Source organism: Telopea speciosissima, chromosome 7 (genome assembly GCF_018873765.1).
Source record: "Telopea speciosissima isolate NSW1024214 ecotype Mountain lineage chromosome 7, Tspe_v1, whole genome shotgun sequence".
Taxonomy (NCBI): Eukaryota; Viridiplantae; Streptophyta; class Magnoliopsida; order Proteales; family Proteaceae; genus Telopea; species Telopea speciosissima.
Window position 1 is genome coordinate 30,616,984 of NC_057922.1, and position 285,171 is coordinate 30,902,154.

Consider the following 285,171-nt stretch of genomic DNA (forward strand, 5'->3'; position numbering starts at 1 on the left):
GTGTGCCAAGTTCAGTAAGTGTGAATTTTGGTTGCAACAAGTGGCATTCCTGGGGCATCTAGTTTTCGCTAAGGGTATTGAAGTAGACCCCGACAAGGTGAAGTCGGTGGTTGATTGGGGGATACCCAAGAATGTAGCAGACATTCATAGTTTCTTGGGCTTAGCCAGTTACTATAGAAGATTCATCAGAAACTTCTTGAGAATTTCAGCTCCCATGACTCGACTGACTCGAAAGGGAGTGAAGTTTGAGTGGTCTAGTGATTGTCAAAAGAGCTTCCAGGAATTGAAACGAAGGTTTGTTTTTGCTCCAGTACTCACCATTCCTAATGGTACTGGAGGTATGGTGGTTTACAACGATGCATAAAAAATGGGCCTCGACTATGTACTAATGCAAGACAAAAAAGTAGTTGCCTATGCTTCACGATAACTGAAGGATTATGAAAAGAATTACCCAACTCATGACTGGGAGCTTGCGAATGTAGTCTTCGCCTTGAAAATATGGAAGCACTATTTGTATGAAGAAAAGAGCTAGATCTATAGTGACCACAAGAGCCTCAAGTACTTCTTCACCCAGAAGGAGCTCAACATGAGACAGAGGCGATGGTCGAAGCTGATAAAAGATTATGATTACACTATCCACTACCATCCAAGTAAGGCGAATGTTATAGCGGATGCACTAAGTCAGAAATCTCAGACTTTGTCGCTGGTGTCGCTGGATGTCAATGAGAAACTCATTGCAGAAGCAAGAAAGATGGACCTGGAGTTACTGGTAGAGGGTGTTACCTTGTCCTTGGCAGCCCTATCAGTACAGTCAACATTGGTGGGAAGAATTCAGGCAACCCAGGCGTTCGACGAAGACTTTCAAGAGATTATTGAAGCTATTCAAGAAGACACTCAACGGGAACTAGACTTTACATTGACCGAGGATGGCATCCTCATGTTTAGAGATCGGTTATGTGTATCTAAGGAGGAGCAGCTACAAAAGGACATTATGGCAGAAGCCTATAACTCTCCCTATTCAATCTATCCAGGCAGCACCAAGATGTATCAAGATCTGAAGGGGCACTACTAGTGGAGCGGAATAAAGAAAGATGTGGCCGAGTTTGTGGTAAAGTCCCTTACTTGCCAACAAGTGAAACCTGATAGGCAGCAACCACAAGGTCAACTGCAATCCCTACCAATTCCTGAGTGGAAATGGGAATATGTTACTATGGACTTGGTCATCGGGCTACCCCGTACGCCTAGGGGTGTCGATGCCATATGGGTGGTCGTGGACAGATTGATAAAGACAACCCACTTCATTCCTATGAAGGTCACATACTCGATGGATAGGTTGGCTCGCTTATACATCGACAATGTGGTTCGCCTGCACGGAGTACCTATCAGCATCATTTCTGACAGGGATCCTAGGTTTACTTCAAAATTTTGGGGTGGCTTTCAGAAGGTCATGGGGAGATGGACGGACAGTCGAAGAGGACCATACGGACATTAGAGGACATACTCCGCGCTTGTGCTATAGACATGCAAGGAAGTTGGGATGAGCACCTCTAGCTCATCGAGTTCACATATAATAATAGCTATCAGGATACTATTGGCATGGCACCGTTCAAAGCCCAGTACAGGAAGAAATATAGCACATCATTATATTGCGATGAAGTTAGAGAGCGTCACCTTTTGGGACACGAATTGATTCAGGTAACATGTGAGAAGGTTGATCTAATTCGGGAACGAATCAAGGCTGCCCAATCCAGACAGAAGGGTTACGCAGACCTAAGGCGCAAGGACTTGGAATTCACTATTGAGGATAAAGTGTTTCTCAAGGTATCTCCTACCAAGGGAGTGATGTGATTTAGCAAGAAAGGGAAGCTGAGTCCAAGGTTTATTAGCCTGTATGAAATTCTTGCAAAGATCGGGTCGATGGCATACCGATTGGCTCTTCCCCCTTCCTTAGCGGGTGTACACGATGTGTTCCATGTCTCCATGTTGCGGAAGTATATTCATGATCTGGGCCACATCCGATCACAGGAACCACCAGAGCTTGCATCCGATATGACATACCCGGAACAGTCCGAAAGGATACTAGACAATAAGGTGCTTCACCTCCACAACCGGCCCCTCTCTTACTTGAAGATCAACTAGTGCAATAACCTGAATGAGGAAGCGTAATGGGAATCTGAAGTAAAAATGTGGGCAAAGTATCCTTCTTTCTTGATTTATAAGGTACGCCAATTTCGTCCGTCAATTTCGAGGACGAAATTTCTTATAATGTGTGAGGGATGTTATAATCACACCCAAAGCCCTAATATAAAATTGTAATGATGTGCCACGTAGGTAAAGCAGTAGCGTATGTCGGGGAATTATTTGCGATGGTTGTCAAGCCAACTCATAAGATCGTCAACCGAAGCACCGGACTCTCGGTTGAAGAGAGGTTCCTTAACTAAGACTGGGGAAGGTTCGTGGATGGTGATTTCCTATATTGCCCTCCTAGTACCAATCCCAAATGAGAAGAGGATTGCAAGGAGAACCCGATGGCCACTTGCATCAACCAGTGGTGCTTGTGTGCTATGCGCATTGAAAAGAGACTGTTGTTTGGGGTCCGGGAACTGAGCTTAGATGAAAGGTGAGCAAATACCATGGGCATAGTCCTTACCCCAACACTCACATGGTTGGACCCTCCTCAAGGGCTTGAAGTGTGGGTCAAAGCCCATGACATTTCTTGGATTATTCAGCATTGACAGTAGGAATGGAACAATGAACGGAACCACTGCTGGTGAGTCCGTTCGATCATCTATTCGAGCTATCAGGATTGTTTTAGGAATTTTGATGCGTGAGACCCACAACACCATACTCCGGACATAGTGTCCATGCCCCCGAGTGTGGTAGACCCCACCCTTAGCCTTCACTTACCTTGTTGGGCCATATAGGCTGGCCCACAGGGCTCAACTTAGGCAGTAAGTGAGTTTTATGACTTAGGGTAAACCAAACAGGGCCTTAGGGCCATTTGCATTAAATAAGACCCTTGGCCTCATTGGCCATTATTCATTCCAACCACATCCATTGGGGTATTGAAGAGAAGAGAAGGAAAGGTGGAGAAGGAGGTGGTAGGCTTGAATGCTTGCCAACTTGGGGGAGATTACATTAAACTCCTACATTCATTGAGGTAAACACCCTTTCTCTCTCTCTCCCTCTATTCTATTTTGGGTTTGGGGATCTTCTGGGGAATGGGTTTCACCTAGGGTTCTATTTGGGACCTAAGGTTTGGGCTATGCTATGCAATGAGCCTCCCCAATGGGTTCCACCCTCTACATTTAACCCCCATGGAACCCTAATTGCAACCTTGTTGCTGTCCAACGATCATTCCAGCCCTAACCCTTCTTGGGAGACCAATCCATGGATTCTCCAAGGCCAATGGTGTAACCTGGTGTTAGTGACCTTAGAGAGGTTTAGGATACCCCCTCCTAGCCCTTGTGGCTGATGAATCCTAAGGAAAAAGGCTGAGAGATGGAAACCTACGAAATGCATATGTTGCCTCGAACGGAATAACGAATGGAACCAGTTATCGTGCTTCTGTCCGTGATTCCATTCCATGTAATTAAGTAACATGGTCGGGCAGAACAGCGAATGGATCCAAGGATTGATTATGTCCGTGGTTTCATTTCTCCCGACAAGGCCTCAGTCCTGGGCAAAACAAGGAACGAAACCATAAGAGTGATTCCGTCCGATGTTCTGTTCCCCTCGGTTTGGCCTCAGTTATGGACGGACAGATAAACAAAACCAGTGGTAGGTTCCGTTCAATGTTTTGTTCCACCCATTGAGCCCAAATGCCTGGGCGGATCCAGGAACGGACTCACCCTGCTACCTCCTCCCTTGAATCTGTTCATGCAGTATTTAATAAAATTAATAATTATTTTGGGGAACTCCCCTTGGGGCCCCTCCTACACTTTCTAACCATGTTCACGTATCCCTAGGTGATCTAATTAATATGGGGGTACATTTATCTGGGCAATCTATAACAAACGCATCTAACAATACGTGGACAATAAGTGAGTGGGTTTGGACTTTGTTTGGGTTTTCCTATATGCATCTATACATTTAATGATACTGCTTGCATCATTATGATCATGCTTGCATTATTGCATCTATCTCTTTTTGGATACTGATGATATGGATTATGGAATGTATGTGATGTGACTTAAATTATACTGGTATGAGTGTTTCAGTGTCGAGTCAAATAGGCACTAGGACCCAGGATTAAGAACTACTATTGCATGTCATGACGGCCTGTATGCGTCATGTTGTGCTGGTACCCGGGTGTTAGATGGAATGGGACGTTGATACACCCAGAATACCTCTCGACACTATAGGAAGCATGTAGTATAACTGTGGTTAGGACTTCGTTTCCTATACTATGACCCTTACCAATAGGGGTTTAGGTGTTGGATAACCAGAGCACCTGATACTTGTGGAGAGTTAGAGAGGCCAGGTCAGGGGTAGTAATGGTTATCGGGGTCTGCCTCTGGGTGGTGATGACTACGGTTGGTGCGGGCTCCAATGTGGTAATTGAGGTTGCATTAAGGCATCGAAAGGAAGGACCCACAGTGTATTCCCGAATTACCATAGTAGCATATACCTATTAACTTAGCATTGTGTGTTAGGTGGTAATTGGATTAATAATGGCATGCACCATAGACTATTTGTGTTGTTGTGTGTATGTGCATCCCCATCCCCTCACTGGCTCAGTGGAGCTAACCCCCGAGTGCACAATCTTTTTAGATGATGATATAGGTACTGGCTGTCTTGCTGGTCTCGAGGTCGAACCCTCGGGATATGATGATATCGGCACGGGGGATCAGGAGACTGTGATCGAGGAACACGTCAACGGAAGCCCGTGTGATGATTATGCCTACGGGCTATGGTGATTCTTGGGACATGGTCCCTTTTATTAACTTTTGGGCTTCGAGCCTTGTATAAACATTCATGTTATACTATATTTTGTGTAGTTATGTCATGGTCAGTCAGTGATAGTAGCAGAACTGTATTATGTATCATTAGCCGGTTGAACATAGTGTAACTACTAACCCTTTTAAACGCTTCCGGTTATACATTTGATGATTGGGAATGTAATATTTATCTCTTTTCTGCACTCTAATATTGATGTGGCATTGATGTTAGTTTAGGACTATGGATTGGGACATTGTATCTGTGATCCTGGTAGTGTTTGGGATGACGTGTATTGCCCCAATTACCCCTTTATTTATTTTTATATTCCTTATTGGAATGGGGGCGTGACATCTAACTTTGGACAAAGTTCACTTAGACATGTTGGTTGCAATGATATTTTTAAGTGATTACTCACGGGCACAAAGTACCGTAAGAGAAGCCAACCTGAGGACATCACCAATCTATACTCTACTCAATTCATTAACAAAGTCCACTAAGACATGCTCGTAGCAATGATATTTTAAACTGACTACCAAAACCTTCATGAATTTGACACTTAAATTGAAATTCAAAAAAATGTCAATAATGAGTCCTAATATTTTAGAGTTTGTTTAACCCTTTCTTAAACAAATCAAAATATTCCTAATCTATGTTTCCTATCTGGTTTCTATTCAATTAATTAACAGTTCTTCGGTTTTCAACCAAACCGAACTGATAATAGAACCTATGAAATCAAAATTGCGTCATGTTTTGCAATATAGTTCACTTTGATCGTAAACGGTCGATTCCGACAATCAGTTTTGGTTCAATTTTGACACCCTTAAGGTCCTTCACTTTCTGAAAATTTTAAGTCAAGACAACTAATTTCACTACTAAAAAAAAAAAATTAAGAGATAGTAAACTTCGTAGGATAATCAAATCAAAACCAGTTTGCTTGTAAATATCAATTTAGCTCAGTTTTTATTTTATTTTTGATGTTTTTTCTCAACGAAACCTTCGAGTAGGAGATATAACTAGAAAAGGCATGGGGATAGGTTGGGCATATGCTTGAGCGGAGGAACCGCGACCCGAACCCAGGGTTTAGAAGAGAAAGTGCAGCCCACATTTGGCTGCTCGAGGTCAATGTTGGTTGGATTTATTTGACTTCATTGATACTCTAGATTGTATGTTCTGGATTTTGGGAGATTTTAATGAGATCCTTCATTCTTCTAAGAAAATTGGAGGGGTCCCTTTTCAACCTTCCACAGGTACTCACAAGCTCCAAGACATTATTAATTCTTTCTCTTTTGAAGATGTGAGTTTTATAGGCTCTCGATTTACTTGGTCTAACAAGCAAAAACCACCTCGCCTTATTAAGGAATGCGTAGATCGTGTCTTGGCTTCCCCTCAATGGCTTTCCACATTCAATCTAACCGCAATTTCTAAACTCTCTCCTATTAGATATGACCACAACCCTCTACTCCTTTCTACTTCTGGTTCCAAACCTAGTTATAAAAAATTGTTCCATTTCCAGGATGCCTGGTCACATCACCCCAACTTCTACCATTTCTGCTTTTCTTCCAAGAAGTCTATCCCTCAGGATTCTATTGCAACTAAACTTGCTTCACTTTCTAATTCTTTGAAGACTTAGAATACAGATGTTTTTGGTCACATTAATTCTTTGAAGAATCATTTGGTTGATAGTTTCATATCCTGTTCTAATGGACCTTATCCTGATTGAGATAAATTATACAATATCCACAAAAAGTTATCTTGGATATTTGATGCAGAGGAAGCCTTTTGGTTATAGAAATCAAGACACATTTACATTAGAGATGGAGACAGAAACACAATTTTTTTTTTCACTCAGTTACAAAATCCAATTTGAGGAAAAGAAGAGTTGAATTCATTTGGAATACGAAAAGAAACAAAATTGAAGACCCAAAATTGTTGGTTCATTGCTTCGCCGGCCTCCCATCTTAAGGATGTTTTCACCACTTCTAATCCTTTGGATGCTGATTTTGTTGAATGCTTCTTTCCCCAGGTTATATCCCCCGAGGAGGCTTCTTTTGTTTGTTCTCCCCCTTTCTTGGAAGAGATTAAGAAGATAGTATTTTCCTTTGGTCCCCAACACCGGGATCAGATGGTTTCCAAGCACGTTTTTTCCAAAAATTTTGGGAATTAGTAAGTTCAGACTTACTCTCTCTTGCATCTAATTTCTTAAGGATACCATTATCCCTCATGGGGTAAATCATACACTGATTTGCCTTAAACCTAAGACTGATTTTGCTTCAAAAGTGGGGGACTTTAGACCTATTAGCCTGTGCAATGTGACTTACAAAATTTTATCCAAATTAATGGCTAATAGACTGAAATCATTCTTGAATTCTTTCATATCCCCATTTCAGGCAGCTTTTATTCCTAGCAAACAACTAACTGATAATATTGTTGTTGCACAGAAAATCTTTCACTTTCTTGATCATACAAAAGGTAAGACTGGGTATGCTGCAATTAAAATTGATATGTCTAAAGCTTATTATAGACTTGAATGGAATTTAATCATTTCTCTATTTAGATTCTTAGGGTTTGGGGATAAATGGAGTTGTCTAATTTACTCTCTTATTTCTCCAGCTTCTTTTTCCATCAAGTTGGATGGAAGTCCTTTTGATCTCTTCCATGCTTCGAGGGGTATTCGTCAAGGATGTCTTCTTAGTCCATATCTGTTTATTGTTACCATGGAAGTTCTATCCAGACTCTTCGCTGCTTATCGTGAATTGAATTTGTTTCAAGGCATCAAAATTTCTCATTCAACCCTGGAAATTTCTCATCTTTTATTTGCTGGTGATATTTTCATTTTTTGTCGGGCTACACAATAGGACTTGATGACTATTAAGGCAATTCTGGATCTTTTTTCTGATGTATCTAGATAAGAGATTAATCTCCCAAAGAGTGGAATCCACTTTAGCTGAAATGTTCTTCCTAGGGTTAGGATTTCTCTCTGTTCTCTCATCAGTATAAAAGAAATGTCAAAGGATTCTATTTATCTCGGCACTAACATGTTCAATTGCAGGTCTAAAGTTAAAGAATTAAGTGGGGTTATATTGAGAATGCAAAGGAAACTTTTCCTTTGGAAGTGCAACCTTTTATCTTATGCAGGACGTAATGTGATAATTAAATCTGTGTTAGCCTCTACTCCTGCATATTTGATGGATTGCTTTTTGTTTCCTTTACAAATCTATTGGAAGATTGATTCCATTTGCCTCAATTTTTTGGTTGGGAAATTCGGGGAAAAAGAAAAATAATTCTCTTATTTCTTGGAACAAGATGTGCACATCCAAATCTCAAGAGGGTTTGGGTTTTCGTAAAGGGGAACATCATAATAAAGCCTTATTGATGAAATTAGGATGGAGACTAATCAATGATACTTTTTCCCTTTGGTCTAGGGTTTTGAAAGCAAACTATTTCCCCAAACTATCTGTCTTTGATCCCAAAACCCGTGTGAAGAAAGGATCTTGGGTTTGGAATAGCATTTCTCACATAATCCCTTCTCTAGAACAGATTTTAGTTAGGAAAATTGGTAACAGTAAATCTACTTTCTTTTGGACTGATCATTGGATTCCATACCATCATGGCAACCTCCTTGATTCAGGTCTGTTGTCAATTCCTTTGACTGATTGAATGATTATGGTGGATTCTTTTTCTGAGGGATCTGGATGGAATACTTCTGCATTAAATAATTCTCTTCCTTTGAATATTTCATCCCTGATTCATAAAGTTAATTTGTCATTATCTAATGACAGTTGGTGGTGTACTTTGGCCAATATTGGTATCTTTAGTACTAAACTTATTGTTAGATCATTAAACTCTATTTCTACTAGCGTAATTTTTTTTTGTCCTCTTGGTGGAATTTCTTTTGGAAACTTAAGATTCACCCCAAATTTAAATATTTTTCTGGTGTGTACTAAATGCAGGACTTCCAGTCAAGGCTTCTCTTTCCAAATGGCTTCAAATCGACCCCTCATGTGCTTTTTGTGGAAATTGTATCGAATCTTATTGGCATCTATTTCTTTCTTACGATTGGGTTAAACACATTTGGGTGGTAGGACCTCTGGGATTGAGAATTGAGTATATGGCCTTTGCTTCTTTGAAAGACTTCTGCTTTACTACCTTTTTCTCTCGCAAATTAGGTAAACAATCTTTAGTTTGGTTTTTAGGAGCTTTTATTGTTACTTGTTACTACATTTGGGCTGTCAGAAACAAGGTTGTTATTGGGTCTGAAAAACCAGTTCCCGTTTAGGTAGTTAACCAGATTAAACGTTGGTTAGTAGATATGAGTTTATCCCCCCTCCATTTCATCCCATGATGTATATTTTAGTAATGAGGAGGTTTTTACAATTCCCATGTTTTCTTCTTAACAAAAATTTAGCTTCCCTGTTTCAATTTATGCAGGACACCAGATACCAAGAGTAAGTTTGGCCGAACGGTCTTATAAGTTTTTGCTAGATGGCAGATTTATCTTTTTGGTTATAGGACATCGGCTATCTTTGTTACAACCGCACCCAAACCCTAATATAAAATTGTAATATTGTGCCACGTAGACGAGGCAGCAGCGTACGCCGGTGAATTATTTACGATGATCGTCAAGCCAACTCATAAGATCGTTGAGCAAAGCACCGGACTCCCGGTTGAAGAGAGGTTCCTTAACCGAGACTGGGGAAGGTTCGTGGATGGTAATTTCCTAGATTACCCTCCTAGCACTTGTCCCAAAAGTGAAGGGGATCACAAGGAGAACTCGGTGGCCGCGTGCATCAACAAGTGGTGCCTCTGTGTCGTGTGCATAAAAAAGAGACTGATGTTCAGGGTCCGGGAACTGAGCTTGGATGAAAGGTGAACAAATACCATGGGCATAGTCCTTACCCCAACACTCACATGGTTGGACCCTCCTCGAAGCCCTTGAAGTGCGAGTTAAAGCCCATGACATTTCTTGGCTTGTTCACCCTTGACAGCAGGAACAGAACAACGAACAAAACCACTGCTGGTGAGTCCGTTCGATCATTCGTTCGGCCTGTCAGGGTTGTTTTGGGAATTTTGGCATGTGGGACCCATAACCCTGCACTCCGAACATAGTGTCTATGCTCCCGGGTGTGGTAGGCCCCACTCTTGACCTTCATTTACATTATTGGGCTACATAGGTTGGCCCACAAGGCTTAACTTAGATAAAAGTGAGTTTCATAACTTGGGGCAGCAAAACAGGCCCTTAGGGCCATTTAGTTAGTAATAAAGACAAGCCTTAATGGCTCATTCATTTCTACACCAACCAAAAATGTGGAAGGCTTGGGATTGGGAAGAAGAAGGAAGGTGGAGAAGGAAAAGCGAAGGTCAAGGCTTGATCGATTGGTGATGGGTGACCTCAACTCCCATATTGATTGAGGTAGGCCCTCATCCCATCTCTCTCTCTCTCTCTCTCTCTCTCTTTCCCTCTACTCTATTTTGGGTTTGGGGATCTTCTAGGGAATGGGTTTCACCTAGGGTTCCACTTGGAACCCAAGGAGATGAACATGGATGCGCAAGGGGTTCCACTAATGGGTTCTACACCCCAATTATAACCCTATGAAGCCCTATTTTAACCTAGTTATTGTCCAATGGTTTCCCCTAACTCTTGTGAGCCCTAGAATCAATGGAAGGTTGGGATCATTGTGACCCTAGGGAGGCTTAGGACACCCCCTCCTAGCCCTTGTGGCTGATGAATCCCAAGAAAAAAGGCTGGGAGATGGAAACCTATGAAATGCCTGTGTTGCCTCGAACGGAACATCAAACGGAACCAGTTATCGTGCTTCCGTCTGTGGTTTTGTTCCATGTAATTGGGTAACATGGTTGGGCGGAACAACGAACGGATCCAAGGAGTGATTCTATTCGTGGTTCCGTTCCTCCCGACAAGGCCTCAGTCCTAAGCGGAACAATGAACGAAACCATAAGAGTGATTCTGTCCGATGTTTCGTTCACCTCTGTATGGTCTCAGTCATGGATGGATGGACAAACGGAACCAGTGGTAGGTTCCGTCTGATGTTCCGTTCCACCTGTTTGAGCCCAAATGCCTGGGCGGATCTAGGGACAGACTCACTCTACTACCTCCACCCTTGAATCTGTCTGTGTTGTGCCTAATGAAATTAATAATTATTTTGGGGGACTCCCCTTAGGGCCCCTCCACCTTCTAACCATGTTCATGCATCCTGTATCAAACGCACCTAATAATATGTGGACAACAAGTGTGTGGGTTTGGGTTTTGTGTTGGGTTTGCCTATATACATCTATACCTTTAATAATACTGCTTGAATCATTATGATCATGCTTGCATTATTGCATATATCTCTTTTGGTTACTGATGATATGGATTATGGAATACATGTGATGTGACTTAAATTATACTGGTATGTGGGTTTCGGTATCGGGTCAAACTGGCACTGGGACCTAAGATTGAAAACTATTATTGCATGTTATGATGGCTTGTATGCGTCGTGTTGTGCTGGTACCCGGGTGTTAGATGGGATGGGACGTTAATACACCTGGAATACTTCTCGACACGATAGGAAGCATGTAGTATATCTGTGGTTAGGACTCTGTTCCCTATACTATGACCCTTACCAACAGGGGTTTAGGTGTTGCGTAACCAGAGCACCTGATACCTGTGGAGAGTTAGAGAGGCTAGGTCAGGAGTCTACCTCTGGGTGGTGATGACTACGGCCGGTGCAGGCTCCAATAATGGTAATTGAGGTTGCATTATGGAATCGAAAGGAAGGACCCACAGTGTATTCCCGAATTACCATAGTAGCATATACCTATTGACTTAGCATTGTGTGTTACGTGGAAATTTGATTAATAATGGCATGCACCATGGACTATTTATGTTGTTGTGTGTATGTACATCCCCATCCCCTCACTGGCTCAGTGGAGCTAACCCTCGTGTACACAATCTTTTTAGATGATGATACAGATACTGGCTATCTTGCTGGTCTCGAGGTAGAGCCCTCGAGATATGATGATATCAGTACTGGGGATCCGGCGACTGTGATCGAGGAACACGACAACAGATGCCCGTGTGACGATTGTGCTTATGGGCCATGGTGATTCTTGGGACATGGTCCCCTTTTGTTGATTTTAGGCCTCGAGCCTTGTATAAACATTCATGTTATACTATATTTTGTGTAGATATGTAATGGTCAATCGGTGACGGTAATTGAACTGTATTATGTATCATTAGCCGGTTGAACATACTATAACTACTACCCTTTTTAAACGCTTCCGCTTATACATTTGATGATTGGGAATGTAATATTTAATTCCTTTCTATTGATGTGACATTGATGTTAGTTTAGGATTGTGGATTGGGACAATGTATCTGTGATCCTGGTAGTGTTTGGGATGACGTGTATCGTCCCAATCACCCCTTTATATATTATTATATTCCTTATTAGAATGGGGGCGTGACAATCTTCCACTCTAATGGAACCAGATTTAGTTAGTATCCGGATAGGACTTGACCATGCTTCAAGTATGGGGTTGAAGATAAAAGAAGTATGGTGCTCTAATCAACAGATCACTGATCTTCTTCTCTAACTACTTCTCCTTGGCCGTGGTATCTTATTAAAGACTTGTTACATATAAATAGTATAGGCCAGAATATCTCCTTTGTCAATATGGGAGCACCTTTTTGTATGGAAATTGCCCTTAACTTAGCTAGATATGGGCAAACTAAAAACTCTGTATATATGCCTCTTATATAATTCTATCCCTTCTTTACCATCAAAAAAAAAAAAAAAAAGTGCAGCCCAGGCAAGGATTTAAAAATCGGATCAGATTGGTGGCTAAGGCTTATCCTGCTCGGGCTGATTCTGTACGAAAATTAATGTTTTTAGGCTATTTTTAAGCCGGTTTCTATGTATTATGTATTGATTCCGACCGATTCTAATGTTGATTCAGATCCAATCCAGATCAGAATCAATCTGATCTTGAGTTTTTACTGATCCTAGGCCAAGCCTCATCACACATGTTGGGAGTAAGAATTCTTCTCCAATCACACAATTAACAGCAACGGTGCACTAGATTTTTTTTTTGGTTTTTGGGTAGAATGGTGCATAGATTACAAGTTCTAAAACTGAACCTTTTTTTTGGTAGAGATACTAAAACTAAACCAAAAATATCATCAGTTGCATTAGTCTCCAATATATTGACTAAGGATTAAAAGTCAAACCAAACTGATTGAAGAAAAGAAATGGGTAAATTACATGTCACCCCCTGGTTTTCAAACGAAACTTAAATCACCCCCTAGTTTTTGAAAATACTCAAATTACCCCCTGTATTAGACCCCAATATGACAAATTAGTCCCTACCGTTAGTTTTATGTTGCTAAGTGATGATGTCAGCTAGTTAAATAAATTTAAATCCCTAAACTACCCTTGACCAATGTTGATTTACAATTTTACCCTAGTAACTAAAAACCCCAAATTCATCCTCTTCCTCACATTGCAGCTGGCATTCTGTCCATAGCTAACGCTGGACCAAACACTAACGAATCTCAGTTCTTTAGGACATCCAAGCCAGTTGTGATCGCTGATTGCGGTCAGATCTCTTAAAAAAATTCTTTGATCTTTGTAATCCGACCATGGGTGGGGTCGTAGTTTGGGTTAGGGTTTCTTTCTTATCTGGTCTTTTCTTTAGGTATCGGCTTAGGGTTAAGTTACTTGTAGTTTCAGGTCTGAAAGTTGATAACAAACTCAAGATAGCAGCGAGCTTTCAGATCTGGGCTAGGAAGATTGAATCGCCCTAAGGTGGAGGAGTCTTAACCCTAAAGCCTGAAGAACAAGGGCTTTTGAGAGAAGAGATCGAACTAGAAGTTGGGGCTGCTACTACCGTTCAGAACAGGGCAATAGAAAATTCGTTGGGAAGAATAACATGCAAGAGAGAGAAGGTTTACATTGCGAGGAAGAAGACGACGGAGAGAGATCTAGAGCGCATGGGCGTGATACGAATGGACCACAGGGCTAGGGCGAAGCAGAGGCGGCGGTGGTGGTGGCAGTGTTGCTAGTGGAATTGCAGGAAAGGGGTGGGGTATTTTAGGTTGAAGATGAAGGAAGGGTAGTATTGTAAATTTAATTCTAATGTTTTAGTACAAGGGTAAAGTAGTCCTTTCACACCAATAACTAACAGTAGACTAACACTGTTATTGTAGAGGGGGATAGATGAGTATTTTCAAAAACCAGGGGGTGATTTGAGTTTTGTTTGAAAATCAAGGGGTGATGTGTAATCTAAAATACCATTGTTCCGATAGTAGCTGGCTTGTTTAGGATTCTAAGTAGTCTTTCAAATTCTAACGCGTTTGGTATGCATTCTCAGAATAGATTTTGGGTCTAAAACTAATTTTAAAATATGATTCTTCTCTATTTTACATTATAAACCCAGAATCTATTTCCAGAATACATACCAAACACAGCTTAAATCTTCTTCTTCACATTTGGTTATCTTTCCTTCCACCCCACCACCACTTAGAATTGCAGAAACTGGCACAAAAACGACCGCTAACATAGTTGTTCTAATAGGTCCGAAGGCTTCCATGTCAACTGAACTTTTTTTCATTTTCCTTCCTTTGAGTTCATCCTTATGTGGTCACTTATAGTGAATTCGTCACACATGAGGTCATTTTTTTTATTGCAAAGCATAATCTCATTCCACTCTACTTGGTTCCAGGTAAAAGGAAGGTCTGATTGAATTATCTCTTTACTAACCATTGACGTCAAACGTCTGTTGTTAACCTGCCATAGAAAGAAAAACTATATCATAATATAGTCTCTCTTAATTTAGGAACAATGGTCCTCACCCCGTTGTCGGTTAGGCTACAACTTCTCTATTTTAACTCTTTTTTGCCAAAAGACCGAAAAGCTATAGTCCTAAAGCTATGGTATTCATCTTCGTTGTGGGTCAAAGTTCAAGAGTCGCGAATAATCCTCCAACATTGGTATTCATTCCCTTTTCCTGTTAGCCTACAAGTTCTCTCCTTTTAACTAGGGATGTAAATAGATATTCGTAAATCCGTATTTGATCCGTGTTCGTATCCGCTTAGGAAAATCTGAATTCGTCCAAAATTAATTGGATACAAATATGATAATCCCCCTATCCGACCGATTATTATTCGATTCGTTTAGCAGTCTGACGGTAATAAAATATCTAAAACATAACTCTGTGTTTGTCTATCCTTTTAAGTTACCTTATTGGATTTTGTTATTTTATTTTTATAAATTGATAAGTTAAGATAATGTGATTCTTTTTCTAGATTTGCTATTGGTTTATATATATATATATATATATATATATATATATATATATATATATATATATATATATATATATATATATATATATATATATATATATATTTTTTTTATACAGTGTGATACATGGAATTACATATCTATTAAAAAATCAAAAGTAAAAAACGTAAGAGAATAAAAGACTAAGAAGAGTAGAAGAAATGGTAGTTATTGAACTCTCAAGTCTCAACCCTAACCCTCATCATAAAAACGGTAAGTATGTCAACGGATAGTCGAAAAATCGTATTCAATCCGTATTCATATCCATTTAGGAGAACTTGTATTCAAAAAATCACTATCCAGAAATTATCCGAATTCGTCTGAAAATCGATAGGATATTATCCGAATCCGTTCGAATATAATCAGATACGAATATGATAATGCCACTATCCGACCGATTTCGATCCATTTACATCCCTACTTTTAACTCTTCTTCACCAAAAGATTAAAAAAAAAAACAAAACTATAGCCCTAGAGCTATGAGTATCGTCCTTGTTTTCAACTGAAGAAGAGTTAGAAAGATAGAAATTGTAGCCTAATCGGTAACAAGGATGAAGACCGACCGTTGGAGGATGAGTCGTAAGAACCTTGACCAACAATAGTGATGAAGACCAAAGCTCTAGGACTCTAGTTTTTTTTTATCTTTTGGTTTAGAAGAGTTAAAAGAGAGAAGTTGTAGCCTAACTTGCAACGAGTATGAAGATCGACGTTGGAAGATGACTCGTGACTCATGAACCTTGATCAGCAATGAGGATGAAGACCAGATCTCTAAGACTGTAGTTTTTCGATCTTTTGGTGAAAAATAGTTGAAGGAGATAAGTTATATATAGTCTAACCGGCAACGAAGATGAAGACCAACGTTGGAAGACGACTTGTGCCTCCTGAACCTTGATTGAAAATGAGGTTGAAGACCAAAGCTCCAACACTATAATTTTTTATCTTTTCGTAAAGGAGAGTTAAAAGAGAGAGAGAGAAGTTGTAGCCAAACTAGCAACAAGGATGAAGACCAACATTGGAGGATGATTCACAACTCCTAAACTTTAGGACTATAGTTTTCGATCTTTTAGTGAAAAAGAGTTAAAATAGAGAAATTGTAGCTTAACCGGAAAGAGAATGAAGAACGACGTTAGAGGATGACTTGCAACTCTTGAACCTTGACCGACAATGGAGAAGAAGACCAGAGATCTAGTCTTCATCCTCATTGCCGATCAAGGTTTAGGAGTCGTAAGTCATTCTCCAACTTTGAACTGTAGTTGCCATTAAAATCTCTCTCCTAGAGCTCTGGTCTTCATCCCCGTTGCCGATCAAGGTTCAGGAGTTACGAGTCATTCTCCAACTTTGAACTGTAGTTGCCATTGAAATCTCTCTTCTAATATTAATTTTAGCAGTTCTTGGCATTATAAAGTTATTTTTTTCATAATTACTTTTATATTGTTCAAAATAATTTTTTAAACTTTTATTAATTTTTGGGCTAATTCAATGGGCCGATTTCGATCCGGGCATAAAAAAGGCTTTAATTGGTTGGATGAAACCAATGCAGGCTGATTCCGGTTTTTTAAATCTTCTTGTCACCTCTCTGCAGATATGGTTTCACGGCATTATCTATCAAACTTCAACAATCCTGCAACTAGTCTCCAGTCTTCATCTTCTGACATTGATACTTCGGTTAAGGTTCCCAAGTTGCGAGAAACAATGTCCTCGTTTAATTCGAAATTCTTGAATCACTCTGATGTATTCATACCTGTGTAGGTATTCATAAACAAAAGATAGGGCTTTATAACAGCACTTGACCACAATTTTGCACTATTATCATTGTTATCCTCATCATTCGGACAAAAAGCTTTTCTCTGGGCTGTCAAGGCTTATACTTTTTGTAATTTTTCTTCGAAAATTTCTTCGATCATCATAACTTTCATCTTCAATTCATTATCACTTTTTTCTTCATCTTCATTTTCTTCCTCCTTGTAATAATTTTCCAATTGAATCTGGTAGGCAGAAAACAGATCAAGTATTGCTGTAAAAATATGGTTTAATAAAGCTTCCTCCGACAACCGGTCTGCAGCAACTATTAGAAGAGATATTATTCACAAGCAATAAACCTTCTTAACATGTTCCCTTTTGAGATTTCCATGTATACCACTTTTTTTTACTTGTTGCTACGTATTGCAATATCAAGCTTTTGGAGAATATGCAAGGTCAAAGTTAGAATGTAATAAAGAGAATTAGCTATCTCTTTCATCAGATGACATTTCAAGGACAAGTTATGTGTTCAACAATGTAAACATTCAATAGTGATTCTGAGATATGGCTTAAGCCACTGATACACTTGACCTCCTCAGAAAAGTATTTCAATTTTTTATCAAAAATTAGTTAGATAAATAATAAAATTTTCAGTTTATTTTTTATATACACTCTAGTTGGTGCATTCTAGTATAGTAAATTAGGATTTATAGCATCGTAGCTTGAGCCATATTTGTCATCAATATTTCTTCACAATATATAATAATATTAGTACATCACAATGAGGTGTTGATTTGGAAGTTCTAAAAAATTTATCTCATATGCGAGAAACTTTTCTCGCCAACAATTTCTAATGATATGTGGTCTCTTAGGTCTTTAATGATGGAAGTGTTGACTATCTGAGTTATAGATTTCTTTCCTGACATTGTGGTTCCATTAGCCAACCATATAAGCAGGTGTACTAAGCATTTTCTAACTTGGAAGGATCTTGACTACTAGCAAAGCCTTTGGAATGTAATTTCATCTATAAAGACACATAAGAAAATCAAAGACAATGCTACTGAGCCTGCCTTTAGGCTTATTGCAGTAGTTTTCCAGAACTACAGAGGTCAAGTGGATCAGTGGTTTGAACCATATCTCCGAATCACTACTGAATGTTTACGTCGCCGAACACAAATCCAATTGACCTCTGTAGTTCTGAAAAACTACTGCAATAAGCCTAAAGGCAAGCTCAGTAGCATTGTCTTTCATTTTCTTATGTGCCTTTATAGATGAAAGTACATTCCAAAGGCTCTGCTGGTAGTCAAGATCCTTCCAAGTTAGAAAATGTTTTGTACACCTACATATATAGTTGGCCAATGGAACCACAATGTTGGGAAAGAAATCTATAACTCAGTTAGTCATTGCTTCAATCATTAAAGGCCTAAGAGACCACATATCGTTAGAAATTATAGTTGAGAAAAGTCACATATGAGAGAATTTTTTAGAACTTTCAAATCAACACCTCATTGCAATGTACTGATATTATTATATACTGTGAAGAAGTACTGACGACAAATATGGCTCAAGCTTCGATGTCATACATCTTAATTTACTCTACTAGAATACACCAACTAGAGTGTATATAAAAAATAAACTGACAATTTTATTATTTATCTGATTAATTTTGATAAAAATTTGAAATACATTTTTGGGGAGGTCAAGTGTATCAGTGGCTTAAGCCATATCTCAGAATCACTAATGAATGTTTACGTCGTCGAACACAGAACTTGTCCTTGAAATATCATCTGATGAAAGTGATAGTTAATTCTCTTTATTACATTCTAACTTTGACCTTGCATATTCTCCAAAAGCTTGATCTTGCAATAGAGGTCTTTGATGTTTGGTCTCAGACGTGGCAACAAGTCAAAGAAAGTAGTATACTTGGAAATCTCAAAAGGGATCGGAACATGTTAAAAAGGTTTATTGATTGGGATTAGTATCTCTTCTAGTAGTTGCTACAGACCGGTTGCCGGAGTAAGCTTTAAATCATGTTTTTACAGCAACACTTGATGATACGAACACGTATCGGCCTGCAATGGAATTGGCTGAAATGGAAGGGGTAATGCCACTTCGAGGGGGCAACCTCCTCGAAACAGGGGAGGGAGAAGAAGAAGATAGACAGGGAAAGGGATTTTGATTAATTCTTCGATACCTCTACATGACTCTCGTTCCTCAATTTATAACAACCATTTACCCTCTAATTACCTAATTACCCTTAGTAGACTAACCCAACACAAAATTACTCATCTACCCCTAATAGACTAACCCAACACAATAACCCATCTACCTATGATCATAACACTTGATCTGCTTTCTGCCCGCCAGATTGAATTGGAAGAGTATTATGAGGAGGAAGAAAGTGATGATGTTTAATAAAATGATGATGAAGAAGAAAGTTATGATGACGGAGTTCTCGGAGCAATATTACAAAAAGTAAAAGCTTTCGCAGCCCAAAGAAAAACTTTCAGCCCGAATGATGAGGACAACGATATGACAGTGGAAAATTGTGTTCAAGTGATGCTATAGAGTCATTTGTTTTGTTTGTGAATACCTACACAGGTATGAAAACATCAAAACGGTTCAAGAATTTCAAGGCAAGGCGGCTAAGCATAAAACACAAAGATCTGATTACTCAATTTGTGGAATTTGTAAAGAGTGCAAAGACAGGAAATTCAGACTAGTGTAAAATTTTGTTGTCTTCCCATGGAAATGGCTTGAGCTAGCTCAGTCCATCTCACCTAAGAATCAACCTTCTTCTGTGTACAACCCAAAACTTAGAGTAACCTATCCAATTGTTCATAACCAAGGAATAAAAAATCAGTAACATTACTACTTGAGGTAGGAAATTTTCAAAGGGAACAGTTTAATGTATGTATTAGTGCCATACATGCAGCAGGGGGATGGGAACCATCACTTAATATCAAATGACCAAAATTTCAGCAAGAAATAAATCAAACAGGATTACCAAAAAAAAAAGGTGGTTGATTTTAAATTGGATTATGAAGCATTTAGATTAAAATAAAACAATACTTCTTAGAGACAAAAAATGACATAAATAAAATCTAGATCAAATTTAAAAGCTTAAATGATCAATTTTTTTTATTTGATAAATGAATCCAACTCTGATTCCTATCAAGACCCTCTCACTTACGAGAAAAAGTTGACTAAAAGAAAAAGTACATAGATACCCCAACAAAGCAAAATAATGCTTCCATTTGTGTAGTTCTCCTCGACGCTCATATCTTCTATTGGTGAAATGGTATAAAACATGAACAAAACCAGAAAATATAAAGTTATGACCGAACACAATACCTGGTTGGTTCTCATATTTGCAGAAGCTTGTTGGGTTTCGGTTTGATTTTATGGAGTGTTGGTTTGATCCGAAACTGAACCGAGTCCAACCTCAGTTCTGAAAATCTAAACTCAAACCGAACCTACCTAGTAGGTTCCGTTTTTATTCGTTTCTTACACAGTTTAGTTCTGGTGGTTCTTGTACTTGTTTTATAGAGTATACTATATTATACTATTACATAGTAGTGTTACAATATATATAAAAATATATATTATAAGGGGAATTATTATTGTAACAAGGGTTTGTTATTTATCCAAACATAACAAGACACCAACTATCCTCATAAGAGTACAGTAAAGGACATGGTCGGGAATAAATTTACAGGGATAATTGAGTGAATTCACATTCACGGTCGGAATCTTAAAAAAATAGAAGTAATTAAAGAACTTAAACGGGATTTTGAAATAAAGGGTTAAGTTGTAATTGATCACATACATCTCTTTGTTTTCCAGCAGAACTGAAAGCTCCCTTGATGTAGCCGGGGAATACTACGAAGCTGCCTCGGCAACATTATAATTCTTCTTCTTGTTATTTGCGGCAAGGAAGCCTCCTTGTCCTTGGTTCCCAATATACATTTTGTTATAATGCAAGGAGCGGCAGAGTAGGTGGGGGTGAAGAGCAAGTGTGGTGATTGTACGTTTCCACCATATCAAAAGACAAATCAAAGAACCAATAACAGATTGACAAGAAAAGAAAATAGGGCAACAACAGAAGTAGTTCAGGACTAGGGTAAAGAATCTCTCTCTTTCTAGTTTCCTCTGCAGCAAAAGAAGTTCCATCTCTCCTCCGTAGCTCTGCGTTGCACATTTCCCCCACCCCCCCTCGCTCTCTCTCTCTCTGATGTATTTCTGTGTTGTTTTCCAACATTTATGCATTATTATTTTTTTCCGACCGATTGAAGAATTTGTTAGCACCATGGCACTTGGATGTTGACTAGGCTTTTGCTGCTCTGATTCCCCATTCTCCAACGAAAGATTCCAGATTCTAAGACTGGGTCTTAGCGGAGGGCACCACCAAACCCAATAAGACATCCCCAACAACATGAATAAGAAGAAGACGATCATGACGATTGTTGCAACAGTAAGGAGGCTTCGATGTAAGAAAATCAAAACCCTAACCACTCTGGCACAGGGAACCACTGATCCTGCCGAAAAAGAGAGAGAAGGGGAAAAGACAGAAATGCCATTTGTAATGTTAATTTACAAAATAATCATAACATTTTAATAAAAAAAATAAAATGTCTAAATTACCCCAATTAATTGATACTTTAATGTTCCATTGCTTATTACTTATTGGTCTTTTCATCATGTTGTTACTTTTCCAAATGTAACCCACCCTTGTTACATGAATAACAACCCATATTATAATTATTAATATAATATAATAATATTATAATATATTAATATACTAATACATTGGTGCCCAAATTTGGTTAATTCGGTTCGGTTTCAGTTCCAACCATCGGTGCCCATGCTGGAACTGGAACTGGAACTGGAACAAAACGAATTCAGTTCCTGCATCCCATATTCGGATTGTAACCAAATTCTATTCTGTTTATTCGATCCGATTTCGGTTTTCGGTTCCTGTTCCACTTTGGCACCCTTAATTGAGGCTACGTTGCCACAGCAAAACCAACATAAATGATGAATTTTCAGTCCATTGATCGAATAGCCACGTTTAAAAGATGAAACGCCATATATACCCAAAATGGCCGGGTCTATAGCTTTAAGAAATCTCTATAAGTAAACCGATTGCAACATCCATTAATCAAACAACAAACAAATTAAATATAAATCCTTCAAGGTAACAAAGTATTTTACAACTCACATTTGTTTGGTTCCAAAGAAGTAAACAAGCACTTTCTTCCAGTCCATTCAATAGCCTCAATTCGCTGGTTCACTTACCTGCCATCATTAATCGATTTCTTAGAGTAAACAAACCGAGCAGCTATGATCATGAAACACTCTTTATTTCTTAGAACATGGAAGATAGATTAGAAGTAATAGTAAGATTTCCTCTTAAGAGAGAAATAACTTTAAAATTCTTCTCCAATTACGTTCACCATATATTGTGTTGGTTCAGCATATATTGTGGTGGTTCACAATTAACAAGGGGTCCATCATGCAGGGGAAAGCAACCATTCTGACAAGCTGTGTAACTGTAAAATACAAGAAGCATGTAGCGGTGGGTCTCCAAGATCGTGAATGGGAAATCCAATTCCATCTTTAAAAAAAAAAAAAAAAAAAAAAAAACCTAAACTATATCATTCAGTAATTTTTTTAAAACAAGGGACAATGAGACATACTTATATCGGTTGAGTAGGGGTGCAAGTATGGCCCTGTCGGCCCGAACCCACCCTAACCCACTTTGAGCCCGAACAGGGCCTGGCCTGAGATATTTGGCCCTGAGGGCGGGACAGGGTTGGGAATTTTTGACCCTGTGTCAGGGTCGGATCGGGCCAGGGTTGAGGCCTTGGACTAAGCCCAGCCCGGCCAGGCCTTATTTTAAGTTATACTATAAAATATATGTTGATATGACATATATATTATAAACTTTAAACTTCACCCACATTTTATTATATAATATTTTATATATGAAGATAATAAGTGATATAATACATTTTATTATAGTGTTATGTTAAGTAAAATTGATAGTTTTCTCCCTAGCCCATTCCAACCCATGCATTTCCTTCCCCCTCCCCATGATCAGGGCCAATCAGGGTCAGCCCGGCCTGACCTTGAGGGCGGGTCAGGGTTGGATTTTCCAGGCCTTGAGTCAAGGTCGGGTCGGGCCTAGGCCCAGCTAAGGGGACTTCGGGTTGGGCTAGGGTTTTATAAAGCCCGACCCAACCCGACCATGTTGCAGCCCTACTGTTGAGTCATTGGAGGGGAAATGGCTTCAGTCGCCGCAAGGAAATGGAAGGTATTGAATCATTGGAAGGGACATGCTTCTTTAGTCTCAGTCGTTGTAAAAGATATTGGCCATAGGGCAGGGAAACGGCTTCAATCGCAATAAAGCAGCATGGTTTCAGGTTTCAGCAACGATGGTATCGCCGCAGGGAAGGGAAATGGCTTCAGTCGTCGACACCACTGGGCATTTCCTCACTTCCTTCGTCATCTCCTCCTCCTCCTCCTTTCTCTATTTTATATCTGGTTTAGTTGTTCTCTAGGAAACGGGATGGCACTGCGACAGAGAAGGGAAAATGGGAAAAGTAAGGGAGAGGGGGTATGTGAGTTGGGTTATGCTCTATCCAATTCCTGACAAGTGCAATTCGAGGGTGAGATGTCGCCACCTGGCAGGCAAGACATCCAATGGTCCGAGCTCAATTCAGCCAGATTTTCTTTTTCTTTATTCTCGAGTTTGGACCATTGGATGTTGTGCCTGTCAGGTGGCGACATCCCAACCCCGAACTGCACTTTTAGGGAATTGGAGAGGATTTTTCTGGGTTATGTGGTTTTTTTTTTGAGTACGAATAAAATACCACTTTTGCCCTTTAAAAAAATGGATACGCGTTTTAAACATGTTTAAAATGTGTTTTAAACGGATTTGTTTGGCTTATACGTTTTTTCCCGTATTGTTGCTAATCATACGACAAAGCACATTTTAAACGGCCGCAAACGATAGCCGTATTTAAAACGCGTTTTTGCTAACAATGGATAGGCTTCATCAACGTCTCATATATGTTTCATCTCAACATATTTGTAACACCATTCGTGTATGTCATGATTATTTTATTGATATTTTGATGGAATTTGAATATTTTTATACTTTTGTGAATATTTTATTAATATTTGTATTATGGTGAGAATGCTTAACTGTTCTTTGGTATTATTTATATGATGTTATATTATTTTAATGAGTCTTAGTACCGCTGGAGCAATGAATTGAAAGGAAATTAAGAAGAAACAGAGAAGTGGACTCAAAGGTTAGGGATTCATGGCTATGTACTAATACAATATATGCATGTTATGTGAGGGAAGCATGGGAATGAATTGTATGATATGATGTGTTTATTGAATGATGCTTGATTTATATATTGTTATATGAATGAATGGCATGGGAATGCTTAAAAGTGTTTACTTGATAATATTTGCATGTTGTATGAAGTATGACGAGATATTTATGAATGTGATATGAAATTTGATATATGTCATGCAATGAAATATGTATGAGAATGATTTCACATGTTATGCCAAGAGAAAGTAATGAATGATCATGAAAGGGTAAGGAAGAGTTGAATTGAATGAATGAAAGAGAAGTATGTATGGTTAATGGTAATGTTGTAAAACATCCATGTGTCTCGCGTCCCCTTTCTAGTAGGAGGTTATGTACCAGATGAGAGTCTTATGATGAGTAGGACCATGTCCACCTCAGAGCTCCAGTCGCCTGGAACAAGGTATAGATGTGACCCTACAATGAGCTAGAGCTTGTCCTTCCCTAGGGCTCCAGTGGCTGGATACATGGAAGTAGAGCCCATCTAAATAGTGTATGATGTTTATTAGATGAGGGTTCCTCCCCCAAGGCTCAGGTGCCTGGATACACAGGAGTAGAGCTTGTCTATAATGCTCACAGTATCATCCTCCCCAGGGCTGCAGTGCTTGGAAATACGAGTAGAATAATGATACGAGGTCAACTACTACCCTCAACAGATTGTGCACTACAGTAGTTCACTAAATGGCCAAGACCTGACCTAACTAATTAAGGAATAAATTTCTATGGTTTATCATCTATGTCTTTGTATTCATTATTGTATCTTTGAATGCTTTTGTGTATAAATTCATGTGTACCTCATTGGGCAAAAGTTCATCCCATATATGTTGATATTTTTCAGATGAGGAGGCTTGTGCAACTCTAGTGTATATGAATTGAGAACCCAACGTTAGGGCCCAAAAGACATTTCTTGATTTTACGAACAGTTGACTTTTTGAATTGTAAATAACATTTTGGTATGTTTAATTTTGACTTTTTGTATATGCATAAATGTAGCTATTTGCCACTAGTGCATAAATTAATTCTTAAAATATAACTTAACCTTTAAGATTCCGTTGTGTTGTATGTGATACTAGGACTTTTGCTACTACTTTTATATGTTTATTTGTGACCTTCTGGTCGATGCTCGCGAGAGCAGTACCTAAAACCCTAGTTGGGTTTGAGATGTTACAATATCAATGTATGTTACAACTCGGCAACATTTAATGAAGGTGCACTCAAGATAGTCCAACATCCACCGAAGGGCCGATTATCTCCTGGCAAGCTCACTTTGCATTTAAGGCATGCTCACGTAAGCTGATCAATCTCGGATCGCAAGTAACGGCCAATCACATCATGTCAGATCAAGCTGCACCCTCTCGATCACCTATAAAGGTCAATTGAAAACCTTGGATAGGAAAAGAAGGAAAAAAGAGGAGAAAGAACTCAACTTTCCATTTTAGAACCAATTCTGGACGTAATTCGACTACGGTCGAAGAACCTTGATTTGGTTCTACTTTCCCTGAACTCACTTTTGCTCTTACTCTCTTGACTGGATGTCCTAAAAACTGACTTAGGCATCGGAGGACTAACCCGGAGATTGCTCCAGTCACCCTCTTGTGTTTTCCTTTCATGTGCAGATTAACGCATATGACTACCAGCTGCGTCCACCTTCAGTTTTCACCCGCAACAATTTGGCACCCACTGTGGGGCCCTAGTCCCCATAACCACCTTCTTTAACCTTTTAGAGACTTGAGTGAGACATGGCCCGTAACAGGGGACAACATGCAACCTCTCGGCAAACCAACAACAGTCAGACCGAGAGAGATCCTAATCTTGTTACACAAAATACTATTGAAGTTCAGGCAAACAACAACCATGCTACGAAAACCTTTCCTGTCTCCTCTGCTACTAACCATGAAACTCTGATAACCCGTGCTGAGTTTAACCAGCTTGACCAACGCCTCCATATCATCTTAGAGACTTTGCGTGGTTTGGCCCAGACCACCGTTCACCAAAGAAATTTGGATCTCCATGTTGAGCACAGCAAAACTGCTTCAACACCACCAGCATGAGCTCAAGGAAGTTGCACAACCATTGCTCGAAATGATACATCTGTTTTTTGCTTCCATGGTTGAATCTACGATCCTCGGCCGTCTTTCCCTTCTGACTATGCGAATTAAGCCTCACTGCTTCCAATTGTTTGATTTTTTCCCCAATGTTAGAAGGAACAACAGAGGAAAAAGGCTGACCGTCAACCAGCTTGGCAAAACAAAATGGTTTGAGCATGTGGGGATGTTTTCAACCCCTTTTGGGCGACAAAAGTATTTTTGACCATATTTACCATTTTACTCTTCAGGGGCATTTTGGCTAGTTTACTGTCAACTTTTTGTATAGGTCTTGGTAAGGGTTTTTTCACTCTATTTTCATGTTTAAAAAAATTCATAAGCATGTTTTGGACATAAAATTGCATTTTGATAGGGTTTTTGGTACATCCCATGCATCACTGCCCTACTAGAGCATTTTGGTCATTTGGCAACCGACTTTTGCCCAAGTCTTGAGGGATGTTTTACATCACTCCATTTTCACGTTCTCAACATATTTGAACATGTTTTAGTGCAAAAATTGCATCCCAGGGGTTTTGACATATCTCATGCATTGTTACCTTTTAGGGGCAACCATGTCATTTTGATCAACTTGGCTCTTAAGTTCAATGTAAATTAAGTGTTGTGATACTTTTTACTTTGCTATACCTAGTTTAGGTTTTGATTAAAACTTGTACAATTGATCTTGATTTTGACCATAGAGTTAGGGTTTCTAACTTAGGTAAAATGCATTAATTAGATTAATTAGGATCCACAATGTACCTTGCGTTTATCATGTCCTCTATCATGTATTTCATTTTCGTTTGCTTGGCATTGGGCACACATGAATGAATAGCCCTCTTTCTACCAAAAAAAAAAAAACTTAATATAGAGTTTGTACTTAGGATTATTAAAACAGTAATCTTAATTAGTCTAATTAGGTCCATAAATCTTAACCAATGTAGGTTAAATCTTTCAAATTAGAATAATTAGGTGCATAACATGTATAAACAACAAGTGTAAAATAAAGTATTTGAGCTAGGAAGACCGAACTTTAGTCGGGCGGTTATTGGGTGTCTAACACCTTCCTAACCCATAACTTAACACTTACTCAGCGATTTGGGGCAGACCAACCATTGAGTCTTGGAGTTAATTTAGTGGTCCTTTTGTAAAGGAGGGGCTCCATTTCGGGTCCTAGACCCTAAATCTAGGTGACGACCTCCAATCACATCACAACATTCCCACCCCCGTTCGAATGCAATTTGGATCTTCATCCATTGTACCTACATTAGGACAGTAGTGAAAGCTTCAGATCTTAATGTGGGTTGAATTCTATGGTCTCCCCATTTATATGATTCAGATGATTGACGCCATTATGAATGCCCATTTATGGAAGAGGAGTGACTATAATTAATATATCCACACCATCAGTTGGGCATCGGTGTGTCTTCCAAAAAAGGAGAGAGGTCTTAGTCTGAAGTAGAGGTGTAAATGAATAGCCGAAATCCGTTTCCGTATTCGTGTCCGTATCCGTTTAGCACTATTCGAATCCGTTCAAAAGCTAAACAAATGCGGATACAGATAGGCTATTGCTATCCGAAAAGCTATATTTACATGTAAATGGATAAAATATCCGATCCGTATCTGTTTAGCACTATCTGAATCCGTCCGAAAGCTAATCGGATGCGGATGCGGATGCGGATGCGGATATAACACTATCCGAGCCGAATCCGATCCGTTAACATCCCTAGTCTAAAGAGCACGAGTGAAAGATATAAATAAGATGGGCCTTCTAAAGCTTCTTTGGAAATTTGTTGAAAAAAGAGAAGGTTTATAGACTCAAATGGATTTAATATAAATACTTCAAGAAAAATTCTATTTGGCTAGTCATTTGTGCTCGTAATGCTTCTTGTGTTTTGGAAAAAGATTCTAAAGTCGAGACATCTGTTTAAGATCATATTGTTTCCAAGGTAGATGATGGTACTTCTACCAGGCTTTGGTTGGATAATTAGCACCCTTGTGGAGTCCTTCTCTCAGGTTTTAGTGATAGAATCAGGAATGATGATGGCTTTGATAGGATAGCGTTTATGTCTTCTATCATTGCAAATGAATCTTAGTGCCCTGGACCTTTCAATTTCTTCAATTCTTGACATTTTTAGAGAGTAGCTGCAGTATATCAATAAAAGACCCCGTGGCAGTGGTGACATTGTTAAGTGGAATCCCTCTTCTAATAAGTTGTTCTTCTCAACATCGGCTTGGGATCTTATTAGAGCTAAAGGAAACAAAATTCCTTGGTCGAGTTTGGTTTAGTTTGGGCATCACATCCTAAGGCATAGTTTCATCACCTAGCGCGCTTTGACAGCTCCCTCCTTACCCAAGAATTCCTCTCTCACAAGAACCTCTCCATCCCCAACTACTACCTTTGTTGGAATGCACTTGAAAATATATAGTGTTTATTTTTTTTCACTGCCCTTTTTCCGAGGCAATCTATAGTGGGGTTATAAAAAATTGCTCCCCTTCTCACTCCCCCTTCATTCTTTTGATAGAGAGTGGCGATTTATCAAGCAGGAGTAGAAAGGAAAGTCGAATTATAATGGGGCTGTAAAGATTATGTTCTATGTTTCTACCTATCATCTCTGGTGGGAGAGAAACAAATGTAAATGGACTTCTATACTTTCTAGTCTCAAAATCACATTTGGAGTGCTATTAAGTTTGATGTCAGTGTTATTGGTGAAGTTTGATCTCAATTCAAAAAGTGCTGTAGTGATTTTTCGGCGGGTCATTTCACCTTCAAAATGCACCAGAATGGCCAAAAGGTACACACGTCAACACCGTAGGCATTATCACCTGTAGAGCTCGTCGAGATCTTCGATTTGATATGTATTTCACCCTATGTTGGTTCAGGTCCGAACCAAACCGGGTGGGTCTCTAGGGACAGTTTTGTACGATTTGGGTTAGGTTTTCCTATATATTGCATGTAGTTATCTCTTTGAAAGATGAAGAGAAAAGGTTCGTATTTGTTTCACAGAAATAGTGGATTCATTCTATCGCTCGGCCATGGATGTAGCCTTCCTTCTTAAGGGTGTGTGCTTGATTTCTCTTTTTTTTTTTTTTGCATTTCTTTTGCAAAATCGTCATTCTATTGTGTTGTTTTTCTAACAGTCAGATCTAAGATTAATCACCTTCATGCCTCAGACTCTTGTCTCAAGAATTGGCACATTGTTTCTTGTTGGAGACTCCAAATCAGGCTCTGTTAACCTCTTTGATGTTGTGCTGTAATCTGTTTAGGGCTTAGCCTCTTGTTCCATTCAGACTGTAGTAATTAGTTTTTTGTTTTTTTTTTTTTTCTAAAGGTTTTCTATTAAAAAAAAAAAACAGTTGATACAAAAGATAAGATATGAACTAAAAGATTATGAAATTGAAATCAACCAAATCATTTGGGCTTGAAAAGCGAAAGTTTCAGTCATAACGGTTACAAAGACACCAGTATGGGGGACAGTTGTAGTCTTGTAGATGATACCTATAACTCTAGATGACCTAAGGGATGATGGAAGGGCTAGCAATCTTCATTACCTTGAGGTTCCCCTTTGAATTATATTAATACTTAGTTAGGTGATTAATTTTGACCCATTTTTATCGTTTGTTGTGCGGCTATATTGACTGTTTGGTTGATCAAGAATAATAATTTGACTCGTGATTAGATACCATATATGGGCTGAGGATCAATGTGATGAACAATCTTATTCAATTTAACATAGATTGCAATCTTGAATTTGAGGTAAATATGGATCTACACTATAATTAGCTAGCTCTAGCTATTGTATAGCTAATGCACCCCAAACTATTATTTAATCAATGAAATAGGCAAGGTCTGGGGGAGGTTGGTAATCCTGTACTTTAAAAAATAATATTTTTAATAGATATATAGATGATAAGGTCCCCTACTTACACGTCAAGTTTCAGTATAAGCGGCATTTCTAGTGTATCTCAGGCTTCCACCGTTACGGAATCTAGGGAGGGTCATAATGTATGCAGCCTTACCCTGGCTTTGCAGAGAGGTTGTTTCCAGAGACTCAAACCCGTGATCACTTGATCACAATGGAGCAACCTAACCTTTGCACCAAGGTCCACCCGTAAAAATATTTTTCAAAATAATCATGTCATTTATTAGAAGTTGCACATTCTTCCATTAAGTATGTGAAATGACAAGATTTACTCTTATTGAAAAAAAAAATAATAAAACAAAAAAAAATAAGTTTCCATTTTTTTTTACACTAACACTTCTTAAATATCCAAAACTATCAATTTGTCTTATAATTCTTCCATGTGACAAAATGAGACCATGGTTTCATATCTAATTGTAACCACATTGATTACAATCAGATTTTTTTCAATATATATGGAAAGATAATATAATTTTATTATGGAGATGTGGATTTCCATTAAGAGACCTTCAACAACCACCTTAGAATATGTGGTCATGGAATATTGAACCACAGAGCCGAAGACCCTTTGGAAATTAATGAGTTTTTCCTAGTCCTCTCTCTTGTTTATTGAAGTTGTATGATGTTTGGATAACAAGGACACTAGCTAGCTAGCTAGTAGCTTCCAAGTAGATTCCTGAGCTGGGCTTTAGGTTAAAGCCTCACACCTTTCTATATCAATGATAAGTTTCTTTTCTATTTATAGGATATTATATATTATAGTAGCACAGCTATACAAGATTTGTATCCATCAGGGGAAGAACCGAAGAAGATTGCCTTACTATTTGTGGACTAATCCGGACCACAACCATGAATCAACCCACACTAGCTAAGATAAGAAAAGGATAATAAATTAAGGGCTCATGTTCTCTGTGACGCAGTGCAGGCTGTGCCCAGACACATGGGCCTGCCACTCAGGGGGTAAGATGATCATTACGCCCACTCCATGTGTCTAGGCACAGCCTGTGCCCCTGGCACAGAGAATATTCTCCCTAAATTAAAGGATTAAAACCATGGAAGATCAAGCCACTTTCTCTCTTCGATTACTCTCATGCACTCAGCTCTCTCTCTCTCTAGCTAACTTACCTGTTATGTGCTTTTTCTGTTTGATAGTTGATGTGATTGAGGCTAGATCATGGAGGAGGTGAAGTCAATATGTAAAGTTTCAGGCCCTATAACCCTAACAGGTCTGATTCTCTATTCAAGGGCCATGATATCCATGTTGTTTATAGGTTACCTTGGTGAACTTGAGCTTGCAGCTGCTTCTCTCTCCATTGCCTTCGCCAACATCACAGGCTATTCAATCATAACTGGCTTGTCTATGGGAATGGAACCCATCTGTGGCCAAGCTTTTGGAGCAAAGAGGTGGTCTCTCTTGGGTGTTACTTTACAAAGGGCAGTAATCATTCTACTTTTTTCTTGTTTACCTATTTCTATGTTATGGCTAAACACACATAGATTTCTACTTTGGTGTGGTCAAGATCCCAAACTAACCTCTATGGCTTCAACTTACCTAGCTTACTCTGTTCCAGACCTCTTTGCCCAAGCCCTTCTACACCCACTTAGGATCTATTTAAGGGCACAAGGGGTTACCTTACCCTTAGCCATATGTGCCTTCATTGCTCTTATCCTTCACCTACCCATAAATTTTCTACTAGTGATCAACATGAACATGGGTATCAAAGGGGTAGCACTTGGATCCGTGTGGACGAGTTATAATCTTCTTGTCATGTTGATCATGTACATTTGCCTATGGGGTACACATGAGATCAGAACCTTTCAAGGGTTTACACTTGGGTGCCTTAAGGGCTGGGGTACCCTACTAGGGCTAGCCATCCCTAGTTGTTTCTTGGTGTGCTTGGAGTGGTGGTGGTATGAGTTCATGATCATCTTATGTGGATTACTCCCTTGGCCAAAACCAAAAGTTGCGGCCATGGGCGTATTGATTCAAACTACATCTCTCCTTTATGTAATTCCTTCATCTATTAGTCTAGGGGTCTCTACTAGGGTAAGTAATGAATTGGGTGCAAAGTTACCTTGGAAGGCTAAGAGGGTCATGTTTGTGTCTCTCTCCTTGTCAGTTTTGATGGGTTTTCTCTCAATGGTCTTTGCTATGGGAGTCAGTTCTATATGGGGGAAGATGTTCAGCAAGGACAAAGAAGTTCTTGAATTGACAAGCAATGTTTTGGCCATCATAGGTCTTTGTGAGCTCTTCAACTGCCCACAGACAACGGGGTGTGGGGTATTAAGGGGATGTGCTAGGCCTACCTTAGGAGCCAATATAAATTTAGGGTCTTTCTATCTAGTGGGTATGCCAATATCGGTGCTATTAGCTTTCTATTTTGGGTATGGCTTCTCGGGGCTCTGGTTTGGACACTTGGTGGCCGAGGTTTGTTGTTTTTTGTTGATGGTGTATTTTCTTCTACAGACGGATTGGATTCAAGAAACTGAGAGAGCTTGCAAGTTGACTGGGGTTGAAGCTCACCATTTTGTTCTGCATATCGAAGCAGCTGAAGAGTTGCTTCCTTAGTGATTCATCCCAGACAAATTCTGTCATTTTAGAGCAACTTATTATGGTCCATGGCAGAGAGACTAGTGGGAAATTTTCAGTATCTTGTTTTCTATGAATATCTCATGTTGTATTGACATTAATTTGATTTTAATTGATCACTCTTATCATTTGGGAACAAGGGTGTAAAAATCAGTCATAACTCATAACCCGTTGGATTGACTAAAAAAATTCGAATTCGACCGATTGCCTTATGTAGATATTGTATTTTGACACATTTGGAGATCGGCCTCGCAATGATGGTCAAGGCCAACTGACTTCTGTGGTGATCGAATGACAAAAATTACCACCTTACCCCCTACTCCACTTCTACCTTCAGACTCCCAAATAGAACCAACACCCCTAAAAATAGTTTTATTTAACCAATTTAAGTTCCTGTGTGAAATTTCACCCTAATTCGACACTTTTTGCAAAAATGATCATTTTATCAGTGTTATTTTTCTTGATATCCAAACCACCTTGTTTCAAGCTAAAACTCTTTATTTAGTCTCATATGGTTATTTCAAAAATGTATGTAAAATTATGCTCAAATCCAACGTCATTTAGACTTCTTTAATTGCAAAATGGTCGTTTTCTTCCTTGGCACTTTTCTTGGTATCTGGACCTCTGAATTTGGCTCAAAACCCTTCGGATGACCTTATTTGATCATATGAAGCTTGCATATAAAATTTTGTGAAAATATGGTCTCATCTGGACCTCAATCAACGTAAAACATCATATATATATATAGATTCTTCAATTTTCGTACCACTTTTTAGCATAATCTGACTATGGCCATTGTATGGATGGAAAGAACTCGCCAAGAGCTTCAAGGCCATATGTGGAGCACAAACCGCATGGGTTGGGAGAAATCAATGTTTTAAATACTGTCCTTTAAAAAGAATCTTTGATAAAATAAATAAAAAATTTGTTCATGGGCAACTCGGGTTGACCTGGGCTGACCCAAGCCAGCAAGGCCTGGCAGGCTTGCGTGCACGCATGCCCTGCCTATATATGGGGGGCTCAAGGGTTTGAAGGCCTTGCAAGAGGAGAAAAAACTTGGAAAAAATCGTGCATTGAACACCATGGTCCCTCTTGCAAATTCAACTTACAGCATCCTCATACCCTTCTTCCATAATTTTCTAAAATTCTTCAAATACCCTCGGTTCACATACTTTGTCATTTGTAGCAACCACACGTGGAGTGGTTTTGGTTGTTTCCGACAGCAAGTTCTAGCCACCCAAGAGAGCATACGTTGAGCTAAGACACTCCAACGCTTAAGGGTAATTTCCATAATTTGTGAAGTTATTTCTATATTTATGTTGATTTTTCTTAGTGAAAATAGACTGTTTCAGATAAAATAATTACTAAGAATAACTACTGTGTTCCAAACATTTTTACAATATGTCCCCCATTGTGCTTGATGTTGCTTGATTTTTCCACGATCTAAATATTTTTCTTTCGTATAATTTTGTCCACATTATCATTTTATCAATTTGTGAAATCTGAAACTGTGGAACATGTTTTGGGTTCTTTTTTTTTTTTTCTAAGATTAAATTTCATGCTTGGTCTAGTAAATCTATGTTTTGGTTTTAGCCAATTTGGCGTCAAGCCTTGGATTTAGTAATTTTCCTTTTTACCCTTGTTGTGGCACTTCAGAAATTATTGTAAATGCCAAAAAATGCATAAAATTTTCAAAAAATATATATATGAAATGTTTCTTTCATTATGTTTAACATTTTAAGTTCAATGGCCATTGTTTTCATGTACATATGTTTAAAAAAAAAATATGAAATGTAATTTCCATTATGTTGTGTATGTTCCTTCTTTACCAAAAAAAAAATCTCGTGTATGTTCCCCATCCCTCTTAGGACATATATGTCATTTCTAAATTTATTTCAAAAAATCAAAAAAAATTAAATAAATATGCACTTGCTACTTCTAACATTTACAATCATTGGACATGCAAAACAACAACAACAACCATAACCTTATCCCAACTAAATGGGGTCGGTTACATGGATCCGATAGAGGCTATGATAGTAATAGAAATAAGAGAAGTAAAAGGGAAGTAAAAGAAGCAAAAGGAGTAAAAGAAAATAAAAAAAACAATAAACAAAAGAAGAAATCCAAGCAATAATCAGAGCAGCATCCCATGATGTTATTTTAGATGTATTTATTTAATATATCTTTTTTTTTCATAAATAGGATAAATATACATCATTGAATTATTATGACATGCCCATGATGAATTTCGGCCATATAAGTGTTTGCATGTAATATCAATAATATGTCAGTATGTACATAGGGTCATCATGCATGTTTTTTTGCATTTTTAAAACATTCATGCTATTTTATAAAAATGAATTTTCATTTTTACCCTTCATATATTTTTCCAATAGAAAATTAGGGAAAATTTATTTCTAATGTTTTCTTAATGCAATAAAATTAGTGGATGTTCTCTATAATGTTTTACATGACTTAGGACACTTCCTTTCATTGGGTGATGTCAGCATGCTTGGTATTTCTACAATATTTTTCCACTTTAGGGGCACATTGATAATTTTATAAATAAATAAAAAAAACATGATAAAGTTATAAAGAAATCCTGAAAAAAAAAATTATGCATTTCATGATGTTTCAAATGATTTTGGAAAATTTCCACAGGCATGCATGATCATTCCATGGCAAGTTCATGCATAAAATGAATTTTTGCCCCACGAGGGCATTTCAATCATTTCTCCAAGTGCAAGCCAAACGTGATTTTTCAGCATAAAAAACTTTGCATATATTATCATACTAGGATGTTTGAAATAATTTCCAAGATCTTTCCATGATTTCAGATTGCATGTCCTAGCACTTTACCATTTTACCCTCCAATGGTATTTTGGTCATTTTGCAGCCAATTTTTGATTAAGTTTCTAGGAGGGTTCTTATCATACATTTTCATGTTTTAGCCTTCACAAACATATTTCAAGCATAAAAGTGCATTTTCATAAAGTTTTTAGCATATCCCATGCATCATTGCCCTATAGAGGCATTTTGGTAATTTTGTGATGACCAGGCGTGATTTCAGTTTTAGGACCATAAGATTCTCTATATTAAATTTGGGAAGCAGTTTTTTGTACGGGAGTGTGGCCTACGCCAGCACTCCCATGTGTCTATCTCTCTCCTCCTTAAAACAAGGGGACAGAGGTGTCTTTTCACATGGGGAGGAGAGAGATAGACTCATGGGAGTGCTGGCGTAGGCCACACTCCCAGACAGAGAACTTTTTCCCATTAAATTTTTATACCATTAGGAATCAATCATTTCCTATAGTTTTCTTGCATCATAGGTCTCTCCCCATGCATACTTGCATTTTTGCTCTAGTAGGGGCATTTTGATAATTTTATCATCTTGCATTGTTTGGCCTTGTGGATATTTTTAAGGGTAAAGTACACGTACCCCCCTATAATGCACCCAATATTCCTCGTACCCCCTAAGTGGCTCAATATTCCACGTACCACCCCTGTTTTACACCCCAAATGCCAGATAAGTCCAATCCGTTAAATACCATCGTTAGATGCCAAGATTTTGATCATTTTACCCTTTGCTCCATTTTCTTAAAACTAAAAAAACTTAATTACCCTCACTTATTTGTTGCCCTAAACTAATTGAAAATGATCATTTTACCCTTTGTTTTAGTTTTATAAATGAAAAGATCTAATTGCCCTCATTTATGTATTACCCTAACCTAATTTGAAAAGACTATTTTACCCTTAAATATTTGTTCCTAAAAACCCCAAAATGCCCTCATCTTCCGCAAATCATCATCTTCGACTTCTTTTGATCAAGAAGCTTCAAACACAAATTAATGGCGAATTACCTATGCCCAAAGCAAGAAACCCATGTGAGGAATTCTTCTTTCAAGGGACAAGCCGTTGCAATGCTTCTTCCTTTCAAGGGACAAGCCGTTGCAAACCTTCTTTCCTTCAAGCGACCAGGACTGGAATTCTTCTTCAAAAATTCCAATTCCAGACTTTTAAACCCTGCTTTCCCTTCTCCTTCTTGCAGTCATTTCCCTAACCACCTCTATGGAGACTGTTTCTTCTTCCTTCCTCAATTTAAATTGTTCTTTCAGTGGTTATTTCATTCATATTTGATTTATCTCCGATACGACATTGAGTAGAAGATCGTTTACCCTTTGTTACGGTGGCTTAAAATCGTAGAGTAGCTTATTGTTCAATTTTGCTCATCTTCTTCCATCCATAGAAGTTTTACCATTTGTTACCTTCCCATCACTTTGTACCAAAAACCCTAAAACAGAAAAATCGTTCAAACAAAGCAGTGGAAGCATACTTTCTGTATTTGTCTTCCATGGTTTAAATTTAACAGAAATTTATTGGTTGAAGTTACAACTCTGACAACCTTGTAAGACTGAATCTCTGGTTTCAAAGAAAGCACCTTTTATGTCTAAACTATCCCTTCGGTATTGTTAAAGAGTAGTTGATGATGACCTAGAAGATGAAACGGAGAAGAGGAAGTGAGCAAGGGGTTATTGAATCTATTGACTTGATGGAGAGTCACTCACTGGCCGGCCGGAGATGAAGAAGAAGAGCAGGACAAGAGGGGACGGGCGTGGGATTGCAGGTCATGTGAGGAAGAGGATCAATTTTGGGGTTTTTAGATTCAAGGGTAAAAAAGTAACTAATAGTCTTTTCAAATTAGGTTAGGGTAATACAGAAGTGAGGGCAATTAGGTCTTTTCATTTATAAAAATAAAACAAAAGGTAAAATGGTCATTTTCAATTAGTTGAGGGCAACAAATAAGTGAAGATAATTAAGTCTTTTCAGATTTAAGAAAATGGAGCAAAGGGTAAAATGGTCAAAATTTTGGCATCTAATGGTGGTATTTAATGGATTGGACCTATCTGGCATTTGGGGTGTAAAGCAGGGGTGGTACGTGGAATATTGAGTCGCTTAGGAGGGTACGAGGTATATTGGGTGCATTATAGGGGGTACGTGTACTTTACCCTATTTTTAATAATTCATATGTATGTCTTCAATGTTATTTAGTCATATTGCAGTCATCTGTGACATTTGAATGTGATTTCATGCACCCTCTAGGTTTATAATCATTCTATATTGTTAACCTCAAGGCATGGACCATAGAGTTAGGATTCCTAACCTAGGAAAATGTATTAATCAAATTAAAGTAGTATCCATAATGTACTTAATCACTTAACTTAGAGTTAGTAATTAGAATTAAGACATTAATTTTCGGTAGCCTAATTAAGCCCATAAATCTTAACCAATAAAGATTAAATCTTTAAAAATTAGTAAAATTAGGTGCATAATATGTATAAACAAATTTATATAGCAAAGAGTTTGGTCCAGGAAGGTTGGCTGCTGGTCAAGCGGTTGTTGGGTGTCTAACACCTCCCCAGCCCATAACCTGACACTTAACTGGAGATCTAGAGTAGATCAGTCGTTAAGTCATTGAATTAATTTAGCATCTTTTTTATGAATCTAGGGGAACCATTTGCGGGTCCTAGACCCAGATCTAGGTGGCAACTCTCGTTCTGTTCCCTCCTCCCTAGGGGTGCAACATAGACCAGATTTTTCCATCCATCGCACCTACAATGGCGACTCTACTTGGAGTAACACATTCACCATCTTCCCATTCAGGTGTGCCCAACGGATTTTCATCCCAGAGTACACTCACAATGGCAACTCCATTGGAGATAACACATTCACCATCCTCCCATTCGGCTGTACATAGGGGATATTCAAATCATACACCCAAACCATATTGGGAATTTTAGATTTGCGTTTTGGAAACCGACACAAAGCAAAACTAGGCTGACCAAAATTTGATAATAGTAGGGGAAAAGAAACCAGTTTTTTTTAGTAACAACAAAATTAATCTTTCTCACAAGACAAATTTGAATCATTCATTGTTATTATTGTTTTAATCTAAATCGTTTGTTCTTGTTCAGAGTTGGGAGACTACACAGTATTATCTAGAGTATCGGTACATATACATTGACATACACGAGATGCATGTCAATACAAGAAAAGGTATTTGATTGAATTAGATGCTCAAATTTTAAATGTGGCTAAAGTAGACCATGTCCTTTTTATCTAATGGTCGGAATGGACACATCATCTGTTCATGTAGCAGAATACATGTTTTGTGACGTTTAAAAAAATACTAGACTCTTGTGACAATAATAAATTACATTTTATACTAGTTATTTATATGTACATAAAATAAACGAAACTGAACCAATAACAAATTAATAAAGAACCCATTACTGAAAATCGATAAAACCCCAAACCAGCCAGACCAAAGCCCAAAATACTACTGATATCGAACATCTTCTTAAAGGTTTGGCTTCAGTTTGGACTGGTACGTACATACATAAACCAACTGTTTGACACCACATACTTGGGCATATATAGTTAGGGATGTAAACGGATCGGATTCGGCTCAGATAGTGCTATATCTGCATCCGATTAGCTTTCGGATGGATTCGGATTGTGCTAAACGGATATGAACACGGATACGGAACGGATATTTTATCCGTTTACATGTAAATATAGCTTTTAATTCGAATAGCGATAGCCTATCCGTATCTACATCCGTTTAGTTTTCGGATGGATTTGGATAGTACTAAACAGATACGAATATGGATACGAAAACGAATTTCGACCATTCATTTACATCCCTATATATATTATATCACATTTTGGGGATACAATTAGTATTTATGTGACATGCACAATTATCTTCATGATAAATTTCATTTACAAAAGTGAAAAGTGTAGGAACGTTTGGTTGTTAGGAAAAGTACTGTGAAAAGTATCTTGCTTTCTTTGTCTTCCTTTTGTTTCCTTCAATTTTAGACGGCTGGTAGGCACATTAAAGCCAGCTAATAGATACCTGCACCGATACCATATCATATCAAACATTACGCCATTGCCTAGCTCACAAAGCAAGTAAAGGGGCTGGAAACGCTGTTTCTTCTTTTGAGATTTGAGAAACGTATTTTCCAGTAGCTAGCTACACTTCTAGGCGTTTCCTTGACTTGTCCCACCCGTTGCCCTGATTTTTTTGCATATTTCTCATTTGGTATATAAAACTGGACGGACTATGGATATAATGCTTTTGATATGTATAATTAATTAATGGCCATTTTAATGACGTCATCATGGCTGTTTATGTATTAACCATTTTGTCATTTTGTGTATATCTATCTATCTTCTAACTGGGCCGAGCTAGATATATAGTCTCAATCTTTGAAGTCAGAAATTAAGGGCCCAAAGTATATATACTGAAAAAGGACCGGGTTTGGCCAATGAGCTTTTGTATTGTTACTTTGTATGCCTTGTTTGTTCAGTATTTCTTGTATGTCTTAAGGAATGATGTGAGGCTATATATTGAAATTGGGTTATACTTACACATATAAATCCCTAATTTACGAGGCACTCAATATCTTGTCATGAGCAACGTACGTTGCTTCTTTGGTTGTAGATCAGCTAACGCTCAACCATTACTTCAAGTTTTGGTTGATTGATGGATACCAAATATAATGTTACTTCTCTTTTCTATTCTTTCTTTTTTTTTTTTTTTTTTTTTTTTGTTTTTTGGCGGCAGACTGGGTTCATTATCCCAATTTGAAGTCTTGTTTTAATCATCTATATTGCCGAGTGGCAAGTGTTGATTACTTGTTTTGTCAGTAGACTTATGAGATAGACACCCAAAAAATGATGCATCACAAATTATTCTTCTTCTTCAGAAAAAATAAATAAATAAATAAATAAAAAGTATGGGGATTCCTCAGATCGATGGATTAGATACCATTTCTTGATCTGCACGGTAATATTTGTTATATGACAGTTTCATTGAGGTTAAAATTTTGTGAATAGAGTACATCTTAAGTCTCCTATTCAAATGTTATACTTTTCACTGATACGGAGTTTGCTAAGTAGAAAACAAAGCATTAAATAATTAGGAGAGATGCAATGTTTGTTGGAGTACTGTTAGTAGTCATGCATGAAAATATATCTAGATATATACCAATACACTAGAGGTTCTTTAATTGAAGAGCGAAGGTTGGACATGCTACTAGTTTTCTTGGAGATAGCGGCTCAACCAATTGATGGGACCAGGATGGGAGGGGCAGGGTGGACTTTTCCAAAGGGATGAGAGGTGCAGACCCAGTGTTGGGCAAACGCTAGCATGCCCAGCTTTTACTTTTAATTGAATTAAGCTCTAAAATTTGATTTATGACTAATATAAATTATGTCTTCTCTATCCAATGGTTGGCCATATCCTTTCCGCGTCGCACAAATAGTTATTTGAGACTATGCATTCTCCTATACCTACTAAAAATCATAGTTGGAAAAATAGGTTTTTTTACTCGACTTGTCTTTCAGAAAAACCTGATGACTCGGCCTTGTACGTCAAACCTTGTCAAAACAAGTCACATTTTTTTATTTTTTTCATGCAATAAATATGTATAAATTAGTTAAAAATCAGAAAAATATGGAAAACCAGGAAAAAAAAATATCAAGGAATCACAAATCATTGCATTTTGAGTTCATACCATCGAACAAGACAAGGGAGTTGAGAAATTTAGGGTTTCTTATTGTTTTAGAATATGGATTTTTTCTATTTTATCCAACTCAATTTCTAAGTGAATCGAAAAAACGACCATACTCGTCGAGTTTGTCATGACTTGGGTAAAAATACTGAGTATTATTTGACTCAAACAATTTATGACCTGGTCTCGCCATTTTTACCTTGACCTAGTATACAAGACTCTTTTGACCAGGTTTTCTAAAATTTTGACTCGACTCGAAGGACTTGCCCTAGTCAAAACCTAGTTTTCCAACTATGGTCTAGAATACGAGGACTTTTACCTAAAATGAAATTAAAATGGAACAATTAATTAGTAGTAGGTGCAAAAAAAGGGAGAGAAAACAATTAAGGGCACGAAACATAAGCATAGAGGGTATAGTATAATGTAGCTTTCAAATGGAATAAAGTGGTAATAAATAGGTAAAAATATTTCGTGCGGTGCATAAATTAGGCAGCCATAACGGCCTCTCTACAGTTCATACAGTCACGCTAGGGGATATCCACCTATGTACAAATATGTACACCACTCTCAAGCAACTCTCTCCTACCTCACCCACATGCAACTCTCTCTCTCTCTCTGTTTCTCTATATATAATCTTTTACACCCAATTCCATTCCCTTCTCCACTCCAAAACCTTCAATCACAATTCCCACAAGAATTAAACCAAACATCTGATCTGACCTGCTTTCTGATAGATGATGATGGCAGAATCATCTAGTGTTTCTGTTTCAATTCCCCCACCACAATCAACAACATCAAGAACACTACCATTAGTAGGACAAATTTCAAATTCACCAAGGAAGCAAGAAAAACCAACAATCAAGTTGATGGTAGGCACTTCAATAGGGCATGCAGCAAACCTATTAAAGCCCTTACCAGGTGTAACAGTCCTTGCTTTCCAAGCCCTTTCTTCATCTTTCTCCAACCGTGGTGCTTGTCATGATTCCAATAGAATCCTCACCGCCGTCCTCATCGGACTTTGTACGCTCTCATGTTGCTTCTTCGCTTTCAGCGATAGCTTTATAGGGAAAGATGGTAAGGTTTACTACGGCATTGCAACACTGAAAGGTCTTTACATCTTCAATAAAATCAACAACAACTACAATGATAGTGATCACGAGGAGGAAGAGGAAGAGAGAGTAAGGGATATGGGGAAGTATAAGATATGTATACTTGATTTTATTCACGCTATCTTCTCAAGTTTGGTGTTTTTAGCTCTGGCGTTGAGTGATTCCAATATCGTGGAATGCTTCTTTGCAAGGAGTGGAGTTGATGCCCATGAATTAGTGTTAAATATACCACTTGGGATCTCCTTCTTGTCTGGTATCGTCTTCATCGTCTTCCCTACTTCTCGCAAAGGGATTGGCTGCTCCACCTAGCTAAATTAAGGTTTCAATTTAGAACCTCCCTTTTTAAAAAACCAAGCCGGATTGAACCGATAAAAAATCAGTTCAGTTTTACATAAAAATTGTTAGTTTGAACCAAACCGAGTAAATTGTAATCATATATACCATTACTAAACCTTACAATCATGTATCTTTGTTGAGTTGTCCGAAATTACTTACTATGGGTTACTTTGTTGAATTGTGTGAAATTACTTGCTATGGATTTCTTTGTTGAGTTATGTGAAAAAAGGTTAAAAGATACTAAATACATTACTTTGTGGGATTGTATCTTCATGAGATTGTAATTTTCTTTCGAACTTTATTCATTTCCAGCAGGTCTATTCCATTTGAACTGAATACGAATCGAATTATAAAGACCGTATATGAACTTAATTCAATTACCAAGACTGTATATGAACCAAATTAATGAAACTAAATACAAAAGCTAAATAAAGCCGAAATCTAATTGATCCGGTTTCGGTCTAAGGTTAGGAAAATTATTTGGTTTCTGTTCATTTTGATTTGTACATACTATAACCTAAACCGAACTGAAAAATCGAAGAAACCAAACAAATTGACAACCATAGCTAGCTCCAGTGCAGTTCATCCGGGCCAGTGAATATAAAAGCGGCTCCTCCTATACTACAGATTTGGAGGTTTCTATGTTGTTCCACCAAGTGCATTCTGGTGTTACAGATTTCAACCTAAAAAAGGAAGGGAAAATTACATGATTGGTGTCTACCCTATGTTTGAGTTAACAAAAATAGACAAAAACAAGTTTAGTTTTACAAAACTAGACAAAACAGTGACTCTCCTTCCTTCCTCGGCAGCTCCCCTCTGAAAAAATCTCTTTTTTTTTTTCCTTTGTTACTTGGGGTAACAGAGAATGGCGGTGGCTGGGACAAGGGTAGGGTTGCAGGGAACGGAGGATGCCTGGACGAGAAGACAATGACAGAGGTAAAAATGTCTAAAAAAGTAAGTGTGGGAGAGAGAGACACTATTTTGTCCAGTTTTGTAAACCTTAACTTGTTTTTGTCTATTTTTGTTAACTCAAACATAGGGTGGACAGTTTTGTAAATGAAAATCCAAAAGTAGCTAATCATGTAATTTTCCCAAAAAGGAAAGGTTTTACAGATATACATAAATGGACATGGCCTTTATATATGGTCCTGTACATACACGGCCATGCATCAAGTGCTACGCCTAATAGGAAGGACCAAACTTTGTATTACACACTCTCCTTCTTTTTATATTTGGCGGCAGAAGTCACCGGTCTGCACAAAACCTTTTGCCTAAATAAATACATGTTTACTAGAAATCAAATAAAGTTGCAATCTGGAGAGATTTTTAGATTTGTCACTTTTCAAATTCTGAGGTTTATCTCAATCATATAGTTCACTATGAATGAATAGTCTATTTTTTTTTATGTTAGGGTTATTAAACCTCTGATCTATTTTACGTTCAGGGAAGGTAACAGGGCAGCGGACTGGTTGGCAAATTTGGCATGCGATTCAGCGGTGGATAAGGAATTTCAAGGGGGTACTGACCTCCCCCTCGGCCTTCGAAGAATAACACATGAGGATGCTAGTGGTCTGCCGGCCTTAAGGAAGTACCTTGTTTAGGCTGGGTGGGGTGGTGAATAATCTCTTTGTTTGAATGGTAGAGTGTCTCTTATGTTTATATTGAGTTGGAGTAAGGCGGGCATATCCCCCCCCCCCCCCCCTTGTAATTACTATTCTTTTGATTGATTATAATAAAATTTTAGGGACTAGCCCGGATCCTAGAGAATATTCAGGTTAAAAAAACAATGAATGAGTAATCATTTTTCCTTGTTTTCCCAACAATATATATAATAGACAGTCCAAAATTATAATATACAATTATTCTTTTGAAAGATACACTGTTGAAAAATGGTAATGTTGTATAAAGATTAGATGCTAACATGAAATAACATCTCTACAAAATTAACTTTCTTTGAAGACAACTACTAGCGTACTAGTAGGTAGTACCCTTACCAATAATTAGTTGGGATAATGGAAATCGACTCTCCTACTTCATTGGGAGTGGCTAGGTGGTTCAGGTGTTGAAGGTTTAATACAATATGTCTTTGGGTGAGTGGTGGCGGAACGTACGTTTTCTCAACTTATTTTCACGTTCGTCTATTATAACCATAGATCTTTCATAGTATTTATCTGAACCGTCTATTGACTTTCTATCTAGTTACCGGTTCCCGGCTACTACAGTGACAGATTCACACTCGCCCTCACGGTGACTCTGTTGCTACCCTCCGCTCCGATGCCTCTGTGCCAACACCTCAACCCCTCTGCAACTGCCTCTTCAACCACTTCTCTGTGTTGGTGACGGAAGGTAGTGATCCAAATCCATTTCTTTTACCTAGTGATCCACTTGATTTAGAGATATGGATGTTTTCGGTTGAAGGCATTCAGCTTTCTAAAGCTTTGGTCACCGGCATCATCTTCAGCAGTGAGAGATTTCATCTGTTTACACAGGATGATTTTACCAAAGGAAATAACGAGCATCGTCTGTCCTCTTCGTCATCTCAGAGAGATGCGATTTACAGGTGCAGGGATTCCTTGTTCTGTTTGTTTTAAACCCAGATGATTGACAATTTAAAAAAATGATGACATCATTCGATCTCGTTTTTTGAAGTTGGAAGTTCTGAGGAATTGTAGTTTATAGTCTTGAATAGGGTGATCTTTTGGCTAGTGGGTTGTCTAGTGCTTGCATCATTCGATCTCGTTTTAGCAGATTTCATCTGTTCCTAAGATGTTAAAATTAATGTCTAAACTTTTTAAATTGGATTTGGATGTTTGAGAATTAAATCATTTGAAATTAATAGCGAGGGTTGGATTTTACACTAAACAGCCGAATATCAACAAGGGTTGCAGCGGAGATCGCAGAGGGTGTGGCCGGCCTCTTCTATTCAGGAGAAGACGGCATAGCAGCAGTCATCCGCTGTGACGGAAAGTAGAAAAGTCGAATAAATTGAACTTTAATAGCAGGGGTTGGAGTTTAGAGTAACCAGCGCGGTATCTCAGTAGAGGTTGCAATGGGGATCGCAAGGGGGTATGACCTCTTCTGCGAAGGAGAAGGCGGAATAGCAGCAATAGTCATCGGGCGACTCCATCTCCGGCATTGATGGAGTTTGAGTTGATGACTTTCCGGTCTGCAACTAAACGATGGTGGTGGAACCACGTCTCTCAAAGTTAAGGCTATGTGGTGTTTGTGTCTGCAAGCTTGATCCGTTCTCATTCACTCCACTGCAGCGATCTTCCTCTTTGCTCTAAAGCACACGCAGAGGAAACCATTACTTTCCGTTAATTACCTTTACAATCGGTTTCGGGTAAAGTGATTAAAAGCATTCAACGGCTGAAATTCAATCTCATTAAATCTATGGTCAATATGGAATAAACGTTGTGCCAACTTGTTTTTATGTACTTACCGCCACCTTTTAGCCTATGTGTTTTCTATTTTGGCAAAAAAGTTAGGCTGTTAAATGATGGCCCAATAGACACTCCTTGGAAATTGAAATAAAAGTGGTGCTATGAACCAACTTTCTCTTTTTATAAATTGGGAAACAGTTTTATGTCCCGGAGTGGGAAAATTATCACCTCCAGTTTGCTGATCGGCCCAGTTCCCCAGTTCCTCTAATAGGGGGATGGTAGACCCCACCCGGGCAGGGTGTTTGAGCATGGGTAGAGAGGTCATTTCAGCCCCCCTTTGTTAGAGAAACTGAGGAACTAGGCCGGTCAGCAAACTGGAGGTGATAAAGATCCCCCGGAGTGTGGCCAGTATGATCGTTCTCTCTCCTCCTCAAAACAAGGTGTTGGAGGTGTCTATTCATATATGGGAGGAGAGAAATAGACCCATATATATTGTGTCCCATTTATTTACAGCCATCCATTGCTTTGAATCATCTTTTCAAAAGTTTAAGCATTATTTCACATTGTAACAAGCTCTATCTGATTGAAACTTAACATGTAATAATTAGGGGACCTTAATTAGGTTTCACTTGTATGGCTGTACCTTTGTGGGGTATATATTATGATCCTTGAGAAGGCCTTCTTAGATGGGTCATACGAAAAATCAAACTCTAAAATTTATTGTTTCATTATTAAACATAATTTGTATAATAATATACAATATATCATAATTTTATCCGGAGTCATTGGCTCCATTGTCCTCTCCCCTCAAGCCTTCAATATAATTATTACTAATGCAATCAAGGGTTTATTAAATGTAGGGTAGGGATAGTAATTGCCCCTTAATAATATTAAAGAAAGAATTTAACTAGAAATTATTGCCCTGGTGGAAGAAGAAATGTTTTTTTTTTTTCTGGTGGCGGGTGGAGGAGGGGGAAGAGTTTTTCACATGTGTAGATTAAAAGCTTATCCCCATATTTCGTTGCAAAGGGACAAAAAAAAAAAAGAAGAAGCTTTCAACACATGTGAAGACAATCCCTTCCCCTTGGCAGGCGGAGAGCCTCTTCTTCTACCTTTGTTTTTAAATACTTTTGTCTCCTTCACACTTGTCTAATCTAATCCATTTCGTTGTCTCATGGAAGTAGAACAAAAATATCATTTTTGGAAGAAGAACAAAAATATCATTTTTCGAAGAAGAACAAAAATATCATTTTTTGAAGTGATCTTTGCCTATTACTATTTGAGTTTTCTATTGTTTTATTTTGATCCTGATCTAATAAAAGGTGGAATTTATGAAGTGGAGGTAGCTTCCCCACATCCACCATGAATGGAAGGTGGAATTCAACGACATCGTAGATAGTTTCCCCACATCCACCGTGAAAGGGGAAATCCCTTATCCAATGGGTTTTTGTGTCAATGGAGCTTTTGTACGGCAAAATGTCAGAGTAATAATGATCTTAAATGGGTGGATGAATCTTTGAGAAAAACTTTTTCCTTCAAAAGCATATGAATTTTTCATTAATTCTATTGAAAAGAAAATATCTTCATCCACGGGCTATGGCAGCCTGACATAAAAAGAATGTACCCAATGCACGAGGCTCCCGCCGCTACAGGGTCTGTGGTGGCCTAAAATGTTAGCCATTAAACTATATAATTCTGAGAGAAAGAGAAGGAGAAACGATTTCAATGGGAAATTAGCATGATGAGAGTCTCAGATTGACATGTTTTCATTTACCCAAAATCTCAATTCTCTCATCCCCTCATCATCATATGACGTAAAACTTGAAAGAAAAATTTAAATCAGTGCGGTTCTTAGTAAAGATTATAAAAGGATTGGGTATAGGTATTGTAGAGAAAGGATAAAGGAAAGAAAGAAGGAAAAAGGTAATTAATGAAGAAAAGTAATGGCACACCTAAAAACCAGAAGCAGCCATCCTGTCATTATTCAACCATTACCCCCCAAAGAAAGAAAATATCTCTAATTTTGGAAGGGAATGGGGCTCCAGATCTCCACAGATTAAGATGGTTGTTGTAATGCCAACGCAGAATGCCAGAATCAATGTGGACAGAATGCCAAACTGCCAAATTACAGAGAGAGAAGATGATGATGAGGTGTCTCTTCTCTCTGTTCGGTGCTAAGGAAATGACATATCTGAGTATGACTGGAGATGGCTTTTTTGGCCCTATTATTGTGGGGTAAATAGTTTAGATGGCGCAACAGGGAAGGAATCTCCGTGACTCCATGGGACATATTCTTTCAATCCAGCTCAACCCCAAAGCTGGAATTTTGCTATTAAGTACTAAGAGCAAAGGAAGAAGGGGAAAGAGGCTAGCTAGGGCCGTTAAGCTTGAAGCTACCTGGTGTCTGTCTGGTAAAGGGTGCTTAATTTGGTTGTTGTTATTGTTGTTGATAACTTGTAATGCTGGCAATCATCTTCTCTTCTTCCACACCAGATCACCATAACCATATTTAGAAAATTCTAAAACCCAAGTGCCTAACCAGGTTTCTGGTTCTCTTTCTCTTGCCATCCCATCCCATCATCACTTGTTTCCCCTGACCTCACCCCCCCCCTATCTTTGGCGTGAGGATAAATATTTTTTTCCAATCCAACCCTTCTGTCTTTGTCTCTATCATCACCTTTTTCCATCTCTCCTATATAATTTTCCTCTTGGTTCAAGGAGGGTATAACAAAATCTCTCCTTTACTTCTTTTCAGATAGCGATCGAAAAGGCTAAATGATGAGTTTCTGTAAGAAGACGGTCCACTCAATCCTCTCTCTTTCCCAATCCACAAGCACAATTAGCGATTACCCATCCCACCACCATGGCTGCCTTTTTCCGTCCACCACTGGTTGCTTTTGCTTGATTGCGGGAGATGCCCAAAAACCCCCAAATGTATTTGTTCTAGAGTCTGCAGCAATTAAGCGCATTTCCACCCCTACCGCCTGCAAGAAAGATTCAGCCACTTTCGAGCTCCTCAACAATGTCTGCAATTGGTCGTGCACAGAGAGTTTAGGCTTCGAGAGCTCTGACTACCCAATGGAGGAGTCGTTGGAGGAGGAGGAGTTGTTGAGGTCCAGATCAATGGCTGCACGATCCAGGTGGAAGACGACGGTGGCGAAAGTCAGGACGCAGAAAACCAATTTCCCACCTCCTCTGCCGTCGTTAAACCAGAAAGGCCAGCCTTGCTTTTATCTTAAGCCGCTGAGGAGGAATGGAAGGCTGGAACTCACTGAGGTTAGGATCGAACGTCCTGAGATTTTCATGGCTTCACGCCAAGATGGTAGATTGAGGTTGCAACTTATCAGATCAGAACCACAGCATCCCTGTCCACCATATCAGGACTGCGACCAATTGGGGGAAGAAGAGCCATTCCCAATTCCTCATCATCATCATCAAGAGGAGAAGGAAGAAATTATTGATAAACAAGAAGAAGAGGGGAGAGAAATTCTTGGAAAACAAGAAGAAGATGACGAAATCAGTGATGAGGAAGAAGAAGAAGAAGAAGAGAGAGAAGAAGGGAAGAGATTGAGGCAGTGGAACTTGGACGGAATCAGGTGGCGGTGTCAGGAGGTGAATGACCACAGGCCGCACCACCTCCTTTATGGTGCCACCATTGTGTGAGACTCTGTAGACGACTGAGGATCTCCATGTGGTCAAAGTTTGAAATTGTTTTATGAATGGACACATCTCTCTCTCTCTCTCTCTCTCTCTCGCTCTCTCTCTCTCTCTCTCTCGGAAGCTATTCCATGTCGTGATGCCAATTTTGGAGCAGCAAGTGAGACCAGTTTCTCTCCCTTGCTCTTGTGGAGGTCGCAGATATGGAAATGGCGGATTTGGGTTCTGTGTCTGTGTGTGTGTGTGTGAGTGTGGAAGGCACAGTTCTGCAGGAAAGGAAAGTGGGCAAAGCGGAGAGGGGCGGATTTCACTGGAAGAGTGCTATTGGCTACTCATGACTCAATGATGGAAAGAAAATTCTACTTTTCTTAGTTACCTGAGGTGATATTCAAAGGTTGTTGATTCATGATGACTTCATGATTGAGAGCCCCTAAAAGCCCTGTTCCTATTCCAAATTCCCAATTTACTCTTTTGGGACTTGGGAGTGGCTAGTCAGAAAGCTGAGTTTGGAAACAGAGAAAAAAAATGTCCAAATAAAAAGCTTCGGAGTGGGGGGGAGGAATAAACGAGTTGGATTGCTCTCCCCTGCGGGTAACCACCCCACCACACATCTCATACCGTCCATGGGTTGTGGTTGGTGGGGACCATAATCCATGGACGGTGTGAGATGGGTGGGGTGGTTACCCACAGGGGAGGGGATCGAGGTTTTAGGTTGCAGTTGGTGCCTCGGCCCCTTTGTGGTACATTGCGAATGTAACATTGTCCTCTTTGGGTAGGTTTTTTGTACTGTAGCGGCAAAAATGGTATTATATATATTTTTTGATAAATAAAGCTTTACTGATAAGAACATATGGTACACATAGATTTTGAATTACACATGTTTCGAGAAGCCATGGAGTGGAAATTAACCAATCCTACATGTCAAGGACTGGACCCTCCTAACAAAGTAGTCAGTCAAACTGTTTCCCTCCTTTGGAATAAAAGCAAAGGTACATGATTCTAAACTCGAAGCCAAATGAGTGATATCCTAAATAATAGGGATCATCAAAATTGGTAGGTTGGTGTGCTCGCTGAAGAGAACAGAGATCAGTACTTTGTTGTCAGATTTTACAATTAGATAGTTCCAATTTTCTTCAATTGCTTGAAGGATGTTTGTTTGAATCGCCATTACTTCATCTATCAGAATAGTTGAGAACATAGGCGGTTCAGAGGCAGCATGTGGCAGTCTCTCATTGCAATCACAAAAAATAATCCCAAGACCTCCTTTAGTCCTTCCTTGCCTATCATAAATAAAAATAGCATATAATATCTATAGTATGGGTTTCAAGCTGGGAGCATTATGATAAAAGATAATTAAATCTTAAAGTAATAAGTTCCATCTCCTACAAGGATTAGAAACCCGAATTGGTCCCAATGGATCCAATTTGATCTGGATCGATGAAGAATAGATCGTGATCGGTGAAGAAGCAGTCAAAATCAATCTCAATAAGCCCTAACCTTAGTTTCCATACATGGATCAGTCAATCTGGATCTACCAATATCAAGATCAAGCTCAGTTGATTCCATCCAGTCGATCCAATCTCGGATTTTATAACACTTGATCCCTTGTCGATTATGGGTTTCCTTGTCATTTGAAAACAAGACTGCATATCTAAAACAATTTGTGATATAAAAAACTTGGGACTGAGTTTTCCTATAGCCACGGTAAATGGGATCCATTCGTTGAAGCTGGTTCAGATGCGCGCAGGGGTATCAGGTGGGTATTTTGAGGAAAATACTAAAACCTAATAGGGCTTTGTGAACCCTAGGATGGTGGCTTTTTTTGTGATTAGAATTCTATTCAACAAAACCCAAAGATCTCCCCCCTCCACACCCCCCCCCCCCCAAAAAAAAGAGAGAGGAAAGAATAGGAGAAAATAAAAAATACAAGGAGAGAGCTCTACAACAAAATCAACAACCTATCCCTATAGCCGAATTAAGCTAGAAGGGAAATCCGAAGAGGAAACAAGGATAGACCCAACCCAAAATACCCAGACAATAGAGCCTACCCAAGAGAACCTAGCCAACTAAGAAGATTAAACAAACGACCACATCCGTGTAAGCCCCTTACCACAACTACCTCTTCTTAACAACAGAAAAAGACATCCCAAAACAAACAGTCACTTAGGTGTACTCCTCGTAACTCTGGTTGATGGACGAGGGCGAGACTAGATGAAACTACTTTGGCCTTCTTCCCAATTTGATTTTTGGGTGGAAGCACCCAAACCCACAACGATTCTTCAAAGCAATGGAAGGGCTCACTCGATCCACATGCACAACTTCATATGGAAAAATGACCAAAGAAGGATCCATCAAGTACAAGCTGTTAGCAAGGTTGGCAACGAAGTTGTCACCCACCGGCACCATTTCAGAAGAGGGAGAGATGTCCACAGAGGAATTCCTCAAGCAAATGATATTGGTAACGGGAAACAGAAAGCTCATCAATGAAAGGCAGAGCCTCAACAATGGGTGGACAAGACTAAAAAGACCGAGGGGCCCGGTCCACAACGCAGGTTCGAAGGATCAAATCACAATGGTGAGGATTAGTGTCAAGGCCTAGATCTGGGTTAGGGCTAGGTAGGGAAGGGGGAACAAGATCAAGGAGGGGGGAGAGGAGTGGGAACAAGGATAAGGGAGGAAGGGATAGAGGGGGGACAAAAATAGGAGGGGAAGGGGAAAGGATGGGGGACAGAGGTAGGAGGGGAGACAATGGTGGGATTGGTAACACTATTCAAACCCAAGCCAAATAAAGGCAACTAACCCGGATCCCCTTGAATCAGCTCCCTAGACCCATCTCGCAAACACGAAGGAACTCCCTCCAACTCGACAACAATAATATGATCATTACTCACAATAGGAACGACCTCAGTCTGGCTTCCAAAAGCTAGCAACCCCTATATCCACCTCAGCATAGGGAGGGCAGCCTGACCTATCAGAGATGGGAGGGGGGACCATCTATAATGGTAGGAACACTTTCCATCCCAGGACCTCTGCAACCACTCGAACTCTCCCCCATTGGTGGTTGGGTTTCCTCTTCAGAGCTTATAGCCTGAGTCGTAGTACCCCCGTCTCCTCCTTCTAGGAGACAATGGCTAAATAATGTTCACCAGGCAATGGAGGAAAAATTTGTCCAAAAACTTGATCCCTTATCGTGATGGGTTTCTTTGACATTTGAACAGAAGATTGCGTATCTGAAACAATATGTGATGTTGAGATTATGTTGATTGAGATGAGGTGTTTGGTAACAACTCCATTTATACTTAAACCTCTTAGTTTAAGCTACAAAATATGTTTGCTACCCGATATTTTTTGGTTTAAAAGGTGGGATCAAGTTTTCCTCAAGCCCTTGCCAAAAAAAAGTTCTCCTCAAGCAACAGTTAAGGAGGAATTCCTTCACCAATTGAATTAACGGGGATGGAATGGTATCATTATGGGGGTAGGGGTAATTTGGACCTTCAACTAATAGGGGGAGTAATGATGACCTTAAATTCGTGAATTCTTCTCCATGGGAGAATGAAAAATCTCCTAAATAGAGCTTATGATTATGAGTTTGTAGAGAGGAAGGCTATGTCAAGTGCAAGGGACACACCAATTACAAAAAAGGGTTACTGGTCCAGGCTTAAAACCCAAAAATTGGGATCCAGATCAATCTAGGACCATCTCAATCTGAATCGGCCACCTAGATCGGTTAGATACAGGCATGTTTGGGATTCGTAGTAGATCGACCAATGAATCGATATTTTTTAATAAAAATACTTTAAAAATCTGAAAACCACCCCACCCGTAGAATTTGGATCTTCTTCTCTCCCCTCTCTCCCTCTCCTTCTTCCTCTCTGGTTCCCCTACCCCCTCCACCACCAACTGCAACATCCCTGACCCGCCCCTGGCCCCCTCTCTCTCTCTCTTCCCTTTCTTTCTCCTTCTCCGGCTCTCCCCTCCCCTCCCTCCCTCCCCCCCCCCTCCCCCTTGTATTGTATTCTATGGTTTACGTTGTTGGTCGCCTCCGAAGGGCCGTTAAAAGCTCGTAGGGCTAGAGGCCTAGGGTCTTTCTATTCACAAAATTTAGTCATGTCCATGAAGACAAACCTAATTGTTCATATAATGCTTATAACCCCCATGTAAATTCTTAGAATTTAGAATGGGTAAACAACTAATCACTTGTATTATCACTAAGAAAAAAATGCAATTAGTCACTTGGTTTTTCTGCTGAGGATTGATGTGTTGTATGGTTTTTGTTGTGGGCCGCCTCCAAAGGGCCATTAATTTTTAAGGTTTACATGGGATAATTTTGGAAATTGTCTCTCTTTGTTTTCCCTTTAAATTGGTAGAGATGGGGTTGTTAGAGTTACAAAGAATTCTTTGTAAACAGAGAGGCATGAGGAAAAGAGCTTGTAATTATATTCTTCATTGCTAGCGAAGACACTCCATCTCACCGTGGACATAGGCACCTTTCTTTAGCATGTATATCTTTGCATTGTGGTTGTTTGATTACTTTTTTTCTATTTTTGTGGTTCTACATCCTCTATAGTTTTCAGTTTCTAACCCCTGACCCACTCCACCCCTTTAATTCCGTGCAAAGCCACACCCACACCCCCTCTCTCATGGTTAGACCTTAACCCATGAGAAAGAGAGAGAGAGAGAGAGAGAGAGAGATATGTCTAACACCAACAATGGAAGATTGTCGAGGACTCCTCCAAGTGTACAACAACGGATCCATAGTCCGATCTTCCGAACCAGTTGCATACATCCATGTCCATGATGATGGCTCTATGGTCTTGAAGGATGTCCTTCCCCCCCCCCCCCCTCTCTCTCTCTTTCTCTCTCTCTCTCTCTCTCCCTAACCCCCTCTCTAGTTGCCCCACCCTGCCCTGCCCCTCCCCTCCCTCCCTCCCTCCCTCCCGCTGCAACATCCCCCCCTTCCCCTTTCTCTGCTCCAGCTTCCCTTTCCTTGCCCTCCCTCTGGCTTTCCCTCCCCTTTTGGCTCCAGCTCCCGTCTTCTTCTTCTTCTTTTTTTTCAGCGGTTCCCATTTCGGTCCTCAGTTGTCCTCGCATTCCAAACCAAAAGGAGTGAAGGATCTCCACCATTTCATTTAAAGCACATCCTTGCAGCACTTTTGCATCCTCCCAGCTGCCCCCCACTTCACCCAAAAGCAAAAATACTAGAAAAGTAACCAACCTAAATATGGGACTTGTAGATACCATATTGGACAGAAGTCCCCCTTCACAGCCGTATAGATGGCCTCTTTTATATGGGTGCGATGTGGAAGACTGGATGGAGCCCAAATTTATGAACAGAAAGACCCCTTGGTCTCTTTTTCAGATGTTAAGTTTTGGCCCTAATAGAAGTATAGAGAATACCCCCTCTTTGGCATGGCTTAGTCAATTATTCTCGCAGTTCAGAGAGGATTCAGACTGCCACTTCTCTGAAAGCATGGTTCTTGCCTCCCTCGATCCTCCCTCCTTGGAGCTCATCCATTCGTTTCCAACACGTCCAACAAACAGACGGTGGTCGTAGATTAGGCAACTCCATTAGCAAAGAAGAAAGAATTCCAGGCAATGGGAGAGTGTACAGTATTGGTTGGAGTACAGTACATGTACATGGACATTCATGGGAATACATGCTAATCCATGGAAGCATATCATTAAATTTGAGTCAGGAACTTGACAAGTTGCCTATCAAGAAGGATCTCCTATTCATCCAACAGTTTGAAATTACTATAACATCCTCACATGGCAGAATTAGGGTCCCCTGGAGAGAAACCTCTCTTAAAGGCACAAATACCATATTATTAAACCATACACTATAAGAATGGTAGTGAAGAAAACCTCAGCTAGGCTCTGAGCTTGAAGAATGTTGTTCAGATTGGCTTAAGCCAGCCAAGCTCAAACAACTGACGTAAAAGGAGCACTTCAAATCTCTTACTTTTGTATTAATTTCTTTCCAATGTCATTTCAGATATAAACAATTATTTACATAACAAGTTATCTCTCAGGATGATGATGCAATTTAAACTAACTCTACATTCCCCACCCCCAAAAAAGAATATGAAATATATATATTTGTAAAAAAGAATAAGGAGGAGAAGAAGAAGAAGCAATTCTATGACACCCTCAAGTATTTGTTTTCTATATTCCGCTTGATGAAGAAGGATTTGTTATCTTTACAACCTTCCGTTTAGGTTTTCTTCTACGCCGTGAGGCAACCTTTTGTTCAGTGCAGTTATCTACCCTTACCACATCAACCTTCACTATATGGTGATCAGACGTCCCTTTCGATGACATAACAGAGTAAGACCCAGGAACAAACTTGTATACTGAGCCCGGCGATGCCAATATGTAATCAACTCTTGTCCCATACTTGCATGTCCCCTGCACATCTGCATTGGTGGAATTCTTATTACTACAAACATTTAGAAAGGAGTATATTCTAACCAATTTGACTAGACTTACAACCCAGGGAGTCTTACTTTGGCCTTTGGCAATTATAACTACTGATTCGCATTCCCCTGAAAAGTCCTTGGAATCTACATATTGCTTCCCCTTCAAGAACTTCATCACATCAACCTTTGGTGTCGGCTTTCCAATCTCCTCATAGTACTGCAATATAATGAATGTCTAATTAAGTATTAATCTAGTAGTGATAAATTGGTAACAGAACCAAAACTTCCATGAATTTCTACCTTCTTAATATCTGACCATCTCTCTGCAGAGTAGTCTGTTTCATCTAGGGAGTTGAGCCCTCCAGCTAAGATGTGAGGCTGAGCATTTGATTGGATAATTGAATTTATCTGCTTCATCCTCCAGTTCTCATTCAAATGGTCAAGATGAGTGCAATAGAAGTTGAATTCTCCTGCCTGGGGCACATCAATTGTTGCCTTCAGCACATTCCTGTATCCAATGTTAGCACACCAAAATGGGTCTTAAAGAGTGTCATTTAGAATTTCAAGAATCATAGAAGTATGAACTTCTTTGTGAGAAATAGTTGAGACTGTAAAAATAGATGCCATATGCAGTTACTGATCACAATTCCTCAGTTTGGTGTGGTGCTTGTATATTTGTGGAAGGTCGGATCATGCTTCATATAACAGATGAAAAATGAAAAAGGGAGGGGATAGAAAAGAAGAGGAATTCAGAAGAAGCCTCATCAGCCACCGCCATTGCATTTGAGAGAAGGCTTATATGATGATATAGTGGTGCTGCTATTGTACTTCAGTGAGAAGATTCTCAAGGTATGCGAACGTTTCAGGTCAGATATTCATAGAGAATAACCCGAAACAAGAAAAATTATTTTGAATTATGCCAAAGAGATGCAGTTACTAAAATGGGGCTAAAAGATGAGATGAAAAGACTTTGTGCAGAAGTAAATTGGATTCCTTTTATCCGTAACCTTGACTAAATCATCCACCAGATCCAGTTCCCCAAATTTTGCAGAATTAACTGACCAGATGGATGTTCTGGAGGTCTATGGCAAGCTCAGGTGAAATGGTTGTCAAACTTTCCAAGATTGATTACCAACTTATTGGCCTTAGGTGAGCTAATAAAGCATGCGTCCCTAACCATGAACAAACAGACATCTGAGATGACAGGAAGCTCTATGAGACTAGTTGAGGCTGAATCTTATTTATTTACCTCTCGTCCTGTTGGTTTTGCTAAAGAAAATACAAACAAGCCAAATAAGGGATAAGATGGAAGAAACAAGAGTGAAAACAGAGCTGTAACTTAGTGATTGACTAGCTCTGGAACTCTTTTTCTTCCTTTTCGTCCCTCTTCAATTTTTTATGCAGTGAACTATAAAGTTGGTGAAAGGGTAGCTTATGTAGGGGAAACTATGGCAGTCAAATTGAGCAAATAGGCGAATCATTGTGATTCGGGAATCACGCCAAAGAATCAACAATCTCCAACAAAACTCCTAATCTGTTAAATTGGAGTCGGCTTCCTTCTTTTCCTGTTAGTTTCCCTTGTTCATTGATTTAATTTTCGGGTCTAACGGATAATTAAACTGAGGAAAGTAATCAAAACAGAGGACATGAATGGAAGGAGGACTACTTCTGGAGAAGGAAAAGGATTTGCACCTGAAGTCTGTATCATCGAATATTTTCTGAACTTGCCATCTCTTAATTGGCCACTTAGACAACACAGCGTTCCCATACTCAGGAGCCCAGCTCTCAGCGAATGCATATGTCATACCCAAGGCACTAGCCAAGTCTGATAGAGGTTTCATGCCTTTCTCTTCCTCTGCTTTGACATCTTGCAGAGCTAATATATCTGCATCCACTTCCCTCAGCACTTCCAGAATGGATCGACGGTTTCTCCGGCTCTCATCGACTCTATCAGTGATTATCATATTGGCTGAGAAGCTCACACTGGACCTCAGAGGAGCTTTGCCTTTTTGGTTCCTGCTTGTAATCGTGCTCGACGAAGAAGGCCCCTCACCGTTCGCTTCTGCAAAACTCGACTGTCTACTGCGCACCAATGAGATTTCATTGTCAGGGAGATTGATAGAGACCCTCAATTTTGATTTTGCGAACTTCTGTTGCTTGGTAGCATGGTCAGGACTGTTCATAGAGTTGGGATGCAGGGGAGATTGCTTGAGTATGCTCTTGGGACGATCATTTACAGACTTGGCTCTGATATCAACCTCCATGGAACGCCTGACCTTGAGATAATCTTCCTCCCCATAATCAAAGACAACAGACTTCTCAGACTGGGGGATGGCAGGAGCCATGGAGAACAGGGCCGCATTGAAAGTCGCAAGTCGAATTGGCCTCTCGAATTTAGAAGTAGGAGTGCCCAGTTGACCATTTTGATGGATGGATGACTCGTTGGAGATGGGTTCTTCTTTCGCCTGAGAAGATTTCAGGTTACACTTCCCAAACCTCCTGATGACAATTTTGATCTTGGAACGCCTCCGTATTGGCCAGTATAGTCTAGAACAGAGGCGCCGAAGTTTATGGCTGAGGTTGCTTAGCATTTGAGAGAACTGGGAATTGCAGGAAATTAATTGAGTAGCTCCCCTTGATTGCATAACAAGAAGACGATTGGTGGTGATTTCTAATAACCTTACAGTTTCTATCGTCTGAAATGAATTAGATGTGAAAGTAAGATTAGTTTAATTAGATTATGGCTGGAAAGGAAAGGAGAGGAGAGGAAAGGAGAGAGGGAGGAGTCTTCTGAGAAATAAGGTTGGTCGACATTTCGCAGACAAAGAAGGGTTCAAAAGGGGTGGTAGGGTTTTCTGAGAAGTTGCGGTGGAGAGAGAAAAGGACTCACAGAAAGATAGAGAAGCAAAGAAATCCCAACTGCTCCAAGGAGACCTAACCACTCCAATCCCAATCCATGCAACTCAGATTCTTGATTGGAACTCCACGTCACCCAAAACCCGGGGTACCAAACTCCTGAATGCACCCTAGTGGAGTCCACCACTCCACCCTCATCCCATAAGATTACTTGATTCGAGGCTTTTGTGCTCTCCCCCTCGGCATATAATCCATCCATTTAAAGCTTTCTAGAGTTTTCGACATGACTTCCACGAATGCCTTTATTTCTCTTAAAGATTATAGTGAAGTAAAGCAATAACTTTTCCATGGAGGGTGGTTTCAGACTTTCAGTTTGGATTGATTGAATGCTTCTCATCCTACGGAATTTGAAGCAGAGGTGTTTGAGGAAAAGATGGAAGAGCCAACCATTGCTGTTGTTTACGCAATAATGGACACAAAATAATTAAATTTGATAGCAAACGTCAAGATTGACGAATGTAGCTTGGCTATATTCATGGTGGTTTCGTTGGAAAATTAAATTAAGTAATACAAAAGTCTGGTTTGATTTGTTTATTTTTCTGTTAGTGTAGGTTTGAGCTGGACTTGCTTTACAAAAAAAGATGACAAACGCAAGGTTGGTTTTGGGGCCGTTGAAATCTCAGCAAAAGGCCAGCGTTTCTCGCTTGTTATCCCCTTTGGATGCTTCCTGTTGTTGGGTTCCCTTTCAATTCCATCAACTGTGGGTCATATCATAATAAAAGTTAAGAAAAAAAAAGGTAGGAGTCGTACAGATCTGAAATATTAGAAGAGATATCTTAGATTATATTGTGATGCTCAACTTAAAATAGAAAGAGAGAGAGAGAGAGGTTAAGAATTATTGAACTAAAGAAATATGGAAACTTTGAAAGATCACAGAAGAAAGAAGAGATCAAAGGATCCAGTGTGGATTGACTGCCAAAGGCAGCTTGTAAATGTTTGGGCTTTAAAGAATCTCCATTATTAATTTGGTCGGCAACACACCTGGGCTGTTGTTGTCTTCCTGACATGGTGTGGACCGCTGTTTGACATTCACCACAGCATTGATATTGAGCACCAGGTTACTGAGCTTTGTCCCCAAAGAGATGGATACACAGATGGCCAACAAAGGCAGAGCAGGATCGCGGACACCATCACCTCTCCTCCATGGCTAAATGTAGAGGTGCATGTAAGTAGTAGAGATGTTCTAGCCATAGGCGACTAGACGTGAAGAAGTAGAGACTTCAATGAAAGCGTCCCAGACACTAACCCAAACCATGACAGGCTCCATTGCTCTGCTTCCCATTAAAAGGAAGTTGAGGGCTGCCGAAATTCCTACTTATAGGAAATAGGAACTGGAAAGCATTTCCATGGGTAGGTTGATACGATACCTAAACCTTCTTTTTTATGGTAAAATCAGACAAAAGTAGGCAACTCTCTTCGTATATGAATCTGTATGACAGAACTAATAGGAATGAAAAGTCATACCCTCCCTTTTGTGTCTACCTGATGGGAGAAGCAAGGAAAACCAGCCACAGGCCATTGGAAAGAACTGATTGATGTAACGGACGATTGGGGGTAGGAACTCCCAGCAATCATTGGGTCCTTTTCACTGGTCTTTCAGTGATGGTTGTGGGGCCTTAGTCCCACCCATCAAACGCAAATCCCCAGGTGATGAAGAATAATGTCTCTATCCAGCTGTTTGAAGGAAAAACGATGGTTTGCGCGCAACGACTGCTTAGATCGGCAGTAGAGGATCCAAATTGTAGATCTTTTATCCAGGAGTTCTTTGTTCCTCTGTTGTTGTAGATGATGTATTCTTGCTTATGGGTTTAGCATCTCCTCTTCTATTCCTTAGAGAGGTGTTTTTGTCTTTCACCGTGCAAGCCCATATATATATATATATATATATATTATTTGATAGAAAGAGGGTATTCATTCATGCGCACCCATCGCTAACCAAAAGAACAAAATACATAAAATAGATAGAAAACATGATAAATGCAGGGTATGGATATACGGTATCCAAAACCAATGAGTGAAAATTGATCTGGTCTCACATGTCATTGGCTGGGTCATCCAGACTAGGAGTTGAGTCACAAGTCAAAACCACTTCCCTAGATAACAGGCTATAGACACTGCTAAATTTAAGCGCATGCACATACATACCAATAGAGGGGGGCCCATACGTGCCGAACAACCCAACGCCACACTGTCCACGCTTGCCGACATGTTGCCACGGTCTACTTTCAAACAAACTTGCCGGGTCGGCAAAGGTCTGCTGGATCGACAAGTGGAGCTTCGATTAACAAGAAGAAGACCACCAGAATCGCTACCACAGCCTACTTTCGAACAAATCTTCGAAGATCTGCTGGATCGACGAGTGTAGCTTCGACCGGCGACAATAAAGGGTTGGTGAAGATTGAACGGCGGCTGGAGATTTTGGGATTAGTCTCAAATACAACTTTGTTTCTAGAGTTTCACTTTCAAATTCACTCGGTCGGTGTTCTTTTCTTGGTTCATTTTCCCTGTTACTTCTTCTGTGTGTTTTGTTGTAAATCTTGGCTGTCTAGAATGTAAATGGGAAAAAAACTAGTGCACGATGTACCATATCAGTTGGGGATCCGAGCTTAGCATACAAACTCTTCAATTTGGTGGAGGAGATGGGGACCTTTATCCGCTAGCCGTAATTGAAGCGCTGCTGTGTGCATCATGCGGTGCAGCAGCGGCCATGTGCGTCTGATGGGGCCCGGCCGTGCACACATGGTCGCTGCCGCACAAAGACGATGCGCAGCAGCCGCTCCAGCTTATTGCAAAGAGATAAAAATTCAAGAGATGGTGAGACAGCAAGCTATTTGGGGGGGAGGGATGTTACGATGTCTTGTATTCTGTTGTTCACCTTTATGTTGATTTTGAAAGGGCCATTAAGAGGCCGTAGATTAGGACCCCAAGAACTCCGAGACTTTTTTTAGGGTTACATGGGTTTCGGTAATATGTGCTTATGCAGGGCTCTACTATGTATTTATAACAATATGGTATTCTCTATAATCTGAGAGGGGTGTGAGGACGAGGAGTTGTAACCCTGTTCTCTATTATAGTGAAGCAAATCTCATTTACCCGTGGACATAGGCACTTGTCGAACGAACCACGTAGTAGTTGTGGCCCTGTTGGCCACCTCAGGCTCCTGAATCTGACCCAAAAGCAAAGTGAGTCTAATGACAGTCGGATCAGAAGACTTCAGAGGGAGGAAGCATGGGACCTGGATCCTCTGTGGTGCAGCAGGGTGTACGGCGCACATTGGATGGCCTGCAGCACCCAGGCATGCAGCGCCCGTGTGTTGGGCTGCATGCCCAGGTGGCCTTCCGATCTGCGCACTGGACACCCTGCTGTGCCACAGAGGAGCCCCATCCGGAAGCATGTAGGAGATTTAACTGAGAGTAACCTGCACTTGCAGAGAGTACAATCTATGGGACCACTGCTCAAACTTCTAGAAATTTTCTACAGACCACCCTATACGTAGCCCTTCTGTAGAAACAAAACCCATTGAACCTCAGCCCAGAACCCATGTTGCTTTTTCCCAGCCCAAGACAAGCCCATTGTTTGTTTGAATATGGCCCAGCCCGATTCTGTTCAAGGTGTAGATCTCAACATTTGGAGCCCAGTTATCTTTGAATTAGAATTATAGGCCCATACTAGAAGTCTGGAACTAAGACCCCAATCCAGATCGATTTTATCACCTGCGGTTCCCTGCCCAGTACGGTTCCCTAGTGTCTCTAATAAAAGGGAGGTGGACCCCACCCGGGCAGTGTTGAGTCAAGGGGTAAAATGATCATTTCAGACCCCCCCTATGAGAGGAACCGCACAACCGTACCGGTCAACAAACCTCAGAGGATAAAGGTCCAATCCAGATTGGGATTGTTTCCGAAGTGCAGGATCTGTACCGGGCAGGAACCGCAGGGGATAAAGATCCAAATGCTGCTTCTCCTACTCACAATAACAATCTGGAACTAAGACCCCAATCACAATAACAATCTGGGACTAAGACCCCAATCCAGATTGGGATTTTTAAAACTACTGTTATGGCTTGCATATCTGGTAAAAGCCAATCTTCTCTTTCATCTACGGTTCATCACAATAGTATAGTTTTCACAAAGGGTGGAACTGAAATTGTACAAGCTTTTCAACTAACTCAGCTGTTCATGTGGAGAATAGAAAATAACTAGGGGTTCCTCTGGTAATCCCCATCTGGAATTCAAACTGTAAACCAACTCAACTGTTCAGGTGGAGCATTGAAATAGCTTGGGGTTCCTCAATGGTAATCCCAATCTGCAATGTTAAACAAGAAAATTGATATGAAAATTCTTCCAATGTCGAAGATCACACAAGGAATTGTACCCCAAAAAAATTTGTTACGAATGGTATTTAAGGTTATCAACGTACTCTGGCATTGTGTACAGGTGATCAATGCTTTTCTTTCATCACTAACTACCAAATAATGTATCTAAAAGGTTTGATGTTGAACCATCAGTTCCACTCGAATCAAAGAAACCAACAGAAGTATTTTCCCTTCTAGTTTTTCGCTCCTCGATAACAGACTCATCTGTTTCTGAGCAGTAGTTTCTTCTCATCTGTTTTATAGGCCTATCAGCAACGACAAACTTGTTACCATCACGTTCTCTCTCAGGGAAGCCCGCCCAAACTGAATACACATAATGTAAGATTAGGACATTTACATGTACAGTATGCAGATTCTCCAATGAACTTGTACCATCACTTCCATAAATACTTATAAAAATGCAGAATTCATGCTGAGTTTCATTTAAATGTACAGTATACAGATTCTCCAATGAACAAAAACTTCTGCAGTAAATATGATGTAGCACTTCTAAACATGAATGTTTTATTCAAGAGGAACTCTTCATAATTTTGACTTTTTCCTTTTTGACAGGTAAAAGTGAAATTTTATTGTGAAATAAAAATGGTAGAGTAAAACAACCGGCCAAAGCCAAGGCTCTTATAAGAAGGCTAGAATAGGGAGAGGTTTAAGAGAATCACTCTGAACTCCCACCCCCATCTAGCCAACTCATCTCCTAAATTGATGCGGTGGTGGTTTATGATTTCCTCGCAAGAGCTCAGGTCGATCTAAAATTTGGGATGGTGATTCGCAACTCACAGCCCCTACTAAAATCAATAAGTGGTCTCCTTAAACAGAAAGCAAAACAAGGGTTTTAGAAGTCTGAAACTGAATCTGCAGTGACGTTATGTTCAGACCTGCAACTGAGGTTTAATCGCATGATAGGAGGGAGTCCGGAGCCAACATAAATCCAGTCCAGATTGGTTTGTTTCATTTTTTTTATTGAAGTGTTTTAATCAAGGAATGATTTCTCCACAAGATGGAGGGTAGATAGAGTTAGTTCTTGAGTCAGTTGGGACTCCTCCAAAGAACCTGCGTAGTGGAGAATCCTACTCTGTTAAGATGTCTTATCTTATTTCAGTTTATTTTATTCAATTAGGGCACTTCCGGCTCAGCCCATCGATTGGTAGTTTAGAGTTCAGTTTTAATTCTGTTTTCTACTATTTTCAGCATTATAAAATGATTGTAAAGACTAGCAGCCTCCACGATGTGATGATGGAATAGAAGTTTGTGTTTTTGAAAGTGAGCTTCTGATCTCCTCTCCCTCCCCTCTCTTCTCTCTTCTCTCTTCTCTCTTCTCTCTTTTCTTCTAAGTTACTGTTCACAGGTATTATTATTCACATCTCGGGAACAGCCCCTTATCTTCTCTCCCTTCTATTATTCTCTCTCTTAAGCCCAAGCAGATCCTTCTTTGATCTACATCAACTTGGTATCAGAGCCGAACCTGAGGCTACATCATGGAGGTTGATCGGTACGATTTACTCCTCTCGATTAGAGATGGTTTCCGTAAATACAAACAGAACTTTGTAATCTCCATACAGAGCTTCTTGATTTGAGGACAGGTTGTTGGAAGCTTGCCAATAATAATAACTGCTTCTATGATAAGGTGTCAAACATTATACGATCTTCAGAAGGTGGATCAGAGGTGGAGAACGAAAGCGACAATCAAACTGAAGTACATGGTCCGATCCAGGGTTGCAATTGAAGAATTGATCGACGGCCCGATTTCAATTGAAACTCCACGGTCAGATTCCAATCAGAGAGATGTTGTTTGCATTGTTTGTCAAGATATCCTGACAGTTGATCATGGGATAATTACCCCAAAAAAGTCGATAATTGTGGATACTGATCAAGTGGTGCTAATCCTCCCCTGCTACAAAACTCAAGGATGAGTTTTTTTTCTAACAAAGAGGGAATAATGCAGAATTGGTTTGGGTTGGTCCATATCTGAATGTGTTTTTCTGGTTCAAACCTGGTTCAATCAATTGGGTCACTTCCAGTGACCAGGTTCAATGAACCAGCGTTGTCTATTCAAGTCGTGGGTCAAGTTTAGCAGTTTAATTTTATTATTCTATTATATTATCTAACTGAAATATAGGGAATACATAAATCCAGTCCAGATTGGTTAGTTTCTTTATTTATTTATTATTAAAGAGTTTGTCAACTATTGATTCTCCACGAGATGGAGAGTAGATAAGGTTCAGATAAAGTTCATTCTTGAATCAGTTGGGGCTCCTCCAAAGAACCTGCGTATTGGGGGAATCCTTCTCTGTAAGATGTCTTCTTCTTTTTTTATTCAGTTAAAACACTTCCACCTCAGCCCATCAATTGGTTGTTTAGAATTCAGTTTTAATTCTATTTTCAGCATTATAAATGATGGTAAAGGCTAGCAGCCTCCATGATGTGATGATGGAATAGAAGTAGTTTTTTTTGAAAGTGGGGTTGTGATCTCCTCTCCCTCCCCTCTTTCACTCTCCTCTCTTTTCTACTAAGTTATTATCCATGGTCCTATTCACGGGTACTGTTCACAGCCCTGGAACAGCCCCTTATCTTCTCTCCCTACTTCTATTATTCTCTCTCCCTCTCTCTTAAGCCCACCATAACAGACCCTTCTTTAATTTACATCACAGAGTTGGGAAGATTTGGGTCGCCCAAGGAAGAGATTCCTAAATCCTAACTTGGACTTATTCTTTGATAAAGATCTTGTTATTGGTACTGTTTTGATCTTTCAAATACAATAGTACATTCAGTGGTATCAGAGAAATGGCAGAGACTAATCCAAGGCTTCAAGATCCACTTGATCCGATGGGTAGGGTGTTGGAGATGTTCCAACAGTTATCTGCAAAGCACCCACTACGTGGAAGGAGATGAAAAAAGAACTGAAGAAGAAATACTCACCACAGACATTCAGAGCTCGACTGCAAGATCAATTAAATTCCCTTCAACAAATTACCACCAAAAGTTCTTCAAAGTTGAAGACAACTTCAAGCCTCCATCAACGAGATTCAGTTTGCAAGTTGAAGATTGCTCGAAATTTTGACACCAACAATGTAAAGGCAAACGCTGAATTCAAATTTACATTGCTGAAGGAAATTGAGAAAGCACTAGTTAAAGAAAATGAGTCTGAAATTGAAGATAAAGCTGAAGTGATCACAGTGAACAATGAAAATAAAGAAGAGACAATGCTTTAAGCTTCAAAGGCGGAAGGTCAACCAGTAGAAGTATCTATTGAAGAGTCTACGTATAAGAGATCAAAGTAGACAAAGCTGAAAAGTGGAAGAGGAAGCAAAGTTGTCAAGGCGTCGCCTAGGCGTCCAGGCGCCTTGGCCTCGCCTTGAATTCTGGTGTCGCCTTGGTCGCCTACGCAACGCCTTGTCGCCTTGTTGGTGTCACCTTGTTTTTAACCCTCTCGACCGCCTTGATTCGCCTAGGCGCCTTAGCAATTATGAGATGAGATAATAGTCGAGAACACTCCACAAGAAATTGTCAATATTAATGATGTTGTTCTTGAAGAGATAGAGCTTGTGCCTCAAGTCTTCGATGAGAATGCTACCAAAATTGAGGACTCTATGGATATGACATTCACACTTGATATTGATCTAGATATTGAGTAAATAGAGTTCGTTATGCCACCATGGTTCTTTAAAGAGAAAGCTCCACACTTTGAAGTTTGAAGACTACATCTTAACATCCTTGAATTGCCATAGTTCTGTTATGGTTTAAAGATGGATGTTCACCATATAAAATTGATTACTCGACTTTGCAAAACTCGAGGTCATGTTTTTTCAAGCCAAAGAGAATTGATGCAGTATCATCAAAGGGGACTTATTTTATTGCAAATAAGCTTTGAGTTGGGTGATGTATGTGTTGGGCCTTTGATCCAATGGGTTTTCATTGCATAGTTCTAAAACTCGCCGAGATCTCGGCAAGATCTTGGAAAACTCGAGAATCTCGACCTGGTCGAGACGAGTTCTCTTACGAGACCCAAATCTGCATGGTTTCGGAACTCGATCGAAATTTCGATGAAACCTCAAAAATCTCGGATATCTCGACCTTCTTAAGAAGAAACTACTCTTTTTTCTTCTCGAACACTATGATGTGGCATTCATAGGTCATGCAAACAGAAGACAATGCACGTTAGTTCCATCGAACCATGAGTGGGCTTGATCCAGCATGTCATAGTTCATATCATTAGACAGTCACAGACTCACAATATTGTATTGTTGGGACATGGGCGACTATGGTGTCTATGACATATGTATTGTTCACCGTACTTGGGTGTCCATTTAATATGCATTGTTCACTCATCACTATACTTTGTAGTTTTTTACTTTAAGTCCTTAACTATTTCTTGAATAATTATTCAATATTATGCGTGTTCATCCATTATTGCATTATTTAATTTTTTTATTTGCCCATTATGTCTCATAGCACTCAAACAATGTGTATACGCAAATATTACATAAGGATTCGACATTTACTACCAACCAAGGGTTCAAATCCAAAGCACAAAATTGGGTGCTTTTTTTTTTATAATTTGAAGATTTAAATATGTTTATTAAGCCTAAAACAAGCTTCTCTTAAAGTTTCAGAGCCACTATGGCCATTTTCCCACCGAAACATCAAACCAAAACCAAAAAAAAATGCATTGTCTCCCCGAGATCTCGAGAATCTCGATCTGGTCGAGACACCTTCTCGAGACGAGTTTTTGAACCTTGTTTCATTGTAATGTGCCACTTTAAGGGGCCTATAATATGGATATAGGCTAGGCATATGGGAATAGTTCAGTTAGTGTCTTTATCTTTTTGTTATTTCAGTTTCCTGTCAGTTTAAGTCATCATATTAGTTAAGGATTGGGTTAGGCCTTTCCTTTTCAATGTCAAAGTCTGTTTTTGAGTTTTTTATATAAGTATGTAAGGGGATCCAGCATGTACACGAATTTTGATTAATGAAAAGCTTTTGCTACTCTTCTTCTCCAATATGAAGAATCCTTGTGTTTGATCATGACTGGTTGGTGTTTGATCCATCCAAACACCTTGCGGTGTGAAGCTTGGGTGTTTTCTATCTTATTTATTCTTCCATCGATTCAAGTAAGTTTATTGTTCTAATTAATTTTCTGCAATTCATCTTCTATTACTAGTTCCAGTAATTAAATTTTGTCAAAGTTGGGATTCATATGCAAGACTTTTTTTTGCATGAATTCTAATTAGGACAATCCAGCCATTAGAATCTGTCCAAATTTGACCAACTGTTCTTCAACCCCAAAGAAGAAGTAGATTCAAGTTTGGTACAGATTAAACCTACCAATATGCACTTGTAGTGAAATCTCTATTCTGCCCCTGTTCCTATATGTTGCTGTTTTACTGTTCTAAAATCTGAATCGATTTGCTGCGAATAATAATCTGTTTTGGCTGATTTTATTACTCTGTGATCAGAATCAAATACTCAATATAATTCTGTTCTCTGATCTTTATTTTGATTGGCCAAATTACTAATTTGCCCTTCTCCTACTACTACTAGGATAGTTCATATTTTCTCATCCAACCTTTGGATCATCCTCAGATTTTCAGCATCTATTCCACCCCCTAAATACTGAACACGATTTGAGTTTCAGCCCCATCTATCCATCTGATTTTGTGTTATCTAATTTCTACCTAACCTGGACTTATTCTTTGATAAAGATCTTGTTATTTGGTACTGTTTTGATCTTTCAAATACAATATTACATTACTATTGAATCAAGAAACAAATCCAAGGAAAAAAAGCACCCACAGGCAAGATGGGGTAATTCCATTACTAATAATATAGAACTTTATTGAAGACAAAGAAGGCACCGAATTTGAAGGGGAAAAAATCTTCTTTAGACGAGGAAGAATCATACAACTCCATTTGGAGAGGTAATCAAATATCTCAGTTATACTTTAGTCCCACTAAGGGAAGTTACTGCAACAATCTTAAATGATAATCACAGACATGACAGAGTCTAAGAAAACCAAAGGCTATCCTCAGAATTCAGAAAACAAGGAACAAAACATTTAGGATTCCCTCTTCTGCAATCAGTGAAAGTAAGTAGATCGAAACAAAACGTTCTTCTTGTAGAGTAAGTCAACCACATTGGGTGAAATGAACCTGTTAGAAGTTGTCGTGAAAGGGGGAGGGAAGTCATGAATTAGCGCTAGAGCTAATTCACGATTTCCCTCTTAGGGGTGTTTTAGTCTTTTGCTGTTTACCCTATTTTTATTTTTAATATATTGAATGTTTTGGGGCAGGCCTTCATACGGCTGTGACTCCCAACTTGTTGCAGCACTTCTTCTTCTCCTCCTCCTCTCTTCTCCTCTCTTTCTCCTTCTTTCTCTTTAATTTCTTCACATGGTATCAAAGCTGGATCGATAGGTACTGGTTCACGACTTCCAGAGATCCATTGTTCTCTTTTGATCAAGGTTTTACAGTGGCTGAAGGTGTTTTCTACAAACCAATCAAGTTGTAGACTATTCAGTCTTTCGTTTGAAGGGGCGCAGCACCCTATGCTGTCTTTGTTTTTTGTTTAGAGACCAGTTCATGATTATATGAAGAACTAGGTCTATTTTTGGATGATTTTGATGAGTTTTTGTGGGACGTGAAGGTTGATGGAGTAAGTGTTTGAAGTCAGCAACATTGGGAGTATTCACGATTTTTTTTTTTTATCGTGATTTTGTGCTTTGAGTTGTGTTATACTTTGGGGGTGATTCTCAATTTTCTTTTAATTGGGATTATTTGATGGATTGTTCTTTGGCTGTCTCTGCTATTTAAATTATCTGAATTAGTAAGAATGGTTGAGACCAAGACTACGGTGACTGAGCTTTCGTCTTCTCATCGTATTACTGATCGCAAGTTACAGGGAATATCAAATTTCCAGCAATGGAAGAAAGTGGTTCGATTGGCTTTGATTGGCTGTGATCAACAGGATCATTTGACAAAATCGAAACCTGTTGATGATACATCATGGGACATTGTCGATGTACGGATTTTGAGCCAGATGCTGAATTCAATGGAAAATCAGATTGCAGACTTGGTGACTCATATTGATACAGTTAAGGAATTATGAGAATATTTGAACATCATGTACTTTGGACAGGACAACCTGTCACGTATATATGATCTTTCCGGGCTGAAACAGTCACCAAGGGCGTGGTTTGGCCGATTTATAGATGTTGTGTTGGAGTTTGGACTGACTCGGTCTAAGAGTGATCACTTGGTGTTTTTCCGACATTCTGATGCAGGGAGGATATTTTTGGTAGTTTATGTAGATGATATTGTTATCACAGGAGATGATTCTTCAGGTATTGAGAGCTTGAAGACGCATTTGGGACAGCAATTTCAGACTAAGGACCTAGGACGTCTGAAATATTTCTTGGGTATTGAGGTAGTTCAATCACGAAAAGGGATTTCACTCTCACAGCGGAAGTATGTTCTTGACTTGCTTTCAGAGACAGGGTTACTGGGAATCTAAACCTTTGGATACTCCTATGGATCCTAATTTGAAACTAACGGCAGATGATGGTGATATCCTTGATGATCCAGAGAAGTATCGAAGACTTATAGGGAAACTCAACTATTTGACTGTGACTAGGCCTGACATCTCCTTTCTTGTCAGTGTACTGAGTCAGTTTATGTCCTCTCCTTGGACGTCTCATTGGGCTGCGGTTATAAGGGTTTTGCGTTATGTCAAGAAAGCTCCAGGGCGTGGTCTTCTATATACTGATCATGGTCATGGGAGGATTGAAGGTTTTACTGATGCTGACTGGGCAGGGTCTCCAATTGATCGAAGATCTACTTCAGGTTACTGTGTGTTTGTTGGAGGAAATCTTGTTTCATGGAAGAGAAAGAAATAGACCGTTGTAGCTCTGTCCAGTGCAGAGTCAGAGTATCGTGCTATGGCACATGGCACTGGTGAGCTGATATGGATTAAACAGTTGATGACAGAACTTGGGTTTAGTGATGATTCTCCTATGTTACTATGGTGTGATAACCAGGCTGCCATTCATATTTCTACTAATCCTGTGTTTCATGAGAGAACGAAACACATTGAGATTGTCTGTCATTTTGTTCGTGAAAAGCTGCAACAAGGGATTATTTCTCCTCGTCATGTTCGAACCGGGGAGCAACTTGCTGATTTGTTTACAGAGACTTTGGGGAGTGTGAGAGTAGATTATATTTGTAACAAGCTGAGCATGATTAACATATATGCTCCAGCTTGAGGGGGAGTGTTAGAAGTTTTCATGAAAGGGGGAGGAAAGTCGTGAATTAGCGCTAGGGGGGGGGGGGGAGAGATTTATACGTTTTATCAGGTTCTATTAGGTTCTGTAAAGAAATTAAAGAGAAAGAAGGAGAAAGAGAGGAGAAGAGAGGAGGAGAGCTAATTCACGATTTCCCTCTTAGGGGTGTTTTAGTCTTTTACTGTTTACCCTATTGTTATTTTTAATATATTGAATGTTTTGGGGCAGGCCTTCATACGGCTGTGACTCCCAACTTGTTGCAGCACTTCTTCTTCTCCTCCTCCTCTCTTCTCCTCTCTTTCTCCTTCTTTCTCTTTAATTTCTTTACAGAACCTAATAGAACCTGATAAAACGTATAAATCTCTCCCCCCCCCCCATGCAAATCCAAGCATCTGCAAGAAGAAGAAGAAGCTCTAAGATTCGGGCCTAGTAGTTGGAGCCTTAGTTTATTTCAGTCCTAGTTATTTTCCATACTTGTTTTTTTTTTTTTCAGTTTAATTGTAATTTAAATTGAACCGGTTCAGACCATGGTTCAATTTAAGTGATTTAATCCTATTGGTTGTTAGGTTTTTATTTTCCTATTTGGTAGATAGGGAATCTTTTAAGTTTTAGCTTTTAATTAAAGTGTCCCACCCCTTCCACGATTTATGTGAGGGGGTGATTTAGATTTGTATTAGGATTTGGGCCTATGGCCATATTATAAATAAATAAATCATGGGAGGCTCCCCCACAATTTTCAGACTTTAAAAAATCGTTTTATGCGTGCTGCCATTGTTGTTGCTGCTTTGCTCCTTTGAGAGTGTTGCCTTGTGAGTAATATCAAGGTGAAGGGATCGGTGGATCTCCAATCGACTCTTTGCGTCTTGTAGACCAAGAGGATCCTCTTCTCATCTTCTTGCATCTTGTAGATCAGGAGACCCTGCATTCTTCAAGCTGCTGCCATTGAAGATATTCAATTACAAGTAATTTACTGTTTCAGCATTCACATTCTTCTTCTAATCCTCTAACCTAAGCCTATAAACCCCCATTATCCCCATCGATCCACATAAACCCCAAACCTTCATTAAGCTGTCCAGCCCAATTCCACCATCAGTTTTGATCCAAAATTCAACCACAGCAACCTTACCTCATTCCCTCCACTCAACTTTAACCTCAAGCCCATCTTAGCTCTTAAACCCTAATCCCCCTCATCTCCATTAAAACCCAAAGCCCAAAAAATCTGTCTAGACCTATCCAGCCATCCAAATCCATCCATATTACAACCGAACCCTCTCCTTACTGCCCCTAGCACTCTACCAAAAGCCCTAGTCCAAATTCCACCTCTAAACCCTAAAACTCATCACACTCATCTTCCCCAAAACCCAAAACCCTAATTTTCTAAATTTTAAATCTTCACTCAAACCTCTGCAAACCTTCATTGTTAGCTTCCTATAAACCTGCCTAGCTTTACTAATAAGCTCCAACCCCATTACCTAAGCCTAACCCTAGTTTTGACCTAATTTCTCAAATCCCAATCGGCCAGTTGTTTGGGAGGTCCTGGTTACTTGGCTCCTAATAGATCACTTATCTATCTAGGACTACATTACCACCCCCCCTCAAATCACCTAATTTTTAAGCATAATAATCTACAAATCTACAAGATATAGCAGAACATCAAAAGAATATTCCGAAGAACAAAAGCACGTTATTTCACGAAAAATGGCTCTCGCAAATGGCAACATTTAATTTAACATATTTTGCAGATGAACTGAAACAAAATTCATGGACCTAGTGCATTTTTTCCTCTTATCATTTCTTTAATTAATGACAATTTCTGAATGAACATACTGAATATATCTAATAGGAACTTCTTAAAAGCATAATAACCTGATCTTGCAATAGTGTAGGCCAGCAGTAGGATAATCCCGACACCAACACCAATTTATAAATGTTGGTCTCACTTACAACAAGAAATGCAGAAAGAGTAGAATGCCTATTCTGTGGCTATAAAGATGGTCAACAACATATATGAAATACTAGGTGCTCTCTGGCACTAAAGATTAAGAGGATTAAGCAATAAGTCTCCAAAAAATGTGCATAAGATAACGAAAAATAGCATCCAGATTCCAGAGTCTATTGAGGTATGGCATCAGATTTTGTCCAGGTTACCTCCAAAATGGTGGAGGATAATGGAAGTTGCTACAGTGACGTTGAGGGATGCGGTACCACATCCATATTGTGGGATGTAAACAAAGAAATCGCATATCTCACATTCCTTGGCGGAAAGGCCGGTCCCCTACCAGAAGTAAAATGAATAAATTGGTATAACTGCAGCAGATGAATATTTATGAATGAAAAAAAAAAAAACCATTTCCAAGAAGAAAGAACCCTCAATGTAAGTACTAATAAAGTACCTCGTTGCCAAGCAGGAAAGCAGTGCTTTTTCTGAAAGGATGCTGATTCACAGCAACAGCTCCATCAGTAATCTCTACACCACAAATATCACAATCTTTCTCCTGAGGTTTCAAATAGTCGATTCAACATACGATTCAATTAGGGTTATGAAATGCCGAGAGAGAAAGGCGACGAGCATTGAAATATTGAAAAATGAGGAAAAGACAAGGAAGAAGAGGACATACCAGACCTTAAGGTAAACGCGAGCTTCGGAGAGGGAGTGAAAATGACGGAAGCGGAGATGAGAAGTAGAGCCATGGCTCCCGAAGGCATTGAAGTCTCGGCGGCCCACAAGTATCAACTCCGACACCCCGAATGCCGTCGCGCTTCGAGCCATTGTTCCCACGTTGTGTCTCTTCGCTATGTTGTGCACGACCACCCTGCTCTCCCATCTTGCCGCCATCTTGCCCGATACTCACAACCCTCACTTGAGAAGCCGGTGTTGATGGTTGACTGGTCCGTGCAACGGCTCGGTGGAGGAGAGCATAAATTAACCAAAAAAAAAAAGAGGAAAAAAACACTGTGGAGGAGAGCATACAAAAATACAAAGACGTCGACAGCAGGGTTCGAACCTGCGCGGGCGTAGCCCAACAGATTTCAAGTCTGTCTCCTTAACCACTCGGACATATCGACAAGTTGTTACTTAGGGTTTATAGTAAATATTTGTTCAAATAAACCATTAAGTCAAATGACTCGAGGTACCCATTTTTACCTTCTTTTTTCTTAGCCAAGGAATGGTCTAACATTCTAAGAGCTTATTATAATGACCTCAAGGGGTGTTTGTTTGAATAATGCAAATATAATTTAAAAAAAATTCATCATGCAAGAGGACCCACTTCAATCTTTATTCTAACTAAATCGAAAATAAAAATAAAACAGCTCTAGTTTGGTACCACTAAACTCAGCATTAACCATCTAAATGGTAAATGGGAGTAGTTATATGATTCTTTTTTCTCTAATCAGATTTATTCAAAAGATATAGTTGTTATTAGTCCTAAGTTATGCATGTATTTTCTTACCACTTTTTCTAGAGTCATATTTTGACTCTTTTAGCTCCTCCAATTTGGATCAAATTATCCCTCCATACTAGCATTCAAACGCTGCTATTACACATGTTCATGCTACACCAAACAACTTTCTCACAATATCGGAACTACTCCTACATTAGCTTTCATTTATTCATTACTTATATTATGTTTTTCAATATCTCATCGTCTTTATTTCAGTTACACTAAATTTGTTTATATTTTGTTCTTTTACTGCCTAACATTCAGCTTCATACATTATACATCATTATTGGTCGTGAAATTGTCCTATAAATTTTTCATTTGAGTTTTGAAGGAATACATCTATCACACAACACTTCGTACACATCCCTCCACCTCTTCCATCATATTCTAATTATATGTGCAACAGTATCCCCTATTTCTCTTTCTTTATTTATGATTGAACTTAAGTACCTCTTACCCACCAAAACAAAAATCTGGATACCTAAAATTTTCATTCTTCACTATCTCTCTATCATCGATTCATTATCTCACTTTTGATCCTATTGTTACTAAAATTGCACGCTACATAATCTATTTGTATTATACTTGTCTTAAAACCTTTTGATTCCAAAGTTTATCTTCATAATTCCAATTTTGCACTTATTCTGTTTATGTTTTATCCATCAAAACAACATGATTACTAAAAACCATACACATAGGGATATTGATTTTGAAAGCATTTAGTCTATTCATCTATGATTAGTGCAAACACATACATGCTTGCGGTAGAATCTTAATGCCATCCAATTGTGATCGAAAATTTACTATCCTCCTCCCCTACCCTTCAACAATTCTTACACTAGTCACCACCACTATACATACCTCTAACCATATCCACATATTTCCTCAAAGTGCTTTTCTTTTTCAAACCTTTGCCAAATTAACTATATGGAGACTCTATTTAATCTTTTTATGAAGGTAATTAAACAATTCTAGTTTAGTATTTATTAGAATTTTGAGGTGGATTCCTTTAACAATTATATGTTATCGTATTGCTTCATTAAAAAGAGAGAGAGAGATATTTCCCTCTCTCTCTCTCTCTCTCTCTCTCTCTCTTAAAACTCACCCATAATGGACCATAAGGGTTTCAAGTTTGCTCTAAGCCTCAAGATAGGCATATTTAGTTTTTAAAGCATCGCTTCTATTGTTGAGTACCTCATTTTAGTCTTCTCTAAAACCATAGAAGAACATAAAAATCATTTATTAATTATCGTCGAAATATTTCAAAAACATGGAATAATCCTTAGTCCAAAAAAGATTAAAGTCGAACAAACTTCAATAGAATTTCTAGGATTAATTCTAACACAAGATGGAATCCAATTACAAAGTCACATCCTTCTTAAAATCAAGGATTTTCTTGAACATATTCAAGATAAAAAAACAATTACAAAGATTTTTAGGAATATTAAATTATGGTAGAAATTTTATCAAAAATCTTTCTAAAAAAGAAAAACCATTACAAGAAAAATTGAAAAACAATCAACCTTTTACTTGGACTGATTCTGATATTAACTTGGTCAAATCTATTAAATTTGATATCACAGATTTACCACCCATATATTTTCCTAAATCAGGCAACTATATGATACTTGAAACAGATGCTTCTAATGAATATTGGGGAGCTGTTTTAAAATGTAAACCGCGTAAAAATTTTAAACAAGAAGAAGTTTGCGAATACAATTCTGAAAAATTTAAACCTAATGAAATAAAATATATAATTTATGAAAAATAATTATTAGCCATAAAAAATGGAATAAAAATTTTTAAAATATATTTAGCTTCTGAAATTTTTTTAATCAGAACAGATAACCAAGCTGTTAAAGATTTGTTAAAAGCTAAAAAATATAAAGAAAATTCAAGAAGAGTAAATTGGAATAATTACATTTGTCAATTTCTTTTTGAAATTGAGTTTATCAAAGGAACTAATAATACTTTTGCTGATTTTCTTAGCAGGGAACATAATACATCCAGCTATGGCAAACATGCCACCTGACAAAGGAAAGGACAAAGGCAAACAACCTTGGATCCAATCGAAAAAGAATAAAAAAGAGCAATTACCATTTGTGCCATTTAACTCTGGATGAGGTGTCATAATCAATGACTCAACTCCACAACAAGCATTCACAAGTAACCAACCTGGATTTTCTTTTGAGTCACAGCCAATGACTCATACACCTGTTTCCTAGATCCAATATGCCCAAAATCCCTAGTCAAACTATTGGCATGATATTTCCTATCTTGAAGCATTATAAATATAGAACAAATTGAGCATTCAAAGACAGAGAAATACTACACCTAACACTCTTCCATTCACTGAAACTCAACCAATTTCAGATTTCTTTAACCCTAATCTTCCTAGTGAAATTTACAAAGAAATCAATGGAGCTTGGAAGGCACATGTTACCGAATAGAAAAAACTATTTCGCAAACATCTCATTCAACTTTTAACAAAATTATCAAATCATTTCAAAAAAGATCTTGATTTTTAAAATTTTATTCTCAAAATTGTTAAACAAACAAATTGGGACGATAACTTTACTTTTGAGAAAATAAATAATTTTCTTGAAATCTCCAAATTTTTTGATGAAGACACATTTTCTCAAAACCGTGAGTTTTATCGGATTAAAAGAATTTGTCTGTATGAAAAGTACAAACAACTCTTTCCTTCCGAACTTTTTTCTCAAATTGCATATTACTGCGAAAAAGAGCAATATGTAAAATTTAATAATGTTTTAACAAATTATTATAAAAACATGTTTGAAAATCAATTCAAGCATCTCCGAATTATCTTTTATATCCAAGAAAATGACCCTTGGGATATTAATTCTATTGAATGGGGTTTAGTTAGCAGACTTGTCCTCATTCCTAATAGCCATCTCTTAAAAGAATTTCCTATGATGATCAAAACCATGCTCTACCATGCCACAAAAAATAGGAGAATTCAAAATTATATTGTCTTGGATATTTTTAGAACTCTTGGATGAATACAGAGAGATAAATTCTTTCAACCATATCAATTTTGGATCCTGAGACGTGCCAATGAAAATGATTTTGTTGGTCCTCCAAAGATTGAAGAAGATAGGGCATTACAGCTTGCATGACAAGTTTGCCCAGAATCAATGTATAGAGGATCTCTTATAGAACTACATGAAGCTACACAACTATGGAGATATACTACCACCAGAATCACTGATGACAGACCAATTTTTTGTTCCAATCTGAAGATTGATTATATGTTTACCGATGAACAAATCCAAGAAACAGATAATCTAATCACTAACTGTCTAAATCTAAATAATTTAGATATTCCTTATGACCTTCTTCTAGAAGCAGAAGAACTCATTGAGGCAGAGAGGATACTTGTTGAAGAACAACAAGGATTTGACTACTCGTCCACCGACAGTGACGGCAGTGTGATTCAACATAACATTGATAGTATGGCAGAACCATAATTCTAGTGCTAACACCACAAAGGAATCTATTTTTTGAAAAAAGAATCTACTTTTTGAAAAAGCAAATGCTCAGGATGACTGCATGTGATAAGATTCGATCTTATCTTCCAGCACACGAAGAGCCGTTTGACCACCGATAGAATTCACTGTTCATCTAGCGGATTTAATAACCAGTTGGAGTCCGATGCCTATTTAAAAAGCATACCAAGACCTGGAAGAGGCACTTCGAACTTGGCTTCATAGCTTGCCTTCTTATTTTCTGCTTTCTACTTTGTATTTCTGGTTTGTATTTTACCTTTTTTCCTGATGAATGTGTTTGGTATCAGAGCAAGGAACAACCCTCTCTTGTAATCTTGCTACTCTATTCAGAGAGCTTAGAGGAACAGTTATACTGTTGTCTGATCTATCTTTAGAGGGAACGCATACAGTTATAATCAAGGATTTCTTTTAGGTATTTGCAAACTCTTCTAGTTATTTCTATCTCTCTTCACTTTCTCTATACAAAGGTCTTGAGATAAACCCATATATCTTTGGGAAGTTGATTTTGTCAGCATAAAACCATCGATCTATTGGCAGCTTACGATAGTTCCTTCTACAACCAAAGATGGTTTTATGTACTGACTCAAGATTTTTATAGAGGCAGTTGATTGTTTTGTTTCTTCTAGAGGAATAGTTGATAAATCCTTATATGATCATAGCTTACATATAGTAAAAAATAACAAAAATATATATTTTGCTTGTAATGCTATTAATATGCTGATAGATATTACAACTACTTATTTTAAAAGTATTGATAAGAAAAATTAATAAATTAGACTCCAATATTAAATCTATTGGATCTATTATTGATCTAGACCTAAAAGAGCAAACCAAAGCTCAAATGCAAACTTTGTCCGATCAACTATCGGTCTTTGTTGGTGAATATGTTTTCCCAAATAATGTTCATCGTACTAATTTATTTTATGAAAACACCATAAACGTTTTTGAAGAAGATACTTCAAGTAATTTATTTGAAGAATCTGATTTTAATCCATTAAAAGAAATAATGGATTACTGGAAAAAACGTTTCATAGATGAAAATGACCCGGATGAGAAAAATAAACTCTTATCCATGATGCAAAAACTCTACTCTGAACATGAAACCATGTTCAGCTTACATGAATATCAGATTTTTTCTGACGAATTAGATACTGAAACAATTCAGGCTGAGACGGATGAATCTGAATCCAGCTCAACTTCAGAAGATGAACAAGACCCATACCCCAAAAGAAAAAGAAAGGTTGATTCTTCTGATCATCTAAACCAAGATGACCTATTTAGACCACAAATGGGATTACGATCTGATTTTGGTCATAACCTATCTGAAGAAGTAAAACATACTTCTGAAGACGAGCCTATCCCAACTACACAGAGAAGGGATGATCTTAACAAACAACATGTAGCCTCAGGAGGAACATATTTAGATTTAACTCACATTGCTTATAAACACTATGAGCAAACAATTAATCTCTAGCTCTCGTCATAACAAATTACAAATCAACATGGGCTAAAGAAAAGTTTATAGATTATATAGCTGGAACCATTCAGGGAGATGTTTTATAATTCATCAGGAAATGGGAAGACTCTGACGAAGGTAAAGTTGAAAAAGCAGCTTTACTGGGAGACTTATTAACCCCTGAAAAATACTTCATAATATTACTGCTTTAATTAAAAGAGAATTTTGTGGAACAACCTCACAAAATACTTTTATAGAAGATATAAATTATATACTATCAAAATTAAAACTATGTAGTATGGTTGAATTTGATTCTTTTGCTAAAATATATCAAAAGAATTATCATCTTCTCGACTCAAAACAATCAAAATTTTGGTTCGATCAATTTTTCTACAAATTAGTACCTCCTTGGGATAAAATATGTCATTCCTCATATCCTAAATATTGTACTGAAATAGGAAGTACTGATACCTTAGGAAATAGAATAAATTTTGTTCATAGGTTATTAATTACTCATTGTCTAGAAGCAAAGGCTACTAAGCAAATCAAAAAGAAGCTTACACCTATACTGTGTAACTCTTTTCTTAAAGACAATTGGAAATTTGGTTGCAAACCCATTCCTCATAAATCAGTTAAACCTTTTAACAAAAATAGGTTTAAAAAATTTAGATGGACTAGATATAATAAAAACATGCCTTAACCACATTATCATAAGAGACAGATTTGTTAAAAAAAAGAATACTAACAAAAAAGCTACTACTCCTAAAAAAGGATGTAAGTGTTATATTTGTCAAGAACTAAGACATTAAGCAAACTCTTGCCAAACAAGGGAAAAGGGGCACGTAAAATGGTTAAATTTATAGAAGAAAATGATTAGGAAGTCTGTTATGAAAATGACATTTCAGATTTTGAAAATGTTTTATTTTCTATAAATAGTGAAACTGATTCTGACTCAGAAGATGAGTTAATTTTCATGCTGAATGAAGAGTCAAATCAAGTTTTAACTTCTTCCGAAAAAACTGAAGAAACAGAAGTATTCAAATCAGTACCTGAACAAGAAATGAATACTATTCCTTTATCTAATCTAGTACATGAAGATCTTGTTTTTCATTTAAATACTTTTCAAAAGCAAAAAATGATTAAAAAATAAGATATCTATAAACTTTCTAAGTTAAACTTCTGGTCAAAAAGATATATTGATCAAACTAGTGGAAATACTACAGCTAAAGCAACAGATGATGCCAATTTAGAAATTCCTATATTTAATAAAGAAAAAATTTTAAAATTATGTAAAAAACATCCTCAAATAAAATATATACATATAGGAGTTATTCAGATTGAAATAACAGTTTTATTTTGATAAGAAATAGATACTCCTATATTAATGGTTGTTTTAGACAAACGGCTCATTGAAGATCCGGTTTCTGCCCTAATTGGGGGTATGGAATCAAATCTTGTTGTAGGAACGGTTTGGTGTAGAATAAAACCAAATTATTTCATATCGGTTACAGATCCTAATATCGAGGAATCTGTTGTTTTAATAATTAAAACTCAAGGAATAGGTATGAAATCAAAAAATCATAACATTTTCATCGGTTGAAAATCCTGACATGAGTTAACAAATGTTACACAAACTTCTATATACCCAATTGATAAAAGAATTGTTGAAATCTTTGAACCAAAATCATTTGACACACAGATTCAACCAAGGCTTATTAATTGGACAGACTTAAGATTGCCAAAACAATGGCTTATAAAAGATATAATACCACCTTGGAGATCTTTAGAATACCACACCATGGATATTCAAGCTTCAGGAGGAAATCTTTATTGTAATAGAAGAGATAAAAAGTCTCTAACTAGAACCTTATCCGAATGAATAAATAAAGATCCAGTAAATATTGTCGGATATAAATTAGGTAAAATACCACTATACTCAGGGCAATCTAGTAACTCTTCAAATATTAATAATGTTGAGAAAATCAAAACATTAATTAGGTTTAAACAAGTAATTATAGATAATGAAGAACGTATTTTTTCTGCTCATCAGGGACAAAAGAGACATACATATGTCATTGCTTTCTTTGATTTTTTAAAATATAAATCATATAAATTGGATGTCCTAATTGATACAGGAGCAACAATATACTGCTGTAGATGGAATGCTATTCCAATGGAAAAATGGGTAAAGTTAGATAAACCCATTAGCACTATAGGGGTTTCTGAAAAACCAACAACAATTATATATAAAGCTAGTAATATTCCTATTATTCTAGAAAAATAAGAATTTTTAATTCCAAAAATTCTATGTTTTCCTTTTATGCATGGAAATCTTATTCTAGGAAATAATTTCATACAAGATTATTTACCTGTTACAATAAATACTAATTCTGTTTCTTTAACCTCAAAGAAAACAATTATAGATATTCCCCTAAATCAGGATCATAAATATCGTTGTGACACAGGATTTACACCAACTCTTGCTGTTCATCAAATTTGCCAGATCAATGAACAACATTGGCTTTTTCCAAAATTAAAAGAAAATTTTGATGAAAATCCTTTAAAATTATGGGCAAAGAGCCCTAGATTTTGTTCTCTCAAACTTAATAATCCTAATAAAGTCATCAGGATTAATCATCTACTTTATGTCAAACAAGATATTGAAGAATTCGATTTTCAATTAAAAGAACTCTTATCCAAAAGACTGATTGAAGAAACAACAAGTCCACACTCAAGTCCAGCTTTTATGGTAAGAAACCATGCTGAGATTAAGAGAGGTAATAAGGCAGGGATGATAATCAACTATCGTGCTTTGAATCAACATTTAATTTTTTATGGATACTTTATCTCTAAAAAAGATGTTCTAATAGATAAAATAAGAGATGCAATTTTTTTTAGCAAATTTGACTGTAAATCTGGATTTTGACGGATAAAGTTAACTGATGAGTCAAAACCATTGACTGCATTCAGTGTACCATATTATAAGCATTACCAATGGACTGTTATGCCATTTTGGATTATGGAATGCTCCACAAATCTTTCAAAGATGGATGGATAGTTTGTTTAGCCATCTAAAATTTTGTGTTGTTTACATAGATGATATTTTAGTCTTCTCTAAAACCATGGAGGAACATAAAAATCATTTATTAATTATCGCCGATATATTTCAAAGGAGATTGAGTATATGTTTACCGATGAACAAAGTTTATAGATTATATAGCTGGAACCATTCAGGGAGAAGTCTTCCCATTTCCTGATGAATTGTAAGACATCTCCCTGAATGGTTCCAGCTATATAATCTATAAACTTTGTTCATCGGTAAACATATAATCAATCTCATTTCATGTTCCTAAAAGGAAATATGACACAGCTTAATCTTTTAGCAAATGCATCTTCATTTGTGAGTGAACCTAATATGGATCGTTTGAAGATCCCCATCTCTTGTATGGGTGTATCATGTCTCTGAATTGGCAATTCTACACCCTAACAATGGATTGACCACTTTAGACAAATCCAGATTGGAGTTCTCTGAGCTGACCATCTGAATAGACCCACAACTTCAAAGAACAAAAAGGAAAGGACTATGGATCTTGGGCAACTACAGTAGGTTTTTCTGTTTCAATCAGCAATAACTTATTACTCATGGAACTCTTGACTATGAGCATTTGGTATTTTGGATAATTCATTTCCACTTAACAGATGCGGTTTTGGGAACTCTTAAGGGCAACATATTGGAAAGTAGTATTCGATACAGTCAGCCCAGCCAGAATCGACGTAAACCCTAGAAATCAAGTATGAATTGGCAACTGAATTGGCCAACGACAGTTAAAAGAGATCCACCCAATTCTTAAAGTTTCTTATTATCCTACCTCTCCCCTACAAAAGATTAGGAGATCATCAACAGAGTGTAGACAAGAAACAGGTGAAACTGAAGGAGATGTTTTAACAACACTGGAAAACAGAGATTCAACTTTCAGGGTGGTTGCAAAAGAACTTCAATACCTACGAAGTGCAGCTAAGGTACTAGACGATCATTATGCAATGATATTCTTGAGACAGAGAAACAAGAAGAGGCACTAGTAAGGAAAATACAAAAAAGAGAGGTCGAAATATATTGGCTAACTATATCAATACAGAAAGGAGGAAGCCAAACGATTTGAGAACAAGAAGGCTTAGATTATACTATCTATTTGAAGGGATATGACTTAAATTTACTATTTTCCTCTTCAATATTATGGAGTAACTCATTGGAAAAAATCAAAAGGCAAGAATAGTATAGGTAGGGGCAAAGTTAACCAAGATGCAATAAAACCACACCCTTTGTGAACAAGAATATTAAGAGCATAATGAATGTGTTCGATTCTGATCAAAAGCAGTTGCAGTTAAAAGGATTTCACACCAGAGATCAGACTAAGGGCTGCATAAAAAGAACAGATCAACTTCAAGAATAGATGAATGAAGGGAGAAATAACACCCATCAATCTGTCCTTATCCTTTTCCACCTGTAAATCCATCAAGCCCTCAAGAACTATTCTGAGCTAGTGCCCCAAAAACCATCATTAGGACAAAAAGGACACATCCGATGCCAAGCCCCTGCCAAAGATTTAGTCAATGCACCTTAAAACAGCCAAATAGACTTCATTGCTTTCTCCCTAGGTGAGAAGATGACTCAGAAGGGAAAAACCGGTTGGCCTCAATGGAAGGAGCATTAGCCAATAACTGGGAGATTCAAAACTCTTACTATTTTCCAGCCTCACTAGGTGAGACAGAGACTGAGAAGGGACAAACAAGATGGACTCATCAGAAGCATCCTGCATCTCCCTATAACTGGAGGATTTAACACTGGGACCTCCCACATGAGTAGATGGCTGCTGAAACAAAAGGTTGTCAGCGACTGACAGAGAAATCTATCTTAAAATTTGTACTTCGGAATCCAAGTTGATGCACTTTAAGGAATGATGAACATTTACCTGGTTAATATATCACCCAAGCGAGGGAAATCATAAAACATTCAGTAAAAACTCATATTTTGTAAGGAAACTTAACTGTCTTAACTCCTCAAAAGAAATGGTTTCAGATGCATTACTCATTCCTAGGGTCCAAACAATTCATTATTCAGATGACCCAACTTAGTTAACCAAGGTAGGTGTATATAATCTAAGAGCGAGCATAGCGTACACAAATACGCTGCTGGATGGGGGTCCTACAAGAAGGACACTCCTTCATACCCTGCTTCTCGTGCAGCTCATTGCACTTGGTGCAAACAACCTGATGAGCACATGGAAGGAAAACCACAGACCTCTCTTCAGATAAGCACATTACACATTCCCTTTCACGTTTCAAGCTTCCAGTTCCCAAGCAATCCTGGAAATTAGCCATTGTGTCCGCTTTAGACGGGGACTGGATCCCTTTGAGACCTGATGCACTTTTTCCATCTGTCAGACAGCTAGAGTAGCTCCCATCAATGCCCCACCGTAGCGCGGCAATTTTTGAGGAGTCAACCTTAAATCTCAATTGAGAGATCTCATTCTCAAGCATCTGGATATCATCTTTATATTTCTGAAGATCATTTTCGGCTTTCAGCCTGATCATGTCTTCCTCCTTTTCCATAGAACCTTCAATTTGTTCTCTTTCTTTTCTTATGAAACTGGCCAACGTCAGAAACTCTACCTTGGCTTTCTCTTCCTGTTTCCTTCTAGCCTGCAATTTTTTCCCATTTCTTATCAGACAACACCAAGAAAAAAGGGGAATCAGAGAGAGTTAACAAAGCCAAGCAATAACAGTAGAAGAAAATGTTAAGGCAAGATTGAATCATTGAATGCATCTAAGAAGCATGGTTGTTCAATGAGAAGTACTTGCAAATTGCCGAAATTTGAGGTGGGGGGGGGGGGGGAACATGTTTTGTTCATTAATGGATGAATATAAATAAGGTGTGGCAGATAAACAAATGCTTCCTGGTGGTATACATTGCACATATGCTTCTTTGGATTGGATGCTATAGCAATTGCACATATACTCATGGATGGGACCCAGTTTTTGGTGATAAGTTCAGCCCAGGAATTATGCCAATAAACCAACCTGATTGGATCCTACAGATTTTTTATACAAACAGTTACAATTTTCATTTTTTTCTCACCATCCAAACAAATACAGTAAATTGTATTGTCATAGCATCCAATCCGGTCAATTTGTTGGCACAATAAAGGCCCTGACATAGCACCACCAAGTGGTTGGTCGCAGTCCCACCCGCACATCCTGCACATTTGCCATGTATAACATCATATGTCAATGGTAGATCAGCTTTTACTGTTCAATTATTTGGACAACACATAGCTTAGCTTACCTCAAGTTGATCTTGCAAATCATTAGCTTGTTCTAGTTCCTGTTGCAGCTGAGCCAGCATCCGCCTCTCAGTAACAAGATCTTCCCGAAACAGGGCTGTCTGCCTCTCCCATGATTGGAACTTCTTCAGCGTCTTTTTTTCCCCTTTTGATACTTCCTGACAGCTTGTAGCAGACTCTGCAGCACGTACCTTAGCAGCCTCCATCTCCTGCCTCAGCTCAGCATTCTCCACTTCAAGCCTGCGAACAGCTGAATTAGCCCTCTCAACCTGGCTTGTAGCCTTACCCAGTGCATACTCCATCTCAGATAGCTTCTTCATGGTGTTCTCCTCAAGTGTTTGCTTTTCTTTCTTGAGACGCACTACCTCTTTTTTCTCTTGCCTCAGGCTCTTAAGTTCTTCTTTGTCCTTGCTCAGCCTACGAGCAGCCTGCATGACCTTCTGATTGGCCCATTCAGTCCACTCGTGGAGCTGGTTCTGTAGCTCTCTCACCCGGGGAAACAATTTCAGCATCATCTCATCGTTCTCATCCTGTGGAACCCACCTACCCAAGGTCTTGTCATAAGGAATCCCAAGTAAACTGCCATCAGTATTGCAGCTGAGGGACTTTGAAGCAGTGTCGCTTCCTGAAGGCAACGAGAGAGAAAGCTCAGTGTTTGCTGCAGGCAATGTTGATGAGGTATTGGCTGAAGATAGTGCAGATGGGGTATTGGCTGTAGTAAATGCAGATGGGGCATTTTCTGTAGGCAGTGTATGAGTATTGGAAGTTTTTGGGTTAAAAGATGAGGGTGTACAGGTTCCAGCATTTATTGAAAGATCATGGATTCCATCAGCTTGAGACACATTAACTCCCACAACCTTACTTGTCTTCGAGGAAGAACTCTTCAAATTTACACCACTAGAATCAGAGACTGACTTCAGTTTTTTATCCAAAATCAAACCACCCAAACTACTGAGCTTCCCTGTTCTCAGAGCCCCTTTAGACCCATATGCACGATAGTTTTTTTCCAGATGAAGTGATTTCTGCCGGAGGATTGACTCTCTTTTTGAACTGTTTGAATGACCCTTTCTACCTCCTGCTGGCTTTTCCTCTAAAGCAGAAGACTGGGATTTGGTCTGGACACGGTTCCCAGTAACATTGGAGGATTTCTCTGCATTATCAGATTGGGAAATTTGGCCTTCTTTCTCTCGGGGTAGCCCTTCAAGAACAAGGGGGTTGCGGGGATTTGGTAAATTTGGGATACCTGTCACAGTTGGTGTTTCAGATTGAGATGCATGAGGACAAGCAAATACGGGATTTGGTTTGTTATGATTTAGGAGATTGAGTTCAGAACAAATTGCCTCTGATTTCAATTGGGTAAGTGTAGAAACAGAGGAACTACCCCCAGGGGCCTCATCACCATCAAAACTAGTCAAAAGATCACCATCCATTGCACAAGCATGGGCTACATTCATGTCACATATCAACAAGCACCACATTGCATCTCCAACACTAAAGAATGGCCTAACCTCCCTAAGCACACAAACCATTTCTGCCAATATATACTTCTCCAGCTGCTGTAAGTCCTCAAAGAAGTTCTCCCTTGAGGAATCAATATCTTGACCATTTCTCAAAAATGATAATGTATTAGTAACAATGTTTGATACAGTGTCCTTACAACCATAACAAAGGCCAGACCTCAAAACAGCCTTTGTGGCAACCTCTTCGTTGTACCCACACGCAGCAATCTTTTTAATGGCGGTCTTGAAAATTGTATCCAAATTATCCAAAACAAGTTCTTCAAGCTGGCTTTCTGTAAGATCATTCCAGTTAGCCTCTTGGAACTCCTCTGATTCTAGGTCCTCTCTAAGCCGAGTGGATCTGACTTCAGATTGTCCCAGGGTATCTGACAAGCTAACATCAGGTCTTAAAGCATCGGGCTGGTCTTGGTTAAGACCAAATAGATCACAGACACATTGTTCATGACTGGGGTTTTGTAGCGATTTCTCAGCAGAGAATTCATAACCAGGACATTCTGAAGAAGGAAGCTTGTTTGGGTCAACTATAGGTGGATCAGCTCGAAATTTTCTCTTGTTCCTACTTCCTTTCTCTTGGACTGATAACGACACAGGCAATTGAGCACTGGTGCTACTGGTACCACTACTACTACCCCTAGCCACCATCGCTGCCATTATATATTGCACAATGCCAATTTCCTCTAGATCTTCACAGGGCCTTACGAAACTTCTATCTTTAAATCCACAATGCAGCACCAATTTCCCGAAACTAGTACGGGTATACAGGGGAGGGGAGAAGAAAATGAAAAAGAAAAAAACTTATAGTTAAGAAATAAACAATAAACCGAAGAATCAAGTAACAGAACTATCAGGCAATCAAACAAATAAAATTAATAATTGACCATCGGAATCAACGAAGATAATAAATCGTAGAATCATACCTCTGGGAACGGTAAGAAAGGGAAAATATTCAGTTTCCTGCATCGAAATACTCAAATTGATAAAAAACGGAACTAACCCAGAACTTGAAAATTAATAACCAATGCATGAATAAGATATCCTGCAAATTAAACGATAAAAATTTCGTACATGCAACACAATAAGCCCATAATCTATCGTACAAAAAACAAAACGGACATGGATGATGGAATATATTGATCAGAAATCTAACCGGGAAGGGAGAAAAAACAATAAACTAAAATGAATTTCACAAGATTTATAGAAAAAAGGATCCGTAACAGAATATAAAAATAATAGAACCGTATTTGTAATGAACACCGATCAATCGAGAGTACCCAATATATAGCTCTTGCTCAATCGATCGATGGAACCCTCAGTCCAATATCATCAGAGAGACTAGAGAAAATCGAAAGATATTTTATTATTTTCCTTGTTCCTCCTCGTTTCTGTTCCTTTACTTAGAGCATTGCATGAGCCTCCTGCCTCCTCTCGATCTCTCTCTCTCAATATGTTTTTATGGAATGTTTTATTTAAGCATTTGAAGAAAGGAGGTTTAATTTTAGGTGTTAACTGACCAAGTAACCATGGTTACGTACCTGTTCTTGCATTGGCTAACCATGGTTAAAACAACCTACATACACTATTAGCCTATCTGTCACGTGACATATTAATCACATAATTCCCCAATACACAAAATGTACATCCTCCTACCTAACAATTTACTTTCCAAATCAAACCCCCACTCCCCACCCCCCCAAAAAAAAAAAAAAAAAGAAAAGAAAATAAATATTGGAAGGAGGATAGGTACACTGCCCGCGTGCAGCAACTAGCGGGTGGCATCAATGGGAGGCACGAGACTGGACATCATACATGAGGGGCAGGGGGTCATTTCAAAGGGAAAAGAGAGATATAGACACAACGAGCGCTAGGTTACGACATGTGGTCAGTGTGCCAAGCCTTTTCCCTTTTTTATTGTGTATTAATCATTATTTTTTTGAAAAATCTGTATATATGTTAGGGAAGTGTTTCCTATGGGGGAATGTGGCCCTTACACCATGCAGGGGCCAACAGAAGTACTTGCGGAAGCATCATGCGGGGTGGTAATTCGCCCCCATGTGTCTAGGCGGAGGTGCCATGCTCCCCCCACAGAAACCATTATCCCATATATATATATATATATATATATATATATATAGGGAGAATGTTCTCTGTGTCAGGAGCGCAGGTTGCGCCAGACACATGGGGGTGGGTGCAATGACCACCCTACCCCCTTGAGTGGTAGGCTCATGTGTCTGGACGCAGCCTGCACTGCAGCACAATGAACATGAGCCCATATATATATTATGGGGAAAGGTTTAGATGCTAGTGTGGAGGGAATCTCCCACACCACATCAATGGTAGCACAAGGGATATAATCTACATGCGGTTCACATGGTCTAGAAAGGAGAGAGAGAAAAACAAAAAAACTCACATTAGAGAAGATAATATACAAGCGTTTGAGAAACTTTTTCCCATATATTAGAAAGGGGGAGGATTTGCCATGGTGCCAATGGTGCATAAAATTGTATAATCCACATGGGTAAAATAAGAGAGAGAATGGCAGCATCAACCACATATCTCATTACATGAAAATGCATTTATGCTGGAATCTGCACTCCGATGTCATGTGCTTCTTTTTCCTGTTATAGAAATATCAACATGTATTGAATTTTAAGTGTAAGAGGGAAAAGAGAATATTAGGATAATTTATTAAGAATTATTATGATTATTTTTCTTAAATATTATTTAAAATTAAAAGGAACCTTTCAATTCTTAATGAGGGAGGGAAGAGAGGGAATGGTGTTTTGGTGCATGGAATGAGTGATACAAACTGATAAAGAAGTTAGCAGAAAGATAAGCATGAGAGTCATACTCATACAGGTTTCACGAAGCGCATATACTCCTCCCACCATTTAACCATTTTGTCTTCCCCAGATTCTAGGGTACACTTTATTTTTTCTGTTATATGTTTTATAAAAAAATCTTCTTAATTTATTTAAATGATATTGTGTCTTTTTCTGTCAATTTGTTCTACATATTTCTATTGACTAGTGAGGAATATATCAGTCAGAGGAAAATGACATGGCTTATTGCGTAATGGCTGATGTAGTTCTGATATAGAATGCGAAGGTGGGGGTAGTGGTGTTAGGGGACCAAGTCTTTTTTCAAGGCCCACCATATAATATGAAGGTTTCAATGAGTTTTAAAGGAGAAAGAATGTAGCTAGTTTGTGTGGCCTAGATATAGCAGCATATGAATTTATCCCAAGCACTCATGAAATAAAAAAAAATTTCACCCATGTTGATGGTCCTAACTCCTATGCGTGCTCTCATTGGCCCCATGCTAGTGTAAGAGGAAAAATTATCAACTCCAGTTCCCTACCCAGCCCAGTTCCCCAGTTCCTCTAATAGGGGCAGTGGATCCCACCCAAGCATAGTATTTGGGCAAGGGTAGGGTGGTCTTTCCAGCCCGCCCTTGTTAGAGGAACTGGGGAATTGAGCCGGGTAGGGAACTAAAGGTGATAAAGATCTGGTGTAAGAGCCACGCAACTAGACAACGATCTCTTATCCTTGGTTTATTGTAAAATACAAACAAATACATTAAAAAAGTAAGAGAATTTTACATAGAGAAAAATTTTCATGTAAAATATTATAGGGAAAGAAAACGCCACCAGGTTGCACAGCGCACACCACTCTTACACCCAGACACAGGGGCATGCGAAATGACCACCGCAATCTTGTTTATTTCCATCTTTCCAAGGGGTGCGTCGATCATTACGAATACCCCTGTGTCTGGGCACAGGGGTGGCGTACGCTGGCGCAGCTAGGTGGCATTCTTTCTCCCAATATTATATACTCGGAAATTATTTTTTTTTGGTGGAAAAAGTAATATTAATATTAATTAATTAGATATGATAGGTACAATATCATGCACACAGTCCGTAGTATACCTGTTTGTCCTAGCATACTTAGCTAATAAGTCTACAAGTTGCAAAATAGATCTAGGTTGTTTAATAGTATTTACAGACCGACAAGAAGAAAGGGTGTGGGAGATGTCAAAAAGAAGAGCAAATAACTCCCACGGCCAAAGAGCAGCCTGTGGCTCCTCCAACCAAGTCTTAAAGCTGTTGAGAATCAGTCCAGAAGATCACTTGTTGATAGTCCAATGAAAGTGACTTTTCGAGCCCAGCTTGGAATCCTCGAAGTTCCGCTTCTTGGGTTAACCTGAGGTTGAAGGCTGATTTGGATCTCCACAGGTATGGCTTGACGTTGCGCGGTGCCCATCAACAGCTTCAGAGATTTGTATTGAACGTTTCTTCTAAGAGGAGAAATGGAATTCCTAGTCCGCAACTTAGAAGATAATTCAGCAGGGGGTATAATCATTCCAGCCCTTCCTTGACGTAACTCGGAAAATTTTATACATACATGAAAAAAGGTCTTATAATGCCAAATCTTAAGAGATGCTAACAAAATGTACACATGATCTATGTAGAAATATATAATGGGACCCACATCCAATAAAGTATCCATTCGCACATGGAATTAGAATACTCCACTAAAGCTAAAGGTTTTGGTTGCAAAAACTGAAACCGTTTAATATACAGTTCGGTTCAAGTTTCACACTTTCACCTAAAAATCCTTGCATCGAATCATACAGAACCGATTATATTGAAACTGGACCGTTTAATACCCATACTTGTCACATGATAGATTTTTGGGGAAATTTCTTAGATCTACTAGATAAAAAAATTAATTATAAGATAAGTGGGTTTTAAATTTATTTTACATTCATTAGTCTTAATTTTAAAAAGATTTACTTAATCCCCAGAATTAGTTATTGTTCATGCCACCTAAGAAGAAAAAACTAGTGAACTTCCAAAATTACCCCAACTTCACCTTAGCCGCACTCTTCAGCTTCTATTCACCCCTGACCTCTGCAACTCACCCGCTCTCTCTCTCTCTCTCTCTCTCTCTGAACTCACTGACTTTCCCTCAAGTAATAGAGAAGAGCTTCTCATTAGTTCTTCGTCACCATTGTAACCCAGTAAAATGTACAGGGTGTAAACGTAAAAACTAGAGGCGACATATTAGTTTGATAAACTATTAATTCTAGAATCTAAATACTAGTATAAATTCCGATGATAGGAACACCAACCTTTCACTTGTACTAGATTGAATAGTATCGAATTATCCTTTTTTATTTGTTGTTACTTTCCTTCTGGATCTTACCGTATCCACTGCAGCACCGCCCAACTTTAGAGATAACAGGAAAGGGTGTTCTAGATCTCTCTCTCTCATATTTTCTTCTTTACAGTGAAAGAAGAAGGTTAGAGCTCTTTGGCGGCAACTACTACAGCGGCATCCATTACCACTATTAGAGAAGATAGAACTTCTTATGGAGAAGGAGAAGGAGAGAGGAGGAGTCGTGATGATGGGTTGATGGTGCCTCAGGTTTTCCGACACTGCTTGGTCGGATTCCAATCATTATCCCTCGTCATCTTCAAGCTAGCTGATTTTTTGATCAGATTTTTTTTAATTTTTTTTTAATTTTTTTTTTTTTTTGGATTTCTGATTTCATTTCCTGTTTTTATTCTCTTATATGGTTTAGATAGAATATATGTTGAGCAATAAGCAACTTTGGTGAGCCTTTTCAGTGTAAATCCCGTGTTTTGCGTTCTTCTCCAAATTTTGTATGTAGCAGGTTTGGGGTTTTAATTTCTTTTTTTTTTTTCTTTTCAAATTTGCAAATTTGGACACAAAAATGATTTGGCCTGTGGTTTATAACTCCACAACATGTACGCTTGACTGGCTTATGAAGGCTGAAGAACTAATGAGAAAGCTCTTCTTTGTTATTCTCGAGGGAACGTCGGTGAGTTCGGTGAGAGATACAGAGATGGCACAGCAACGTGTGAATTGTAGAGTTCAGGGGTGAACAGAAGCCAAAGAGTGTGGCTAAGGTGAAGTTGGGGTAATTTCGGAAGTTCACTAGGCTTTTCTTCTTAGGTGGCATGACCAATAACTAACTCTGGGTATTAAGTAAATCTTTTCAAAATTAAGATTGATGAATGTAAAATGAATTTAAAACCCACTTATCTTGTAATTAATTTTTTTATCTAGTGGATCTTAGAAATTTCCCCTAGATTTTTTGGATAATTTAGAGCTTTCTAAATGCAGTGCGTAGGAAAAAGGTCTCCAAAAAAAATTTACCTGGTTAGACTTTAGAGTAAGAGCGCAACTTTCCTTGGCAAGTTAGTGAGAGAAAAAAAAATGCACCAGAATGCAAAAGAATTTTTTTTAGGGGAGCATAGGTGCCACGCAAGCACGACAACCAATGAGAGCACTTACACTATCTCGAAGTACGGGATTTCTACCTTTCATGGGGGGTAGACGGTCATTTCGCCCCCTATTGTGTGTGTTCGTGGTCTGCCCCCCTCCCCACAGAGAACATATTCCCATTTTTTATTTTATTTCTCAGAATCCAAACAAAATTGGGGGTTGCAGTCCTAGAGATTTATGCAGTTCAATAAAAGTCAGTGCCCATGGGTTGCAACGTCATTCAACCATAAATTCTTCCCTTGTAATGACTAAACAATTTCTGTGAAGCCAACGGACAGTTAGGGGTGTAAATGAATAGCCGAAATCCGTTTTCGTATCCGTATCCGTATCCGTTCAGCACTATCCGAATCCGTCCGAAAGCTAAATGGATGCGGATACGGATAAGCTATAGCTATCCGAAAAGCTATATTTACATGTAAACGGATAAAATATCCGATCCGTATCTGTATCTGTTTAGCACTATTCGAATCCGTCCGAAAGCTAATCAGATGTGGATGCAGATATAGCACTATCCTAGTCGAATCCGATCCATTTACATCCCTACGGACAGTCCATTAATCTTGCAAAGTTGGTAATGACTTTCAGCCCCAATACTCCTCTTCTCATTCAAAGATGGTTCGCCCAAATCATGAAAATCAAATATTGCCATGACCTTGAGAAATAATCTTGGGCTTCCATCAGATATGGGAATTTCGGAAAAACCAGTTATTATCCCAGGCTGACAAAGATTTGCAACATCCCACTTTAAGTTACTTGTTGCCCATCACAAGCATACTAGGAAAATATCTTTAGATTTCTTTTGGGGAAGCCAGGAAGACAAAAAAAATTAAATAGATCTCATGGGATAGACTATGCCATTCCAAATAAAAAGGGGGCTTGGGCTTTAGAGAACCTCAACTTCACAATTTAGCATTACTTGCAAAAAGTAGCTTGGAGACTTTGGAGCTTTCCTGATTCCCATTGGAACAGACTTATTAAGCAGATTTATTTTCCCTCCACTTTCCTCAAAGCAAAAATTGGCTCTTCTCCTTCTTGGGCATGGAGAAGCATTCTTCTGGGCTGCTCTGTGTTGCTCGATGGCCATATTTGGATCATTGGTGATGGTGAAAATGTCAACATTTAGTAGGACAATTGGCTTCCAACGTCCTCACACTTCAAAATTAAATCTGTTCGCCCCCCCAAGATTGTGATCTGGTTTGGGTTTCACAGCTAACTGATCATGAGAACATGAGCTGGAAGATGGATCCCTTGTCCAAATTTTTCCACCCTACAGACAAGGCTCTCATTTCACAAATCAAACTCCTTATATTTTCGAGAGAGGACAAACAGATTTTGGGGAGGCTCCCGCAATGGTGTTTTCAATGTTAAATCAGCTTATCATTTTCTATGTAATCAGTAGAGAAGGATGAACTAGGTACTCCCTTCATCTTCCCATAGCACTATCCTTGTCGTTGAAGAATCAATTTGGAAGACCATTTGGAAATGCCCAACCCTTCCCAAAATTAGAACTTTCCTTTGGAAAGCTTGTGCAACGGGTATTGCCACAGGTGTGTTGAACAGTGATGGCCACTGAGAGGGGGAGGTGAATCAGTGGACTCTACAAATCTTTTCCCTCAACAGGTTCACTCCCAGTTCACCTGTTGAGATCTCTAACACTTACCACAACCACCCACACAGTCTTCTCAAAAGACACACAGGCACACAATCACACTCTAAAAGCAATCTTGACCCAGTCTCATACAACCACAGTCACTGATACTGCTGCCAAGAGCTGCTATGTCAACTGTTGGAGATCCCTCACTCAAGCACACTGACTCAATCACAACTGAAGGATCTGAATACAAGCCACAAAGTCGTGTACACACCCCAGCCAGACTCAAAGGCTCTACCAGGTGTGTACACCCATCCTGCAGAAAGGCACTTCTAACCAAAGCAAGCAAGCATCCACAACACAGAGATATACGTGCTTCAACAAATTGCCTACGTGCACAGAGTAATGGTCACTTGGACCTCAGCATTTACTCATCACTAATTTTCCCAACATAAAACTGAGAGGCCGCATCCACGGCAGATGATGTTTTAGTCACACCTATGACTCAAGACATCTGACCTGCTTCTATCCCTAAATATAGAGATAAGGGTGTTATCCCCAATGATTTCCCAGCACCCACTAGTAACCAACACTGTGTTCAGATGCAATTGGACAACTCAACAAAAATAATTGGGCTTATACAAATACCCTACAATGTCAAGCACATCTAGCATAGGTCTCAACATTCATCCCTACTGCTAACATATACAATGGAAATACAGTATATCAAACATAACAGGCAACAAAGTGTAGAGAATCTCACAACGATGCACTGTCTTTGATCACTGATGTCCGAAGATGGAGTCTGGTAACTCTAGTGGCTCACTGGAATCTTCAGCTTCTCCCAATTTGATGGACAACTGAAATCTTCAAGTGTGCTTAAACACTGATGCTCTAGAGTGATTCCTAGCAATAAAGAAACCACTTTCTTCTCCCCTTTTCCTTTCTTTTCTTTTCTTTTCCTTTCTTTTCCTTTTCCTTCTCTTTCTCTTCCCTTTTTTTTCTTTTCTTTCTTCTTTCTTTTCTTCTTTGTTTCCTCCACCGAATCTGAGATTTGGGTTTCAAACCTATTTGCTTTTTCTTCCCTTCATCTTTTCTTCTTCCTTCCTTTTTTTTCTTTTCTCCTTCTTCTTTCTTCTTCCTTTTCTCTTTGCCCTTTTCTTTCTTGGCTGCAACCACCTAAAGAAGTTCTGGTTCTATGATTTCAGAACATCAATGGCATCAAAGAAGGGATGGAGACATGAGATAGAGAGGAAGACTCAAATCTTAGATGTATACAACACTTCTTAGGGCTGCAACCCTTCTCCCGGCGACCTCTGCTTCTCTTCACTGTTCTCTTAGCACAGCAATGGATAGAGCTCGAAAAATCATCCAAAATCAAAAAAAAGTTCACCTCATTTGGCCATTGGATGAGTGAGATATCGGGTTTAGAAGTTGGGCCATTCGTAGAGCTTAAAATGGAATCTTGAGGGCCGTGTACATGTGCGCGCGCAAGTATTATATCGCCGCTTTATTCCATGTAGCGCCAAGGCATCAGCACAATTGTCATCGTCCGTCAGATCTTAATTTTGAAATATACATGTTTTTCATACGTCAGATCGCTTAAGATCCCATCCGTCAGATCAGTATCACAAGGTAAAGTCAATGTCAAAGGCTGACAGTGGCAGGTGACGTTTCGCGCTCCTATTGGCTGTCTCGTACGGCGCCCTACAAGCCGTTAGATCTGTCGGTGAAGGAGGGAAAGATCTTAGACCGTTGGATCTTCATCATTTATATCTTGAATTAACAAGGCTCATGAGATCCTTCCAAAGAGAATCTTTCTAGCCACTTCTCTACACATGCGCTGCACTCAATCAGGGACCATAGAGTCTACAGATCTGAATTAATCTAGACCGCACATTCAAAATTTAAAATCTCAGTTGAATGTTATCTTGTCGATCGGAATCTTATGCATCTTCAACCAACCAAGGAGCCTGAAATGGAATCTAGGCCATAATTTCTTCGTTTTAGCTCCAATTTGAGTGCCTTTTGCGGCCATGTGTCTGTGACGATGAGCACTACCAATCAAAATTAGCCACATCAGCAAAATCCTTACTGATTTTCTCAGGAAACCCCAAAATAATTCGGATTGACTAAAATGCCCTTCATTTTAGGTGACCAAACGGGAATCGCTATAACTTCATTGTCTGAACTCGGAATTGCTCGATTCCAGTTGCATTTCGAAGAGAACTCGACGAACTAAAATACTCATGCAGAATGCTCCACCTAGTTCTATCATTATACCTTCCAAAAATGCCGACGAACACGCTGCCAGTGCGGAAACCTATGAAATCAACATTCTTAATACACCTAGCCTTCACCCAAGGCTATTTAAAGCTTCCAAAAACTGCAATGAACAATCTCATGCTGCTACATAATCTTCGGATGCTCCAGCATCACGTGTCACATCACTGCCAAATGACGAAAATGCCCCTGGATGACTCCCAAACACTATGGGACTTCTGTATACACTGCCAAGCCCCTGAAATGATGTCACTACCAGTATGAACACTGTAAGAACTACTGGGGATGGTGGGGATACTATCCAATCACTGCCTGCACAACCATCTGCATGTAACTACACCAAGATGCATTGTGTTGACACCAACAACACACATGCACTGTGTTGACAACAATGACAACCAACACATAGTCACTGCCATCTGCACTGTGTGTTCAACAAGGTGAAGGTCTCCAACGCCGAAAAATTTCAATAGATGGCAGCTGTCACCGCTATGGTTCCTTCCCTAAAACCAGTAATCACATCCTTATTGAATGCCCATTTGCTCGTGCAGTATGATTTGGCTGCCCCCTTACCATTCGCTTACCGATGAATTCAATTGATACATTACCAAGGTGGCTATCCAAATGGTCTGAATTCATGTCCTCTGAGAAGAAATCTGGTCGTCCAATGGTAACCCTCTGTTCCTTTCTATGCTGGTATATATGGAGGACGCGAAATTCATCTCTGTTGGATATCAAATCCCCTTCCCCTATGGAGGTCTATTCTATGGCAACTCATGCATTCAAGGAATTCTGGTTGGCAAATTCTTCTCATGCACCTACTCGATCAACTGTTTAGCATCCAACTATTTTAAGCTTTTGGTCCCCCCCCCCTCCTCACTGAACCTTAAAGCTTAACAGTGATGCATCATTTAGGGATCCATTCTTCAGCAGGAGCAGATTTCATTATCAGGGATTGGCGTGGAAGCATTATCACAGCAGTCTCACTCAGAGCCTATTGAAGCAGGAAACTCCATCCAGGCTGAAGCTATGGCCGTCCGTTCAGGTCTCCTTCATGCTATTTCTCATTGCTAAGAGCTGATTGGCTATATCTCCTCCACTTCCCCCACTCTTGATATCTTACCCATCACCCAAGATATCCAAACACCTTACATCATTCTTTGTAAGTTGTTTGTTCTCCCATATTCCAAGGTTTATCAATAATGTAGCTGATACCTTGGTTAGGAAGGCCTTGTCATTAACGTGTATGACTACATGGTCAAATTCCACTCCATGGCTAGTCCGACTTTGTAATTGTGACTGCATGAGCTCTTCTCGTTCCAATCAATAGATCTTTCTTTACCAAAAAATAAATAAAAATTCTTCCCTTGTAAAATTTTCAATAATTTTGAGGACACCTTACATTCATTGGATGGATCACAAAAGGCCTATGTATCTGTAGTACACGTAGATCTATATATGGTTCTTACAACCGTATGATAGAGATTGAAAAATTCAAATTTGATAAAATGACACTTCATATAATAATTTAAATAATTTTACCAGGTAAAATTAATGACAAATAAGATTATAAATTTTATGACAATTTACATCTTGAACAAACTTTGGAAAATTTTTCAACATGTAAACATTTTTCACATGAAAGTTTTACATGCAATATTGTACACGAAAACATAAATAGCCTTAGGCTCTGTTTGGTTGCAAAGGGAATTAAAGGGAAGGGATGTGGAATTTTTCATACTTAAAATTTTTTTTTTGTAATCATTACCCTATTTGACAATATCACTAACTCCAAATCGTTCCATATTTGGTCATTAAATTCCACTTTACTTTGCATCCAATTCCCTTTGGTTTAAAATATAAAATATAAATATTACATGTAAAATATATCATTACTAAACATGGTAAGAAATTTAACTAGTTTAAACAATCACATGGGGTATTGATTACAAATTTTTTTTTTTTAGGTTTGAAAAATTTCCCTTCCCTTTCCTTTAATTCCGGATCCTCAGGGTAAAGTTTTACTTGTAAAATTTATTTGATTCACAAAGTTTTTTTTTTTTTTTTTTTTAAAATTTTTTATAATGAAACTCATTTTTCTGCCTTTTACATCAAAACAAAAGGAATATTTTTTTGTCCTTCTCTTTTACAGGGGAACAAACAGAACATTTACTTAGTTTTCACGAAGAAACAAATAGACCCTGAGGAGAGAAATAATAAAAGGCACTCAAGCTCTGGTTATCTGGTTCACCATAGTTTCATATGACAAGTCACCCTATAAAGAACCTAAAAAAATGGAAAATATGTGACAATATGATGATATGATTCCAGACCAAGAACATGCAATAAAGAGTTTAGAATCATGTAGAAACTTGTCAATAGAGCTTGATATGGAATTGCTAATCATGCATTTCATTACCAAGTAAATCATTTTTATTAACTAGAAAGATAATTACAACGCCGGCCATGACATCCTTAAATGAAGCCTGAAAGTATCAACAGCCCACCATATTGCCTCAAAGAAAGGGGAAAGAAAATGAAACAAATAATTTACATTTACTTGTAAGAAAATCGCAGAGCGGGGCAGGACATCCTCAAACTAAAGGCTACAAGCATTGCAGTTTAGATTAAAAATTACATCTCAACAAGCTTAACAAGTAGAATAACCTAAAGATGGAAGACCCTTTTGTCAATTATACATGTCGAGGCATGCTTCACCACCTCCTCTATGTGACAATCTCATTAATCCTTAAACCTTCAATCAACAGCCCACCATATTACCTCAAAGATTATAAAAAATGAAACAAATCATTTACATTTACTCATAAGAAAATCACAGAGCTGGGCAGGACATCCTCAAACGAAAGGCTGCAATCATCCACAGCCAATGTTAATGCTTCAGAGATAAAAATTTACATGTCAACAAGCTTTACAAGCATACTAACCTAAACTTGGACGACCCTTTTGTTAATTATACATGTCAAGGTGTGCTTCATCACTTCTTCTATGTGACAATCTCATTATTCCTTAAACCTTCAATCAGGACTTTGGGTCTCCTCCTGATGGGCTTCCCTGAATGTTATCATTCTATTACTTGATGTCAGTTAATTTACTGTCGGCATTAGAGCCCAATAAATTACTGCCAGAGATCCATTGTATTCAGAATCTAGTCAGGCTTGGTGTACTCAAGAAGCATATGTGGTGACCTGTATATCTTCACAAGGGTCCAGTAAAGAACCTCCTCTACTTCAAGTTCACCCTCTGCTCTTGCAGCATAGATATCCTCACAGATTGCTAGCAATCTACATGTGGCAAACATATACGCAATTTTTAGAGAGAGAAGATGCAGACACAGGAATGCATTCTGAAGCTTTTTTTTTTCTCCCCCCAAAATTTCTTCTTTGGTGGGGGAGGGAAGGTGAGTTATAAATCCACATTTTTAAGTTAGCTGTCGTATTTTAGGGTATATAATGAAAGGCACCAGTAAGAACTTAAAAGGTAGTGTACCTCTCACAGGAAGGGAGGTTCTCAAAAGGTATTCTCATCCGCAAGTTAGAGCATTGAATCCTGATGAACCGACCAACTGCTAGCACAAAGGTAATGTAGAGACCCCATATACTGAACTTGCTAAGAGTTTCGCCAAGAATACCCTCTGGAAAAGTAAAGAAAGTTGAAAGTGAAACCAAAAGAGATATAAACTGAAATGATGTCGGCCTTTAGAAGTAGAAACTGAAGTACTTCTTGATAACTTACGTGGTGTTTCCTCAGAAACAATGACCGCCATAGGTCCTATCAATCCTCCACATCCATCCAACTCTGATGCATTGATATCATGGAAGGACCACCATTTAGGACTTCCACTATTCATGAAAAGATCCCCACTGACCAAGTCATCAATCTGCATGATTTTAATAGTTAGTGGTGTGTGCAATACAACAGAATCATAATATTGGAGGAATCTTATTAGACAGCCAGAGAAAGGAGATGAGAGAAGCTATGGTAGCTGTATTTGTACAAAGAAACTGAGTTATTTTTCAAGGAATAACACCTGTTCTAAAAGCCGTACTTCGCCAGAACCAGTCACCCGAAAAAATCTTGGATAAACATTATATATCCTAAAACTGTCAGTGGTACCATTGAGTACTTCCTTGATGTCTGATGGTTTTGGAAGATTCTCATTTGTAACACTAAATTCACGCTTCACAACTTCCTTCCCTTTCGGTCTATCCCTGGTAAATACCCAGGAAAATGTAATATTCATGTCCAAGTCGAGAGATTGAACAAATTTGGCCTGAACCACAGGGGGAACAAGCCACAAGGTGCTTGCATCATCTTGGCAGCAAATCATTTGGATGTCATTCACGTTGTACGAATCCAGATAACCTTGAGGATCCAGATTAACATCAACACCTAGGTTGTCCCATGGAAGTCTTTCACAAAGGGTCGTTTGGTACAAGGTCAATCTTCCACCAGCCGTCTTAATGTCGATCTGAACACTTGCATCTTTAATAGGGTTTGCAATATTTGTTGGGTTACCACTGCTGTACATCTGCAAGTAAAATAGCAACAGTTTTTATACCACTCAAATATACCACAGAAGGAAATGAATCTATTATATTGCATTATTAAATTAAAAAAGGTACTATTATCCCATTTATGTGCATATAATAGAAAGATATCTATTCACCCCCCCCTAAAAAAAAAGAAAGAAAGAAAGATGTCACACCTTCATGAGCTTAGATAAAAAAAATTTGTAGTGCCAAACATTAGCAATAACTTTAGTTAATCTTTGTCAGATGGTTAATCCTCTCAGCCTGGGTCTCTTACCCACAGCTATCCCAGCTGTTGAAACAAGGTGGTTCTCCCATAATTCGATGGCAAGCTTGGCCCTAAAATTCTATTCTCAAAATTGTGTTCCTTCCTTACAATAAGAGGCCTATTAATAGGTTAGGCAAGCTGACAATAAAAAATAGAAACTTCTAAAATTGAAACTAATCTAAAATAGAAAGTAAGGAAAATAGAAACTACTAAATCCTAACTAAAATAGAAGGTTGCACCCCCCAAAAAACAAAAATAAAATAAAATAGAAGGTACTAACAATTAGAAGCTACTAAGGTTTTATAATCCAGCCTTCTAAAACAAAACAAGGAAAGTCACTAAAATAGAAACTAATGAAATTAGCAACTAAGCAGTTGGAGAAGGTACTGGTCAAAGACCAGATCTTCTGTCAAATCGTAGCCAACAAAGGCCCCTTCTAGAAGTTCAGCTGGTTGGCTCGAGCTGGTCTCCTTGGCTGGTTCGAACTGGTCCAAGCTGGGCTAACTCGAACCACCTTGGTTCTTCTTCTGGCCAGAATCTGCATCACCCATAGCATAGAAGAACAAGAGGCACGAAATGCGTCAATACCTAAGTGAGCAATGGTAGCAGTGGATCTAGAAGTAGATGTCTCAATTTACTGAATACGCTTAAGTAATTGATTTAGTTCATCTCGTAATGGAGAGACAAGCTGGCTACCTCCAGATGTAGAAGAATGATTAGTGTAGGAAGATGCTGCTGCTGTAGAACTCTAACTTTGGTCAAATGTAATAGCAAGGAACTAAAACTCGTCTCGAGTACAGGTTTCGACCAGCCAAATTTCCGAGTTGGGTCGAGATCTCGTTGAGTTAGGGTATTTTTTTTTTCCAACTCGATGGCTGGTTTCGCTGGGTTTTAGACCTATTTTGGGGCTGAAACTTGGTACTCGGCCTATTTTGGGCCATTTAAACACAATGACACTATCAGATTTTGAAAAATCAAAGTCTAAATAGGAGTTTCACTTAGTAGGAAACCAGGATAAACACTTACTTATGCCAGAAACCAGGTCAAACACTTATTTCTACCTAATACCATTTAAGTAAATGTTCCAACAAGTCCAAGATTGCTTAAATTTGATTTATATTGAAGGAGTTATGTACCGGTCAAACTTAATTTGGTGTGTACAAATGCTGTCAAATTCGCTCTGAATGAAAATATTTTTTTGGACATCAAAACAAATGAATATTTTACCGCACTTTTGGTTTTTAGCAATGTTTTACCAAATTAAAATTTATGAAATTTTTAGTTGAGAAAAACTTCAACATTAGAAAGTTGAAAATTTCACATACCGCCGAAAATCTAGTTTTTGTTCTTGAACTGGGGGGTTGACTTTTTTTCCTTTTGGAATTTGAACTTTAACTATTTTTATTGGATTCAAATAAGGGGGGTACTTGCTTATTTATGAATAATATCTTAAGTAAATGAAATACAAATACAAAAACATTTACTTAAGATTTCCCACCGAGATGATCAAAACCACCGAGATCTTGCCGAGATCTCGCCTCTCGGTCGAGATCAGACACTCATATAAAGGAGTTTGGGTTGAGATCTTGGTCAAGTAGCTCGAGTTGGGGTATTTTTTTCGTATCGCATGAGATCTCGTCTCGAGGTCTTGAAAAATTGAGAAACTCGTCGAGATCTTGCGAGTTTTAGTTCTATGTGTAATAGTAATAGTAGACAATTGTTGAGCCCACTCGGGTCTACCCATAGTTTGAGAACTCGAGAGATCTCACCGAGATCTCGGCGAGTTTCTCGGTTTTTTGAGAAACCGAGACGAGTTGGCATAGGAGTTGCAAAAGTGCAACAGCTTGACCGAGATCTTGAGATCTCGGCGAGTTCTCGAGATCTCGAGAATCTCGACCCAAACTCCTTTATATGAGTGCCAGATCTCGAGATCTTGGTGGAAAATCTTGGTATACAGACACCTATCTATGCAAACCTTGGTATACAGACACTTATTTAGGCCAAGAACTAAGACAGACACTTATTTATGCCTAATATCATTTAAGTAAATGTTTTTGTGTCTGTATAAATGTTTTTGTGTTTGTATAAATGTTTTTGTATTTGTATAAATGTTTTTGTATTTGTATTTCATTTACTTAAGATATTATTCATAAATAAGCAAATACCCCCTATTTGAATCCAATAAAAATAGTTAAAAAATCAAATTCCAAAAGGAAAAAAAGTCAACCCCCCAGTTCAAGAACAAAAACTGGATTTTCGACAGTAGGTGCAATTTTCAACTTTCTAATGCTGGGGTTTTTCTCAAATCTAAAAATTCCATAAATCTTAATATGGTAAAACATTGCTAAAAACCAAAAGTGCTGTAAAATATTAATTTGTTTTGATGTCTAAGAAAATATTTTCATTCAGAGCGATTTTGACAGCATTCGTGCACACCAAATTAAGTTTTACCGGTACATAACTCCTATTTGGACTTTGTTTTTGCAAAATCTGATAGTGCCATTGTGTTTAAATGGCCTAAAATAGGCTGAATACCAAGTTTCAGATCCAAACTAGGTCTAAAATCCACTGAGTTGAGGCTTCAAGTCGGAAAAAAAAAATGCACCAACTCGACGACTCGGTTTTTCAAGGGACCGAGTTGGTACCGAGTTCCGAGTTTTAGTACCTTGGGTTTACCATGCTTTCCCAACTCTCTCCCCGATCAAGGTAGCCACAACCTCGGTCTCCCCTTGAACCTCGATCTTTGCCAGGAAAACCAACACCACAGCTACGACCTCTACTATTTGAAGTAAGGGTTGAATTATCCTTAAATGACAATGATTCAGATTTGGGGAAGGAGGGAGACACAATACGTTGAATCCGACAAAACGCCTCATTCATAGATGGGATCATCTCGCTTGCAAGAATTTAGCTTTTGACAGGCTGAAAATCAGAGTCTAATCCAGACAAAAATATTGCAACCAAGAATTCAGCACGTTGAGATTTAATAACTTTAATATCAGTTTTAAGAGGTTGGTACACATTAAGTTCCTCCCACATGCCCTTTAGAAAACTCTAGTAGGTGCCAACAGATTTGCAATTCTGTTTCAAGCAGAAGAACTTCTCATATAAATCATATACTTTGGACAAATTCTTATCTTGAGAATAACTTTTTTCGAGATCATCCAAGACACCCTTGGCTGTGGTATGAAACATTGCATTGACAATCACAGAAGGCTATATACTGTTTCATAGCCAACAGAGTACTGTAGCATTCTCCATCATCCACTCCTTACACTCAGCAGAAGTCATAGCAAGTGGAGATGTAGTCAGATAGTCCATCTTCCATTTAGCGATTATATAAACTCTAGCTGCCTGTGCCCAGAGAAGATAATTGGATGCACCATTAAGCTTGATAGATGTAATCTGGACATTGAGGGAGTCCACTTGAGGTTTTGATCTCCCATTATGTATAAAAGAATAACCAGCAGCAATATCTCACTGAAGACACCACAAACCAACAGACAGAGCAGCAGCCCAATAAACCAACAATAAAGAAATTAATAAAACCAGTAAGGAGCAACTCTGGCCAGGAAACGACAACCAACAATGATAAAAGTAAACACTCTTTGATGGGTCTCCAAAACTAGAGAGATATAGCAGATCAATAGGGGATACAAACTCCACAATATCACACTTATCTGATGAAGAGCTAATAACCCACAGCAAAAGAAGTCAATTTTGAAAGTAAAAGCCCAGAATTTGGGTGATTTCAATACAGGACATCTGGGTGTTAGATTGACACCAAATTAGGATTGAAGGACCCTAGTAGAGGGGACAAGTTAGTCCCAAAATATCAACAGAATCTCACGGCCAGATTCCCAGAAAAGGGAAATCTCGATCTAGCCAAAATCCCTGGAGAAACACAGTTTCCGCCAAGTTACAGTAGGGTTCTTTGGACAGAAAAAAAATGTTAATCAACACCAGTGGTGAGGAAATCCCATGGAATCACTGCTGCAAGAAATTAATGCTGTAGTATGCTTCATGTGCTTGACAAATCTGACGTAGAGGGAAACACATCAGCAACATATATGAAGGAAACCCTAGCTTATTTTCATGTTGTTACCAACTAGGGTTTCATAGAGTAGATATGGCAGCATAGGTTGCTGCAAACCACAAATAAAATACTCTAAGAGACTATCAAAAGAGATTGAAGAGGAGGAACTGAGAGCCCTGAGAGACGGCTTAACCCTCTGCCAGGTCTTAGGCTACAGTGATGTGGTGGTACACTCGGACTCTGCTTCTACGGTCAGAATGATTAATCAGAAAAGGTGCAACTTGTGGAAGGGCTGGTATTGGTTTCAGGAGATTTTGGCTTTGGTCACGGAAGGCCGGACCTCTGTGGCCTTCGCTTTCCGGGAAAGCAACAGGGCTGCTGACTGGCTAGCTAACCTAGCCTGTGACTCGGGTCTGTCTTACACTTTCCATCAGGATGATATTCCCAACGGTATGCTTCAGGTGATCCTTAGGGAAGACAAGGCTGGGCTGCCAGTCCTTAGGAGTTAGAATTGCTATTTGGCTCGCTTTGTGTGGGTTTTGAGTGGTTTTTAGACCGTGCGAGGTGGTTTCCAAGGGTTGGGGTAAGGCAGAATGTTCCCCCTGTGTATTCTTTGATTCTTTTTTGGAGACCAATAAAATGCTAGGGGCTCACCCGGGTACCAGGTAATATTCGGGTTAAAAAAAAAGAAAAGAAAGAAAAAAAAAGAAAAAAAAAAGAACTGATTAAAAGAGCTCTGATACCATGGAGCAACAGAGAATCTGAGACCAGTCCTTACGTAGTCATAAGGAGGGAGAGAGAGAAGGAAGAAGAAGAGAAGAAGAGAGAGATCACAATGGATAAGAAGGGGGAGAATCCTAGAGCCACGATAGGATTCAGAATGATTAAGAAACCTACCTAGAGTCAAATTACAAACAGAGACAAACTCAAGTAAATAACAATGAATTAACATGACTTAACATAAACTAACTCTAAATTAACTCTCATGACTTAACAAGGACTCCCCCTCATGGTAAACTTTAACAGTAAAAAACTATGATACTTGTCCATAAGGGATCACTGTTTAACAAATATATGCAACTGCAAACTTAATAGGAAGACATGGGGCAACAACTTTATAAAAGGTTTTTAAAAAGTATTCTTTAGCATTACAGTTCATGATCCACCAAGCATCAATTATCAGCACACAATCATGACCAACTTGAAAAGCTTTGGATTTTGAACCATGGAGTCTGGCTAATGCAAAAGGTTGCATTTTCAATATTTTTGTTGTCACCTTTCCTAAACATAATTCTATCATGATATTTAGCAAATTACTTTTACGAAAAATTACATCAGAAAATATTAAGCTCTAAAGTTCCTTACCAGCATAGGTGCCCAGATAACACAGATTAAAATGAAGAATAGACATATCCCATTGCAAAATTTAGTCATTTTTGTTTGCTTCTGTCCTTGCTGATGTCTAGCTCTATTCAAATGCGCATCACATTTGACAAGATACAAGCTTGAATGAATATCCTCCAACTAAGGAAAAAATAAATAGATATCAGGTTTCAAAATAAATATGCACATTACTAAAATAACTATTTCATTACGATAAAATAATCAATTAGACAACCAAGAGTTCATTTAGATGACCATCAAAAGTAAAAGTAATATACCAAGTTATTAATCTATGGGTTATGTAGTTTACGAGTAAAGCAAGTACAACTTCAACCACTCACTGAAATTACTATGAGACTTGATTTTACAAAAAACTTTATGAAGGAGAAATATTGTTTGGATTTTGGATTTGAATTTCATCCACTGAGACATAAAGGATAGAGACAAGCTGCACTCCCAACTCAAGCATAGAACTACATTTTCTCAACAAAGGGGCAATAATTTTTGTTTTTATTTTTATTTTTAAAAAAAAGATTTCACTCAAATGAAATGAAAATTGTGAAAAATAAATACCAACAAATCTGCCAACAGAAATATTGCTCACGTCTCTAACCAGAATCTATACTTGAAACCAATTTTGGACTTTGGGCCCAAAAATCAAACAGAAACCCAATCTAAAATGAAACAGGAATGGAGTCCAGAAGGTTAGGTGGTTTAGGGAACTGCAGAAATATTATTTGGAACTGTCACATAACTTGACAGGTAAGTCCTTGGCTTGCCGGCCTATGGAGTGGCAAATATCCCCACACAGTTTTTTCACCAAGAAGCGTGGCTCCAAACTTCTCATCTATTCGAAGGCTAAGGTCCATCACTGTGTTATATTACCTCCCATGACCTTTGGATGATCCAATGGAACCATAGGATTTGATCCAAAATAAGCAAAAGTGGTTAAACAGTTTGCTGCAATAGAGTCAGCAGCATACAACAGCCAGCTTTATCAGAAATACATTTTATTAAGTCCGAACCTGGGAAGGTTTAATACTCTGTGGGGCCGACAAATGTATCCATTAGAAATATTACATACCAAGGCTGCTGGCCTTTGTGAAATCTATTATACATAAATGGACACAACAAATATACATATTCTGTTTAGTGCACAGATGCCAGCAAATAGAGTGGTTCATCTCTTCTATCATTTGTAATGTTATAAGTTGTGTGCCTATGGAGTATATATACTACAAGCAACATAACCTTTGGTGCTTGTGTGGTCAAATATTGCCATAGCACTGATTTTAAGACATGAATATCAATGTGGATTTCAAAAAAAAAATTGTTAAATGATGATGTCCATTGTAGGCATTTATCAAACCATGAATTTCAACAATGTTAAATGAGTTTCACAAAAAATAAGCCTTACAACCCACACCAACCCAAAAAAAAAAATAAAAAAAATACTCTCGGTTGACACATTTAAAACATGCATATTAGTATTACTGTATTAGAAACGCTTCCAGAGCCTACAGAAATTTTGAAAACTAAGGAATTTGGTGGTCTACGAAGACACAATAAGTAGCATGCAGCAACCTCGTCTGCATAGATCATTAAGAATTGTGTTCAGAGGAAAACTATAACTGTTTACCATTGTCCACATATAACATACACAGATGGATAACAGGCCTTCTATTCTTGGCCCTTCTTCTTTGTCCACATCTTCCACCTGCATTCACTCCCCTGAAACTTCTTCGCCCTCTGTCGTCCCTCGATCCCCCTTCATGTCTACCATTGGCGTGACATAAGCTCCCCTCCTCATCAAGGTCCGAAATCTCATGAGATCTCGCCGAGATTCTCGGTTTTTCGAAAAACCGAGTCGAGATGGGTATCGAGTGTTAAAAATACAATATCTCGCCGAGATCTCTTAGAGATTTCGGTTTATTTCTCGTTTCAGGTGACAGTTCAAATGGCTGAAGAGATTTTCAAAATCTCGCCGAGACCTCGGCGAGATCTTGGGTCATGGGGCACTCTCTCGGGTCTCGGTTGGGTTTTTGACCCATTTAACTTATAACTTATTAGCCATCTCGACAGATCTTGCCAAGTTCTGTCAAGAGGCCTCTTTAGCTCTCTCTTCTCACTTCTTCTCTCAAATCCTCTCTTCTACTCTTCATTTTTTGCATGGATTGAAAGCTTTGGAAGGTGATTTTGCTGCCAAACTGAAGATTGAAGTTCACTTTTGCAAAATTGATCAAGTTTTTGAAGGATTTTTGAAAGGTAACCCATTTTCCCTAAATCTATTTTTTTTTTAAAAAAATTGATGAAACCTTGGTGGATTCATGTGATTTTGAGTTATGTTACACAACTTTGGCCAATCTATCACTTGATGGAGGCCGAATTTTTTTTGCGTTATTAAATTTTTTATTATAATTTCTGGAAAAAAAAAATGAATTTTTTCAAAAAAGAAATAAAAAAATATAGGATAAATACTTATTGTTTGGATGTGATTTTAATATATGTTAAACAAGTTTGCATGCTCTACAGCCTCATGGAGTCATTTTTTTTTTTCACCCATTAAAAAAAATATTTTTTTTTCAGATTTAATAATAATATTATTAAAATAGTTAAAAAATATATAAAATTAAGGAAAAATACCTGTTTTTGTTGGAAAATTATGCACAACATTGTACATAATGTCCAACTTCAAATGATGTCAAATACATCATTATGTTATAATATTTTATATTTGAAGGTATAATTATTTTTAATAAAAATTGTAAATATTATTTTTAATTAATAAATAAATACTAGGGTTAGGGAATAAATAAGAGATAGGTATTTGATTGTTCTAGTAGCTTCATATTATGTTTAATAGTTATGAATACAACACTTTAAGTGTTTAATACTTTACTTTAAGTCTGTAATAGTTACTAATACATGTTTTTTTATGTAACAGTGTAAAAAATAAGATATTTCTTACACAATGGGGGATATAGTATGGCTACATGGAGTCCCGATGTCTGAGGACAAAAAGAAGTCAAAGTGTAACTACTGTGGAAAGATTCTAAATTCTGGAGGACCAATTAGGTTAAAGGAACATTTGTCTGGTATGGGCAAGGATGTTGCCTCATGTTGAAATGTTCCGAGCTAAGTGAAATTGGCAATGGCACAAAACTTGAGAGGAGTACGAACAAAGAAAGCTGAGAGGGAAAGACAACAAATAGCTTTTGATGAGGCAGTTCTAGAGAGGCCTGGTATAGAGATCCGTGGAAGAGTAGGAGATGATACTGAATATAGGCCTAAACCTGGTGAGTTCGAATCAGAGGCTGAATGGAGGATTTACCAGCAAACTTTGACAGAGAGTAGGCAAAGTTTTCATTTTGAGAATATAAGAGCATATGAGCAAGCAAGAGGAGCTGGTGGATCTGGCTCAGCTGCACCAGTGCAACAAGATGAGAGGAGAAGCATTGGCAAAAGAAATATCCCACGGCCTCAAGCCCGACCACGAGTACGTTCCCCAGATACCATTTTTGAGCAGGATCCATCTACCTTTAGGCAACAAGATGCCTTCTAGCCAACTATCCCGCAAGTGTTTGGTGGTAAACAAGAGGAAGTACGGAAAGCCTTCAGCAAGTTCATGCTATACAATAGCATTCCAGCTAATGTAGCACAAGGAACATATTATAATGCATTCCATGACACTGCAAGGAGGGTTGGCCCTGGATGGAAGGGGCCTACACCATATGAGTTATATAATGTATATTTGCCTAAAGAGGTAGAGGAGCTGAAAGAGTACATAGAGGGTTTGAAACCAAGGTGGGACACATATGGGGTTACTCTTATGGCTGATGGTTGGACTGGACCTACTAGACAGTCCATTATAAATTTCATGGTGAGTTGTAATGGGAAGACTGTCTTCTTGAAGTCTGTTGATGCATCAAAGCATGTAAAGGATGCATCATACTTGTATAAGCTACTGAGGCAAGTGGTGGAGGGAGATATAGGAGCAAAGAACGTTATCCAAATTGTGACGGATAACGGTTCTAATTTTAAGAAGGCTGGAGAGAAATTGATGAACAAGAACAGTAAGAGGATCCGCCTCTTTTGGACCCCATGTGCAGTCCATTCTATTGATTTAATGCTGAAGGACATGGGGAAAAAAGCTTTGGTGGCTAGTGTGGTCAATAGGGCAAGGCAAGTGACCAACTTTGTGTATAATCATGGTTATGCTTTAGCCATAATGAGGGAAAAATGCAAGGGGGATTTAGTAAAGCCTGGTGTCACTCGATTTGCCACCAATTACATTGCATTGAAGAGCTTTTAGACGAAGGTGGTAGGTCTGAGGTCAATGTTTGCAAGTGAACAATGGTTTACTTAGCAAGGTTCTAGGACTGAAGAAGGGAAGGCAGCACAACAGACCATTGCAAGTGATCAATTTTGGAAGGACTTGTATAAAGTTGTTGCCATATTAGAGCCAATGGTGGCAGTACTAAGGATGGTTGACACGGAGAAGAAGCCTACCTTGCCCCACATATATGCTGCCCTGGAGAAGATGAAGGAAATTGTCTGAGCTGCAATACCCCGAAGTGCTCGGTCATACATTAACATAATTGATGAGCGGTGGGAGAAGCACTTGAGTCATCCATTGCATAAAGCTGGTGAGTTCAACACTTCAACATACTTTAAACTTTATATGAGTTTTTACATTTACATATTCAAAACTCAAAAGTATTAAGTCACTAACAAGTTATATTCATGGTTTCCCCTTAACTAGCCTACTATTTGAATCCAAAGTACCAGTACTCGCATAATCTTAGGCTAGACACAGATTTGTTACTGGCAGTTGAAACTGTTATTGAGAAGTTGGAGCCCAATGCCAAGATACAATCTGACTACAATAATGAGGTGAGAGTATGAGACTTTGGTACTTTGGTAGTAAGTAAAGGAATGTAATTACTAAATAGAAAATACTAATACCCCTAACAATGTTTGACATTTCAAATGAAAATAGATCAAATTCTTCAGAGAGGCCTCAACAACTGTTAGTCGAAAAGTTGCAGTGGGGTAGACAAAAGTCAAACCCTGGTAGGTGGCAATGTGGCATGACATTACATTTATGAATTATAATTTTATCCCTTTAGAATGCGCATATTCTTAATATTCTATGTTTATAATGCAGCTGACTGGTGGGTGCTTTATGGTACAAGTTCACCCAACCTGAGGAAGGTAGCAGTCAAAGTGCTCTCATAAACTTGTTCATCCTGTGGGTGCGAGCGCAACTGGAGTACATTCGCATTGATACACTTAAAGAGGTGGAACAGATTGGGTAGTCAATGACTGGAGCAGCTGGTGTATGTGCATTATAATATGAGACTAAGGATGAGGCACATACGTGAAAAATTTGAGAACAATGACAAAGATCTCATCGAGCTAGCTAACATATTCCAGGAGGACTCTGATGATGATGAGGATCCCCTATTCCAGTGGGTGAGGGATCGTGTTGCACCAGAGATGGATGAGCCTGGAGGTAGGCCCGACTCCACCATTGCGTCCATAATCGGTATAGATGTTGACGACAATATGTCACAAGAGTGGCGTGCACATTCAGAGTCACCGAGACCTTTTGAGGATGCAACAGGAACTGTTCCTGATGATGATGATGATGGTGGTGGTGATGGTGATTGTGATGACTCTGCTGGTGGTGATGACCCTGCTGGTGGTGATGACCCTACTGGTGGTGATGCTGGTGGTAGTGGTGGTAGTGGCATGCAGAGTGGTGGTTATTATGATGGTCGTCATGAGGGGATGCGCGAGCAATACTAGAATGATGTGGGAACGCAGGAGGACCCTGTGCGTTTCACTGGTGAGTCTCAGTTTACACATGCCACATAAGACCAAGACTATGGTGGCCACAACAAAACGTACAAGAGAAGGATGGGTCGCAAACACAACCAACCTCAGTATGATGATACGAGTATGAACACCATGCTAGCAAGTTTTGGAAGCATGAGTATGGATACTGGTAGTGAGCATCAGTCGTGGCAACCATATCAAACTCATCATCACTATGATTATGGCCAGCAGAGCACCGGTTCTGAATATAGTGCTTATGGTCAGTTTGGCCAGTCAACACATGAGTATGACTATCAAAGCAGTGGGTTTGGCATTGGGTCCAGTATTGGGTCCACATTCCTAGTTCTATACATTCCTCAATATGACAGTAGCATAAGCAGTAGATCTAACACTTCATGGCAACAGTCTAACGCCACTGTTGAACAGCTATACCCTAGGATAGGGGTCTTGAGATATGTGGATGAGAACTCTTATATGAATGCTGTGGAGAACTATATGCAACAGTGGAGCAACAATATGTCATGGGAAGACTATGTGGGACAAATGGGAAATGAATATGTGATTCAATCTCATTTTATATGATGATAGTTCTAACTTGTAACATTGTTAAGCTTGAGCAATTTGATGTATCACTTATTCACTTTAACATTTGTAATGCTTATTAAGTTGTTTTCCTATTAATTGAATGTTTTGTTTGAGTCCTATATACATAAATTATGTCATTAATGTATATAGTATGCTATTTTAATACGTCGTCGCCTACCAACTAAGGGTCCGATGTAAAAGTCCTATTTGGACTTTGTTTTTGCAAAATCTGATAATGCCATTGTGTTTAAATGGCCTAAAATAGGCTGTATACCGATTTTCAGACCCAAAAGAGGTCTAAAACCCATCGAGATGGGCTTCCGAGTCGGAAAAAAAAAAAAGACACAAACTCACCGCCGAGATCTCGGCTTAACTCGGTTTTGGGCTGGGCCGAGATGGCTCCGAGACTCGAGTTTTCTAACCTTGCTCCTCATCCCAAGAAGCGGCCCCCTCTGGACTATTCTTTGCCCAACAATGAGAAGATATTGCCTCTAAGTACGGACATCCGCAGTCATGTCCTTTGCTGGGACACCATGTTGTGATTTTGCGGGTTTTCTTGCATTTTGTGGAATCTTCAATTCCGGTTTGTGCGCTTTCTTTGAAGGTTGGTGATGCAGATAAGTCACATAAAGGGCTTATAAGCTTTGGGTTGGGTTTTTTTATCCCAAGGTTTACTTTGCAATTGGCCAATTTAATGAACCTAAAATATGGGTAGTGTCACACCCCGGCCCGGTTAATAAGGGCCAAGTGTGACTGAATGTCTCAGACACCCAATCAATCCCACCAAGATTGCAAGTGCAGTGTTCTATTCACAATCTTATTCACAATAATCAGAATTTAATGCAGCGGAAGCAGTAAATAGAGCAATAAGACAATAGTAAGGAAGAACTAGTGATAACATTATATTATATTAACAACTATGAACATCAGAGTTACATCGGTGATTCACAAAAGCTGTAACTCAATAAACCAAAAAGTTATCACTATAACTACTACAAAAGTGTTATAAACAAAAGGAAAGGAAGTAGCCTGAACAGTCTGGACGTTCAGGAGAACGCGCAGGCATCGCAGGAGCACGAAGCATCGTGCTCAACAAAGAGAGGAGTATCAATTCCAACGGCAGGAGAAGCATCCTCAGTAGGAGCAGTCCCCACAGAACCAGCAACAGCAACGGTAGCAATTTCATCTGTAAAAGAAGGACGTCCACGGGGATGAGCTCTCCACTGAGCCCAGTAAGGGGGGTACAAGCATACAAACACAATAAATCCATGATGCAAGCCCTAAACTAACATACTCCTAGCACAAGTACTAAGTCTCATGAGGTCTAAGTACTACTGGTGGTAGATGCTAACCTCGGTCCCAGAACTAACCCTTCGGTCATCCGAGCGAAACCATTCTACCACGGTGAGGACCCGCCAGTCCCGGAACTAACACATTGGATCCCGATAGACCCCCAAAGACCAACCCTATCTGTTTATTCCCACAGCGGAGTACACACGCTAACATGGGACAGAAGATGGCATCCCGGAACTAACACATCGGACCTACCACGGGTTGTCCAACACCTCTCCCCCTGTTGGTAAGGGGCGTAGTACTGGGTAATGAATAACAACCTAGTCCAGTGCAGTCTATTTATGATGATACAAGCATGAGAAGTGAGTTATAGAGCACTGAATTCCACCATCAACAATTTCACATAATAATAATAACAATGCAGTGCAATGCAGCATGCCAATGTGCAGCCTAATTCATATGCATTCTAAGGCATTAAATCATAAGCTAGGAAACTATATGCATCTGCATAATTTTAATGATGCATGATATGGCATTCAACATAACAGCGAAATTAAAGTGATAAACACGCTTAAATTAAGGTCAAGGTCCCCTTACCTGTAGTGTAGTTTAGTCCTAGTTAGATAACGCAGCAAAGCAGTCAGAGAACAGCAGATACAGACCTATATAACAAGTAAGAATAGCATCTATTAGGTCCCAATAGAAGTCTAGAGCAATTCCCAATACACTAGGACAGCAGGGGCACAAAAAGGACCAGCCGGATTTAGAGGGGTTCAGGGCCGGTTGACCGGCCTTAGGTCTGCAATTGCATCCGGCCCTGAGTCCAAAATTGGGGTTTTTGTTCCATAGGGCCAGATCTTTACATGCATGGCCCCAATTTCATAGTCCAGCTTCATAACAAGGTGGGTCTTCCTTTTTGGGGTTCCAATTTGATATTTGGCTCCCAAATTTGGGGATTCATAATTTAAACCTAAATTAGTTGGCTTAGGGTTTATGATTTGGCCATTAGAAACAGCAATTGGGCTCATTAGAGGTACAGCCATGAAGGTTTAGGCATGGCTGAACCCAATTAGCACTAGAACAGCAGGAAATTGGGTAGAATTCCTATTGTTTGAGCTCAAATTTAGAGCTTTAATGGCAGGAATTAATTAGGCCTAATATGTTTGAAGATTAGAGGAAGAGGAAGATGGAAAGTATGGATGCATGGCCTACCTGAATTTCAGAAATGAAAACAGATGCAGACAGCCCTTCTTTTGTGCAGTTTAGCCTTCCAATGGAGATTCCAAGCTTAATCCCAAGTATGGAAGACAAGCCCTAAGTGTAAGCTTCCTTCTTCTTCCTTTTTCTCTTTTCCTCTTTCTTTCCTTCTTTCCCAAGCTGGAACGAAATTTTCAGCTCCCTTAGACTTGTGAATAGTGATCAATTAGAATGGCTTTTGATATATATCTAACTATTTAAGCACTAAGGGGTAAATCTGTCCTTTGGACAGAAATTATTCCCAAAATTGATTTCTAAAACTATTTATAGTTATAAATCTGTTTCTATTGGTTATTCTAACCATAATGTGATGCCGGACGACATCAGAGATCATCCGAACATGGGTAACTGTCTGGAACAGCATTCCCCACTGGGGAACTGGGTCCCACAGAGGCAATTTGACTAAAATGCCCTTAAATTTCTATTCGGTCGTACAACAACAATTATAAATATATTTAAATTACACTTACAGTAATTTTAATTGAGGGAGAGCCTCTGCATAGCCTCCAGGCAACAGATCCGGCACAGGTAACTCCGGCGCGGGGTTTCACAGGGGTCCTCTGACTTCAGAAGGGCAAATTGGGAAGGATCCTCGGAGTCCTCCATAGGTGTGTCGAGTAATTCTTCTATATCCTTGACCGATGCAGCCCATAGCATCGATGCTACCATAGACTGAGAGCTGGAACCTGTAATCACACAAGTTCCAAAAGTTCAAATTTATTTGGAAATTTGATCGGGTTTCACACTCCACCCCTCTTATAAAAATTTCGTCCTCGAAATTGACGTACCTAGAAGATTGAAGAGATAAGGGTATCTCTCTTTCATCAAGTCTTCTCTTTCCCAAGACGCTTCAGTAGCGGAGTGGTTACTCCACCAGACTTTCACAAAGGAGATAGTTCGATTCCTCAGATTGTGTTCTTTTCTATCAACAATCTCTTCTGGTATCTCTTCATAGGTTAGATCAGCAATGAGCTCGGCTGGTTGCTGAGGCAGCAGATGTGATGAGTCAGGGATGTATTGTCTCAACATAGAGACATGGAATACATCATGTACACCGGCAAGTGATGGGGGCAGTGCAAGCTGATAGGCCACTGCACCAACTCTGGCTATAATCTCATATGGACCGATGTATCGAGGACTCAACTTTCCTCTCTTCCCAAATCTCACAATACCTTTAACTGGAGATACTTTCAAGAATGCCTTCTCAACAACTCTGAACTGGATATGCTGTCTTCTTCTATCTGCATAAGTCTTCTGTCTAGACTGTGTAGCCTTGATCTTCTCTCTTATCAAGTCAACCTACTCACAGGTATTCTGGATCAGTTCAGGGCCCAAAATGCGTCGCTCTCCGACTTCATCCCAGTATAGCGGAGTACGACATGTCTTACCATACAGGGCCTTGAATGGAGTCATCTCGGTAGATGCGTGGTAGCTGTTATTATAAGCAAACTCAATCAGGGATAAATGTTCATCCCAACTGCCACTCATCTCAAGCGCACATGCCCTGAGCATATCTTTCAAGGTCTGGATTGTCCTCTCAGACCGTCCATCCGTCTCAGGATGATGTGCTAAACTATGGCTCAAGCCCTTTGTAGACTCTTCCAGAATCTTGATGTAAATCTGGGATCTCTATCAGATACTATATTCACTGGTACCCCATGAAGTCTGATAATGTTGTCCACATAAAGCTTAGCCAATTGATCTATGGAGTAAGAAATCTTTATAGGAATGAAGTGAGCTGTTTTGGTCAATCTGTCTACAATTACCCAGATCGTATCCATTCCCTTCCTAGTGCGAGGAAGGCCAGTGACAAAATCCGTAGTTATATCCTCCCATTTCCACTCTGGAATGGCTAAAGGCTGCAAAAGTCTCTGAGGTTTGTGTCTGACAGCCTTTACTTGCTGACAAGTAGAGCATTTAGAAACATAGACTGCCACATCATGTTTCATTCCATACCACCACAAGTATTGCTTCAAATCTCGGTACATTTTTGTACCACCTGGATGTACAGTGTAAGGAGATCGATGGGCTTCTTGCAAAACCAGATCCTTCAACTGAGTATCAGCGGGCACACACAGTCTGTCTTTGAACATCAGGACTCTATCAGCTGTTACTGAGAAATCTGTATCCTTTTGTGTTCCAACTCGAATGTTACTTACAATACGTTGGAACTCTTCATCAGAAGACTGGGCTGCAATGATCTGAGCTTGCAGCGATGGCTGCACCATCAATACAGAAATCAAATCTCCAGTCTCTCCAAATATGAGCTCCACATTCATTGCACTCAGATCCTTCAGAACTTCATCTTCAATGAATACCCTTCCAGTATCCCAATCTACAGATTTCCTGCTAAGTGCATCTGCCACCACATTGGCTTTTCCTGGATGATATGAAATATCTAACTCATAATCATTAATGAGCTCCAACCATCTTCTCTGTCTCATATTCAACTCTTTCCGAGTGAAGAAGTACTTCAAACTCTTATGGTCAGTGAAGATCTCAATCTTCTCACCATACAAGTAATGTCTCCAGTATTTTAATACAAAGACAACTGCTGCCAGTTTCAGGTCATGTGTAGGGTAATTCTTCTCATGGTCCTTCAACTGTCTCGAACCATAGGCAATGACTTTTCCATTTTGCATCAATACACAGCCTAACCTTGTATTGGAGGCATCAGTATACACTACCATCCCTTCAGTCCCTTCAGGAAGGACTAGGACTGGGGCTGTTACCAACCTTTTCTTCAATTCCTGGAAGTTGTTCTCACAGTCTTCATTCCATTCAAATTTAACACCTTTCCTGGTAAGCTGTGTCATGGGCATAGCTATCTTGGAGAAGTTCTCTATGAACCTTCTATAATAACCAGCTAAGCCCAGGAAACTCCTGATTTCAGTTACAGTCTTGGGACTTTCCCAATTCACTACAGCTTCAACATTCCCAGGGTCTACTTCAATCCCTCTGGATGAAATTACATGGCCTAAAAATCTGACTTGAGGCAACCAAAATTCACATTTGCTGAATTTTGCATATAGTCGCTTCTCTCTCAGTCTTTGTAGAACAAACCTCAAGTGTTGAGCATGCTCTTCTTCATTCTTGGAGTAGATCAAGATATCATCAATGAAAACTATCACAAATTTGTCCAGGACATCTTGAAAGACTCTGTTAATTAAGGCCATAAAAGCTGCTGGGGCATTAGTAAGCCCAAAAGACATAACTAAGAACTCGTAGTGTCTATATCGAGTTCTGAAAGCTGTCTTGCTAACATCGGCTTCCTTGCTTCGAAGCTGATGGTACCCTGATCTGAGATCAATCTTCAAAAAGACTTGGGCACCTTGAAGCTGATCAAAGAGATCATCAATCCTTGGCAAAGGATATTTATTCTTGATCGTCAGCTTATTCAGCTCTCTGTAATCAATACACATCCGCATGGAGCCGTCTTTCTTCTTCACAAACAAGACTGGAGCACCCCAAGGAGAGATACTCGGTCTTATAAACCCTTTCTTCAACAAATCTTGAAGCTGAGCTTGCAATTCTTTCAATTCTGTCGGCGCCATTCTGTAAGGTGCTTTAGACACTGGCGCCACTCCAGGTATCAAATCAATTACAAATTCATTCTCTCTTGGTGGAGGCGGACTTGTCAAGTCTTCAGGGAAAACATCAGGGAATTCCCCTACAACAGGAATCTCAGACATAGACATAACCTGTGTCCTGGTATCCATAACTGACACAAGGTATCCTTGGCATCCTTTGTCTAACAACTTCTTCATCTTTAAGGCTGAAATCACCATCTTTCTGGGTTTCTTCTTCTTATCACCCACAAAGACGAATCCCTTCTCGCCTCTAGGCTGGAATACTATTTTTATATCTGCATATAGCACACTAGCTTTGTGTGCTGCTAACCAATCCATCCCCAATATGACGTCAAAGTCTGTCATATCGAGTTGTATCAAATGGGCGTTCATATTTCTGCAGGCAATTGTCACAGCACACGGCTCATACAGTGTATTCAAGTCTATTCTTGATCCAGTAGGTGTACTAACTGCTAGACCCTCTTCTAAATATTTTGGTGATACCCCAAGTTCTCTTGGCAAATGACGGTGACATAAAGGAGTGCGTCGCTCCAGTATCAAACAAGGTATATGCAGGGGTAGAGCAGATAAGAATGGTACCTATATGCCATGATTCGATAATTATATATGCATGATACCATTCAATAAAAAAAACACCATTATGTATAAGTTTAGAAGAAATACCAGTGACTACATTCTGACTGGCCTCAGCTTCACTAGCAGTCACAGAATAAATCCGGCCTTGAGGGTTACTGGTAGGTTGGTGTGTAGAATACACAGGTTTCCTCTGTTGGCAAGACCTAGAAGTATGCCCCGCTTGCCCACAAGTGAAACATTTGAAGCTTGGTGTCCTTGTTAGAGCCATTGCATCTGTTGCTTTGGTGCTGGGATTGGCATACACCGGTCCAGACACTGTTGACTCAGACTGAGTTCTCTGTGGGAAAGATGTGTTGCAGTAGATCCAGAAGGCTTGCTGAATTTGCTATAACCCCTATCATAGAATGGGGCTACCCGCTTGCCAGTTGATTGACCAACAGGCATAAGCATCCCTCTGCTTATCCTCAACCTTCTTCGCGGTCTGCACATTTTCTGAGTACCCTTGGGTTGGTCTGGTGGCCATTATCGAAGCAATCTGCGGCCTCAACCCATCTTCGAACTTCTGTGCCTTAGCTTCATCAGTGCCCATGTGAGGAGGAGCGAAGAAGAACAGCTCTTCGAATTTCTGCTGGTATTCTAACACAGACTTAGGTCCCTGTGTCAATTCAGCCAGTTCAACTTCTTTCCTCTTTTTCACACTGGTGGGGAAGTAGTTCCCAAAGAAAGCTTGCTTGAATATATCCCATGTTAAGACTGGGTGCGCAGCTTGTAGAATAGGCTTAGTGGTTTTCCACCAGGCTTCTGCTTTGTACTGGAGTCTGTATCCAGCACAAGTAAGCTTCTGTTGTTCATTGCAGCCAAGGAAATTGAAAGCTTTTTCCATCTCCTTCACCCATTTGACAAGCAACAGGGTGTCCTTGTTGATGCCAGCAAAAGTGAGAGGCTGCATTTTGAGGAACCTTTCCATCATGCGGCCTTTGATGTCATTCTGTGGAGCAAGAGGGGGAGGGACCGCAGGGGCTGTAGGGGCTGCCTTCGGAGCCTGTATGTTCCTGATGGCTGCCTGGAACGGATCACCCATATCAGTGATCATTTGATGCATCTGTTGTTGTTGTCCTTCCATTATAGTTCTTATAAGACTAGCCATATCGGGCGAAGTCATGTCAGGAGGAGAAGGATTTGCCTGTGTACCCCCAGTTGGAGGATCATTATGGGCAGGGTTAGAAGAGGAGGCTGCCTGTGCACGCCCCTCAGCGGTACGCCTCTGACATGTGTTAGGAGGCCGTGGATCCATAATGATCAGCTGAGAAACAAAGAAAGATAGACATCAAACTATCAGCATAAGCATTAGTTTGATAAAATGGAATGCACAGTCATATAAAGCAGTAGAACAGTAAAGCATGATTCATCATACTTAACAGAGTTCAAGGAAGGCCTTGAAGCTTATCCGCTCATTTGTGAAGGATGGATTCATTGTGAGTGGTGTGAGCTTGAAGGTATTCCACCCTTCGATCGATGACATAGAAGTCCCTGGCCATCAAGGACTTACTGTCGTTTCAGAGGATCGATTGGAGATACAAGCGGTCATTGACGAGTAGCTTGAGTACTTGATTCAACTCGTCGATGTGTTCAGGGTTGTAGGCATATTCCTCGATTGGCCTTAACACATAACTCATCTTGAATCGTGGTTATGTGTTAAGCCAACGATTCGGACACCTAAAAGAAACAACACAATATATTTTATAATATATATAACACATATATGTATATAATGCGATAAATACACGAGTAAGTCTTACATTATATTATACAATAAATATATAAAGTGCTTACATAATACATAGAACATCATCATGTAAGATAAGATCCATTATAACATATGTACATTTTATTTACATATATTGCATTATATATATATATATATTTTATAGTTTACATATATTATATATTATAATTTACATACACACACATATATATATATATATATATATATATATATATATATATATATATATATATATATAATTTACACACATATATATAATAATTTACACACACACATATATATATATATATATATATATATATAATATATATTAATACTTATATATTATGATTGCACTTTATATATATTTTTGGTATAGGCTTATAGCCTTTATAAATTCTGTTTTTAAAACTTAGTAATATACATATTATACGTAAGTAATATGCATAATAATTATATTAGCTAATTATAATTTATTTAATTTATTTTTTATTTTTTGTAATTTTGTTGGGTCTGCCGGATGGAAACCCAAAAAGGGCCGGATTCACAGGGAGGCAGGGCCGGATCATCCGCCAGTGGAGTCAGTGGCCTCTTAAGAAAAATTAACCAACCGGATTCATAAGCCGGATTCACAGCTGAACCAAGCCAAGCTGAGCCGGTCGACCGGCTGGCGGTAACTGGGCCACTTAAATAGAGCTCGGGTCCCACCAAATTCGGTCCCAAACTCATTTCTTTCCTTCCTAATTTCTCTCTAAGGATTCCTAAGACTATTCTAGGGTTCCAACACCCAAAAACTGAAGTTTAATCCTTGGATTCACTCCTCAAATCACAAGTGCGTGCTCCAATCCTTAGATTTTCTTGTTCTCCTTGTTTCTTATGTAAGTCTAGATCTATTCTCTCTATTTTCCTCAAGTTTCTAAACTAAATGTAATTATTCTAAACTATCTTTGCTACACTTGCTGAAGCTTCACATTTTCTTACTTGTTCTTGATTTTTCTCTTCTCTTCCATTGTTCCTAATCATGGAATTTCTTAATATTTGTTCTTCTTTCCCAATTTTAGGGCCTTTGCCCATTTTTTCTTAGGTTTTAAAATCATTTTTTTTTTGGTTGCAGTTTTTACTTCTTCTTTACAAACTTTTAAGAAAGTTTCACATAGTTATGTATTCTCTCTATTTTTTTCTATTACCTATTTCAGACCTGCCCATACTGCAGCAGTTCATTCCTTGTTGTCCATAACTATGTAATTCTTATTTTAGTTGTTCTAGAACCATAGTTAGGGTTCATCTAGCTTAGTACAAATTTTTTTTTTTTTAACACCTTTGCTTAATATTGCTCTAGAATATACATGTATATAGTGATAGGCCAAATGCCTTAATAAATTTAGCTAGCTTGCTGTCTTATATGTTACTAAGTAATATTGTTTGCCAAATTTGCAGCATAAAAGAAAATGGCCGCAGCCCAAGGTCGAGAAGGGAGAGGAAGAGGTAAGGGAGGCAGGGGAAGGGGCAGAGCTGTTGCTCCACCTCAGTTCAACCCAAGGTACTTCCGAAGTATGGAGGAAGAAGAGTATTATACTGAGTGGTTTATGGAAAGGAAAGTAGAGGAGGAGAGGAATGTAGTGTTACCTGACCTTGTTGCATTCAAGGTCCAGGAGAAGTTTGAGAGGCTGGGGTGGCTATCTATGCTATAGCCCGAGAGACATTGTTATCCTAGGTTGGTGCGGCTGTTTCTGAGCAACCTAACCTATGGTTTTGAGGGCGATGAGTTTGTCATTCGGTCATATGTGAAGGAAACGCCCATCACCTTTACCACGGCTGACTTGGCACAGATGTTAGAGATTTCTCATGAGGGAGAATGGAGGTACTGTACTCCAGCTGTTGAAGCATTTGAGTTCCTGGCTGATGAGGAGCTAGAATGGTTGTATTCAGTTCTAACCAATGGGAAGTTTTACGATAGGCCAAAATCTGAGTTGGATTTACTCCCATCAGCTCGTGTGCTCTCTAGGATTTGTGGTCATAACGTGGTCCAGAAGAGTGGCCACCGGACTGAGTTGTCTACGATGCAGATTCTAGCCACTTATTGTCTCTGCACTGGTTACCAGATCTGCCTGCCTTATGCTATCATGTGCACCATGGCACATCTACATGATAATCCTGGGCGGGGTAACCTGTTGCTTGGTAGGCTTCTGACCAAAATCTTTCCTAGGTTTGGAGTAAACTTAAGGAATGAGGAGGTTTCTACAGAGAAGAGAATGAGCATCAACCGTCTCACTCTGGTGAAGATGAGTATAGAACTTCCTCCATTCTCTCCAGAGCTTGGGCATCTTGACTGCACTGAGCAGGGCCAGACCACTGATGCAGAGGACACTACAGAGAGGGTGACTGCAGATGTACCTAGAGATCCACCCAGTCTTCCTCAGTATGCTACTCATAGTCATGCAGGAGCTTCCTCTTCGACATCAGCTGTCCCTACCGATGGTACCCCTTGGGGACAGCTCCTCAGTCAGTTTGGTAGTTTAGAAAGGACTGTGAAGCAGGGTTTTGATGATATGAGTGGTCGTGTTCAGGCAGTGGAGACCGAGTTAGTCCAGTGGAGGTCTTTCTTCTTTGGTCAGGGACCACCACCACCACCACAGCAGTGATGTCATGTGCCTATCCTAGTTTAGGTTTCACTTTACTTGTTTTCAGTTAATGGTAGTAGTAGTCTGTATTTCCTTTTCTTTAACTTGTAAGGACTAGGTCCTAGTTCAGTGTGTTACACTGATGTACTAAATCAACCCAAGGGCTGAAATTTTGTAAAGACATCTCAAGTACATATATATATAATTACTTATCTTTTTATTCAACTTGAGTTTCACAATCAATTCCATTTTTACCGGGTAGCTTTTAGTTGAGATTTTTAATTATCCTTAACTGAACTCACCTTCAGGTTAATGAGTTCAAGAGCTGCCATATCATGAATTTGACTGCGAATAGAATTAGAGCATGTTTCGCTCTGATACCACTTAAATGTCACACCCCGGCCCGGTTAATAAGGGCCAAGTGAGACTGGATGTCTCAGACACCCAATCAATCCCACCAGGATCGCAAGTGCAGTGTTCTATGCACAATCTTATTCACAATAATCAGAATTTAATGCAGCGGAAGCAGTAAATAGAGAAATAAGACAATAGTAAGGAAGAACTAGTGATAACATTATACTATATTAACAACTATGAACATCAGAGTTACATCGGTGATTCACAAAAGCTGTAACTCAATAAACCAAAAAGTTATCACTATAACTACTACAAAAGTGTTATAAACAAAAGGAAAGGAAGTAGCCTGATCAGTCTGGACGTTCAAGAGAACGCGCAGGCATCGCAGGAGCACGGAGCATCGTGCTCAACAAAGAGAGGAGTATCAATTCCAGCAGCAGGAGAAGCATCCTCAGTAGGAGCAGTCCCCACAAAACCAGCAACAACAATGGTAGCAATTTAATCTGTAAAAGAAGGGCGTCCACGGGGATGAGCTCTCCACTGAGCCCAGTAAAGGGGGTACAAGCATACAAACACAATAAATCCATGATGCATGCCCTAAACTAACATGCTCCTAGCACAAGTACTAAGTCTCATGAGGTCTAAGTACTACTGGTAGTAGATGCTAACCTCGGTCCCAGAACTAACCCTTCGATCACCCAAGCAAAACCATTCTACCACGGTGAGGACCCGCCAGTCCCGGAACTAACACATCGGACCCCGACAGACCCCCAAAGACCAACCCTGTTTGTTTATTCCCACAGCGGAGTACACATGCTAACATGGGACAGAAGATGGCATCCCGGAACTAATACATCGGACCTACCACGGGTTGTCCAACACCTCTCCCCCTGTTGGTAAGGGGCGTAGTACTGGGTAATGAATAACAACCTAGCCCAGTGCAGTCTATTTATGATGATACAAGCATGATAAGTGAGTTATAGAGCACTGAATTCCACCATCAACAATTTCACATAATAATAATAACAATGCAGTGCAATGCAGCATGCCAATGTGCAGCCTAATTCAAATGCATTCTAATGCATTAAATCATAAGCTAGGAAACTATATGCATCTGTATAATTTTAATGATGCATGATATGGCATTCAACATAACAGCGAAATTAAAGTGATAAACACGCTTAAATTAAGGTCAGGTCCCCTTACCTGTAGTGTAGTTTAGTCCTAGTTAGATAACCCAGCAAAACAGTCAGAGAACAGCAGATACAGACCTATATAACATGTAAGAATAGCATCTATTAGGTCCCAATAGAAGTCTAGGGCAATTCCCAATACACTAGGACAGCAGGGGCAGAAAAAGGACCAGCCGGATTCAGAGGGGTTCAGGGCTGGTCGACCGGCCTTAGGTCTGCAACTGCATCCGGCCCTGAGTCCGAAATTGGGGTTTTTGTTCCATAGGGCCAGATCTTTACATGCATAGCCCCAATTTCATAGTCCAGCTTCATAACCAGGTGGGTCTTCCTTTTTGGGGTTCCAATTTGATATTTGGCTCCCAAATTTGGGGATTCATAATTTAAACCTAAATTAGTTGGCTTAGGGTTTATGATTTGGCCATTAGAAACAGCAATTGGGCTCATTAGAGGTACAGCCATGAAGGTTCAGGCATGGCTGAACCCAATTAGCACTAGAACAGCAGGAAATTGGGTAGAATTCCTATTGTTTGAGCTCAAATTTAGAGCTTTAATGGCAGGAATTAATTAGGTCTAATATGTTTGAAGATTAGAGGAAGAGGAAGAGGAAGATGGAAAGTATGGAGGCATGGCCTACCTGAATTTCAGAAATGAAAACAGATGCAGACAGCCCTTCTTTTGTGCAGTTTAGCCGTCCAATGCAGATTCCAAGCTTAATCCCAAGTATGGAAGACAAGCCCTAAGTGTAAGCTTCCTTCTTCTTCCTTCTTCTCTTTTCCTCTTTCTTTCCTTCTTTCCCAAGCTGGAACGAAATTTTCAGCTCCCTTAGACTTGTGAATAGTGATCAATTAGAATGGCTTTTGATATATATCTAACTACTTAAGCACTAAGGAGTAAATCTGTCCTTTGGACAGAAATTATTCCCAAAATTGATTTCTAAAACTATTTATAGTTATTAATCTGTTTCTATTGGTTATTCTAACCATAATGTGATGCCGGACGATATCAGAGATCATCCGAACACGGGTAACTGTCTGGAACAGCATTCCCCACTGGGGAACTGGGTCCCACAGAGGCAATTTGACTAAAATTCCCTTAAATTTCTATTCGGTCGTACAACAACATATATAAATATATTTAAATTACACTTACAATAATTTTAATTGAGGGAGAGCCTCTGCATAGCCTCCAGGCAACAGATCCGGCACAGGTAACTCCGGTGCGGGGTTTCACAGGGGTCCTCTGACTCCAGAAGGGCAAATTGGGAAGGATCCTCGGAGTCCTCCATAGGTGTGTCGAGTAATTCTTCTATATCCTCGACCGATGCAGCCCATAGCATCGATGCTACCATAGACTGAGTGCTGGAACCTGTAATCACACAAGTTCCAAAAGTTCAAATTTTTTCGGAAATTTGACCGGGTTTCACAGGTAGAAAGTAGGAAACCGCGATTTACTTCATTAGTTTAATTAGAGTTCAGTTTTGAGTTAGTTTCTTCATTATTTTAGTTTCCTAGTCAGTTTATGTTACCTTATTAGTTAAGGATTGGGTTAGGCCTTTCCTTTTTAGTGTTTGAGTCTGTTTTTGAGTCTTCTATATAAGTTTGTATGGGGCTAAAGCTTCGTACACGAATTTGATTAATAAGATTGAGAAAAAAATTCATAGCTTCGTGCTTTACTCTATGAGAGAGAGTATGGTGAGATGCCATTGGTGAGAGACCAAAATACGGTGAGAGGCTTTGGGTGAGAGACCCATGTCTGAGAGACTATCCTCCTATTCCTATATTTTTCTTTCCCTTCTTCGATTTCTTGTTTTTTATTTCAATGTTCTGAAATTTCCTGCAAATCTGAGAATCGATCAAAGTATTTACTGTTGCTGGACCTGAAGTTTGCAATCCTTTTGTGGACTAATTATCACTTGTGACGGGTCTACATTAGTTGGGCTGCTTGTCTAGTTGTCGTTTGGCCTCGCTTGCTATGCCCCTCCCCTAGTGCGCTGCCTCCCTGATTTTGGTGTGTTGTGGTTTATTGGGGTTCTTCCCCTTCTTTTTTTCAGGCCCTTGCCTCCCCCTTTGTAAAGGCAGGGTCTTGTAATTTGTTTGCCATTATGTTTGTGCGCTCCTCCCCCCTTCTCTTTTCCTTTTGTAATGAATTTTTTATTCATCCAAAAAAACACACAGATGGATAATCTCCAGATAGATTGATTGAATACAAATATCAGGGCAGGAGAATGGGAAGAACTTGTCTATCCAACCCACTTTTGTTCCCTGTCTAAGGTTGATACTCTCACATGTAAGGAGATGAGCTTTTCAGACAAGTTGTAGCCAAGGTGAGCTGTACTACTTCAGCCACATCTGCTTTTGCCCAGTCAAGTACTTCAGTTTCTACTCTACATGCCTCCGCACCTGCCTCATCCACTTCTTAGATTATAAATTCGAGCGCCACCAACCATATGACTGGTATGTCTATCCTCTTTGATTCCTACATTGTTTGTTCGGGTCAAGACAAAGTTAGGATTAATGATGGAACTAGTTCATCCATTTCGGGAAAGGGCAATATTCAAGCCACCCCTTCTATCTCTCTTGATTCAGTTTTGCATATTACCCAATTTAAAGACTAACTTGTTATTTATTAATCATCTTACCAAACCCTTAAACTGTAGTGTCACCTTATTTTCTTACTCATTGCCTTTTTCAGGATCTGGTGATGAAGAGGACTTTTGGCAGTGGGCATGAGGAGAAAGGTCTTTACCTTATAGACAGTAGACACAACACAGTCTGGACTATGTAGTCCAATCTTCTGGTGATGCTGTTGGTGCTAGTGCGGCAAGTGTTCAGGGGATTGATAATGTCCATGGTTCGAGGTCTCGGTTTCGGACCCCGACTCGGCCAGACAGAAAACCATGTTGGACTATGATCTCGGCGAGTTGATGCACTTTTTTTTTTTTGTTTGAACTAGTTACATGGTTTCGGTGGGTTTTTGACCTAGTTAGGTTATAAAACTTGGTATACAACCTATTTTGGGCCATTTACACACAATGACACTATCAGATTTTGAAAAATCAAAGTCCAAATAGGAGTTTTGACTTCAGACCAAGACAGACAGTTATGCCAGAAACCAAGACAAACACTTATGTATGCCTAATGTAAAAGAGCATACCCAGTGCACGAGGCTCCCACCACTGTGGGGTCTGGAGAGGGTCATAATGTACACAGCCATACCCCTGCTTTCGCAAAGAGGATGTTTCTAGAGTCCAGACTCGAACCCGTGACCAAAAGTCATCTGATGAAATGGTAGCTTGTGCTTCCCTACCACCACGGGTATTGGACCCATTCCAGTTAAACCAGTCTTCAGAAGAAAACATAGATCTAAGTCCGGACTTCTTGGTCTCTATACTCTTGAGTGCAATGTAGTTGGTGGCGAATCTAGTTATGCCCGGCCTCACTAAGTCACCTCCACACTTCTCCCTCAAGAGGTTTAATGCAAACAAATGGTTGTAGACAAAGTTGGTCATTTGCCTTGCCTTTTCCACAACATGTTGTACCAATTTGATTTTTCCTATATCCTTCAACATGAGGTCTATACAATGGGCAGCACATGGAGCCCAAAACAACCGGTACTTACTGTTTTGCATCAACTTCTCACCGGCACTCTTGTAGTTGCTTCCGTTGTCCGTTACAATTTGGACAACGTTCCCCGCTTCTACATCATCTACCACTTCCTTCAACAGTTTGTAGATATACTTTGCATACTTTTTCTCCTTGGATGCATCAACAGACTTCAGAAAGACTGTCCTCCCATCATAATACACCATAAAGTTGATGATGGACTTTCTTGTAGGACCAGTCCAACCATCACACATTATGGTCACCCCATAGCTCTCCCACATCCCCCTCATTTCATTGATATAGTCTTGAAGCTCTCTCTTCTGTTGAGGCAAATACACATTCATAATCTCATATGGGGTGAGCCCCTTATACCTTGGGCCAGCCTCAACAATAGAATCTATCATAGTCTGATAAAAGGGGCCTTGTCCTGTGTTTGTTGGGATGGTATTATATAACATCCACTTAGCTATAGATTCCTTCACCATCCCCTTCGGATTTTTCCATGTTCCCTTGATTTTTGGTTGCTTGTTGCCTTTCTTTCTATAAACACCAGGTGCTTGGTGAAGTGCTGGGTCATCTCGTGGTGGTACTACTGGAGGTGGTGGAGGCGGAATTGCCCTCATACTTTGTGATCTCCTAAAGAGATTAGGCAACCCAGCCTGCCTACCACCTGTTCTAGATGTACCTGCTCCTCTACTATCACTAGCACCAGCTCTAGAGGTACCAGCTCCTCCACTATCACCTACTCTCTGTCTCTCCTGATCCTTATGATAAGTGAGTTTGCTCATCATCTGTGCTCGTCTCCAATCCCTAGCCTCTCGCTCAGTCTCTATATCATCAAGAACATAGATAGGATCATCACTGCCATCATCATCACCATAATCAACATCATCATAGCTTCCCGCTGTACACCTCACTGCATCCTCAAGGTATACCCTTGCCTTCTCCCTCTGAGCCTTCTCTTACTCCCTCCCTTCATGTACTAAATGACAGCCCTAGATACCTCAATAGGGACCATATGACATGAGACCACTTCAGGAGAATTCCCAACTAGATGTTGTTTGAATCTAGGTGCACCACCTCCCAAAAACTTCTGGTGACAGTAATTGCATTGTGTTTTTCTTCTATCCCCATCAATTGGAGTGCCGTGCAACCATGCAATGTTACCCCTAGTGCGCCTGGGTGTTCTCTCCTCCCCCTGGGCCTGGGCTGCCTGCCTCTGCCCCTCCTGCCTCTGGCTCTGTCGTTTACCACGGTCTGCCATAATCGGACTAGTTTACTGTTGCATGAATAAAAGACAATTCATTAATCATTGAAGCACATCAATTCTTTTAGTTTAAGAGCACTAACACAAGTATATAACTATTTAATATTTTTCCCCTAGCCCTTATATTTTTCTCATATTTAAAAACAATGTTTTAAAATATTTTTCAAATAAATTTGGCCTAGCACAACAAAACCGAAATTATATGCAAATGGGCAGCAATAAAAAAACATGTAGAATTTACTTATAGCTATTTAGTATTTTTCCCTAATCCTCATATTTTTTTAAAATACTTTTCAAATAATTATTGGCCTACCACAACAAAACCGAAATGATATGCAAATGGGCAGCAATTAAAAAACATGTACAATTTACTTTTATATTTTTCATTAATTTTAAAACAAAAACCTCATATTTTTCCCTATTTTTTCCATTTTTTTTGAATTTTTTAAATATTTTTTATAATTTCCAAAAATTAAAATAATTAATTATTTACAGAAAAATATTTTTGACACTATGAGGCTGTAGATCGGCCAATGGTGTCTTACATATATTTAATTGATATCCATACAATGTACATAACCCCTATTATTTTTAGATTTTTGTTGTAGGAAAATCAAAATTTTGAAGCTAAAAAATAACAAAATAATACATATACCGAAAAAAATTTCGACATCGTGAGTTTGTAGATCGGCCTCCGGTATCTGACATATATTATTTTCATCATAAACAAACAAATATTGATCATGCATTTTTCAAAAAAAACAAATTTTGAGAAGATGGTTTTACCTGGAATAGTGGAAAGGCTTCACAGATGTGATAAGAAGGTGCTTCCAGCGTAGATGCGGCGAGAAGATTCAAAGAACAAACCCAAAATCACCAACAATGAGTGAAAAATGAGCTTTGGAGACCAAAAACTCGAAAAAGAGGACTGTTCTGAGCTCTCGGTTGAAATTTCGATCGAGTCTCATGAAACAGTGTATAATATAAAGCACTTTTTTTAAGTTAAGGTTAATATCTCGCGAGATGAGATATTGGCTTGAAATTTTGCGAGACGATCGAAATATTGTATTTTTTCATATCGGACTAGAGTTTCGTCTCGGACAGGTCGAGATACTCGAAATATTCGATATCTCGACTGAAATTTCGCGAGTTTTAGTACTATGTGTTCAACTCTAGTGTATGTGCGTTGAGAACCCAAGGTTAGGCCCAAAAGACATTTCGTGATGTTAAGAACAATTGACTTTTTGAATTGTAAATAACACTTTGGTATGTTTGATTCAGACGTTTGTTTAAGCATAATGTAGCTATTTGCCAGCAGTGCATAAATTAACTCTTAAAATGTAACTTAACCTTTAAGCTTCCGCTGTGTTGTATGCGATATTGGGACTTTTGCTACTACTTGTACATGTCTATTTGTGACCTTCTGGGTCGGTACTCGTAAGAGCAGTGCCTTGAACCTTGTCTGGGATTGGGACGTTAAATTGGGAATATTTATGAAATGTACAGGGGATAGGAATTAAAATTATACATGGGGGTAGTCCATAGTTGTCATGGCGGATAGGCGACCCAAGGTGTTGGAGAGGGTAAAAATTCAAGGCGACACCAAGTAGGTGAACAAGGCGTCCAAGGCGACCGCCTAGGTGGCCAAGGAGCCCAAGTCGACCAAAGCGCCTGGACGCCAAGGCAACGCCTTGACAACTATGCTGGACACATGGGAGTAAACAGAGCACGTCACTACACAATACACTACTTACTGACTTCCTTCTTGCCGGGTATGGGTTTATATGGTTCCAATGAACCAACATTAAATTTTGAAACATCAGCTAACCAATCATATCCTGTGACATTGGAAATTTTATTCTATTTTGGATTTCTTATTGCTTATGCTGTCAAATCACCGTTAGTCTTGTAATCAGTCCTTTATGGGAAGTAGTATATAAGGGAAAAAGGTAGTAGTGGACTGACCAATCCATCAAAGCTACCACACAATTTTTGATAATTGCACGAGATAATTATCACATTAACCACAACATTAGTAGCAGCAGTATAAGATATAGAGACTCATACTTAAACTAAATACAGAAAGATAAGAATGTAAGGAACTTACCTTCAGCCAGTCATACATTGTCAGAGATGTGGTTGTGCATGACCAATCAAGTACACATCGCAACTCATATAGGAAAGGCAGGGCACGGTAAAGTCGAAAGCCCAAGTAGTAAACCTGTGAAACTTTACTTGTCAAGAACTGCCGATATAAAGTGCTTTTATGAGCAATTCCATATCGAATTTGAATGGCCTGCAGTGCCAGAGAAACTGCCTTTGTGAGATAGATAGCACGGAGTGCTAATCCTCCGGCACGTCGGTGTGAAGGCTCCATGTACCAAGCATACTCTGTGACTGAGTATGTAAAGAGGACCAGGTTGGAAAGATAGAATATAACTTTTCCCGTTGCAAATGAACAGAGGTAAATAATGCGATCAAGCACAATCAAGAAAAATAGAATCTGCAAGAAGAAACCAATTTATCCCATTAAGGAACCTAGATAAGTTGAAGAAGTTATGATCCATGCAGAGAACCAACCCACACAACTGTTACAACTTCAACTGATCAATAAAATAAGGCAATGGTTGAATCATTAAATGTTCACAAATGTAAGACATCTACATAATAACAACAGTAAATGAACCATGCAACCATTCAGGAGCTCACAGAATCAAGCTCCTTTGAACCTAGCCCAGTAACCTAGTGTGCCAACACTGTTAAGCCCCAGAAGAAAAGTTTGACTAAGCAGAAACATGATTAATTTGTTGCATTCCCAGCTATCAATAGCAATTATATTAATGTCAGTCCCAATTCAAAAATAATACGGTATAAAACATTGATGGATTAGAAAAAAAAAAAAAAAGAGGTTTACCATCAAGATAAATACAAACTCTTTTGGGAATTGATCCTCAAGCTGATACACCTCAAGAAATTGGCTGTTATTTTTTATGACAGATTGATAGAATATGGCAACCAAAAAGAAGACCGCCAAATCTGCACCAAATATGTAGGCATAGAGATCAATTTCTCTTTTTCCACCCCCAATCACAGAGAGTATAGGGTAAGGAAATCCTATCCCCTCAACAAGCCCTTGACGTTGAGCTGTAATAATTTCCTTTGCTACATCGGATGCAGGAGTTAGAGACTTATACCACTCCTTTGGGTGGCACTCTGTCAAAGGGGAAGCATATACCACCTCGAAAACAGCCAGGGCAATGTTTGGATTTTCTTGACTTCTTTCAATGCTTTGAACACGACCCCTGCTTGCAGAATGGCAAGTGTCAGGGTTCTTTTCCTCACATCTCTCATTATGAACATTCTTCAGCAACTTGTTTATTCCTGATTCAACCCTCTCTGGTTGAATGCCATCCTCTGGCCACAATTTAACTTCCATTGAAAGCTGCACGAAATAAGGAGGAGATTCTGCTCCTTGTGTCAGTGATTTCCAATATCTACATACACATCTTATGATCATTATCATGACATTTTTTACTGGTACGAGCAACCGTTGAACTCTGCCCTTCCAACCAGAAATCACAAGAATCTCTTCCTGGTAAAGAATTCTCTTCTTAAAAGATTTCAATTCTGTAACCGACACCCATTCACCGTCTTTTGCAGTTATTGAGCTCTGTAGAAGGGTAAATAAGTACACCAAAAACAGAGGCAAAGTGCTGATAACAAAAGATGACGTAATTTTTTGAGCCGGGAATCCTAATTCCTGCAGTAGGTTCCACTGGATGGTCAACCCACAATGTTGGATGATAATTTGATACAGGTACTGAAGCAAGATATAGACTTCTGTGTAGATCAGCATAATAACCCAAAAAATGTAACTTGGGTCAGTACTGATACATAGGGCATAAAAGAAAAGAGCTGCAAGGTAGACCATTGAAAGAATACTGAAGTTCCATAGGAAGACAACAATAAAGCAACAGTAACACACAAGATCATTATTAGAACGAATCTGGGACCATATGTAACGAAAGATTCTTCCTATTTGCAGGCTTGCAGCTTCAGATGTGGTCTTCTCACTTCCAGATTGTACAGAAGTTGTTCGACCCAAATGCTCATACCTCACATTCTGGCTCTCTATCTCATCATACAGACTATCCTCTGCAGAGGAATAGTGATCATTAGAATCTGAATCTTCTTGGGCTATGTTCAAGAAACTCACGAGGTTGGTCACTGCCTGATTTCCCAATGATTGTACTTGAGAAACACCATCACCAATGAGCTGTACTGCAGATTTTAATGGGTTGTCCTTTGCTTGGCCTTTTCCCTTCTCTCTTCCACCTAAATCCAAAAATGAACCATTAGCATCCTTCTCTTCAAGTTCAGTGATTTCACGAAGAGGAGAATCCATTGGATTCTGAGCAAACTCAGCTGCTGAAGGACTTTCAGTTTTTATACTTCTGAGAGAATCATGCATTTCAAAATTGAATAATGAGTCTGTACTGTTATGCAGATCCTGCTTCCTCATAATACTTTCTTCTTTATCTGGGGTTGCACTTCCTCTATTTGAGCTTAGAGAAGTAGTTCTCCTTCTTCTGAGGCCTTCACTTTCAGGACATGCATTATCATAGTTTGCAGTGGAGTTCATGGTGTGAAGCTGGATTTGTAGGTTGAGCATCTCAGACTTCATCTTCTCCACTTGCAAGTTGCGCTGATGTTTTTGCTCCTCACATTTACGAATGTGCTGCAACTGCGCTGTCTTCCATGCTGCTTTCTTCTCTTGTTCATGGACTAAGGCTCCAATCTGCTCAGCTTCAAGGTATCTTGAAACATAATCAAATTCCTGGGAAGAAAACATGTATGATTGCAGTGATACCAGCATAAATATGACAATCTCAACCAGTGCAGATCTTGAAGTTATTCGAAAGCCATAGTCATATTTGTAAAATCCAATGACCTCATATATGTAATCAATTGTTTCACACTTCCCAGCACTGAAATCCCCCAGAAAAGGAGATTGATACGCCAAGGAAAGAACAATAAGAGCAAAATTGTACATTCGCAAGAACTTGAAGATTTTATTCTTCTTCTTCAGTATTTCAAGTCTCAATCGGAAAAAAAAGAGAGCAAAACCAAGGTAACCAAGGTGCAAAATGTCATACTGAAGAGTTCCAGTTATTAGAATTAGAGCAAGAACAAGATCCAATAAATGACAATAGCAGTAAAGCCTCAGATAGTCTAGAAATGTCCACAGGCTTTTAGTGTCGAATGAGAGATCCCTCAAAACTGATGCATTACTACGTTGAGATACCATTTGATGGTATGTCCGTGAACCCGAGAAACCAGATAAGTGATCAGAACGGAGTTTGAAACATGCAAGCATGAAAACCACATAATAGCTGATAAGCATTTGAGGATCATCAACGACAAACCCTACAAAATCAGCACAAAAGATTATGTTAGAATATTTGAGGGGCAGGGGATCTTCATGATGTGACCGAAGGGGAGGGGGAGTCGCATTAAGCCCTAAATCAATAATGAACCCAGATCTGTCAGACTGCCTCTTCTGATCAAACAAGTATTAAGAATAGTACTAAAATAGCATCAAATCTCACCTAACTACCTCGAACTTTTTTATAATCTCATCAAGCCAAATATTCACTCAATCCATAAGTCAAGGAAATGTATACCCAAATAGATGATTGACTCATTTTCTTATTGACACCCTTAAGGTGTCAAATAATTTGTACCCTTACTTTTTGACCTTTTAGTATAACACTTTCTTTCAAAGAGGGCAAATTTTGTCATTTCACATGTATACTCGAATTATGTGCAAGACAATGACATCTTTTGATAATGACATAATGATAAATCACTTTGAAATTATTTTTGAAAACCCCTTTTTTACCCTTAACTTATTGAAGTTTTAGGAATAAGACAAGAGGCCGGAGAGGATTTTGCCTCTAAGCTCGGATATCAGAGGGTCATGCCCTCTGTCGTGAGCCAATGGATCCTGGATAGCTTGCTTCGCAATGGATGGCTTTGGTTGCTTTTAGTTCAGGCATCTCCCCTTTCTTTAGTGTGCTGTTTCTGTTGGGGCTCTTCCCCTTTTTTTTGTGAGTCCTTGCCCTGATTAGGCAAGGCTTTGTTATTGGCTCGTGCTGGTATTTCCCTTCCCCCCCCCCTCCCCTTTCTTTCCTTTGGTTAATGAATTTTTTATTCATCCAAAAAAAAAAAAAAGGACAAGGGGCAATCAAAAGGAGGTGTCAAGTTCTAAATACACCTGTAGAGGTGTCATTTAGACAGTCCCCTTTTGAAATTCAAATCTTTACTGCCATTGTGAGGGTCCACGTCCAATTAAGGTTGACATTATAAATTTGATGTTCTGAGTCAAAGACTGTACACAAAAAAGAAAGTACATATTGCATATTAGGATAATTCTGTCGGAGAGAAATATACCTAGCCAACAGTCTTTGCAATAGTTGAAATAAAGATTTGAGCTACTCCAGCAGTCATGGCAATGCACTTTTGTCTCACTGGGAACATGTTTATTCCAAGACACCAAATTCTTCCACATAGCTAAGTACTCAAGAGTTAGAACTGTAGCAAATGACAAGACAAACATGGGCCACAACTTACGGATAATGCGCCTGTCCAAAAGGACACAGGCAGCAAGGGATGCAATATATAATATAGATATCACATTCAGTACTGCAAAGCTTGCAAGAAGTAAAGCAATCATATTAATCTCAAGGCCAAGGAGGTTGAATAAATTCTCTATCCAAAACTTCAAATATATTTTTAGGGTAATTTTCTGCATGTCAAACCTCTCCTTTCTCAGGGAAAGAAACCTCTTCTTATTCCACTTATAACTTTCTCTAGAACTTCCCCAGATATACTCAAATGAATATTTTCCGATGCCATTACCTTGTGGTTCTGTTTCAAAAGACATGGGAGCAGACCCTTGATGCATACCAGAGCTGAAAGATGGCCATGATTTGCTCGTTGTAGCTCTTTGTTTCAGAGATAGTAAGCTGGTACGTGATGATGGTTTACTTTCCTCCGAATGTACAGAAATGCAGGTTGGCTCGTCTTCTTTTGAGACAAAAAGTGGGCAAGGCTCTTCCCATTTCCCTGTATTAACAAAAGCATTTGGCATCTTTTCCATCCAATGGAAGACATTATACTGAAGGATACAAGCAACTATCACAAGAACCTTTCCCCTCAATCCCGATTCCAGACCCCAAAATCCGGGCTTAAACAGCTGAAAACCCAGAAAAAAGGACAAAGAAGAGTGCCTTTGACCAGGAAACATCTCAGCCAGTTTACCCCAAATCTGGAAAAGATACTCAATCAATACCAAGAATCCTGCATAAACTAAAAACAACTTGGATGGAACCCTAGAACCTTTACGTAAAGTTGAACAGATGACCAGGCCAAGAAGATACAGAAACCCAAATGCACTGACGGGAGATAATGATGCATAGAACAAGGAAAGATATAAGATCTTATCACTGTGCCAAATTAACAATCTTCTGAAAAAACTGAGGGCTCCATGTTCCAATTGATGGGCATCATCTAATCCATTGTTCCTGCTGTGTCTCCTTTCATAACTATAAAGTTGCATGACAACTAAAACAGCCAGGGATTCCCAAACATTCTCCAATAATGAGGCTTCCGGGTTATAGCCCAGGTCAGGATAAAGATTAATTATTCCAGACAACCACGTCTCAAAGCTGGAGAAAATGCTCAAGCTATAAATGAAGATAAACACTATAAGTGAATACACTTTAAGGGGAAACCATAGGCGATTTCTTGTCTTCCCTACAAGTTGTCTCCCAATGATCCAGAGAAGAAGAAAGAAAAGGTACCCAAAAGATATATGATTAGGTGTCACCAGATATACTGCAATGAGAATGGTAAGGAATGCTATGTAGGTTCCACATGATCGGTATACAGACAGAAACTTCAGCCCTATTGTACTGAGATATGTCGCTATCCTTCTCTCTGAAAGCAAAGAACACAATATGAGTAAAGCCACACAAAAAAAAAAATGATGAAATTAGGTTAGTACCATGTTAAAAATTTCCAAATGCAAAGAAGCCTTGAACAGTATTTTCCATCTACCATGGAATGTCAAGGGAAGTTTGAGTCGATCAGTAGTTCAGTACTGCAAACATTCAATCACTAGGTTCTCAGAGGGCCATTTTTCAAACTTTATGAAATCCAATCTGAGATTACCAGTAAATCAAATCAGTATAATCATCTGTTAACAAAACAGGAATTTCGTGAATGGCTTGAATGATCAATGAGATCAGTCAAGCTCTCTATTTATAATAATAATAATAAAAGAGATTACAAAGGAAAACACTGTTCACGACACTATTCACGACACTGTTTACGATACTGTTCACGTGAACAGTGTCACAGCCCAGATTATAATCCTACCCTTGTTCAAAAGTACATAAATAAAGCATAAATAAAAAACCAAAAATACCCTTATAATATCGGGTAACACATCTCAACACTCCCCCTCAAGTTGGGGCATAGATATCACACATGCCCAACTTGACTAGACTAGGATAAAACAACTTCCCACTCAACCCTTTGGTGAAGACATCAGCCAGTTGATCTCCAGACTTCACAAAAGGAATTCAAATTTGCCCATTCTCTAACTTCTCCTTGATGAAGTGTCTGTCAATCTCCATATATTTGGTACGGTCATGCTGCACTGGATTGTGGGCAATGCTAATTGCTACTTTGTTGTCATAGTACAACATTATTGGAAGATGAACAGAACCACGGATATCAAGGAGTAAACTCTGAAGCCACAGTAACTCATATATGCCCTGGGCCATAGCACGGAATTCAGCTTCAACACTAGATCTTGCCACAACATTTTGCTTTTTACTCTGCCATGTGACTAGATTTCCTCCAACAAAAGTACAATAGCCGGAGGTAGATTTCCTGTCAGGGTTACCACCCCAGTCAGCATCTGTGTAAGCCTCAATGCGAAGATGGTCATGAGGAGACAAAAGGATCCCCTTTCCTGGAGCTGACTTTAAGTAATGGAGAATACAAAGAACATCAGCCATGTGAGTGGAATAAGGATCATGCATGAACTGGCTCACAAGACTCATAGCAATGGCAATATCTGGTTTGGTGTGGGACAGATAAATCAGCTTGCCCACCAATCGTTGATATCTGCTCTTATCAACAGGTTCACCATCTTTCTCTTGCAGACGGGTAGTAGCTTCCAAGGGAGTGTCACAAGGATGACAACCAAGCAAACCAGTCTCTGATAGTAAATATAGAACATACTTTCTCTGGGAGAGAAAGATGCCTTTTGGAGAACGGGCAACTTCAATCCCAAGAAAATATCTTAGCTGTCCTAGATCTTTTATGTCAAATTCCCGTCCCAAGAAAGCCTTTAGGTGAGAAACTTCATCTGTATCATTACCAGTCACAACTATGTCATCAACATAAACTATGAGAAGAGTGACCTTTTCTCCCTTTCGCTTGATGAACAGAGTGTGATCAACATGACTCTGTTTGTATCCACAGGAGACCATGGCTTTATGAAACCTACCAAACCATGCCCGTGGAAATTGCTTCAACCCATAGAGTGCCCTTTTGAGCCTACAAACTTTCCCATGGGTCTTGTCAGAGGAAAAATCCGGAGGAACATCCATATAGACCTCCTCTTCCAACTCCCCATGAAGAAATGCATTTTTTACATCCAACTGCTGTAGGTCCCAGCCAAAGTTGACAGCACAAGACAGTAAGACCCGGACAGTGTTCAACTTCGCAACAGGGGCAAATGTCTCCTGGTAGTCGATCCTATAAGTCTGAGTGAAGCCTCTGGCCACAAGCCTGGCTTTATATCTATCCATTGTTCCATCTGGCTTCTGCTTGACAACAAATATCCATTTGCACCCGACTGGTTTCTTACCCGAAGGAAGAACAACTAGCTCCCATGTCTCATTTTTAAGTAAGGCCGTCATTTCTTCCATCATGGCTGCTTTCCACTTTGGATCTACAATCGCCTCCTGCCATTTCTAAGGAATAGAAACAAAGGAAAGAGAAGAAACAAATGCACGATAGGAAGGAGATAAAGCATCATAGGAAACAACATTGGAGATGGGGTGTTGGGTGCATAACCTAACGCCTTTACGAACAGCGATAGGTAAGTCAAGGGAAGGATCCTTACCAGATGATGTAGTAGGGTCTGGATCTGGATCAAGTGCAGACGATTGTGGAGGTGGTATGGTGGTGGTGGTAGTCTCAACTTGTCCTGTGCGCTCCCTGGTATATACCTTATCAACAGGGATTCGACTGACTAGTCTACGCTCCCCCTGAATAGGAGCCACTATAGGAGCTGAAGTTACAAAGGGCTCCCCCTAAATAGAAGCCGGAAGAATAGCAGACACATCTTCAAAACCTTGATCCTGCTCCCCCTGAAGAGGTGTTTGGGAATAATATGACAAGGACTCATGGAAGACAATATCCATGGAGACAAAAGTACGACGAGAAGCTGGATGGTAACACTTGTATCCTTTCTGGGTCGCAGAATAGCCCAGAAAAATACACCGAAGGCTCCGTGGATCAAATTTCCCATGAGGATGATGATTGCGGACATAGCAAACACAACCAAAAACTTTGGGGGCAACCACAAAGGAGGAGGAACCCTGGAGAAGATCAACGGGGGAACGACCATTAAGGACACGGGTAGGCACACGGTTGATGAGATAAGCAGCGGTAAGAATGGCATCACCCCAGTAATGAGAAGGAACCTGCCGTGTAAACATAATGGCCCGGGCTACCTCAAGGAGATGTCTTTTTCCTTTCAGCAACCCCATTCTGAGTTTGTGTGTCAACATAGCTGGTCTGATGGACAATACCATGTGCAACCAAATAAAGTTGGAACTGACCCTCCATGTACTCTTTGCCATTATCATTGCGTAAAATGCGCAAGGTGGCATTGAATTGGGTCTGAACCATACGATGAAATAACTGAAAACAGCGGAAGGCCTCACTTTTATGGCTCATCATGTACACCCAAGTGGCACGAGTATAACAATCAATAAACGAGACAAACCATCGATGACCAGAGAGGGAAGTACAACGGGCAGGGCCCCACACATCAGAATGAACCAAAGCAAAAGGAAACTCACTTCTTTTATTTAATGAAGAATAACTGGAACGAGTCTGTTTGGCCAAAACACAAGCCTCACATAAAAACTCATTCCTATTACAATGCTTGATCAAGCTCGGAAACAAAAGAGACAAAGTACTAAGGGATGGATGACCAAGTCGGCAGTGCCAGAGATGCAGGTCAGGGGACGAGGTGGACTATAAATGATGAGCTGTAGAGGAAGCCGAATGCAAAGTAGAAGGCTGACCCGGGTCAAGTAAGTAGAGACCACCTTGCATCTTACCACCCCCAATCGTGCGCACCGTCTCCAGATCCTGTATGACACAATGAGAAGGGAAAAAAGTCAGTTTGCAGTTCAGATCTCTAGTTAGACTACTAATAGAGAGAAGGTGGGTAGAAAAGGACGGAACATGCAAAACAGATTTTAATGAAAGGGTAGGTGAGCAGCGTATTGAACCCTTCCCATTAATAGGAGAAAGGGAACCATTAGCTACTCGAACACTGTCTTTGCCAGAAGATGGAGAATAAAGATGAAATACATGGGAGGAGCCAGTCATGTGGTCAATGGCACCGGAACCTATAATCCAAGGACTGGATATAGCCGATGCACACAGACTACTGACTGGAGTACCTGAGGCAAAATTAGAACCACGAGGGGCAGCAGGTGTAGATGCCGTAGTGGAGGCAGTGGAAGAGGCCTGTAGCATGCGACAGAAAGCTAGGAGCTCATCCCGAGTAAGCCCAATGTCAGATGAAGGGGCAGCAGCAGTAGTAGTAGGAGAATCAGCCATATAAGCCTTGGGCTTAAACTTCCCACGGGCTTTCTTTTCCTCAAAATCAGCAGGCTTCCCATGGAGCTTCCAGCATTGAGCCTTAGTATGATAGAGCCTGTTGCAATGTTCACACTTGACAGGACCTTTAGGGACAGCAGTACCACCATCAGTAGTGGTAAGAGAAGGAGTACTAGAAGCAACTTGCAAGGCGGAGCGATCAACAATAAAGGAATGCAGCATAGCAGCCCGACGAGATTCCTCATTATGAACCAAGGCAAAGGCCTGCTCTAGGGATGGAAAAGGGGACTGCCCAAGTACTTGCACCCGAATAGGATCAAACTCCATATTTAGTCCAGCCAAAAAATCATAGACACGTATTTTGTCAACGTGTTTGCGATAGGCAGCCAGATCAGTAACAGTAGAGGGCTGATAGTCGGAGTAATGATCCAATTGCTGCCACATGTTCTTGAGGGAAGCATAGTATTTGGAGACAGAGAGCTCCTGTTGGGTAGTGGCATTAGCCTTCTTTCTAATCTCATAGACCTGTGCATCATTCCCTGTGCGACCATAAGTCTCTTTGGCACCATTCCAGCTAGTATGGTCAATGTCCAGTAGAAGAAAATTGTCTGAGATATCCCCTTGCATAGAATGGATCAAGTAGGACATCACCATCGCATCATTCGATAACCACTTGTTGAGTTGAGAACCCTCTTCCACTGGTTTAGTTGTTGTCCCAAGAAGATGGCCAGTGAGGCCACGGCCAGCTACTGTCAAATAGGTAGACCGAGACCACTTCAGGTAGTTAGAGCCATCAAGTTTGATTGGGGCAGCAAGGGGAAGAAAATCACTCCGGGGCTGGCCATCAATGCCAGAAGAGGCCGAAGAAGAATCTGAACCCGTCATTGCAGCAGGTAATCAATCTTCAATGAAGTAGCAAACAGCCAAAAAATATTCAAAAAAAATTCTGGAATCGACCCCCAATAGAAAAGGGCTGTATTGGAGCAAAAAATCTCAGATATGTAGGCTGGGAATGATGTCAAATGAAGGCAGCAAGGGTGCCAATCAGATGCAGCAGGAACCAGCAGCCCAACCCCAAGATCGATTAATGTCAGGGTTTTGAAGAAAACCCTAAGAAGAGAGATCGATAAGGGGCTGGGGTCTTCAACCACTTTGATGAAGTGAATAGGGGCTGAGAATAATATCAAATAAAGATCCCACAACAGAAGATGCAGCCGAAACAGATGTAGAGGCCTGATCTCCCAAAAAAATAGGAATCTTCAAATCGCAGACAGTGCTTCAGCTCCACTCGATCCAAAAAAGAGGCATAAAAAAAGAGGTATATTGGGGCAGCAGCTAGATCATTACAATCACCTCAGTAGTGCTGCCCTAATGGGAGAAGAAGAACCAAAAGAAAGGAAGAAAGAAGAAGGGAAGAAGCTCGATGGAGGGAAGGAGAAAAAAAAATCGAAGGGAGGGAGGTGGGTTTTGAAAACCTAGATCAGAGTGTATTTGGCTCTGATGCCATATTAACAACACAGGAACTTCGTGAATGGCTTGAATGATCAATGAGATCAGTCAGGCTCTCTATTTATAATAATAATAATAAAAGAGATTACAAAGGGAAACACTGTTCAGGACACTATTCATGATACTATTCACTACACTGTTCAGGACACTGTTCATGTGAACAGTATCACAACCCAAATTACAATCCTACCCTTGTTCAAAAGTACATAAATAAAGCATAAATAAAAAACCAAAAATACCCTTATAATATCGGGTAACACATCTCAACATCATCCAACTGGATCAATTAGGAGGATTCCTTGACAAGAGTCTCGTTACATTGACAACCATTTCCATAAGTCCTACAATTGAGTTACAATTATTTCTAAAACAAAACCTTCATAATAATTAAGACCCAACCTTCTGTAGTTTCTTTTGAAAAGAAAAAGAAATTACAAGTGCCAGATTCATCACCAAAATTGGCTTATTTTATTAGGAATAAGTCTAGGGTTGGGTTATATACATGTTGGGCTTTTGATCCCATGGGTTTTCTATGTAATAGGCCACTTTTATGGGCCTAAAATATGGGTAATTAGGTTGCATACGGGATTAGATAGTTTAGTCCTATACTTAGTTTTATGTTCATGTTTTTAATGTTTTAAATTGAACCGGTCCAATTTAAAACATTAAAAACATGAACATGTGCACACGTTAGGCTCTGGTGGCACAGCCTAGGGTTTGTCGTTTGTCAATGGCGGGTCCTCCCTTTCGGGAGAAGGGACCCCCTGACCCTCCTCACCTTGGTGCTCTCGCTGGTGGGGCCTCTGCCTCTTTCGTTTCAGTGGTGTCTCGGTCATTGGCTCCTCCCGTTGCTATAGAAGTCAAGTTGCCTTCCTCCCATTTTGGTGACCCTGCTGTTTTCTTCACCAGGGAAGAGGTCGAGCGATCGGAGAAAGCTTTTGAGAATGCGTTGATAGCTAAATGCAGCCATGGCAGACCCTCCCTCTACGCGATCAAAGCCTACGTCATGAAGAACCTTTTTCTGCAGGGAGATGTCGCCATATCGACTTTGGATCCTTGCCAGGTCCTTCTGCGATTCTCGACGCCAGCGGATTTTGTCAAGGGGGGGCTGAAAGGGCATTTGTTTATTCAAGGCTTTCTTTTGCGACTCCTGCGACGGTCTTCTGGGTTTATCTCTGGTTGGGAGTCGCCTCTCACTCCTGTCTGGGTGTCATTGCCTGGGCTGCCAATCAATTTCTACCAAGTAAATTTTCTGGTATCCATTGCTGGAACGATTGGTAGGTTTCTTAAGGTCGATGGGGCTACTGCAAATTGCTCTCGCACTGTGGAAGCAAGGTTCTGTGTTGAATTTGATTTGAGAGAGGCGCTGCCGTCTAGGGTGTGGGTCAGAAGGTTTTCACCAGAAGGTGGTGTATGAGAGGTTGCCCTCTTACTGTGTCTCGTGCTCGAAGCTTGGCCATTCTAAGGACATTTATAGGAAACAATTGAGGAGGAAAGGAGGCGCTGAGGTTCATGATACTGTCGGAGGGCCTACGGCTCCGGCCCAAGCTTGGCCTGCGGCGAAGGGTTCTGTTGGGGAGCCTGGTGTTGAAGGTAGAAATGGCGATGGTGTTTACATTCCTGGAGGTGAAGGTACCTCGCGAGGTGCTGGTTTGGTGGCGGCAGATCGGGTGCAGCCTGTGGCGCGTCGTCGTGGGCGATGGAGACCTACAGGGAGGCAGAGTGTGGAGGAGGGTGTACACGAGGCTTATCAGGGCTCGATTGAAGGGGCTGTGGACAGGGCTGTGGGAACAGGGCCACTTGAGAGGTTGCCAGTGCAGGCTGCGGGAGTGGTTAGCAAGTCTGGGTGCGCAAATGTTGCTGGGGAGGACATGCGTTTGGCTTGGTGCGCAAATGCTGCTTCGGCACAGCTTCAAGACGTGTCAGATGGGTTGGAACTTGAGGGGTCTCAGACTGTAGTCCTCTCGCTTACCGAGGATCTTTCACAGGCCTTGGAGGAGGGTGAAGTTCCTCTGGGAGAGTTATGGCCACGGTTCAGGCTGAAGCCGGTAGGGATGATGCGCATGTGACACCAGGTGCTCCAGGGTAGGAAGTGGTTGTCTTTGAGGGTGCTGCAGGTGCTGCTAGGGCTGCTTTGCCTGATGGCTGTTCACTGTCGCTGACCGATGGTCATTCCCCGTTCTTTGAAGGCGCTGCCAATGATGTTAGAGCTAAGGATGATTCCCATGTGCCTAGTCAGGCTGAGACGCCGTCTTTAAGCCGCGAAGCTCTGTTAGAAAGCTTCAAGTTATTTAATGTAGCCATTGAGGGTTGGATTCGGAAAACTCTGGACAGGCTAAGGGAGGAAGCTCCTGCTTCGGTCCCTGCAGGCCACCGTGTAGGGAGGTGGCAGGCTCCTCGAGCGTTTTTTCTAGGTGCTGCCTAGGTATACAGAAGGAAGAAAATAAGGAAGAGCAAAAGGAGGAGACCGGCTAAGGAGGGACCCTCGCGGCGTGTGACAAAATCGATGCGATCCCTGGCGTCTCCGGGGCACTTTCCTTAATGAGTTGCTTGTTTTGGAATGCCCGTGGTATTGGGAATAAGCTTACTTGTAGGCGGTTGAAGACTTTAATAAGTATGCACAAGGTGGACATAGTGGCTATTGCAGAACCAAAAGCACAGGCCTCTAAGGCTGGGGTAGTGTCAAGGCGGATTGGGTTGGATTCGGTGCACACTGGTGAGCGTATCTGGGTGTTTTGGAGTTCTTTGATGCAGATCACTGTGTTGGAGGAGCATTGTCAGTTTGTGACACTGAAGTGCGAGGATGTCAGTGCAGGGGTTTTTGTCCTCACTTTCGTCCATGGTCTCTGCTCCGTGGTGGAAAGGAGGGAGGTGTGGGAAAGTCTTGTTAGGTTCTCCTGCTCTACCACTCTCCCATGGGCGGTGGGAGGGGACTTCAATGCTGTGGCGTCCCCCTTGGAGAAAACTGGTGGCAGCCCTGCTTGCTCTTTATCTCTGGAAGAGTTTGGCAGCTTTGTGAGTGGTGCGGGCCTGGTCGATGCAGGCTTTGCAGGGAGTATCTTCTCTTGGACAAATGGTCGCCCGGGTGCGAGTAGAGTCATGGCCAGATTGGATCGGTTCTTGGTGAATCCAGCTTGGTTGGGAGCCTTCCACAGGAGCGAGGTGGCGCATCTCAATAGGACTTGTTCTGACCACGCCCCTGTATGGCTCTCTTTTTCAGCAGCTTGCAACCGCCCAGTCTCTGCATTTAAATTCCAGAAAATGTGGTTGCTCCACCCAGGGTTCATGGAGTTTGTCAAGGGAGGGTGGGAGGAACTGGTGGCGGCAGGCCTGCCTCTTCTTGTCTTGATCTTGAAATTAAAAAGGCTTCGGGGTGTGCTCCGGAGGTAGAACAGGGAGGTTTTTGGGAATGTACACCAGAAGGTAAAGGACGCTGAAGATTGTGTTTGCAGAATGGAAGTGGCCTATGACCAGAGGCCTAGTGAGGGGGCTAAGGAAGACCTCGAGGAGGCCAGGAAAGTCTTGGAAGGGGTGCTACTCCTAGAGGAAATTTTCTAGAAACAAAACTCCAGGGTTTCCTGGCTTAAAGAGAGGGATTGCAACACTAAGTTTTTCCACTCTATGGTTAATATCAGAAGAAGACTGGCAAGAGTAGACAAGATTAAAGGGGCGGATGGGGAGTGGATCTGTGACCCTGAAGGAGTGTAGGCTGAGGCGGTGCGTCATTTCTCAGATATCTTTGCTTCTCAGGGCTGTGTGGTTGACAAGGACCTTTTGGCGCTGATTCCCACTGTAGTAATGGCGGAGGAGAATGTTGGTCTTTTACTCCCGCCTTCCTTGGAGGAGGTGAAACAGGCTGTCCATTCTTTATCCCGTGACAGTGCACCAGGCCCTGATGGATTCTCGGGTTATTTTTTCATGGCTTGCTGGGAGGTGGTTGGTGCTAATGTCTGGGCTGCACTTGTTGATTTTTTTGAAGGGGGGGCCCTCCCTAGAAGCTACACCTCTGCTAACCTTGTGCTTGTCCCCAAGAAGGAGAACCCTGAGGTAATGGCTGATCTCCGTCCTATAAGTCTTTGCAATTTTTCTTACAAGATTATTGCCAAGATCATTGTTTCCAGGTTGGCGGGCTTGCTTCCGTCTCTTGTGGAAGAGGAACAGGGTGCTTTTGTGTAGGGCAGGTGCATCCACGACAATATCTCCATTGTCCAGGAGGTTGCTCAGGACCTAAATAAGAAAACTCGCGGGGGTAATGTGATCCTAAAGCTTGATATGGCCAAGGCTTATGACCGGCTTGAATGGCAGTTTCTTTGGCTCGTTCTCTCCAAGTTTGGTTTTAGTGAGGCCTGGATTGACTTGATCAGGAAACCGGTGGAGAATTGCTGGTTCTCAATTGTGCTGGGTGGCAGCTAGTCTGGTATTGCAAATCCTCTAGGGGGGTGAGGCAGGGGGATCCTCTATCCCCAGCTCTGTTTATTTTGGCTGAGGAGGTGCTAAGCAGGGGCATAAAAAACCTTTTTGTGGAGGGCCATGCTTCTTACTACAGGTTGCCTAGGGGATGCCCTGGAATCTCTCACAGCCTCTTTGCGGATGACACCATTATCTTCACCAAGGGCCTGAAGAATTCTCTCAAGCAGATTATGGGGTTCATTGGCAGGTATGAAGGTTTCTCAGGGCAGCTGGTTAACAGGAAAAAAAGCTGCTTTGTGGTGGGCAGGAGGGCCTCCTTGGCGAGGGTCCATATAATCGAAGTGGTGACTGGTTTTACTAGAAAGGCTCTGCCAATTACATATTTGGGAGCTCCTCTTTATGCGGGCAGGCTCAAGATTTGTTTCTTTGATGAGCTGGTTGGAAGGGAAGGCTGCTTTCATCTGGGGGTCATGTTACGCTGCTAAAGCATGTCCTCTCCTCTATCCCTATCCATGTGCTTGCTACGCTGGTTCCTCCTAAGGCTGTCATCAGAAGACTTTACGGGATATTTGCTGATTTCCTATAGGGTTGTTCTGAATGGGGGAAGAGAAGGCATTGGGTGTGATGGCGCAAGGTCTGTAGGCCCCTCAATGAAGGGGGCTTGGGGGTTCGGCTGATGGAAGATGTAGGGCTCTCTCTCAGGCTTAAGGGGCTTTGGAAAGTAGTCACTGAGGACTCTCTGTGGAGTGGGTTTTTCAAGGCTAAATATTTTAGATACTCACATGCCATGCTGGCCGGGACGCAGGGCGGGGGTTCGAAAGCTTGGCGTAGTACTCTGACCTTCAAAGAGTTTTTGCTGAACAGGTCAAGATGGCTGCTAGGTTCTAGCAATGCTTTTTCTGGCTGGATAACTAGACGGGTGCTGGTCCTCTGTTAGATCATGTCGACAATCCGCTGCAAATTAATCTGAACCTGATGGTCAAGGACGCCTTGGATGAGGGCGGAGCGTGGAGGCAGGAAGTTTTAGATGCCATTGACTCAGAAGCTGCTAGAGATAGCGTTGTGCTACATAACTTTGTTCCGATTGGGAGGGATGATGTGCTAATCTGGACCCCTTCTGCTGATGGGAGCTTCTCAACCAAATCGGCCTGGCAGGAAGTGAGGAGTTCTAGCGTGGTGGTACATTATGTGAGGTGGCTCTGGAACCAGACGATGCCCCTTAAGGTGGCGTTCTTCTCATGGCAGCTCCTCAATGGGAAGATCCCCACTGATGAGTCCTTAATGTCGGTTGGCATTCCCCTGGTGTCTAGATGTGCTTGTTGTGGAAGCCCTCAGTGCGAGACCACTGATCACTGCCTGGTTTCTAGTGGAACGGCTGCCAAGGTTTGGGGATTCTTCTCTAGGCTCTTTGATATTCCTGTCATTTCTGCTCAGGATATCCGTGGTAGAATCCTTCTTTGGCAAGGATCGGCTAGCAGCAGTAGTGTCTGTGGTTTTATTACTGGCATCCTCCCTTCCCTGATTGTTTGGGAGCTTTGGAAGGAGAGGAATGCTAGAAGGGATGGGGAAAAGCGGCGCACTGCTAATTCGGTGATAGAGTGCATTAAACGCTGGGTTAGGGAGGTTCAGCTCCCTTCCAAGATTGGTGGCCAAGGTTCAGTCAGGAACAGTTTGATTCTTCAATGCCTTGGACTTAGGACCCCTTCGGTTAGACGGGGCCGCCCCGCTCTGGTGTATTGGTGTCCCCTTAGTGTATCTGTGAAGCTTAATGTTGATGGCGCCTGCAGAGGAAACCCCGGGTTAGGAGGGGGTGGGGGTGTTGTAAGAAACACGAGGGGAGAAGTGTTGGCTGCCTTCTCCAACTTCTATGGTAACTGTACGAACTCGATTGCTGAGTTGAGAGCTCTGAGGGATGGCTTAGCCCTTTGCCAGGCTTTAGGCTTCAGGGATGTAGTGGTAAACTCGGACTCTGCTAATACGGTTAGAATGATCAACCAAAACAGGTGTAACTTGTGGCAGGGTTGGTATTGGTTCCAGGAGATCATGCCTTTGGTTTCTGAAGGCCGGGCTTCAGTGGCCTTTGCATACCGAGAGAGTAATAGAGCGGCTGATTGGTTAGCTAACCTAGCCTGTGACTTGGGTTCATCTACCACTTTCCACCAGGACGATATTCCCTCTGGTAGGTTTCAGGTGATCCTTAGGGAGGACAAGGCAGGCTTGCTGATGCTTAAGAGCTAGGATTTTTTGGCTTAATATTGTAAGGGCTTGAGTGGAGGCTTGAGTGGAGGCAAGGTCGTGAGTGTTCATTTTCAGGGGCTGGGGTAAGGCGGAATGTCCCCCCCCATGTATTCTTTGATTCGTTTTGGGAATTAATAAAATTCTAGGGGCTGCCCCGGGTCCCAGATAAGTTCGGGTTAAAAAAAATAAAATAAAATAAAATTGAACTGGTCCAAAGCTGGTTTGAACCAGTGGTTCAATTTAAGTGATTTTAATAGTTTTTCTTTTAATTGTTCAGTTGGAATGGATTAGGACTCTATTTTGAGTCTATTTGAGTTTCCTAGTCAATCTAAGTTACCTAATAGGTTAAGGATTGGGTTAGGCCTTTCCTTTTTAATGTAGGGGTCTAATTTTGAGTCCTTTATATAAGGTTGTAAGGGGGGCAAACATTGACCAAGAATTTGATTAATGAAAAAACTTTTGTTTGCTGCCATTGCTGCTGCCTTGCTCTATTGAGTGTTGCCTTGTGAGTCATATCAAGGTGAAGGGACTGGTGGATCTCCAGTTGACTCCTTGCAACTTGTAGATCGGGAGGACCTACTTCTAGTCTTCAAGCTGCTGCCATTGACGACCTGCAACTCCAAGTAAGTGATTAAGATTATTAGCCATCCCTTCTTCTCCTAATCCTCTAAACCTAGCCCATCGATCCCCATTGCCATCCACCATTAAAACCCTAGTTTTCCCCCTTCTGTTTTTAAATTTTCCCATTACCTAAAACCTGCAACTATTCTTATTCCCTTCTAGAAGGTTACATGCAAAGTGATTTTCGTGGGAATTCTGCCCAGCCAAATCTAACAGTTAGAACCTACTAAAATTGTTTGAAATTACAGTTTTACCCCTCTCCTATCTCTACTAGGAAACCTCCATAACTCCAGATTTAACCATCTGATTTAGTTGTCACTTTCAGGTTATATTCCCCTCCACCCTACCCACACTCAACCTAAAGCCCTGGTCCTAAATCCACTTCTATAAAGTATAAACCCTAAATTCCATCACCCCCTCCTTCCCAAAACCCGAAATCCTAATTTTCTGATTTTTAAATTCTCACTCAAACCTTACTAATCCTAGCTCATTAGACTCCCCTAAACCTGCCTAGCATTACCATATAAGACTTACCTCCATTACCCTAAACTTGACCTAAATCCTCAAACCTATCCATTCGGCAAGCTGTTTGAAAGGTCCTGGTTACTTGGCTCCTAGTAGATGCTTTGTCTATCTAGGACTACACTAAAAAGCCTAATCCAATACAAAGGGGTCAGGCAAGAACAATTATATAATCGAAGAAAGATGAAGACTGCTCCAACCTCTGACATATAGAGTGGTCTGCCAACTACTTAAAACCTCTCTAGAGATGGTCAGGTTTGGAATAATAAGTGCAAGAGATGACCAGCCTTGGCATCATCAAAAACGTGTTCAAGTTGGCTGCCGATATAACTTGAAGATGGATCGATTCTAGTAAGAGAGAATAGATTTACAGCAAGAAAAAGGAGAGAAGAGAAGAGAGAAAGAAGAGAGGTTGAGAGAATCGATTATGTGTGCTGAGTGATTCTCAACACACATATTAGCTTCATTAATAAACTTCTCTAAATTACACAGACCTCCCTAGGGAGGGAAATGGAAATAAGAAAAATAAAAAAGAAATACAATTTAGTCATGTCTTATAACAAGACAGTGACAGAACTACCCTTATAGACCAAAGATTCTAACAACTCTAACACTCCCCCTCAAGCTGGAGAATAGATGTCATACATTCCCAGTTTGCATAATAAGGTACTAAATAGACCAGGAATGAGACCCTTAGTGAAGATATCTGCTACTTGATCACCTGTCTTTAGTGTGCCCCAATTTTCCACAGTGATCACATTTAAATTTTTCACGGTGATCCCCACGGGTTGGCCCTTGGCCTTTCCCCCCACTTCTCCAGTCTCGGTGGGAACTAAAAACAAGAGCAGATCGCTCCATTGATGGTGCAGTATCCATGGTTGCTCTCCTGGTTTCCTCACCTTGCAAGTAACTAAACACTTCATCCAAGGATGGAAAGGGAGACCTCCCTAAGATCTACAGACGAATGGGCTCATACTTAGGATTGAGCCCACCAAGTAGAGAGAAAATCCTTTCGACTTCCTTGTTCTTGTAGACCTTGACTTCATCTTCAGAGTTGGACAGTCGAAGGTACCTATAGTGATCATATTCCTGCCACAGGCTGATAACAGTGTTGTAGTAGTCAAAGATGCTCCTATCACCTTGTTTCATATTAATGACTTTTCGGTGGATTTGGTACACCTTTGTATAGTCACCAACTCGATCAAAGGTCCTGGTGATACTGTCCCACATATCTTTTGCAGTTTCCTTGTCCATAAATCTCCTACTAATCTCAGGTTTCATAGAGAAGACTAACCAAGTCATAACTGTGGAGTTCTCAGTCTCCCACTTCAGATATCCTGGATCAGTAATGGCAGGCTCCTTAATAGAGCCAGTAATATACCCCAACTTTCCCCTATTTCGCAAGGACATCTTCACCAAACGAGACCAGTTTAAGTAGTTGGTATTGTCCAACTTCACAACAGAGACTTGGGTGTTGGGGTTATCGAAGGAAGCCATAGTTGGGAAACCACTACTCAAGCTGCTAGCTGGAGTTGGTCCACTGACCTCAGAATCATTCCCAGACATAGACGACATAATATGCAGACACTTCACCAGTTAATATAGTGTTCTACTCAAATGGGGAGTACACTCAACCCAAACAACGGAGGCCAACTAGTAGACAAATAGCTCTAAATCAACCAGACAAGGAGCAAATACCAAAAACAGCAGGCATAAAAAGAGCAAATACATGTATAACATCAACCAAATCCTTCTAACACCCAGGAGTCTTCAGTCCATAGTACCCAACAAGAGTAAAAGGATGAAAGGCTTTTGTTGGAATATGTACTCTAGAATACCGTGGGGGTATTCTAGTCCTTTTGGGGTAGTTTTTATGTTATTAAGTGTAAGTCGGCTATGTGGGTTTTAGTCCCACGTCGCCTATTTTAGTCTCTTGTAACTTTCCCCTCTATTATAAATAGAGGGGCTTACCTATTAATTAATACAAGCAATTATTCTTTCATTCTCTCTTTTCTAGCCCACAATTCTGCCAACATGGTATCAAAGCTAGTCTGATCTAGGTTAGAAAAAGAGAAGAAAACCCTCATCCATCTCTTCAATCGACTTCTCCCTTCTTCTCCCTTTCTCGGCTGCTCCTTCTTCTGTTCTTCTTCCTCTCAACCTATAAAGGGACAGCACTAATGAGGTAAACACAGCATATCAATGATTTAGTTGCTGCCCCCCTCCCTTTCTACCTTTTTTATTAAAAAAATTCTGTTCGAAATCTGCTGGAGCCATACCTACGATATTGGAGCTGTCCAGAATTTTTGGAGATCTGATTTCTACCTAATGAATACTGATCCTCCATTGTTGGAGCCCCCTATGCAGCCTTTTCCAGCACTCTTCTACCCTATTCCATAGTCTTCCTTCCCTTTATTTCTTTCTCTCCATCTTTTATTAACTTTTCCAGCCTCCATACCCAAATCGATCTCAACTTGTCAGGGTTTTGTCAGGGTTTTTTTTCAAAACCCTGACTCCAATCGATTTTGGGGTTTCCCTTTTCAGATGCAGCTGATTTTTTAGGGGTGATTCCCTACTACTACAAGCCTTAATCAACCTAAGTTTGGATACTTTCTGATGGCTGGATTTGTTTTTACAGCAAAACCTTCTCAACCTACTATTTTTGGGTACCTGTTAAAACCCTGACTCAAATCGACATTAGGGTTACAGGTTTCAGTTTTTGCTGATTTTTTGAGGGATGATTACTCCAACTACAAGGACCACTCGACCTCAGTTTTAGCCTCTTTCCAACTGTTTGAAGACCCCTAACCCCAATCAATCCTCCTTTTCAGGGTTTTACAAAACCCTGACACATGATTTTAGGGTTAGGGTTGATTGCTGTTGTTGGAGTTTTTTGGAGGTGTTTCTACCATCAAGAGGGACATTCTACTTCAACTATTCATGGCTTGAAGAAGTTATATTACACAAGATAGCTGCTGCCCTATTTTTTCTGCAATTTTTTGTGCTTCTCCCACTTGAAGATCAAGTCTCAATCACCAAGGAGATTGGTTATTCGAACTGGAGATCCATTCCCGTAGTTGTGGTCAGCATCTATTACCAGAAGACATCACCTTTGACAAGTCATCATCACTTTTGTTGAAGCCCCCTTCTCTACATCGATCTTCACTTTCAGGGTTTTGTAAAAAACCCTGACTATAATCGATCTAAGGGTTAGGGCAATCCTCTCTTGCTGATTTTTTTAGGAGAGTTTTATAACCATCAGAGGAGTTTTCAACCCATATTTCAGCATCATTCATCAGTTCTTTTTGGAAAAAATTCAGGTTCATTCTTATGGCTCAGTTTCTCCAATTATCAACCTATTTTTTTAGTTGTTCCTATGTGGCTAGCTGCTTCAACTACCTATGGATCTGTCGGGTTATTTATCTTATATTTGCTGGTTCTATTGAGCTTTACTACATATATTGCTGGTTTTATTGATTGGCTTCTGTAAGCATGACTGGTTGACATTTTACTGCTGCCTTTATGTGGACTACTACTGCCCTATTATTAAGACTGAGTATCCTACTATTGGAGATCGAATTTCTTTCATTATTGAAGAATCGAATCTACTACCCTGGAGATCAGCTTATTTGGGATTACAACAGTGTGTTCCAAGGTTATTGGTTGCAACTACGAACCTATTCAGTTATGTGAAGCTTTTCTGGTTCATATCCGGCTCACTTTGAGAGCTTGATCCTAGCATTGTTCACAAACTCAGATCTGATCCAAGTTTTTTGTTGAAGATTCTTAAATCCATTGCTGTCCAAATATCTTCGTCAGTTCTATTTAGCATGTGGGAGTTAATAGTTTGGAATTTTGCACACTGGTTCTCCCTTGTGTGAAGATCGATCAAGATTTTGAAGAACGGTGCATTCTCCTTCTACAAATCAGACCTGTTTTTTAATTCAGATCTGATCATTGTAGATTGGTGTTTTGGATTTAGTTTGATCGATTGAAAGAAGGTTGTAAAATACTGTGTTGCTTTGTCCATGGTTCATTATCCCACTGCTTCTTTTCACTTCACCACCTCCCAAACCATACCTTCGGCATATACCCATAACCACCTTGGAGGTTTATGGTATTCTCTAAATAGTCATTTCTTCTCTTTCCATTACCCTTAGCACCTTTTGGAAAATTCTGGAATATTATGTTTTTGCCCTATCTCTTACATCATCTCTGTTATGTCCATAGTTCGAGAACTCACGAGATCTCGGCGAGTTTCTCGGTTTTTTGAGAAACCGAGACGAGTTGGCATACGAGTTGCAAAAGTGCAACAACTCGACCGAGATCTCGAGAATCTCGACCCAAACTCCTTTATAAGAGTGCCAGATCTCAAGATCTTGGTGGAAAATCTTGGTATACAGACATTATTTAGGCCAGGAATAAAGACAGACACTTATTTATGCCCAATATCATTTCAGTAAATCATTTACTTAAGATATTATTCATAAATAAGCAAATATCCCCCTATTTGAATCCAATAATAATAGTTAAAAAATAAAATTCCAAAAGGAAAAAAAGTCAACCCCTCAATTCAAAGAACAAAAACTAGATTTTCGGCGGTAGGTGCAATTTTCAACTTTCTAATGCAGGGGTTTTTCTCAAATCTAAAAATTCCATAAATCTTAATATGGTAAAACATTGCTAAAAACCAAAAGTACGGTAAAATATTCATTTGTTTTGATGTCCAAGAAAATATTTTCATTCAGAGCGATTTTGACAGCATTCGAGCACACCAAATTAAGTTTGACCAGTACATAACTTCTATTTGGACTTTGTTTTTGCAAAATCTGATAGTGCCATTGTGTTTAAATGGCCTAAAATAGGCTGAATACCAAGTTTCAGACCCAAACTAGGTCTAAAACCCACCGAGTTGAGGCTTCGAGTCGGAAAAAAAAAATGCACCAACTCGGTGAGATCTCGACTAGACTCGGTTTTTCAAGGGACCGCGTTGGTACCGAGTTCCGAGTTTTAGTACCTTGGTTATGTCCACGTGCACTACACGTGAGGGGGGAATTATGTACATTATACATGCAACCATTGCAGAAAGCAGAACTTGCAGGAACACTTGGTGCAAAACATAGAAGATCAGAGTTTTCACCATTGCCAATGGGTATCTACTTTGCTATTGGGTTGAACTTGCAGGAGCATTTGGTGCAAAACATAGAAGATCAGAGTTTTCACCATTGCCAATGGGTATCTACTTTGTTATTGGGTTGAGTTTGCCGTAAGGGGGAGATTGGTATTAAAGTATTGAAGATGTTTGGTTATTGCCTACCTATATGAGGTTCTACAGTTGGGTTGATTTTTTCCGCTGCTTGATCTTTTCTGCTACTTATTTATCTGCTCGCTACCCTAGTTACTTATCTTCAAGATTATCATTCAGAGATTCATCACTAGGCAACAATAGAAGATTGGTGAAAGCTGCCTTTTTTGGAAGACATTCCAGTCCCGGTTTGCTGATCAAGTCTGCCCAAGTTTTGAAGATCTATTTTTTCAAGTTCTTGAAGGTTTATTTGGAAGCTGCATTCGTCTTGAAGCTGGATTCTACTATAAATTATTTTTTCCCATTTTGTTCAAGTTGGGCATTAGTACCTTGTATGTGCCAACTTGAGGGGGAGTGTTAGCATTATTATGGAGTTCTTTTTTGCTTTAGTTCAAGCTAGATTTTCTTTCTTTAATTCTTTGTATAATCCAGCTTGAGGGGGAGTGTTGGAATATGTACTCCAGAATACCGTGGCGGTATTCTGGTCCTTTTAGGGTAGTTTTTATGTTATTAAGTGTAAGTCGGCTATGTGGGTTTTAGTCCCACATCGCCTATTTTAGTCTCTTGTAACTTTCCCCTCTATTATAAATAGAGGGGCTTACCTATCAATTAATACAAGCAATTATTCTTTCATTCTCTCTTTTCTAGCCCACTATTCTACCAACAGCTTTCATTCTCATTAACTAATAAACATCCAATGCCTTCAGCTTCCAAAAAGGTTCAAACAAGAAGCAAAAAACAGAGCTGGCGGTACCTTGGGAGCATCAAAGACTTGAGCTATGCTCCTCAACCTGCTCCTCTCTTCAACTGAGTAGTGGGGGTCTGAAAGGATACCCCTAGGCGATCCAAAAGCACCAAATCTCACCCCAAAAGATGGAAAGATGAGAGAGAAACAGAAAGAACACTCTACAGGCTGGCGGAAATTTTCTGTGTAGCTTCTAGGGCTTCAATCCTCTTCAACAGCTTCTAAACTCCCACCACTGTATGTTGGTTTAAAGAATGGAACTCCAAAGAATTTAGTATTAGTAATACTTCACATATTATAACCTCTAGTGGAACCCTCTATCCTTTTAGGGTTCCAAAGAGAGGTGAAAACAGCAACCGAGCTTAGTTGACTCTCGAACCAGAGGACTCAGCTTTGTTACTAAGTTAGAACTTGAAAATGGATCGATTCTAGTAAGAGAGAATAGATTTACAGCAAGAAGAAGGAGGAGAGAATAGAAGAGAGGTTGAGAGAATCGATTATGTGTGTTGAGTGATTCTCAACACACATATTAGCTTCATTAATAAACTTCTATAAATTACATAGACATCCCTAGGGAGGGAAATGAAAATAAGAAAAACAAAGAAGAAATACAACTTAGTCATGTCTTATAACAAGACAGTGACAGAACTACCCTTATACACCAACTATTCTAACAACTCTAACAATCCCAACATCTCCCAAGTAGGGTAAGTATTACCAGAAGCTTCCCCAACTAATGAGCAATCCAGCCAAGTGCCAACTGTAGTTGAAGAGTCTCCTTACATCATCAAGCAATATGATGCCATATGCATGGAGAAACTCTGTATCCTGCTTGAGTCAACACCCCTATCAAACATAAGCAAAAACACTAGAATCTCTCCGTAGTTGTTTCTGAAGATGCCTCTGATCCCAAATAGTCAAAGGCCTCCAAGCAAACATTCATCAAATGTAACTTGATGACTTTCCAAGGAGGGAGAGGGCAGACTACCTCAAAAAGAATAGGGGTGCAATCAGGCATGCAATGTGCCTCTCACTATCATTTCTTTCTTCTTCTTCTTTTTTTTTATTTATGAATCTCACTCCCATATCAGTTGAGATTCATCTCAAAGATGTCTGGTACAAAGTAGGCCATCCTAAATTACAGAATGATCCCGGAATATCCTGGAATTTTGCTCATGTAAACTCCATAAGAGTTTGGGCTCTTTGTTATAAGAAAATTGATCCATGAGTATCTGTACATTCAAACTGATGTTTCTTCTTTGAAAAATCAATATTCAACTCAAGAGCGTTGAGAAGGCATAAAATTGCATGGACTGCCCTTTTGAAATTTGGGTCATTTTACGGGTTACCCTTGTCACTTTTCTTAAGGATTTTGTTGAATGTTCACGGATTACCCGTTGATCCGTGACCCGGACCCGGATACATTAAAGTGTCCAGGTTCATTATGCACATGTTGCACATGTGATTTGACTAGGATTTTATTTCCTTTATTGTAATGATGTCTGATTATAAATAAAGAGGCTGTGGGCACATTGCTTATAAGCCATTATTCAAGGATTTCAACATGGCATCAGAGCCAATCCGAGAATATGGGATCTAAAAATTTCTTTCCTTTTTTTGTTTTTTTTCTCTCTTTTCTCCATCATGAAGTCACCCTAGCAGCAGCATCACCTCCGCCAGAACTCCACACCACCGCCAGCCTCCCGCCAGCCCTCCGGCAGCCTTTCCCCACCTGTTTCACACCACTACCTCCCTCCCGCAGCTCTCTCTCTCTCTTTTTTTCTTGCAAGAGGACTTCCCGCCTCCTTGCGATCCTTTTAGACCCTCCCTTGGTGGTGAGTTGTCCCCCACCAAGGGTTCTTTTTTCCCCTAAAATTTTTTCCCCTATGCAGTAAACAAATCTGCGATTTTTTTTCCAGTATGATTTTTTTTCTGACCAGTCACCATGCCTGACAACTCTGACGTTACGTTCTCTTCCTCTGGCTCTGATGGCACATCGCAGCGTGACTTTGTTCCTTTTTCGGCCAGTCCTATAAAGTTAAAATGGGGCCAATTACCTCCTCTGGTCTCGTTCATGCTTGTTTGCAATCGGTTCTCGTGGTCTCTCTGGCTACATCACTGGAACCTCTGTCAGGCCTGCTGAAACTGGTTCTGTCCAAGATCGGTGGGAGAATTTTAATTTTCTGGTTATGTCCTATTTGGTGAATTCCTTGGAGCAAGAGATTGCCGGACTTTATCTTCTTCTCGATTCGGCAGCCAAGATATGGACAACAGCCAAGGACACGTATTCTCAAGTTGGGAATGCCGCTCAGTCCTATGAACTTCGTCAAAAGATTCACTCTACCAAGCAGTTAGAGTTGTCCCTTTCACAATATTATAACACCATGTGTACTCTGTGGCAACAGTTGGATTTTTTAGGCACCTTTACTGCAACCATAGTTCGAGAACTCACGAGATCTCGGCGAGTTTCTCGGTTTTTTGAGAAACTGAGACGAGTTGGCATACGAGTTGCAAAAGTGCAACAACTCACCTATCAAAAAAAATAAAAAAAAGTGCAACAACTCGACCGAGATCTCGCCGAGATCTCGAGATCTTGGTGGAAAATCTTGGTATACTGACACTTACTTAGGCCAGGAACTAAGAAAGACACTTATTTATGCCTAATATCATTTAAGTAAATGTTTTTGTATTTGTATAAATGTTTTTGTATTTGTATTTCATTTACTTAAGATATTATTCACAAATAAGCAAATACCCCCTATTTTACCAATAAAAATAGTTAAAAAATCAAATTCCAAAAGGAAAAAAAGTCAACCCCCCAGTTCAAGAACAAAAACTGGATTTTCGACGGTAGGTGCAATTTTCAACTTTCTAATGCTGGGGTTTTTCTCAAATCTAAAAGTTTTATAAATCTTAATATGGTAAAACATTGCTAAAAACCAAAAGTGCGGTAAAATATTCATTTGTTTTGATGTCTAAGAAAATATTTTCATTTAGAGCGATTTTGACAGCATTCATGCATACCAAATTAAGTTTGACCGATACATAACTCCTATTTGGACTTTGTTTTTGCAAAATCTGATAGTGCAATTGTGTTTAAATGGCCTAAAGTAGGCTGAATACCAAGTTTCAGACCCAAACTAGGTCTAAAACCCACCGAGTTGAGGCTTCGAGTAGGAAAAAAAAAAAATGCACCAACTCGGCGAGATCTCGCCGAGATCTCGACTCGACTCGGTTTTCAAGGGACTGAGTTGGTACCGAGTTCCGAGCTTTAGTACCTTGAGTGTAACTAAAGTTATACACCATATACTCCATCTTCATTCTACTTATCTTAAAACCTTTTGATTCCATGGTTGATCTCCATAACTCCAACTTGGCATTAATCCCTACTTGTGTCTCAACCACCAATATCATCAGCAAAAAGCATACACTAAGGAACCTCATTTTGAATATCTCTGGTTAAATCATCCATGATAAGCGCAAATAAATAAGGGCTTAATGTTGATCCTTGATGTAACCCAATTGTAATTCGGAATTCATTATCTTGACCCCCCACAGTTCTTATACTAGTCACCACACCATCATACATAGCTTTAATTATGTCCACATATTTACTTGAAACACTTCTCTTCTCTAGTACTTACCAGATCAACTCTCTAGTGACTCTGTCATAAGCTTTTCTAGATCAATAAAGACCATATGGAGATCCTTCTTGTAATCTCTGAATCTTTCCATGAGTCTCCTAAGTAAATAGCTTTTGTCGTGGATCTTCCTGGCATAAACCCAAATTGGTTCCCCGTAATAGTAGTTTCTTGTCCCAGGTGGGTTTCAATAACCCACTCCCATAACTTCATAGTATGACTTATTAGTTTTATGTCTCTATAATTATTGCAACTCTGAGTATCACCTTTATTTTTGTAAAGCGGAGCCACAATGCTTCTCCTCCATTCATCTGACAGTTTCTTTGTGCTCATAATCAAGGTTTAAAGTATCGGTATCGGGTATCGTATCGGTCGGGTGATTTTAAGAGACGTATCGTATCGTATCGTTTCGGAGATACGTATCGAACAATACAAATACGCATAGAAATGGTCAAGATACACATGGAAATACACTTTTGGAATAAAAAATAATATAAATAAGCAATATATAATAAGTGTCATGCATAAAACCTAAAATGGTGAATAATGTATAACCAAACAAGTGCATTAAATTGAAATTGTTATAAAAGATGAAGTTTCTCACATGTTGTAATTGTCTATAGCCCTGAAGAGTATTGGATGATGCAAAAGGATGATATTGTAGCACTCCTTGATTCGTTTTTTAGTTTAAAAATGTGAAAAACCAAGATTAAATGTAAGATTTTAGACTCTTGGTTGAGAGTTTTCCTTCATTTTTTCTTTAGATTAGGAATTGTATAGAGTCTGTGAGTGAAAATGGCGTTTTTATGAAATGTATCGTTAGTATCGGTACGTATCGGTATGTATCGGTGCGTATCGGTATGTATCGGTACGTATCGGTGATGTATCGATCTGTATGGAGCCGTATCGTCCGATACGTATTAAACCACCCACTGAACCCTTTACTGGACGTATCGATGGTATCGATACGTATCGGTCGTATCGTATCGTATCGGTCCGTATCAGTCGATACATTTCGATATACTTCGAGACAGTTCATTTTTTTTAAAAAAAGAGACGTATCGATATCGACCAACACCGATACGTATCGGTCCATATCGTATCGTATCGGTCGATACTTTAAACCATGCTCATAATCTTATTAAACAGCTTGGTTAGCTAAGCTAAACCACTGATTCACTTAAGTTGCCATAAATTTACATCCAAATTGCATGATCTTGGATTTGTAAGAAAGCTAGTTAAATGAACTTTCCAGTGAAAGGACAAATAAATTAGTTAGGGAACATTTTGATGGGAAAATCTTAGACCACAAGCAATGCCACAGGATTGTGATTAATGGAACACAGGTTAGTGTAGGACAGGTTTGGGAAACCTAGAAAATTATCCTAACTGAAACGTATCCAACTCATATGTCTCAGCATCCATGCAGAACTTCTTAACAATTATAGCCATAGATAAAGAAATAAACAAATCATATATGTAGAATTTTATGCTAAGTATGCAAAGGAAAATTTAATAAGAGAGGCATGATAGATCAGTAGCTTCCTTTGCTGCTGTCCCATGGGTTAGAAGGCTGTGAATAAGTGCTGAATCACTACATAACTCCAAAGGTTCTGTCCTAAAGGCCTCCTTGATGTTGATAGAGTAGAAGAATATCTAAGGTATTTGGGGGGCTGAAGTTGAGATAAAAATTGAAAATTTTAGGACTGATTCAACAACTGGTAAGAACTTTAGCAATAATCAAGTCTAGGCAAGAAGGGAACATTTGGTTGCTTAGAGATTTGGCCAAGGGAAATTTGGGATACCACATCTTTCGTCACAATCAGTCCTATTCCAGCCAACAAGTATGATTTATTGAGGTTTATGGGCTGCTGTATTTGAAAGAACAAATGGAATGCTCTTAGGAAATGGAAATGGAGGCTGGGAGAAATATGATGGAATAAACAACAATGGATTTGAGGGATCAAACAGGGATAGTCTGCCGTTGATATAGAGTTTGAAAGAGAGGAGGAGTGGATAGAAGAAGAAGAATGACAAGAAAAAATAAGATCATCTTGGCTTCACACCATCTTGGATTCACTCAAAAAATTGCAGAGTCACTCATGCTGCAGGTAAGAGAGTAATCTCACAAGTTCCCAAAAGATTTCATCCATTCCTTGTGTTCCCATGATAAGTATAAAAGGCCTCATAACATTGCACAAAAAAAAAGTTATTTCCTAAAATAACTACCCATATAACTACTTACTAAACCTTTAAACAGTTATTTCCTAAAATAACTACCCATTTAACTACAACATAATAACACAACAACAAAATAAAATAGTCTGGCCCCAAATAAAAGTACAACAAAATAATAAAAAGCACTACACATAATACTGCTCATTTAGCCATAATGAAGTGACATGTGTCTGCGTCTCCTCTGATAAGTCCTAAATCCTACTCTGATGTCCTCATCACAGGTCTTTGAGTCTCTACTTTGTATCCCATCCTCAACCATGTATACTCTTTCGTTTCTTTCTCAATAGGTTTCATCTGAATCAGGGATCTGACTTACTAGGGTTACGCTGTAACATAATTTGCTTCTTACTATATGTGGCAATTAATTAAGATTTGTACAAACTACTACATTTTTGTTTTTACAGAACTTGGCTACAAGTTCATTAATAAAATTTCAAAAAAAAATATTTTACATGCTTTCACTTGTAGTTAAAAATATGGCTTATGATACTAATCAAAGAGATCGCATAGGATGACGAACAATGTATAGACTACAGAAGATTGTGAGTTTCATCCAGCACAGTTTTTCCTGTTTTTTAATCAAAAGAGAAACAAGAAAGGTTGACTAATCATTCTAAGATACAGTAAATCTTGGGAGCAGTTATACCATAAGAAGGGTTATTGGACTGGCATTCTCCAGCAACTGAGGAAGCATAAACTGACAGCAGAACTGATTTGTTAAAACCAGCACTCAAGATGCTAAATCCGAACGGGGGGCAGGGAGTATGCTGCACAATTGCAGAGAATGAAAAGAGCATTTCAAACCCGTGGTTATGAACTGCACAGAAACACGCAAGTACAGCTATTTCCAAGAAATCCCAGGATGTAACATGGTCCATGAGACCTGCATCAATTCATACAGAAATCAATAGAAATAACAAAGCAAAACATTTCTTACAAATGCCATTTATAAATTTGCTAAATATATTTAAAAAAAAAAAACTAATTAAGCAAAAAAACCCATGATCATAGCTTTAAGGGAACCAACTAAATGCACATTCATACCTAACTGTGACAGGATTTCCATGGTGAAAGAACCCTTTTGCTCCACAGCATTGGAGATCATATTAAGCTGAAGGATGTACAACAGTGCAAAGTGCGCCTCACATAGAAGAATCAGGGATTGACGTAACTCTCGGCTCACAGTATGATTCAATAGGTACACCAAAAAGAATACCACTAGAGGATGGAACAGAATTTGGCACCAATCAGTAAACTCCTTTGAATCATGTCACATATTATCACTCAAGCCTCATAAGTTGAATGGCTAATTGGAGGCTAACCATTCAACTTATACATATTAGTAAACTTCTTGGATGCACAATTAACGCAAAAACAGGAACAAATTTAATTAAGCATAAGATGAAGAAAGCAAATATCAAGCATACTATATATGGCATGGATGAAGCCAGGCTTCGTGGCAAGAAGAAATATCAGTGCCAATGTAATAGCTCGAGAGCTTTTGCGCAGACCCCACGCTATTGTAGCTACAATCAATACTTTCGTCTCTTCCATCTCTGCAATTTAAGATAAAATGAAGCACAGTTATGTGATGCTGAAGTACATCACAATTACTAACAATAATAAATTAATAATAAAATGTAAGTAGAACTAAAAAAAAAACAAGAGATAGAGTTTAAGGAAAAGATGCAAGTATTACTATTCTGTCCTTGTGTGTGGAGAAAACAAGGATTCAAACCCACTCCCCCAAAAAAAAAAAAAAAAAAAAACCCTGAGAAAGAAAAGTTGCAGCCCAATTACAAATTCAAGCCCCACCACTCTCTCCACCACCCACCAGGGATTTAATAATCGGTATCAGTCTCGCCCGATACCAATCCGGATAGGCCCTTATGTAAGGCTAGATATGGAACATCCCTAACCCAGATAGGATCACTAACCAACTCCAAACAAGTACGGACTACAGAACTAATATAAGTATAAATCAGCAAGTTAACAGTAGGTATAAATGCATAAGATCCTAAAGTCTCAATAATACTGTTAAATTATGTACACCAGAATACCATGGGGGTATTCTGGTCTTTTGGGTGTTTTATTTATTTTTTATTTATGTATTTATGAGCAAGGGTAGAAATGTAATTAGGGCTGTGACACTGTTCACACTGTTCACGTGAACAGTGTCGTGAACAGTGTTTCCCCTTGTAATCTCTTTTATTATTATTATAAATAGAGAGCTTGACTGATCTCATTGATTATTCAAGCATTAGTCCACAAACCTGTTTTGTTAACATGGCATCAGAGCCAAAATTTCTCTGATCTAAGTTTTCAAAACCCACCCCCTTCCTATCGTTTTTTCTTTCCTCCCCTTCTCTCGATTTCTTTTCTCTCCTTTTTTCCCCTTTGCTTCTCCTCCCTTCCTGAGGGCAGCACTACAGAGGTGATCATATGATCTAGTTGCTGCCCTATTCCCACCTCTGTTTTTCCCCTTTATGAGATAATTTATTTGGTTCGATTGCTGCTGGTTCCTGTCTGCGATTTTTGGAGTTTCTAGAATTTTGAAGCCCTAGCCACTACCATTGATCAAGGCTGGTTTTCTGCATATTGGACACTCATCTGCGATCTGGACCAGCTGCCCTCAAGCCTTTTTTGGTTGTTGAAGACCCCTTCTCCCAATCGATTCCTCTTTTTTAGGATTTTCTAAAACCCTGATCATTATCGATTTTTGGGAATTGGGCTGTTTGCTGCTGTTTTTTTTATTGGAGCTTCTTCTCTTCATCAAGTACATCCTCTACAGGTTCCTGGACAGATTCGATCAAGCTTCTTCGTCAATTTTTTTTGGATCCCCATCACCACATCGATCTCCAATTTCGGGTTCTCTTCCAAAACCCTGACATTGTCGATCTCTGTGGAAGGGATCTCTCTGCTGCTGCTGATTTTTTGGGAGCTGTTTTGCCCTTCATATTGGCCCACTCGACCTTGATTTCAGCTCTTGGTTTGGTGTAATTGCTGGTTTTTCATTCTCCACAGCCTTGTTGCAACTATGGGTGACTCTGCTGATTCCACTGCAACTTCTAATCAACCTGGACATGAAAAATCAGATTATCATACTTTTCAGCCCAATCCCATCAAAGTTGATGGCAGCAACTACCTATTGCGGTCTCGGTCAGCCTCTTTTGCTATTGCTGGCCGTGGTCTCACTGGCCACATTGATGGCACTGTTCCCATGCCTGCTGCCCCAGGTGCTGCCCTAACTCGCTGGCTTGCCAGCAATGGTGTTCTCATGTCTTATTTGATTAGTTCTATGACTTCGGACATTGCACATGGGTTCCTCCTTTTTGGTACAGCTTCTCAGGTTTGGTCAGCCTGTAAGGAAACATACGGATAGCTTGGTAATGATGCACAGGTCTATGAACTCAGGAAGAAGGTTCTTCATACTACTCGGGGGGACTTAACAGTCTCTAAATATTATGCTACTCTGCGCAACCTTTGGCAACAGTTGGACCACTTCTCTGATTACCAACCTGATAATGCTACTAATCTGGCTGCCTATAAGAAACATGTCGATAAAATCAGGGTCTATGACTTCTTGGCTGGGTTGAATGTTGAGTATGACCCAATTCGTGTTCAAGTGTTGGGCCATTCCCCTTTTCCCAAACTTGAGCAGTCTTATGCTTTGGTCTCCTCTGAAGAAAATCGCCGAGCTGCTATGTTGCACCCTGTTGTCCCTGGCAGATCAGCCCTTCAGACTACTGTACCGGCTCCTTCTACACCAGTTGGCACTCTCTCTGTGGTGGTACTACTATCGGCACTATTACTTGTGAGCATTGTCATAAGCCTTATCACACCAAGGACAAATGTTGGAAACTTCATTGGAAGCCTACTGACTTTGAGGCTAAACGGGCTGCCAAGCAAAAACCAAAAACCAAGGCCAATCACTCTGAGTCTGTCACTGCAGCCCCTACTACTGACACTGGCCTATCTCAAGAGGATTTACAGGCATTCCTACTTGTGCTAAAGTCTTCCATTGCTACTGCCTCTACTATACCATCTACTACCACTTCGTCTACTCCTTCAGGTTCACACTTTGCTCGGTCAGGTATTTCGTTGGTGGTCATTGTGCCTCTGTAGCTTCCCATCCTTGGATCATTGATTCTGGAGCTACAGATCACATGACCGGGTCCTCTAGCCTCTTCCATCGTTATTCTCCTACCTCTGGGAAAGACAAAGTCAAGGTGGCTGATGGTTCCCTTTCCTCCATTTCTGGAAAAGGAATCATTAACTGCACTCCTTCCCTTCCTTTGTCCAATGTTTTACATATTCCAAATTTTACTACTAACCTTCTTTCTATTAGTAGTATAACTCGTGATCTTAACTGCATAGTAACCTTTTTTCCTTCCCATTGTGTTTTTCAGGATCTGGACTCTGGGAAGACGATTGGATTGGGTAAAGTGCATGGTGGCCTATACCTGCTTGACGATGGACGTCTCACTCCACCTCTATTACTACCACTACATCAGAATTCCTTAGTATCTTCTGAAACTTATCAGTGGCACTCTAGATTAGGTTACCCCCCCCTTAAGCATCTTAACATCTTTATTTCCTACTTTGGTCAAACATTGTGACAAGACCGATTTCTTTTGTGAGGCTTGTGTGCTGGCCAAACAGACACGTTCAACTTATTCTATTTCTAATAAAAGGAGTTCTTCACTTTTTCACTTAGTACATTCTGATGTTTGGGGCCCCAGTCGTAAGACTTCGGTTTCTGGTCACCGTTGGTTTGTCTCTTTTATTGATTGTCATTCTAGACACACATGGGTTTATCTTTTACACACCAAAAGTCAAATTTTTTCTTGTTTTCAGCATTTCCATAACATGGTCAAAACTCAGTTCAATGCTACTCTCAAAGTCTTGAGAAGTGATAATGGGACTGAGTATACAGAGACTCAATTTCAGAAATACCTTGCTGATAATGGGATTGTTCATCAGACAAGTTGTGTTGATACCCCAGCCCAAAATGGTGTGGCTGAAAGGAAGAACCGAGTCAACCGACACTTGTTGGAAGTGGCCAGGGCGTTGATGTTTTCACGCCATGTTCCCTCCCAATATTGGGGGGATGCTATTCTTACTGCAACCTATCTTATTAATCGGTTGCCTTCCCGTGTTCTTGACTCCCGCAGTCCAGCCGATATTTTACATGGGAATTCCACCTTTGTGGTTCCTCCCAAAGTTTTCGGTTGTGTGTGTTATGCCAGAGACACTGAACCTCATGGCAAATTTGATCCTCGTGGGTTAAGGTGTATTTTTTTGGGTTATTCTCCAACCCAGAAAGGTTATAAGTGTTACCACCCTCCTTCTCGTCGTACTTTGGTCAGTATGGATGTGGTCTTTCATGAAAGTCTTGCCTCTTATCAGTCTACACATCTTCAGGGGGAGAATTCTGGTTCCAGTGAAGATGTGCTTATATTTCCTCCCCTTGAAATTCCTCCTTTGGCTGCTGCCCAGCCTCCTACCACTGCTGCCCAGCCTCCTACCGCTGCTGTCCAGCCTCCTTTGGCTGCTGCCCAGCCTTCTTTGGCTGCTGCCCAGCCTCCTTTGGCTGCTGTCCCTTCATCTGTAGGGACTCCTTTACAGGGGGAGTATGTAGGAAATAATGGTAGTAATGATCATTGTCAGGGGGAGTTGACTCTAGTCCAGAGAACCATCAGTGAATTTCAGAAGAAAATTGACAACTCTAATATCATCACCTACAAGAGACACTCCAACAGAGGGCAGCATCAATCCACTGTGGCACCAATACCTATCCAATTGCCAACCCAGGGGTCAAATCCTCCTCCTCCTTGTGGTGAGACCTCTCCTTCCGATCTACCTATTGCTCATTGAAAAGGTACTAGGACTTGCACCCTGCATCCCATTTCTCGCTTTGTTTCTTATAGTTCTCTTTCTCCATCTTTTCGTGCATTTGTGTCCTCTCTTTCTTCTGTTCCTATTCCTAAAAACTGGCAGGAAGCATATACAAATGGAAAGTGGAAGGCAGCTATGTTGGAAGAAATGAGAGCTTTAGAAAAAAACCACACTTGGGATTTTGTAACCCTCCCTCCAGGAAAAAAACCAGTGGGATGTAAATGGGTGTTTGTGGTCAAACAAAAGATTGATGGGTCTGTGGATCGGTATAAGGCACGTTTGGTTGCAAAGGGCTTCACCCAAACATATGGGATTGACTATCAGGAGACTTTTGCCCCTGTTGCAAAATTGAATACAGTTCGGGTTTTACTATCGTGTGCAGTTAATCTTGGATGGGATCTTCAACAGTTGGATGTGAAGAATGCCTTCCTAAATGGGGAACTTTGTGAAGAGGTATACATGGATATTCCACCAGGTTTTTCTTCTGACAATAATGAAGGCAAGGTGTGCAAATTGAAGCGAGCATTGTATGGGCTGAAGCAGTCACCTCGAGCATGGTTTGGTCGGTTCCACAAGGCAATGACATCTGTTGGCTACAAGCAAAGTAATGCTGATCATACTCTCTTTATAAAGAGGGCTGGTGAGAAGCTCACTGTTCTTATAGTGTATGTGGATGACATTGTGGCTATAGGCAATGATGGGGATGAGATCAGCCGGTTGAAGAGGTTTCTTGGGCAGGAATTCGAGATTAAAGATCTAGGGCCGCTAAGGTACTTTCTTGGGATTGAGGTTGCCAGATCTTCTAAGGGCATCTTTCTCTCCCAAAGGAAGTATGTCCTAGATTTGTTGGCTGAAACTGGTCTGTTAGGATGTCACCCTTCAGATACTCCTATGGAGGCTACTGTTCGTCTCAAAGAAAAGGAGGGTGAACTGTTGATAAAGGCCGGTACCAACGCCTAGTGGGAAAGCTGATTTATCTCTCACACACTCGTCCGGATATTCGTTGTTCTTTGAGTACTGTGAGTCAGTTCATGCATGATCCCTATTCTTCTCACATGGAGGCTGTTCTTCGGATTCTCCACTACTTGAAGTCAGCTCTTGGAAAAGGCATTCTTCTGTTTCCTAATGGTAACCTACGGGTAGAGGCATATACCGATGCTGACTGGGCTAGTTCTGTAGATCAGAAGTCTATCTCTGGGTACTGTTCTTTTGTAGGTGGCAATTTGGTCACTTGACGTAGCAAGAAGCAGAATGTGGTGGCTCGTTCTAGTGCTGAAGCCGAGTTTCGGGCTATGGCACGAGGCATTTGTGAGTTACTTTGGTTGAAAGGCTTGTTACAAGATCTTGGTATTCTTGTTCATCTTCCCATGATGTTGTACTGTGATAACAAAGCTGCAATCAGCATTGCACACAACCCGGTACAACATGATCGCACTAAACATGTTGAAGTGGACAGACATTTCATCAAGGAGAAGCTGGAAGAAGGGTTGATTTGTGTTCCCTTTGTGAAGCCTGCTGATCAGGTTGCTAATATCTTCACTAAGGGATTATCTGGGAAATTGTTCCATCCCATTCTAGTCAAGTTGGGCATGATTGATATATTTGCACCAACTTGAGGGGGAGTGTTAAATTATGTACACCAGAATACCATAGGGGTATTCTGGTCTTTTGGGTGTTTTATTTATTTTTTATTTATGTATTTATGAGCAAGGGTAGAAATGTAATTAGGGCTGTGACACTGTTCACGTGATGTCGTGAACAGTGTCGTGAATAGTGTTTCCCCTTGTAATCTCTTTTATTATTATTATTATAAATAGAGAGCTTGACTTATCTCATTGATTATTCAAGCATTATTCCACAAACCTGTTTTGTTAACAAATACCTTACACTTGTAGGATATAACTGTCAATCTATGGCTGTCATTGGGAGGGGGTGAATCAGCGACCTCAAATTCTTCAATTTTCTTTCCCACACTGATGTTAGTTGAGTCTGTTGGTACAAAACTGATAATCTCATAATCCTACCAGGTGTGTACACCCATCCTACAGCACACACCTACAACACAGGATAAACATGGTTCGGCAAGTTGCCTACATCCACAAAGCAATGCCACTGGAGCTTCGTATTTGCTCAATACTCTACTTTTGCTGCACCTACAGCTAGGAGCACCCACACGTAGATGTTGGGGAATTACACATTCAAGAATCTCACATTCCCGAATGTTCACAACTAAGTTTTGATGATAACAAACACTTGAATATATGTAATGTATATGCAAAGACTTGTAGTTACTCATTGATGTAAGACAATGATCAAGACACTATTCTATTGGAGTAACAAAACTTGAAGAAGAGTTAAGATCATGGCTTATGAAGTAAAGTCAAGTTAAGCTTATCACGTCAAGTCAAGCCAAGGTAAAGCTTCACGACATGATACAAAATAGAAGATCAAATTCAAGACACACTCGAAGACTGAAGACAAAGTTTCAAGATGCTCGTGTGCACCTAGACTGTTTTAGAACACTTGCACATACACTTGCATTACATACTCGCATTATATTGCATACTTGCATACCCATACAAGCATAAACCTAGATAGACTCTAGGAGATGCCCAAGGACCCTTGAAAAAGCCAAAAATATGTTAAAAGACCATTGGTGTAATTGTGTAAAAGCCCCAAAAGACCCAATCAAAATAGAGCAAAACTGGGCTGAAATAGCACCAACCGGCCTGACCGGTTAGTGGCAGAAGCCACTGGTTCGTACCGGCTCCACAGAGGTTGGCAACTGGTCTAACTGGTTGGCCCGACAAGCTGGAGAAAGTCCAACCGGTATCAAGCCGGTTGTCCAATAGCTCTTTCAACTGGTCCAGCCAGTTCATGAATAGGTCGACCAGTAGACCCAAAATATGACCTTTTTTTACCGTTGGAGATTCAAATTGCTCACTTTTTGGCTATAAATAGACCATTAAAGGACAAACTTAATACAACTTTTGAGGCATAGGATACGATTCATTTGAGAGCTTTTGTTGAAGCCTTTTTGTCCTTTGTTTATTCATTTGAGTTGAACGTCATCATCATAAGATCTTGTTTCAAGTCAACTCAACTATTGAGGCTTTCGTCACGGTGATTTTAATCTTCTCAACAAAGAAGTGTTGAGATAGCCTTCGTTTTGTGCACACATACATTCTCATATCATTTTTCACAGTAAGTACTCTTCAGAATAGGTATTATCCTTCCTTTACTTATTTTTTTATATTTGAATCTTAATGATGATCTAAGAGTTGGTAGAACTCTAGATCAAAATAAGTGTGCATCAGCCTAAACTACACTTAGATGGTTGCAAGGATGCTCTTCCTTAAAGATTCTATGCACGAATCCTCTTATCCTTAAAAGATCGTTGTAAAGGATTCTCTTGTCCAGTAACAAGATTGTATAAAGGTGTTGTTTCCCACCTATTGCACTAAAATGAAACATCTAGTGGAATTCTCTCAAGTGTTGAGAGGAGTGGACATAGACTCTTGGAGTCGAACCACTATAAATCGTTTGTCTCTTGTGATTGCTTTAGTATCTCAATTTTTAATTGTGGGATTTATTTTGCAAAAAGTACCCAATCCACTAGATACAACCTATTTACCCCCCTCTAGATTGTTTCACACCCGCTTTATTCAGCAGAGAATTGAAAGGGCATACAATGCCAGTACAGAGATAGCACCCACTGAACACCCCTTACAATGTAATAAAGGTTTGGGCTTATACACAATGCCCTACAATCATGCACAAGCTAGAATAGGTCGAGATCTCGGTTTTTCACAGGGTCGAGTTGGGGTCGAGTTACCCGATCTCGACCGAGAAAGTGTACTTTGTTAACTCGTATGGCAACTTGATTTGACTTCTCAAAAAAAACGAGATCTCGCGAGTTCTCGAACTATGAGCATACAACATAACAGGGATGAAGCTGAAAACTAATGCAGTGAAGAAAATGCTTACAACCCTTGATCTGTGACAACCTTGGTAATCTGAGATGTCCCTGAGATGTGCTAGATCCCACTGGAACTATCAACTCTGTCCTTGATGGAGAAACTTGAGCTTTCAAGTGTGCAAAGCCATGGGGGGACCACACAATCAACCTTCCTCTTCTTGCTTTTCTTCAATGTTTCAATTCAATGCACCATTAATATCTTCAATAGAGCTCACCCACCATTCCTCTGTCTTCAATGCACCTTCAAGAGGCCTTAAAAGTGTTGGTGGAGAGCATCCAATGTATTACAGACAAGCACATACACCCTTTTTGGTTTTTTTCCTTTTTTTTTTGTTCACCACTGCTGTGTTCTTGTGTTTCAGGTGGACAGAGCTCTCAAAGACAAGAAAACTACTACTTGGATGAGCCAAATCGGACATCGGATGGCTGAGATATGGCCATTCAAAGTTTGGCCAACGATAAAATAAGAAATAGAATCTTCGGATGTCTTGTGGTGTACGCATTATATAAGACTGGGTTTGGTACTGCTCGAACCACTAGCCAAACCTTCTGTAGGTCCACTAACCTCCGACATGATACGCAAATACACTTGGAAAGCTGGTTGGATACCTAAACCAGATAGGGAGTATTCACTCTATCTAGAAACTCCTTCCCAGTACTCACAGGGAAAAAAATCCAGCAAGCGAACAAACCATTAAACCTGAAGAAACTTGAATCACATGTACCTCTCAAGGTGTGGGTTCATCACATTGCAACTCATACGAGCCAAATAGGATAACTCACCAATAAGCAGCACTAAAGTGCATCAAGCATAACATTTCAGATGCAAAAGAGGCAGAAAAAACTATTCTGGCGGTACCTGGCAGTCCATGGGAGGAGTTGTACTCCAACCACAAAAGTATTCAGCAAATGAGACCATGGGGGTGGAAGAAGACCCTTGGGCGATTGCAGCACACTTGGACCATCTCCAACCGGTGGATGATGAGAGAGAAAGGGAGTCTGAACCAGAGAACTGGTGGTAACCCTTATGCTCTCTTTGTTCTTCAATCTATCTCCATAGCTTCAAATCTTTAATCTTAAGTCTTCTATTTGATGAGAGAACACCTTACGAAGGTCTTCTTACATAGTGCAGCCTCAATAGGAGCCCTCTACTCTTCTAGGATTCCAAAAGAGGAGGCACAATGGAAACACGAGCTAATGGTCGACTCTCAAACCAGAGCTCTGATACCAAGTTAAGGAAAGAGAAGAGGACAGAAGATGAGAGGAAGGAGGAGAAGAATGTGCATACAATATCGTAATATTATGAGAAATTACATACATACCCCCATGCTAATATAAGGTAACCTAGGAGGTAAAAGGAAAAAAAAAAAAACAATACAAGATAATAACAAAGTACCCAAAGTACCCTTATTACATAAAATCTTAAAGTGGTGGGATGGGATAGCAAAGAAGGGGGTGAGAGAAGATACGAGAGAGAGAGAGAGAGAGTTTAAATCGACGAAATTGAAATCATGAAATAGCACCCCAGTCACTTCGGAATTTTGACTTCTATTACATTCTGTTTCCCATATTTTCCATAAACAGGGTGCAAAAATCACACCAAACACTTTAAAAGTTGAAATCACCCCCTGGATGCGAAATCGAAATTAAACCAAAGAGAGCCTTAATGGTTATCATAGCTGTTAGAAGTTGTCGTAATAAGGGGGAGGGAAGTCGTGAATTAGCGCTAGAGCTAATTCACGATTCCTTCCCTCAGGGGTGTTTTGGTCTTTTGGTGTATGCCCTATTGCCTATTGTCAATCGTATTATTTATTTGAATGAATAGGGGCTGTCACAGGTACGGCTGTGACTCCCATCAAGTTACAGTAATTCTCTCCTCTTCCTTCTCTCTTCTTCTTCCTCTCTTCTTCTTCTTTCTTCTTATTTTATTACAGTAGCTATTCAATCTAGCCTAATAACTAGTTAGCTAAGCATGACATCGTTAACACTGCTGTACCTGGTCTTATTAGATAAATCAAAGTTTTACTCTAGTACCTTTACAAAACCTGCCTAGCACCTAAAAGAAAAATAGAAAGGCCTTCCAATAAAACAGATATTGTGCTGATTAGATGGAGTCATGAACATCTAATAAGAACAGCAGATGTTAATTTTAACTTTTTCCACACTATCCAAGCAAAATGTGACTCTAAAAAGAACATGGTCAGGTACAATTAGAAATAAATTTGTCACAGTAAACAATAGTATTTCACATAACTAATCATAGAAAATGCCTTCTCTCACCTTCTACAGGACGATCATCATTCAAGGATTGCCCTTCCGCATCAGATAAGTACAGAAAAACAGAATTATTCACAAGATTACCCAGGGCAACAAGAATTCCAAGACAAAATTGTGCAAGTAGATAGAACCCAGGAATAGGGTAATGCCACAACCCAACGGTTTCCCATATCTCCATGTCCTGAAATTATGTTCCAGAAAAGACTTCATTAATCTTCTAAGACTTCTATTAAAACTGAGGAAAATTCTATGAAGAGATGTGGCATAGAATTACTTTGTGCAGTTTCTTAGTCAGGAAAGCAAATGCCACATTGAAAATATATGTGCTGGCAGCCCACAAAAGAATGAAGACAAGAACCAACCCATGTAGCCGGTGCAAGCGGAAGAGGGAAGGGAAGCCATAGAGAATGTAGCCAACATAGGCAAGTAATCCGAATGCACATAAACTTGCAAAATGGAAACTCCAAAATGAGAGAGCAAGCAAGGAGACCTGTCACGTTCACCACTGAAAGTTTTACACATAAGATAAGAACGACTTTCAACTGAAAATAGAGACTGAATTTCAAAAGTACAGCTAAGATTGGGGAAAAAAGCCAATAAAGTATTAACAAGGCATTTCTACTACAGGGAAAACCCAATAGGGTCTATAAAAACCAATCCCATCACTCAATTTCCACAAATCTGTAGTTTTGGCACCATTTTCCTGCAGGGTGAAATTTTAAGAAGTAAATATTCTTGACTCCTGACCATTCAGGGAATTTCTTAAGGAGGGGCTGCTCTGTGTTCTATTCTCGGGTTAAACAGCGCATAACCTGATCTGTGGCCAGACCTTATTCAGGGCATAACCTGACCATACAAGGTGATAATTTCCAAACAACAATAGATCTATTTGGAAGCCAAAAATGTCTAATGATAATCTTCGAAAAAAGCTGTTCACACAATCCAATCCCATTTACCAACGTCTTAAACAGATGTCAACAGAATTTTGTAATGTGGAAAATCTGAAAGAACGAGCTAGCAACATTGTGGACAGTCCTTTTATAGAACAAGGCTGGCTTCGGAGTTGTGGTTCATTGGGATCAGAAAAAAGGAAAGGGAAAGGAAGAAGTGGAGAAACTGGTGTGGAGGGAGAGGAGGAATAGAGTATCCATGGTTGGTGGGGTTGTTCAATCACTTGAATTTGAGAGGGGTGGACTCCAGTAGTGTGGGTACTCACAATGAAGGTTTGTGGGAGGAGAGCAGTGGTGGGATGGATATCGGAGAGGTGATGGGAGTGTTTTGATAAAACAGGAACAGACATTGTAGAATCAGATTGGCAACTTTGTTGGTAAGGCTGTTCAGATTTGTAGTAGGGTGGGGGTAATTTTTCAAGTACATCATGAAAGATTTTCAAGTATTGAAGCAGATAGCTATGAGCAATCAGAATTTATATGTGAATGGGGGGATGAGACTGAGAGTCGGGTCTAAGGATTGATTTCGTTACATGGTATCAGAGTGTTGAAGATCCAATACCTTTCTTCTTGTTTCTGCTTTGAGGATTTTCTTTCAGATTTCCCCTTTTTTTGGTTCAGCATCAACCTATGCCTGCCTTATGTGTTTTGAAACCCTAATTGTGTGAAGACAAAACTAGGGTTTCCACTACTGCTATTATCCTATCTTCTTCATTCTATATGTTGACATGAATATCATTCCAATTGGTTGCTGAAATTTCTGAGTTTTCTGAATAAGCTTGCACAGAAAGTTACTTATTCTTCTTATTCCAATTGGTTGCTACTGCTTCTCCCTTGATTGGTGATTGATGGATCGCTTTCGTTCATCGTATAATCTACTAGTAGATGTTCTTGAAGATCAGATCACTCTACAGTCAAGTTCTTGACCACTTACTATTTTAGTGACTGGCTGTGTATTTCCCAGTCCAGCCGTCAGATCACTCTCAACTTTTGAGAGATTTTTCTCATGCACGGCTGCACATACCTACACTCGACCTGATCTGGGAGCTGATCAGATATGCTGATGGTTCAATCATATTCCCTGCGGGTCATATGGTTTGGAAGGCTGGAAAATTTTAAGGTGTTTTCTCTCCATCTTATGATCTGTTTGCCTATTCTACATATAGATACATTGATAGAATGTTACATTATTTGATCATTGTTTTCATGATATATTTAGCAACTTGCTATTTCCATTATTGTGATTGATTTGGAGTTCTAACCATCGGATTCATATCAGAGTTTTCTGGGGGCTCTAGCCATTAAATCCTCGAATTTCTTGCTATATTTAGAAGTGTTACTTGCAGGTTTTTCTAATGGGCTTACTTTCTTGGTGGCTGAACTTCTGAAAGTGTGCCGGATTGCTGTTTGCTCAATTGTTCCTTGCCAGCCAGTGTCTATTCTTGCTGATTGGTTTGGGGACTGCTGGTTCTATATTCTGCCTGGTCATTTTTTGTTGGACTAGTTTTATTGGCTGCTGGAGTTTGCCATGATGCCTGAAGTTAAACCTTCTGTGGATAATGTGAATGTTCAAATTACTTCCATTAAGCTCAGCGGAGCTTCTAATTATTTACTATGGGCGAGAGGCTGAAGTTTATATAAATGCCAATGGAAAGCTTAAATATCTCATGTCTGCACCTCCCATCTTTTGATTCTAAAAATTATGCTGAATAATTGTTTGAGAACGACACCCTCCTTGTGTGGCTCTGGAACAATACAGAACGTTCTGTTGCAGCTAATGTGATGTTCCACCCTACCACTAAAGGTGTTTGGGATGATCTGTAGGAAAGTTTCTCACATGATAATAATATGTTTCGTATTTATGGTCTTTATGAGAAAAATTATATCCACTCTATTTGTTTCTTCTGCAGATCAGTTGGGTGATATGTTTACCAAGCCCTTGTTTCGTCCTGCTTTTTGAGAAGGTTGTTCCAAGTTGGGCATGGGTAATGTAGTCCTAGGTTTGAATAATAAAACTAGGAGCCAGACAACCAGGATCTGATCTGAACATTAATTCAGGTAGGTCAAAATTAGGGCAGGGATAAATGGAATCTAGGGTTTGATGGTAGGGTTAGGGTTAAATGATGTTGGGGACTCTTCTTTAAGGTCCTGTTAAAGTTTAAAGGTTCTAGGTATGCGAACCAGAATCGACAACAATGTAGAGGTTAGGGTTTTGGGTTTTTGAATGAGGGAAAGATGGGAATTTTAGGGTTTATGATGGTTAGATGAGGGAACCACTTGGATTGAGTTTTCCTTGGTATGACAGGAGAATTCGATCAAAGTTTGGTGTGATTTGGCTGGCTGGTTTGGTCTGGGCAGAATTTAGGTAATGGGAAAATTGAAAAGAAAAGGGGGAATCCTAGGGTTTGGGCTGTGAGAGGATTAGAACAAAAATTGTTGGGGATGGGGATGATTCAAGCTCACTGTTGTTGCAAAATTTCCTTGGCAGCAGCTTGTTTGATTGTAGATCTTGAATAAAAATCAAAACTTGAATTGAACTTGAAAGTAGGGCTTCAAAAGAACAAAGAGAGCTTGAACGAACCACCCGGGCTTCACACCGCAAGGTGTCAATTGTATAAAACACCAATCCCACCAGCCTTGATTAAACACAAGACAAAAATCTTCATTGAAGAAGAAGAGCAGCAAAAAGCTTTTCATTAATCAAAATTCGTGTTCAATGCTTGCGCCCCTTACAACCTTATATAAAAGACTCAAAAATAGACTCCTACACCAAAAAAGAAAGGTCTAACCCAATCCTTAACCTATTAGGTAACCTAAACTAACTAGGAAACTGAAATACTGAAAGAAATAGACTCAAAACATGGTTGGACTTATAGAGTCCTAATCCAGCCCAACTTACATAATAATTAAATGGGGCGCTGTTCTCTGTGCCGCAGCGCAGGCTGCGCCCAGGCACATGGAGGTGGGCGCAATGACCACCCTGCCCCCCTGCACAGGCTGCCCATGTGCCTAGGCACAGCCTGCGCTACGGCACAGAGAACATTCTCCCTAATTAAATAGTCGCATGACCACTTAACCAAGTCACATGATCACTTAAGTGATCACATGACCACTAATTACATAAAAATAAAACTAAGGAATTAAAACAGCTAATCCCGTATGCAACTCTATTACCCATACTTTTGGTCCATAAAAGTGACCTATTACACTGTAAACCATAGGATCAAAGGCCCAACATGTATATAACCCAACCCTAGACTTATTCCTAAGCAAAGAAGCCAAATTTGGTGATAAATCTGCATCAACTGGTGATGTATATGCTCCAGCTCAAGGGGGAATGTTAGAGTCTATGTTCTAGTGCTAGCAGCAGCCAGCAGGGCAGTTTGGGCATTTTTGGTTTCTTAAGTTATGTTTTAGGGAAACAGAATGATGTCTGGTCACATGCTGCCAACGCCAGACACAACCCCCCCCCCCCAATTACCACCCCATCCCCTACAAAAGGAAAAGTCCCCCCGGTCAATGCCCCTGATTGTCCCCTAATTGGCCCTGGCGCTGGTGCAGGGGCCACGTGACTGGGCAGCATTCTTCTTCCCTATGTTTTATTATGGCTTAAGTACATGTACTGTTAGAGTGTTAGTAGGGGTATAATGGTCTACACGTTATTTTCTTATATTAATATAACCCTACTATTCACAGTAAGGCCATTCAGCCAAACTGTGAGGTGTTCTCTCCTTGCAGCTTGTCTTATCTTCTTCTTCTTCTCTCTTATTCCTTTGTGTTTGCAGGTGCTGGCTTCAAGGACTGATTTCGTTACAGGGATTAAGGCAGTGGGATGGAAATAGGCTTCGCCTGTACCTTCTGCCCAGAAACAATGAACGTGTAATTTCTATAACGTTTTTGAAGAAAGAGGACTTCCAGTGACTGTTTTCTTTATAAAAGAGGAGGTTAGGGTGATATGGGATGTGATTTTGAATAGGAGGCTGAATGATGTGTCAGGTAAGCAAAATTGGTTTGGAGGAGGTGAGGTGTGGGTGCTGGGGTTTGGATGTAAAGAGGGGTTCTTATTTTTTTTGGGTTGATATAAAGAGGGAGCATTGTTTTTCTTTTTGAGTTTTGCTGGATTGTGGTTGTAATTACATTTTGGTTGCTTCGTTTGCAACCTTATTAAAGAGGGTTTGTTTTTCCTGTTGTCTTCTACCCCCACCCCCACCCCTGGAAAAAAAGAGACTTTATAGCATAATTTAAACATTAAAGTATCGGTACGTATCGTATCGAATCGGTCGGTACCCATACGTCTCTTTTTAAAAAAAAATGGACTATCTTGGATTGTATCAAAATGTATCAGTCAATACGGGTCGATACGATATAACAGATACATATCGATACCATCGATACATCCAGTAAAGGGTTCTGTGGGTGGTTTAATACATATAGATACATATCCAGCCGATACGGCTTGATACATACCGATACCATCGATACATTCCACAAAAAAGCCATTTTTAGTTACACACTCGATACAACTCCTATTCTAAAGGAAAAATGACGGAAAACTTTCAACCAAGAATCTAAAATCTTGCATTTAATCTTTGGTTTTTCACACTTTTGGACTAAAAAACAAATCAAAGAGCTCTACAACATCATCCTTTGCATCATCCAATACTCTTCATGGCTATAGACGATTACAACATGTAAGAAACCTCATCTTTTGTAACAATTTCAATTTAATGCACTTGTTTGGTTATACATTATTCTCCATTTTAGTGTTTATGCATTACACTTGTTATATATTTTTTTATTTATATTGTTTTTTATTCCAAAAGTGTAATTCCATGTGTATCTTGACCATTTCTATGCGTATCTGTAGTGTTTGATACATATCTCCGATACGATACGATACATCTCTTAAAATCACCTGATAGATACGATACCCGATACTGATACTTTAAACCTTGCTTTATAGTACATATACTAATCTAAAAGCATAACCTACGCTAACCCTCAAAGCCATTTGGTGAAGGCAGGATGGTCAGAGCATTGATTGCCAACCACAACGGTCCAATGTCTCGGCCAATTTTAAAACAAATATCATTCTTGTGGCAAATGGTGTCAGAGTTGGTAGAACAGGGCAGAGCAACGATTTTTCACTCCCCTAGCTTTGCTACAGTTGGTAGTGTTCCCCTCCCCCAGGAAGCAAATCCGAGTTTCACCCCTGCCCATAACTCCATTAATAATGGAAACGCTATTTCCTACTCTAACCAGTAGAAAGGACAAACAATATGGTTGAGATCAAAATCTAATCTCATCACAATAGCACATTAATATAATTAATTTAGGAAAGAATGAAAGATCTGAAAAGAGAGGTGAAATAAGTAGTCATAGACTGCCTACCGGGAAACCATAGGTGAAAAAATTGATGCTAAAAGTCCGAAAAACAGCTCCCCTCAATAAAACATTGGTGTGCCTTACACCAGATCTGCGAATCATCAAACATGTCATCAGACTTGCCAGTAGCAGAACACCAAGTAACATTGTAATCTGAGCTGCCATATAGTAAACCCAAAAATTTTGTTTTTCTGTTATGAACATGGATGAAAAGCATATTAAGAATAAAAAATAAAGAAGCAACATGTTTCATCTATCAGCTTTTGATCATATAGAAGGTTGTTTGTTAGTATTTCATTCTCAAATTCTATCAATATTATCCCTCACAACTAAAGAAACAAGGGATCGGGATTTGAATATCCCCACCCTATCCAAACAGGATTGATCCTTTCAGTACTGACCCTGAACATTCCAGGCCAGTCACCAGTGGAATGCAGGACAGCTTCCAATCCACAAAACCTAGTCTCCATCAGGTTCTATCGCAATTTCTTTAAGATTTCCAGTTGTACTGCTAATTGTTGGGGTACAATGTCTTGTATCCTGTCGCTTGCATAAGTGGGCTGATTCCAAAGGGCAGTTAAGAGGCCGTAGGCCTTGAGGATTGCATGTTCACCTTTGTTATCGGCAGGGCCTTGACAAACTGGCGGGTCCATGTCGGGGGGGGGGGGGGGTTCGGGAGCAGCAGCCCCCCCAAGAAAATATTTTAGGGCTATATGGGTATTTCGGTAAATTACCTATATAGGGTTTCGCTATAAATTTGTAGCAAGGGTACTCTGTAAGCAATCTGACAGAGATGTGAGGATGAGCGGCTGTAACCCTATTCTCAATTGATAGTGAAGCAGATCTCATCTTACTGTGGACATAGGCAATCTTGCTGAACCACGTAAATCCTTGTGTGATTGGTTGTTTGCGATTTCCATTCTTTTCTGCATCATTTTAGGTTCTCGTTTTTTTCTACAGCTAATTTCACCAAAAGATCTCCTCCCCCCCCCCCCCCAAACACACACACACACACATGCAGACAAATACATGCATTCAGCAGTTTCATCCTGCCTTATACTCCAACCTTTTAAGAAAGCTTATGCAGAATTTGCTGGATTTGTGACTAAGGGCAACAAAGACCCTGGATTTATGAGAAACTTTTTCCAAAAAGACAAAAATTCCTTGGAGTGGTCTATGTTACCAGTATTTTATCAGATTCCATGGTGAGTGGTTCAAAATTTGAAGTAAACGAGTTTTGGTTTTTATTACTAGCATCCTATCAGGCAGCATTTTCTTTTAATTTCAAAATTTAAAGTAAAACTACATCCTCACAGAAGTTTTAAGTATAATGAAGAATAAAGATGTGAAGATTACCTCGATTCACGAATGAAAAAAGAATGTCTTGAGGGAAGAAGTTGCTCAGTTAAGTTGCCTTCTCTCATGGACATAAGAACATCCATTTCCTCTAAATCGCATTTCACGAAGGATAGCTGTTTGGAAATAAATAAAAAATGACAGCATTCATACTGGTAAATAATCCAGTAAATAAAGTAGCACAGATCAAGAACAGCCTAATGACACCATGTCAGAATCACATCTCAGAACTTCTATTTAATCATAATTCAAGTTGTTTACTTCCCACTTTTCAGTTACTATTTAAATACCATTTATATTGTTTCATGAACATCTGTATATGATAAGTATGTTGTTCTGATGTATTGGAATTTCAGATTTGTCATATACTCTTGCATAAGCTACACAGAAACACAAAGTAACGTATATCATATAATAAGCAATAGGTAAAGAGGGCAATTTCACTGAATCAATGAAACAAAATTGTAATTATACAGATACTCCCCCTTCCCCACCCCCCCCCCCCCCCCCCCCAAAAAAAAAAAAAAGAGGACATATGATGATATGAAATGTGCATTGTATATATTATCATCAGTCCTCTATAAGTAAAGAATTTTGAAAGCACTAGTCCATTGAATTTTTATCACCTCCAATTCGCTGACCGCTCCAATTCCCTCCAATCCCTCACATAAGAGCAGAAATGACCACCCTACCCCACCTTGGGCAGTGTGTTCGGGCAGTGGGTAAGGTGGTCATTTCCGCTCCTATGTGAGGGATTGGAGGGAATTGGAGCGGGCAGGAATTGGAGGTGATAACGATTCCTAGTCCATTGGAATTTCCCACCAAAAAAAAAAAAAAAATTTCTTTAATGGGAGTTTCTCTTTCTTCATAAAAAAATTCAAAACATGCAAGCAGGAATACTCTCGTTTTTTTATTCCCTCTTTTGTTTCAAAAAGGTCCAAATCCTCAAATAGTATTATCCACACAATATGGACTTTTTTTTATGAATAAAAATTCATTACCAAAGGAAAAGAAGGGGGGGGGGTGGAGCCAAAAAACAAGGCCTTGCCTTTACAAGGGGAGAGGCAAAGGCCTGCACAAGAGAAGGGGAAGAACCCCAAGAAACCATAAGAGGGTAAAAAAAAGGGGGACTACCTAATAACAACCTGACAAACAGGCTTAATTAAGAGGAAATCCACTTTGCCAAGGGAAATTTTTTCAGCATAGGACATGGTTATGGACATCCATAGAAGCAAAATCTTCTCGTTGTTGGGCAAGGAGAAGTCCCGGAGGGGCCACTTCTTAGGGAAAGGAGGGGAGCTCGTATCTCGCTGGCGGTAGACACGAAAGGGGGGATGAAGGACAACAGAGGGCTGGAGGGGATCAGAAGGAGGGAGATGGGCACTGATCTGAGGTTTGGGGTGGTCCGTCCCTGGGGCGGTATGAGGGGGCAGAAATGGGCGAGCCAAAAGGGGAGGACTGGGGGAGCCCAGGAGAAAGGACTGCCCCGAGGGCAATGGGCCAAAGGAATGCACGTGGTGGATCAGTTTGGGAGGGATAGACACCCGATGGGCATGATTATCAATAAGGGGTTGAGGCCCATTAAGATGGGAAGAATGGCCTAATAGGCCTAAGTGCAGGGCCTGAAGGTTGGGACCAGAGCCTGGGGATGGGTTAAAATAGGCAGAAGGCCCAACAGTGGGGGATGGAATAGGGCCCAAGGGGAGAGTCATGGGCCCCATTGATATAGAAGATGAGGATATATGAAGAATCATAGTGAGGGTGAGATTGTGCGCAGGGGGTGGGATCTCATCAAACGAAGTGGAGGGCAGGGCAGGGCAGGGGAAGGCGAAGCAGCTCGGGGGGGAGGGGAGCAGGAAGAGGAGCTCTGCGCGAATGGACTATGTTAATCCATGGTAAAGATATTTTTCAAAAGAATCACAATCTTAGGATGCAGACTGATACGATCAGCTGGATCTGATTTGCCTGCAGGGCTACAGGTAATGGGCCCACTAATGGAATAGGAGGTAGAGATCCCGATCTGATGGCCATATTTGGATCAAATCTGATATCAGACATAATAGTCAGATTTAGTAAGTGTTGATATACATTGTTGTGTGCCTTTCCTAACAGCTTGAGCTATTGGGATAAGTAGTTGTAAAATGATATCAAAACCAGGAGATCAGGTCTCCGGAGGAGTGTGTTGTTGTGCCCCTGCGCCCTGTACTCTTGATGCCACTGTTGGGGTCATGTCCAGAGTCACATGTGTGTGAACTTGCACGTACAGAGGGTGTTTATATACATTGTTGTGCCCCCTTCCTAAATGCTCGAACTTTTGGAATAAGCAGTTGTAACATGGTATCAAAGCTAGTAGGTCAGGTGTTCATTCCTGGTAGGAGCAGGGGAGTATGTTGTGCCCCCGTGCCCTGTACCCTCGGTTCCACGTATAATCTGACTGGTTGAGATCAAACAGGAGGAATGTCCACAATTTATGTAACAACCAAATATGTATTATTCCAATACCAATGAAAGGGGTGTCACGTATATTTATAAGAAAATAAAGCAACACAAATTATGACCAGATCTCAAAATCTTACTAGCCTAATATGTCTGATCATAGTATTCTTGGACACCTAACCCAACTTTACTAACAAGATAATGACTACATAGAAACCAACTTAGACTAAATCCCTCAACTTGGACTGTTAACATGGGTCCCACAACTAACTAATTACTTAATTAAATGTGAGTGATGACCGAGAGAAACTCTCCTCTGGCCTCTCCCCTCCCCTGCCGGCTCCCCCGGCGGGTCTGAACTGTTTCCTTCTTCATTTCTGCTCCCCTCTAGCTTCCTACTGGATGGAATGTTGCCTGCTTCTCCTCATGTTAGCCCTTCTCCACCTTTGTCTCCCCCTGTAAACCCCGCTTCTCCTCATGTTAGCCCTGCGCCCCCCCCCCCCCTTCGGCTCCTTGGAACTCTTTCTTTGGGGATGCCTCTGCCTCTGTACCTTTGGCTGATGGGCTCTCTCTGCATTTCGTCCCCCCCACAATCGTGGGCTCCTCTAAAGAAGCCTCCTGCCCTGCTGGCCTCCTGGATACCGAAGCTTTGCTTTGGGAAAACTGCATCGTGGGAAACTTCCTTGGCTCTCATCCTCCTTTCTTCCTGGTGAAGCAATCTCTCTCCAAGCAGTGGCGTCCTCAAGGAACTTTGGACACTTACTTGCTGGACAACGGATTCTTTATCTTCAAGTTCTCCTCTTCTCTTGATAAGAATCGAGCTCTGGAAGGAGGACCTTGGCTTGTAGGGAAGAAGCCTGTTTTCTTGCGTTAGTGGCATCGCCAGCTTCAGCTCCAGCGGTTGGATCCCTCCACCATCCCTTTTTGGGTCTCTCTCCCTGGGTTGCCTCTGCATTTTTGGTGCACCGACAGGCTAAGCACCATTGGTTCAGTCCTTAGAAAGCCTCTGTTTACTGATGTGAGGACCAGGCGCAAGGATCGGCTTGCCTTTGCGAGACTCAGCGTCAAGGTGTCTGCTGCTGAAGATCTGCCTTCCTTTATCAAAGTGAACGAAGGTGATGGTTACTTCTTTGAGCAAGAAGTTCACTATGATTGGAAGCCCCCCCAGTGCTTGGTTTGTAAGGTCTTCGGCCACGATTCACGCCTCTGCTCCCCGCTTGCCAAGCCAGGGGATAACCTTGCAGATCCTGCTCCTACTTTCGCTGCTGCTCCTCCACGACAGAGAAGGTGGGCTCTGATAAGCCTGCAACCAGATCGCCCTCTCGCAGCAGGGCAAGAACTATGAACCGGCACCGGAAAAAGATTTGGACGGAAAAGGTTCCTGCTGCTCCCCACCAAGATCTGTCGCAGTCTTCTCTGCAATCCTGGAACGACGATCAGAACCGCTTCAGTCTTTTGGCACCTTCTGATGACGATGACCCTCTCACTTGCCCCGAGACTCTCCAATTCGATGTTTGTCCCAGAAGTCGATCTCGCATGTCTGAACAAATTTCGGAAGTTCCTTCCATTCTCGGCTCTGGAACTCTTGACGCTGCTCCCAACTCTTTGGCACTGTCGTCCCCTCTGCTGGCATCCTCTTTGCCTTCTGACGGCTGTGCCCCGAGGTCTGAGTTAAATACTAGGACTACTATTACCCCCTGGTCAGCGATGAACCTGTTGGTAGTCAGCCTCTCCGTCCCTCCTTTCCTTCGGTGGGCCCCTCCATGCCTAGTCAGCTTCTCAATCCCTCCATTCCATTTTCTGACCCTTCTACCCCTGGGTCGGGTTTTTCCACTTCTCCCTCTTTACCCATCCCGGCTTCTGGGTAGGGTATTTCCACTTCCACCAACCCACCTTTGGCCAGCCAGCTTAACCCACCCGCGTCTTTGTCTTCTTCGCCCGAGACTCGAATTTCTGCTTCCATTCGGGTTTCCACCAAAACTCGTCCTGGCCCCTCATCCTTGGCTACCTCTCCTCTGGAGAGCTCTTATTGTCGTTGCCACCACAGCGTCACTAGGTCCAAATCTATCTTGTCTCGCCTGGTTGGGCCTTTGTTGCCCCTGCCCCCTTCCCCCAAATGATGCAGGGCCTCATCTGGAACACACGAGGCCTGCATGCTACCTCGAAGCAAGTTGTTGTTCGCTCTCGCATCAAGTCTTCTAGTTCTTGTTTTTGTTGCCTTCTGGAAACTCACATTAAAGAGCCAAACTCCTCTTTTATTCTCAGTTCCATCACTCCTAGATGGGCCTCTCTTTCCAATTACTCTCACCACCCAAATGGCCGTATCTGGGTTTTATGGGATCCTAAAATTCTCTCCATCACCTCTCTTTCTACTTCCTCCCAATTCCTTCTGCTGTCTATTGCTGATTGCTTGGGCCATTTCACTTGTCTTTTCTCTGTTATTTATGCCTCCAATTGCCCTTCTCAGAGAACTACTTTATGGACTGACCTTTCCTCTCTGGCTATCAATGTTGGCTCTCAGCCATGGGGCCTAGCTGGGGATTTCAATGTTATCAGGTATAGCTCTGAAAAGCAGGGAGGTGATAATCTGGATTTGGAAGCAATGGCAGCCTTCAATGATTGTCTCGAGGGCATTAGTGTTAAAGACCTCAGATGGTCTGGCTTTCCCTTCACCTGGAGCAATAAGAGAGCTGGTTCCAACAGGATTGCCTACAAGCTTGATCGTGTGCTGGTAAATGAAGAATGGTTAGCAAGCTTCCCTTCATCTCATGCCATCTTTGACGACCCGGATATATCTGATCGCTCCCCCATCTCCCTATCCATTCAGCCCTCCATCTCCTTTGGCCCCAAACCCTTTGAGTTTTTTGACATGTGGACCTCTCACCCTACCTTTTTGCCCCTTATCAAAGAAGCCTGGGACAGGCCGGTTCATGCCTTTTCCTCCCCTCTCAATGCTGTTTCAAGGAAGCTCAAAAATGTCAAAGCAGCTCTTAAGGATTGGAATATCACCACTTTTGGTAATATTTCTCTTCAGGCTGCAGAGTGCAAAGATAGACTTGCTTCCATTCAGTCTCAGCTTCAGTCTGATATTCTAAATGGCTAGCTTGTTGAAGAAGAGAAGGTTGTTTCTTTGGAGCTCTCCGCCATCTTAGCCCGTGAAGAAAGCTTTCTTAAGCAAAATTCTAGAATCAAATGGTTGGAGCTAGGAGATTCCAATTCAGCATACTTCCATCGCTCTGTGAAAGCTAGAGTGAATGCTAACTCCATCACTCAGCTCTCTCGCCCGGATGGTTCCATGGCTAGCACTGTGAAGGATATCAAAGATTTGGCAGTTCAGCATTTTGATTCTATTTTTGGGTGTCCTCAAGGAGCTGCTGGTTGCCTCCCTAGTCCTCTGCTCAACAAGTTCATTTCTCCAGATTATCATGACTCTCTATGCTCCATTCCTAAAGAAGAAGAGATTATGGCTGCCATTCATTCCCTTAAGGTGAATGGAGCTCCAGGGCCGGATGGTTTTAGCATGGGTTTCTTCTTAGCTACTTGGGACATCATCAAGCAGGATCTCATCTCTGCCATTGAGAGCTTCTTCTTCAATCCCAGTCAAATCAAAGGTGTCAACCATACGTTCCTTTGTCTCATTCCCAAAAAGGAAGGAGCTTCTGCTATGAATGATTTAAGGCCCATTGCCCTCTGCAACCTTCTTTACAAGTTCATTGCAAAGATCCTGGCTAGAAGGATCAAGAGTGTGGTTGACTTGGTGGTTAGCAACAACCAATCGGCCTTTATTCCTGGGAGAAACATTTCTGATAATATTCTTCTCTGCAATGACATTGTCAGAGGTTTTGACAGGAAAAGCCATGCTCCTGCTATTCTGCTCAAGATAGACATCCACAAGGCTTTTGATTCATTGAGATGGGATTTCATTGCTCAAGTCATGAGCAAAATGGGGTTTCCTATGCCCTTTGTTAACTGGATCAGCTACTGCATCTCTTCTCCTAAGTTCTCTGTCTTAGTCAATGGCAGCCCGGCTGGCTTCTTTGGTGCTACTGTAGGGATTCGGAAAGGATGCCCTCTCTCTCCTTACTTATTCACCTTGGCAATGGAAGTCCGATCCAGGAAAATTCAGATTAGTACTGAACGGCATCTCATCTCTCCCATGCCCAAGTGTAAAGCTCTCAAGCTTACTCACCTAGCTTTTGCTGATGACTTGATGATTTTCTCCAAGGCTGCTTTGGGCTCGCTTGATACTATTATGTCCTGTCTCCAGCTCTTCAGAGACCTCTCAGGCCTTCGCATCAACCCCTCCAAGTCTTTGCTCTTCTTTGCTGGAGTTTCTGAGCATGACAAAAGGGCTTTCCTTGACAAATCTGGGTTTCCTGAGGGCAAGCTTCCTGTCAAGTATCTGGGCCTCCCCTTGATCCCTGCAAGGCTCTCGGCTCACCATTGCACTCCAATGCTGGACCTTATCAGAAAAAGGCTCCAACTGTAGAAAGGCAAGCTCCTATCCTATGCAAGCAGATTGGTTCTTATAAGATCAGTCTTGGAGGCTTCGTACATATATTGGTCTGGTGTCTATGGTTTTCCCCATTCTTCCATCAAATCTCTGGAATCTCTCCTAGCCTCGTTCCTCTGGAAGGGTAATGATTCCTCGAGATTTCTTCGCCCTCTCAGTTGGGCTGCTGTTTGCCTCCCCAAGGAGGAAGGTGGGTTAGGCATCAGGAGAATCAAAGAAGTCAACTCTGCGGGTATTATCAAGCTTATCTAGAAGATTGTCTCAAAGAAGAAAAGCATATGGGTTGATTGGGTGTATTCAGGCCTTCTTTGGAATGATTCTCTTTGGACTGTCTCTGCCTCTTCGGATGCCTCCTGGGTCTGGCGCAATATCCTTGATCGTAGATACCTTGCTCTTCAGGCTATTCGCACTCAGATTGGAGATGGGCTCTCCTCCTACCTTTGGTTGGATCACTAGCATCCAAAAGGAATCCTGCTGCCCTTGGTTACTCCTAGAACTATTTATGCCTCTGGCTTTCATAGGCTCTCTCTGGATGCTGAAATCATGGATCACAACGGCTGGGCTCCACCCATCCCCTCCACCTCTCTTGATCTTGTTTGGACTGATCTCCACTCCATTACAAGAAGGCCGATGGCTAGAGGAGACCTTGTCACTTGGTCCAATGGCAGCTCCTTCTCCTCCAAAGCAGCTTGGAATCTCATCCGTATAAATGGCTCCAAGGTTCCTTGGAGGAAGCTCCTTTGGTTCAAGCATCACTAGGCACTACTTCACAACCTGGCGAGTCTTCACCAAATGCCTTCCCACGCAGGATTTTCTCTGCAGCCGCCACATCTCTGCTCCTTCTGCTTGCTGCCTATGCTGGAACAGTGATGAAGACCTCAATCATCTCTTCTTTGAATGCCCTTTGGCTGCTGCAATTTGGAAAGGCATCCTCAAGAAATGCTGGCCTGCGTGAAGAAGAATTCTGCCCTTTGCTAGAGAGTGGATTTGGATCGATATGACTTTTGCGGGCTCCTCTATTTGTAACTCTGTGGGCAAGATGGCTTTTTGTGCAGCCATTAATCATATTTGGATGGAGCGCAATATTAGGAAATGGACCTCCAAATCTCGATCTTACCGTATGATTTGGGATTCCATCTCCTTTGAAATTAATGCAAAGTTAGCGATAGCTCCTCCCTCCTTTTGTACAGACTCCCCAAGGAACAGGCTTATTGTTGATTCCTGGGGGCTCTCAAATGTTTCTTTTGCTGCTATTGCCCCTCAGCCATTGCTTTGGCTGGCGGTTTTTCTTCTTTTCTTTTCCCCCTTTCCCTTCGGGGCTCTTGTTTTTCTTCTCTCTTTTGGTAATATATTTTTTATTCACCCAAAAAAAAATTTACTTAATTAAATTACTAATTTTGAGCACCCCATTAACTTCATCCCATTACAGTTAATAATACCAAAAACTAAAGTCCAAACCAATATAGTACAAAAACCAGGCCTATTTTTTAACAAGACCGCATTAAATGACATAAATCACTTTGGCTCATGCTATAGGATGATCGAAGAGCAAATTTATCTTGTCTGTCTTTTGCATTTTTTGCAGAGTATAGACATACATGCACATTATTATATAATATTTAAATTTTTTTTCAAAGCAATAGAAATTTTTGTTGTAGCCAAATAAGGGAAGAAATCATTACACTAATCTGTCACAACATCCTCATTCACTCCACTCATTCTACAAACATGTTTATTTAGGCACAACATTCTGTCCCATAATCCATATAGTATTTGTGATCTCATCCTCTATAGCTATCCTATAAAATCTCCCCTTTAATTTTTTTCTGATACACATAAGACTCCAGATACTTCATCCAATCAACTTTGATTCCATATGCAACATAGTAAACAATCTCCCACACCCAAAAGATTGTTAGAAGTCATGTAATAGGGGTAGTTTGGGAACTAGTTCTATTACTAGTTGCCTTATTATGTAATTTTGTTTTTTCTTCTTTATTTCCCTTATACCTCCCTAGGGAGGTGGATGTAATTCTCTATTAGTTATGATTGAATGAATATATGGTGTATGGAGAAGCCTCTCCAACACAATCGATTACAGCCTAATATTCTCTTCTCTCTTCTCTCTTCTCTTGCTATCTTCTTCCTCCTCCAACTTCTTTCTTCTCCCTTCTTATTTCCTAAACCTAGAATCTAACTTGGTATCAAAGCAGGCTCAAGGTTTGAGAGTCGTGTTCAGTCCCTGTTTTCATTCTTTCTCTTCTCTTTGAAATCCTTTGTGTCTAAGGATTCCAAAGAGGAGATTTCTGTGTACAGCTTTGCTTAAAGAATATGGAATAGGCTCATTCTAGCCTCTTTTGATGATTGAAGGCTCTACTTGAGACCTTTTGAAGCTTCTTTGGAGATTTGGATCTCCCACAACTGCTGCTCCAAGTTCCGCCAGTCTCAGTTTCAGGTTGCAGCTGCTGCCATTCTCAGATTCTTTTTGTGTCTTGGTTTGGTCCTTTTGCATCGTCCAAGGCCACTTATGAGAGTGGATATGATCTCCCTTGCTGATTGAAGAAGCTATATGAGCAGTTTTGCTCCTTGTGTGGGATCCTCTGTTCTGCCCAGGTAAATCCGAGAGTGTTTACTTCTTTTTTCTTGCTTCGAGCTGCAGTTTGATGCTCCCTTGGTTGAGGGATGTGTATGCATAGCCTTTGTGAGGCTCTTTTACTTGTTTGAAGTTATTACTACACCTTGCAAGCCTTTGTGAGGCCTCTTCTTAGGGACTGTCTGCTGGACTGCTGTTGTTATGCACTAGAAGTGTTTGATTTAAGTCCTCTTAGAGATTTGCTGCTAGGACTGCTTCGGCAGTGTGCTATCCTAGGCTGCTTATTGGATTTTTTGCTTGTTTGGGTTGAGTGTGTACTCCCCACTTGTCTTTGGTGTTCTTGTTTATTGTCAAATCCTTTCCATCATGGCTGCTTCAGATGCATCTGTGCTTGGTACTGCTGATTCACAGCCCCCTACTGTTGTCCCTCAATTGGCTTATGAGAGTACTTACCAACAGATTTCTTTTGTGAAGCTTGATGGTACTAATTACCTAGATTGGTCACATTCTGTGAGACTTTCTCTTAGGAGTAAGGGGAAACTTGGATATGTCACAGGTGCTATCAAGGCTCCCACAGCTGATTCACCTACTTTTGATAAATGAGAGACTGAAAATTCTACAGTTATGACATGGTTGATCTTCTCCATGAAGCCCGAGATTGGGAGGAGGTTTATAAGGAAGGAAACAGCCAAAGCTATTTGGGATAGTGTCTCTGTGGCCTTTAACAAAGTAGGTGACACTGCCAAGGTCTATCAGCTCCATCAACAAATCCACTCATTGAAACAGGGTGACAGCACTATTTCTGAGTACTACAGTGCGTTCCTTAGTCTTGTGGAAGAGTATGATCACTACAAAGACCTTCATTTGACCAACCCAGAGGATGAAGCCAAGGTGTATCTGACTCTTGAAAAAGAGCGTGTCTTCTCTTTGTTTGGTGGTCTGAACTTTGACTATGACCCAGTTAGACTCCAGCTGTTAGGCCGGTCTCCCCTTCCCTCTCTTAGTGAAGTCTGTAGTTACTTACAGAGTGAAGAGACCAGGCGACTTACTATGGCACCACCACCAGCATCATCTAAGAGGTCAGCCCTCAATTCTTGTTCGAGACACCCGTAGAGGTGGTAGAGGCCCAAGGCCTAACCGTGAGGAAGCTAGTACTGTGGAGACAGTTGGTGCTAGTGGAGTTGGGCGAGACAGATTTAAATGTGATCATTGTGGACGCACTAGGCACACCAAGGATAGGTGTTGGTCTCTCCATGGTCGTCCTCCTGGTATGCATGGTCGTGGTGGCCGTAAAGGGGGAGCTCGAGCTCATTCTGCAGCGACGACTAATGCTGATGCCCCACAGGATGACTCCACCTTTATGGATGCAGTGGTTCGCAAGGTTGTGTCACAGTTGAGCACATCTTCTACATCTAGTATGGCTGGATCCTCATCATCCTCAGCTTTGCAGGTCTCCACCTCAGCTTCCACTGCTACCCAGTCTTGGGTCATTGACTCGGGTGCCACGGACCACATGACTGGTACGTCTCATTATTATGATTCCTATACCATTTGATCTGGTAAGGACAAGGTTAGGGTAGCTGATGGCTCCCTTGCCTCCATATCTGGTAAGGGTTATATCCCTGTAATATCATCTATTTCCCTCTCTTCTGTTCTTCATGTCCCTAACCTTACCCTGAATCTTTTATCTGTGAGTCATTTGGCTAAATCTCTTAACTGTTGTGTCACTTTTTTTCCTTCTCACTGTCTTTTTCAGGATTTGGTGGCGAAGAGGATTATTGGTAGTGGACGTGAGGAGCAAGGCCTCAACTTTTTTTATCCGTTTTTGCCTATGTGTGTGGTCGAAATGATAGTAGTTCTGTAGATTCTGTAATGTTATGGCATCGCCGTCTAGGCCATCCATCTTTTGTAGTAATGAGGAAACAATTGCCCCACCTATTTTTATCTATTGCCTCTTCTCATGTTTTTCAATGTGAACCATGTATGTTTGCCAAACATTGTCGGTCTTCATATCCTTATCATGGTAATAGAACTGTTGCTCCTTTTCATATTGTGCATACTGATGTTTGGGGTCCTTCCCCTACTACTTCTTTATTTGGCTTTCGTTACTTTGTGTCCTTTGTTGATGATTTTTCCCATGCCACATGGACTGTACTTTTGAAGCATAAGAGTGATGTTTGTGATGCCTTTCAGAATTTTTATCAAATGATCCTTATTCAATTTGAGACTCGCATCAAAATTGTGCGATCTGATAAAGGGAGAGAGTACATGTTTGGTGGCCTTTAAACCTTCTTTACTACTCATGGCATTATCCATCAGCTAGCATGTGTTGACATGCCCCAACAGAATGGGGTTGCTGAGAGGAAAAATCGCCATCTACTGGAGGTCACCCGTAGCCTATTGGTTGGCATGCATGTCCCCAAGACCTTCTGGTCCGCAGCTCTTCTCAGTGCCTCCTTTCTCACCAATCGTATGCCTACCAAGCTTCTTAATTTCAAATCTCCCTTGGACATCTTATCTCCCAAGGCCTCTGCTTTTTCTCTTCCACCTAGAGTCTTTGGTTGTGTTTGTTATATGCATATTAACAAATCTGCTCGCACTAAACTTGACCCCAAAACTCTAAAGTGTCTCTTCCTTGGGTATTCTTCTACTACCAAGGGGTACAAGTGTTATCATCCTTCTTCCCGCCGCTGTCTCATTTCCAAGGATGTTACCTTTCTTGAGTCTATCCCTTTCTTTGTCCCTTTTTAGCATCCTCTTCGAATTGTAGGAGTGAACAGGCTACTGATGATTTCTTTCTTTCTCCTCTACCTACATCCCCTTTTATGCTTGACATTGGGAAACATAGGACTGTAGATGTGGTTGATATTGATGATCAACCAGGGGGGAATACAGAATTGGTTGTTGAAAGTGGTTCTAGTAAAGAGAAGGTAAAGAAGGATTACCACCTTACATACAAAAAAGATGAAAGCTTGCATAATACAAGAAAGATGATCTACCAAGAGTCCTCTTCAGATCCAGATCCACATCCTGAGATCCATCCTCCTCAATCAGGTGACATTTCTTCTCCTCCATATGATTTGGACCTTCCTATTGCTATTAGGAAAGGGAAAAGAACTTGTACTAATCCTATATCCCAGTTTGTTTCCTATGATGCAATTTCTCCTACAGGCCTTGCCTTTATTAGTGCTCTCTCTACTGCTCCCATTCCCAAGAATGTCATTGATGCTATGTCTGACCCAAAGTGGAGACAAGCCATGTCTGAGGAGATGATGGCAATTGAGAAGAATGGTACTTGGCAACTTGTTGACCTCCCCAAGGGACGTGTCCCAGTTGGATGCAGATGGGTCTATACAATCAAGTATAAATCTGATGGCAGTATTGAGAGATACAAAGCAAGGTTGGTGGCCAAGGGGTACAGTCAAGTCTATGGAATTGACTACTAGGAGACATTTGCTCCTGTGGCCAAGCATAACTCGATAAGAGTTCTTTTATCCTTGGCTGCCAATAAAGATTGGCCTTTATATCAGTTGGATGTGAAGAATGCCTTCCTTCATGGTGATTTGGAAGAGGAAGTGTACATGCACACTCCACCAGGCTTCAAGATGCCTTCAGCTGAAGGGAAAGTGTGCCTCCTTAAGAAAGCACTATATGGTCTCAAACAGTCACCAAAGGCATGGTTTGAGCGCTTCCGACAGGCTATTCTGAAGAATGGATACTCCCAGAGCCAAGCTGATCATACTCTCTTTACCAAGCGGAGTAATGGTACTATCACAGCCCTCATTGTCTATGTTGATGATATCGTGGTCACAGGAGATGATACGTGAGATAGGTAGATTGAAGAGCTACTTGCACAAGCAATTTGAGATCAAAGATCTGGGTCCTCAAGTACTTCTTAGGAATAGAAGTATCAAGGACCAAGAAAGGAATCAACATATGTCGAGGAGGTTTATTCTTGACTGTGCAGAGACAGGATGTTAGGCTGTAAACCAAGAAACTCTCCTATTAAGCAGAATCACAAACTAGGAGAGGACTATGGTCCTTCTCTTGTTGATGCGGGAAAGTATCAAAGGCTAGTGGGGAAGCTTATCTATCTCTCTATGACTCGGCCAGATATCTCTTATGCAGTGGGAGTTGTCAGCCAATTCATGCATGCTCCCAAGAGTGGCCATTTGGATGTTGTGTATCGCATTCTGAGGTATTTGAAGTCCTCTCCAGGGAAAGGACTGTTGTATGCAAGGCACAACCACTTGAGAGTGGAAGGTTTCACAGATGCCGATTGGGCTGGTTCCATTACAGACAGGAGATCTACCTCCGGCTATTGTACCTTTGTGGGAGGTAACTTAGTCACATGGAGGAGTAAGAAACAGCATGTTGCGGCCAGATCTAGTGCTGAGGCAGAATTTAGAGCTATGGCACATGGAGAGTGTGAGCTCATCTGGCTGAAAAGACTGGTTCAGGAACTGGGATTTGACACTGAAGGACCTATGAGGTTGTACTATGACAACAAGGCTGCCATCAGTATCGCTCACAACCCCGTTCAACATGACCGGACTAAGTACATTGAGGTTGATAGACATTTTATCAAGGAGAAGATAGACTCTGGCTGTATTTGTACTCCTTTTGTGAATACTGGTGATCAGCTGGCAGATATCTTCACCAAAGCTCTTAGCTCTCATCAATTTAGCTCTTTCCTAAGCAAGCTGGGAATGCATGATATATATTCTCCAGCTTGAGGGGGAGTGTTAGAAGTCATGTAATAGGGGTAGTTTAGGAACTAGTTCTATTACTAGTTGCCTTATTATGTAATTCTGTTTTTTCTTCTTTATTTCCCTTATACCTCTCTAGGGAGGTGGATGTAATTCTCTATTAGTTATGATTGAATGAATATATGGTGTATGGAGAAGCCTCTCCAACACAATCGATTACAGCCTAATATTCTCTTCTTTCTTCTCTCTTCTCTCTTCTCTTGCTATCTTCTTCCTCCTCCAACTTCTTTCTTCTCCCTTCTTATTTCCTAAACCTAGAATCTAACTAAGATAACCTAAAGACTAAACAAAATGGTAAATTCGGAGAAACAATAAAAGGTTAAAAATCATGTATAAATAATATATACAACTCAGAGAGAACCTTGGGGACCTCTATTCAACAACAAGCTTAAACAGTCTCACAGAATAGGCATCAACTTTCAGCACTCGAACAAGATAATTTTGTCAGCAATTAGCTACTAGGTTCACTAATTTATAAGTAGATATTAATGTCTACCATGTAGTAGAAACCTAGAAGAGAAAGACCAGAACCGATTTCTGTCCACTCTGAGATGGAAGATATTTTGTAGAACCCAATGAAGTCCGCAACCATTTGGAACGTCTTCGGGAACACGATAGGGAGCTGATACACATAAAGCAGGGCAATGTTGAAGCCCGTGTACAATAGAAGAGGCCGCCACCACCTTCAAACCCATATATACAGAACTAAGCCATCAAAGAGACTAACAACTGAAAGTTGAAATATAAAGGAAAATTGCCTCTGGGAACAAGGAATGAGTGGATAAGAAATAATTAATTACCAAACAGTTACCTGAAAAGGCCCAGAAAATTGCTTGTTAGAGACCAATCAACAAGTCCAACACAGCTGCAAATAAAGAATGGTAGAGAAGCCCAGGAGGGACGACTAATTCCCACAACCAGCTGAATAGCAGGCAATAGCAAGCAGCAAACAACTCTAAGATGGGTACCTTCCATGCAGCAACACAAGAAATTAATCCAAAAGCAATTCAAAACATGGCAATAGAATTACTTTAATAATATGCAAATAAACTTAACCATGACTGAAGCGTCAATGAGATAAAACCAACAAGGCAAATCTTTAATATGCAGTAGCATAAAAAAAACTGCAGTATGTTCAGTCAATTTAGATAAGCAGCTGTCGTTTGGTATTATTTATCCAATTAAGCAACAAGCTGTAATGCAATTCACATCAAAATCAAGATATTTTGGACAGAATTGTTAACCAAACTAATTGCAGAGCCAATGGTAACCTCAATTTATGCTACTGTACAAGATAGGGGAAAAATAATAACTTATTGAAGATTTATGGTTTCATTTCATATTATTTTGATAAATTTTACTGGTGTAAAACTGCCATTTAATAACTCATCTTTATCTTCCCATTCAAAAATAATTAAAATTCATCATATGATTCATGTACTGTGAAGAATAAAAATACATAGGAATATACAAAATAATTTGTAGAAAACAACTACTTTTCTTCAACTAACCTAAACGCTCCATGCATGATAAGAAACGGACCCAATAGGTGTCTTGCCATGGAATCAGAACAAAACTACTCCCATAGATTTCAACTAGAGCAACAACAGCTGTTAATAGCTGGACGACCAAAAAATAAATGACAGATGGAGATCTCGAGGGCTGGACTCTACAAAAGAGTTCAACATCAATAAATACAAGAGTGTAAAACAAAAAGTGAAAATTTATGGCAGACAATCTAAACCAAGGAGTAAAAGAATTAGACAAAAATTTACCTCACATATCCGAGTAACTTTGCCCACCAAGAATCTATTACACTCCAATCATCACCCTCAACTGCCCAAATGATATAGAATATCACTTGTGGGAGAATGGCAAGTAAGGAGAAGAAAATAATAAACCATGGAACCCAAGATTGCCTCCGAAATTGAAATCCTGTAGAATAGAGATGTGTAACCATTCATCTGAAGACTTTGGGGGGGAGAAGAAAAGCTTGACAATTATTGTAATTCACAACATACAGGTGAAACAATCTAACCATAAAAGGTGAAGGCATCACATGAGAAAATCTGGATTGTGATAGAGTTTATGCAATAAGGGTACTTTAGGAACTAGTTTGTTGTATAGTTGTCTTATATTGTAATTTTCCTTTTTTACCTTTTACCTCCCTAGGGAGGTGTATGTAATTTCTTTCATATTATTAATGAAGTAATATAGGTGTGGAGGAGACATCTCTCCAACACACAACATTCCACCGAACTCACTCTCCTTTCTTTCTGTGTTCTTCTCTCATCTTCTCACTTCTTCCTTTCTCATATTCATCTCCTAAATTTCAACTTGGTATCAGAGCTTTATGGTTTGAGAGTCATATTTCAGCTTACCCTTCTCTTCCACCTCTCTTTGGAATCCTAGGAAAAAAGGATTCCAAGGAAGAGGCTACTATGTGAACCCATTGAAGAAGTATGAGATAAGTCTTGAATGAAGCCTACAAGAAGTTCTCATGGTTGAATATGAGCTCTCTTGAAGCTCAAAACATCACCAACAGTACCCAAGGTTACCGCCAGCCCTAACCTAGGGTTACCGCCAGCCAGTTTGTGTTGGGACTTCTTCTCTTTCTCTCAAATGTTGTTGGAGCTCCTAGGAATCTCGCAGGGGTCCTTTGAATGGGCCATATGGTCTACAAGGTTGAAGATACGAGTTGTTAGCACAGAACTCACTTTCGTGTGGACTGCCAGGTATAGTCAGTTTCGATTTTTTTTTTCTTCGTTCTTTTGCATTTGGAATCCAATATATGATGACTTCCAGTCATGAAATGGTTGTGGAATGCCTCATATGGATCCTTGAGTTGTCTTACGATGTTGTTACCCTTCGGAGGGTTGGTTTGAGTGGAGTTCTTTACAATTGGAGCTTGTTTTTCCCTTGCTGGAATTTTTTTCGAAGTGGGACTGTGTATTTGGGTTGAGTGTGATCTCCCCATTTGATTTGGATATTGTTTTTTGAAGTGGGACTGCTTGGTGTTAGTGAGCAATGTTGTTTGAGCTTCTCTAGTGGTTGTGTGATGAAGCTATACTTTAAAGAATGTCGTGGTGTTGAATTTCTTTGAGATGTTTGCCTTGTTGGGTTGCTGGACACTAGTGTTTGAAACCTTTTTTTTTTTTTTTGGGTTGAAAATATACTCCCCATTTGACTTTGGGCATTACCCCCATCTTGTAAGTGTGTTTCCTCAGCCTGTCTAGGATTTTTTTTTTTTTTTGGTGCATAAATATATTACCAACCCCAAGAGGGGGCAGGGAGCAAGGTTCTAAAACTCAGATCTCGATACCAACTCGATTCTGGGAAAAACTGAGTCAAGTCGAGATCTCGCCGAGTTGGTGCATTTTTTTTTCCCGACTCGAAGCCTCATCTCGGTGGGTTTTAGACCTACTCTGGGTCTGAAACTTGGTATTCAGCCTATTTTAGGCCATTTAAACACAATGGCACTATCAGATTTTGCAAAAACAAAATCCAAATATGAGTTTCACTTCGGACCATAGGTTGGTAGGCGTTGAGGGCGACGACGTACTAAAATACCCTACTCTTGTTAAGAATAGTTGTATCAGGGGTATATATGTACATAACCCCTCCTTTATGTATTCTTTATGTCATTTGTATAAGGCCAAGGGCCTGTGTGTAATTATATATTCTTTTCAATATAAGCATGTTAGTCTCTTGTTTTGAGACATAACACACCAAAACCAAAACCGTGGCTGCTCTCTTCAGCTTTCTTCTCTTCTCCTTCTTCCACTCTAAAAGCTAACATGGTATCAGAGCATTGATCCTGCTGTTTGCAAGTGTTCGAAGGAAGTTTGGAGAGTGAAGAAGGTTTTCTTTCACTTGGTTGTTGCTGCTGTTTGAAGGTCTGGTTAGGTTATCTTCTACAACTTGTTTCTCTCTTGTTTGGAATCCAAATGGAGTGCTTCTTAGTGTTTTAGTTTCGTTTGGGGGTCCTCTTTGATCTCCTTGGCTCCTCTTAAGCCTTCTGCAAGCATCCATTCATCCACAAGAGATCTCGGTTTGGCTGTTCCGCTAGAATTTCCCTGACTAGAGTCTAGATTGGCACCTGCTCTTCAATAGAGCCTTGTTTGGCCATTGTTTATGGTTCATTTGCATCGTTTTTTGGTAAGGAGCATTACTCATCTTTACTCCGCTGCTGTTTGAGTATTTTCTGAAGATCTACAAGTGTTTCTAGCCTTTTTTTGGCTATTGTTTGCCCTGTTTTGTGCCTACTGTTTTGAGAGAAATCTGTTTGCTTAAAGTACTGCTGTTTACATCTTCTAAGTGGTTGATTTAAGATCAAATATGGGTGAGAAAAATGTTGAAACACCCTTGCCCCTTGTGGAAACAACTCCATCTCTCCCTTCTTCCTTTGAGAGCCCCAATATCCAACTTCCTATTGCCAAGCTTGAGAACCACAACTATTTGGATTGGTCCCGATCCATGAAATTGATTCTTCGGTGTAGGGGGAAGATGGGATACATCAATGGCAGCATCAAGGCTCCCCTCCCTACCGAGCAAGGGTACTCCAAATGGGACACTGAGAATTCTCTTGTGATGGCCTGGCTTCTTTTCTCAATGAAGCCTGAGATTGGAAAAAGATTTCTGGGCAAGGAGATTGCCAAAGACATTTGGGACAGTGTGGCCCGTATCTTTTATCGTGTTGGGGACTCTACAAAGGTGTACCAACTTCTCCAACGGATTGTTAGCCTGCGCCAAGGTGATAGAAGCATCTCTGACTACTATAGTCTTGTTGTGGGCCTGTGGGAGGAGTATGATCACTATAGAGATCTTCAGTTGCGTCCTGATGATGAGGTCAAAGTGCACCGGTTGTTTGAGAAAGAGAGGGTCTTATTTCTCCTTGGAGGCCTTAATTCTGATTTTGAACCTCTTAGGGTACAAATCTTTGGCCGCTCAAGTCTTCCCTCACTGGAGGAGGTGTGTGGATATCTACAGAGTGAGGAGACCCGTAGGGGTACCATGGGGACTGCTCCCACTGTTGAGCACTCTGCTCTGGTTTCTTCCACCCCTCAGGACTCCACTAAGGGAGCTGATAAGGGGGCTGCTAAGGGAGCTGCGAAGGGCGGCTTCTTATGTGACCATTATGGCAAATCTGGGCATACGAAGGACTTTTGTGGGGATCTCCATGGGAAGCACCCTTCTGATTCCTCTGGGGGACTGAAAGGGCAGCGGAAGAAGGGGCCTAAGGCTTGTGTTGGAGTCATTGAATCTGATCCCTCCTCTCTTTCCAAAGAAGACATTGCTGCATTTCGCCGGATTGTGGCCCATCTGGATGGTTCCTCTGCTACTCCTACATCCACTGCACTGCAGGCCTCTTCCTTCTCCGGTACTACACCTTGGGTCATTGACTCAGGTGCTACGGATCATATGACTGGTAGGTCTCAGCTATATAATTCCTATTCTGTTTGTTCTGGGAAAGATAAGGTAAAAATTGTTGATGGTTCCTTCTCTTCTATTTCTGGTAAGGGAGATATCCAAGTTGCACCACTTTTACCCTTGAAGTCTGTCTTTCATGTTCCCAACTTTGCCACTAACCTTCTTTCAGTTAGCCAATTGACTAAATCTTTGAACTGCTTTGTCACCTTCTTTCCTACCCATTATCTTTTTCAGGATTTGGTGACGAGGAGGGTGATTGGCAGTGGTTGTGAAGCTAACGGCTTGTATGTTTTGGAGACTGGTGCTTCCCCTGTTGTGCAAGCTCAATCCTATGTTTGTGGGCAAGAAGGTGGATGTACTCAGGAGGATATTTTGCTTTGGCATTGTCGTTTGGGGCACCCTTCCTTTTCTATTATGAGGAAATTGTTGCCACATTTATTTACTTCTTTTCCTGTCACTCATGTTTTTCACTGTGAACCTTGTCTATTTGCCAAAAGTTGTAAAACAGTTTATCCATCTACTGGTAATAGATCTACTTCACCTTTTCATCTTATTCATACTGATGTTTGGGGGCCTTCCCCTGTTGCCTCTTTGCGTGGCTTCCGCTACTTTGTTTGTTTCATTGATGACTATTCTCAGGTTACTTGGGTTTACCTTTTGAAACATAAGAGTGATGTCTATGTTGCATTTAAAATTTTTTCTGAGTTAGTGTATGCCCAATTTCACACTCGGATCCAAATTGTCAGCTCTGACAAAGGTGGGGAGTATATGTATAGTTATTTGGAAACCTTTTTTTTTTACCATGGCATTATTCATTAGGTGGCCAGTGTTGATACCCCACAACAAAATGGGGTGGCTGAAAGAAAAAATCGCCATCTCCTTGAAGTGGCTAGATCCCTTTGGTTTACCATGCATGTTCCAAAAACCTTTTGGTTTGATGCCCTACTCACTGCTGTCTTTCTTATCAATCACATGCCATCTAGTGTCTTGAACTTCAAGGTTCCTCTTGATGTTCTACCCTCAAGGTCTTCTTCCTTTTCTCTTCCTCCAAGGGTGTTTGGTTGTATTTGCTATGTACATATTAGCAAATCTGCCCGCACTAAATTGGATCCTAAGGCCCTAAAGTGCATCTTTCTTGGGTATTCCTCCACCTCTAAAGGGTATAAATGCTATCATCCTCCTACTTGTCGGTGGCTTCTCTCCAAAAATGTCCATTTCTTTGAAACCATACCGTATTTTCAGTCACCTCTTTAGGGGGAGTGTTCATCTCTTGGTGGTGATGTTGAGGGTGAAGAGGTTCCCGAGTTTGTTTCATTTCCTTTCTCCTCTCTTATCCCTATTTCCCCTTTTCAGATTGACAAAGGAAAGAAAAATTATGTGGATACTGTTGTTGAGGGGGAACCTTCTGTGGATACTGTTGTTGAGGCGGAGCCTCCTAGTGCACAGTAGAACAGAGAACAAGGGGAGCTACTGGTGTATACGAAGGACAAAAGAAATCCTTCTTCATGGCTTCCTATAAGGAAGACCTGCCAAAATCCTTCTTCGTCTCCTCATCCTGAGCCTCCATTCATCGAGACAGGTATACCTTCCTCTACTTCTATATCCTCAAACTTAGATCTTCCTATTGCTCACCGCAAGGGAACTCGGGCATGTACTAATCCCATTGCTAAGTTTGTTTCCTATGATTCTATCTCCCTTACAGGTATAGCCTTCACTGTGGCTATCTCATCCATCTCTATTCCCAAGAATGTAGCAGAGGCTATGACATATCCAAAATGGAAAGAAGCAATGAACACAGAGATGTTGGCTCTTGAGAAGAATCACACTTGAGACCTTATTGAACTCCCTAAAGGGAGAATCCCTGTTGGATGTAGATGGGTATGCACAGTCAAGTTCAAGTCTGATGGTACTGTGGAGAGGTATAAGGCAAGACTTGTTGCCAAGGGTTATACATAGGTGTATGGCATTGACTATCAGGAAACCTTTGCTCCGGTGGCCAAGCAAAACTCCATTCGTGTACTTCTCTCAATGGCTGCAAATCTTGATTGGTCATTGTACCAGCTTGATGTAAAGAATGCATTCTTACATGGTGACCTAGAAGAAGAAGTATATATGCACTCTCCTCCTAAGTTCAAGCATCCTGGTGACAATGGGAAAGTGTGTCGACTTAGGAAGGCTCTCTATGGACTCAAACAGTCTCCTAAGGCTTGGTTTGAGAGGTTCAGACAAGCCCTCCTACAAAATGGATATACTCAAAGTCAAGCTGATCACACATTGTTTATACAAAGGAAGGGCAACACTATTACGGCTCTCATTGTTTATGTTGATGACATTGTGGTCACGGGAAACAGTGAAGCTGAAATCTCAAAGCTTAAGCTTTATTTGGCTCGGCAGTTTGAAATCAAAGATCTCGGTCCATTGAAGTATTTTCTGGGGATTGAAGTTTCAAGATCCAAGCAAGGGATCAATGTTTGCCAAAGGAAGTTTGTTCTTGATCTACTTACAGAGACAGGCTACTTAGGATGCAAACCAATCTCCTCCCCTATTGAGCAGAACCACAAACTAGGGGAAGATTGTGGTGAACCCCCTGTGGATGCTGAAAAGTATCAGAGATTAGTAGGTAAGCTAATCTATCTCTCTCTCACCCGGCCTGACATCACCTACGCTGTTGGAGTGGTGAGTCAGTTTATGCATGCACCCAAGATGGGATATCTTGATGCAGTTTACAGGATCCTCAGGTATTTGAAGTCATGCCCCGGAAAAGGCCTTCTCTTCTCTAGGATTGGTCATTTGCGAATTGAAGTATATACAGATGCTGATTGGGCCGGGTCTATTTATGATAGAAGATCCACCTCTGGATACTGTACCTTTGTTGGGGGAAGTTTAGTCACCTGGAGAAGTAAGAAGCAACCTGTGGTAGCCAGGTCAAGTGCTAAAGCAGAGTTTAAAGCCATGGCTCATGGTGTGTGTGAAATCTTGTGGTTGAAGAAACTTATTCTAGAATTGGGATTTGAGGCAACTGAACCTATGAGTCTATATTGCGATAACAAAGCAGCCATAAGTATTACTCACAACCCAGTTCAACATGACAGGACAAAGCACGTTGAGGTTGACAGACACTTTATCAAGGAGAAGATAGACTCTAAGACTATTTGTACTCCTTTTGTGAAGACAAATGAACAAGTGGCAGACATCTTCACCAAAGGACTTGGCTCTCATCACTTTAGTTTTATGTTAGACAAGCTGGGCATGTATGACATATACCACCCAGCTTGAGGGGGAGTGTTAAGAATAGTTGTATCAAGGCTATATATGTACATAACCCCTCCTTTATGTATTCTTTATGTCATTTGTATAAGGCCAAGGGCCTGTGTGTAATTATATATTCTTTTCAATATAAACATGTTAGTCTCTTGTTTTGAGACATAACACACCAAAACCAAAACCATGGCTACTCTCTACAGCTTTCTTCTCTTCTCCTTCTTCCACTCTAAAAGCTAACAACTCTACACATAGTTTAGTAATAGAAAACAATCAAAACATTCAATTAATGTAAAACAACTTAAATAAGCATTAGAAATGTTAAAGTGTACAATACATCAATCTTTAAACAAATGTTACATAAAATGTGATATGTTAATGTATTCAACCCCAACCATATCCACATAGAATTCCCATATCATAGTATTGCTATCGTTTTGCGCATAGTTTGCCACAACACTCATATAAGTGTTGTCATCAACATATTCCAACTCTCCTATCCTAGGGTATAGAAGAGGCGAAGGGCCATTAAAAGGGTAGATGGGCATTAAAAATGGATCAAACCGAGATATCGACACGAGATCTCGGCGAGATATAGACCCGAGATCTCGGCGAGATATAGACAAGATGGCTAATAAAAATGGTTCAAAACGAGATATCGAACCACGATCCGAGATCTCACACTTTTGAAAATCGCCTTAAGTCTTGTCTCGTTTTTTCAAAAAACCGAGAAACTCGGCGAGATCTCGCGAGTTCTCGAACTATGGCAGGGAGAAAAAGGGGGGATATACAAGAGAGAGGAGAAAAGGGGCAAGAGCAACCCAACCTACGCAAAGGTGGTAGACTGTAAAAGAGACAAATCAAGACCCCAAGAGACAACAATATGCCTGTTCCTTAAGCTTGGGGTATCCAAAAAGTGACTTTGGCGAGTAATACTGAGCAAAGAGACGTCAAAGGAGATGGCTTTCCAAATCAGAGCAAAAGATTGATAGTTGGAAGTCCATCTCCTGAGGTTCCACTCCATCCAAATATGATAAATAGCAGCACCAAAAACCAGCTTTCCAATAGTGTCACAGATAGAGGTCCCTGAAAAGGTCATATCCAACCAGAGCCATTCTCGATCAAAAGCCAGGGGTCTCCTACAGCGAGCCAGATCGTGGAGAGGGCTTTTTTCCAAATGGTGGAGGTAAATGGCCAAGCAAAGAAGAGGTGGGGTATGTATGTCTTCATGGCCATTCCAACAAAGGGCACAAGATGGGGAGATCGGGATATTACGACGGAGAAGGAAGACTTGGGTAGGAAGGCAAAGTCTAAGAGTTCTCCAGGCTGTGAAGCTGTGGCGAGGGATATGACCTTTGAACCAGATTAATTTGTGCCAGGGGGCGATAGGGCAAGGGTCTCGAACAAAATTCCAACCAGAGATGGAACTAAAAAGGCCGTTGGGGGAAGGGAGCCAAAGAACCTTATCCGCATGAGGAGGGGGGGAGGGACGGCCATATGTGGGAGAGAATCATAGTTGTCACGGCTTCACGGCGATCCAAGTCGGTGGAGGGGTGTCACGTCGATATATCGACATGTCGCCCGCCATGTTTTATTTTTTATTTTCTCTATTTTTAATGTGTTAATAGATGTATACTCAAGCCATGTTTTATTTTTTCTCTATTGTTTCTCAAGTTTGAAGAAGAAAATTCAGAAATCGAAGAAGAAATCGAAGAGGGAAAGAAGAAATCGAAAGAAATCGAAGAGGGAAAGAAGACAGGAAGAAGAAATCGAAGAAGAAATCGAAGAGGGAAAGAAGAAATCGAAGAGGGAAGAAGAAATCGAAGAGGGAAAGAGAGACAGGAAGAAGAAATCAAAGAGGGACGCCATGGCGTAGGTCGCCATGCAACCCTCTCCAGCGCCAGGACGCCATGACAACTATGGAGAGAATAGAGGGATTAAGATAGGGGTGGGGGTCCAAGAGCCAAGGGAAATGAGGGAGGAGAGAGAGGTATCTTTGGGAAGGCTAAAAGAATAAATCGTCCTGGGCCCAAAGACATTGAAAAGAACCCCAAACAGATGCCAAGGATCAAGCCAAAGGGAAGTGGAGGAGCCATCAACAATGAAGGTTGAGGTAGCATGGAGGGCGAGGGGACGGAGAAGGAGGATCTTACGCCAAATCCAAGAGGAGTCTGAGGGAACAAAGGCAGTCCAAATGGTATCCTTATTGAGAAGATGGGAGTATACTCAATTGACCCAGATGGAATCCTAACGGGAGGAGATTTTTCAAATGAGCTTAAGGATGCCAGCGGTATTGGAATCGCGAATGCGACGAATACCAAGACCTCCTTCAGATTTGGGGAGACAGATGGACTTCTAGCTAGTAGGGTGGAGGAATTTGGATGTATCATTCCCTTTCCAGAGGAAAGCATAGAAAAGGCGCTCCATAGCCTTGATGGTGGCTTTAGGAATACCAAAAATGCCACTCCAATAGATGTAGGAAGCTTGGAGGACCGATTGGATGCACACAAGTCTGCCAGCATAGGATAGGAGTTTACCTTTCCAAAGCTGGAGACGCTTGCGGATGTTGTCCAGCATGGAAGCGCAGTGGTGACTAGAGAGCCTAGCAGGGATAAGGGGAGACCAAAGTATTTAACAGGGAAAGAGCCAATGGAAAACCCAGTCAAACGGAGCAGGGTCTCTTTGTCTGACTCGGGGATGCCAGAAAGGAAGATTTTGGATTTAAGGAGATTGATACGGAGACCCGATAGAGACTCAAAGAGGTGGAGGGAATCCATGATGGCTGAAATAGAAGAGGGGGAAGCCTTTGAGAAGATCATCAAATCATCTGTAAAGGCCAGATGGGTGAGGTTAATATGCTTGCATTTGGGAATAGGAGAGATGAGATGTAGATCCGTTTTGGTTTGGAGGCTCCTAGAGAGGACTTCTAGAGCCAGGGAGAACAGGAAGGGGGAGAGGGGGCATCCTTGGCGAATGCCGACTTTGGAATGAAAGAAGCCAGCAGGGGAACCATTAACAAGAACAAAGGAGGGGGAGGACATGCAGGCATAAATCCAACGGACAAAAGCAGGGGGAAAGCCCATTTGGGAGAGCACATCGCATATGAAGTCCCAGCGGAGGGAGTAAAATGCTTTGAGGAGGTCAATTTCATCAGGGCCGCCGGAGAGTGAGATTTGCGGTCAAAACCTCACATAATTTCAGAGCAAAGGATAATGTTGTCCGCAATGCTTCTGCCAGAAATAAAGGCGGATTGATTAGGGCTAACGAGGGAGGAGATAACAGCCTTAATTCTATTGGCAAGGATCTTGGCAATGAACTTGTAAAGAATATTGCAAAGGGAGATAGGTCTAAAATCAGACAGGAATGTAGCTCCATCTTTTTTAGGGATGAGGCAAATGAAAGTCTGATTGACCTAAGCAAGCTGGCTGGGCTTGAAGAAGAAGCTACAAATGGCTTTGAAGAGATCACCTTTAATGTTAACTGAGCAAGCTGTCTAGGATTAGTGCATCGACACAGGTTGTTTGGAGAAGTCTTAACTGAGAAGAATTGTCTCTATTTGGGTAGAGTGTGTACTTCCCATTGTGTTTGGGTATCATCCCTACTTTTTCGTGTATTCCTACATTATGTCAGCTGTTGGAGGAAGAGTCCAGGTTCCACCCCAAGGGAATGACAGGGATAGATTCAGCTGTGACCATTGTGGGAAATCTAGACACACTAGAGAGAGATGTTGGATACTTTATGGCTACTCCTCTGGTATGCATGACAGCAAGAGAGGGGAGCCAAAGCACACACTATGATGACTGAGGTTGAACCTATGGGATATCCATATGGACTACGAACAGGCACTAGATCTCTCACTCAGGATGATGTTATTACAGCATTTTGCAAGGTTTTGTCATATCTAGATAGCTTTGCTTCTACACCTACAGTGCCAGACTCTCCAGCTTCCACTTTACAAGCCTCTACATCTGCTCCTTCTACTGCCTCTACGTAGGTCATTGACTCTGGAGCCACTGACCATATGACCGGCATATCTCAGTATCACAACTCCTACTCTATCTGTTCTGGTAAGGAAAAGGTTAGGGTTGTTGATGGTACTCTTTCTTCTATTTCTGGTAAGGGTAGTATCTGTGTCACTTCTTCTATCTCCCTTTACTCCATTCTTCATGTTCCTCAGTTTAACACTAACCTCTTATCTATGAGTCATCTAACCAAATCGTTGAATTGTTGTGTCACTTTTTTTCCATCTCATTGTGTTTTTCAGGATTTGGTGACAAAGAGGGTTATTGGCATTGGACGTGAGCAAAAAGGACTCTACCTCCTTGATCCAGGAACATCTCCTCTAACAACTTCTCAGTCCTATGCATGTGGGCATAGTGACAACAGTACTGTTGACTCTGTGAAGTTGTGGCATCAACGTTTAGGCTACCTCCTTCAGTGTTATGAGACAAAAATTGCCACACTTATTTTCTTCCATTCCTTCCCATGTATTTCAGTGTGAACCATGTCTATTTGCTAAACATTGTCGTTCTTCTTATCCTTACAGTGGCAATAGATCCACCGTTCCCTTCCGTATTGTGCATACTGATGTTTGAGGACCTTCTCCCACTAAATCTTTATTTGGTTACCGTTATTTCATTTCATTTGTTGGTGATACCTTTTTTATGAAGCATAAAAGTGATGTCTATGATGCCTTTAAAGATTTCTATCAGGTAGTTCTTACTCAGTTTGAAACTAAAATCAAAATTGTTCGTTATGATAGAGGGGAGTACATGTATGGTGGCCTCCAACCTTTTTCATTGATAATGGCATCATCCATCAGGTAGCTTGTATTGACACACCCCAACAGAATGGGGTAGTTGAGAGGAAAAATTGTCATTTATTGAAGGTCACTAGGAGTCTTTTATTTGGCATGCATGTTCCTAAAACTTTTTGGTCTGAAGCTCTTCTTGTTGCTGCCCTTTTAATCAACTGCATGCTTACTATACTTCTTGGCTCCAAATCCCCTTTGGAAACATTGTCTCCTCAGACTTCTGCTTTCTCTCTTCCTCCCAAGGTTTTTGAGTGTATCTGCTTTGTCCATGTCAATAAATCTACTAAGACTAAGCTTGACCCCAAAGCCCTCAAATGCATTTTCCTTGAATATTCCTCCTCTAACAAAAGGTATAAGGTGCTACCATCCCTCTTTCTGAATGCGACCTCTCCAAAGATGTCACCTTCTTTGAATCTATACCTTTCTTTACTCCTCATCAGCATCCTCTTCAGGCAGTGAATAGTGGGAATGAAGAGGTTGTTGATATCCCTTTCCTCCCACCTTTGCCTACTTCTCCATTTCTGTTTGATATTGGGAAACCAAAAGAAGGGGTTGTTGTTGATATGGATGATCAATCAAGTGTTGGTTCTGACAATACGAAGGAGTTAAATGAGTACAAAAAAGCTGCTGGAGGAAGAAGACCTACCAAGAGTCCTCTTTGGATCCACATCCTAAGCTCCATCCTCCTTAGCTAGGTGACATCCTTTCTCTTCCTTTTGATTTAGACCTTCCTATTATTGTTAGAAAGGGGAAAAGAGTTTGCATTAATCCTATTGCCCAGTTTGTTTCCTATGATAGTCTCTATCCTACAAGTCTTACTTTTACTATTGCCCTCTCCTCTGTTTCCATTCCCAAGAATGTCACTGAGGCTATGTCTGACTCAAAGTAGAAGCAAGCTATGTTTGAGGAAATGATGGCTCTTGAAAAAAAATGGTACTTGGAAATTGGTAGATCTTCCCAGGGGGAGAGTTCCAATTGGATGCAGGTGGGTTTACACAATCAAGTATCGGTCAGATGGTGCAATTGAGAGGTACAAGGCAAGGTTGGTGGCCAAAGGGTACAGTCAGGTGTACGGGATTAACTATCAGGAGATATTTGCTCCTATGGCTAAGTCTAATTCTATAAGGTTCCTCTTATCATTGGCAGCAAATAGAGATTGCCCACTGTATCAGTTGGATGTGAAGAATGTTTTCCTCCATATTAATTTACAGGAGGAAATGTACATGAGGCCCTTCCTGGCTTCAAGTTCTCTTCAGCTGAAAGGAAGGTGTGTCTCCTCAAGAAGGCTTTATATGGTTAAAAACAGTCTCCAAAAGCTTGGTTTGAGAGGTTCAGGCAGGCGATTTTGAAGAATGGGTATTCCCAGAGTCAAGCTGGCTCATACCTTATTTACCAGGCGAGGTAATGGTACTATTACAGCCCTTATTGTCTATGTTGATGACATTGTAATGACTGGAGATGACAGAGCTGAGATAGCTAGGTTGAAGAGACCTACCTATCTCAACAATTTGAAATTAAAGATTTAGGTCCCTTGAAGTATTTCTTAGGAATTGAAGTGTCAAGGTCCAAGAGGGGAATCAACATATGTCAAAGGAAGTTTGTTCTTGATTTGTTGAAAGAGACAGGGATGTTGGGCTACAAACTAGCAAGTTCTCTAATTGAGCAGAATCACAAACTAGGAGAAGATTGTGGTCCCTCTCTTGTTGATGCAGAGAAGTACCGGAGGCTAGTGTGGAAGCTCATCTATTTGTCAATGACGCACCCAGATATTTCTTATGCAGTGGGAGTGGTGGGTCAGTTTATGCATGCTCCCAAGCGTCGGAACTTGGATGTTGTATACTACATTCTCAAATACTTGAAGTCCTCTACAGGGACAGGACTATTGTATGCTAGGCACAATCACTTGAGAGTCGAAGGTTTCACTGATGCCGCTTGGGCTGGATCCATCTCAGACAGAAGGTCTACATCTGGTTATTGCACATTTGTGGGGGGTAACTTAGTCACATGGAGAAGCAGAAAACTGCCTGTGGTAGCTAGATCCAGTGCAGAAGCAGAATTTAGGGCTATGGCTCATAGAGTTTGCGAACTCATATGGTTGAGACGATTGGTCCAGGTCCTCCAGGAGTTGGAATTTAACAGTGAAGGACCTATGCGGCTCTATTGTGATAACAAGGCAGCTATAAGCATTGTTCACAATTCAGTGCAACATGACAGAACAAAGCACATCGAAGTGGACCGGCACTTCATCAAGGAGAAGATTAACTATGGCTGTATCTGTACCCCTTTTGTGAAGATTGGTGATCAATTGGCAGACATCTTCACCAAAAGGCTTACTTCTCTCCAGTTTGAGACCTTATTATAGTATTATATAAGCTGGGAATGCATTACATTTATTCTCCAGCTTGAGGGGGAGTGTTAGAGTTTATGTAATAAGAGTACTTTAGGAAGTAGATTGTTGTCTAGTTGTCTTATATTGTAATTTCCCTTTTGTTTACCTTTTACCTCACTAGGGAGGTGTATGTAATTTCTTTTATATTATTAATAAAGTAATATAGGTATGGAGGAGACATCTCTCCAACATACAACATTCCACCGAACTCACTCTCCTCTCTTTCTTTGTGTTCTTCTTCTCTCATCTTTTTTTTGGATGACTAAAAAATTCATTACCAAAGAGAAAGAGGACTACAACAGCCCCCTAAAGAGGGAGAGAGAGAATACACAAATATACAAGAAGGCCTCAAGGGGAAGAGGAGGTAATGTAGTCCTAGGTAGGAGTAATCCCACTAGGAACCAGGGTAATAGGATCTCTTAACAAGGCTGGCCGATTGGGACAGCTTAGGCTAATTAGGGCAGAATTAGGGTTATGGTTAGGGTTTCGACTTAGGGTTTTATTTGGTAACGATGTGCAGAATTTTATGAGTCTAATGGTATAAGTTGGATCAAATTTGGTTGAGGTTGGAATTCTAGGGTTTTGGGTAGGATGCCTTATGAAAATGGACTGTTTGTAAGATCTAGGGTTTAGGGGCAGATTTTAGGAAAGAGGTTTATAGGGTATTAATGGGCAGGTCTAAGGGGTTATTTTGGTATAAAGAAGTTAGGGTTTGGATGAGTTACAAAATTCTGCAATTTAGGGCAGAATTGGATTTAGGGTTTTAGGGTTCTAATGGATCTATGGATTAATGGAAGGGATGATAATAGGAGTAGATGGAGCTTAGGTTAGAGGATTAGAAGAAGAAGGTTAAATGCTGAATTAATAAACTACTTACTTGAAAGATTAAATCTTCAATGGTAGCAGCTTTGAAGAACTAGAAGAAGGACCTCCCGATCTACAAGATGCAAGGAGTCGATCGGAGTCCACCAATCCCTTCACCTTGATATTACCCACAAGGTAGGCTTGATATTACTCACAAGGTTCACTCAACAGAGCAGAGCAGCAGCTATGGCAACAAACAAAAGCTTTTTCATTAATCAAATTCGTGTACAATGCTGGCCTCCCTTACAAACTTATATAGAAGACTCAAAAATAGACTTAGACACTAAAAAGGAATGGCCTAACCTTATCCCTAACCTATTAGACAACTTAAACTGACTAGGAAACTCAAATAGACTCAAAATAGAGTCCTAATGACTTAAAACAACTTAAACTACTTAAAATAAAGAAGATTCCCTAGTAGCCAATAGGATATAAGAACCTCTTAGCCAATAGGATCACTTCACTTAAATTAGACCAATTGAACCAATTGGATGCAACCAATTTAAACCGGTTCAATTAAAAACACAAAATAAAAACTAAGTATTGGGCTAATCCCGTATGCAACCTATATACCCCTATTTCAGGCCCACTAAAGTGGCCTAATACATAGAAAACCCTTGGGAACAAAGGCCCAACATATATATATCCCAACCCTACACTTATTCCCAATCAAAACAAGCCCTATTTGATGATGAATCTGCATCAGGAGGCCTAGAGGGAGGAGAGAGGGAGACCCCAGGAGGCAACAATATGCCTATTCCTTAGAGAAACAATACAAGAAAGGGAAACCAAAGAAATTTTGGCTTTAATGTCAAAAGAAATGGAATCCCAAATCTAGCGAAAAGACTGAGAGTTGGAGGTCTATTTCTTAATATTTCGCTCCATCCAAATGTGATTAATAGCAGCACAGAAGGCTAGCTTTCCCACAATGTCACAAAAAGAAGACCTCGAGAAGGTCATATCCACCCAGATCTACTCCCTTGCGAAAGGAAGAATGCGCCACCTTCTGAACCAGCACTTAGCAAGGATGCCTTTCCAAACAAAGGAGAAGGGGTACTAAAAAAAAAAGATGATTGATATCTTCATCCGCGTTCCAGCAGAGGCAGCACAAGGAGGGGACAGCCATCTGACAGTGGAGAAGGAAGGACTGCGTTGGGAGGCAGTTGGTGAAGACCCGCCAGGTCGTAAAACAGTGAAGGCAAATGTGATGCTTGAACTAAAGAAGCTTCCGCCAAGGAGAAGGAGGGCCTCTGGATCTTAAGAGATCCCAAGCTGCCTTGGAGCTGAAGGAACCAGAGGAAGAAGATGTCCAGATTACTCGATCTCCCCTCCCAGAGGATCTTCTAAGGATAGATGGCAAGGCATTCCAAATAACATTGAGCGTCGGATGAGAGGTAGATGCGGGAGCCCAATCATTCAGATGAATGATGTCAGCAACCATGGCCTGCCTAGAGAGACCAGAGTTGTAGATAGCTCTAGGCAGGACAAGGTGAAGGAGAACTCCCATGGGATGCCAATGGTCCAGCCAAAGTTTGGTAGAGGCCCTATCATCAATATGGGAGCAAATGGCTCCGAGAACAGCAGGACGATAGTCTAGAATCTTGCGCCACACCCAAGAAGCATCAGAAAAGGACGAGACCAAATTCATTCAGAACGAAGCAGCCCTGAATAAAACCAGTCCACCCAAATACTTTTTCCCTTGTTTACAAGCTTCCAAATCAATTTGGTGATGCCAGCTGAATTAACATCTTTGATTCTTCTGAGGCCCAACCCTCCTTCCTCTTTAGGGAGACAAACAGAAGCCCATTTAATGGGGTGAAGGAATCTAGAGCAGTCATTTCCTTGCCAAAGGAAGGCAGCCATAAGAGACTCAAGGGACTTGATGATAGCTTTGGGAAGACCAAAAATGCCTGACCAGTATATGTAGGAGGATTGCAAAACTGATTTGATGAGGACCAGCCGACCTGCATAGGATAGGAGTTTGCCCTTCCACAATTGAAGCCTCTTTCGGATGGCATCAACATAGGGGTGCAATGATGGGCAGAAAGCCTTCCTGGGATCAACGGAAGGCCTAGATATTTGACTGGAAGAAGGCCAATGTTGAAACCAGATTTTTCAGCCAAAACTGCTTTTTCAGCCTCAAAAATTCCAACCAGGAATAAGAAGGATTTTCTGGAGTTGATACTTAGGCCCGATAGAGACTGAAATTGTTGGAGACAATCCATAATAGCCTCAATGGAAGACAAAGATGCCTTTGAGAAAATCATGAGATCATCTGTGAAGGCTAAATGAGTGAGCTTAATAGCCTTACATTTGGAGATGAACAAGATGAGATGCTAATCCGTGTAATATTGGAGACTTCGAGAGAGCACTTCAAGGGCCAAAGTGAAAATGTAGGGGGAAAGAGGACACCCTTGACGAATTCCCTTCCTAGAGGAGAAGTAACCAGCCGGGCTGCCGTTGATCAAGACCGAGAAACAGGGAGAAGAAATGCACTGGTGAATCCAATGAACAAAAACTGCAGGAAATCCAAAGTTCCAATAAAATGATTTCTTGTAATAGATAACAAAAGACACATCTAGCAGTGACCCCTTCACCCCACATCCGTTTGATGCATGGAAAGAGAACTCGGCTGAAACCAACCGAAACCACCGAGACGAGTTAAGGTGGGAGTTTAAAAAGTACAGGGTTTCGACTGGTTTCGGTCGAAACTGGTCAAAACCATTTTGAACTAACCCAAACCTGCATATCAAAAAATGACAAGTTTCGATCGAAACTTGACATTTCTCGCAAGTTTCGATCGAAACATACACTGTCTCGGTGGTTTCGACACAGGGAGTGGGAGTTTAGCTCAGAAGTGTGGATTTCTTCGAGAGGTTTCTTCGTTTGGTGCATCTACAACCTACAGCAACTCTCTTAATCCAGTGTTTGAACCTCTCTTCTCAAAGGAATTAATGTTTTCTACCCAAAAATCAAATTTTTTGTACAACATTGTTGAATACATGGTAGAATTTGTTGAAATTTATATATATTAGCACCAATGGCCCGATCTACAACTGTATGGAGTAGGATTTTTTTTGGTAGGCCAATTATTCTTTTAATTTTCTGATTTATAAAAACCAAAGGAACGGCTCCAAAATATTCAGTGGTGCACAGCTCGTGGATTAGACCCACCAAGAAACTCCACATGGGAATTGAGAAAGAAGGAGCACCTTAATGTTTATTTGGACAACATGTATTATTAAGTGTTCTTGTACTCTAACTTTTTGTGAACTATATAATTATAATACCAGATTTAGTGTATCCTTCAGCGTACACTAGTAAACTTGGGTCAATAACTACAAGTACCATTTTGATTTTTTTTTTATTTTTTTTGTGAAAATAGTTCATGCATTGTGTTTAGAATGTCAAAAATAGGCTGTGTACAAAAAATCCGACCTAAAAAAACCATTTCTGGGCCTCGAAACCACAGCCTCGAGTTGGCTGGGAAAAAGTACCAGGTTTCGACCAGTTTCGACCATATCTCGGTTTCAGGCTGGTCGAAACCCGAGATTTAGAATCTTGGTTTGATGTGTGTTGATAATTGAGTTGGTTGATTACCTATTCTTTTAATTCCTTTCGCAACATCTGTTTGATGTGTATTGATAATTGAGTTGGTTGACTACCTATTCTCTTAATTCCTTTTGCAAACAAGTTTGGCTCCACTTCTTGACCTAGTTTCACATGCCATGGGTGTTTCCTGAAGAAATGCAGAAGCTCCCTAGGCATTGGCATTTGGTCCCTTTTGGCAAGAAGACAATTTTAATGAGGAAGACCAATTTACTACATATAAGGTGATTGACAAAATCAAAGCCATGGCTGCTAGTAGAGCAGCAGGGAGGGCATGATCTCTTCAAGGAAAAATTCTGCTGATAAGCTCTTTAGGGATTGGGAACCTTGATTTTCTTGAGGATACAGCGGATATGATGGTAACATCATAGCAGCCTCCTCCAGAGGGATTACCTCAGATGAATGAGGATGGATGTTTTTCAGGGACTCAGGTCCTATCAGTTATGGGGGGAATGGTAGTCATTGGTGTTTTTTATGACCTAATTGGAGAAGGTGACTCTATAAGGGCTGAATTAATGGCTTTAAAGGTGGGGGTGAATATGTAAATTAGAAAGTGATTTCACCATGTTTTGGTAGAGGACAAGAAACCTAATCTAAAAACGATGGTCTCACATTCGCTATACCAGACTTATACAACATATAGTCTCCAAATTAATTACTCATTCCAGTGGAAGCGGAGAAGTGCTAATGAGGTGGCTGACAACTTGACAACATCCTAGACTATGCTTTGGGAATGCTAACCCTTTGTAAGTTATATCCAGATTAATGGAAGGCTTTTGAAATTTGTTTCAGTTTTGGATAGCTCTTTGAGCTGGTTTTCACTTTGGAAGGTTGTACCTTTACATCTTTTCTTACTTATTATCATAAAGCATCAATTATCCAAGAAAAATAATGGAATAGATAGTCTCATACCAACAAAATTGCACAAGATAAGAGTCTGGAACAACAAAAAGGATGGAAAGCTTTACAAATTTTACAGAATAAAATTATACTTGAAAAGACACAGACAGAGAGAGAGAGCAAGCACCGTACCAATTTTTGGAGCACGAAATTGAATGACAAGAAACACTAGCAAATCAACTAGAGAAATCAAACTCCAATTAAGTACAGAAGCTGCATAAAACAGTAAAGAAGAAAAGATTAACTAATTGAACATGGATGTAAATGCACATACACAAACCTTGGAGATAAAGCTGATAGATCATACAGTGAAAATTCATAACCACTTTCCAAACCTTAATTATTCAAAAAGTGTAGCTATCGAAAATGCTGGTGATGACTGCACATCGCAAGTTTGAAGTTTGAAGTGCTAATGAATACAATTCCAGGTCTTTTGCATCAAATGAGTATACTACAATAAATTACCTTGATGATATAAGGAAATAAGAAGATGGAACCTCTAGTGGCAGAATTGGGCCAAAAGGCAATACTATAACAGGTGGTATTGAGACAATATTTAATAACATAGGCATGATTGGCATGATTGGATGAATAAGGTTTATGTCAGCACCTGGGTACAGAACAAAAACTAAATCTTATCAGAAGCATCTCGATTCTGTTATTTCAATTAAAAGGAATAATGAGACCAGATTACATGTAGCCAACCACAAAATAGCCAGGATAAGGTGGGGGCGTTCAGACAAAAGACATGCCTGTCTAATGTAGGGCCAGTTTGGTTTGGTTGTGTTGATTGAGAGGAATGATGAGACTGCCGGAGTGACAACCCTATTCTATTTATAATAAGTGAAATACAGGTACAAGTACAATAATGCCCCTATGGACAGATTTACCCTTATACTCATATTACACCCAATATTACAACACTCCACCCTCAAGTTGGTGCATAGATGTCACACATGCCCAATTTGCATACAATAGGATGAAACAACTTACTACTTCAAGGGAACACAAATCAGTCCTTGATCTAACTTTTCTTTAATGAAATGACGATTTATCTCCACATGCTTGATGCGATCGTGCTGGACTGGATTGGGAGCAATACTAATCGCGGACTTGTTGTCACAATAAAGCATCATAGAAAGGTAAACAGGAAGGTCCAGGTCTTTTAAGAGACCTTGAAGCCACATTAACTCACAAATGCCATGAGACATGGCACGAAATTCAGCTTCAACACTAGACCGAGCAACAACTGTTTGCTTCTTACTCCTCCAAGTAACCAGGTTGTCTCCCACAAAAGTGTCATAACCGATGGTAGATCGCCGATCATCTAGAGAGCTGGCCCAATCAGCATTGGTGAAGGCCCAACTCGTAAATAGCCATGAGAAGAGAGGAGGATTCCCTTTCCTAGTGCAGACTTCAAGTAGCGCAAGATCTGGAACACAGCTTCTAAGTGCAAGGAGTAGGGATCATGCATATACTAGCTTACCAGACTAACAGCAAAGGCAATGTCAGGACAAGTGTGGGATAGGCAAATCAGCTTTCCAACCAATTGCAGATATTGTCCCTTATCCACTGGATCACCAGTCTTACTAATGAGATGAACATTCGCTTCAAGAGGAGTATCTGAAGGTCTACAACCCAACATCCCTGTCTCAGATAGAAGGTCAAGTATATATTTCCAGTGAGATAGATAGATATCCTTGATAGAGCAGGGAACCTCAATACCAAGAAAGTAATGTAGCTTACCTAGGTCCTTGATCTCAAACTCTTGACCAAGGTTAGCAAGAAATTTCCTTTGTGTCACTCCTAGTGACAACAATGTCATCAACGTACACAATGAGGATAGCAATCTTGGAACCAGTTTGCTTAATGAACAGAATGTGATCAACATTGCTTTGAGTGTAACCGACAGACACCATAGCTTTGTGAAATCTACCAAACCAGGCACGAGGAGATTGCTTTAATCCATACAGAGCTCTCTTGAGCTTGCAAACCTTTCCCTTGGTTTTCTAACCTGAGAAACCAAGAGGAATTCAATGTACACTCTTCTTCCAGTTCTCCATGAAGAAATGAGTTCTTAACGTCAAGTTGTTGCAAATCCCATCCTAGATTCACAGCACAAGAAAGAATCACACAGATGGTATTCATTTCTGCAACTAGTGTGAACGTCTCCTAGTAATCCAGACTATGAGTCTGGATAAATCCTCTTGCAACCAGCCTAGCCTTGTACCGGTCCACTATCCCATCCATATTTTCCTTTACAGTGAAAACCCATTTGCAACTCACTGTCCTTTTATGTGGTGGAAGAGAGACCAAATCTCAAGTACCATTCTTTTTCAGCTTGCATTTCTTCAATCATGGCTGCCTTCCACTGCGGTTCTGTGATAGCTTCCTGCCAATTCTGGGGACTGGAAATAGATGACAAGGAAGACACAAAGGTATGATATGAAGGAGAAAGAGAGTCGTACGAAACCACCTTAGCAATAGGGTGTTGGGTACAAGATCTTGTTCCCTTTCGAATAGCAATGGGTAAGTCAAGAGATCTCGTTCCCAGTTGTTCCCTCTCAAAGAAATATCGGTTGGCTGTTTATCATAGAACAAGATCAAAATGACTTCCCTATGGATTTGATATCGACCAAAGGATACACTATCAATTTATTTTTATTTTTTTTTGGGCTGGGGAACCAATTATAGGGACAGCAGCTCACTACTGATCATCTAATTTCCAGAGGACAAGTGCTGCCACATGTCCTATATTGCCTTGGGAGTGCTGAAACTGTGTCTCATCTCCTATATAGCTGCCCTTTTGCAGTACAAGTATTTGAGAGATATTATTGCCTCTACATGGGTTAATTGGGCGCCTCCAGAACCTTTTTGTTCTCCTAAAGAGATGGATCAGTTAACAGCTTCAGTAGAAGAGTAAAAGATTGTGGTTGTTAATCCTTGGATCTATTATTTGGCCGCTTTGGAGAGCAAGGAATGACTGGGTTTCAACAATTATGTTGCTCCAACTCGTGCTGGTAAATAGGGGCTAAAGGCAACCTCATTTGGTGACTTCTCAAACTTCAGAATTTTGTCTGTTAATATTTCTGATACTAGATCAATGGGAAACTTCTCTTGTGTTGAATGGAGGTAAACTAACTGCATTTCTAACTCTTGGGGTTCTCTACTGTCCATATTTTTTCTGCGGTTTGGCCCCTCCACAGCCCTTTTTTCCTGTTCCTTCTCTAAAAAAAATGGGGAAGAAATTAAAATTGACAACTGCAGTTATGTCTCAGAATCAGTGCAGTAATTAATCTTGTAGGTGGTAAATGTACAGACCACCAAGAAAACAAGCAACAGAACAAACCTAAACCCACAAGTATTGGGTCTACAAGTAGCTAAAAGAAAATAAACCAAGAAAAATAAAGAAACAAACACAATGCAGAAAACCAGAACTGACCAGCAGCTGTAAACTTTCTAACACTTTCAAATGAACTATGTTTCCAATAAAATGTGATGTGAAACTAGACTTATAAAGAACAATCTAAAAAATCTCACATCAAATCTGCATTGGCCACCAAACACCCAAGCCAATTTGGCTGTTTCTCACTTTCTTCTCAGACCACCCAAATTGACTAGCAGATTTGGTCAAGCAAATCAAAACTGAAAAGCTTGAGATTTTGAGGAATAATGAGGATGACGGAACAGGCAACCCTAAAATTTCACCAAATTCTGACATGAGAAGTCAAATCCAATCCCCCTTAGCTCTCTACATGCTCAAGGTATCATTCCAGAGGCCATATCTACAATAAATCTAAGAGATCCCATATGATCATTGCTACACAAAACACTGTAATTAAGATTTAAGAGTTCAAGCTGACAAGTTCCAAAGAAGTTAGATAAGCTAGACAACAAATAGGTATTCCCCATCTTTTCCAATCTTAAACTTGGCAGACTGGAAAAATGGGAAGATATAGGTCACTAAATTTCAGGTTATGGTGAGGATTCTATTGTTTTGGCATTAAATAAAGGACTGAGTATTCCTCCACCCATGGTGAATGGGACCCCATTCACCGTGGGGCTGCAGGAGGCGGGAGAGGGCATTGGGAGTGTATTTTGGTAACATGCCAAAACCCTATAGGGGTTTGTGAACCCTATGACAGTGGGTGGACCATCCTCTATGGGTGGAGGAAAACTTTCTCCTTAAATAAAAACCTAGGACAACCTGACCAGTGAAGGAAGTCCATGAAGAAGAAACCATTAAACACTTGAGGGGAAAATGGAATAACAATATGTATGTTGACTCATGAAATTTTTGTTGACACGTATTAACCATACATGGCTCACATCAAGCAATATTTGAAAATTATCCACATATCAGAGACTTACTTGGTATGATCATACAACAACAACAACAACAACTCAGCCTTTTCCCAACTAAATGGGGTCAGCTACACGGATCCTTGCCCTCCAATCAGCTCTTACTTGGTATGATCATGTGATCTAAAATTTTCACACAAAACTTTCATTCATTACATGTACTCCTTTTGCTAACGATGAACAAAAGCTGTTTATAAAGTGCTCAAAGACCAACTGAAATTGTTCTTTATCCAACTCGTTGTACTTGTATAGACAATCAAAGTTCAGTTCATATTCATCTATATACTAACACCTTCACAATTACACTCTTAATCTACTTATCCCTACTAAAGACTTCAATTACACCAGGGATTAATCAAACTCAAACACACAAATGAATAAAAGACAACCAGAAAAATTAGAACCTGGATAATTATCAACAAAAATGGTGAAACATAATTTTTACTCAAGAATTTATCTTGTTCACGTTTTCTCAAAACCCGTGGATTAACCAGAATCTTTAAGGTATATGAAAAGGCTATGATATATGAAATTTTTGGTGAAATATTCTTCCCAGAACCAAAATGGCATACCTGTTAAAAGCAGCAGAGGCAATACAAACTCGCCAAGGAAATTACCCATCGCGAGCCCTCTTTGTCATACAATCACTTGATTTTCATCACCGTTGTCTTCTAATAAAGAAATTCTGTGTGGATTCTCCATTTTATGAATGATTAAACGAAAATTCAGTTGACACAACTATCAAAATTCTACCAACTGGATTTTTGAGCAAATAATATAATAAGTATACATGTTTTTGTGGAGATATACAAAAAATTAGAACAACGAAGTGAATTTGGAACTGGAACTTGTACACCCAAACTATCTCCCTCGCCAATGTCCGATTAAACAAAGAAAAAACCAGAAATTCGGTGAGAGGTTTCGTACTTCATGATTAAACACAAAACCCAAATCAATAAAACAAACAAATCTTCTTCGCAACCACGAAGTTCAACTACGAAACACTCTGTTAAAAAACAGAGGCTTTCGTTCCCTGTGCATATTAATCTATTGAGGCCCCAATATCGGCTGGATATGCACGGGGAAGAGAAAGAGATTGTCCGGAGTCCATACAGAAATTAATATTATGATTTCAGAGCGAAAAAAAAAAAATTTGAACCTTCGAGTTTGAGATCTAATAACCGTGTTTTACGTTAAGAATTCTTCGTGAGAGAAACCGGTTTAGCAGTTGCTTTACGTAAACGTCCTCTGCTCACGTCAAGTATTTTCGGCTAAATGGCAAAATAAATCTTTAAAGAGTAAATATCATCCCTAAGTATGTATAATATCAAATTCCTTGGGTTTCAACCCAAAAAAAATCCCTTCCCGGGCTTTTGAATAATGATAATATCTTCTCCTACTTTTTGAAAGATTCTATCCACCGTAGTGTAGGTGGCTAACAGTGTTAAAACAGAAATTCAAAAGACGATATTACCCATTAATTGAAATAAAGAAAAGGTAAAAGTCTTCCAATCTTCCACAGGGAAATCCAGAGAAAAAAGAGGCGCCATTGACTCTTTTTTTCTTTTTCTTCTTCTTTTTTTTTTTTTTTTTTTATATATATTAAAAGGGCGCCATTGACGACCTGCAACCTCATGTCTAACCTCAAACTTTTTTTTCCCCCTCTTCTTCTTCACCATGGCCGAACCAATCGAATCATCTTCTTCTCCTTCATCTCTCATCCTCTTTGTTTTCTAATGTGAAAACCCAGCTCAACTCTCCAAACTCCATTGGTGTCGCTAAGGAGACTCGGTAGTGATCTTTCCCTCGATTGTGAGACTGAGTTCGAGATCTAGTACATATCGGAATAGCAGCGATGAGATGAAGAGGAGACGAGAAAAAGAGAAGGCTGAGACTCTCGTGCACTTCATTTTCTGGGGTCTTTTTAAGTATTCAATCTGTTTTGTTTTGCTTCCGGAGTGAGTTCGGATGAAAATTGAAAAATCGTTTAGTGGGAAAAAAGAAAACCGTAGCTATGTGTTTAGAATTTAGGGATTTCGGTTGAAACAAAAATCAAAGTAATGAGTGTAGTACAAAGTTGTGGCTTAATGGTTCCACAGCCAATAGATCATCAGTTCAAAGGGTTTTACTGTTTCTGTAAATGCTAGTTTCTGGTTTGATGAAAGATTAAGGGACACCAAGTATAATATACGGATGTAGTGATTGAAGACATTGGCATATAATTTTATGTATCATTAATGAATGAAACCCCTCATCGATTTCCTGCCATAGAGAAAATTTCATCCATCTTTGGAGATAGAAGCCCAGGCTTCCCTTTTTTTGGTGAAGTAATGTAGAACTTCAGATTCAGGATGAAGCAAATTAAACCTTCTCTTTTCCGAATCTGGATCATTTTTAGGCTTCAAACATTCTTCTTCCCTCACAAAGGTTCAAACTCTGCAAGAACCGATACTGATCGTCAGTCATTCCTCTTCAAACCTTCTCTTCCAATAGGATTTTTGAGAGTAATGAACCGTTATTTTTACTTACTCAAGACCGCAGAATAAGATAAGGATTTGAGCAAATTACATGCACCTCCTGTAGTTTGAAACAATATCAAAATACCTCCTTAATTTTACTATTTATGTGCACCCCCTAAATTTGTAGACGACTTACAAATAAACCCCTACCGTCAAGTGAATACCGTTAGTTGTAGTTAAATTTTTCAAAAACCCTATTTTACCCTTATGAGACAAGGGTAAGCCCAAACCCTTCTCCGGCGTTCGGCTAACTTCCATTGTCTTCTCCGGCGATCTGCAAGGGAAGTTCAGTGACGATTTGGATGGATTTCCTATTCATTACTATCTTTCTCTCAAAGCCACGAATACTTCTTGCATATTTCGAACTTGAAATCTCTTCTATAACTCCCTTTAATCTCTAACTCGTTTAAAGATTTGACGGGGGCAAATCTCTTCCTCAAAATCCTAATTCATTTTTGGGGATTTTGAGGAGAGAATTATAATAAAGGTAAAATGGAGATCTAAAATAGGTCACTGAATAAAAGGGTAAAACAGTCTTTTTATTTACAAAACTAATAGTTTACTAACACCGTGAGAAATTGGAGGGTTTTTGAAATAATAAAACTAAAGGGGTGCTTTGATATTATTTCAAACTACAGGAATGCATTTAATTTGCTCTAAGGATTTTTACTCTCTATCTTAACATCACTTGATTTAAGCTTCTCCAAATTTTAATTCTCTTCAATTGGTCTCAAGATATGGTGTTCAGCGGGTGGCACTATCAATTAGTGCTCCTAAAACGGTTATTGAATTTAGTGCTCATCACATGGCTTTAAAGTTTGGTGCTTATCAAGGGGGTCCCCCGCCTAGTGCATCTCAAACGGCTCCATCACTTAATGCTCATCAACGTTTGGGTTCGATGGTCCAGTCTTTTAATTGGCAACCATGGCAAGTTATTGCTTTGCATAAGCACGATCCATCTTCCTTGGAGAATCCTGATCGCATCAGTGGATTTTGTGTCAAATCCCCCCATCATGAAAAGCTTGAGGATGCAGGTCATAGATCCAAGGGTGGAGCCGAAGCCAGAGTAGATGTCAGAAAAGAAGACTGGAGAATCTCAAGGCCAAACCCAACTGCTTGCCGTATTCAAGTTACAATTGGTCAATTTTGAATGTTGGGATCAAGGATGATTAAAGTGGATACCCATACGGCTTTGGCTACCATTGCTACTCCACTAGTGGTTTTCTCACCCCCTAAGGATATTTTTCATATATCCTTTTGTTTTGTTGGTTGTGGTTACAACTTTGTTTCTAGGGAATGTATTGGTGTTTCCAATCCCCTAGTTTGGAAGGCCGTGTCAATGACATGTGAGACACTTAAGCTATATTCCATTCCCTGGTTTTTTATACTTTGTATCCAAACCTTGTGTAATTCATGTCATTTATTTGAATAGAAGTACTATTTACCAAAAAAAAAAAAAAGGACCATAAAAATAGCAAGGCAAAACAAGGCATGCAACAAAATCATAGGAACATTCTCAAAAACCATCTCTGCCAAAATCGCCATCATCTCCACTAGCCATTATTTCTCCTTTCATCGCTATTCTCTTTCATTTTTTATCATTTTCATTCTAAAAACCTTCATCCCACCATCACCGATTCTCCTCTCCATTTCTTTCCACTTATAACCTGACCCACATCCTTGCCTAAACAAAACCCCAATCTGAATTCCAGCCATGACCACATCCATCCGCCACTAATTTACCCTTGTTGATCCCATCACTTCTCTGATTTCCTTTTCCATTTTCTATCCCAATTAATAAGCATCGGATCCCTATTGTTTTTCTTTTATTTCTATTCCAAGCATAGAACTAGTAGAAGAGAACAAGAAGAAGAAACGCATAGGGGTTCTTGGGAGAAGCAGACACAAAAAGGGTTTTGGATTTGAAGAGGGCAAAATTGAAATAAAATTATATTAAAGGTATTATGGGGTTTTAGAAAATTTGTAAATGTTATGTCATCATTTAATGGCGTGCTTTAATGATTAAGGTAAGGTTAATAGAATCTTTCAGAAGTAAGGGAGGGCATTATCATTATTCAAAACCCAGGGGAGGGGTTTGATATTATGGATGCTTAGAGGGGAAGGGGAAGATATTTGTTATACTAGGTATATACTGTAAGACAAATCAGGTATACAGAAATAGAGAAATACCTGTTATCGCACAACAGTTGCAGAGTGAAACGGACCAGAAAGGAAGAAGCATGGACGACCAAGTTGAGTCATATCTAAAAGACACTTTCCTTAAGGATTTAGATGCCCCCTCTTCTGCAACGGGGTTGACCTTGCATCTTATCCTCCAAGATAAATACAACTCCTAAACGTATAGGTTGCAGAACCTAATACGAGTACTAAGGATACCAAACGGCTATACAACCCTCTTATTACTTAAACGAAAATACAGTAAGTATCTGTCTTTGGAACGGACTGTTGCAGAGACAATACGTTTCTGTTGTACCTTCAAAGGCAAGCATGTCTTGGTGAATATATAGAGCTGGAATACCCTTTCATGAAGGGATATATCCATACAGATACAAAGGATGAACGTACAGATAGTACGTATTTCCTTCACATACAGGGAGGTGGTGTATCTATCCGTATACGTGTACGAATAGGTGTATATGGTTCATCCGTATAGTGAACCATGGGTGAACCAAACCGAGTTTTAATATGAAAACTAAAACTCTAAGTGCAAAACTTATCCTATATAAAAAAATAAGTTTTTACCACACCCACACCCACACCCCGACCCCGACCCCGACCCTGGCCTCGACCTCGGCCACTGTCCGGTCAGGCCCTGCTTGGCTCAGCTCGGAGCGCGCTCATTTTTCAAAAGCACCCCAAGGACCCCCCACACACTAGAGGGTAGGGTTACTACCTCTCCAAAAGGCTCACACCTTAAGGAGACAATCCTATATATATACCCCTCAAGTAACTCTCCCACAACCAATGTGGGACTATTCTTGAGCTCAATTCTAGCCTCTTGCACACAAGAGAGTACAACCAATTTCAAACAAAATAGAGGAGGGAAACAAAAGAGGAGGGAATGAAACAAAACATAATTTTGAAACTTTGACACACTTGAAAAAGTGCTTTTTGAAACAAGTGTTTTGACTCAAAAAGTGCTTCTATAAAATAATAATACAACAATTCTCCCACAAGTTTCAAAATAGTGATACATATCGAGTGATAAGTATATTAGACATAGTAGGACACATCGTTGCAGGTGTCTTCAGGACTTGAACCTACACTAGGTCTGATGAACTACGCCACAGAGTACAGGTGAAGTCAGACTTCTTGAACCTTTCCTCATCGGTGTAGCCGACTAGTTCACCAGCCACATCCTACTAGTCGACCGTTTGTGATATCCCTTTTATAAAGATAGATATTTTTTAACTGGCCTTGTCCCCTATCCTGGTCTCATAGATGTTTAGAGAATTCGCCTCTAAAATTCTCATCGGTAGCGGCCTCACTTCCTACATCTATTTAGGTCAGTCCATAGTGTGCACCACAGTTAACACACCCCCACTTTACATGAGATCCGACTAGATTAAGAGTCTATAAGACTCATCCTCCTTCCTTTGTGGTGGTACTACTTTTCCTATCTACCTAGAATGAGCAAAAAATATAGTAGTACTAGACAGATCATCTAGTGACTTCGTTTGTACCCTTTAAACCTAATTCAGGAATTTACCTCTTCACATAGGTTGGGTGTCCATCACATGACCTATGTCACAGGCCTTAAGCTCATTCCCTTAGATGAATCATGAATTATTTTTGTAGGCAACGATTTTGTGAAAACATCAGCTAAGTTGCTTTCAGATTTCACAAAATCAATAGCTATTGTTCCTTCATTAATATAATGTCGTACAAAATTATGTCTTAGGCGGATGTGGCGCTTCTTTCCATTGTACATTTTATTCTTAGCTTTAGCTATTGCCGCTTGATTATCACAATGAAGTGATATCGAAGGCAATGGTTTTGGCCACAATGGAATATCTACCATCAAAGGTCTAAGCCACTCTGCTTCAGTTCCCGCCTTTTCCCAAGCTATAAACTCAACTTCCATGGTGGATCCTGTATCATAGGATTGCTTTACCGATTTCCATGAAATCGCTCCACCTCCCAGTGTGAAAACATATCCACTAGTTGCTAATGTTTCCTTGGTATCTGAAATCCAGTTAGCATCACAATAGCCCTCTAACACGGCTGGTTTTTCACTATAGTGAAGGTCATAGGCTATCGTTCCCTTTAAATATCACAATAATCTTGTCATGGCATGCCAATGCTCTATACTTGGATTATGAGTGTATTGACTCAATTTCCTAACTGCTAAAGCGATATCTGGTCTGGTACAGTTCATTAAATATGTAACTGAATCAATGATTTGTGAGTATTTCTTTTGGGAGACAGGTTCCCCCAAATTCTTTTGTAAAAAATAATTAATGTCCAAAGGTGTTTTAACCGATGATAAATCATTATAACCATACTTCTTTAGTATGGTTTCAACATAATGGGATTGGGATAATATAATCTCTTTTTCTTTTTTGATGATCTTAATTCCAAGAATTACATCAGCCTCCCCCATGTCCTTTGTATCAAACTTAGACATTAAGAAACCTTTAGTTTGCTTTACAATGTCTAAACTTGTTCCCATTATCAACATGTCATCTACATAAAGTACGATGAACACACCTTTGCCTTTATAGAACTTACTATACAAGCACCTATCAGCATCATTTATGAGAAAACCATTCGATACAAGTACCGAATCAAGTTTTTCATGCCACTATTTTGGAGCTTGTTTGAGTCCATAAAGTGATCTAACCAACTTACACACCTTGTGTTCTTGTCCAGGCACAACATAACCTTCAGGTTGCTTAATGTATATTTCTTCTACCAAGTCGCCATTTAGAAACGTTGTTTTCACGTCTATTTGGTGTATAACCAAATTATACATAGACGCAACAACCATCATTACTCGTATAGTAGTTATTCTTGCTACTGGAGCAAATGTGTCAAAGTAATCTATATTCTTCTTTTGTCTAAAGCCATTTACTATTAACCAGGCTTTAAACTTATCTAGTGATCCATTTAGTTTCAATTTCTTTCGAAATATCCACTTAGTGTCCAACACTTTGGAACATTTAGGTAAGTCAACTAATAACCATGTGTGATTGGCTAGAATGGAATCTAGTTCACTTTTGATGGCCTCTTTCCATAACACGGCATCTAAAGATGTCACCGCTTCTTTATACGATAAAGGATCATTGTCTAAAAGATAGATAACCCAATCACCATCCGAAAAAGTAGCTTTCTTTTGCCTTTTACTTTTCCGTAATTGACTTGAATCACTAGATATGGGTTGAATTTTCTTTGACACTTCTTGTCCAAAAGATGATACACTACTATCAACCTTACTTTCTAATAGGTTAGACTTAAGAGGAAATACATTCTCAAAGAATTCTGCATCCCTTGACTCAATGATGTCATTTTCTTCAAACACATCATCTATGATTTTAATAACCATAAATATGCAGTACTGTGAGCTGCATATCCAACAAAAACATAATCACATGTCTTTGGTCCTAGTTTCCTTTTCTTTGGTTCTGGTATAGCCACTTTGGCTAGACAACCCCATACCCTTAAATGCTTTATGATAGGTTTTCTTTCATACCATAATTCAAAGGGTAACAATCCGGTTTTCTTGTGCTGAACTCTATTTAAAATGTAACATGCCGATAACATGGCATCCCCCCACATGTCTAAGGGTAACCTTGAGCTTATGAGCATTGAATTTATCATTTGCTTCAATGTTCGATTCTTCCTTTCTGCCACCCCATTAGACTCAGGTTGATAAGGGGCGGTGGTCTCATGAATAATATCATGGTCCTCACAAAACTGAGAAAGATTAGAGTATTCAGTACCTCTATCAGTTCTAAGCCTTTTCACTTTTCTCCCTAATTGATTTTTCACCTCTGCCTTATAAGATATAAAAGCATTACTTGCTTCATCCTTGGACTTAAGAAGGTAAACCATGGTAAATCTAGAGTGGTCATCTATGAATGTAACAACATATTTTTTACCTCCTCTAGATTCAAGTGACTTATAGTCACAAAGATCACTATGCACCAAATCAAGAAGGCCAATTTGTCGTTCCATTGACCTATGTGGTCTTTTAGTGAATTTTTCCTTCACACATGTGGGGCACTTTGTCAGTGGTTGCTTAATATGATTGTCTATTAAGGCTTTCGTATGCATATAAGAAATATAAGATGCATTGCAGTGACCTAATCTACCATGCCATAAATTATAATAATCAATAAAGTAAACAGAAGAAGCACTAGGCTTTTCTTTTATTATCTCAGAAACACTTAATACAAATAAACCATCGCTAAGATACCCTTGCCCACAAATACATCATTTTTCAGAACTACAAGCTTGTCAGACTCAAAAAAGTAACTTCATTCCTGCCTTGTTGAGAAGCGGCCCTGAAATAAGATTGCGTCTTATTTCCGGCACATGCAGCACATTATCCAAAACAAGTGTCTTTCCTGAAGAGAGCTTCAAAATAATTTTTCCTTTGCCAATAACCTTGGTTGACTGAGAGTTGCCCATATAGACCTTATCATCTAAAATAGAATAACTCAAAAAAGAGTTTCGGTCCCCACAGATGTGCCTCGTAGCACCTGTGTCTATTATCCAGTCATTTGGTTTTTCAACCAAAAATACTTCGGTTATCATTGTTATACCAGCACCCCGGATCATAATTAATTATTATTTCTTCTCTGTGATGTGTAGTTATCACTGCCACATATGCCGGTGAACTGTTCTCACTGGTGGTCAAACCCAGCTACAAAATTATTGACCACCGTACGAGTCGCATGTGGAGGAAACTATTCGGGGTCATGGGGGACAAACCATGATAAGAAAATAGTAAGTGCTAGCCCTTAATTTTATTTATTTACCCTTTTCCTCGATGCCCTCGAAGTGTGGGTCAAGGTTTGGACTGCCCGGGCTATTTTAGTTGAGTTGGAAAAATTTTAATTGTGAGCCCCACTTGCCTTGGGAAAACATATGAAGAGCAATTATACCCTTATCATGTGAGCTCATCTTTTAATTAGGTTATTTCCTAATTATAACTAGTGGGCAGGCCCATTAGCTTAAGAGGCCCATTGGGCTTAAGTGGTAATTTAACCTAAGGGTCCACCTCATTCTATTTGACCCAAGGTTGGGTATTTCTTTCTCCTACCCAAATAGAACTAATGGGTCAACCCATTAAGCCCTCTTGACTCATTTAACTTAAAGTACCCATTTGGCCTAATGACCCATTTGTCTTGGATTCACCCATTTAACTCTTGACCCATTTAACTTAAAGGACCCAAGTCACTTTCTATAAATAAGATAAAAGGGGGGGGGAGAAGCATTCTTTCTCTTTACTTCTCCCATCTAACCTAAATCGTGGAGGAGAGAAAGAAGAGAGAAAGGAGAAAGAAGAAAGAAGAAAAAAGGGAAGAAGAAAGAATGAAGGAGCAAAGGAGGAAGAAGAATGAAAAAGCTTGGCTGAAGGCTTGGAACCTCACCTTGTGGAGCCCTCTACGTGAAGCTTTTCTATATTGAGGGTAGGTAAACCATTAAATCCCACCTCTTTTCTTCTATTTTGGGTTTTGGGGTTTGGGAAATGGGAGAGATTCGACCTAGGGTTCTCTTGGAACCCAAGGAATCGATGGAACCTCTAAACCTAGACTATGGTGGAGTTATTTCACTCAATTACAAGCTCTAAGCCTAAGCAATCTCTTTCCATTTGAGAAATTTAAGGTTTCTACCCTATTATGTCCTAAATTAGGTTTTCTTTGCTTTCCCTCTTAAATCCTTGGGATTACATGGACCTAATGAGGTCTTAGAACCCTAATGGACCTAGGAGGAAGCTTCCTTGAAGCCTCCTTACCTTTAAACCCCTTGGAAAAGGAACCCCTGGTGAGAAACCTTTCAAATTTCAATTCTGCAGGTATATGGTTTTACATGCGATTTCAAGACCTACGAGAAACCACCCTTGCAACCACCCCCTGAATAAGCCCATGTTAAAGTCGGTTTTAGGTGCGGTTTCATGTTCTGAGATAAATCACCTGTAAAATCACCCTTGGCAGAGACCTTCCTAAGCCCCTGGTTAACTAGGATTTACATGTGGTTGCAGGAATTGGGCATGAAACCACCCATAAAACCACCCTGTCTCTGAAACCTTATACTTAAATGATTTATGGGAGACCTTTTGAGGATCCGTCCCTTTACTTAATTAACCCTGTTTTTACTCTTTATTTAGGTTTAAAGTTTTCGTCTTGCGACGTGTTACTTAATTGCAGCGACAACTCATAACATCGGAACATAACTTATATGTGAGTGGGTTTGGTTGTTTGGGTTTGATATTATTATTGCATTGTATATTATGTTATCATTATAAATTATTAAGCATGCTTACGCATATTACATATTTATATATATGATTGTTATGATGTTGATTGGAGATATTTTACTTTGACGGGTCTCGGTGCCGGTGGGTGCCGATGCCGAAACCCCGGATACTATATACATTTATGAAGTAATTATATTGAATGTCATGTTGAACTGTATGAGCCGTGCCGTGCTGGTAACTGGGCACTAAATCAGATGAAAAGTTGATGCGCCAGGATTACCTCTCGGGACGATAGGACTTGCATGTAGTTTATCTGCGGCTATGATTTTACACCCTTATGCTACGACCCTTACCAACAGGGGTTTAGGTGTTGGGTAATCAGTACACCGGATTCTGTGGAGGTGGGAGAGACCAGTCATGGTAGTATTGGTTATCAGGGGTCTGCCACTGAGTGGTCTTGGAGGCTTCGATCGGCGTAGGTCCCAGGTGACAATTGAGGTTTCATTGTGGCGATAAGTTAAGTGACCCACAGTGTCTCTCAAGTTGTCACAGTAGCATATACCTCTGACTTAGTTGTGATGTTAGGTGAAAATTTTATTTAACATATGCATGCATCATTGGACTATGTGAATTGTGTGTTTATGCATCCCCATCCCCTCACTGGCTCAGTGGAGCTAACCCCCTCGTGTACACATTTTTTTTAGATTATGATGCAGGTACGGAGGAGCCGAAAGCTGTGTTAGAGGAACATGGCAACGGGTGTCCTTGTGACGATTGTGCCTATGGGCCGTGAGAATTCAAGGGACTTGTTCCCCTTTTGTTTATTTTAGGGCGTAGGCCCATGTATAAATATTTACTGCTATACCCTTGTTGATAGTTATTAGATGGTAATGGAAAATAGATTAATTACAATATTTATCATCTAGGCTTTGATCATCTTGTAACTATTTGATTTTATACGCTTCCGCAAAACTATTGATCTTTTGGAATGTAATATTCCCCTTTCCGTACTCTGATAGTATATTATTTTAATATTGGTTATGACTATGCGTTGGGACACTGTGTCAGTGATCCTGGCAGATTAGTAGGATGACACGCGTTGTCCTAGTCACCCCTTGTCTTGTATTTCATCCCTTGTCTGGGATGGGGGCATGACAGAGTGGTATCAGAGCAATGATGCTCTGCACCGACCACAGTCTTACGGACTCTTGATTTACTCTCCACAATTAGGTTATAAACTAAAAATCTTCAAGAACATAAATGATTGTGTGCAGACATAGGAGAAGATTGATTGTGGTGAAACAAGAACTTAGAAGATAATTGGAAACATGGCACTTAGGACTTGAACCATAGGCTGTTAAGCTATAACTATGTAATTGCTTGGTTGAGTCTTAAGTAGATCTTAAATGGGCAACTATATGTTATAATTCATAAGCAATAATGAATCAATCATAACCAACCACAATTATCAACAGTGATTTAAACAAGAGAGAATTAAGCAAATAAATAGAGATACATATAAGATTAATTACAAATATCAAATTGTTTCAAATCTTCTTGGGAGGCAATCATATCCTTCCCATTTCAACATTCATGATTTCATCTATTCCAACAAAAACTATCGGGTTGTTTCATGTGTCAAGGGGTCCCTATAGCCTTCACAGCAAAACAACTATCTGGCATTATTAATGTGTCTATTGCGGAAGCAAAGACCTATTGTTCACCAGGAAGGAACCCATATACCTTCATCAAACTGGAGGTATTGACATTCTGATGGCCATCAGGCGGCTGAACCTGTGAGTGATGGATGGCTTCGATGAGGTCATGAAGCAACTCTCTGACCAGACTCGGCGCCTAGAGGGTATCGAGAGCGGGGTAGATGACATCAACACCTTTCTTGGTCACGGTGGTGGCAGTGGTGCAATGTCTAGCCCAGCTTTCTCTCAACAAATTGAAGTTATCCCAGATCAGTTCTTCTAGTTTCTTGTCTTAGGATAGATATTTGTAGAGCTCTTTTACTTTTCCTTTAGTTTTTCCTTTTCTCTTTTGAAAATGGTGGACTTGTATATTTAATCTGAGATAAACAGAATCAAATGTTTTGAGTTGGAACAAATGGGATCTTGCATTTTGAGTTGGGAAAGACACAGTTATGCCGAAGCAGAGAATCTGGAACAATTATGGTGTTTAGATTGGTATCTTTTGATTGAGCTTCAGGTAGTATGGTTCAGGAAGGTTAAGAATGTTGGTCTACCCCAATGCCTCGAATCTCTGCCCCACCATGTAAGCTTTGAGATCATCCAACACTACATCCCGTCCTTACACTATATTTTGAAGCGGAAGTAGTCTTGGTAAAGCTCTTGGTCCTCTATCTTTTAAAACCATAGTGGATCTAGGACAGTTCGTGCAACTTGTTCAACGCATACACGCTGTGTTCTTGGAGCCATTGATTGTTTTAACCTGCAGCCATAAGCCAAGATTGATAGCAAATTAGTACCTTGAATGCTAAGGCCTAAGTAGATGATCAATGTAAGGTTGTGAAGTTCAAAACCTAGCCCTTGATTTTCCTTTCAAAGCAAATTAAATTACAATAGGATTCTTAGGCTAGAAAATTCTGATTTTTATCCAATTGTAATCTAAGAAGTTGGAAAAAAAAGGAAAGGCATGGCCATTTTGTGAATGACATGATAAATAATGAAGATTCATGGTCATAATATGCCTAGAAAGTAATGCTTTATGCAAAACAGTGAGTTCAAGCAAAATATGGACTTATTTGATCTTGAAACATGCTATAAACTTTAAAGAAAATTTTAGATTTTGTGGTTGGGAGATTGAATCATAAGAAACAAGTAATTATGATTTGTGACAACTTTGAGAATGTAAGCTAAGCCCTATCTAGTAAGATCGAATCAAATATGGCAAAAGAGAAGAGAAAATTTTGATTAGGTTTTGGTTTTTCAAAATCCAACCCAAATCCTTGGATTAGATGCCATAGTTGTGTGCAAGCCCATGTATAGATTGCTTATGGTGAGAAAATGATTAAGATTAGGTTACAAACAACATATTAGGCAAAAAGGAAGCAAAAACCCCAAGTTTCCAAAACCTGAATCGTGTTTTGGGGTTTCTCCAAGAGAAAGAAATCGATGGGAGAGAGAGAGATCGTACCTGAATGCGATTGGATGTTATTGAGGAGTAATTTGGAGCACTAAAATCCACCAAGGAGTGAGGAGAGAGCAAGTACGATCGCAGTTCGGGTTTCTCCAAAACTTTAGAGTTGTGTTTTGAAAAGAGGAAAATGAGCCTTTAAATCGCAGGCTTTAAATTTACAGAAAAAGGCCCGACGATTTTACATACGGTTTCAGCCCAGGTAAAAACCACCTGAAAATCCGTGCTTAACCGAGGCTGTTTATTCTGGTTTCAGTCTCAGGCAGATTTACCTGCGATTTCATATTTGAGTAAAACCAGGCATAAAATCGCCCAAGCCAGAAAAGGTTTTCTTGCCCTGTCTTGATGAACCAACCTATGTTAGGCTTTTATTTCCTTCTTATGTTGTTTCCCTCACCCCTTGTGACCTGTCTTACCCCGATAATTTAAGTTTTATGCTTAGCAAATAAAGTTATAGAAGTGAAATGTCTACAAGATATGAAAACTGTGTTGCGATAAGAACATATATGGGAAAATGAAACATGATAACCATAGGAAGATGTTTGGAGTAAAGAGAAATGAATAAGATCAATGCACATGTAAAATCCATGTGAGATCCCTAATGTGTGGATGTGAATAATGAGATCAATGTGAACAACATATACTTTTGGTTACTTTACATTCCAACCAAGTTATTGGATGAAAATATCCCAACAAGAGACAAGAATTATTTATCTGAGGAAAAGAGAAAAGATTCTAAGGATTTTATCAATAATCATATATACAAGGGAATATGCTTGGAGATAACGCAATGTGATAATTTTCTATGAGATTTTATGGCATGTAAAAGAATTAGATTTGAACTTGGAAAGTTTTCCCAAAATATTATGAATTGAGGATTTTTCCACAGCCAAAACCTTGAACATAATTCTAGTAAAATTCAACTAGGCATGACAAACATAGCAACAATCTCTAAAATACTTGAAAATTTATAAAAGATGCAGTAATCAAACAAGGATCCAATAACTTAGTGCCATTGGTCAAAAAGGGCTTGATTTACATCCAAAAACCCTAGTTCCAATCGGTTTGGTATGGACTTGGTGTACATGGCTATGGGATTACAAGCAAAATCAAGACATGATCACAACTTGAGATGATTCATCCCAAATCTAAGAAAAGAGAAAGTAGAAATGGGAAGAAAGCCATATCTTGAACAACTGAGAGTTGAACCTTGAGGCTTGAGATTACAAGAAAAACCACCCAAGGGAAGCTTGAATGGAAGTCCCTGTAGAGCTTTTTCTCCCTGCGGTTATGTCCCTTTCTTTGGAGCCAAAAATGAGTTTTAAAACTCGTGGCTCTGTTTTGTTAAAATTCTACGAATAGACGAACGAACGGATCTACTTGTCGTGAATCCGCTCTGCACAAAACTTAAAATTATCATTTTAAAGCTGTGCTGATCAACGAACGGATCCACACTCATGCGTCCGTCCGTAGATCCGTTTGACTTAAACCCTCTCGGCCATTGAGACTTTTGAGATCGGACGAACAACGAATTTGCATTCCACATCTGCCCGTTAGTCCGCTCTCCCTATTTTTGCGGAGGAGCCACGAACGGACCCAGAGTACTGACACCGCTCGTGAGTCCACCTGATTTCTTTTAAGATTTTGAGCTTGTTTTGGAAACCTTTGACCACACTTATATGTAATGATTATGTGCCTATACCCTAGATCGAACATCCCGTTGTGTGACACATTTGTGGGGACCACTTAAGTCTAGTTAATACCTTGAAATTGAAAGAGATTAGGACTTATACTCGATCGGGCCAGCCAATTAGAAATGGCAGGCATTGGTGACCGTTGTGACTCCCCTCTTACATAAAAGAAAAAGAGTTACCCTTGAGGCTGAAGACCTTAGATCCTGTGAATTTAAAGACCCGAACCTTATGGATAGGGAAACCTAAACCTATGCGGGTAGAGACTCTTAATGGGGAGCGTAGAATCTAAACCTGTGGGTAGGTACTAGGAAAGGAAAGTATTAGGCTGGGTTATTTGAGTAAGCCATGAAGGTCAAGTGTATTTGGAAGTCATTCATAACACCTCAAGCTAGTGACGACTCTATTTGAACTTTACTTGGTCCATCCAAACCTTGTTTAGACTTATAGAGAAAGTCTTATACCGTGATTTGACTTTCCAAAAAGGACTTAGTGAACCGTACCTGAGAACTTCTTGTTCTTGTGGATTGACCTAGATGACAGATATGTCCATAGGGATGTGAATGTAATTATTGAATCTATGCCTTCATATTGGTGTGATAAATATATATAGATATCCCTTAGAACCTTAAACTTGTATGACTAGAGTGATTCTCTGGTACTACAAGTATGACTTACCTCGACCTTGCTGTGAAACTAGTTGGAGCCTTGACCTTGGTTGACCAAACCTTAGGGTAATGAATAATGAATTTAATGACCGGATAGGTTAAATTATTGAGACCTGCTAAAGGGTTGGCTTGGACGAAAACTAATAAAGGTTGTTGGTTCTCAAATGATGACTGATTTGAACTTTCCCCTGTAGAATGATTGTGTAGTAGGTTTAAAGGTTGTGAAAGCTGAAACTGAAGGATGTAACAAGACCTTCTCCAACGACAGATATGAATGGGGTAATGGATCACCAAATGTGTTCTCTCTATACTGGGAGTGAACAATAGGAGTTTCCATCAATATTCCAAATCATTCTAAAGTTGGGTTAGGTAATGAGACAACCAGATGTGAAAGCCTTCAGAATGTGAACCCTATGTTTGGAAATGGACAGGTTAAAGCCTGTAACCCAAGAATGACTAGAGTAGTGAAGGCTAGAGTGGTATCACCTGATCTACAAGATCTAGGCAACCTCTGTTCCTTGAGACTCAACTTAGTAGTTGAAACCCTATTTTTCTTGGGTTATTGTAAACCACATTTCTTGTGGTAATGTGACCCTATAAAGGAAGAGAATTGTGGAACCTGACTTGCTCTGCCATGTAGGCACTGCCTCATCTTAACTCGACTTTTGACTTAGTTTAAGATGTGGGTGACTTGGGATGTTGTTATCCAACAACCCTTCTCACTTAAGCCCCTAGCTACCTCAAATTTCGGGGATGAAATTTCTTGTAAGGTGGGGAGGATGTTATACCCGCACCCCGGATCATAATTAATTATTATTTCTTCTCCGTAACGTGTAGTTATCACTGGCACGTATGCTAGTGAGCTGTTCTCACTGGTGGTCAAACCCAGCTATAAAATTATTGACCACAGTACGAGTTGCCTGTGGAGGAAACTATTCGGGGTCATGGGAAACAAACCATGATAAGGAAATAGTAAGTGCTAGCCCTTAATTTTATTTATTTACCCTTTCCCTCAATGCCCTCGAAGTGTGGGTTAAGGTTTGGATTGCTCGTGCTATTTTAGTTGAGTTGGGAAAATTTTAATTATGGGCCCCACTTACCTTGGGGAAACATGTGAAGAGCAATTATACCATTATCATGTGAGCTCATCTTTTAATTAGGTTATTTCCTAATTATAACTAGTGGGCAGACCCATTAGCTTAAAAGGCCCATTGGGCTTAAGTGGTAATTTAACCTAAGGGTCCATCTAATTCTATTTGACCCAAGGTTGGGTATTTCTTTCTCCTACCCAAATAGAACTAATGGGTCAACCCATTAAGCCCTCTTGACTCATTTAACTTAAAGTATCCATTTGGCCTAATGACCCATTTGTCTTGGATCCACCCATTTAACTGTTGACCCATTTAACTTAAAGGACCCAAGTCACTTTCTATAAATAAGACAAAAGGGGAGGAGAAGCATTCTTTCTCTTTACTTCTCCCATCTAACTTAAATCGTGGAGGAGAGAAAGATGAGAGAAAGGAGAAAGAAGAAAGAAGAAAGAAGGGAAGAAGAAAGAAGGAAGGAGCAAAGGAGGAAGAAGAATGGAAAAGCTTGGCTGAAGGCTTGGAACCTCACCTTGTGGAGCCCTCTACGTGAAGCTTTTCTATATTGGGGGTAGGTACACCATTAAATCCCACCTCTTTTCTTCTATTTTGGGTTTTGAGGTTTGGAAAATGGGAGAGATTCGACCTAGGGTTCTCTTGGAACCTCTAAACCTAGACTATGGTGGAGTTATTTCACTCAATTACAAGCTCTAAGCCTAAGCAATCTCTTTCCATTTGAGAAATTTAAGGTTTCTACCCTATTATGTCCTAAATTAGGTTTTCTTTGCTTTCCCTCTTAAATCCTTGGGATTACATGGACCTAATGAGGTCTTAGAACCCTAATGGACCTAGGAGGAAGCTTCCTTAAAGCCTCCTTACCTTTAAACCCCTTGGGAAAGGAACCCCTGGTGAGAAACCTTTCAAATTTCAATTCTGCAGGTATGTGGTTTTACATGCGGTTTCAAGATCTATGAGAAACCTTTCAAATTTCAATTCTGCAGGTATGATTGGAGATGTTTTACTGTGATGGGTCTCGGTGCCGGTGGGTGCCAGTGCCGGAACCCCGGATACTATATACATTTATGAAGTAATTATGTTGAATGTCATGTTGAACTGTATGCGCCGTGCCGTGCTGGTAACCGGGCACTAAACCAGATGAAAAGTTGATGCGCCCGGATTACCTCTCGGGACGATAGGACTTGCATGTAGTATATCTACGGTTAGGATTTTACACCCTTATGCTATGACCCTTACCAACAGGGGTTTAGGTGTTGGGTAAACAGTACACCGGATTCTGTGGAGGTGGGAGAGGCCAGTCATGGTAGCATTGGTTATCAGGGGTCTGCCACTGAGTGGTCTTGAAGGCTTCGATCGGCGTAGGTCCCAGGTGACAATTAAGGTTTCATTGTGGTGATAAGTTAAGTGACCCACAGTGTCTCCCAAGTTTTCACAGTAGCATATACCTCTGACTTAGTTATGATGTTTGGTGGAAAATTTATTTAACATATGCATGCATCATTGGACTATGTGAATTGTGTGTTTGTGCATCCCCATCCCCTCACTGGCTCAGTGGAGCTAACCCCCTCGTGTACACATTTTTTTTAGATTATGATGCAGGTACGGAGGAGCCAAAAGCTGTGTTAGAGGAACATGGCAATGGGTGTCCTTGTGACGATTGTGCCTACGGGCCGTGAGAATTCAAGGGACTTGTTCCCCTTTTGTTTATTTTAGGGCGTAGACCCATGTATAAACATTTACTGCTATACCCTTGTTGATAGTTATTAGATGGTAATGGAAAATGGATTAATTACAGTATTTATCATCTAGGCTTTGATCATCTTGTAACTATTTGATTTTGTACGCTTCCGCAAAACTATTGAACTTTTGGAATGTAATATTCCCCTTTCCGCACTCTGATAGTATATTATTTTAATATTGGTTATGACTGTGCGTTGGGACACTGTGTCAGTGATCCTGGCAGATTAGTAGGATGACACGCGTCGTCCTAGTCATCCCTTGTCTGGGATGGGGGCGTGACAATCATCGCTATAAAGACTTCCTCTTCAGCAAGATTGACTTTTGCCTTATCTAGCAAAACCTTCTTCTTGTTCCTGCAGTCTTTCTTGAAGTGACCCGGCTTGCCGCATATGAAGCAATTTCCTTTCTTCCTCTTTGAGTTTGAATTTTTTTGAACATGATTGTCTTTCCTCTTGAGATTTGGTTTCTTCTCGGTTTCCACCAGATTGGCATTGGATCGAATGTATCCAATGGGCTTTTCACCTTTGTCTTTAATGCGGTTCCGTTCCTCTATTTTGATGCGAACTACCACCTGATCAAAAGACCAGTCCTTCCTCTTGTGTTTCATAGTAGTTTTGAAATCCTTCCAAGAGTCAGGTAGTTTATCAATTAAAGAACTTGTGACAAACAGATCCGGTAAGATCATGTTCTCTTTAGCCAAATTCTCAACCATAACCTGGAATCTGTCTACTTGAGAAGATATGGTTTCACCTTCCGTCATCTGGAAGTTTAGAAAATTTGACACCACATACTTCTTTAAGCTAGCATCTTCCAGAGTATATTTGTTGACCAAAGCATTCCAAATCATGTAGGCATGATCAAAGGAATTGTAAACATTATACAATTCATTCGACAGAGCATTCAGAATCCTGTTTTTGCATTGAAAGTCTGCTTTGATCCAAGCAACCCTCTTCATATCGAAATCAATATCCTCACTGTCCGGAGGCTTGGGATCAGTCAATGCAAATGCCACCCCTATTTGCGTTAATGCAAATAGCATCATCTGCTTCCACCTTTTAAAATTCTGTCCGGTGAACTGTGCTATCTTATCAAACTCTGAGACTATTCTCAGTTTCTCCATACTCGATTGTATGGTAGCAGCAGTACTTTGGGCAGCGGCAGCAGTAGGTGGAAGGTCCACAGTAGTAGTAGTATCCACAGTATTATTCCCAGCCATAGTCTTACACAGAAAATAAGCCAAATAAGATCTAAATCCTTAAGATTGTTATTCTAGGCATATACTGTAAGACAAATCAGGTATACAGAAATAGAGAAATACCTGTTATCGCACAACAGTTGCAGCGTGAAATGGACTAGAAAGGAAGAAGCACGGATGATCGAGTTGATTCGTATCTGAAAGATACTTTCCTTAAGGATTTAAATGCCCCCTCTTCTGCAACGGGGTTGACCTTGCACCTTACCCTCCAAGATAAATACAACTCCTAAACGTATAGGTTGCAGAACCTAATACGAGTACTAAGGATACCAAACGGCTATACAACCCTCTTATTCCTTAAACGAAAATACAGTAAGTATCTGTCTCTGGAACGGACTGTTGCAGAGACAATACGTTTCTGTTGTACCTTCAAAGGCAAGCATGTCTTGGTGAATATATAGAGCTGGAATACCCTTTCATGAAAGGATATATCCATACAGATACAGAGGATGTATGTACAGATAGTACGTATTTCCTTCATGTATAGGGAGGGGGTGTATCTATCCGTATATGTGTACGAATAAGTGTGTATGGTTCATCCGTATAGTGAACCAAATCGAGTTTTAATATGAAAACTAAAACTCTAAGTGCAAAACTTATCCTATATAAAAAATAAGTTTTTGCCACACCCACACCCACACCCCGACCCCTACCCCGACCCCGACCTCGGCCACCGCCCGGCCCGACCCCAGCTCGACGTGTGCGCATTTTTTAAAAGCACCCCAAGGACCCCCCACACACTAGAGGGTAGGGTTACTACCTCTCCAAAAGGCTCACACCTTAAGGAGACAATTCTATATATATACCCCTCAAGTAACTCTCCCACAACCAATGTGGGACTATTCTTGAGCTCAATTCTAGCCTCTTGCACACAAGAGAGTACAACCAATTTCAAACAAAATAGAGGAGGGAAACAAAAGAGGAGGGAATGAAACAAAACACAATTTTGAAACTTTGACACACTTGAAAAAGTGCTTTTTGAAACAAGTGTTTTGACTCAAAAAGTGCTTCTATAAAATAATAATACAACAATATTACTCATCTTTCAAAGAATCTGAGACCACCAAGGAGGTCCATGACACCTCTATAAGTGTAATTAGAACTTGACATCATTTTTTAATTGCCTCTTTTCTTATACCTAAAAGTTCTTTAAGTTAAGGGTTAAAAAAAAATGTTTTCATTATGAAACTATCATTGTCGTGCATATTTTTTTAGTACACATGTGAAATGAAAGGGCTATTTTGAATATTTTAAGAAGTGTCAATAAGAAAACTCCTTCTTTATAGCCTTAGGGCTGTTTTGGATTGATTTCTATTTCAATTTCAAGGGATGATTTCTTTTTTTGAAATTGCTTGGTTTGATTTTTGCACCTTATTTCAATGAAATAGAAATTAGTTGGAATAGAAATCCTGAAATAGGAGGCGAATTTTTTCAATTTCAAAATTGAAATCACATTTCATCATATTTCACGCTGCTCTTTAATGAGCACATGGTAAACAATGATTATTTTATGGGCAAAGTAATCATTTGCGTAGACATTATAAAACAACGGTATAAATAAGGGTCTTTTTAGTCTTCATTTGCAAATTTTAAACTGTTGTAATTTCACCTCTCTCTCTAGAAGGGGCAAACCACTAATACATTAACGTCACGCAAGTTCACTCTCACAATCAACGCTGATAGTGAGGCTAAATGAGAGAAAGTTGACATTCTATTATTTAATGGCAAATAGGTATTCAATAAAAAATAGTCTTTTCCATGTGGCTAGCTACCTTAAAGATCCACGATTCAATTGTTTCTAAACTAAAACAATTTTTCCATATTTTAATGTGTAACACTTCTTATTAGTAAAATTAATCTGAAAATATATTTTCAAATTATTTTGAAAAGCTTTTTGTATCCTTGACTTAAAGAATTTATAAGAATAAGACAAAAGACAATTACATAATCTAAGTACACATGTAAGGGTGTCTTTAAAACAGTACCTTTAATTAAAGAAATCTATATTTTTTTATTTCACTAATGGATTATATTTGTATTTATAATAAGCGAGTTGGCAAGCATTGACAATTGACCGCATGAGATTTTTTTTATATGAAGATTATATATTTTATATAGCATCAGGCAACGTGATTATAGTTGTATATGCTAACATAGGTAGAATGATTCCTCAAATGTATTGGATTGTAATCTATCAAGTTACTAGTTTTAAACCCCACACCGCCCCCCCCCCCCCCCCCGCCAAAAAAAAAAAAGAAAGAAAAAAGTATTAGGCTATGAGTGTAATTATGGTTGTATATGATAATGCAGGTAAAATGATTCCTCAAATATATTTGATTGTAATATAAGAAAATTGGATTTTAATATTTTAGTTATTAGATTGATTAAATTTTTTCAAGAAGAGGAAGCGAATTGCCAGGAAAAAATCGATTGATTACTCCCAAGCAAATTTATCATCAGCTTTCAAATGGATAAATTTTTCATTGTGTTTGTTACCCTTTATTCATTTAAAATACACTTGAGGTAAAAACTAAGGTTTTTAACAAATGCCCCCTTGAAAATGTCCATTTGTCTAAATGCCTTCTACAACTTTTTTAATTGTAAATTCCTTTTACTTTCAAAATAATGTAGCACTTTGGTCCTTGTCGTTAATTTGAGACAATCTAATGACCAAAATACCCCTCTAATTAAAATCTATCAAAATTAAAAAATAAAATGACCAAATTGCCATCATCTTCCCCAAACGTTTAGGGTTCGAAACTAAATTTTTTTTTCCCAAATCGATTCGGGCTTGAACCCATCTAGAAAGCAAGAATATGAAGAAGGGCAGGTGACGATGAAAGATTGTGATGTGATTTTATTACACAGAGGAGGGCCATGGCTTGATTCCTTCGATGCAAGCAACGAAAATATTGGTTTTGAAGGATCCTGTTTGGAGTTGTTTCCATTAGAGATGGAAGATATTGTTGTTGTTTATTTGTTTCTCCATGAAGTTTTAATTAATTTCTGAGGGGTTTTACTTTGATTAGGTTGCACGGCTCTTTGGGCCAGCGATCTTAGGAGTAGATAAAAAGAAACACCCAGGAAATCTTCCGAGGACTTATATGCTCACCCACAGTGACATTACCTCTAAACTCACCCTCGCTACCTCTCAATCGATCAACAGTGCTCAGGTATCTCTCAATTCCATTTATGGTTATTGGGTATTCTTCAGAATGATTTAATTAATTTCATGGGGAAAAACAGGGGATCTTCAATAAAGAAAAAAATTTGGTGCTCTATTTGCACCTACAGGGTTGGTATAACAGGTTACAGAGGGATGAAGTGGTTGCAGAGTGGAAAAAAGTTAAGGGAAAGATGTCTCTCCATGTTCACTGCCATATAAGTGGAGGTCATTTCCTTCTAAATCTTATTGCAACTCAGATACTTCATCTTCTCTGTTTTGTCAGATCTTCAAAAAGCAGCTGCAGTTGCAGCCGAGGAGATATCTCGAAATGTATTTCATTCTCAACTTTCTCCTTATCAGTGGAGTTTTATTTTCAGAATCGATGTAACTACTTTTATATGAATTTCAATTTCCAATTATTGATAATAGCGTTGAAACATTGCTAATTTGTGAAATTCGTTTTCTGTCTATGTATCACAAACTTCCCCATCTTTTGGCCGCGTTTGGTATTTGACTTGGGAATACTTGATATTCAGATCTGTTGTTTTGTTAAGGGATTATCCTTGAAGTTTTACTCTGTTTGAGTTGAATTCATTTTTGCTACTGAGTAATGTTGCTTAATGTTGCTTGATTCGGTCTCCCCCCCTTCCACATGGGTTCAAATCCTAACCAATTTGGGAAAACAAATTTAAGCTTCAAACCCTAAACTTTTGGGAAAGATGAGGGCAATTTGGTCATTTTATTTTTTTAATTTTGATGGATTGTAATCAGAGGGGTATTTTGATCATTAGATTCTTTAAAATTAACGTCTAACATCCCAAATTAACGGTAGGAACCAAAGTACTATATTGTTTTGAAAGTAAGGGGGAATTTACAATTACAAAAGTTGTAGGGGGCATTTGGACAAATGAGCATTTTTAGGGAGGCATTTGTTAAAAATCCTAAAAACTATAAAGACATTAGAATGGATTAAAATCCTCTGCAATACCGGTGAGGCGGCAGTGCACATCCGATGGCACAGCAAAGGCCATCCTGGTCCCATTAGAACACATCCTCACCCTCTCCCAATCCCCCTTCAAAGTTATGTGACCTATATTTGTATTTTAAAAGTAATAAAAATTAAGTCAATAACTGGTTGAAGGGTTGACACTAATTCTTTAGAGGGAAAGGTTCTTTTGAGCGTGGGGGAGGGTATGCTAGCATGCACCCTTTCTCTTTTTATCTCTCTCCTCCTTACATGAAGGGACCTTTATCGCCCCCAATACTACTGGGGGTGCTGTGCGCATCGTGCAGCGTAGCACCGCCCATGTGTGCATGGTGGGACCCACTGTCCACACATGGGCGGTGCTGCACTGCACGATGCGCACAACACCCCCAGTAGTACTGGGGGCGATAATTTTCCTACATGAAGTGACTCCTCTCTTTCAACCAAAAAAAAAAAAAGGTGACTCCTCTCCCTCCCAAAGTACGAAACAATTTCTTTGCCCCTCCTTGTTATGCTCTCTCTCTCATGACAAGACTCATCTACTTCCCAAAGTATGAAACCATTTCATCGCACCTCATTGTTGTGCTCTCCTACGGCGCTTGCTTAGAGAGTCCTCACCGGAAAATTATTTGCTCCATTTTTTGCCCCGTCCATTTCCCCAAGTCCCTCTAATAGGGGGGTGGATCCCACCCAGGCAGGGGGTAAGGTGGTCATTTCCACCCCCTTATTAGAGGAACTTGGGGAAATGGACCGGGCAGGAAAATGGAGCAGATAATGATCCAGTCCTCACCCCTCTCTTATCTCTCTCTTCAGATGAAATGACTCCTCTATCTTCCAATGTACGAAATTGTTTTGTCCCACTCATTGTTGTGCTCTCCTATGCCGCTTGTTCAGAGAGCCGTTTCCCTTGTTTAGAATAGGTAAGCTACACTTATACTCCTCATTGGTCCCTCCCGGTTTTGCCCTCAATTTTTTCCCATCTTCATTGCCATGAAGTACAAAACAAAACATTTCACCTAATGGTCCCCTTTTTATGTTCTTCCATATCCAAATAAGGTCAATCATTTGACAGCATATTTGATCTTCTACTTGTTTAGCTTATTGTGTAAATTAGATATGATTTATATTTTTTTACATTGATTTTGTGTTTGAAAGATGTGTCTATTTAGAACATGGAGAAATGATTATATTCCCGTCTGGGAGCGTGGCCTGCCTATGTGTCTATCTCTCTCCTCCCGTGTGAAAAGACATCCCTAACCTTTTGTTTTGGGGAGAGGAGAGATGAACACAGGGAACACTGGCATAGGCCCCGCTCTCGAACAAAGAACTACTTCCCTTGGAACATATGACCTTCTTTTGAATATAATAGGGTAGATCAAAATTGGACAAATAAAGTGATTGTTATAAATAAACCAAATTGAAGTCATTAGCAATCGGTTCGGTTAGTTTTGGTCCGTTATTGGTTTATTTTAAGGGTAAAGTACACATACCCCCCTATAATGCACCCAATATTCTTCGTACGCCCCTAAGTGGCTCAATATTCCACGTACCACCCCTCAATATTCCACGTACAACCCCTGCTTTACACCCCAAATGCCAGATAGGTCCGATCCGTTAAATACCACTGTTCACTGCCAAATTTTGACCATTTTACCCTTTGCTCCATTTTCTTAAATCTAAAAAGACTTAATTACCCTCACTTATTTGTTGCCCTAAACTAATTGAAAATGAGCATTTTACCCTTTGTTTTTTTTTTATAAATGAAAAGACATAATTGCCCTCACTTATGTAGTATCCTAACCTAATTAGAAAAGACTATTTTACCCCTAAATATTTGTTCCTAAAAACCAACCCAACCTAACCGACGAAAAGCTTGGGAGGACCTGCTGCTCCGGCAAGGCGTCCAGCTCCCTGCTCCTGCGACTTCCTTCCTTCTCTGACCATACGTATTGGCGTATAGCTGAACAGCCTGAACCGGGACCCAGCAAGCCCAACTGACTGCGATCCTCGGCCCCGATACGGCTCCATTCGAAACCCTGATTTCCCATCTCATGTCATCTGGGAACGAACAGCGATCGCAGGCCGAGGCGTTATTTAATCTCTGCAAATAGAATCAGCCCGATGCGTTGTCTCTCAAGCTCGCTCATCTTCTTCAGTCATCTCCTCTCGTCGAGCTACGGGCCATGTCAGTGATTCTCCTTCGTAAGCAGCTCACCCGTGATGATTCTTACGTATGGCCTTGTCTTTCTCCTTCTACGCAATCAGCTCTCAAAACTCACCTTCTTGCTTGCGTTCAACAAGAAGTTGCCAAGACGATATCCAAAAAGCTCTGCGATACAGTCTCCGAGCTCACTTCAGGTATCCTTCCTGATGGTGGGTGGCCGGAGCTTCTCCCCTTTATGTTCCAGTGTGTCACCTCCGATAACCCTCGGCTTCAAGAGTTTGCTCTTCTGATGGAAACCTACCTCAGGAGTGCTTGTTTGCGATTCTGATGAAGATGTTTCTTTCAATTCCTTTACAAATTTAGCCTAAAATATCAATCAAACCTTTAGAAACAGAATGCTCTGATAGATTGGACCCGGCAGGGTATAGAATTGAGCATCATTCAACTAAGTTTTAAGAGTCAGATTCAAGTTTCATTGAAACAAGTTTAAAAAAAAGGAAGGATTGTCGTCGTTTAGGGTTAATCCAGGTTTATCATCATTCTCGGCAGATCCGCACAGTTCCGGTGATTCTCTATTGGAGCTTATAGAGTTCACCAAGGGGAGAATTCCGAAGGATTATTGGGGAGTTACCGTCCCGGTTCAGCTATACGCCAATACGTATAGCCGGAGAAGGAAGGAAGTCGCCAGAGCAGGGAGCTGGACGCCTGGCCGGAGCAACAACTTTCTCTAAGTACGGAGGCGCTCTAAGTGAGTTGATTTGGGGAAGATGAGGGCATTTTGGGGGGTTTTTCAGGAACAAATATTTAGGGGTAAAATAGTCTTTTCAAATTAGATTAGGATAATATATAAATGAGGGCAATTAGATCTTTTCATTTATAAAAATAAAACAAAGGGTAAAATGATCATTTTCAATTAGTTTAGGGCAACAAATAAGTGAGGGTAATTAAGTCTTTTTAGATTTAAGAAAATGAAGCAAAGGGTAAAATGGTCAAAATATTGACATCTAACGGTGGTATTTAACGGATTGGACCTATCTGGCATTTGGGGTGTAAAGCAGGGGTGATAAGTGGAATATTGAAGGGTGATACATGGAATATTGGGCCGCTTAGAGGGGTACGAGGAATTTTGGGTGCATTATAGGGGGTACGTGGACTTTACCCTTATTTTAATGGTTTTTTCTTGATTTTTTTTTTCGATCTATTATCGGCATGGTCTTTGTTTTTTCATATAAAAAAGAGTAAATTACAGGAGAGGTACCCATTATTTGAGAAAAGTACACCATAGATATTTTATTTAAAAAAAATGAATGTTTGGGGTCTCTAAATAAGTGTAAAACTAGTTTGGTTTAACTAATCAAATGGATTTTATAATATTATCCTTTACTCAATACGATGACTGTTCCACTTCCAATCTCGTAGTTCCACGGCAAAGAGCAAAACCCAGGGTTTGGCAAAAAATCGCCATCATCATTGCCGGCGGAGATCAAAGTGGTAATGGAGGAAATCCAATGGCACTCTCTCTCCTACCTGATTTAACGATTGTTCATCGTCTTCTATCTTAGGGTTTGAAATTTAAGATTGAAGACGAGAAGGGTCTCCCTGCTTCAGTGAGCAAGTTTCCCTGTTACTGTGTGTTTGTTTACAACGAACGTAGCTCCGATGATGCTCGCAATTTTTGTTTCACCTCTGTGTTGCGTTCCCTTCTCGGCGTCTTGGAATAATTTTAGTTCTTGTTTCGTTTCTGTGCTTTCTTGATTTATTTCTTCTAGATCTGTCTGTCGGTTTTTGTTTTCAGATCTAGTTTAGTTTTGGTTTTTTTTTTTCTTCCGTTTTTCACCTATGTTGTTTCTTGCTTGCTCTGCTCCGCCTTTGTCTTTAGTTTTCATTTTGGTCTGCGTGCGCTTGGTTTTCTTTTATTGGACTTTTTCAATAGATGAAAACAATGTCGATTTGATTAATTAAATTAAATTTTCTTAAACAGCACCTCACTTGCCTTCAGTTAATGACAACCATTCCTTCTCAGCTCTTAATTACACTGAGAGACAGAGAGAGATCAGAAATCCCAAACCTTGTCTTTAGTTGATGACATCCATGATCAAGACACAAGATCCATTAATGCCGAATTATATGAATCCCACAATTACTTCTGGTGCAAAGAAGAAGAAGTGTTATTTGCAAGTGAGTTCTTTCCAGAATGCAAGGAATTCCTATCATTCTAAACCTTGCGTTGCTTCTGAAGCTAAAAAACCAGTCATGAGGACTAATCTAATGAAACCAGAGAGCACTTCAACAAAGACATGTGGTTTGGAAGTAGAGAACCCAGATAGTGCTCTATGTTCCAACCTAAATGCTGGTACAAATTTCTGATTCCTAGTTCAGAAAAGTAAGAGACAAGGGAGCCACTTTCATGGGTTCTCACTTCCCAACCCAGAGGATGGAGGAAGAGATTCCCTTGAAGTGAGAAAGACCCATTTCTCCCGTTCTGGAGAATAGGATGAAGACTCAGACCGAGATTCCCAGGAATGACCAAGAAAGAAACCCTGAACTTGACGCAACGAAATCCATCTCTTTTACCCTTGCTTTGTGGATGGGAGGACGATGCTTTGTGAATGAGAGGACGATGGACACCGAAACCCAAATGCCGGATTCCGACGGAAACTGTGAATCCAACTCCGGTAGCCCTAGATACAGATTGTCGTTTTTGATCTTTGTCTTCGTCTTCTTCATGGAACGGGACGTTGCTGATCTTAATATTCATGTTCATGGAGATTATAGGATCTCTATTGCAGGATCGTTTGTTTTCAGATTTAGTTTCAGATTTAGGGATTTTTTTGTTTCACCGTGGAATTAGAACGAAATTGGAAGTGAAATGATCATCGTGCTGGGTAAAGGATAATATTGTAAAATCCATTTGATTAGATAAGCAAGATTAACTTTAAACTTGTTTAAATACCCCAAACGTTCATTTAAAAAAAAGAGATATCTGTGGTGTATTTTTCTCAAATAATGGGCACCTCCCATGTAATTTTATGTAAAAAGAATGATAAATTGTATCGATCCTTTTTTATCCGATTTGATCCGGTTAGTTTTGGTCCGTTATTGATTTATTTTAATGGTTTTTTTTTAATTTTTTTTTTATCGATCTATTATCGGCATGGTCTTTGTTTTTTTATATAAAAAAGGGTTAAATACGCGTACCCCTGTAATGCACCCAATATTCCTCGTACCCCCCTAAGCTTCTGATAAGTCCACGTACCACCACCCCTCAATATTCCACGTACCACCCCTGCTTTATCCCCCTAATGCCATTTAAGTCCACACCAGGTATTAAATGCTAAAAAATGATCAAACTACCCTTTCTTCTATCTTTTCTAAAATTTGAAAAGACCTAATTGCCCTGACCTATTTGTTAAAATTTGAAAAGACCAAAATGCCCTCATCTTCCCCAAATCATCATCTTTTTTTACATACCCCCACCATCACCCCCACCACCACTGCCGCCACCACCACCAATCCCAATACTCATTTCCCTCAAATCTCTCCTCCCCATTTTCCTTTTTTCTTTTTCTTTTCCAAGTGCAACGCATCTCTCAAAATCTTTCCTTTCCATCCGTTTAGTTTCTTCAAATGGCTTTCGTTTCATCTCTCTTTTAAGAAGAAAAACCAGAGAGAGATAGAGAGGGGTGAAGAGGGAGAATACATTTGCGGAGAGAGCAAACGAGACCTCTCTTTACAGCTCTTTCTGGGTTCTGGCGTTCCTTTTTTTTTTTTTGGAAGAACAAAAAAAAAGTTTTTTTTCCCCTTTTGTTTCAGCCACCGACCGGCGAAGGGCGATTGATAAATCTATCGATCTTCGTAGCCGATCGTTATCCTCCTGTGTTAATCAGGTACTGGTTTCTTTTTTTTGCTGATTTTAGTTTCGATAATAAGTTTTCTTAGATTTAATGGGCTATAATTCTGTGGTTTTACGAGTTCCGAGGAAATTTGCTATTTTTTATTCGAAAGTATTTTGACGGGAAATAAGGACGGCGACACTCGTTTAGGGTTTTCTTAGCGGTAATGGTCTCTTCTTTTTTTTTTCGAGAGAGAAAAAAATCATGTGGTTCATTTGGTGTTTGCTTCTCTTGCATTTGTTGTCATCCATTTGTGATGAAATGTTGCGTTTTGTTACGATTCTCCCATCAATGAGTGGTCTTGTTGGTCATTGACTCTTTGTAAACTTTGGTTACTTTGTGAATTTCTGTGTGTACTTCACATGCTGGGATGAGAGACAGTGAGGTGGGGCTTCACGGTGGGATGGTGATGGTGTTAATGGTGGGTGGCGGTGGTGGTGGTGGTGGTGGTGGTGGTGGTGGTGGTGGATATGTAAAAGAAGATGATGATTTGGGGAAGATGAGGGCATTTTGGTCTTTTTAAATTTTAGCAAATAGGTTAGGGCAATTAGATCTTTTCAAATTTTAGAAAAGATAGAAGAAAGGGTAGTTTGGTCATTTTTTAGCATTTAATACCTGGTGTGGACTTAAATGGCATTAGGGGGGTAAAGCAGGGGTGGTACGTGGAATATTGAGGGGTGGTACGTGGACTTATCAGAAGATTAGGGGGTACGAGGAATATTGGGTGCATTACAGGGGGATACGCGTATTTAACCCTATAAAACTCTGTAAAAAGAATGATAAATTGTATCGATCCTTTTTTATCCGATTTGATCAATCTTATCGAGATCGGTTGAGTCATTGTCAGCCCTCTAAATAGCTTATTTCTTTTCTCCCCCTCGTCTTAGAGGCAAAACAAGAGTGTGACATGTTTTTTTGGTAGAATAGTGGCATGTAATTGTTAAAAGATTGGCCTAGGGTACGTGGCATTAATACATATCGTCTATGGGGTATAGGTCTTGCACTTAGATCCCACAGCTTATGAACGATGTGAGCCCAAGGGGAGGATATCAACATGGGGAGAGGATCCCGATTGTGTTGTCAAGTTTAGCAAAATATTCAAACTAATATCTGCCACTTGGCCACATAATTTGGCTCACAAAATAGACCCCAAAAATTCCTTATCCATCCGTATATCCATAAAATTTGAACTCAATTCATGTTCTGTATATGGAGAAATTTTTTTAAAAAAAAATTAAAGATTCCAAAAAAAAAACCCGTTCATTTTGCTAGAGTAATGTATCATTTATAATTTCAAATAATTCAACAAAAAATCTCCTTATATCCAACCTCACTTTTATCATCTCCTCCCAGCGTGTCTCTCTGTGGCTCTGTCTGTGGGCATGTGGCCGCCTCGCCAACACGGCTTCCAATGGCAAATCATTTCTGAAGGATTTTAAGAAAGGAAAAAGTATGATTGAAAATGTACGCGTTACTCTCAACCAAAATTCCCGCCATCTTTCCGATAAATGATTCCGGCACTATAAAGTGTTACAGAAGAAAACTCAAAATCGGGGCAACTTCAAATGGCCTTGACCTTGATACACAGACGGTTGAAGAACGCGTAGGAGACCAAGATCCAAGCAAAAGAAGTAGTATTGAGTCCACCTAGACTACTACTTCATCTGCTACTTCGACAATCGATAAAGTCATAAAAAAGGTAAGCTTTATTTCCTGAAATCGGTTGTTGTTTCGTTAGAACCTGAACCGTAAATCGTTTTCGGGAAATGCCCATTACCTAGTTCATATGGTTTTTGGTTAATCTTTATCTTTTATTATCACCCACCATCCCGGGTGTATCTGTGTATGTTCGGAGGAGTACGAAATATAGTTCCAAAGCATCATACCGAAAGCAACATTTTGTCATCCAATCTCAATTACCCACATTCTATATAACACTGGAAGTAGTTCTTCGTACATTGAAAGTTTGTATTTTCAATATCCAGGGATAGCTTTAAGTTTCACTGGCTATGTGAATTGTGAATGCTTTAGGAGTAATTTAATTCAGTTCAAATTTAAATTCTTACTTTGCCCATGTGGCTTTCCGTCTGTTTTCTTTATATGGATTTAAGCCATTTCCTGATTTTAACTTGAGTCTTGTGAGAAGATTCATTTTCTTTCAAGTTGTATCTTCGTGAGTTTTGTGTTATATATCAGGTTGTTCAAAAGATTGCTGCAACTTTTGCGCCTAGGGCTTCCACCGCAACAAAGAATCCTGCAGTACCTGGGACTGCTTTGTACACTGTTTTTGAAGTTCAAGGTTATGCCTCAATGTTGCTTGGTGGGGCACTTTCGTTCAATTTCATATTTCCATCGAATGAACCTGACATATGGAGATTGATGGGGATGTGGTCCATTTGGATGTTCAGTAAGTTATGCTTCATTGATTGTCCTCTTCCTATTGCATATAAATTTGATAACCAACTTACATTCATTCCTGTCACTCTATTTCTCATGTGCTTTTACTACTTTCACAAGAGAACTACTTGGGGTTGGGACCTGTAGTCATCTGGAAACTTCTTAATTTTCATACTTAATTTTTATATGTATCTTCAATTTATTGTCCATGAAGACTAACCTAATTGATCATGTAATGCTTATAAGCCCAGCATAAATTCTTGGACTATAGAATGTGGAAACTGTTGATCACTTGTTTCTTCAATGGCCCTTTGCCAGAAAGGCAAGTTTCATTTCTGATTGTGGGTGTCTCCTCTGAATTGGATTTTCCCCAAGGATGTTTTGGGGCTCATGTGGTTTTGGCTTTTTTGCTCCTTTTGGAAAAAGAGGCAAATTTTATGGAGAGGTACACTATTGGCGTGTTTTGTGGTGCCTTTGGGAGCAGAGGAATGTGAGATTGTTCTGCAATATAATTTCAATGGAGAAGTCAGTCAGAGAGATCACTAGGAGAGATTGGGAAACTATCATCTTTTCACAACTAGGGAGCGTTAGACAGATTGAGGAGGTGGACACCACCTCCTTTTGATGCAGTTAAGCTTAATTTTGACTGATGTTTATTGAGAATCGGAGGTTAAGGGTTTTAACAGGTCGAGCTCTGGTGCCATTGAAAGAATCTACTCGAGACCAGTGGGAGAGGGGGATTCTACTATAGGGAAGCTGCTGTCCCTTCGCATGGGGTTTGATTTTTGCCATAAAGGAAGGTTTTACTAACATTGTGGTGGAAGGAGACACAACTACAGCTATTGATTGGATTAGATCTATTGAGGATCGCTCTTGGAGATCTGCCAACATCATAAAACAAATAAAATCCTTGGCCTCTCATGTGAACTGCTTGTTCCAATAAAAACCAAGCTTGGCAAATACTTTGCAGACCTAATCATAGTTCGAGAACTCACGAGATCTCAGTCGAGATCTCGTTTTTTTGAGAAGTCGAGTCGAGTTGTCATACGAGTTAAAAAAGTACACTTTCTTGGTCGAGATCTGGGGTAACAAGAGATCTCGACCCGAGATCTTGGGTCGACCCAGATCTCGACCCATCTATTTCTTTAAAATTCACCTAACTCGACAAAACCACAACAGAACTCGATTGAGTTATGTCCAAAGGCTGTTTTCTTCTCTATTTGAAGACTGTGAGTCATTTTGGCTCTGGATTTGAAGTTGTAACCTGCGGGAGAGTTGATTCAACTGCACATTTGATAGGGGATTTAGCATATGTTGATGACAACACTTATATGAATATTGTGTCAAACTATGTGCAACACTACAGCAACACTATGACATGGGAATTCTATGTGGATAGTTTTGGGACTGAATTCATTACTCAATCACATTTTATGTAATGTAACATTGTTAAACAGATTGATGTATTGTACACTTTAAAATTTCTAATGCTTATTTAAGTTGTTTAGCTATTAATTGAATGTTTTGCTTGCTTTAATGCTTTCTATTACTAAATTATGTGTAGAGTAGGGTATTTTAAGTACGCCGCCTACCAACTTAGGGTCCGAAGTTAAACTCCTATTTGGACTTTGGTTTTGCAAAATCTGATAATGCCATTGTGTTTAGATGGCCTAAACTAGGCTGAATACCATCGAGTTGAGGTTTCGAGTTGAAAAAAAAAAATGCACCAATTCGACCGAGATCTCGGTTTTTCCCAGGGTCGAGTTCCGAGTTTTAGTACCTTGGACCTAATAGCTAGCGTAGTGAGAATCAGGTGGCGCTCGGGGTATTCCTTTCCTCTTTATAGCATTTTGCATTGTGGTTTTGGTTTTGTTTTTAGGTGGTTGTTTATGTTTTGTTCTTGGGTGTTATATGTTGTTGCTTCTGTGGGTTGTGCTCTTTATTTTCTTTGAATTTTAGTATAGTTACTGCGTAATTAGAAAAAAAAAAAATGTTCCTTGTGACGCCTAATTGAACTTTCATCTTCCTCTGATACATTCGAATCTCCATGGGACAAAATTTTCACTAGAAAAGTAGTTATCATGGCCAAACAACTCTCCCGTATTAAGGTTCATACTTACTGATGATGTTGACTTACAGAGATTGGTTATTTACTTCTTTTTTTTTAAGCTTTTGATTTGTTGCTATACCTGAGGATAAGGCATCATTTCTGTGATACTCTGATAGGAAGAAATAGACCAAGTAGTTTTGTCTTCATAGACATACAGAAAAATGGTTAGTTTCTGATTCTAATGTGTAATGTGAGGACACGATTTTTGTTGGTAAAATTGTTCAATCTCATTTTTATATGTTTTCCTTTTTATTTTACAGCATATTTTTGTTCATTTGTTCATTTGGATGCATGGTTTAGGTCAGAAACAATCCTCCACCATGATGACTCGCAAAATAATGATTTGCCACTGGCCATCTTCTATATGGACTTGCTGAGCAAGTGGATGATATTTTTCTGCTGGTAGCCAATTATAAAACATGGCATCCATGGTTAGGAGGAGTTTGTCTTTAAAAAGATTGTTTTAAATTCCCTAGTGTTTATCCTTCCTTGATGAATGCATCTGTGTCTCTGCACATGCATGTGTTTGCTTGTTCTTTCTCGTTTACATCCACATAGAATGTTAGATGAAACCTGAATATATGAACAGAGTAAATATAAAGTAGCTAGATTATATAGTTTCTTGAAGCATCTCAATTTCTAAAGCATGCTAAAACCTGATAAGTTGTTTGCCATGAAGAATGATTCCTAAGTATTCTGAGCTGTGAAGTTTATTTCAATTCTGCTTTGAGATTTCCACTTATCCTTTGTGTTTTCTTCAGCAATACCTTCCCTTCGGGCTCGAGACTGCTCAAAGAATGAGAAAGAAGCTCTCAACTACCTTTTTCTTCTCATTCCACTACTCAATGTTCTTATTCCATTATTTTTGAAATCCTTCTCAGTTGTCTGGTCTGCAGATACTATAACTTTCTTTGGGATGTATGCTTGGAAAGTACAACTTTGTTTGTTGGGTTCGATCTAATTTTGATTTGTAATTATTTTTCATAACTTGCTGCTTGAAATATTTCATCTTTTTACAGCTTGGCTGGTTACAGAAGTCAGAATAGGTGCATGATGCAGTGAGTTGTGTTCATTGTCAAAAGGTGTTTCATCAATTGTCTCCTCTTTGCTCACTGATAGCTGATTAATAAATTCATGATGTATGGCCAATGTAAAGTCGCTTAAGCAGGATAGGACATGCAGCAATGCTCTAGTATGACCATCAAGTGGAACTATGGAAGTGAGAGGTTGCCTTTTTTGGGGGGTGGGGGGGAGAGGGAGTTCTTTTTTAATGGTTATGACTGGAGCTCCATATACTGTGTATCAAGTTATCTGAAGGGGTTTGGACAATTACACATCTCTATTTCTGGATAGGCAATTGAAGGGGTCTTTGATGTCCACAACCCCCTCAAAAAAGGACAAAAAGAAAGTAAAAACCAAAAGTTGGATTTTTTTTTAAACGGTAAATATGTTTGTAACCAAATTGGTTACAATTGATTGTTGCAACTTCTTTTCTTTGCCCATGACTACATCGTTTACAACCTCTTTTAGATGAGGTAATTTTTTGTTAATTTCATTACCCTCTCTTTCCTTACCGTTTGAGTCTTTGAGAGCTTCTTTCATGGAGGAATGGATCGAGACGGTCAACAATTGGCCGGAGACCTCAATGCAGCTGGGCCAATCTAAAGAAGGCTAGACATTTTGGTTCCCTTCTCCCAGCCATTACCTGCAACTCTTACTCGCTTAAGACCCTCTCCTCCTGCAGCTCTAATTATTGATTCATTGCCCTGGCCTTGTTCCAGTGGGTATGCCAGGTCCCAATCGCATCCGTGCTTCAGTTGCTCAGCCCAGTCCTCCAAATCCTAGTCCAGTTCCTTGTTTCCGCTTACGGCCTCACTGCTGTATACCCTTCTGATTACCAGCTCTTACTATCACTTCAAGGTGATTCCCCGTCAACCCAGAAAGCTGAAACCCTTTTCCATTACTCAATCCATCCCTCAGCGGAGAGTAAAGAGACTAATCATGGATCATCATTGTGTACAGAGAAATGAGTAAGAGATTTTGTGAGTTTCAATTAGTATTGGTTTAAGAGGGATCTTTATCACCTCCAGTTTGCTGACCGGCCCAGTTCCCAGTTCCTCTAACAAAGGGGGGCTGAAATGACCTCTCTACCCATGCCCAAACACCCTGTCCGAGTGGGGTCCACCATCCCCCTATTAGAGGAACTGGGGAACTGGGCCGGTCAGCAAACTGGAGGTGATAATTTTCCGTTTAAGAGATGTAGATTGCTGAATCAGTCAATGTACAGAAGTTTCGGGAGAGGTGAGGGTCTTTGACAATTTACATTCTTCGACCCTCTATAAATAACTCATGGCCAAGTTGGAATATTTTTTTAACAAAAATTTAATTTAAAAGTTTTTTCATGGAAACAAAATTAATTTAAGGAAAAAAGAAAGCTACCAGGTTGTGTGGTGCTACATCGAGACGTAGGAAGGGTGAAATGATCGGTCCCACATTCCATGAATGAAAAATCTCACACCTGTTGGATGCTCCTGCACGTGCTCTCATTGGTCCTGTGCTAGTGCAAGAGCCACTCATAGCTTGGCAGCAATCCCTCTCCCTTAGATTATAATCAAAACAAAGTGTCCAACAGAAGGAAGAAAAGATTCCAAGACAAATTATTGTCGTGGCCTTCCTTTGACAACCATCTTTCCAGCTCTTCAGAGTCTTGTCCATATTTTTATGGACTTGCTTCCCAACAATAGTGCCCTCTTGATTCCTTGTTGAATTCTGTTGCGTACACACGTGGTGGGAAGAGAGATAAAACACAAAGAGAGAAAATAGGAGCATAGAGATAAAGATAACATAGAAAATTAGATAAATTGTAGTTTTACAGAAGAAGCCAGACGTCTTTGACCTTATCGAGGAAGCCATGACCTCCTTTCTACAACAGATAATTGTAGGAAAAATTATCAAAGTTGCGTCACTTTTTCCATTACATTCTTCAACTATAAATAAGAATACAAATTTGGATAGTTATCAAACTATCTCCATTACTAATCACACGACTCCCTAATTATTTACCCACGTAAAACATAACTACTTAATTAATATAAAATAATTATAAAAAACTCCTAGCCTATAACTAATCTCCTTATTATTTCTCCTTGATATGTTATGCACGTAACAAATTTCTCTTGCTTCGGCTTCTTATAGACTTCATGCAACCCCGTAGTAGTATGCACAAGCAACAATTATTTTGTTTTTATAGAAAATGACAAAAATCCATCCAACTTTCTTAAAAGTTGAGTTAAAGGTACCATCAGTTACAATGAGAGGATGTCAAGATGATCCATGTATGTGATCCAGGATGCATTGGGTAATGAGTTGTTGTGGGTTCAGTAGAAAGAGCTATTGGTTGAGGCGAGGATAGAATATGTAGATCAGAGATCCATCTAAAAATATTAATCACAATACCATTAGGATTGGCTTTCTGAGATTCAAAGATAACTGATTCATAGCATTCCTTGTAAAGTAAGTAGTGATGGAAAAGATAGCCATAAAATTCCTTAGTTCAATCATGTCTGATGACTTAATGAGTAGTTTTGTATAAAATTAGTTAAAAGAAAATAAATAAATAAATAAAGGAAATCAATAGCTTTGATTCTCTCAGCCCTTTTCCAGTAATAACAGCTAGATCCAAACATGCACTCTTTTTCCATTTATGACTTGTCTCGTTTGGAAATAGAATGCTTTTCCATACTCCCACAGACTCTCTACCTTCGACTTATTTGACAGCCATGATGTTGATCAAGTTTGAGCTCTTAATTTCTTCTCCCCACCTCATGTAGGATTTAGGAAGGGTTCTTTTGCTGCTAAAATATCTTTGAAATAGAATCTAAAATTTTTGTGGCCCAAGAGAACCCTAAGGTCCTCTTCTCATATGTGAAATTTAGTATTAAATATTACTCTCCTCATCCCACAAAGATGATTATCCTGTTTAGAGTTTTTGTCCTTCCTATTTTGTTTCCCACAGTAAAGAGCGTCTTTTCAGCCATGAGATCTAATTTTCTGATTGGAAAAGTATTTTAGATAGGTGAAATTCACTACTCTTCAAGTCACCATGAATGGAAAGACTTTTCTCTTTACCCCAGGAAAAAAGGTTGTTTCCCCTTTAATACAATGACATTCCCTTCTTATTAGAGAATGCTGAGATTTGTCAAAATAAAGAGTTATTGTGGGACAGAAAACACTGATTGAAGGAGTATGTAATGTGATCATTTTTGTTTCTTTCTTTCCTTTACCTTTTGCCATATCTGTTTTGGGGTTTTTCTTGAGTGGGAGGTGGGGGACGGTTTAGCTAAAGCTCTGAAGTGGGTGCTATACATTAAAGCCAAGGATTGCTCTTTTAACTGACCCTATCGTTGCCACCTACCCCTTGTTTGGGAATGTTTGGCCTGGATTGAAAAAAGATTCGTCTTTGGTAATTTAATGTCAAGTGTGTTTAAGTCACAGAATTTCTCGCCGCAAATCTTGACTGGACTCTGGACTCAGTCAATCTAATCTCTTTTCTCCCCAACCCCTCTTCTTCTTCTAGAAATGGGAAAAGGATTTTCGTTTCCAGTGTTCAAACTTCTCACTGTTGTCCTTCCCAGAGGAAGCACTTTCTATTTGGCTTCTCAGATTGACTTGTTTTGACTTCGGAATCTGAAGGTGAGTTTCTGTTCTGTTCTTATATACTGCCGCTCTCTCTTTTTGCTGGAAGTGAAGAGACAACAGATGTTCGAATAACATATTATTGTTTTTGATTCCCATTGTTAACCCTTCTGTATATGTTTTATCATGTAATTTGCCTTCAAAAGTTCTCTTTTATCTCTTACCCCCCTTTGAATTTCTCGCTTGCTACCCTGAATTCGTCATTGCCTCTAGCTTCTTCAAACAACCCTGCTCGAATCCAATTCCCCCCAACTACTGGTATGCTCCATAGACCATAATTAGCAAATTTGAATGGTTGCTTATGGGTCTTAATCATAGAGTCATTGTGATGCAGAAGTTTAAAAGTTTACATTTCGGGTTTTTCTTTTAACCTTTGAATCTTCCTTTTTAATTTCTTAGTTAGGATCAACAATTTCTCTGCTTTCTTCAAAAATCGGATTCTATAAACTTATTGGTTTTCCTTTTTAAACTTTTGGGCATGAATGAGACTGTATAACTAGCTAATGTAATGTAATGTTCTCTTTCGCAGGTTGACTCCTTTGCGTTTTCTGTGATCTCTCCTTTTCATTCAATCCATGATGATTTTTAGTCCTCAAACAGATTTACTCATGAAAACCATGTCATTTCATAACCGGATCAGTGATTTACCAGAAGTAGATGTTGTCTCTCCCTTGGTGCTCCATTTCTACAATTTACTTAGCAGAAAAAAAAGTTCTTAAGAGGATATGTGGATGGGTTTTCTGAAAATAGATTTGTGAAATTATATTTCTAATGGATTTGAGCTTAACTTGCTCCTACTATTATTTCACAACTTCAAATGGAAACCCATACAACGGATTTATTGTGCAAAATAGATCCTTCTATTCTTATGAGAGACTGTATTTGAGTTTGGAGAGGTCATCCAATTCAAGGATTCTAAGAGATGTCATCTTTTGTTTGTTTATTATTATTATTATTTTTTTAATTTGTTGCGCAAAATATATCCTTCTATACTTGTCGGAGACTCTGTATTTGAGTTTGGAGAGGTCATCCAATTCAAGGATTCTAAGAGATGTCATCTTTTATTTGTTTATTTATTTAAAATTTTTTTTTAATTTGTTGCGCAAAATATATCCTTCTATACTTGTGAGAGACTGTGCTTGAGTTTGGAGAGATCATCCAATTGAAGGATTTTAATGGAAGTCATCTTTTGGTTTGTTTATTGGTTTATTTCTTTTTCTTTCTCCTTTCTTTTTTTGTTTGTTTGTTGATAACTAGCCTGTATTATTGCAGCCAATCAACACATGGGATTGTTGCAATGATGCAATAATATCATCATGAACAAGTTTGTACAAAGACATTGCCTCAAAAGAAGCAAAGAATCACCACTTACCCTCTACATATACCAGTGCCACATGTCCTAATATCTCACTGCAGCAACACTTTGTCCATATATGCCTTTTTAATCATCTCCAATGGAGTAGAAACCTTGTCCCTAGAACCAAATTCCTTGATCATTGGCTGCATTTCAGCAATAAACTATGGCCCCCATTCTCAGCAGCTTTGTCATCCTCATACTGTTGTCTCATCTCCCCTTCAGAACCAAATAATCCAGGACTCAACCCAGACTCTAGAAATCAAATTCCAAATCTAAATAAAATCCTAACTCAGATACTATTATTTTGTCTCCCTTGACCAAAGCCTTCTTAATTCACTCAGGGACAAATCAAGTATCCTAATATGGGACTCCAATGAGAGGGCTTCCACCCCAAACCAACACATCTTAGGGCAAGGTCTCCCTCTAATGGGGTGGTCTTTGTTCCAGCCACCATATGGTCAGAAGTAGCAAAGGAGGTCATGGGTTTGCTACTCCAATGGCGATTAGTGCTGCCCATGGAACTTTTGTGATTTACTTATAGAAATAAGTGCATTGTCACAAGAATTCACTTTGTCTTTTTAGTTATATACCATGCGGATCTTTATCCCCTCCATTTACCTGCCTGGCCCAGTTACCCAGTTCCTCTAACATGGAAGGAGGGGGAGGGGGAGACTAGAATTACCACCCTCTACCCTTGCCCGAACACTCTGCCCGGGTGTGGGGTTCGCCACCTCCCTATTAGAGGAACTGGGGAGCTGGGCCGGGCAGGGAACTGGAGGAGCTAGATAATTTTTCTATCTGATACTGCTGTTATTGGGAGGCTCATTCATTAGCTTCTTGGAGAATTTAAAACATAAAAGAGAAGCTAAATGGATGAGTAGTCCCTTTGTTGCAAATTTGCAATTAATCTGTATTCTTTTTTTCCTTGTATGAAAAAATTGAGTTTTTGATTGGACTTCTTCATAACAAATCTGAAGCAAATTATGATTCGTATAAACCAATCACAACCTCCTCCAGTGATGAAACGTCCAAAACTTCCCATGCAAAATCCAAGATTCAAGGACATAGATTCCTTGCTAACTGCACCAACTAGATTGGCACTCATAACAAGCTAGATGTGCTAATGGATTCCTTGCTAGTTGAACCAGTTGTAAGGGTTGTGAAAAACAACAAATCGGTCTCTACGTGACAAACACTAGAGGCTTACATACTAAAATCAAAAAAATAATTCTTGGATAATACCGTAACACAATATGTACGTATCACAAACACTGCTCTCCTCTTTGGCTCATCAAAACAACGAGGTTACATCTCTGTAGCTCTGTGCACACTCTCACAAAAATTGGAGAGGCCGTACCTTCACGTCTTGGGAGTCCGTGGGAGAAGATTTCTCTTCCTACCCCTTACCCCTCTCTCCCCCCGCCCCCTCGTCCCGTATTTATAGAGAATCAAAATGACTCCTGGAACACCATCAGTGGGCTTTCCATGCGCAAGCCATGTTGACAAATGGCTAAAGGGTACGCACTACGCACAGCCCCTCTCCTTTTTCTCCTCTTCTTGAATTGCCGGATTTAGTTTTGGCCAAGTTCAGATCACTCCTTTTTCTTCTCTTCTTTTCAATTTAGGTATTGACTCTTTCTCTCCATCTTTTGTCGGTAGAAACACATGGGGCCCTTTCCATGTGAGGAGGACCACCCAATAGCATAGTAATAACTCCAATGGATTTCTCAGCAGATCACAGATACGAACCTCAATGGTAGAGAACTTCATCAACTCATGGTCTTCTGAGAAGGACGTTCCAAAGTAATTTGTTATTTCATTTCTCTTATATTTTCTCTTATTACTTTTTTTGGGGGTAGGGTTTTCTTTGTCTTTCTAATATGCCGTATTAATAAATAAATTAGGGCAGTACTGTTAACTACTATATATATAAAAATAAAAAAAACCTACTCAAGTGGATCTCATCTAAAAGATTACTTAAAGGAATTAAAATTAAACATTTTAATCCATGTTTTTTTTTTCTCGTATATTTTAGTTAAGGGCAAGAGATCGTTGCATAGGCCTCTAAAGCCTGCACATATGCACTGACCAATAGGATGTAGATGGGATTTCCACCTTTCAATGAGGCAGAGCAATATTATGTCTAAGTGTAGGAACCACATACGCTAGTCATGTGATCAGGTAGCGTTTTTTTTCTCTTTAATTAATTAAAATTTTTGATAGAAGCATTTAGTTTTTTTTTTTAATGCAAAGAAGCATTTTGTTGAGTGATGAAAACTAATTCACCAGAATTGCAAAAGAGGAATAGGTTTTTAGAAGACCTCGTCATAAATGCCTTCAAAACAATGATACTGGCAGCTAAAATATTAGAAAGAAAAGGTAGAAAAGGTACATTGGTGATAGATTCAAGATGTCTCTCTCGGGACCACATGGAACAATGAATCAATCTCTCTCTCTCTCTCTCTCTCTCTCTCATAATTCACCTACACCATCGAATCTGTAATTTTGTAAGGAGAGGATTCTCTCAACAAGCGGCATAGAGAAGCTTACCAAGGAGGAGTGATGGTATAGTTTTGAATATAAAATGGCAGCATGGTCATTTCATGATGAGAAGAGAGATAGAGGTAGAGACAGTGCCACCCTCCCGTGGTGGTTTAGAGAATATTTTACTCAAAATTTTATTGGGTAAGAGATTGTTATCTGGTTGTGTGATGCCTGAACCAACGTGGCAGAGGTCCATGAGAGCACAGGTGCATCAACATGAATGAAATTTTTTATTTCATAGGGGGTGGGGCGATAATTTTGTGCGTTCATGTGTCTACTATCTAGACTAAGAGGCCACATGACTAGATAACATTCTTTTTCTCTTTTTTTATTATTGACATAATTGTGATTGTGAGTGATGCATGAATTGAGACACCGAACTCAAATGCATAAATCTGTGGAGCAATGTCGACTGTGAGAAAGCAACGGAGAAGTCATTCACAGTCATTTTTAATTATTTTTTTTGGTGTAATCAAGAACTTTATTAAGGAGAAACATGCTATACAACTCAAGGTTGGAAACATGTATTCGTAAGTCAATCTTGACGGTTCAGTGGAATCCACAAGTGAGACACACATATGATTGTGCACCTTTATATAAAGAGGAGAATAGGAAAATTTAAAAGCAGTTATTAAGACTTCTGCTCTCTTGTTTAGTTGTTCCTATGAGAAGGAAGAAGTAAAAATAAGGGTTCTGGAAATGGAGGTCATTTAAGATCTAATTAAGAAACTAGACATTATTATTGGCACAAGAGGGGGCACATTAAGTGAAATTGTCCAAAACTCAAAAATAAGCAAAAGAATAAATCCACCGATGATTCTTCTATTGTTGTTGTTGTTGTTGTTGGAGTGTTGGAGGAAAAATTTGTGAGATGCTGAAAATGTCCTTTCATCAGTGCCGTTGGTGATTTACTTACATTAAGGGCGTGTTTGGTTCAATGAATCAATTGGTGGTTGTATTGATATTGGTGAGGAACCAATTGGTGTTGCACCAGGGCAATGAGTGGATACTTGATTCTAGATGTTCGATCATATCATTTCCCAGCTGTGACCCAAAACTCAACCGTCCCCCTTCCCTCTCTCAAGAATTCTGCCTCTCCAATGTCTCTCCAATGAGTCATCCAATGACTGGGTTGGCTGTGCGTGCATTGGGATGCATGTAGTCACACATCCCGGTGTATGTCTAGTCAGCCCCAACCATTGGATACCCATTGGGCATGCCTCATTGGAGAGGATCCGAACTCGAAATCTTTCTTTCAATTTCTTTTCTTTACTCCAAAGTATGTAAATTGGGATATTACCAAATAAAATAAGTGATATTGTAGGCTTTTTTTAATGGAGCCTATGGCGGTGGATGTGGATTCTCTTTGGAATCCACTCCCATGTGTGATCATGTAGACCACTCTTCCCATGCAAGCACTATTTTACCTTAGGATTATACTGGTTTCAATGACACAAGGATACTCTTCTAACAGCTTTTAGTTTGAAAACTCAACTACATGTGTGATGCATAGGTTATTTTAATTCTTTCTTGGTTTGATATTCTAACTATATGTAATGTACATGTTTATTACATAGTAAATATATAATCTTATTTTTTCTTAGAGGGCAGCCTTATTAAACATTTATTAAAAATATTTATTATCATTTCTGTACGAGTTTTATTCTGCTGGATTTATCAAAATAATTATTGTCGTCTAGTCCATTTAATATCTATAGGTATCCGTACACATTTTTTTTTATTGTACCCAAACTTGCTATGGTCTAGATTAGGCATTTGCCATTTTTAGAGCAAAACTCAATCGCTTACATCCCATGCATTGACATATTTTCATTGTATTTTTAGCCATTCATTTGCTTTCCAAAGTTTTATGAATCTAAAGTTTTTGTCACATGGAGAAATCTGATTTCTGATTTAGTTTAAAATCCAAATGTAATCAAGGTACTATAAAATCTACTTATACACAAAATTTGGGCCTTAACTATTTGCCACTTGGAGGATTGTAGGTCGGACAACCTGACATCCTATGGTCGGATAGACTGATAGACTATCTCCTTTTTATTGGTTCGAATGGATAACTAACCCTTTTCCTTAGGCTCTGTTTGGTTGAAAGGGAAATGGGAAAGGGAAGGGAAGGGAATTTTTTTTCCCTTTTAAGTTGTTTAGTTGCAAAGGAAGTGAAATGAAATTAATTTTACTAAGTTGTTTGGTTAGCTGTAAAATTGATGTAAAATCAATGTAAAATTTTTTAAAATTTGTAATCCAACTTATTATACTAACTTGCACTTACTAAGGCTCTTTCTTAATAATTTCTTTAAAAAAATAGAAAAAATTAAATAAAACACCAGTGCAAAAATGAAATTGCACACCTCCTCACATGTCATTGTTTATGTGAGGGGGTGATATGTCATAAATACCCCTCCACCATTTGTCAGATTCCAAAAAGAGTTGCCTTATTGGCTCGAAACTGCACTCAAATAGTGTAGGGAACCCTCTCCCTTTAAAAAATTAAAAAAAAAACATGCAGTAAAATTTTGAAATAGACAACTTATCCGAATGCATAAAATTTCAATTTTAGCGAATCATACTGAGATCAAACATTTTTTATATACCATTGAATTTTGATTCAATTGCAAACAGTCAACAGACTTCTTCAACTTCACCTAAAAAAAATGCTATTTACAAGTGGTTGGATCTTTCCTAAATCAACCAAGAGAATACATTTTGCTTAAAAAAAGAAAACCCCTGAAATGACCACAAACAAGACCTCCTTCACTGGCCCTATTTGCAAGTATAGTAGCAGCTTCATTTGTAAAACTCATCATCCATAGATAAAGAAAAACCATTTCTATTTTCTACTGTCAATTTTTGCACCAAACTTTCACCAACTTATAATATAAATTTAGAAATCTCGTCTGGTTTCAGAGAGAGAGAAAGAATAAAGGGTAAAAACCTATTTCATTCTTGTGCTCTACTTCCTACACTTCAGATAAATCATTATATTCAAGTTTATAAAAAAAATCGATACAGCAAATCCACATCCAATGATTAGATAAAACTCCATATTCTCTGTTTTCCAAATTATAATCTATACAATCAGTTTGTCATGGCCTTGTAACTTTTAGAGATTAGTACCCTGAAAACACTAAAAGTCATAAATCCGAAGCTGCTTTAGGTCAGGTGATTTGATTTGCTAATTACAATTCTATTGTGGCCCCTATTCTTGAGAGTAGCATTGGCAATCTTGTAATATCTCTTGATCTTCCTCAATTCAAGAACCACTTCCATCCATTGATGCAACAAGTCGATGGGGGATTGCATATTTCCATTATTACAGGCTGCCCATTCGTCATGAAATTCTCCCCAGTGTCTTACATTCGTCATCTGTAGTGACCCAATTAAGTGTTCCTTAATTAGGTCACCATCCAGGCACAGTGTCCCAGAAGTTGAAATAAGATGATAATGAAGTGCAGCTTCTCCCATGACTATGTACAATGGGATCTAATCTGATCTTACTTGATGCATTCAATAAGAAAAAAGAAAAATAAAGGATTTATTAGATGTAATACTAATCTAATAAATTGCTTTGCCATTAGGTACTAAAAAAGCTATAACAGCTAAAATGTCATTGGTTGCCAAGTGGGAATGTTATATAGTTAACTCTGTTTTCAACTTTAGACACAAAACGACTACAAATCCATGCTATATAGTTAACTCTGTTTTCAATAGTTGCAGAGAAGGGGAGGGGGGAATCATTGAGAAAATATCTATAGCAATTCTGTCACTTTTGGGTGCACCACACAAGCATCTCATTTGTTTCTGCTTAAGCTCCTAACTAATACCTACTATCACTGCTGATTGAATATAGAGAAACACCATAAAGAGTTACAGATTCTTTGACATACCAAATAATCTCCATCAGCATTTGACTATAATGAGATTATGAACAATGATCAGATACAGAGAAATTTGATTAGAAAACTAGGAAGCTAAAGGAATATATACAACACAGCATGCAGCCAAGTTTGACTAGATAAATTTGAAATACAGCCAGTCAAATACCATATTTGAGTTGCAGTAGTAGTAGGGGTTCGTTCCATCGTTAACAAACCTTAGAAGTTACAATCTGAATTTGAATCTATCGTTCTAACTGAAGTTACCAATTCTGAACCGATATCTCTGCTAAGGGTATCCTAGTCTAGTTACAATTGTCTTTAGATGCTGTTATAAATAAAAAACAGGGCAGCAATTGCAGCCCACGATTTTACCCTACAGAAATTTGTTTTCTTGGCTATGGTGAAGCAGTGATCTCTGCCTTGTGGTGATTCAATGTGACAATTGATGATGAAACCACAGCCCATAGATCCCCATTGCTAGTATCAGCCTCCTAGCTAATTTTACTAAAAGAGTCCTATTATGAGTAAATGCGCGCAACTCTAAGTTCTAAGCCACCCAAACACTTAGGCATTCAAACTTTGGTCCATGCAATAAGAGAGGTTCCTCTACTTCATTAGAGCCAACTAAGTATAATTGTTAAAATTGATGTGCAATGGCAAAATTCCATCAGAAACAGTTAAGGGTTGCAAGTTTCATACCATATATATTGGTCTAAGAGGCACCTTTGAGTTTGACCCGTGGAGATCTACAACAAGGAGAGAAGTAATAACAATATTTCCAAGATTATATCTCTTATAAAATATTGTGGCCAAGATCCCATGCCTTAAACCTAACAAAGAGAAGAAAATAATGAGCTGCAGTATCTCAAAGCAAAGTTAAATGAATCCTAATGCAATACCAAGCAGAAATACTAGACCACTTCTTCCTCTTCTTCATTACTTTCTTTCTTCCTCTCTTTCTGTTTCACCGCTGCAACCTCCGACTACCCAATAATAGTAACTCTGACCGAAGACATGCAGCCATGTTGCAGTGCACTCCCTTCATCATCTAGCTCCATCTCCAGCTTCATCTCAGACCATCCATCCCTCTCCTTCCCTGCAACCCCGCCCCAGCCTCTTTCCTGCAACTCTGCCACCACCCCTGCTGCCGGCTTAACCATCTCCCCACCCCAACTCATGCTCCCTCCCTGTCCTGCCCTCTTCCCCCATTACTACTGCTGTCCTGTGCTGGCCTACTGCTCCTCATCCTTACAATTTTTAAAAAAAAAAATCCCTTTCTTGTTGTTTATTTTTGTTTGTCTTGGGGATAACCAAAATAAAATAGGGAAAATGCAGACTAAATTTAGATATAGTAAATGGGGTTAGGCACTTTATGCCTCGAATTTTAAGCACAACTGTCTTGGTTTTCTAGATTACATTCGGAGTTGGTTGAGACACTATAACCAAAAAAAAAAAGTTTCTAAAGGTTGAAGAAGAGGTGCCTTAAGATTATCTTTCCCATTCAGTTCCAAATCTGTCAAAAGATTACCAGTTTTTCTTTTGAATGAGGAGATCTTTCTCATACTGTTATTGAAGGTAGATGCATATTCAGTAAGCTAGCTAATCTTCATCAGCACATAGTTTTTTTTTCTAAATTGTTTTATAATTTCTCTTTTTCTTTTCAGACTCTTGATGTTGTGATCGAGTAGGAAAGCAGGAATGCAGAATTTGTTCGTGGAACTATGATTGTCCTTAATTCTTTACAAGCATCAAATCAAAACGCAATATAAATGCCAAGGTTCAAAATTACACAACACATATAGTGATAGATCAAGGTACAGATAGAAATACCTAGATCCCATCCTTGAAATTTGATATTGTTTTACTGCACCGTTTCGCCATTAAACCCAATTGTAGGAATTGTGGAGACAACTTCCCCAATCTGAAGCCAATATAAAATTTTCTTTAATTTTAACTAATGCTCTAAATTGAAAACAACAATCATCCTAGCCCTAAAACTGAAACCTTACACGGACAATGTCAGACTATACTTCTTATAGAAATTGCCTTGTGAACAAAACCAGAGAAGAGGAAGAAGGAAATGAGAGTACCTTCCAGAGGTACTGATACCCCATAATTTATACTTCAAATCTTGACCGTACACGTGGACTCCCCACGATTCACAAAGGAAGGCAAGTTACAAGCGTGCTTGAAGATTCCCACATGCCTGGCGGTTATGAATTTAGGCCCCACTATGGCAGTTACGTAACCACCAAGAGAAGGTCCCACTTGCGACATGAATCGGGGAGATCCCGAGATTCACAGAGGAATCCCAACCAGAGTGGGAGTTTCCTAGAATCGTACACCCAATAAAGGCAACTATTGAAATAGCAAGGATCGCCCGAGATCCCCTCCATCACTATAAATTAAGGGCTAGACCCTCATATAAAAGGGGAATTCAATGGGCAATATTCAGTGTTTAATAAAGAGAGTAATTTCGTAGTCTCGTCTCCGCTATTCTCAATTCCATTGAGTTATTAGTATATCAGTTGTGCCGACCGGTAGATTCCTCTCCGGCAGAAATCTTTGCATAACATTTGGCACCGTCTATGGGAATCGGGAACGAAGACCTACGAAGATTCCTCTATGACCAATACAAGAAACCAGTCGAGGATCACTCGATCCGCCGCAGCGGCGGCGGCTATTCCTCCTCCAGGACCTTCTGCAGTTGGTGTGCGAGGAGCCGTCCGACTGTTTCCCGGTAAGGAGGTGAAGATCTCATCCCAGAAGACCAAGACCCACTGTGTCAGGAGGAGTCTCAGCCAAGGCTCCCAAGGGATCCACCACGCTACGTAATGGTGGAACAATTCGATGCGATGCAGGCCCACTGGGATGACAAGATGGAGCAGATGTTGGAGATGCAGCGCGGTCTCTTATAGGGGATACCCATACCCCCTCCTCCACCGTTGAACGGAGAAAGATCTCGTTCATCGGAGCATAGCGAGAACCATAGCAATGCAAACAACACTCGACAAAGGAATAAAAAAGCGCGGCGAAACCCTAAGAATCAAGATTCACATATGACAAAGGTAGAGCAAGCCCTGAACGATAAAGTCTTGGAACTCCAAGACCAAATTCAAGAAGTCATAAGGGGAAAGAACCAAGCCCCGATTCACAACTTTCACTTCACTACGGACTTGGCATTCACAGATGAGGTTTATTTCGAGCCCCTCCCAAAGGGGTTCAAGATGCCAGCCATAGAGCAATATGCAAGCACCACGGAACCGAAGGATCACTTGGAAACTTTCAAGTCCTTCCTGTTCTTCCAAGGCGCTTCAGAGTCTATACGTACAGGGCCTTCCCCTCCACCCTGAAGGGAGCGACGCGGCAATGGTTCTCTCGGCTCCCTTCGTGGTCTCTCTCCAATTTCACAGATCTGGGCCGAGCCTTCTTGGCTCACTTTGTAAGAAGTAGAGTACACAAGAAAACAACCGCCAATCTTCTGGTCATAAAGCAGTGCCCCAACGAGTCCATCAGGGGTTTTCTTACAAGAATCAATAAAGAAGCCCTGGAGGTAAGAAATTTAGATCAAATGGTAGCGGAATTCGAAATGTCGAGTTAAAAAAGTCCTTAATCATGGACGAACTAAGAGATATGTATGAGTTATTTTCAAGATGTGAAAAGTATATCAACTTGGCCGAAGTTCTGGCGGCCGAGAAAGAAGATAAAACCGAGAAGAAAGCTCAGGAAAAGGAGGAAACCCCCCGAGAAGTTGGCGCAAAGTGCAGTCAAGATGACAAGGATGGTAGGAAAAAGAAAGATGACAGGAAAGCATGGGTACCCAAAACTGCAGATCTGGATCCGAGCCGGATTATATGGCCCTGACTCATACCCGAGCACACATATTGAATGAGATCAAAGACCAAGTGACCCTACGTTGGCCAACCAAGATGGTCAAACCGGCAGATGAGAGCAACAAGAATAAGTACTATCGCTTTCATCAGGACCACAATCACGATACCGAGGAATGTAGACAGCTGAAGGATGAGATACAGAATGCAGACAACTGAAGGATGAGATAGAGGCTCTCATTTAGAGAGGGCACATAAGCCGATTTGTCAAAAAAGAAGGAAACGACCGCAGACCAGAGTATAGTGCTCGGGAAACAGAGGGAAGATAAAGATCACCCCCCAGAGCTGATAAAGAGGAACTACACCAAGGTAAGCCCCATACGGAGAATGTACCCCTAAGGGAGATAATAACTATATTTGGTGGGCCTGGTATGGGAGGAGAAACCTCAAACTCCCAAAAACAACACTCTCGAAATGTACTGCAAGCCGAGGTAACAATTAAAAAGAGGAGAACTGATCATCCCATAACCTTCTCCGATGAAGACTTGGCGGATATTCAATCTCCCCATGATGATGCTCTGGTAATCAAGATGGTTATCGCCAACTGCACGGTAGGGAGGATCCTACTGGACAATGGGAGTTCGGTGGACATCCTATACTATGATGCATTTGAAAAGATGCTCCTAAAACCTGAGATGCTGAGAAGAGTAGATCTCCCCTATACGATTTCAATGGGGCTCCGGTACAAGTGGAAGGATCAATTGAGCTACTAGTTACCGTGGGGACAGAACCCAAACTCTCTACGGTGATGATGAACTTCCTGGTAGTAAAGGTGAATTCCACGCACAATGGAATATTAGGGCGATCGGGACTCAATGCACTGTAGGCGGTGGTTTCAACCCCACACCTAGTCATAAAATTCCCCACTGACCACGGGGTGGGAGAATGTCATGGAAGCCAAGTAGCGGCCCGCCGCTGCTATGAAGGATACCTAAGAACCAAAGGAAAGGAGCCATAATGCATCTGATCCACTTGGATGACAACCGAGATATCAGTGATGAGGAAAGAAGTGAGCCAGTCGAGGAGCTGGTCCCCATGGAGATAGTAGAAGGGGATACGAAGCGCACCATCCAGATAGGCGCAGGCCTGATTGGCGAAAGAAAAACCGCCCTCATAAACTTCCTGAGAACCAACGCAGACATATTCGGCTGGTCTACTGCGGACATACCCGGGATAGACAGGAAGATAGCTGAACACAGGCTCAGCGTATACCCCATTGCTAAGACAATGTTCCAGAAGAAAAGAACCTTTGCTCCCGAGCGCTAAGAAAAAGTGATCGACGAGGTAACCAGGCTACTTGATGCCGGTTTCATTGATGAAGCTATCTATCCAAAATGGCCTTCTAATGTTGTAATGGTGCCCAAGCCAAATGGCAAGTGGCGAATGCGTATTAACTTTACAGATTTGAATAAAGCCCGTCCTAAAGACTAACCCCTTGCCTCGTATTGATTTGTTGATAGACGCCACGGCAGGCCATGAAATGCTTTCTTTCATGGATGCCTACTCAGGGTATAATCAGATCAGGATGTATGAACCTGATATATTGAAAACTTCTTTTATCGCGGGGAGGGATACATACTGTTATATTCGCATGCCTTTCGGATTAAAGAATGCCAGAGCTTCCTACCAGCGCCTGATAAATTACCTTTTTAGGCACCAAATAGGCCACAATGTGAAAGTTTATGTAGATGATATGTTGGTAAAAAACTTAAAAGCACAAACTCACATTGCAGATTTGAATGAGGCATTTCAGGTTTTAAGAGAAAGCAAGATGAGATTGAACCCGGCCAAGTGCGCCTTTGGGTTCACATCCGAAAAGCTCCTCGATTTCATGGTCTCAAGGAGAGGGATAGAGGCTAATCCAGCAAAGATCAAGGCTATACTAGAGATGCATCCACCTAGAGGAGTCAAGGAATTACAAGAACTCATGGGAAGAATAGCCGCGCTCGGGAGATTTATCTCAACTTCGGGAGACCGATGCTTACCTTTCTTCAAGGCTCTCAAGAACTGAGCAAAGGAACGGGAAACCAAAGGGGCCAAGCTCACCTTCGAATGGACCGAAGAATGCCAGATAGCCTTCACCAAGTTAAAAAGATATATGGCACAACCACCTCTCTAGACAAAGCCAGAACTATGAGACACCTTGCAGCTGTACTTGGCCATCAGTACTATTGTAGTTAGCGCGGTATTAGTCCGAGGAGATGGAAGGATTCAAAAGCTGATATATTATGTCAGCTAGGTACTCCTAGACGTCGAGACCAGGTTTAGCAGTGTGGAGAAATACGCCTATGCATTGGTTACGACAGCAAGAAAGTTAAGGCCCTATTTTCAAGCCTACACCATTGAAGTAATTACCAACCAGCCTTTGAAGAAGATACTAGCTAAACCCGACCACTCATGAAGACTAGTAGCGTGGTGTGTGGAGTTGGGGGAATTCGACATCCATTACAAGCCCCGAACTGCCATAAAAGCTCAGGCCTTGGTGGATTTTATGGTAGAATGTACATTTCCTGAAGAAGAAATCCCTTCCACCACGGAGCCTAAGGAGATAATAGAAGAATGGACACTGTACGTGGATGGTTCATCTAGCGCCCAAGGGTGTGGGGCAGGTCTGATATTAACCAACCCTGGAGGGTTCCTTATACAGTACGCACTGAGGTTTGAATTTCAGACAACCAATAACGGGGCTGAATATGAGGCCCTGATTGCAGGGTTGAAACTGGCACAAAGTCTAATGGTAAAGCGTATTACCGTCCACAGTGATTCACAGCTGATAGTTAATCAGGTTAAAGGGGAGTATGAGGCCAAAGAATCTCGGATGGCCTAATACCTGAGAAGAGTCCAGAACCTGATCACAAACTTTAACCATTTTGAAATACTTCAGGTACCTCAAACGTAAAATACATCCGTAGATGCCCTCTTTAAGTTGGCAACTTCAGATTTTCAAGACCTGGGCAAAACAGTGTACCTCGATGTGCTCAGTACTCCGAGCATAGAACAATCCGAGGAAGTATTGCCAATCGAGGTGGAACCTTATTGGATGGATCCTTTAGTCAACTACCTCCAGGAGGGTATACTGCCCACCGATAAGGAAGAAGCAAAGAAAGTCAGAATGAGGGTCGCCCGATACACGATGATAGGGGGAGCGCTATATAAAAAGGCATTTGCAATGCCCTATTTGAAGATGAATATGAGGCTGAATATGTTCTTCGAGAGATACACACCGGCATTTGTGGACAACACTTGGGGGGCATGGCACTCGCCCATAAAGTCATTAGACAAGGATACTTTTGGCCATCTCTACGCAAAGAAGCAATGAGTTTTGTCCGTAAATGCCTGAATCGTGCGTCAACCTGCAATTGAGCTCACTTCAATTTTAAGTCCATTGCCCTTGTCCAATGGGGAATGGACATATTGGGGCCCTTCCCCAAGACATCTGGTGGTGGCTGTTGACTATTTCACTAAATGGATAGAAGCAGAAGCCTTGGCAACAATCACCGTAGCAAAAGTTTGGAAATTCTTCCTACATTCAGTTATCTACAGGTATGGAATCCCGAGAACCCTCATCACTGACAATGGAAAGTAGTTTGAGCAGAAGTTCAAAGAATTTAGTAACCAGTACGAAATTTAGCTAAGGAAGACTTCCGTAGCCCACCCCCAATCCAACGGGCTGGCAGAAGCAATGAATAAAATTCTATTAGATGGGATCAAGAAAAAACTGGAAACAACCAAAGGATTATGGGTGGAAGAACTGCCTAACATTCTATGGGCATATCGGACAACCACGAGGTTGGCAACTGGCGAAACCCCCTTCATGCTGGCATATGGAACAGAAACAGTACTCCCAGTGGAGATAGGAGAAATCTCATTGAGAGTACAACTCTATAATCCCGAAGTTAACGATGAGGAGCTCAGGATAAATTTAGATCTGTTGGAAGAAATCAGAGAAACAGCTCGGGTAAGGAATGCAGTACACCAACAGCGGACAGCACGCCACTACAATGCAAAGTTGAAACCTAGAAGGTTCCACCAAGGAGAACTGATCTTGCGTAAGGTAGAAGCCTCAGACCCGAGATCCATGGGAAAATTATCACCCAACTAGGAAGGACCATATAGAATCTCCAAGCAAGTAGCTCTTGGAGCATATCATTTAGAGACCATGGAGGGGGCACCAATACCACGATCTTGGAATGCAGAGAACTTGTAAAAATTTTATCAATAAAGGTTAGTTCCCAATTGTTTGAATCTCAATTTATCATTTGTAGAAAGTTCAGGCCACGACCAATAGAAACATCAATGATTAATCAAACAAGTTAATGACAAACATAATGACTTTTGGCAACATTATTTTTGTTGACCCTTTGCAAATAGTATTTTTGTTATATTTTCTTTGATTAATGATGTGCCAGCAATCACCATAATGGTGAGTTGCACCATAGGGGCATTTTCCCAAAGCGAAGACGATGGTCACCCGACCATAATGGTGAGTTGCACCATAGGGGAGTTTTCCCAAAGCGAAGACGATGGTCACTTGACCATAATGGTGAGTTGCACCATAGGGGCGTTTCCCCAAAGTGAAGACGATGGTCACCTGACCATAATGGTGAGTTACACCATAGGGGCGTTTTCCCAAAGCAAAGGTGATGGTCACTCGATCATAATAGTGAGTTGCACCATAGGGGCGTTTCCCCAAAGCAAAGGCGATGGTCATCCGACCATAATGGTGAGTTACACCATAGGGGTATTTTCCCAAAGCAAAGGCGATGGTCACCCGACCATAATGGTGAGTTGCACCATAGGGGTGTTTTCCTAAAACAAAGGCGATGGTCACCCGACCATAATGGTGAGTTGCGCCATAGGGGCGTTTCCCCAAAGCAAAGGCGATGGTCATCCGACCATAATGGTGAGTTGCACCATAGAGGCATTTTCCCAAACAAAGATGATGGTCAACTAACCATAATCGTGGGTTGCACCATAGGGGCGTTTCCCAAAACTAAAGGAAGCTGTCATCTGATCACGGAGGTAAAACATCCAACGAGAATATAAGTCCAAGGAACCAAAAAGCCAAATATGCAAAGAAAATTGCTCGGATGACAAAAATTCTTTTATTAGGATTCCAGCTTACCAGTACAAGTATGTAATGATTCAAGTCCAAGCTTACAAAGTCATTACAACTTTCAAGTACAAGTACACAGTGAGGTTTACAAATACTATGAAGAAGCTATGCTCGGTTTCAAGACCAGTTCATCAAAAGGAGAAAACGTGGCAAACTAATAGCACAACTACACCGCCAGGAGAAAGCCTTCTTTGAAGAGTTTTTGCATTCCCGAGTAGAAGAAGGCTGATGAAACTTGAGCAACATGGGTTACAAAGTGTGAGACAGGGGTAGCATACACGACAGCTTCACAATGATCGATACCGAGCTCAATGTCGGTGAGATAGCATCAGCTGCTCCAGAGCAACCCCGAGAATCAAGAGGAGGCAACTTTGCCAAATGATATTCACTATCAACACGCTAAAGCACCAAAATAGCCCTGTTTCTACTCCTCTCAAGCCACCAAAAGTAAGGACCCAATAGAGGACTAAGCAGAACAATGGCTTTTGGGTTCTCCAGCGCACTGATAGATCCACACCACTGCCCACCAAATACGTTAACAGTGAAGATCGGTGGCAAGCAGTCTCCTGAAGATTCTCCACCTCTCCGATGCAACTTTCCTTCTCCAAAGAGTTGGGAAAGGGAAGACACACAGAGAGGCACCATCATGGCCCGTCAACCCAAAGAACACTGCGTGTCGATTGAGGATCGAAGCTGTGATGAGAAATGTCGATTGAAGATTGAAGTCGAAAGTAATACTTCTAAGGAGATAAACCTTCAAAAACATGCAACCTCTGCATCTTAGAAAGCAACGGCAACCAAAACACCATAAGAAGCGCAGAGTCTCTACGGAACAACAGCAAAAAGACAACACTGAAGAACCCATTTCTCCTTAAGGAACAAAAGTATGAAAGGTGCTAGCCCTATTTATAGGGCAAAATGACGGTTCAAAGGCAAAAAAGAATATTAAAGGGACAACTACCCCACTTACTGGGAAGTTACCCAAAGCCACGTGTTTTAACCCCAATGGACCAGCGTTCCTCCAAAAACTGGAAGTGGTGAGGTTACCTAGACAACGATTCAATTTCTTCACCAACCCCATTAATGCTAAAGCATATGGAGCGCCAGTCAAACAAGGATACAATAAATGTTAGCATGGGGAATCCACGAAAATCTCTGAAAAAAGGATTTGCATCATGATGAATACGTACGTCAAGGAAAAAGACAAACGTCATCAGAAGCTAAAAGAAAAGAAGGATTTGACAACTCAATAAGAGAAAAAAGTAACACAGATTCAATAAATTCTGAGCATGAAAAAACAAAATATATACATCCGAGGAACGACAATAGTTGCCCGAGATATAACAATCACAGTTTCAGCTATCTGAGCTCAGGACGAGGAGGATTTGGGGGCAAAGGCCTTGGAACATTCTGTGGAGGAGGAAAAAAGGGTATGGACAATGCCAAGGGGTCAAGTATAACCTCCTGCACGGAAACACGAGGGTCAAAACCCAATCTTATCTTCCTCCAATTGAAATGAGGGGCAACCTCCCTCACTCGGTTATATAGGCGCTGAGCACCTTCCAAAGCCTTATCTGCTCAGAAACGCTCAAATACAGGTGATTGAACCACGTGGTTGATAATGAGGTTCGCCGCAGCATATCTCTCAGTCCAAATATAATCCCTGACGTTATCTACAACATCCCGAGCAAACTCTAGCCTAACCAGCAGATCTTTCTCCCAGCGTTCAAGGGACTTGTAATCTTCCAATTCTGCTTCCAACTGAGAATTTCGCCTCCGTAGTATGACATTAGCCCTGTCGTATGTCACTATCTGAGATTGCAATTCCTTCTCATGCTCTGAAGCTTCTTGAGCTACGATATTGCCCAAAGGAGGATGTTCCTAGGCAAAAAGTGGTAGGGAGTCATAATCGGACGTGCAACAAGATAAAAATCCAAAATAGCAAAGAAGGCCTATCGCCATTTTTCATTGGCTAGCATGCGTGGGATTACAAAAAAAAAAAAAAAAAAAAAAAAAAAAAAAAACAATGATAAACAACACAAAAGTATCTGGCAGAACTGAGAAATTAACCGTAGAGGCATCTACAACATCTTCAGAAGTCACAAGGGCAGCTGGCATGGTCGACAAAGCTGAGGATTCTCCTCTCCCTGCTCAAGACTTTGCACAACATCTTGCTTGGGGGCAACCTCAGATGGAACAGAAGTTACAGCCTGCCCATGTTCACCAGTAGTAGCTTCATCAAGACTGACCCCAGAGCTTTGCCCACCTACCTCTTTGGAAGGCACTTGAGGAATCACAAAAGAAGAGGGACGAGGGATGTCCAATTTTCCAACCGAAGAGGCAGGCTTCTAGACACCCGACTCTAACCGCTCAAGCATATACTCCACTTTGGTTATTCCCTCGAAGTTGAAATCTGGTTGTCTCTCCTTCACTCGAACCCAGATGGAGTAAGCCGTCTTCAGCATTGTCAGAGAAGCTGTCGACATATGGTGAACCTTATAAGTTTTGGATTTAAGATATTCATCGAGGGCCCTGGTCCCGGCATCATTAACTTGAGCCCTCAGACTGTCAAGATCCGCTTGCAGATTACAGAGCCGTTGTTTCTTCTCACCCAGCTTCTTTTTCATCTTCCCATAAGATGTCGCGGATCATTGGGCTTGCTCCATCGCCTCCTTCAGACTCTCCTGAGCTACCTCCAATGCTTTCACTA

The 285,171-nt window shown here is 40.0% G+C and overlaps 9 protein-coding genes, 1 long non-coding RNA gene and 1 other non-coding gene across 17 annotated transcripts; 6 read left to right on the plus strand and 5 right to left on the minus strand.

The window, feature by feature from the left end:
• Nucleotides 1-31,586: 31,586 nt before the first annotated feature.
• Nucleotides 31,587-32,981, plus strand: LOC122668439 (protein DETOXIFICATION 48-like). Its single transcript, XM_043865004.1, has one exon. It carries the CDS (start codon nucleotides 31,587-31,589, stop codon nucleotides 32,979-32,981), a length of 1,395 nt encoding a protein of 464 aa, XP_043720939.1.
• A 9,346-nt stretch (nucleotides 32,982-42,327) lies between these two features.
• LOC122668440 (protein DMP2-like) lies at nucleotides 42,328-43,005 on the plus strand. Its single transcript, XM_043865005.1, has one exon. It carries the CDS (start codon nucleotides 42,328-42,330, stop codon nucleotides 43,003-43,005), a length of 678 nt encoding a protein of 225 aa, XP_043720940.1.
• Nucleotides 43,006-49,187: 6,182 nt separating this feature from the next.
• On the plus strand, nucleotides 49,188-49,856 carry LOC122668441 (the record flags this gene model as incomplete). Its single annotated transcript, XM_043865006.1, has 1 exon — nucleotides 49,188-49,856. A coding segment is annotated over exon 1 (666 nt), but the record flags the coding sequence as incomplete, so codon positions are not given.
• A 6,185-nt stretch (nucleotides 49,857-56,041) lies between these two features.
• Nucleotides 56,042-59,163, minus strand: LOC122669739. Its single transcript, XM_043866580.1, has 4 exons — nucleotides 58,184-59,163; nucleotides 56,792-56,999; nucleotides 56,579-56,708; nucleotides 56,042-56,488 (listed from the first exon to the last, which is right to left on the minus strand). Exons 1-4 carry the CDS (start codon nucleotides 59,134-59,136, stop codon nucleotides 56,238-56,240), a joined length of 1,542 nt encoding a protein of 513 aa, XP_043722515.1. The 5' UTR covers nucleotides 59,137-59,163; the 3' UTR covers nucleotides 56,042-56,237.
• A 4,656-nt stretch (nucleotides 59,164-63,819) lies between these two features.
• On the minus strand, nucleotides 63,820-74,909 carry LOC122669740 (uncharacterized tRNA/rRNA methyltransferase slr0955). Its single transcript, XM_043866581.1, has 4 exons — nucleotides 74,676-74,909; nucleotides 74,446-74,547; nucleotides 74,201-74,327; nucleotides 63,820-64,082 (listed from the first exon to the last, which is right to left on the minus strand). Exons 1-4 carry the CDS (start codon nucleotides 74,886-74,888, stop codon nucleotides 63,865-63,867), a joined length of 660 nt encoding a protein of 219 aa, XP_043722516.1. The 5' UTR covers nucleotides 74,889-74,909; the 3' UTR covers nucleotides 63,820-63,864.
• Nucleotides 74,910-75,036: 127 nt separating this feature from the next.
• On the minus strand, nucleotides 75,037-75,118 carry TRNAS-UGA. The gene has a single exon. It is a non-coding gene; the product is annotated as a tRNA-Ser (tRNA).
• An 8,151-nt stretch (nucleotides 75,119-83,269) lies between these two features.
• On the minus strand, nucleotides 83,270-226,569 carry LOC122667024 (piezo-type mechanosensitive ion channel homolog). 6 transcript variants are annotated; one of them, XR_006333747.1, is made up of 23 exons: nucleotides 226,237-226,560; nucleotides 221,435-221,515; nucleotides 201,812-201,971; nucleotides 201,548-201,705; nucleotides 200,848-201,004; nucleotides 200,533-200,719; nucleotides 185,726-185,841; nucleotides 184,376-184,460; nucleotides 178,309-178,524; nucleotides 178,038-178,215; nucleotides 167,308-167,436; nucleotides 166,925-167,098; nucleotides 166,527-166,763; nucleotides 139,165-140,712; nucleotides 135,626-138,138; nucleotides 134,819-135,214; nucleotides 108,747-108,905; nucleotides 102,576-103,076; nucleotides 102,281-102,425; nucleotides 102,035-102,179; nucleotides 101,641-101,829; nucleotides 94,663-94,667; nucleotides 83,270-83,283 (listed from the first exon to the last, which is right to left on the minus strand). XR_006333747.1 is itself a non-coding variant. In XM_043863181.1 (21 exons), exons 1-21 carry the CDS (start codon nucleotides 226,283-226,285, stop codon nucleotides 101,694-101,696), a joined length of 7,470 nt encoding a protein of 2,489 aa, XP_043719116.1. In that variant the 5' UTR covers nucleotides 226,286-226,560; the 3' UTR covers nucleotides 101,489-101,693. The 6 variants fall into 6 exon arrangements, 4 of the variants coding, with proteins under 4 accessions (XP_043719116.1, XP_043719117.1, XP_043719118.1 ...); XR_006333746.1 differs by lacking the exons at nucleotides 83,270-83,283; nucleotides 94,663-94,667 and adding an exon at nucleotides 101,224-101,282 and having other exon boundaries at nucleotides 101,561-101,829; XM_043863181.1 differs by lacking the exons at nucleotides 83,270-83,283; nucleotides 94,663-94,667 and having other exon boundaries at nucleotides 101,489-101,829.
• On the minus strand, nucleotides 85,456-89,776 carry LOC122667025 (putative E3 ubiquitin-protein ligase RF298). 2 transcript variants are annotated; one of them, XM_043863186.1, is made up of 4 exons: nucleotides 89,614-89,776; nucleotides 89,260-89,296; nucleotides 86,825-89,054; nucleotides 85,456-86,181 (listed from the first exon to the last, which is right to left on the minus strand). In XM_043863186.1, the coding sequence occupies exons 3-4, from the start codon at nucleotides 88,991-88,993 to the stop codon at nucleotides 85,639-85,641; spliced, it is 2,712 nt and encodes a 903-aa protein (XP_043719121.1). In that variant the 5' UTR covers nucleotides 88,994-89,054; nucleotides 89,260-89,296; nucleotides 89,614-89,776; the 3' UTR covers nucleotides 85,456-85,638. The 2 variants fall into 2 exon arrangements, with proteins under 2 accessions (XP_043719121.1, XP_043719122.1); XM_043863187.1 differs by lacking the exons at nucleotides 89,260-89,296; nucleotides 89,614-89,776 and having other exon boundaries at nucleotides 86,825-89,128.
• On the plus strand, nucleotides 89,717-101,289 carry LOC122667026. The gene is made up of 3 exons (XR_006333748.1): nucleotides 89,717-89,726; nucleotides 92,078-92,083; nucleotides 101,208-101,289. It is a non-coding gene; the product is annotated as an uncharacterized LOC122667026 (long non-coding RNA).
• A 21,983-nt stretch (nucleotides 226,570-248,552) lies between the features above and the next one.
• LOC122668442 (protein STAY-GREEN homolog, chloroplastic-like) lies at nucleotides 248,553-249,860 on the plus strand. Its single transcript, XM_043865007.1, has 3 exons — nucleotides 248,553-248,558; nucleotides 249,278-249,421; nucleotides 249,537-249,860. Exons 1-3 carry the CDS (start codon nucleotides 248,553-248,555, stop codon nucleotides 249,858-249,860), a joined length of 474 nt encoding a protein of 157 aa, XP_043720942.1.
• A 5,323-nt stretch (nucleotides 249,861-255,183) lies between these two features.
• On the plus strand, nucleotides 255,184-262,162 carry LOC122668443 (protein RESISTANCE TO PHYTOPHTHORA 1, chloroplastic-like). Its single transcript, XM_043865008.1, has 5 exons — nucleotides 255,184-255,321; nucleotides 258,108-258,155; nucleotides 258,653-258,863; nucleotides 261,725-261,894; nucleotides 261,983-262,162. Exons 1-5 carry the CDS (start codon nucleotides 255,184-255,186, stop codon nucleotides 262,007-262,009), a joined length of 594 nt encoding a protein of 197 aa, XP_043720943.1. The 3' UTR covers nucleotides 262,010-262,162.
• Nucleotides 262,163-285,171: the final 23,009 nt, after the last annotated feature.

Excerpts from the sequence above, each read along its gene's own strand:
- LOC122669739 (XM_043866580.1), bottom strand. The coding sequence starts at position 59,136 with ATGCAATCAAGGGGAGCTACTCAATTAATTTCCTGCAATTCCCAGTTC. Across the intron at positions 57,000-58,183 it reads TTCGATGATACAGACTTCAG|GAATGTGCTGAAGGCAACAA; the intron begins GTGCAAATCCTT and ends CATTGGATACAG. Across the intron at positions 56,489-56,578 it reads TATAATTGCCAAAGGCCAAA|ATGTGCAGGGGACATGCAAG; the intron begins GTAAGACTCCCT and ends CCACCAATGCAG.
- LOC122667025 (XM_043863186.1), bottom strand. The coding sequence starts at position 88,993 with ATGGCAGCGATGGTGGCTAGGGGTAGTAGTAGTGGTACCAGTAGCACC. Across the intron at positions 86,182-86,824 it reads ATTTGCAAGATCAACTTGAG|GCTAGAAGGAAACAGGAAGA; the intron begins GTAAGCTAAGCT and ends AAAAAATTGCAG.
- LOC122668443 (XM_043865008.1), top strand. The coding sequence starts at position 255,184 with ATGGACACCGAAACCCAAATGCCGGATTCCGACGGAAACTGTGAATCC. Across the intron at positions 255,322-258,107 it reads TTGCTGATCTTAATATTCAT|ACTACTACTTCATCTGCTAC; the intron begins GTTCATGGAGAT and ends GAGTCCACCTAG. Across the intron at positions 261,895-261,982 it reads TTGGGATGTATGCTTGGAAA|CTTGGCTGGTTACAGAAGTC; the intron begins GTACAACTTTGT and ends ATCTTTTTACAG.
- LOC122668442 (XM_043865007.1), top strand. Across the intron at positions 249,422-249,536 it reads AATCGATCAACAGTGCTCAG|CTACAGGGTTGGTATAACAG; the intron begins GTATCTCTCAAT and ends CTCTATTTGCAC.
- LOC122667024 (XM_043863181.1), bottom strand. The coding sequence starts at position 226,285 with ATGGGTAATTTCCTTGGCGAGTTTGTATTGCCTCTGCTGCTTTTAACA. Across the intron at positions 166,764-166,924 it reads GGAAATCCTGTCACAGTTAG|GTCTCATGGACCATGTTACA; the intron begins GTATGAATGTGC and ends GAATTGATGCAG. Across the intron at positions 135,215-135,625 it reads AGTTTGTATTTATCTTGATG|ATTCTATTTTTCTTGATTGT; the intron begins GTAAACCTCTTT and ends TTCTTCTTGCAG.
- LOC122668439 (XM_043865004.1), top strand. The coding sequence starts at position 31,587 with ATGGAGGAGGTGAAGTCAATATGTAAAGTTTCAGGCCCTATAACCCTA.
- LOC122669740 (XM_043866581.1), bottom strand. The coding sequence starts at position 74,888 with ATGGCGGCAAGATGGGAGAGCAGGGTGGTCGTGCACAACATAGCGAAG. Across the intron at positions 74,548-74,675 it reads AAGCTCGCGTTTACCTTAAG|GAGAAAGATTGTGATATTTG; the intron begins GTCTGGTATGTC and ends TTGAAACCTCAG. Across the intron at positions 74,328-74,445 it reads CTTTCCTGCTTGGCAACGAG|GGGACCGGCCTTTCCGCCAA; the intron begins GTACTTTATTAG and ends TACTTCTGGTAG.
- LOC122668440 (XM_043865005.1), top strand. The coding sequence starts at position 42,328 with ATGGCAGAATCATCTAGTGTTTCTGTTTCAATTCCCCCACCACAATCA.